General features: G+C 43.4%; 5 protein-coding genes and 1 pseudogene across 8 annotated transcripts in view; 5 read left to right on the top strand and 1 right to left on the bottom strand.

The window, feature by feature from the left end:
• Window positions 1-7,625, top strand: part of LCA5L (lebercilin LCA5 like) — a 20,303-nt gene extending 12,678 nt beyond the window's left edge. The window contains exons 6-8 of the mRNA XM_045813490.2: window positions 2,473-2,576; window positions 2,740-2,857; window positions 6,752-7,625. Coding sequence (XP_045669446.2) covers window positions 2,473-2,576; window positions 2,740-2,857; window positions 6,752-7,467 — 938 coding nt within the window. The 3' untranslated portion in view covers window positions 7,468-7,625. The remainder of the gene's footprint in view (window positions 1-2,472; window positions 2,577-2,739; window positions 2,858-6,751) is intronic.
• Window positions 7,626-14,413: 6,788 nt separating this feature from the next.
• On the bottom strand, window positions 14,414-57,056 carry GET1 (guided entry of tail-anchored proteins factor 1). Of its 2 annotated transcripts, XM_045813486.2 has the most exons (9): window positions 56,889-57,056; window positions 55,706-55,823; window positions 54,840-55,177; window positions 33,007-33,195; window positions 28,197-28,737; window positions 20,338-20,503; window positions 19,133-19,200; window positions 16,891-17,005; window positions 14,414-15,409 (listed from the first exon to the last, which is right to left on the bottom strand). In XM_045813486.2, exons 5-9 carry the CDS (start codon window positions 28,542-28,544, stop codon window positions 15,336-15,338), a joined length of 771 nt encoding a protein of 256 aa, XP_045669442.1. In that variant the 5' UTR covers window positions 28,545-28,737; window positions 33,007-33,195; window positions 54,840-55,177; window positions 55,706-55,823; window positions 56,889-57,056; the 3' UTR covers window positions 14,414-15,335. The 2 variants fall into 2 exon arrangements, with proteins under 2 accessions (XP_045669442.1, XP_045669443.1); XM_045813487.2 differs by lacking the exons at window positions 28,197-28,737; window positions 33,007-33,195; window positions 54,840-55,177; window positions 55,706-55,823; window positions 56,889-57,056 and adding an exon at window positions 27,462-28,173.
• A 341-nt stretch (window positions 57,057-57,397) lies between these two features.
• HMGN1 (high mobility group nucleosome binding domain 1) lies at window positions 57,398-63,769 on the top strand. Its single transcript, XM_045813528.1, has 6 exons — window positions 57,398-57,569; window positions 57,927-57,959; window positions 58,039-58,068; window positions 58,152-58,202; window positions 61,210-61,338; window positions 62,915-63,769. Exons 1-6 carry the CDS (start codon window positions 57,555-57,557, stop codon window positions 62,960-62,962), a joined length of 306 nt encoding a protein of 101 aa, XP_045669484.1. The 5' UTR covers window positions 57,398-57,554; the 3' UTR covers window positions 62,963-63,769.
• A 33,905-nt stretch (window positions 63,770-97,674) lies between these two features.
• Window positions 97,675-209,181, top strand: BRWD1 (bromodomain and WD repeat domain containing 1). 2 transcript variants are annotated; one of them, XM_045813545.2, is made up of 41 exons: window positions 97,675-98,023; window positions 98,129-98,187; window positions 98,327-98,356; window positions 98,533-98,592; window positions 117,188-117,338; window positions 119,398-119,496; window positions 119,867-120,027; window positions 121,351-121,572; window positions 131,457-131,557; window positions 132,874-132,944; window positions 134,929-135,029; window positions 135,991-136,031; window positions 136,814-136,912; window positions 139,045-139,195; window positions 139,462-139,596; window positions 143,546-143,674; window positions 144,101-144,326; window positions 154,110-154,295; window positions 157,019-157,202; window positions 159,955-160,048; window positions 162,998-163,102; window positions 169,894-169,988; window positions 171,696-171,885; window positions 173,323-173,448; window positions 173,546-173,653; window positions 175,634-175,758; window positions 176,413-176,495; window positions 181,079-181,190; window positions 181,829-181,890; window positions 182,383-182,538; window positions 182,764-182,884; window positions 184,021-184,146; window positions 185,623-185,695; window positions 186,618-186,656; window positions 188,068-188,214; window positions 188,822-188,974; window positions 190,912-191,078; window positions 194,916-195,148; window positions 197,101-197,265; window positions 199,572-200,483; window positions 201,452-209,181. In XM_045813545.2, exons 1-41 carry the CDS (start codon window positions 97,975-97,977, stop codon window positions 202,654-202,656), a joined length of 6,852 nt encoding a protein of 2,283 aa, XP_045669501.2. In that variant the 5' UTR covers window positions 97,675-97,974; the 3' UTR covers window positions 202,657-209,181. The 2 variants fall into 2 exon arrangements, with proteins under 2 accessions (XP_045669501.2, XP_045669500.2); XM_045813544.2 differs by having other exon boundaries at window positions 162,971-163,102.
• LOC148110306 (large ribosomal subunit protein uL6 pseudogene) lies at window positions 104,846-108,206 on the top strand (annotated as a pseudogene).
• A 7,007-nt stretch (window positions 209,182-216,188) lies between the features above and the next one.
• On the top strand, window positions 216,189-227,149 carry PSMG1 (proteasome assembly chaperone 1). 2 transcript variants are annotated; one of them, XM_045813533.2, is made up of 7 exons: window positions 216,189-216,357; window positions 217,439-217,545; window positions 218,889-219,040; window positions 220,790-220,852; window positions 223,831-224,029; window positions 224,876-225,012; window positions 226,944-227,149. In XM_045813533.2, exons 1-7 carry the CDS (start codon window positions 216,224-216,226, stop codon window positions 227,016-227,018), a joined length of 867 nt encoding a protein of 288 aa, XP_045669489.1. In that variant the 5' UTR covers window positions 216,189-216,223; the 3' UTR covers window positions 227,019-227,149. The 2 variants fall into 2 exon arrangements, with proteins under 2 accessions (XP_045669489.1, XP_087717934.1); XM_087861808.1 differs by having other exon boundaries at window positions 216,191-216,357; window positions 217,414-217,545.
• Window positions 227,150-288,358: the final 61,209 nt, after the last annotated feature.

The following is a 288,358-nucleotide window of genomic DNA, read 5'->3' as shown; positions in this document are numbered from 1 at the left end:
GCTTTTTGTCATTGTCGTTGTTGTTGTTTTAAATTCAATTAATTCACATATAATGTATTATTATTTCAGGGGTAGAGTTCAGTGATTCATCAGTCGCATATAACACCCAGTGCTCATTATATCAAGTGCCCTCAATGCCCATCCCCCAGTTACCCCAGCCCCCCAGCCCCTCCCCTCCAGCAACCCTCAGTTTGTTTCCTATGATTAAGAGTCTCATGATTTGTCTCCCTCTCTGATTTCATCTTGTTTTATTTTCCCCTCCCTTCCCCTATGATCCTCTGTCTTATTTCTTAAATTCCACATATGAGTGAGATATGGTAATTGTCTTTCTCTGACTGACTTATTTTGCTTAGCAGAATATCCTCTAGTTCCATCCAAATCATTGCAAATGGCAAGATTTCATTTTTTTGATGGCTGAGTAGTATTCCATTGTGTATATATGAACCACATCTTCTTTATCCATTCATCTGTCGATGGACGTCTGGGCTCTTTCCATAGTTTGGCTATTGTGGCTATTGCTGCTATAAACGTTGGGGTGCAGGTACCCTCCAGATCACTACATTTCTATCTTCAGGGTAAATACCCAGTAATGCAACTGCTGGGTCATAGGGTAGCTCTAGTTTCAACTTTTTGAGGAACCTCCATACCGTTCTCCAGAGTGGCTGCACCAGCTTGCATTCCCACCAACAGTGCAGGAGGGCTCCCCTTTCTCCACATTCTTGCCAACTTCTGTCGTTTCCTGGCTTAATTTTAACCATTCTGACTAGGGTGAGATAGCATCTCATTGTGGTTTCGATTTGTATCTCCCTCATGCCGAGCGATGTGGAGCATTTTTTTCATGTGTCTGTTGGCCATTTGAATGTCTTCTTTGAAGAAATGTCTGTTCGTGTCTTCTGCCCATTTCTTGACTGGATTATTTGTTCTTTGGGTGTTGAGTTTGGTAAGTTCTTTGTAGATTTTGGATACTAGTCCTTTCTCTGATAAGACATTCGCAAATATTTTCTCCCATTCTGTCAGTTGTCTTTTGGTTTTGTCGACTGTTTCCTTTACTGTGCAAGAGCTTTTTATCTTGATGAAATCCTGATAATTCGTTTTTGCCTTTGTTTCCCTTGCCTTTGGAGACGTGTCTAGTAAGAAGTTGCTGCGGCTGAGGTCGAAGAGGTTGCTTCCTTTGTTCTCCTCCAGGATTTTGATGGATTCCTGTCTCACATTTAGGTCTTTCATCCATTTTGAGTTTATCGTTGTGCATGGTGTAAGGAAATGGTCCAGTCTCATTCTACTGCATGTGGCTGTCCAACTTTCCCAGCACCACTTGTGGAAGAGACTGTCTTTTTTCCATTGGATATTCTTTCCTGCTTTGTCGACGATTAGTTGACCATAGAGTTGAGGGTCCATTTCTGGGTTCTCCATTCTGTTCTATTGATCTACGTGTCTGTTTTTGTGCCAGGACCATCCTGTCTTGGTGATTACAGCTTTGTAATAGAGCTTGAAGTCCGGCATTGTGATGCCCCCAGCTCTGGTTTTCTTTTTCAACATTCCTTTGGCTATTCGGGGTCTTTTCTTGTTCCACACAAATTTTGGGATTATTTGTTCCAGCTCTGTGAAAAAAAAAATTGATGGTATTTTGGTAGGGATTGCATTGAACGTGTAGATTGCTCTAGGTAGCTTAGACATTTTAATATTTGTCCTTCCAACCCATGAGCGTGGAACATTTTTCCATTTCTTTGTGGTCTTCCTCAGTTTCTTTCATGAGTGTTCTATAGTTTTCTGAGTACAGATCCTTTGCCTCTTTGGTTTGGTTTATTTCTAGGTATCTTATGGGCTTTGGCGCACTTAATGATCAACTCCTTAATTTCTCTTTCTTCTGTCTCATTGCTAGTGTATAGAAATGCAACTGGTTTCTGGGCATTGATTTTCTATCCTGTCACGTTGCTGAATTCCTGTAGGAGCTCTAACAATTGGGGGGGAGCCTTTTATAGAGTATTGTGTCATCTGTCTACCCGCTTACTTTTAAAGGCAACAACCTCAAATTTCCTTGCCTTCCTTTGCTTCTGCTTTGTAAGCAGCAGAGATGATCATAGCAACCATGGGGTCACTTAAATGCGATCACACTTTGAGAAAAGTATAGATTTAGTGGCGGGCTCCAGCACGGATTATCATTCTAACATTGGTAACGCTGCGGCTCGCTGCCTCACGCGCGGGTGCCCTCCCACAGCAGCGCCCACCTAGCCTAAAGCCTCCTCGCTCTGGAGTCTAACACTGTGACACCCACAACCTTTGTGGCCCAAACTAAGACAAATCGGGTGAACTGGCAGGGAAAGGGGAACTGGCGGACGTTAACCATATATTGGGGAAAAAGTTTTAACTGGACACTTTGTCTTACCCTACAAACTTCAGTGTTATTTCATATCTAAAATCGGTGTTGCTTCCACATGTAAAATGTCTCTCACATAGAATGTACCTGTTCTGTAGTTTCTTCAACAAAATCTGTACAAGCAGACAGAAGCTTTTCGTTGACGAGTATGAAACACCAGGAAACCCAAAAGTCGGAAGCCACTCCGTCTGTGACGGCTCAGGTACGACAGACTGGAACCCCTGCAGTGTCTGAAGATGTCTTTACAGGTAGTGTGTGAACAGTCTCGTAGGCTCCACAGAAGTATCTGTATTCATTGAATAAAATGCAATTTAAAATGATCTGTACCCAAAAAAATGTGGTTATGCTACTTTTCTAAATTATAGGGTGAAAGGACAACCAGAAACATTGGTCCTAAAGAAGAATCAGCGGCAATAACCCGTGCTATTCCTCACTGTGGCAGCGAACTTCCAAACCAGGAGGATTCCAAGAGAAAACACGAAGGTAATTTTAACCACTTGTAAAAGTTTCCTTTACTCTTACTTGATTTAAGTTGTGAATTATTCTGTGTGTATGTGTGTGTGTGTGTGTGAGTGTGTGTAAAAGTACACATAAGGGGCGCCTGGGTGGCTCAGTTGATTAAGCCTCCGACTCTTGATTTTGGTTCAGGTCATGATCCCAGGGTTCTGGGATCGAGCCCGGCATCAGGCTCCCCAGAGGGAGCAGGGAGCCTGCATCTCCCTCTCTCTGCAGCTCACCCAGCTTGTGCTCTCTCTTTCTCTCTCTGTCAAATAAATAAATAAAATCTTTATTAAAATAAATAAAAGTATACATAAAACACACATACACAATGTAAAGAATTATCAGGAAATGAACACCTGTGTAGCCACTGCCCTGCTTGAGAACTAGGACCTTAGCGCGCCGCGGAACACCTGTGGGCACTGCCCAACCACACCCCTGCGCCCCCGGCCGCCAGAAATCACCACCAGCTTCCGTTTTATGCCCGTCACTCCCTTCTTGGTCCTCACAACGTGTGTCCTTCAACAATACGTTCCGTTTTGACACACTGATTAGCGAAGCCAAGCCGAGCTGAGTAAAGGGCAGCATCCCCTCTAAGGGAGGCTTGGAAGGAAACTCCCAGGAAAAGATGCAGACTGGCTTCAGCTTCCCCGGATGTCCAAGGGTCGGGTCTGGGGTGAGGTCATGCGTCCCCCTGGGAGGCAGAGACCCATCAGAGCCTTGGCACCCAGGCCGGGACAGAGCGGCTCGGAGGGAATGCGCTGCCCGGAATCTCCCGTCCTGAGACCACCAGCCTCGGCTCCCGCGCTGGGCAGCAGGTCCAAGCAGAGCGCGTCTGTCCCCGGCCCGCCTGGCGGCCAGGGCAGCACCTTCACCAGGCCGCGGGCGGGACAGGCCGAGGTCGCGCGGTGCCCGGGAGATCGGCCGAGCGGGGGTCTGGGTGGCGCCAGCCCGCAGTGCCGCAGGCCCCGGACCGGTCCCCTCTACCCCGCAGCGCGGCGCCCCCCCCAACCCCCGCAGGCTCCTGCGACGCCGTCCTCTGCGAAGTCTCCTGGTTCCGAGCCCTGCCCCCTCCTGCCCCGTAAACGCTGTCCTGCCCTGAGAGCACATCGCGCCTGGCTGCTGGAGAACGGGCGCAGGCCACGTCAGTGTGGGTGCTTCCATCTGGAAACGGCGTTATGCGACCCTCACCCTTGATTAATAATTGGCTAGAAATTCAAGGGTGGAGATCATTGACCTTCAGAATTTTATTATTTTTTAAAGATTTTGTTTCTTTAGACAGAGAGAGTGGGCACATGCAAGTGGGGTGGGGGCAGAGGGAGGCAGAAAAATCTCAAGCTGACTCCCCGCTGAGTGCGGAGCCCGACCCGGGGCTTGATCCCTCGAGCTGGGATCATGACCTGAGCGGAAATCAAGAATCCAAGGCTTCACCAGCTGAGCCACTAGGCTCAGAATTTTAAAGCCGATGCCCTGTTGCTTCCATGTTCAACTACTGCCGAAGGAAATGTGTCTGAGTGCCCCCGGCTGGCAAACACAACCGCTGTGGCCAGTCACCCAGGGTCGGGGGTCCCGCGCTCCCTCGGCGGAGTGGGCTGGCTTCCGGAGAGGCGTGGAGGGCCCACACCCTCCCTGTGATGACACAGCCTTGGCGGAGCTCGCTGGACGCCTCCGAGTCTGGTGCAGTGTGGCGGAAGCTGACAACGCCACTTTCGGTTCCTTCTGGGGTCACTGGTCTAAGTTTTTCGCGGAGATGTCGGGCCGTGTTGGTAATTCACATTGTCCTGAAAAGCTTATTCACTCCCTTGACAAATACTCTTGGAGCATACAGTGTGTCCGGTGCGGCTCTGGGCACTGGGGATGCAGCAGTGAAGACGAGCTGTCCTGCCCTCGCGCGCTCTGTTCCCGCGTGGAACGACAAACGCTGCGTAAAACAAGTAAGGCAGGCGGCGTGTGTGAGGGCGGTGGTGCTGCAAAGAACGACCCGGAGAAGAGGGAAGGGCAGGGCAGCCACGACTGGGCTGAGGGGAAGGAGCGACCTGTGCGGACACCTAGAAGGGCATTCCGGGCGAAGACTGCGGGGCCCAGAGGGACTGCGCAAGGGGCACTGGGCGGCGGATGGGGCGAGTCCTGCTGCGGGACAGCTCGGTGAGCATGGTGCGGACTCGGGCCTTCTCTCTGAGGGCGATGGGGAGCCATGAAGGGCTTGGAGTACGGGAAGGACCCCATCTGCCTCCCCAGGCGGCGGTGCAGGGAGGCCAGAGCAGGGAGGCCAGAGCAGCCCACTGCCCTACCGCAGGCAGGAAAGGTGACTCACACAGGTGATGGAACAGTGGAGGTGGGAAATGAGCAATTTCGCCCAAGTTGTCAAATGTTCACATTTGCATCCAGTATCGTGGGGCACAACAGGAAGTTATTTAGAATTAACTAGTCTACTGGCTTCTTTGCTCACCATTAATTGTTAAAACAACTGCTCTTGCCAGAATTCTTTTTTTATTTTCCTGGATTAAAATGAATAGTCTTATTTCAGAATGTATTCCGTGAGAAAATCTTCCAACCCTGTGCTCACGTGACATTGCCCCCGTCCCGTCACAAAGGAGCGGCCGTCCAGGTTTGTAAGTGGTCAGGGCACAGGTCATCAGTGCATGTTTTCCTCAGGGGTGCATGTCTGTCTGCCTCCGAAGGGGGGAGGCTGAGGGCAGGGCTCGCTGCGTGCCTGGGTAAGGAACAGGAAAGGCAAGCTCACCTTCAAGTGACTTTTTCATTTGACAACGTACTGCGAACCTCTCTCCCGTGAGTTCATGAGTACCCACCCCGTTCTTTGTAGCAGCTGCCCAGAACCCCATGGCCTGCGCGTGCCACCTCTTTCCCTGGGACCCCGACACACATTTGGGATGCTGCCTTGTTACTAAACCACGCTGCAGTACACATCCCTATACGTATCTTTGTGTATTTCTATAGAGTTTGGTTCTAGAAGTGCAGTTGTTGGATCTAAGAATATGTTCACTTAAAAAATCATGCTAGGTACAGGGGCGCCTGGATGGCGCTCAGCTGAGCATCTGACTCTTGGTCTCCGTTCAGGTCATGATCTCAGGGGCATGAGATCGAGCGCCGGGTCAGGTTCCACGCTCAGCGGGGAGTCAGCTTGAGATTCTCTCTCTCCCTCTGCCCCTCCTCGCCACCCCCCATGCATACATGCATGCTCTCGCTCTAAAAAAAAAAGAAAAAAATTTAAAAAAATTTTGATAGCGCAAATTGCCATCCAAAAAAAGCTGTACCAATGGACACACCCACCAATGGGGAACAGAAGTTCATATATATATATATATATATATATATATATATATTTTTTTTTTTTTTTTGACAGACAGCCAGTGAGAGAGGGAACACAAGCAAGGGGAGTGGGAGAGGAAGAAGCAGGCTCCTGGCAGAGCAGGAGCCCGATGTGGGGCTTGATCCCAGGGACCTGGGATCCCGCCCTGAGCCAAAGGCAGATGCTTAATCACTGAGCCACCCAGGTGCCCCAGAAGTTCCAATACTCTAACCAAATCTGGAAACTAGTTGCCCATTTGGATGGGGAAATATTCTCATTGTTTTAACTGGCGTTCCATCGACAGTAGTGATGAACACCCACTAGGAACTGCTTAGCAAATGTTAGCTATTCTTTCATGAATATGTTTCTTTTGGTTTCGTAATTCTTCCTTGGCATGTTCTAGAAAGTAGCACATTTCCAGCTTGTTACCAGCCCCTTCCCTGTACGCCAGTGTTGGACGCATGTGCTCACGTGCCTGGGAGATGTCAGTCCGTGCACTCAGCACGCCTTCTTGAGATAGAAATCCGTTCATCTCAAAGATCACTAAATAGACTATTTTCCGAATACAGATTTATCGGAGGAAGAGGAACATTTGGAAGTACAACCACCTCTGGAGAATACTGGAAGAAAGAGAGAGACAGAGGAAGATCAAGAAAAGAAAGCCACTTCAGTGAAAGAAGAACTACCACCAAAAAGAATTCAAGTGACTCATCCTGAAAGGGAGGGGAAGCAGGAAGACGACGCAGGGAAAGAAAAGTTCAAAAGAAGTCTCCAGATAAATGACACGGAGGAGATGCCCGATAAAAATGCCGCTGCAAATATCAAGATGCCCTTCAGACAGAGGAAGCATTACTCGTTCACAGAAGCGATCGAGAACCTGCACCACGGGCTTCCTGCCTCGGGAGGGCCGGTCAGCGCCGGTGTGACCAGAGGCGGCGCGGCCACCAGCAAGCCTCGCGGGAACGCGGAAGGCCTGAAGCCAGAACATTCTGTGAGTGGGTATGAACCCTCTTTCGGCAAGTCTTTCCGAACAAAAGCAAAAGATACTTTCAGAGATAAGAAGAGCAGTCTAATGGAGGAGCTCTTCGGGTCGGGCCACGTCTTTAAGCACGACCGGACCAGGCCTGCGGCTCAGCGGGCCCAGCCAACTCCCCAAAGTAAGACGCACCGTCGAGCGCCCAGTCAGGCCTCCACCAGCAACGCCCTCGGACACTCTAACGGAACTGTGGTAAATTCCATTAAGTCACCTTCACCTGCAGAAGGAAAAAGAAAAATAATTATTTAAATATAGCCAATATCCTAATACATTCTGATACGATATTCTCGTTCTTATGTGCCTTTAATCTTATAATGTTCGTGTGTGTGTGTGTGTGTGTGTGTGTGTGTGTGCTGACTTTGGATAATTAAGGTTTTATTATAACTCAATTTTAAAAATCCATTGTGTATTAGCCAATGACATTTCAAATATAAAGTTATATCTTTTTTTCCTATAACTGAAACATGTCCATTCTGTTTTGGAAGACTGATTTATTCCACGACTTTAATATTCTGTGTGACTCCAGGGCTCCTAAGTCTCAGTCAGTCAAGACACACACATCTCATATATATAGGAATGTTCGCAGCAATCAAATTGTGTTTTAACTAAAACACATGGAAGCAGCTTTGAAAGAGACGACTCTATTTAAAAAAAAAAAAAAAAAGAAGCCCAGTGATTACCAAGCGTGGTTTTATGAAAGTGATTTTTGAGAGTTCTCCAATTCAGCTAAACGGCCTCTGTGAGGACACTCTCCTCACGTGCGCCTGAGACTCGCTATGTTTATTTCTGTTACCTATCTGCACCTTGTCCTTTTTTCCTGTTGGGCTTGTTGAACGAGAGCACATGGGCGTAAGGGTGTCCCACCGGCAAGCGGCTCCGGCCCAACAGCTCCGTTACACTGAGGGCATCTCGGGTCGGGACTAGGCAGGGGCCGCACTCCCAGCACGGATCAGTTTACTTACCTTCATTTATTTTTAACGGCAAGTTATTTAGGATGTAGACCATGCTATTTCCAAAGAGGTTTATGGATTAGGGTGTAACATTAACACTTCAAAAAACTGAGAATAGTGAAATAAAACTTTTAAAAGAAAGTGAAAACCATGGTGGGAAAACAATTGTATTTAAAACCAAGGATGAGATAAATACTGTAACTGCCGTAAGCTTTGATCGGAATGGAGAAGGAAGGGGGGGGTACGGAGGAGAGTTAGACGTCCCATAGGCTTCTAAGGGGAGATACGCAAATGCCCATCGAATGACATAAATGCCTAGCCCTAAATTTTGAAGAAATTTCCTAAAAGGATTCTTAGAAATGATACATGGAATAATACTCCAGTGTTACAATGTCTACTTGCTTTATGGAAGGTTTAGGATTTTTCAAGGGCTCTTTTCTTATGCCTACCCACAACAAAAGCATAAATCATAACATGAGTTAAGGGTCCGACTCTTGATCTCAGCTCAGGTCTTGATTTCAGGGTTGTGAGTTCAAGCCCCATGTTGGGCTCCACACTGGGCATGGAGCCTCCTTAAAAAAAGAGAGAGAGAGAGAGAGATCTAGACTGGTAGTACCCCCAGGGCAGTAGAAATGCAAATCGTCCTTGACCCAGGCCTCAAGAAATTCCCACAGATAGTTTAAACAAAACAAAACAAACAAAAAAAGAAAAGAAAAAGAAAAACCCACCCACATACATGAAGTCCAAAAAATGATAAAACACAAGAAAAGAAGGTGCTAAGAGAACCATCAGGAACAACAGATAACAGGGTCAGATCTGCAAAGATTGCACATGTTGGAATTACTATACATAGAAAATAAACATGTTTAAACAAATAAAAGAAGTCTCTGAAAATATGAATAAAAAGAACAAGAACTCAGCATATGTAACAAAGCACTTAAAAGATGTACACATAATCATTTAATGTAAATTAACTCTATAAGCGGGCTTAACAGCAGAAGAAACCAGAACGCAGAGAGCAAAGAGACAAACGATCACCATCGAAGCAGAGAGACAGAGAGACAATACAAGGGGAGGTTAACAGGCGCACAGATTAAAAAGGCTGAACTAATATGGAATCTGAGATGCTGAAGAAGAGAGAAGAGAGAATGGAACAGGGCTAAATAGATAAAGGGTGAAAATTTTCCAGAACTGACAGAAGGTACGAATCCACTGATGCAGAAAGTCCAATAAATTCCGAGCAAATAAACAGAAACAGAAATGAAACGAAGCTCATGCCTGGCTACGGCACGAGGAAACCGCCGAGCACCACAGAGACAATCTTAGATCAACCACACCGGAAAAGGCAGCGTATTGCCAAAGGAGCCACTGCACTCATCGGTCGTGACAAGGAAGGCAGAACACAGTGGGGTGCGACGGGGACAGCCGTGACCTAGAACCGCACACCCTCCAACACTATCCAGAAGAAGGAAGACACAGGACACGTTTTCAGAGCCTCACTAACTCAGAGATCAGCAAACCTTTTCTGGAAAGGGCCAGATGGTAAGCAACTTAGGCTTCGCGGGCCACTTGCCCTCTGTCACACCTTCAAGACACCACTGGAATGTGAAAACAGCCGCAGAAGATTCGCAGACAAACGGCCTGGCCGCCTTCCAATGCAATGAACCAAGTGCAGCCCGATCGCCACGTCCAGCTGCCGCCTAGCTCCCGTTCCGACAGACAGACTCAGGCAGAAGGGCTGGTCTGAGATAAAAGGTCTCCCGTGCGAGCGAGAGTGGTGAGTGTGTGGTCCTAAACATCGTGGCTTTACGCCACCATGTCCTGTGGGGTCACAGGGCTGAGGCTCCGTACGTATGATGACGAGTACCACGGGCATCGGGAGGGAAGGACGGCCCGACGTTCACGCTGACTCTCACGCCGCTGCACACGGGAAGAAGGCATGAGCGTTAAGCATGGACAAATTTTCTGGTGTTAAAAATCGAGTAACTTCAAAATTGAAGGGGGAGAAGGATATGAAAAAAAAAAAAAAAAAGGCAATCATGAGATAATAGAAAGTCTATACTGGCCTCTGCCCGTGACTCCTGAAACCCCGGTAATTCCCCGCGTGGGAAGAGCACTCGGAGCACCTTCTGTTCTGGTATTTGCTCTCTGACCCCTTCCTGACACAGGGCTCTGGGAACCCTGGTCATTTCCTGGGTGATGGGCGGTTCTTTCGTTCTAACGAGGTGACTCCAGGTGGGCTCCTGGATGGGGGCTGGTCACCAGAAAGACCACGCTGGGATTAGGTTGGAATTTAATTTTCAGCCCCACCCCCACACTCCCGAGAAGGGCGAAGGGCTGAAAATGGAGATGATGACCCACCGTGCCAACCCGAGGAAGCCTCCATAAAGGTTGGGAGAGCTTCCGGGCCAAACACGTGGAGGTACGGGGAGAACGCAGGCCTGGAGAGGGCGTGGACGCTCCACACCCCTTCCTACACACCTTGCCCTAAGCATCCCCTCCACGGGCTGGTCGTCATCCGTATCCTTTATCATATCCTTTTATAATAAACTGACAAACGGGGGGGAAACGGCTTTCCTGAGTTCCGTTCATCAAACCTGAGGAGCTGCTCGTGGGAACCTCTGATTTATAGCTGGTTGGTCAGAAGCATGGCCTGGACTTCCCGGTAATGGGTAGCCCAGCAAACAAAAAAGCACCAGTAAAGAGAAAGATCTGAGTAAGCCAGCTTACTTAATCCAACGGACACATACAGAAGACAACTTCAAACTTGTATTTTTCATCACAAATGGAGCATTTGCAAAAATTTTATCCTAATATATTTTGAAGTTGAGAAGAAATGGATAAATACTAAACTAATTTTCCTAATATAATTCAAGAAAAAATATAAAGCTGAAGAACTTCATAATCACTAAAGAAACTGAAATTGGTAATCTTTCAATAAAAATAAGAGAAAACCCAGAAAGATTTTACCAGCAAAGTCATCCTATATTCAAGGAATAAATAACTCAGACCGTAAACCTGGTCCAGAATACAGCAAAAGGAACATTCTCCAACTCATTCTTATGAGACTGGCATGACCTTGATAACAAAACCAGATGAGGAAAAAGACAATAATGTCCACACTCAACACTTCTATTCCACACTGTACTGGAGGTTGTGGACGGAACAATGAGGCAAAAATGAAATAAAAGGCACTGACTGGAAAAGAAGTGAAACTATCTCTATTCATAGATGACATCATCTTGTATATAGAAAATCCTAAGGATCCACAAACTATTGGAACTGATAAATGAGGTTGCAGAATACAAGGTCAATGTACAAAAACCAATTTCTGTGTAACAATCTGAAATGAAATTTACACAATTTCATTTATAATAGCATCAAAAAGAATAAAATACTTATGAGTAAATTTAACAAAAGAAATACAAAACATCATCTGAAAACCACAAAGCATTGTTGAAAGAAATTAAAGATCTAAACAGCTTGAAAGACAGCCCATGTTCATGGACTGAAGACCTAATAATGTTAGGATGGCAATACTCCCCAAGCTGACAAATTCAACACAATCCCTTTCAGAATCCCAGCTAACTTCTTTGTAGAAATTGAGAAGCTAATTCTAAAATTCATATGAAATTGCAGGGGGCACAGGATAGCCAAAACAATCTTTAAGAAGAAACACAAAATTGGAGGATGCACACTTTCCAACTTCAAAACTTACTACAAAGCAACTGTAACCAGAACATTGTGGTATTGGTCCAAGTACGGACAAAGAGGTGGATGAAATAGAACTGAGAGTCCAGAAACAAACCCATGTATCTACAGTCCACGGATTTTTGACAAGGTTGCCGAGACCACTCAACAGGGAATAAACAGTCTCAACAAATGATGCTTAAACAACTGGATATCCACATACAAAAGAATAACGCTGAACCCTTACCTCACTCACTGTACAAAAATTAATTCAAAGTGGATAAAAGACTTAAATGTAGAAGTTAAAACTATAAAACTCTCAGAAGAAAACAGACATAAATCTCCATGACCTTGGATTTGGTAATGGATTCTTAGATATGACACCAAAAGCACAAGCAACAACAAAAATATTGACAAAAGCTACACAATATTCACTCAACTTAAGAATAAAATCCCAGGCAGGAGTCAGCGCTGAGTGTTGAAAGAGGGATGCGTCCTCCTTACGTGCCAAATGCACAAGCAGGAAAGCTAACCCACACGAACAGGAAGAGAGCCCCGAGAGGATGGCATCCACGAGTGTGCAAACCAGCAACACACAGCTTTGAATCTGCCGACACCACCAAAGGGCTCTGTCCTGAAGGACTTGTAAGAGAAGAGCATCCTAGAAAATTCTAACAACTGTTCATTGGTAACGCCTCAACTATGAAGAAAACATACTCCCTGGGAAAGACTTACATGGCCCTGGTGGAAAGCCATTATGTGATTTTCTTCTTTAAGTTAAATATTCCTGGGTACTGACTTAAGACATGCTGGGAGAGGAATAAAAAAGCCTAAGGGACAGTCTCTGGCCCAAAAGACACTTGTAGCATCACTGAAAACCCTTTATCTCACACGCACACACACACAAGCATCTAAAACACTAGGAACAAAACTACACGACAGCAGACACCCCAAGTCATTACAAAACTGGTTAACAAATCAGTCAAATAGATACTATGTAAGATGTTCAGATGAGGAGGGGAAGAAAAAGGAAATCACTATCATCTAAGGTGATCAGAGAGGGCTTCACACGTTGCAGGGGAGGCTCAGCGCGTGCACACACACACACACACACACACACACACACACAGAGCCCCCACTGAGAGCTGCGTATGTGTAGGAGAACCATGGGACACCAGGGGCCCGGTCAGCTCAAGGGACAGTGAGCTAGCTGACTAGTGTCCCACCTCCTTGTGGGGGCAGCAGAAGCGTATTAACCCCATACAACGACGTCTGGGGGTCTGTGTATAGAGATCTCCCTGCTTGGTCTACCATACATGTAAAGCAAACAGAATTGGCGTAAAGAGAGCTTTAGATATATTAAATCAAACAGGTGTTTATCTTCATGTAAAGCTATAAACTATAACCAGTATTTTTTTATAGAAACCCAAAACCTATCGCTATCCGTACATAAATAGACAAGTTAAAGCACAAATGTTAACACCAGCAATCCCAGTTCTGTGGATACGGGAGACTTGGTTTCCTTGCTTCCAAGCAGGAGTTTTTCTAAAGAAACAGCAAACCATTTTGATCTTTTTAGGTGTTACATTTGTAATTTTTAAAAAATTTATTTTAAAAATGCACACAATATTCATACACATATGGAATATTGTTGGAAGAGTCGCAAGAAACCAGTAACAGAAGATGGGGTGACACGATGGTCAAGGGTCAGAAGATCTACTTTCCACTGTATCCCTTTCTGCAGCTTTTGAAGCCAGTACCATGTTTATTATCTATTTAAAAACAAACACCATTTCTGAAAACCCACAATGGTGTAAACCATGAAGGACACTTACATGTCCCTCGTGTGGTTTTCGCCAACTGCCGGTGTGTGCGGGAAGGTCCCCAGCTGTCAGCTGTACGTCTCCTCCAGCCTCAGCGAACTTTGTCAAAATCCCTGAGTGTGAACTGAAAGAACGGATCTTTAGGAGATCAACAAGGGTCTTGTCAGGGAGACTGGACCCAGATTAGCGATCCAAGGATGTCCCTGGGCAGGCCGTGCGTGGCCACCGAGTGCTCCCCGCACACCCCGCCCTCGATGCCGGCGGCTCCCTCATGGCGATGACGCGGGGCGTGGAGCGCCTGGACCCCGCAGCTCCCTTGTGCCGCTGCCTTCGCCTCCTCACGCGGCCGTCCCAGCCTTTGTGGCCCAAGGACGCCCTCTGATGCTTTTGCTATAAATACTCCCGTGATCCCTGTTCCACAACCTTTCTTAAAGCTAAGTCACCCTGGGGGGGGAGACGTCTGAATGAAGAGCCGGACACCCCTCTGGAGACGATGAACGAAAGCACCATGGCACTCGGTCTGTCCCTAGTACAATTGGCGCAATTAACAACGAGCTCCTTGTTAGATCGTTATGGAACTCACGAATGTAAATACGATCTTTTAAAAACCAGTGACAGAATTGAGCTTTACAGGGCTGCGGCCACCCGGAGTTAACAATTAAAGTCCTCTGTCCCTTGACAGTTACAAACTGGTCATAGCAAGCAAGCGGCTGTAAGAAGAAAAGTCACACAGGCCTTTACAAAAATTTTAATTATGAAAGAATGTTTTACATGGGGAAACCAGACTGACTGTGGTGATCATTTCACAGTATATACAAATACCAAATCACTATGTTGTAGTCCTGAAACTAATAAATGTCAATTAGAATTCAAAAAAAAAAGCAACACATTTAAAAAAAAAAGTGTTTTAAAAAATGTATCCACTCAAATGAACTTAATCGGAATTCCTAGTTTGCTTTTCAACTTTGCTCCATTCTACAGAGCATAAATATTCAATGCTTATAAAACACACTTCATTTGAAATGCTTCAAATATAAAACATACAATTCAAGCGTAAAACAATGCATCATGATCCCATGAATACATTTACAAAACACAGTAATGAAAAGTTAACAGCTTCAAATAAGTAGATAAGACTATACGAAGGCTCGCCCCGCGGATGACCTTTAAACAAGAGGAAGGAAACCCCACAAGCAACGTCACTTAGTGTTATTCTCTCAGTAGCACTCCGGGAAACTTCAAATTCTGGTAGTGGTATCAAAATTTAAATCGCTTTCTAATCTGGATCAAAAATAGTGCAAAGTCTTTAAAGTACTTAAGTTAGAAAATTTTGACCTTCCGGTTGGCAACGTGACCTTTCGAGTACGCCAACGGTACACACCCCAAGTACCACGGACGCCCAGGCCCCTTCTTGTAACAAACCAACGACTTGCTGGCCAGGACACACAGCGAGAGCCTGGCGTTCAGCCCGGTGACAAGTGTACAAAATCGTGACTCCTGTATCTCACGTCATCCAAGAACAAACACATGCAACAAAAAAACTAACCTGTGTGCTTTTGTCTCCTTAAAAAAGAAAAAAAAGTATAAATCAGATTTTTAAGCTACTCCGTGAAAATTCATTCTCTAAAATGTCGTAGTTGCGTTTCGTCTTCTTTCAGCTGAAAGGGTGAAGCACGATTGCCACAACCTTGTTACAGACTAAAATCCAACAGGTAATTCCAACGCCACCTGGAAATAAAGAAGCGCACTGTAAGAGAGCACGCCAACCGTCCGCCCGAATATCCTGCCTTTGCTACCATTAATTTATAGGAAGTCAACACTTTTACAGCAGCGCTCAGCTAAGAAAAACTAGGTGTGTGTTTCCTGGATTCAAGTTCAGCAGACCTCCTACTGATTCACAGCGCTGCCCTCTTTACTAAACAGGAACTACGCAGAGCCACGGCCAGAGAGCTGTGCGTTGTTATTTACGACATTAACACATGGTAAAACCGCCCTGTAAGACTATCTGTTTCTCCTTCTCAAAAAAGCATTATCAACAGAGCAGTGTCTACCCATGCCTTTCTTGCCCCACCGGTAACACAGAGACAGGAAGTCAGGCTGCAGGAGTGGCCAATGGCCTCTGGATGCCTGCAAGGGCATCCTCGTGTTCTCCTGCTCAGGTGGTGCCCGCAGGCTGGGGGGGATGGGCGGCGGGGTGGAGGGTGTGGTGAAACCGGGATCTCTAACAGTCATTCCTTTTCACTCAGCACTTCACCTCCCGCAACAGATCACAGCCAAAGGCTGGCTGACACGGATGTGTGCCACATGCAGCATTATCCCTGAGCGTAGAAATTAGGACCTAAATACGTATCTTTTATCAGGGGAATTAGTACATTATGATATATCCCAATGAAGAGCGGCTATTCAAAATTCCTTAAAAAGTTAGTTACTGATATGGGAAAGGGTTTACAATATAAGGTAAAAAGGGGTCTAAAACTGTATGTGCCAAATGACCTTAGTTGTATAGAATAAATAGAAAAAAAGAGTGGAAAAACATACCATAAAGGTAAGACAGGTTATCTCTAGCTTATGAAATGCTTTTAAATTGTTCTTATATCCCTAATCATTCTACAAGGATATGTACCTTTTTTTTTTAAGATTTTATTTATTTATTTGAGAGAGAGCATGAGCAGGGAGGAGAGGGAGAAGCAGGCTCCCCGCTGAGCAGGGAGTCCAATGCGGGGCTTGATCCCAGGACTCTGGGACCATGACCTGAGCCAAAGGCAGACGCTTTACTGACTGAGCCAGCCAGGAGCCCAATATGTACTACTTTTAATACCCAAAGGATATTATTACCTTTCAAAAATAAAAGAATGGCCAACAGCAGTAAATGCTGGAGAGAGGCCAAGCGAAAGAAATAAAGAGAAGTCACAGAACCTAGGAACTAGAGATCGGGGCTTCCACGAACAGGGTATCAGACTCAAAGTCTGAGCTGACATTCTGTAAGCGGACCCGGGGTGAACTCTAGCTCCGCTACTTAACATTGTGGTGACACCGGGCAAGGCAAGTAACTTCTCTAGACCTGTTCCTTCACCGTGAGCCTTGTGTGAGGCCAAGACACAAAACTGCTCACTAACGAATGCGTGAGCTTGGGTTCCTTCCCCTTGTGCCCCACACGTCTACAGAAGCCCGTCCGTATTCTTCTGCTCTGGTTCCCAGGAAACTCTTACCTGCGACTCTAGTAGGAAAGGCTACCAGGCGGTCGAGCGGGGTGATCCACTTGCTCGGTACCACAGCCACGGGGACAGAGTAATACTTCCAGATGAGCGACACCATCAAGGCGGCCTGCAAAGACACTGCTGGTGAGTTCAACAACCTGCCGGACACATACCCAGTAACCAAAGAAGGAGGCGGAACAGGAAACACACTAAGGAAACTCCAAACTGATGACCTCAAGCCCGATCAATCCAGTCCTTGCGGGACACGGACACATCCACGCAGCCACTACCTTGCCGGCACCCTGAGACAGAGTGTCTAATTAAAGACGAGTTCGCAGGACATCCAGAACACACTGCTGCCAAGTGGGGGAGCCTGCTCACTGAACTGCCATTTTTACGGGTTTTAATCTGAATAATAAATATACACTATTAAATCGGCTGCTAAATTAACCAAGGTCTCCCATAACAAAGGTGTTCTTTTCTCACTGAGCCTCTCCTTTACGTAGCTAGCCTACGATAAATACACCCACCTTATTAGTGACAAAAGCAATCTCATGCCTCTAAGACCCGCTAGTCTGTTCTCCGCCCCCCCTCCACGCGCGCGCACACACACACAGTGCTGGCATCTGGGTGTGGAGGGAGCCCCGTGAGTCTAAATGGTGGGCAGCGAAGCAGTAGCATTCCTGCCGCTGTCTTCACCCATCCGGTGGCCTTGGATAAGCCGCTCAAATGAGCAGACTTAAAAGAGGGAGTCTGGCTTCCATCCCGCCCCGGGAACCCTAACCAGCATCAGAGTGACGGGGCGTCAGGGTGCGTGTACGTCAATGCACCCAGACAGCCTGGGCTTGCAGGGCTGGCTCGAGGCCTTTAGCGCAGGCAGGACCACACGTAGCACTGAAACCCAGAGTCACCGACAGCAGCCGCGAGTGCGGACACAGCACGTCCACGACCTCAGAGGAAAGCAGAAGCAGGAACAGTTCCCGGGGAACTTTCTTATGCCAGACAGGACAGCTGGGAACCAACAGTGCTGGACTCTGATGAGCACAGAGGGATCCCCACCCAGACAGCGAGCACCGTTTTCCACGTGTGCATGCCATGTAATAAGCAATGACCCAAACCAACCATCCTAGGAGATACAACGTCTAAACAAGCTTCTCTCACTTCCCCACAAGCTCCCCAAACCGCCAGGCAATATGAAAGAGCCCCAGGGAAACTACTTCAGCATCCATCTGCTAAAAAACCCCAGTGCTTCACAACTCAAGAGAGCCTCTCCTGGAACCTCGTGCACTGCTGGCGGAACGCAAGCCGGCGCAGCCGCTGTCAGGGAAAAGAGCGGCGGTGCCTCAAAAAGTTAAAAACAGAAATACCATCTGGCCCAGTCATTCTACTACTGGGGATTTGCCCAAAGAAAGTAAAAACACTCGTTTGAAAAGATACACGCAGCCCTATGTTTACAGCAGCCAAGATACGGAAGCAGCCCAAGTTTCCATCGGCAGACGGACGGATGACGATGAGGTGGTGATGTGTACGTACACATATGCACACGCGCACACGCACACACACATACACACACACACACACACACTGGAATACTACTCAGCCACTAAAAGGGTTGAGATCTTGCTGTTTGTAACAACACGGATGGATCTAGAAGGATAATGCTTGTGAAATAAGTCAGACAGAGGAAGACGAAGACAGTAATCATTTCACTCATACGTGGAATCTAAAAAACAAAACGACAAAACCAAAAGCAGACCTATAAATACAGAGAACAAACTGATGGCTGCTAGAGGGACGAGGAGTAGAGGGATGGGGGAAGTAGGTAAAGGGGATCAAGAGGTACAAACTTCCAGTTCCAAAATAAGTAAGTCATGGAGATGAAAAGTACAGCAGCGGGAAGGCAGGCAGGACTATCGTAATCACGTTGCACGATGAGGGATGGGGAGGACACTTACCACGGCGAGCACTGAGCAACGTAGAGAACTGCTGATTCACTGTGTTGTACACCTGAATCTAACAGGACCCTGTATGTTAACTGTACTTCGATTTAACAACAGAGAGAGGAGAAGCCTTTCTTTTCGTCTCACTTACAAATGCGCAGCGTGTTCAGTTTCGCGCTGGCGGGATCCACGCAGCACCGCCACGGAGAGTGGAAAAGCTTGAACTCTCCGACCTGGATTCTGGGGGCCACAGAGTTCTGGAGGACAGTCATTATCAAACTGAATGACCCTAAGTGACACAACAGGACACTTACTTGCAATATATAGAAGGCAACACTTATAACCCATTTTATCTTGGCCAGTTGAGCTGTCCGAGCTTTCACTGAAAGGAAAAACAGAACAAAATCATTCTATCAGTCCTGAAAAAAAGAAAAATATTCAAATACACAGAAATGTTATTCTCCTCTTATAAAATATCTTCTAATCATGTTGCACACATTTGTTCAGTATATTCAGAAAATATAAAACAATTTCTTAAAGGCCATACATGATGCCATGCGTTAAAACAGAAACACACACAGATCGTAAGATTTGAAGCTTCAATTCTGAATACCCTTAGAACTATCTGTCTACAGCAGAGATTCTTTTTACAGTGCACTTAACCAACAGGACTAGATTTGCTCCCCAGGTCTCCCAGTCTACACAGTACGCTAACCCACATTTGGGAGTCTAGCTTGTCCTGGGCATGGGGGCGGGGGGGGGGGAGCTCCGTATGTCTTACTGGCCTGGAGGCAGCTCTCTCACAGTATGCGTTCCCAGCCCATGGGTGCTAATGTCTTCATCACAAGGAGACTGTCAGGGACGGTGGCGAATGCGGCGATGAACAAGATGATCCCGACCCTGTCAGTCTATTCTCGGATAAGGACACTCTGGGCACATTTGAGAGTGTTCATAAAAGCCCTTGGGCATCCACTGTGACACTTTCTCTAGGCTTACCTCGAAAAGTGCTGAGGGGTGTCTGGATGGCTCAGTTGGCTAAGCGTCTGCCTTCGGCTCAGGTCATGATCCCAGGGTCCTGGGATCAAGTTCTGCCTCAGGCTCCCTGCTCAGCCTTCCCCCTCTCCCTGCTTGTGCTCCCTCCCTCTCTCTCTGACAAATAAATAAATAAAATCAGAAAGAAAGAAAGAAAGAAAGAAAGAAAGAAAGAAAGAAAGAAAGAAAGGAAGGAAGGAAGGAAGGAAGAAAGAAAAAGAGAAAAGTGTTGAATTTGAGAATGTCTACCTACAGAAACAGAAGAAAAGCTAAGAGGATGTTAGCTGTTTCTGTGTTTAGGAGCAAAGGTTCACCGACAAAGAGAAAGTAATCATGACTACTGAGTTTCTTCTGGACAAACTTAAAAGTTCCTTTCAACATTTAGAACATCTACGAACCAAAGCATATATTCTACCGATCTCTATAGAAAGACTTCTCTGTTCCTCAGCTCCCATGAAGCTTCCCACACTACAGCTGAATCCAGTACCATGAGTTTTAAGCTTATCCGTCATCTTGTTGATCTTTCTCTCCAGCCTGGCGTATCTGGCGAATTCATCCATCATGTTGACAGTGGAGAGCTCCTGCTTCATGTCCTGGATCTCTGCTCTCATCTGTGCCTCCTGCTCGGCATCCTTCTGCAGCAGCCTGGACATCTGGTGGAGTGGACAGCTAGGGTCAGTGCCTTCCCACAGGGGACACCCCCCCCATTCTACTGCGGCCGCTCCCGGCTGGGCAGGCTGTCCTTTACCTGCATAGCCAGCCTCTGCTCCCTAGTCCTGCTGCTGCCCCCATGACCACCACGACAAAAACTCCCTCTGATGTGAATCACCGGTCAAATTATACTTTTCCTTTTGCAGACATGCTCATGAATCGCTCCAGCACAAAGTCTATATCTTTCACTATAACTGTAAAATTGTGATTGCAAGATGAAAACCAATTCCAGCGGTCATTCAGGTAACAAGGACCACACATCCTCTTCCCTTCCTGAAGAATTTAGTCCTAAATTAGGTAGGCAGAGGAAGGGGGGGTGCTAGTGAGGAGGGGGTGGCCCAGGAGGACTTAATCCCAAGCATTCCCACAGAGGGGCACCCTGGCAAGGGAGGGCAGAGCCAAGCATGGTGATATGAGTATCTCCAGAAAGGGCAGCCAGGCACAGGAGTCAGAGTAAGTGGCATACAGGGTAAGAGGAAAGCACCCAGCCAACCACAGAGACAGAGCCCAAGTGGGGCCAGCAGGCATGGGGGTGGGGAGGAGCAGGCAACAGTGGGGATGGGAGATTAATTACAAAGCGCTCATCACAAACACTAAACATACTGAAAGTAATGGGAGCCAGTTTTCTCACTATCAGAGCAAGGAGTTAGAAATATGGATGGGGGGGCGCCTGGGTGGCACAGCGGTTAAGCGCCTGCCTTCGGCTCAGGGCGTGATCCTGGCGTTCTGGGATCGAGCCCCACATCAGGCTCCTCCGCTGGGAGCCTGCTTCTTCCTCTCCCACTGCCCCTGCTTGTGTTCCCCCTCTCGCTGGCTGTCTCTATCTCTGTCAAATAAATAAATAAAATCTTTAAAAAAAAAAAAAAAGAAAGAAAGAAATATGGATGGGGAAGAACTAGAGTGAATCCTGCAGTGTTGAATTAGAATCGGAGGCACGGCTGTGAACTGGTGGTTTTTGGTAGGTAGAGAAACACAGAAGTAAATGTTTGTGAAGAGGCGGCTCCGACAGCCAGACCCCGCATGGACCGTCCCCAGATGCCCTCCACCCTCACGTACAGCTGTGGGGACACGAGCCGCCGGGAACCCAGGGACCAGGGCAGTGGCCACCAGGTGGCGCCCGGCAGCCGGCCAGGATGCCTCAGGATGGCGCGACATCAAGGGTGCGGTGAGGACGCAGCCGCACCGGGAAGGGGGGGGGCGGGGAGCTCGGAGAAATCCCTCAGGACCCGCCCCAAGTGACGAGTGAACGTCCCACGGCGTCAGATGAGATGCAATGAGAACATAGCATCCCTGCTGTGACACCGGACAAAGATGTTCTAAGAAGGCCATTCTGCAAACTCACTGCCCTTGCCATTTTCAGAAATGTCAGCCATACAAGTCAAGGAAATACCGGGAATCCTTCCAGACTGAAGAGACGTGGCAAGTATGTGCAATGCACAGTACTGACCGGGGAGCGGGATCCTTTTGCTACAAAGGACCTCGGTTGGGGCGAGTGAAAACAGGAGCCGGTCAGTAGGAAGGTTCCTGATGGCTATGTTGTGGGACAAGGCACCTGTTTATACAGTAATGTGTGGGGGAATGCAGGGGCTCAGGTTAACAACTTATTTTCAAATGGTTCAGGAAATAAAATCAGTTCTTAGTACTGTATGCGTAACTTTTCTGCACGTTTGTTTCAAAATTTTAAAAACAGATTAATAAAAAAAAAAGATGAAGGAGTTTAGAATGTATGTAAGTGTACTGGCACACGGCGAGTGCACAATAATTGAGTTTGTCCCTCCAGCCTGGGGTCCCCTCTGCACAACAGGGCAACTCTTCAGATAGAGCCGGGGAGCCGCGGCCCATCACGGGGCTCCCGGGGCGCCTGCGGAAGTGCGGGTTCCTGGGATTCCCTTTGAGGCGGCAGCCTCTAGCGCCTGCTCAATGAAGCCCTTCTCGTGGGGACAGAAGTCTCCCAACGGCACCTGCACAAAGCACAGTGTGTTTGCCCCTGCGCATCTTTCTGCAGGCTTCACGCCAAGAGTAGGGGTCTTCAAACCCAGCTCTGCCCTCGTGCCCTCTGCCCTAGCCTGACCACTATCCAACACTGGAACTAAAGGACATACAAACTCCAACCTGATCCACCCTGGAGATGAAAATAGGAATGGGCCAAATTTTCTTTAGAAAATCATGGCATCATCTTTCAGAGCAAGAGTCTACAGATCCTGCTTAAGCCTTATAAATCAAGAAACAGGCACTGGATGGGGAAACAGGTGTTTCGAGGTGATATATTCTTTATCTTGATTGTGATGGTGGTTACGCCGAGTAAGTGCACCAAAACTCATCAAACTGCCCACCTACCTAGAAACAGTGAATTTCACCGAATGCAAATTACACCTCAATAAACCTGACTTTTAAAACTCGGTCTTCAAAAAAAGAAATAGAAGCACAAGCACATTACTTAACAGTATAGAGAATACACACAAAAAATTAAAAACTGAAAAGACCAAAGATGTTTACTCAGGACTAGGTGAGTGAGGGTGGGAAAATGAGCTTGTGGAGAAGTTTAGAATCTTATGGTTAAATTAGAAAACTGTAGTTGCTTGGGAGGGAAAATTAATAAATTACATCTGTAAGTACACACAAATATTTGGAAGTGTTTAAATTTGCAAATAGATACCAATATTAATCCAAGACCTCCTTATAAGTGACAGTTAAAATGGTACGCCCCCACTTTGCTTGTAAATTGTAAAATCTAATGAGATTTGAATTTAAGTGTTCTGAACATTAATTTTTCAAACAAAAATAAACCTCTGACCTTATGATTCAAAAGCACCTTCCAGGACATTAAACCTCCCACTTGACAGAAACAGGTAAGCTGTGTAACAGCTTTTCAAAGACCTGGAGATGGGTCCACAAAGAATTCTCAAGCAGAAAACGAGTTTTTCAAAATTCTTATTAAGATGACAGGCAGTGGAAGAATCTAGGGAGAAAACAAGGATAGAACCAAACCTTCTTGTCACCCTTGTCCCTTAAACGCTGGCTGCCAGCCGGCATGAGCTCATAGTGTCCTACCAGACTCACCCTCAGATCCTATCCAAGATCCACACCCCTTTCCCAACAGACAAAATGTTACGGTTTGAACTTGGAGTCACACCAGGGAAGAGTCAAACCCCACTCCACCTCTCAATGGCTGGCATCTGGACTAGACCCATCTGAAAATTAATTAATGTATAATGACATTCAAGCCCAAAGTTTCGTCCCTCCTGGAACACAGGGGGCACCAAGGGAATGACATGCTGGGGTTGCCCGCTTAGATGTGTCCCTAATACTGGCGACACACTGCTCATCCTGAGAAGGGACCAAGGCTCCTGCGAAGCTGCAGACCCACAAGAGGGCTCTCCTCACAGTACTCATCCCCGCACCTGGACGACCCCATCCACGAGGCCCCACCTGCGCATGTGCACTCAACCCCCACTGCCCCCTCAATTACCCCCACAACTAATACTTGGGGGCCATCCTCACGCCTGGTGGTCCACAGGAGGAACTCAAGAGGCAATTGTGCTCCTGGAAAGGGAGGTCTCAGGAAGGCCCCTACAGCAGCAGGCGGGTCCTGCAGTGTCTGCCCCTGGCCTCAGGGGCCTGGGCCCCTAGATGGAAAGGGAGGAGGCCACTTTTTAGAGCACAAAATGAAGGCAATTTCAACGTCATCAAATATGAAAATGGCAGTCACCCTACAAGCCAAATCCCAGAGGGCAGCCTGCGCCGCGCCCGTCCCCAGGGTCTGCAAAGCGGGGGCCCTGGAAGGGAGGGGCTGTTGACCCCTGTACAGCGCCCACTCTCAGCCACGTCAATCCTGGGACGCCTGCGCAGTGCGTCTCTCTACACCCCGCCTCCCACCGGCGTTCCCGGGGCGCATGCGCAGTGCACACAGCTCGCTAGGACACTGGCTTTGCCCTCTGCCACTGCTAAGCCTGGGGCGCCTGCGCGGGGCGCCTGCGCAGTGCACCTCCCTACACCCCCCGCACAGTAGTGCCCTTAGGGGCATCTCGGGCTCCCTCTTCCTCCGCCTTTGCTGAATTAAGTCCTGGATCACCAATTAAATGAACTAGGCCCTCTCATCCATATGCCCCGTGACCAGCTTGAAGAGAATTAAGACCTCTCAGGAAAATTCCAACCAAGTCAACACGAGGGACTGGGTGTCCTCATCCAGGCCCCCACCTTCACCCAAGTATTCAGCTGAGGACCCTCCCAGGACCTGCAAGGCTTTGCTAGGCAGAGGACTTGTAATGCTTTTTTTTTTTTTTTTAAGATTTTATTTATTTATTTGACAGAGAGACAGCCAGCGAGAGAGGGAACACAAGCAGGGGGAGTGGGAGAGGGAGAAGCAGGATCCCAGCGGAGGAGCCCGATGCAGGCCTCGATCCCAGAACGCTGGGATCATGCCCTGAGCCGAAGGCAGACGCTTAACGACTGAGCCACCCAGGCGCCCCCCAGGACTTGTGATACTTAATAGAACTCACTCAAAGGCCTCAACCAGCCTATCTAACGGGATGGTACGCCCCCACTTTGCTTCTGGCTGGGTGGAAAAGGCTTCTGAAACACTGGCAGGAGGGCTATAACGTAAGAGGACATGGCCCATTCCCAATCACGCTTAGCTTCTCCTCAGTCTTTCCCACTTAGGTCCTCCAACAGGGCCTGTAACAGGCAGCCTCTATTGTCCTGAAAGAACAGCGTCTTACCCTACCCAGGACCAGAGCGTTCCTTACGGCTTTACACTGACCCTCACTACAAACCCAGTGACGGGGCGGTACAGATCTCTTCATTACTTTTCCCTGTTCTGAACACCAACAGTAGCGGCTGTACTCTACTAGGGTAAGCATATGGGATGACCCTAACAAACAGTGTTGCAACTAAGGGGAAACAGGTTAAAGAAAGCTAACTGGTTTGAGGTTACAGAGGTTATACAGCCTGTGGGAAGCAGCACAGAATGTGAACCCAGTGCTTTTTCATCTCGATGAGGAACATCCAAGGACACAAGCCCCATGCACATCTAGACTGCAGCAATAACCCTTGCTGAGTGTGTCCTAGCTGCTGAGCACCAGCTTGGTGGAAGCTTGGTTAAGGAGCTTGATGCTGACAGGTCTTACTTACAGCCACTGCCATACCGCAAACACACACTCCTCTTTCCCCCCCTGCTAAGGGGAAATTATGAACAATTCATAGAGGAATACAAAACCAACGCAGCCTCTTTGAGCAATTTTGTTTCATATAGCTCCAACAAGAGGTGAAATGGGATGGGGTACACAAGAGAAATCAAGGTGGTATTCAAGAAAGATGGGCAGGCAACCCACAGAACGGGAGAAAATATTTACAAATCCTATATCTGGTAAGTAAACAAGTCCTCACCCAACAACAACAACAAACCAAACGCTGACTCACCCCCTGCTTTGAGCCCACAGAGGATGCCCTTCCTCTAGGGACAAGCTCCTCATGCCCCATTAAAAAGGGGGCAAAGGACTTGAACAGACATTTCCCCAAAGAAGATATACAGATGGCCAATAAGCACATACATTGATGTTCAGCATCACTAATCATAGGAAAATGCAAATCAAAACCACAATAAGATGCCACCTCACATCCACTGAGGATGACTATTATAAAAACAAAACTGAAAATAGCAAGTGCTGGAAGTTGTGGAAAAATTAGAACCTTGTACGTTTTCGGTGAGGATGCAAAATGGTGCAGCTGCTACGGAAAACGGTTGGGCAATTTCTCAAAAAGTTGAAAACAAATTACCATATGATCCAGTAATCCCACTTCCGGATATTTACCCAAAGTACTGAAAGCAGAGACTCGAACAGGAATTTGCACACCAGTGTTCCAGCAGCATTATTCACAATATCCAAAAGGTGGACACAACCCAAATGACTATCAAAAAAATGAAAGGATAAACAAAATGTGGTATATACATAATGAAATATTATTCAGCCTTGAAAAGGAAGTCAATCCTAACACATCCTACAAGAGAGATACACCCTGAAGGCATTATCCTGAATGAAAGAAGCCAGGCATAGAAGGAAAAATACCACATGATTTCACCTACATGAGATAATCAGAGTTAGTCAAATTCATAGAGACAGAAAGTAGTAATGTGGTTGCCAGGACTGAGGTGAAAGAGGGATAAAGACTTTAATGGACAGAGTTTCAGTTTAGGAAGATGGAAAAGTTCTAGAGATGGATGGTGGTGATGGCTGCACAACAATGTGAATTATTTAATGGCACTGAACTATACACCTAAAAATGGTTAAAACGGTATATTTTAAATTATGTGTATTTTACCACAATTTTTTTTTTTTTAAAGAAAAAGATGGAGAGGCCAGTTCTTCAAGGGTCTTTTATGCAATGCTAAGTATCTGGGACATCATCTTAAAGACTTAGCAGTATGGGGGTGGGGGGTGAGGGGTTAAGAGAGAATCCCCCATGCCTTAGTTGGACAATGCAGGTAGTACAGTCCCAGAATAGAATTTACGTGAAACAAGCACTCGATGAATGCTGGTAGAATAAAGAAAGAAAGTAGAAATCCCGCCTAGTTTTAAATAACACCGCCTCCCCTCCCGCACACACACCACCAATTTGCATCAGGAGAGATAAGGGCGGGGAGAACTGCATTTCCCCCAATAAAGCTAAAATGGCGTGCACCCAGTCCTTGAGGTCCTTCAGTCTGTCAGACTCCCGCTACGGGCATAAGGGGGGCGCCCTTCCCCCAGGGAACAGCTCCCTCTTTTCCACACACCTAATCAAATCTGCCACCAAACCTATATCCATGCTCCAACAGGCAGAGGGACAAAACTAGCAGAATCACAAACCAAGGATCAGTCTCCACCCCAGCAGTCACTAACTGGATGACACAGCGCAACTAACCTGACCCTCTGAGTCAGAGTCCTCCTCTGGGAGGTAAAGGGACATGGAATGACATTCGCATCTTACAGCAGCTGTGACAACTGGACACGAGGTAATGTATTCATGCCTACGCAAAACGCACGGCAGAGAGCTGCTCCCAGTGCCCTTTGCTCTCTTGAAGACAGGAAGCATGACACAGTGCCGAGATTCTGACTACGCTGCCTCCGACCGCAAGAATTGGGGGGGGGGGGGCTGCACCCAGAGATCCTTCCATCGGGGACCTGGCACGCCTGGCGCTCCGGCACTACATGCATGCAGGGAAGGCCGGGGCCTCCGGGAACCCTGGACTCCGTGCTGCCCAGGGTCTGGCCCCTAGCAGCGAGGGCCGCTTGATGCCTCCACCGACTAGGAGATAACGGGAATAAGTGTCGCTGGCTGGCAGAAGGGCAGAGAACTCCCAGGCTCAGGGCTGCTGCCACGTGAAAACGTGGCCAAGTGTTGCCAGGTCATTCTTTTTTTTTTTTTTCTCCCCGAGAATCCAGAAATCTGGATTTGGGGGTAAGGCTTTGCAACTTTTAGACGCTAACAACTAACTCAAAAAAAAAAAATCTTAAAACATAGCCGCCCAACCAAGACGCTTCTGCTGGCGGAATCCGGCCCTCATGCGGCCAGTCCGAGACCCCCGTATCTACGCCAGGCTCGCCGGGGACCGAGGCGGCGACCCACCGGCCCTTGGAAGTCAAGGCAGCCACTTACGAAGGAGGAGAAGGACGGGAGGAGGATCCTGAGGACATTGCACCCAAACACGAAGCTGAGCACCAGCAGCCACGCCCAGCGGTCGGCCTCCGCGCCGCTCATCCCGGATGCTCCAGGAGGTGCCGGCTCTACTAAGATAACTCCATGGGGACCACGCCGGCGCCCACGCCGCGCGGACGCCTGCGCAGTGAGGACGAGCGGCCGCCGAGGCCTGGCGCCGCGCCTGCGCACTGTGCCACACTGGGCGGGGAGGTGGGGCCGTCTTTTCCTCTTGGTCTTGGTGGACGCTTTCCAACGTGCTCCTTGGCCTTTCCGGCTTCCGTAGCCTGTCCCCACCCTCCCCACCATCCTCCTGACCGTAGTTTTCCAAGCTCTGGTGGTTGGTCTGCCGTCAGCTCGTCTTGTCGTAGCTGCGAGCCACTTGTTATTATTATGTAATGAGTACTTTCTTTAAATTGACTCAGTTTTATTCCTAGATAAGTTTATCTTAAAATAAGCCTTTCCATAAATGGAAAACTGCCGTAATTATAGTAGCAAGTGACTGTAAAAAGAAACGTTTTGTAATTACACGTGAAATACTTCGTTTGCATTTCAAAACAAAACATTGAAATAAATCTAAACAATTTACAAAGCTGCATACCTAAAAAATAAGTATTAATCAGAAGGCACTGTTTACGATCAGCCTATAATAACCTAAGTTTAGGTGAAATGAGGTTTTATGGCAAAATAATCCCAATTCAAGTTTACATATAGTACATAAAGCAAAAGATATTAGCTGGGGGCGCCTGGACAGCTCAGTGGTTAAGCCTGTGACTTGACTTGGCTCAGGTCAAGATCTCAGGGTTGTGAGATCTGGGCTCCCCACTAACTGTGGAGCCTGCTTAGGATTCTCTCTCTCCCTCTCCCTCTGCCTTTCCCCACCTCCACCCCCAGCCCACCCTCGAATGTGTGTGCACATGGGCCACTCTTTCTCTAAAAATAAATAAAAAATTAAATAAAAGATGTTTAGCTGCCCCTTCTGCCAAGGTTGGATTTTGAGAACGAATTCTAATCAAATGAATCAAGGCACTGTGGTTCTACGCTATCTTTGCAAAACGAGCAAACTTTTTAGAATCTCTAAAAGAGAGTTTTCTTCCAGCCCAAGTTAGGACAGTTGCCGGGGAAACATGCTCTCCACAGAGACGAAAGTGTTCCAGAGAATGATCCGTTTTTACAGGGTTATATACCTTTTTACATCTTGTACAAGCTCAAAAGATTATAGATTATCATATAGGCAGGAATCATGGGTTTTATCACAGAGGAATGCAGGAAGCGGGAGCATTGATCAATATCTTAAGGACAAGATGCTTCTCGTGTAGGCTTACTTATTCACAAAGCAGATGTACAATGAATGGGTGGCAGGCCATAAATCAAGTTTTTGGTTTCAACAAAGTTTATTTACAGTCGTGTTGACTGAGAAGGAAATCTGAAATAGCATTCCTTGTACATCAGGGCTTTAGAGAGTTCTTCTCTTTTCCCCCTTTTGACCAATAATATTTTGACAGAAAACATTAATGATCATTATTTTGCCCCTTGATGCCAGAGTGATTGCTTCTCTGTCCTGTGTCCATCATGTCCCTCTAGGCTCAATTTAAGTCACCTGGGAGTCTTGTGGGGGCGGGGAGGGGGTCAATAGTATGGCCTCTAACAGGGAATATTACAGTTGATATATATTTTTTCAATCAGAATTGTCATGCGAACATTGTATGTATGCTTTGTAATGAATTTTTGTCTTTGCATTTTTGTAATATTTGTAACATGAATACAAAAATAGCAATAAAAATCCAATTAATAACATCTGAAGCAACTAATGGGGACTAGGTACAGAATTAGAAAGAAAAGAATCCCCAAAAAATCCATTACAGGTATTTTGTAATATTGAATTAACTTGAGTATCTACTTCCTTTATCTGTAGTTATTTGTGCCTTGTGATATGTTTGAGCTGATTGGTTTAAAATGGTAATTAAATTTTGTTATTATTTGTAACAATTTCTCTGGCCAGTTAGTTTCCATAGATATTACATCTTGTGATGGTTGTAATTCTATCTTCCAAAACATTTTGTCATCAATATCAGTATTAGTATAATTTTTGTTAGAATCAGGCAATTCTATTTGAGATAGAAAGCCAGTATTACACCATATAAGAGTAGAGTTATGATGAAAAGTACTCTGGTTACAAAATAAATCAAGGAATGTTACAAAGGTGTTTTTTTTTTTTTAAGATTTTATTTATTTGAGAGACAAAATGAGAGAGCAAGCACAAGCAGAAGGAGGGCGAGGGGCAGAGGGAGAGGGAGAAGAAGACTCCCTGCTGAGCAGGGAGCCTGACACGGGGCTCAATCCCAGGACCCTGGGATCAGGACCTAGGCAGATACTTACCCAACTAAGCAACCCAGGCACCCCTACGAGGTGTTTTGTAAACTTTCCCAACATCTTCTTTTCCCATATACCATATGTTAGTTTGTATAGGCATAGCCATTACAGGCCAAGGTGGAGTGAATTCAGGGCTCCATTGTTGTTTAGGGCCTAACCATATAGTTTTCCTGAATTCACAGACATCAGAAGATATTGGAATCCAATAAGACTCACTGTCTAATAAGGCTTATCTTCCTCCAATGGGATGAACTTTGGTGGTATTTCTAATAGTTTCTATTCCCGTTTTGACATTGAAATAAGTCTAATTAGCCGTAAGTTTGGAACCAAGGCAGTAATTGAACATTTATATAAGTTACAAGGGTCTTTAATGATTTTCCCACAGATCAGGAGAGCTATACATTTTGGGTTTCTGCGGTTAATAAAGAAGGCCATTAACCCACAGTTATCTCAGAATCTTCTTGGATGAATGGCAAAGTTAGATTTAGGAGATGGCTGAATCCACCAAGTCACTCCTAAAGCAGCATCTTTGACAGATGCCCATTGTTTTTTCTTATTTTGTCTTAGGCTGCTCCACCCACAAAAACAAGGTTGCATGTACACTGGATAATTTGGCATGTTGGACAAGCTGCTGCTGAGTTTCTCTCATTGTACCTGGGGACCTTCATACATTATCAGCTAGGTTTATAGAGGCACAATGATCGATCTGTTGAGTATTATATATCATGCAGGTTAAATCTGAGTTAGGTAGCACTTGAAAGGCTTTTCCTAATAGAGGTACTTTATAAGAACCAGTGTAGCTAAAGGAACATGAGAGTAAGTCCAAGAGGTCAGAAACATTTTATCTAAGTTCTCATCGTTATAAAGTCCTCAGGTAATATTCGAAGTTACATTAGGTAAATCTGCAAGTACCCATGATATTTTATCAGGACGTAATAAAGCAAACAAGTAGATTTACTATCTTCTTTTTTTTTTTTTTTAAAGATTTTATTTATTTATTCGACAGAGATAGAGACAGCCAGCGAGAGAGGGAACACAAGCAGGGGGAGTGGGAGAGGAAGAAGCAGGCTCCTAGCAGAGGAGCCTGATGTGGGGCTCGATCCCATAACGCCGGGATCACGCCCTGAGCCGAAGGCAGATGCTTAACCACTGTGCCACCCAGGCGCCCCAGATTTACTATCTTCTAATATCACAATTTTTTTTAAAACAAGAGTCGAAGTACAAGCCTGGTCCCAAATCTTGGGAAAGCAGTCTACACTGCTGTTACCTACTCCTCATCCTAGTCTGTAGCTCAGATGTCTCTGATGATCCTTCAGTGGCCCACTAAGCAGTTGGGCACAAAGATTTTGTCTATTCATGAGCTATTGCAGTGATTTCTGTACATTGTTTATTTTGTTCAATTTGCAGGGCTTCAGGGAAAAGGACAATTTTAATTCTCAAATGATTCCCAGTCAGAAAGGTGGAAGAAAAATCAAAGTGTTAGTTCGAAGAGTTGTAGCCATGCATTGGAGGACACTAAAAGAAATCAGAATCGAGTCTGGTTTATAATGAAGAGTATTAAAATCTAATATCTACAAAGATGTGTTATTGAAACATGTTCCTTCTATAATACAATTTTTACCAAAGATAGCCAAAATATTACTAATTTCTTTGCAAAATAAATCCAGTTTTAATAAACTTGGACTAATTACTTACATAAGCAGAGCAAGAATAGTGATTAACCACATAGGGTTTTTAAAATCTGCTTTGCTGGGGGTGCCTGGGTGGCTCAGTCATTAAGCGTCTGCCTTCAGCTCAGTGCGTGATCCCGGCGTTCTGGGATCGAGCCCCACATCGGGCTCCTCCACTGGGAGCCTGCTTCTTCCTCTCCCACTCCCCCTGCTTGTGTTCCCTCTCTCGCTGGCTCTCTCTCTCTCTCTGTCAAATAAATAAAATCTTTAAAAAAATAAAATAAAATAAAATAAAATAAAATAAAATAAAATAAAATAAAATAAAACCTGCTTTGCTGGAACTTTTTTTTTTTTAAGATTTTTTATTTATTTGAGAGAGAGTGAGCGAGAGAGAGAACATGAGCCAGGGGGAGAGCAGAGAGACAGGGAGAAGCAGACTCCCTGCTGAGCAGGAAGCCCAAGCTGGGACTCGATCATGGGACTCCGGGATCATGACCTGAGCCAAAGACAGCCATTTGACCAACTGAGCCACCCAGGTGCCCCTGGAACTTTTTTATCAGGAATTTTAGATTGAACTTTTAATAGCCTCTCAAGGCCAGAAGCCAAACAAAATACTTGCTGTCAGATTTGCCTGCAATACCTATAGATTTAGGTGAATTCCTCTTCTTGAGGTCCCCAAAATATCCTGAGGTTCTTGCACCTGCCAGGAAGTGACATTCTTTACTCACCTGGTAAGGCTGCTGGGAACTCCGCAAGCAAGATAGTAGGCCAACACTTCCGAGGGACTTTATTGGCTCCAGAAAGTCAACCTTAGTTCCTTAAAGCTGTCTGGTCATACCTGAGTCTATGCACGTCTCTCTCAAATATGACATTCCAGTCAAAGTCTTGGTAAAATAACCAATGTTTCCAATGATGTCCTGTTACAAGAACAGATTTTTATTAAACTCATGCAAACGATTATAACTGCCCTGAAAGAAAGAATACTCACCGCGAGTTTCTGAATTTTGGAGGGTTTAGGTAGAGAGAAAAGATAAATGTTTCAATTTGTTCACAAAGGTGTATCTCATCATATCTCTGTAAGTCATAGGTATCTTAAGAGGAAAGGTTTCCTTAAATATGGAAGAGTAGATTTTAAAGAACCAGTAATGTTTCTTGTGATCTCAGGGTCGTGAGTTCAAGCCCCACGTTGGTCTCCATGCTGGGCACAGAGCCTACTTAAAATATAAAAAAATAAATAAATTAAAGACCAGTAATGTTTTAAACAAGAGTCAAAAAAATCACAATAATCTTCCCCAATTCATTCAGTCTCATGTTATTAATTCTTGTTCTGTTTGAATGCAGTCTTTCCACTACTGGAAATTCTTACTCAGCTTAGTTTTATGATCTAAAAGACATCAGAAACCTGTGTTGGTCAAAAAGTCCTTCTCATGAATCTTATTAAAGATGAAACATATTTTCAAGAGCATCAGAACAGTAACTACAAATGGCAAAAAGACTCAAAATGGACATGGTTAAAGATCTGATGAGAGTTCATTATCATACAGTTGACAAAAAATCCATTTGTTTCAGTGACAAACAACATTTCAATAATTAGAATGTCAAGTGATGACCTTATACCAGGACATATTAAAATTTTAGGAATTTCATATAATTTCTAAAATAGTTATAGCATTTCAGGGTACTCTGGTGGCTCAGTTGGTTAAGCACCTGACTCTTGATTTTGGCTTAGGTCATGATCTCAGGATTGTGGGATCGAGCCCTATGTTGGGCTCTATGCTCAGCGGGGAGTCTGCTTGGGATTCTCTCTCCCCCCTCCCTTTGCCCCTCCCCCTTCTTTCTCTCTCTCTCTCTCTCTCTCTCTCTCACACACACACACACACACAAACACACACGCTCTCTCTCTCAAAATAAATAAATCTTTAAAAATACTTAACATTTACCCATACAATATAACCTAAGAAGGTTTATTATCATTTGTTTAACAATGTTTCCCATATGACTTAACACAACAAATAAGCAAGCCTAATTAGTGAAAAGGATTTCATTTAGAATTCAAATCTTTGGGAAGTTCTGTTAAAAACCTCAGATGGTTTTAAAGCACATGCCTAAATAGGATTACAGACCATAATAAAATTTAATATTTAATTATCTATTTAACCAACAGGGCAATAAGAGATTCTAAAGGCAAATACAAGAGGTTACCTAATTGTTAGCAAAACTTAGCTCCTTTTAATACTGAAAGCTCTCAACTTTCTTAAGTAATCGAAGACCTGATAAAGACAAAGCATAGCAACTATGGTTTGGGGGGGGGGGGTGATAAGAAACGTTGTAATTTCTTTTCAAAAGCAGACCAACAATCCAAGGAAACTCTGACTTTTTAACAGAGAAAACGGCCAAATTTCAATCTTATATTAAAGTACATTTAAAACTCATTCATTCCATCATCGAGCCTTTCATCGAAAACCGGGGATGTACTGTATGGTGACTAACATAATATAATAAAAAATCATTATTAAAAAAAAAACAAACTCATTCATTCCAATCTTAATTACTCCTGACCATACATAAAATTGGTTTCCGAAGATTTCCCTTCACAAGCCTACAACTTTCTTCTTCATTCAGATTTTTGTCCTAAGCCTTTCTCTCTAAAGAACCAGTCTCGTTTTAGGACAAAATTACTTTCCTTTCCCTCAACAAAAATATGTTCCCATTCCTCATACCTTTTATCAAAAACACATCTTACTTTCCTTACAGAGTTGCTTTCTTTATCATTTTCTAGCAGTCTCAAATACATCTATCGCAATTCTTCATGCTTAGAAACCTTAATTTCTAGTAAAAATTAAGTAGTAATCACTTATGAACTGTTACACCAGAATACTTTACATAAGAAATTTATGAATACATTTTGTGATTTCTAGCTCATGTGTTTTTTTATAGTACAACTTTCAGTAAAACACAAAGCATGTTTACCAAACAGACCCAAGTATCCCCAGTTTCCCTGCAATAAGAAGGCAAAAGCAGACAAACCTACATTCAGTAATCAACACTCTAGTATTCTATCGTATTTGGCAAAGACCTACATATCCAGGGGCGCCTGGGTGGCACAGCAGTTAAGCGTCTGCCTTCGGCTCAGGGCGTGATCCCGGCATTGTGGGATCAAGCCCCACATCAGGCTCCTCCGCTAGGAGCCTGCTTCTTCCTCTCCCACTCCCCCTGCTTGTGTTCCCTCTCTCGCTGGCTGTCTCTGTCTCTGTCGAATAAATAAATAAAATCTTAAAAAAAAAAAAAAAGACCTACATATCCAATGAATTCAACCCAATTTATTATTTAACTTAGCAAAACTCCAAAGTTTCAGGTTACCAAAGATTTTGAAAGCTATAAAACTTTGTATTTATTTACCTTATTTGCTTGTAACAATTACCCAGGAAAAGTTCATGAGACAGACAAAATCAACCATTATTTTAAGTCATTTTTTGCTGAAAATGGCACCAAAGACAACACAAGCTTATTTGACCTTTAGTAAACCTTGTTAGAATAATAGTTTTAGGTAATGTAAATATCTCTAAAGACATGTCTATTTTAACTTAACCGACAAACTTAACCTAGTTTTAATATTGAACATTTTTCCAGATCATGTAAACATGAAAAACATTTGGGTCTCTTTCTGAGTTTTAGAGTGTTCTTTTTTTCTTTTGTTTTTAATTTAAATAAAATTAAATAACATATAATGTATTATTGGTTTCAGAGGTAGAGGTCAGTGATTCATCACTCCTATATGCATGATTCATACGCCACCAGCCATCATCATCGATCCATGACTCCTATATAACACCCAGTGCTCACTACATCACGTACCCTCCTTAAAGTCCATCACCCAGTTACCCCAAACCCCCTTCCCCTCCAGCAACCCTGTTTGTTTCCTATGATTAAGAGTCTCTTATGGTTTATCTCCCTCTCTGATTTCATCTTCTTTTATTTTTTCCTCCCTTCCATTATGATCCTCTGTCTTGTTTTTTAAATTCCACATATGAGATCATGTAATTGTCTTTCTCTGATTGCCTTATTTTGCTTAGCAAGATACCCTCTAGTTCCATCCATGTTGTTGCAAATGTCAAGGCTTCATTCTTTGTGATAGCTGAGTAGTATTCCATTGTGTATATATGAACCACATCTTCTTTATCTATTCATCTGACAATGGACATCTGGGCTCTTTCCATAGTTTGGCTATTGTGGCTATTGCTGCTATAAACATTGGGGTGCAGGTGCCCCTTCGGATCACTACATTTCTATCTTTGGGGTAAATATCCAGTAGTGTAATTGCTGGGTCAGAAGGTAGCTGTATTTTCAACCCTTTGAGGAAACTCCATACTGTTCTCCAGAGTGTACTATTCTCCAGCTTGCATTCTCACCAACAGCGTAACAGGGCTCCCCTTTCTCCACATCCTCACCAACATCTATCATTTCCTGACTTGTTAATTTTAGCCATCTGACTAGGGTGAGATACTATCTCATTGTGGTTTTGACTTGTATCTCCCTCATGCTGAGCGATATTGAACATTTTTTCATGCGTCTGTTGGCCATTTGGATGTCTTCTTTGCAGAAATGTCTGTTCATGTCTTCTGTCCTTTTCTTGATTGGATTATTTGTTCTTTGGGTGTTGATTTCAGTAGTAAGTTCTTTGTAGATTTTGGATACTAGCCCTTTCTCTGGTGAGACATTTGCAAATACTTTCTCCCATTCTGTCAGTTGTCTTTTGGTTTTGTCCACTGTTTCCTTTACTGTGCAAGAGCTTTTTATCTTGATCAAGTCCCAGTAGTTCATTTTTGCCTTTGTTTCCCTTGCATTTGGAGATGTGTCTAGCAAGTTGCTGCAGCTGAGGTCACAGAGGTTTGCTGCCCGTGTTCTCAAGGATTTCGATGGATTCCTGTCTCACATTTAGGTCTTTCATCCATTTTGAGTCTATTTTTGGGTATGGTGTAAGGAAATGGTCCAGTTTTATTCTTCTGCATGTGGCTGTCCAACTTTCCCAACACCATTTGTGGAAGAGACTGTCTTTTTTCCATTGGATATTCTTTCCTGCTTTGTTGAAGACTAGTTGACCATAGAGTTGAGGGTCCATTTCTGGGTTCTCTATTCTGTTCCATTGATCAATGTGTCTTTTTCTGTGCCAGGACCAACCTGTCTTGATTATTACAGCTTGTGATATAGCTTGAAGTCCAGAACTGTGATGCTCCCAGCTTTGGTTTTCTTTTTCAACATTCCTCTGGCTATTTGGGGTCTTCTCTGGTTCCATACAATTTTAGGATTATTTGTTCCAGCTCTGTGAAAAAAGTTGATGGTGTTTTGATTGTGATTGCATGTATAGATTGCTCTAGGTAACACAGACATTTTAACAATACGTGTTCTTCCAATCCAGGAACGTGGAATATTTTCCATTTCTTTATGAATTCATCAATTTCTTTCATGAGTGTTCTACAGTTTTCTGAGAACAGAGCCTTTGCCTCTTTGGTTAGGTTTATGCCTAGGTATCTTATGGTTTTGAGTGCAATTGTGAGTGGGATTGACTCCTCAATTTCTCTGTCTTCTGTCTCATTGTTAGTGTATAGAAATGCACCTGATTTCTGTGCATTGATTTTCTATCCTGCCACTTTGCTAAATTCCTGTAGGAGTTCTAACAATTTGGGGGTGGAGTCTTTTGGATTTTCCATATAAAGTATTATGTCATCTGCAAAGAGTGAGAGTTTGACTTCTTCTTTGCCAATTCAGTTGCCTTTTATTTATTTTCTTGACTGCTGAGGCTAGGACTTCTAGTACTAAGTGGTACTAGAACAGCAGTGGTGAGAGTGGACATTCCTACCATGTTCCTCACCTTAGGGGAAAAGCTCTGTTTTTCCCCATTGAGAATGATATTTGCTGTGGGCTTTTCCTATATGGTTTTTATGATATTCGGGTATGTTCCCTCTATCCCTATATTGTGGAGAGTGTTAATCAAGAAAGGATGCTGTACTTTGTCAAATGCTTTTTCTGCATCTATTGAGAGGATCATATGGTTCTTGTCCTTTCTTTTATTTATGTAGTGTATCACACTGATCGATTTGAGGATATTGAACCACTCTTGCAACCCAGGAGTAAATCCCACTTGGTCATGGTGAATAATCCTTTTAACATACTGTTAGAACATATTGACTAGTATTTTGGTAAGAATGTTTGCATCCCTGTTCATCAGGGATATTGGTCTGTAATTTTCCTTTTTGATGGGGTCTTTCTCGGGTTTGGGGATCAATAACGCTGGCCTCAAAGAAAGAGTTTGGAAGTTTTCCTTACATTTCTGTTTTTTGAAACAGCTTCAGTAGAATAGGTATTATTTCTTCTTTAAATGTTTGGTAGAATTCCTCTGGGAAGCCATCTGGCCCTGAGCTCTTGTTTGTTGGGAGATTTTTGATTACTGCTTCAATTTCCTTGCTGGTTATGGGTCTGTTCAAGTTTTCTATTTCTTCCTGGTTCAGTTTTGGTAGTTTATACGTCCCTAGGAATGCATCCATTTCTTCCAGATTGTCTAATTTGTTGGCATATAGTTGCTCATAATGTGTTCTTAAAATCCTTTGTATTTCTTCAATGTTGGTTGTGATCTCTCCTCTTTCATTCATGATTTTGTTTTATTTATTGGGTCCTTTCTCTTTTCTTTTTGATAAGTCTGGCCAGGGGTTTATCAATCTTATTAATTCTTTCAAAGAATTAGCTCCTAGTTTCATTGATCTGTTCTACTGTTCTTTCGGTTTCTGTTTCATTGAGTTCTGCTCTAATCTTTTTTCTCTTCTCTTCCTGGGTTTAGGCTTTATTTGCTGTTCTTTCTTCAGCTCCTTTAGGTGTAAGGCTAGGTTTTGAATTTGAGACCTTTTTTATTTCTTGAGAAAGGCTCGTGTTGCTATATACTTCCCTCTTAGGAGCGCCTTTGCTGCATCCCAAAGGTTTTGAACAGTTGTTTTCATTTTGTTTCCATAAATTTGTTAAATTCTTCTTTAATTTCCTGGTTGATCCATTCATTCTTTAATACAATGCTCTTTAGCCTGCACGTATTTGAGTGCTTTCCAACTTTCTTCTTGTGATTGAGTTCAAGTTTCAAAACATTGTGGTCCAAAAATAGGCAGGGAATGATCCCAATCTTTTGGTACGGGTTGACACCTGATTTGTGACCCTGGATGCGATCTATTCTGTGCACTAGAGAAGAATGTGTATTCTGTTGCTTTAGGAAGGAATGTTCTGATTGTATCTGTGAGGTCCATATGGTCCAGTGTGTCATTCAAACCCCTTATTTCCTTGTTGAACTGCTTAGATATCTGTCCATTGCAGTGAGTGGAATATTAAAGTCCCCTATTACTGTATTATTGTCAATGTGTTTCTTTGATTTGTTATTAATTATCTTACATAATTGGCTGCTCCCGTGTTAGGGGTATAAATATTTACAATTGTTAGATCTTCTTGTTGGATAGACCCTTTAATTATGATATAGTGTCCTTCTTTTATTACAGTCTTTGGTTTAAAATCTAATTTGTCTAATATAAGGATTGCCTCCCCAGCTTTCTTTTGATGTCCATCAACATGATAAATGGTTTCCAAACCCTCACTTTCAATCCGGAGGTGTCTTTGGGTCTAAAATGAGTCTCTTGCAGGAAACCCTGTGTGGCTCAGATCGTTGAGCATCTGCGTTTGGTTCAGGTCATGATCTCCGGGTCCTGGTATTGAGCTCCACATCAGGCTCCTGCTCAGCAGGGAGTCTGCTTCTCCCTCTCCCTCTCCCCGCCCCCTGCTTGTGTGCTCTCTCCCACTCTCTCTCAAATGAATAAATAAAATCTTTTAAAAAATAAATAAAAATAAAATGAGTCTCTTGGAGACAGCATATCAATGGGTCTTGCTTTTTTATCCAATCTGATACCCTGTGTCTTTTGATTGGGGCATTTAGCCCATTTACATTCAGAGTAACTATTGAGAGATGAATTTAGTGCCATTGTATTACCTATAAAGTCACTGTTTCTGTATATTGATTCTGTTCCTTTCTGGTGTATGTTACTTTTAGGCTCTCTCTTTGCTTGAAGGATCCCTTTTAATATTTCTCATAGGGCTGGTTTGTTCATCACAAATTCTTTTAGTTTCTCTTTGTCCTGGAAGCTTTTTATCTCTCCTTCTATTTTGAATGACAGCCTAAGTGTCTGTTTGTCCTGGAAGCTTTTTATCTCTCCTTCTATTTTGAATGACATTCTAGCTGGATAAAGTATTCTTGGCTGCATATTTTTCTTACTTAGCACCCTGAATATATCATGCCAGTCTTTTCTGGTCTACCAGGACTCTGCATAGGACTGCTACCAATCTAATGTTTCTACCCTTGTAGGTTATGGGCCTCTTGTTCTGAGTTGCTTTCAGGATTTTCTCTTTGCCTCTAAGATCCGCAAGTTTCACTACTGTATGTCGGGGTGTTGACTTATTTTTATTGATTTTGAGGGGGTTCCTCTGTGCCTCTTGGACTTGGATGCCTGTTTCCTTCCCCAGATTAGGGAAGTTCTCCACTATAATTTGTTTCAACATACCTTCTGGCATCTCCCCCTCTTTTCTCTTCTTCTGGGATCCTAATTATTCTAATATTGTTTTGCTTTATGGTATCACTTATCTCTGGAATTCTCCCCTCGTGATCCAGTAGTTATCTCTCTTTTTCTCAGCTTCTTTATTCTCCATCATTTCATCTTCTATATCACTAATTCTCTCTTCTGCCTCATTTATCCTAGCAGTTAGAGCCTCCATTTTTTATTGCATCTCATTAATAGCCTTTTTTGTTTCGACTTGATTAGATCTTAGTTCTGTTATTTCTCCAGAAAGGGATTCTCTAGTATCTTGTATGCTTTTTTCAAGCCCAGCTAGTAACTTTATAATCGTTATTCTGAACTCTAGTTCTGACATCTTACTTATGTCCATACTGATTATGTCCCTGGCAGTCAGTACTGCCTTTTATTCTCTTTTTTGAGGTGAGTTTTTCTGTTTTGTCATTCTGTCCAGAGAAGTATAGATGAGCAAGAGAACAAAATACTAAAATAGCAACAACAACCCCAGAGAAATATATACTAAACAAATCAGAAGAGACCCAAAACCAAAAAAAAAAAAAAGTTTTCTAATTAACATATAATGTATTATTTGTTTCAGGTGTACAGGTCTGTGATTCATCAGTCTTATATAATACCCAGTGCTCATCACAACACATACCCTCCCCAATGTCCATCACCCAGTTACCCCAGCCCATCCCCCCCTCCCCTCCAGCAACCTTCAATTTATTTCCTAAGATTAAGAGTGTCTTATGGCTTTCTCTCTGTGGTTTTGTCTTGTTTCATGAAAAAAAAATTTTTTTTTAAGAATATAATCAGACAGGTGAACCGAATAGAGCAATACACTAGATCCTGTCTGTATTTTGGTCTGTTTGTTAGAAAACTAGATCCCAAAATTTAAAGAAAGAAAAAATTATGTATGTACAAAAAGAAAATTAAATACAATGAAAGGCTAGAATATAACTGTAAAAATTAAAAAAGACCCAAAAAGGGGGAAAAATAAGGAATATAAACAGACAGGTGAACAGAACAGAGCAATACACTATATCCTGAATGTATTGTCATCAGTTTGTTAGAAGACTCTATATCTCAAAATTTTAAGAAAAACGTATATATATACAAAAATAAAATTAAATACATTGAATGGATAGAATGTAACTGTAAAGATGAAAATTTAAAAAGACTTTAACAAAACAAACAAAAATACAAAAAGAAAAAAAGAAGAGGAAAGAAAAAAAAACACAAGAGAATATGATCACACAGGTGAAGAGAACAGAGCCATACACTAGATTCTGGGTGTATTTTGGTCTTTTTGTTAGAAGAAACTGCATCCCAAAAGTGTAAAAAAGAAAAGCTTATATATATACAAAAATAAAATTAAATACAATGAAAGGATAGAATGTAACTGTAAATATAAAAATTAAAAATATTTTTAAAAGGAGTTGATAAAATAAGAAATTCATTGAAAAAGGAATGAGGAGAAAAAAATAAAATGAAAGACTAAAGAATCGTGGGCAAAAACCCATGAATTCTATATACTGTTTTCCCCTAGGCTGAAATATGGCAGTTCTCTATGATCGGTAACCTTGGTCTCAGCCGGATGTTCTTGCTGAACCTTTGCGGGAGGGGCCTGTTGCACTGAGTCTCAAGTGTCTTTGCTCCAGATGGAGTTGCAACCCCCTTGCCAGGGGGTCAGGCTAAGCAGTCTGCCCCGGATTGCTCTTTGTGGCTTTTGTTCCCTGAAGGCTTACCGTGCTGCTTTAGAGGATGAGAATGAAAACGATGGCCTCCCAATCTCCAGCCCGGAGCCGAGAGCTTGGGGCCCCACTCCTCAATGCGCCCTCAGGGAAAAGCAGTCAATCACTCCTGTCTCCCTGGTCTCTGTCGGCACTCTGTGCTCACCTGGACTGTGACTGAGCACTTCTGTCTCAGGCAGGCGACCCCATTTCAAGTCTCCAAACCCTGCAGACTGCAGCAGCGCACTCCTGTGCTTCTCCTTCCTGGGGAGGAAGGGGGTGCTCGCTCATTCTGCCATTTTTTTGGGCCCCTGCTCGGAGACCAGTTGCCCAACTGAGTGGTGGTTTGGGGTTTATGGCAACCCCGAGCTGAGAGCTCACTCCTGGGCTCGCTGATTGCAGCTGGCTTCCCCGCTCCAATACCTGGGAAATCTGCCACCCTCAGACACCCCCAGTCTTCCTGTGACCCTGGGGATCCTGAGACCACACTGTCCCACATAGCATCCCTCCCCCGTTCACCACCTGAGCGCCTTTCAGGCAGAGACGGCCCTCACTAGAACAGACTTCTAAAAGTTCTGATTTGCCCTCCGGGGCTATATCACTTTCCGGATGCCAGCTTTCAGAGGCTCCCCACCCCGCCATTTATCTTCCCATGTATCACCTCGGATTCACTTCTCCACACCTCCTACCTCACAGAAAGTGGTCACTTTTCCATTTGGAGAGTTGCAGCTATTCTTTTCTTCAATCTCCAGTTGAGTGTGCAGGTGTTCAGAAGAATTTGATGGCTATTCTAGCTGAATTCCTGGGGCCTGATGAAACTAAGGTCTCCTACTCCTCCACCATCTTGGACTCTTCCCTACTCAGAATGTCCAATTCTTATAAACACTTGCCTTTAAGCCAATTAAATAGAGCTCTTTTACAAATTAATTTTAACAATACCATCCAGAGACAGTGAAAAAACCTCACATTTATAACACACGTGGACACATATACACAAACAAGATGCAAACAAAATCTAGCCTTTGTTTCATTAATATTTGTGGAGAGGACATTAAAGACCCAATTTTCAAATAGCTCCCTTTTATTAAAACAAATTAAATTGCAAGGTAGCATTATAATTATGGATCCATGAATTAGTCATTTCCCATTTTGAATATAACATGGCTGGTTTTGTCCAAAGATGGCAAAAGCTACAGCAACAAATAAACCAAACGAGGCCCAGAATACCTCTGTGAGTGTTGGTTCCTCTCAGAAGCCAAGTGCTTCACTGACTCAACCCAACAGCTTCCTACTTTCTGGTTACTTAATCTTACAGCCTGCTTTCTTTAATTGTGTGCACAAGAAAAATAATTTGGGGGTCGCCTGGCTGGCTCAGTTGGTAGAGGATGCAACTCTTGATCTAGGGGTTGTAAGTTCAAGGCCCACACTGGAGATTACTCAAAATAAAATCTTAAAAAACAAACAAACAAACAAGAACTGATTTAGACATGTCAAAAGGACCCTGCCTGGGCCATCCAAGACAGGTTATCCTTAAATTTTTCCACTGGGGTGCCTGGATGACTCAGTCAGCCGGGTGTTCAACTCTTGGTGTTAGCTCAGGTCTTGGTCTCGGGGTCTTGATCTCAGGGTCATGAGGTCAGCCCCATGTTGTTTAAAAAAAAAAAAAAAGTTCCCTGCTTGAGTAAGCACTTGCAAGTAGAGGCTCCCTATGTGTCGTACATACAGCTTACTGGAGTTCCTGTGGGTGGTTGTTGGTTTTCTGGGAGCTGTTTGGCTTTTCAAGCACAATTCCCTACTCATTTTGGTTTCCATTTTGGAATAAGGCTTGGGCAAAATCTAAGGATGTTGAGTGTGATGGATCAAGAGGGTAGTGCTTGCGAGTGTCACTTCCAAATAGCCATACTACACTCTTATGCGTCTCAGTTTCCCCAGTGGGCTCTAAGACCATTGAGGGGGCTGGGGCACCTGGGCGGCTCAGTCAGTTAAGTGTCTGACTGTTGATCTCAGCTCAGGTCTTGATCGCAGGGTTGTGAGTTCAAGCCCTGTGCTGGGGTCCACACTAGGTATGGAGCCTACTTAAAAAAAAAGAAAAAAGAAAAAAAAGACCACTGAGTACGGCTCGAAGCACTGGGTGATCAATTCTTAGGTATGTGTCCCTGGACGAGCCAATCGCTAATTATCTTAGGAGATGGGAAATCCCTATGGGACCCTACACATCTCAAGGAATACCCTCAGGCCCTTCCGCTCGGCTTTCAGTCGCTTGAAAGTGCCTGCAGGCCAGAAAGAGCAAGTGCCCCTTTTCTTCGGAGCTGAGTGATTCAGTCTCTCATATTTCTAGCCAGAAAATTTACTCAAGCCTTATATTAATAACATCAATTAGTATAATGTCAAATTAAAACAAGCTACCCATAATGCCAACTTCTCTAGATTATTCCCACCTAGAGAACATTACCAGTGAGCCTTAACAGCTTGAATAAAAGTCAGGACTGTTAAGCTGAGGATGTCTGGATATCAGCAGAACGCACCAGATAAACCTGTGAGGTGCTAAGAAGCTAGAGGGGCACAAAGGGGCCCTGCTGATACCAAGCAGCAGGCCTGGAGGACCCCCAGGTGTTTCTCAGGCTAGCTGCTCTGATATCCTGCCCACTGCGCCAAGAGATGCCGATGCAAAATGAACAAAACTTAAATTTTAAAGAGAAAAGAAATGTTTCATTCTAGCCCAAGTTAGGGCAGCTGCTAGGAAAACACGCTCTTCACAGGGACGGAAGTGCTCTGGAGAATGAATAGTTTTTACAGGGTTATATACTTTTATATCCTGTAAAAGCTCAAAAGATTATAGATTAGCATATAGGCAGGAATCACAAGTCTTACCACAAAGGAATGCAGGGAGTAGAAGTATTGATCGATATCTCGGGACAACTCGGTTTCCCTTTAGGCTACTTATTCACAAAGCAGGTGTAGAATGCATGGATGGTTGGGCCATTAATCAGGCTTTTGGTTTAAACAAAGTTTCTGTACAGTCATGCTGACTTAGAAAGAAATCTAAACTGACACCCCTTGTATATCAGGCCCTTAGAGAGTTTTTCTCTCATCACTGCAAATTTCTGCTTCAAGAAAACGTCAAGTGTTCAACAGTGGTAGAATGAATTCTTTCTGTGGAATGGCGTCTTGGCCGGTAGGTGAGGCTGAACTCACCAAACTGAAAGACAGGCTTGGAGCTTGTCCCTCCCCCTGTCCCTGCTGCTGGACCATCCGCAGCTATAGTCAGACTACTGGCTCCTCTACTCACTAGAGACTTAGTTCGGTGAATTAGGAAGGACAAACAACTCATGAAGTGATAGCATTTCCTCCTGCCTTCCTGTCTCCCTCCCCAGCGTCTGCCTCTCAGGCAGAGGAAGAGGGCATCCCTGTTCTCCACCCCCTACCAGACCACACTACAACACCAGCACATCCCTCAAGTAAGAGGATCTCCAATTCCTGGCAAGGCAAGAATTTGACAAAAAACAAACAAGCAAACAAACAAAAACCCTGAAGAATGTCCCTGACTGTGCAGCAGAGGAGGGAGAGAACCAGCAGTACCCGGCCTTCGAAGACAACCCAATTTGAACAACTCAGATCTCTCCTACTGCTTCATTTGGATAGCTCTCGAAAAGAGCACTAACAATTAAAGGCTGAGTTATTCTACTAACATGTGGAAAGAAAGTATGAAAGCCAGAACATCTCTGTATCAATCAGTCTATATCTAGTTCAGGTTAAGCCAGCAATCACGCCCCTCCTACCTCTGCTTCCATTGTCACATCTTCTCTGACCCTCCTATGTTCCTCCTTATTGAGTGAAGTGGATCCAGATGGATAAGACAGGATAATCTTCCTCCCCATTTAAAAACCTTTAACTTCATTACATCTGTAAAGTCCTTTGGGCTACAAAAGGTAACATAGTCACAGGTCCTGGCCATCAAACAGTGGACATCTGGGGGAGCAGGGCATTATTCTGCCTACTATAAAGACCATATCATTGTGAAAACGAACCAAGATGACAACAAGAACAACTCCACAGAGAAGCAGCCTCTTATCAGCTTATTCATGAACTTGGTGTTGAAATGTCAGAGGGAGGCCACAAGGTTCCAAGTGCCATTGGAGAAATAATCAGAAGCACTACAATAGCTATTAGATGAGTCAAGAGACACACCTGACTGGAGAAATACGAAAAGTGGGGCATGCACCAGAGACTGAGGAATCCCCAAAGAAAGTTCAGTTGGCAATTCTGTTGTTAAAAACTTGGAGATCTCTGAGTAGAACAAATCCAATGAAGAATGTTGGTTTCTCCTAGGTATCGGTATACATCATGAAAATAACTGGATTTGAAATCCTGGTCAAGAAATGGACTTTCAATGGTCAAATACCAACAGAGATGATGGTACCAAAGATAAGCATCAAAGATCAAAGAGCCCTGTGGGTAGGCAAACAAGACGCCAAACCTTGGCAAATTTCAATGGCAATATTTACAACATTCTAAGAGCTAGATTTAAAGATGGTTCAAAACAGCAAAATTCAGCAGAAGAATCCTTCCCAACCTTAGGAAGATTAGAAATGGAATTCAGGGGGCGCCTGGGTGGCTCAGTCGTTAAGCATCTGCCTTCGGCCCAGTGCATGATCCCGCCATTCTGGGATCGAGCACCGCATCAGGCTCCTCCGCTGGGAGCCTGCTTCTTCCTCTCCCACTCCCCCTGCTTGTGTTCCCTCTCTCACTGGCTGTCTCTCTCTCTGTCAAATGAATAAATAAAATCTTTAAAAAAAAAAAAAAAGAAATGGAATTGAGGGTGGATCAATGAACGAGTCCTAGACCTGCTGCTCTACATGCTAAGTTGAGTGGTCGGGCAAACCAATCAGGTAGTGGTGAATTTGGGCAAAAGGAGGAAAACCATTTAGAGAAGTACATGTTTGGAAAAAATAGTGCTAGAATTAATATTACAGTGAGAAATACAATCCAAAGACTAGAGCCAATAACATTAAATAGTCAAAGCTGTTCACAAACTCAGAAACAGAGTGACACTGTTCATTCTGAGGAACATAATTCACCTAGGGGAACTAAATCTTTACACAACATTAGGTCTTGCAGGTCTATAATGAGACAGATATAGAACACAGAAGTACCCCATTCCTTAATTCAAAACTTGAGTCAAGTACAGCAATGGAAAAAGAAGAATCCAGTGAGTCACAGCTGCTACCAACTCCATCCAAATATCGCACTAGACGGTCAAGTTAAAAAAAAAAAAAAAAAGGTATTCAGCCTGTAGAAAATAAAGACTGGAATAGCATTACAAATGGGTCTCCATCCAGAGCAAGGTGCACAGAAAATACAAACACCATTGAGAGCAGCAGCGGGGGCTTTCATCAAATCATTGTTTGCTCAGAACTGACAGGTCCTAGAGCCTCTGACAATTCCACCTCATAGGGCTTCAGAGAATGGGTTTAGCAAGAACTATATCCATGGCTTTTATGTCAATTTTCAGCTCATCGTGACTGGGATTGGAGAAAAGAGTTCTCTAATGGAAACCAAATCTTGGTCAGAGACTCAAAGGAATGTCAGCAGTGACTAGAAATGTGTCCAGAACTTGAGTGACTTGGGGTCAGTTATTCAGAGGGGCCAATGCAAGGTGATTCCTCTTGCGACAGGCACAACCAGAAGGCAGCACTGAAATGCAAGGTGAAAGAAAGACTGCCTCGACTCTTTCCAACACAGTGAGAACAGAAAGGATACAGAGAAGTCACAATTTAGTGGAAACTGAACATACCTATTCCCAGCTTTGCCCACTTGGTTTTACTAAATGATGATGACAATGATGATGATGGTGGTGGTGGTGATGAAGATGATGATGATGATGGTGGTGGTGATGGTGGTGATGATGGTGGTGGTGGTGGTGATGATGATGATGATAGTGGTTGTGATGATGGTGGTGGTGATGGTGGTGGTGATGGTGATGATGGTGATGATGGTGATGAAGATGATGATGATAGTGGTTGTGATGATGGTAGGGGTGATGGTGGTGATGATGATGATGATAGTGGTTGTGATGGTGGTGGTGGTGGTGATGGTGGTGGTGGTGCTAGTGGTCACATACAGGGTTGAATCACAGAGCAGACTGACATTTTTTTCCATTAAGAACTAGAGGTACATCAGCGCTCAGGTGGATTAAGTAAAATCTGCAGTGTTTGTTTCGGTGACTGGCACAAACCAAGCACAGGCAGTGACCTCAAATGCACAAATTTCATGGCCTCATGGTGCTCATTAGCTGTCAGAGACTTGCATGTGTCCTGTCTGTTGGCAGCCTGCTTTAGGATCCAAGACAGCTAATGAGGAATGAAGTGTCAGGATCTCCTGGAAAACTACATTTCAGTGTAGCTGAATATTTAAGCAGTCTCGAGTGTGAGCACACAGAAGCATACGTACACGTGTGTTAGGAGATAATCAGACAGAAAAATGTAACAGCTTGTAATCTGAGCTAATTTGCTGTGTTTCCTAACTTGTTAAAAAACACATAAAAATTTTAAATGTAAATGTTAAATTATCTTTAAAAGTAGTACACTTAGTGATTGAACAACATTGTAAATGTACTAATGCCACTGGATTGTACACTTAAAAATAGTTAGCTGCAGGGGCACCTGGGTGGCTCAGTCAGTGAAGCGTCTGCCTTTGGCTCAAGTCATGATCCTAGGGTCCTGGGATCGAGTCCCGCATCAGGCTCCCTGCTCAGCAGGAGTCTGCTTCTCTCTGCCCCTCCCCCTGCTTGTGCTCTTTCACTCTTGTTCTCTCTCTCAAATAGATAAATAAAACCTTTAAAAACACAGTTGCATGTTATATGAATTTTACTTCAATTTAAGAAAAATACTGGTAGAACCAAATAACCTTTTAAATGTTTTTAAGTCTCTGTTAGGCTATGCCCTTCCGAACATGCAAAATTGAGTAGTTTAAAATACTATTAGCATTAGTGCAATTTATTTCATTTACTTCTCAAATTTTCCCAGGCTCTGGAATATGTCCAGAAGACATGTATCTCTACATAAATCTTTCATTAGCTTTCAAAATTTTTTTATTTTAAAATAATTTCAAATTTATAGAAATGTGAAAAATTAAAAATGAAGTCAAGAGTCAGGCTCATCTATTTTTGCTAACAATGCTGTATCTGGCTTCTCTGAATGGAAAGGAAAATGAGAAGACATTCAGATGGGAATAACACTTTAGATTATTTGACTATAATGAAATGTCACATTAGCTTCCCTCTCCTGTTTTTTCCTTAATGCAAATTACATCAAAGTGAAGTCTTCATCAGTTATAATGCTTCTGAGAAAGGACTCAGAAAAACACATTTATTTCAAAAGACCCTTGAACAACACAGGGGTTAGGGGAGCTAACTCCCATGCAGTTGAAAATCCATCCATAACTTCTGACTCCCCAAAAACTTAACAACTAATAGCCTATTGTTTCAGAAGTTTTACCAGTCACATTAACAGCCAATTAACACAAATTTTGTACGTTATACGTATTATATACTGTACTCTTATAATCAAGCTAGAGAAAAGAAAATTTAAAAAATCGTACGGAAGAGAAAATACGTTTACAGTACTCTAGTGTGTGTATCGAAAAAAATCTGCATATAGGTGGACCCCTGTAGTTCAAACCCATGTTGCTCCAGAGTCAAATGTATCTGAATAATGTAGAAGTAGCATTAAGAGAACTTTTTTTTTTGGCTTTTAGCTGTTATTCTGGCCAACACTCCAAACCACAGATGTGGGGCAATGTCTAACCAAAGGAAACCGTGTCCTCCTGTAGGTTACGAATGGGGCATCCCTCAAACCATGTCAGCTGAACACATTTTTACCACTGCCTCTGCCTTCAGAGTTCACAGAAACCAGGGGAACCTTGAACTCCTTCATGCGATCTCCAGAGTCAGGGATAACAAGTGCCCCTTCACAATGGAGTAGAATATTTCTGCTCAAGTCTCAAATAGTATGAAGTGGCTGCCCATTTGACGGGGTGATTCTCTCTGGAAACCACAGAAGCTGAGTGATCTGGAAGAGATGCAGGGAGTGTTCCTGAGATGAAAGTGTGCTCCCAAAATTCAAACATTGAAACCTAATCCCCATTGGGATGGTATCTGGGGGGTGGGGGGCTTTGGGAGGTGACTAGATCATGGGGGTGGAGCCCTTGTGAATGGGATCAGCGTCCTTATAAAGAGACCCCAGAGAGCTGCTTTCCCCTTTCTCCCGAGTTGAGGACACGGCGAGAACACAGCCATCTATGAACCAGGAAACAGGTTCTCACCAAACATCGCAACTACCAGAGCCTTGACCTTGGACGTCCCAGCCTCCAGAACTGCGAGAAATAAACGTCTGTTGTTTATAAGCCGCCCACAGTCTATGGTATTTTGCTACAGCAGCCGGCACAGGCTAAGAAGCTTCCTTTCCATGTTTGGAAAGGCAAGATTCACCTGCGAGCAGAAAAGAATAACATGACCAATTTGTAGCTGGCTTAGTGTTTTTCCTAAAATAGTAATCAGGACTATGGACTGTTGAACAGGAAGCTCATAATAACAGTAATTCCAATTATCTTAGCTAATAATAATTATTTATATAGTCATGAAGCCATAAAGTTTGCAACCAGGCTAGAAACATACAATGCATGGTGACTCCTACCACTATTGGTCATCTTAGGGCTGCGTTCCGGCGTTTCTGGCCAACTCATTCAGCATAGTGGTCGTCAAAAGCTCTGCATGGGGCCCTGTAGTTTTGCTCTCCTCTGCTCCCCTTGCATCTCACTCTCCCACAACAGCTGGGATACCCAACAGCGCAGTGACCAGTAGGCACTCGGTGTTCCGACATCATCTCCCTCATACCCGCTCTTGCTCACAGGCTCGTCTCACACCTACCACAGTTTATCTTCTGTCTTCGCTCCCCAGACACACTGGCCCAGAGACTGGGCTTCTCTCCAGAAGTGTGGCACAGCACAGCACAGTGGGGGCTGGAATACATTCTCAGTTCCTCTTGTCCCCTCCCCTTTCTAACTTGAACCTGGTTTCTGTCCTACCACTCACTGAAACTGCTCCATCAGGACAATCGGTGACATCGTACATTGTCAAGGTAGGGGGCACTTTACAATCTCCATGTGACCTCTCCACGGTCCTGCACACCTCTTCTTTCATCCCTCGCTGGGTGAATTGCTCCCCATCCACACAGCCTAGTGGGCACACGAGTCTCAGCCCATTGCCCTCCTTATCCTTCCTAACAGAGACCTTATTTTGCTCAGGTATCCATTCCCTCCATTCCTGGCCCTACCTCCAACTCCAGGGGTGGGTTTGATTTGATCTAAGGGTGTCCTGTTCCCCTTGCATGTGACCCAATTCTGGGCAAGAAGTAAAGGCAATCGAGAGAGGGCTTCTGGGAAAAGAGACATTCTTTCTCTGGCTGTTATAAATCTGGATGTGATGCGTGGGATTCCACTTCCAACTGAGGATGAAGCTAAGTCAGAAAGAGGCACAACAGAAGAGAGAAAAGAACCTAGACCGTGACAACACATTAAGCTGCTGAATCTTCCAGTCCAGAACATTCAGCCATGGGAGATAATCCATTTCCTTACGCTTATGCTAATTGGGTTTCTACTGCTCATAGCCAAAAGTCTCTCTCCTCTCCCTGGCCCCAGTCCCCTGAAGAGTCTTGTCAGTCCCCCGCCCCCACCACCAAAAGATATCCCAAATCCCTCCTTCCACAGACCTCCTTCCCCGAAGCCAACGTTCCTTGGCTAGACTGCTTTACAAGGTCTCTTCTGGTCAGATGTCTTCTGGCAACAACTGACTTCATGTGTTAACCTCTCAAGCTGACCTCACCTCCACTTGGGAGTCCAGACCAGTGACATCAGTTCCCACTGCAGCCCTTCATTGCTTCCTCACTGCCTCACACATCCTCGCCCCTGTCTGCTTCTCTACGCACATTTCTCTTCTTCGAACACGCCAAGGCTGACCCTACCTCAGGACCTTTGTACTAGCTGTTTCCTCTGTCCTGAAGCCTATTCCTGCAGAGCAACCAAAGGCCCAGGACACCTGACCCTTCACTTCTCCCCTCAGAGGCCCTCTCCGACTCCCCCATCGGCAGCAGCCCCATTCGGCACACCTCCAGCATGCTGCATATTGTGACACTTTTCCTTCCTTCAAGGCACCATTGCTATGTGAAAGTATCTTGTTCACGTCTTTATTGTACTCCCACTAGAATGACAGCCCCACGAGGACAGGTGGCTTAACTCCTGTGTTCACAGCTACATCCTCAGCACCTAGGACACCTGACACAGGGGAGGCAAACTGCTCACTATTATTGATTTCACTCTCTCAGTTTCCCTCGGAACCCTGCCTATCGCCAGCAGTTCTGCCTTAGATTAGGCTCGGGATTCTCCTCTCTAGACAACCTCAGTCACCCTGTACCATCAACCAGCCTGCATCAGCGCACGATTTTCCAAAGCGGGGCATGTGGAGTGCAGGGTGCAGTGGTGGTGAGGACACTTGTGCGAATGGATACAAAGATCCTGAGGGTTCTTGAGGAATTTTTAAAATGTTGTTTCCGTGCGGTTATCCGACAGTCTGGATCATCCAGCACAGAGTCTGACTTTTGACCAAGGGCTGCCTAGTTGTAGTGCGTGGGTTGGGTACGTGTTTAGTTTTAGCAACAAGTGGGCCAGCTCTCCGGTTTTATAGGAAAAGCACATCGATGTTCATGGTTATATGTTGCAGCATCCTTTGAAGGAACAAAAGACTGGACACTATTTGAAAGTCAAATCAATAGAGAATTGGTGTAAAAATGTTTGGTACATCTATACAGTGGAATACAATTCAGCAGTAAAAGAAGGACTCTGGTAAGTGCTAATAGGAAACAGACTCCATGAAGGGAAAAATGCAAGGTGCCAAACAGAGGGGAAAACAAGGGGGACAGAAAGCACAGATTCACTTGCTTGTATTCGCACAAAATATTTCTGGAAGGGTACACAAAGAGCAGCATTATTTTCTCCATGGGAGAACTAATATATAGGAGCACAAACGTGGAACAGAGACTTCTCTGGAAATAGATTTGTACCCTTAGAATTTTGAACCACATAAATATTTCTTCCAAAAATAAACAGAAATATAAAAAATGGTGTCTATAATTACCCATGTTTATACACAGGCATCACAAACCGAAATGTCTTCAGAGGCTAGGCAGAAAATACAGGTGAGAAAAACTGGCGGGACCGGGACCCTAGCAAACTGGATAGAGTGCCTTTTTACAAGTTACAAGGTCAAGTGAAGCCCTTGGAATGCACACACAAAGGAGGCCAGGAGAAGTCGAAGAGCTGAATCTGTACGTGAAATCATCTGATTTTGACATGTTACTAAAAAAAACCAACAAAACTTGAAAACTTCATTGCTAATATATATATCCAGAAATGTATACCTAAGTGCACAGCTCAATTAATATTCACAAAGTGACAGGGCACCTGGGTGGCTCAATCGGTTAAGCGTACAACTCTCAGTCTTGGCTCATGTCCTAGGGTCAAGCCCTGAGTGGGCTCTAAGCTCAGGGCAGAGTCTGCTTCAGATTCTCTCTCCCTCTCCCTCCCACTCACTCTCTTCCCCAAATAAATAAGTAAAGTCTTAATACATATATAAATAAATAAATAAATAAATAAATAAAAATAAAAGAAGACCTTGTAATGGACAATAAAAATATATGAAAAACAAAAAGATTAAAAAAGATATTCACAAAGCAAACACAACAGGGCAACCAACATCCAGACCAAGAAACAGAACATGACCAGCCCCCTAAAGTCTCTCTCATCCAGTCATAGCTCCCCACCCCGCCCCCAAAGAGGCACTAACATTCTGACTTCTAACGGACTAGATTCGTTTGCCTGCCTTCGTATGTTATATGAATGGAATCACACCATGTATTCTTTTGGATTTGGCATCTTGCTTTCACCTTTGTGTTTGTGAGACGCACCTGCACTGTTGTAAGTGTAGATGGCTCTTTGTCATGGCTAATAGTCTTCCACTCACTCATCTACTCTGCTGTTGATGGACATTTAGGCTGCTGCTGGTTGGGCCTATGAAAATAGGTCAGCTATGAATATTCTACTCATGCCTTCTAGTGAACAGATGAAAGCAATGTTGTTGGGTGTATTTCTAGGAGTGAATTACTGAGTCATGGAGTACTTGCTTACCTTTAAAAGATACTGCCAAGTGGCTTTCCTATTGAGTTCCGGTTGTTCCACATGCTTATGTTGGCCAATTAAAAAAAAAAATCTGGCCCAAAGCAAACATCATAGGCCACCGGTTTGTCACCTCTGGGCTACTGCATCTTAAATTCTCATGGGAGAAAATTTTTTAAAAGGTAAGTTCAGGGGCGCCTGGGTGGCGCAGTCGTTAAGCTTCTGCCTTTGGCTCAGGGCGTGATCCTGGCGTTCTGGGATAGAGCCCCACATCAGGCTCCTCCGCTGGGAGCCTGCTTCTTCCTCTCCCACTCCCCCTTTGTGTTCCTTCTCTCGCTGGCTGTCTCTCTCTGTCAAATAAATAAATAAAATCTTTAAAAATAAATAAACAAATAAATAAATAAAAGGTAAGTTCAGATCTCAGCCTGTCATTCTCTTCTTAAGACCTTGCAATGTCTCCTTGGATAATGGCCAAACCCCTTAGCCTGGCATCAAATGCCTTCTGCAGGTTGCCTTTCTCATTTTGCCTCTTTTCTCTAATTGTCACTGTCCATTCTCCATGGATCCACCACTGCCATTTAGCAGGCCCTGGAGGACTATCACATTCTAGTGCCTCTGCATGCCCTGGTCTGTGCTGTCCCCCCGCTTGTGGCTTCCCCTTTCCCTTGCTAGGACAGTGTGGGTGCCTTGTCTCTCCGCTAAACTACCATCCAGAGTCCTTGCCATACATGTGCTGTCTGCTGTCTCTCCACCCCAGGGCCTAACATAATGCCTGGGACAGGGCAGGTGCCACAAACTCAGTCACCTTTTTTTTTTTTTTTTTTGTAATGCAGATAGGAGTGGGGAAATAAAGAGAAAAGTGTAAATTTTAATCTTACCCGGCTCCCAGTTGTTTTCCACAGAAGCAACCACTGGCACCACTTTGAAAATTCTTCCTGAGGTGCACGATGAATGTATAACTTCATACTCAATATAGCTATATATTCAGTAGGAACCCTGTAGAAAATAAGGCAGAGATCAGAGACGGGGAGTTGCAATTTTAAACTTAAAGGTCAAGTCAGGCCTCACTGAGAGGGTGATATTTGCGCAAAGACCCTAATGAGGAAGAGAGCCACACTGGTCTGAGGCAGCAGGAACAGCAGGTGCCAAGGCTCCGAGAAGCAGGCGGTGCCTGGCCTGACTGAGAACGGGAAGGTGAAACAGAAGGCGCAGCGATGAAAATCATTGAACTGGACCAAATTGCAGGGGCTTTTATAAGCCACTCTGGACTTCAGGCTTCCATGACTGAGAAGGGAAGACGCTAGGTACTGAGGTCAGGAGGTGCAACACCTGACTAGCGGTTTTGAAATTGACTTCCTCAGTAAGCAGCTGCCTCATCTCTCTCTGTTGCAGCTCGCTATTACATGATGCGATGGTTCCATAGTTTATCCGGGCCTCTCAAATGAGGGACATCTGATCTGTTTCCTATCTTTTGGACGCAAATTACTCCAACGTTTCCTTCTTTTCAAGAATCCCAGCTGACAATTCTGATTTAAAAATGTAAGCCCACACAATTTGTCCTTTTAAACGTAATTTTCTTCTTTATTAAAGAAACTGGATAATACGCGATCTGGTTCCGGGCTTCCCAGATCACCGCCCACCCCCAGCCCCCGCCAAGCCTGATGCTCTTTTTCCACTTTAAAAAGGTGCTTAGGGGAGCAAAAACGGGCTGGAGCGGGTGTGCTTGCTTCCCGCTTCACTTCAGCGCTGGAGAGATCGGCCGGCCCAGGCGTCTGCGAGAGGACACGTCTTGGGGACGGTGGGTACCCCGGCCTCTCAAGGAACAGACGATCTAAAGAATGCGACAGAGAAAGAGCGACCCAGAGCAACCTAGCAGCGGAGCCCGGACTCCGGACAGCCGCGAGCCGAGAGACGTCGCAAAGACCAGCGCCTGCGCAGCGGCACCCGGCGCTGAGCCCGCGCGCTAGCTTTACTTCCCACGACCTCCCCTCTGGCGCCTGCGCAATAAGACCTGCTTCCCGAAGGCCTGCTTCCCGAGGGCCCATAGATAGTCTTTCTTACCGCCCGAGGAGGGAGAACTTGGCTCGCATTTGAATCCATTGTCTCTCCCTTCCCAGTTTATTAGACTAACTATAAATGTTCCATCCCAACTCACACTAGAGGAGATGAACTCGGTCCCTGGGGCTCTCTGGGCGTTAGGAGTACCCAGGTAACCAGGGAGGTTGTGGGTGGGGTCACCCGGCTATCACGTGGCGGGACTCCGCCAATCGGCGCGCAGACCGCACTTTGCGGCTCGGCTTCAAACAAACTACCGTGAGGTGAGAGCGGCCTCTGGGGCCCCGCCCCCCTCGCCTGGGTCTGGGGCCCCGCGAGACGGCGGGTGGGGGTGGGGGTGCCGGGAGCGGGGGCGGGGCGCAGTGGTCGAGTGACGGCCCGCCTCACCTATTCCGGGCGCGGGCCGCGGCGCGGTGGGCCCCACAGCCAATGGGCGGGGGCGGGGGGCGGCCCGGCCGGCGGGGAGGGGGAGCCCACGGCCGGGGGACGCGGGGGGGGGGGAGGGGGCGGGCTCCCAATCCGGTTCCATCCGGTTCTCCCACCGCCCCCGCGGCGGGTCGCAGCAGCTCGGGCGGCGGGAGGAGCGGCAGCGGCCAGGCAGCCCAGCTTCGCGAAGGCTCTCGGCGCGCCGCTGCCCGCAGGCACCCGGCACGCGCCCGCCCCGCCGCCACGATGCCCAAGAGGAAGGTGAGCGGCGGCCGCGGCCCGTACGCGCGCCCTCCGCCGCCTGGCCCGCCGCGGCCGCCCCTACGAGGCCCGAGGCCCGCCGCGCTCACGGCGGCGCTGGGCCCGACGGGCGCCCCGGGACCCGCAGCTGGCGGGCGGGCGGGCTGGCTGCGTGCGCGCGCGCGGCGGCCCGGGCGCGGCGTTCTGGAACGTTCGGCGGCCGAGGAGCCGGGTGGGAGATTCGAACGCGGCGGCGGGAAGCCGCTGACGTCACGCGGCCGGGCATTGTTCTGGCGGGCGGGCGTGGGGCGGGCGCGGGGCGCGCGGGCACTTTTGTTTGCGGGCTGCGCCCACTCGCGCGTGTGCTTCCTTCCGCAGGTCAGCTCCGCCGAGGGGGCGGCGAAGGAGGAGGTAAGAGCCCGCGCCTCTGCCGGGGGGTGGGTCCCGTTTGCGCTTCACCCCTCACTCCTTGTCCTTTTCTCTCCTAAAGCCCAAGAGGAGGTCGGCGAGGTTGTCGGCTGTAAGTAGAGCGAGCCCCGTAACCGTTTCTTTTCCGCGGGGTTGTGCCCGGTGAAGACACTCAGTGCTGCCTTTGCCTTTCAGAAACCTGCTCCTGCGAAAGTGGAAACGAAGCCAAAAAAGGCGGCCGGAAAGGTAGGCTCCAAACTTGGGAGACCGCGCGCGGTGTCTGGGAGCTGCTGCGGCGCTGCTTGACGTGTGTCTTTTTCCTACTAGAAAGCCATCCCCAGCGACTCTTAGGTCTTGTGACATTGTTAGTGATTAAGCTCTTGACTCCGAGAGTCTCAGATGTCATACTTGCCTGAAATGTGGACGTTGTCTCCTATTTTCCTACTTAAATTTTATATCGTAATGGTAACAGTGACCAACCTGTTACCTTTTCTGGGCTGGGTAAGAAAAACTAATAATAATGATATGGTGCCACTGTTTTTTTTACGAGAATATAACGTGTCGCGTTCATGGTGCTGCAGAATTTGAGACTTCAGACGACCGAAAGTACTCGTAAGTCTAGCTGACGAAGGAAATCCGTTCTGGCGTTGTTGTGTACGTCATGGTGAGCGCTGGCCCGTTGGTTGTAGACTTGTGCTTAATCCTCTTGATAACCTGAAAGCCACGGTTGAGACCTAAAGTGTAGGTTTTTGCGGATAAAGTTCTCAATCCTGTGTGCAGGGGGTACACCGAGACGGTGTTCTCGGAGAACATAAGTATTGTGTTTTGTCTGTTTTGTAACTATGTATAAAGGAGTACACTACAGCGTTTTACCCTAAGAAACTGAGTTAACCCTAACCTCGTTAGAGTTGTTTGCCTGGAATCGATTCACGATTGCATTGTTCGCATTGAAGGTCTCTGAAATGAAGTTCTGGCATTTATGTAATGTTCGAAAACTTATGTTGAGAAAGCACAGTGTATGTAAATCATTACAACTTTGATTTTGGGTGTAGCATTGAAACTGTCCTCTGCAAAGCTGTCACTGTCTTAGGGGAAATTCGTGGTATGATTAATTTCTGTGCAGTTAAAACTTGAGGGAGAGTTTGGTGTTAGACCCCTTTTGTGGAAGTATAGGTGGAAGCCTAGCACTGCATAACCAAAGGTTTTGTTTCCAACTCTTTATTTTAAACATTGTACAGAAATGAATGTGAAAGTTAAGTAGAAAGTTCTATTTTTTCTAAGTATTCAAAGAAGGTATAAGCATAGTATGTTAACTTGGTATTTCTCACACAAAAGGTGAAACAATAACTCTCTGTATAAAAAGTTAAGTAAAACAGGAACTTTTCATGAAGGCCAAAAAAATAGCGGATCTTGTTGCATAATGATGGAATGAACTGTGTACTATAATTACCCATTTTTGTTTGGGATTTTTTTAATAAACCAATTGGCTGAAGTACTGTGCCTGTTTCCCTCTTAAATTTTTCTTCCTTATTTACCCCTTCCTGTATTTTTATTTGCCCCCAAAACTTTTTTAGTGAAAATGCTCAGATTTTACCCTCAGTTGGGTTTGGGACATCAGGTGTAATCAACACATTTCTTTCTCTCACTGCGAGGCCAACAGGTAAGTCTACATGTCCATGTTCCTTGAGAAACATGTGTCAACTCAGTGTCGCCAAAGGAAAAATGTGGAGTGGGGGCTTTGTTTTACTTGCGTTTCGGTAGCACACCCTTCGTAATCCAATTTAAAGCCTTAATGGAAGGTAAATACTTGATGTGTTGATTACAGTGTAGGCACGCTGTTTTTAAAGTATATGTAAAACTCTGTGAGATTATGACTTGTATAATTTTCTTACAAGTATTTTGGGGATTGAAACATGTATTAGGAAAACATTGTTTTACTTTTTTTCATCTATTGTTCCTGTTATTAGTTAAAAGTGGTATTATTTCCATCCAGGTTATTGTGTATTTTGTTTTCACTTCTAAGGATTTACATTTTTTATACTATCGCCATAGTGGTTAGAAAATTAATGAGAAATCTCAAGAAATCAGATTATAGAATAGCTTTTAACTACAGAGGTGATTTTGACACTTCATGATATCAGTGTGTGAGGAGTGCTATCCCAAATACGTTTGTTTTCATAATTGATAGATTAATTCTGGGCCACTTGGCTGGCTCAGTCGGTAGATCATGATCTCAAAGTTGTGAATTTGAGCCCCACGTTGGGCGTAGAGCTCACTAAAAAATAATAATAATTTATGGTTCATTCTAAAGATGGTGTATTATTAGTAGCTGTCATGTTGTCTTTATATATGGAATGCCATCATTGGTTCAGAATTCGTTACACTGGTTTTTTTCCCCCAGTCTTAGCTTTGAAGTTGTGAGGTCTACCTGCATGTCTCTGTGGCTGTTTAACTCAAATATTGGTCAGTACTGACAGGGGACTTTGATACAGCTCACTGGTGACCAAACTTAATTTGGCTGTTGGTGCATTCTTTATTTACAGGGAATAAATACTAAATGTTCAAACTTCTTCCCCATTGATGGATGGTATCCAAAAAGTTTTTTGTTGCTTAACAATGGCTTAAATTTTGAATGTCTTTTATTGTCATACTAATATGTGTGCTTTTCAGATTCTTCCAACATGTAAATGAAAACGATAAACTCAATTGATCCTTTTAGCTACTCGTTACATGATATCAAGGGATTAGCTGTAGCAGGATAGTCAACCTGACCATTCACCATGGTGCTGTTTTCAGGTGAATGGTCTTACTGTGAGGGTGAATGTCTTGTCAGGACAGTGATTATTTGACAATTTGATTATTATTCAAGCTTAAGAGAACTTTGGGGATGGGTAGGGTTACAGTGGAAAGAGATTTCCTCCACCTGTTCTTCCCCTCGTTGGTTCGGTCGTGTGGAACTTGAGAGACTAGTGGGTTACTGAGGAGGTGGAGGAGGAGTGTAGCCCAGCCTTGAGGGTTACTCAGGGTAAGCCTAGTGAGACTTGATAGTGCGAGTTCTGTTGCAGTTCTGGGCATACAGTGTTGTCCTGACTAGCGCGGACGGACTTTGAGGTGTCTTCTGTAAAAGATGGGTCTTGTCACTCAGGCTGCTGTGCGACCTAGCATTAACATGGCAGCTGTTGGGGACACTATAGCAAGTGAGAAAATGTAAGTGCCAAGGTTATACTTAAAATATATTCTTAATGTACCCTAGGATAAATCTTCAGACAAAAAAGTGCAAACAAAGGGGAAAAGGGGAGCAAAGGGAAAACAGGCTGAAGTGGCTAACCAAGAAGCGAAAGAAGACTTACCTGCAGAAAACGGAGAAACTAAAGATGAGGAGGTCAGAAGTGTTTTGTGTTGTTGATTTGGACTCTGAACAGATGATAAGTTATATATTTTTATATAGCAGATAAGACCGTCTTTGTTTAAAAAATATTAAAGCTTTGTATAGTGACTCCCAAGTGAATAGACAGGTGGTTTTTATGAATTAGATCGTATTTGAAAATGTATATGTTGCTGGCTTCTTTAAATGAGTGAACAAGAAATTTTAATATGCTCAGAACTTCACCAGTAACACATCCACTATCGTACTCAGGGCTCATTAATGTAATTACTTGTGTGTGTTTTAAAAATTATTTAATTTACTAAGTGATTTAATACTCTTTTTTCTTTCACATAATCTTGGGACTTTGTTTAAAGAAATATTCTAGGCTCTTTTTATTATTGCCATCTCTAGATCTGCTGTAATTTTTTATTATCTAGATATTACTTCAAAAATGTTTTGAATCCATTCCTTATTTGGCACATTTTTCCCATTTCATTTTTGATAAAGAAGTCCAGTTTTCTTAAAAGTGTCTGCTTCTGTTAGGACTAAATAACTTAAATCAAGCAAATAAAAAGACTTGGTGTCCTTATTCTTTACCTTTTTAAGTCATAAAAAGAAGATACTTTTTCTTAAACAAGTAGGCTACAAGTTTTGATAAATAATTTTTCTTAAGCCAAGCCTTTTTCTTTTTTAATGTTATATTGGTTAAACCTGGAAAGATAAATAATTCAGGGTATTTTTAAAACTTTTAGATTTATAGATCAAATGTTAGAACAACCCAAGTACTTATTTCTGATTTGTGGAGTCTAATCAGAATTTACTTTTAATTGGTAGTTCTAACCACACATCAAATATTATGTGATGTTGAGATGAGATTAGTAGTCTAGTTATAAGGGAAGAATTTGACCTTCTAATACGCGTTATCACACTACACCTGTTTTTCATGGTGATTGTGTTCTCGAAGGTTGAATACTGAACAGTTGCACATGGAGGAAACAAAGGGTTAGATTTCTGCAGCACTCTGGTAACATTTCCATCAACCCATCGAGACATAGCCTTATTTTATGTGTTTTCGTTGAATACATGTTGATGATACATTAGCATTGAACTTGGGGCCAACAGAAACAGCACTGTAATTTATGCCTGAATGAATCTCTCTGACATGTGTATTTTCTCCATAAGGGACATCACAACGTTCTTGCGCTTGGTAGACAGTTATTATATTTGTCAAGCCAACATCATCAAGAAGCACAAAAAAGATGTGAAATGTGTGGTACTAAATAAACTGCAAAAAAGGCACCAGTTCAGAACTAAAACCACCACCCCAGCTGGGAAGGCACATGTTGATGAACCAGAAAAATGCTTTTAAGTCCGTGGAAGTGCCAGGAGTATTGATTTTGGGGTTACAAATAAATTTTAGTGAATAGGCAAATCGACAAATACACAATCTACATGTAATGAGGATCGTCTGTATTTCCGAGATCTAATCTATATAAGTTAAACTTACATTACATTAAATGTTGAAGCTCTCAAAGATCATTATAATGACACAAATCAAGTATTTGATTATTACTTTTCCTTTGATTTGCAGAGTCCAGCCTCCGATGAAGCAGGAGAGAAAGAAGCCAAGTCCGATTAATACGCATACCATGTCTTATCAGTGGTCCCTGTCTCCCTTCTTGTACAATCCAGAGGAATATTTTTATCAACTATTTTGTAAATGCAAGTTTTTTAGTAGCTCTAGAAACATTTTTAAGAAGGAGGGAATCCCACCTCATCCCATTTTTTAAGTGTAAATGCTTTTTTTTAAGAGGTGAAATCATTTGCTGGTTGTTTATTTTTTGGTACAACCAGGAAATAGTGGGATATTGAATGTGGGAGGCTTTGATTGTCTTGGGTGTCAGCTCAACATTCCATAGATGGGGTAGTTTTTATATCCTATAATACCAAGCATACTAAATGGCATTTTGGAGTCAGTCGTGCATTTAATATGTCTTGAATATTTTAAATTACTTCTGTTCCCGTGTTGTTTTTGGTAGAATTGTTTCCTAAAGAAAACCACTCCTAGATCTTGGCTCTCCCTGTCAGAATTCTTGTGCAGTCTGTCACATCTTGGTCGTGGTAGTCCAGTTTTCCTAGTAACACTGTTAATGTGCTGTGCAAGATTGAAAATTTGAGTATGTAGTGTATATGATATTAAATTGTGAATTAATGGGACTTAACAATGTAACAGTGTATCAGCATTTGAAGATATTGGTACTTGATATACTGTTAAGGAAAATTTGCCTCCAAATTTTAAGCTGGAAGGTCACTGGAATAACTTCTAGAAAAGAATTACAACTACATGATTTTTTAGATTTTCGGTACGTATGTTAAGAATTGTGTACAAATTGAAATGTCTGTACTGATCCTCAGAACAACCAATAAAAACTCAATTATGAAACAACTTCGTGAAGCACATAAATCAAGTTCTGGCTTGAATTTTATCCAAAGAATTACCACATTTGTTCTCCCAGAGTTTTCTTAAAATTTGAAAGTGGACTATTTGATTTTTTTGTAATGCTTGCACATGTACAGTGTGCTTTGAAGATGTTTGTGTGCTTCAGTTGGTTTAATGGTGGGCAAACTGGCCAGCATCCTCTGAAGCAAACTAAATACATATTTATTTGGCCTTCATATTCAGCTTACAGGTACTGAATGGGCTAAAACTACATCTAGTGTGGTTTGAGATTTCATACATACCGCACTTCTGTTTTGCCATCTAAGTAGTCTTCAGAGCTGCTGGTGGACACCTGCACTGATTGGGCAAATGCAAACCCAGGGCCAGAGAAAGCACCAGGCCAAGGTCACCACCGAACGGGGGAAGACCTGGAAACTGTGTAAACCTCACTATGCTTGGCATGTTATTTTGCCCTGGAATGATTCAGGGGTGGGGGGCAAGAATGCTCTAGAAACAGGAGTCCTGAGGGATCACAGCTCTGCAAGACCGCATGAGTGGCCATGTTGAGCAGACTTCACAGGGACTGGTGAAGTGTGACCTTCAGTGAAACCACAGGATGTCAATGGAAAGAGGATGTTGACTTGGGATAAACGGACACCCAAAGGAGCCTGTGGTGACCACTAGGGAATGGGAGGGGCCCAGGAGCCAGGTTCCCCTGTTGCTGGTGGTGGTTACTCTGTGGAGCTGCCGCAACCATGATAAACACAGATTTATTCAATTTCTAAGTATAGACGGCACGGGGTTTGGGATATGTAAATGGAAGCATTGAACTGAAAACCTCTCCCGGTGTATGGATACTTAGTACAGTTTCATTGCACCAGAATTTCTCTAGCACCTCTCTCTTGGTAGCAGTTCAAAGTGGTATCTAAAAACCAATGGGAAGAAAACTAGAATTTTAACCCTTCCACCTGTCTGGCAGCATTCGTCTGTATTACCCAACCCTCAGTACCCTGAGGAACAGTCATCATTGTTTACAGTCACAGGAAGATTTCCTCAATTGTTCTGAACTCATTGCTAATAATAAAGAGATTTACTAGTTTTCTAAAAAAATAGTATACCAGGGTTGGTTTTGTTTTTACTTATAGATACCTAAAAGATTGTTCTTTGTAGAAAATTGGAATGGGGATTCTTGCAGATCCTACTTGCCTTGAGCGTTATCCTTTTATGAAAAAATGAACCCTCACCTGGATGTTGTCTTCAGCTATCAAAGGAAAACAATTTTTAAGGAAATAAACCACTTTGAGGCATATTTTTTTAAATTACTTTCTAAGTCATGTCTACACCCAAGGTGGGGCTCGAAACAACCCCACGATCAAGAGTTGGATGGGCTGCCAATGGAGCCAACCAGGTGTGCCCAGTGGCATATTTTTTAAGCTCATTGCCCACGAAAAGTTAATCTCTTTAAACAGCTAGTTTTGAGCAATGGGAACTGAATGATAAGAATGCTTGAGTGGACATCAGACGTCCTAAAAGGACAGAGAAGATAATAATGATACGAACAAATCAGTCTTCAGTTTGTTAACTAGCGAAGACAGTAAATAAGAACCTTTCACACCTTTGGCTTGTCAGAGGTTGGGTTTGACCTTTCAAACGTGGGTTAATGAGAGGGCTACGAGTCCGAGAACCTGGTGCCTAGTACCAAGACTCGCTAATCGTGGAGGCCCTGGAGAAGACAGTCTGTTGTAGCCCCGGTTGGGAAGTGTGTGTGAAAATACTTGTGGGCATAGGGACAAGAATTAGGGGGACTGAGCTGGTCTAGGGAGGAGAAGTGTGTATGTACGTAGTTGAAGTACAGGAGCAATTTATACTCACTGGGGAAAAGACCTCAGGAAATGCAGACAAAGCCAAAAACAACCATAATTCATTTACTAGACCGAGCCACTCAGGTGTCCCCAGAAGTAATTATTTCAGATATGTTGAAATTTTCACGTGTGCTTGGGTTTTATTTGTAAGATGGTTTAGTACTTGCTTAATTCATGTGGCTATGCCATAATTTGGCCTTTACAGGTGAGTTCCCCCACCTTAGGGATAACTTTACTTATACTCAAAAGCAGTACAGTATACTGAACCCCCATGTACCAGTCAACCAATCCCAGTAGCCATCAAACCATTGCTAATCTTGGTCATCCATAGTGTTTTGAAGCAGTTAAGGATGGATAGTTTTAAAAATAATAATGTATAGGGGCGCCTGGGTGGCGCAGTCGTTAAGCGTCTGCTTTCGGCTCAGGGCGTGATCCCGGCGTTATGGGATCGAGTCCCACATCGGGCTCCTCCGCTAGGAGCCTGCTTCTTCCTCTCCCACTCCCCCTGCTTGTGTTCCCTCTCTCGCTGGCTGTCTCTCTGTCAAATAAATAAATTCTTTAAAAATAAAATAAAATAAATAAAAATAATAATGTATAAATAGGAAAATACACAGGAAGCAAAAATGTACATTACCAATAAAAATTGTTCCAAAAAATGTTCATTTATTTTTGAAGTTTTGCGCATTTTGTCAGGGTTGGATGTTGGATGCAGATTGACTTGAACCAAGCAAGAAGCTGCTTAAAAAGAAAAATCCAGTCTGGCTAGTTCGGCCTTTAGAATCAACATACAACCTTCCAGATGCTGATTCTACATTGGTTTTAAAAAGTCGGTGTTCTGGAGTTTCCTGAGGGCTTGGCAGTGTGAAGTGATGTGATTAGTGCTGGGCGCTGGGGAGAAGAGGCAGCGCAGCCCGGGACTCCCCGCGTAAATGCAGACCCGAGTTGGGGACAGTCTCAGCCGCTGCTGTTCCCAGCTCCCCACGTTCTTCTCGCGGACGAACGTGACCCCGCAACGGAAGGGGCAAAAGGTAAGGAATAGGCCTTAACTGAAGTGCTCCTGATGCCTTCCGCAGAGGGTCCTGAGGAGCTAACGCCGCGTCTGGCACACCGTGCCCAGTAAACGTCTGATGTAGTCCTCAGTGATCTTCCCAGCTTATGCTGACCAGATTCCTGGTGGACTTCCCCCCCTTCGCCACAGCACAGGCTGATCAGTAAAGCCTTAGAGAATACATTCGATTTAACTCGCTTGAAGTCGAGCCTTGAACGTGAGAGCTCCTTCTCCTACGATCTGGCTGTGATCTTACTAGAATGTGGCAGTGAGTCCGGCCCTGTTTCCTTACACCCTGAACGGTAAGGATTCCTGCTGCAGATCCACTGGAATTCATAGCTCAGTTATGTTAATATTAAATTGTACCTCTGAAAGCACTTTATGTTAGCCACAGGAAATTCAAGCTGAAAAATGGATAAAGACGAATGATAAATTCAAGTTATGTATGAACAAATTTAAATACACTAACCTGTCCTGCGTGAGTCAGAGGAAGCCTTGCGAGGACTGCATGCTTGGATGGGTCTGTGTCAGGGTGCGGCCGCCTACTGAAATGCGCAAGGTGATCACTTCCACCAGTGCGGATTTGCGTTTTCATAAAAAATGTTTTTAAAGGAGTCTTAGCTGTTGTAGCATAATTTCTCACTCTTGGCTTTACTTCTCATTATCTCATTTATCGTCGAAGCAAAGGTAAACTAAATATTAAATTCAGCAAATTTAGGGGCGCCTGGGTGATTCAGACGTTAAGCGTCTGCCTTCGGCTCAGGGCGTGATCCCAGAGTCCTGGGATCGAGCCCCGCATAGGGCTCCCGGCAGCGGGAGCCTGCTTCTTCCTCTCCCACTCCCCCTGCTTGTGTTCCCTCTCTCGCTGGCTGTCTCTGTCTCTGTCAAATAAATAAAATCTTTTAAAAAATAAAATAAATAAATTCAGCAAATTTAATTGAGCTCATAAGAGTAAAGTGACCTCTTAGAAATCAGAGTGAAGAGATTCTGGGTACTTGGCAAAGGAGCACACGGCTCTTCCAAATTTCTGGGACTCAAAATGGGTCTCGGTCAGCAGAAAAAATCAGCATTTTTCTCTGTAAAAGGAAAATATAAGACTTGGCTGTAGGACATAAAAGAAGATCTGAATAAATGAGAAAACAGGGTTCCTAAGAAGAGTCAGCATTTAAGGGTGTCGGTTCTCTCTACCTAAGAAAATGTGATGCAATTCCAATCAGAATCCTGGTAGAATTTTCATGAGGAGCTGGAAAGATGGTTCTAAAGACCATCAGCAGGGCTCCTGGCTGGCTCAGTCGGTAAAGCATGCAACTGTTTTGTTTTTGTTTTTTTTTAAAGATTTTATTTATGTATTTGCCAGAGAGATAGAGGGAGAGAGAGAACGCACACACAAGCAGGGGGAGCGGCAGGCAGAGGAAGAGGGAGAAGCAGGCCCCCCACTGCTCAGGGAGCCCAATGGGGCTCTCAACCCCGGGACCCTGGGATCATGATCTGAACCGAAGGCAGACGCTTAATGACTGAGCCACCCAGGTGTCCCAAAGCATTCAACTCTTGATCTCGGGGTTGTGAATTTGAATCCCAAGTTGGGTGTAGAGATTACTTAAAAATAAAATCTTAAAAAAAAAAAAAACTAAAAAAAAAACAATAAAGACCATCAGAAAGAGAAAATTGTGAGACTAGCTAAGAATTTTTGATAAAAGAATATAAGAGAAGCCTTGTCCTACCAGGTATCAAAAGTTCCTATCAAACTATAGTAATAAAGACAATATGAGTTTGCAACAGAAATAGACACAAAGACCAATGGAACAGACTAGGCAAAACAGATTTAATATGATAGAGTGGCATTCCAAATCACTGAGGAAAAGACCATTCAAAAAGGGGTCTCAGGGACACCTGGGTGGCTCAGTCGGTTAAGTGTCTGCCTTCGGCTCAGGTCATAATCCCAAGGTCATGGGATCAAGTCCCACCTTGGGCTCCGTGCTCAGCAGGGAGTCTGCTTCTCCCTCTGCCTCTGCCCCACCCCCTGCTTGTGCTGTGCTCTCTCTCTGACAAATAAGTAAAATCTTAAAAAAAAGTTTCAGTCCAATCAGCTGTCCATTTAGGAAAATAGAAATTAGACCTCTTCCCTCTACCACACATGGAGATAAATTCCAATAGATTAAAATCTATTTTAATACAAATATATAAAAATATTTTCAATAATCTATATCTAGATTTTTAAATAAAAATATGTTTAATAAAAAATATAAATATAAATAAAATATAAAAATCCAAATATAGAAAAACTCTGAAAATACCAGAGAAAAGTGTAGCATAGTTGTATGATTACAAAATAGACCTTCCTTTCTCTGCAAAGTAGTAAATCCAGAGCCCATAAAGGAAAAGCCCGAATGAATATTTGATCTCATAACATTTTTAGTTTTTGTGTGATTTTATTTGAACCAATACCTGAGAAATGTTAGATTGGGAGAAAATATTTGCAACACATATAACAAAGAACTTCCAAATCCTAGTCCATATCCAATAGCAGTAGAAGTAAATGGAATGAAAAAACAATTCAGAAGAAATTCAAATTTTTAAAATAGTTTTTTGGTGGTAAAATACATATAAAATTTACCATTTCAACCATTTTTAAGTATACAGGTCAGTGGCATTTAAGTACCTTCCCATTGTTGTGCAAACATCACCACCATCTGTCTCCAGAACATACTCAGCTTCCTAAACTGAAACTGTCCCCATGAAACACTGACTCCCCATCCTCCCCTCCCCCAGACCCTGGCACCCACCGTTCCGCTCTCCATCTCTATGGATCTGACTGCTCTAGGGACCTCATATAAGTGGAATGATCATATCTGTCCTTCTGTGACTGGCTGATGGCACTTAGCATGTCTCCAGATTTCACCCATGTTGTAGCAGGTGTCAGAATGTCCTTCCCCCTCAACGGTGAATAATATCCCACTGCATGCGTAGATGGGCACTTGAGTTGCTCCCGTCTCTTGCGAATAATGCTGCTACAACACAAATGTAAAAACACCTGCTTATGTCCCTTTCAGTTCTTTTAGGCACATACCGTACAGTGGAATTGGTGGATCATACAGTAATTCTATGTTTAATTTTTTGAGGCATTGTCATACCATCTCCACAGCGGCTGCACCATTTTACATTCTTGCCAGCTGTGCACCGGGGTTCCGATTTCTCCGCACTTTTGTCCACATTGGTTATTTTCTTTTAAAAATAGTTTTAACTGCGTTAGAGAGGAGTGCAAATAAAAACAACAGAGATATCATTTCTGCCTGTTGGATTGGTAAAAATTTAAAGGAATGGTGATAATATTTCATGTTGGTAAGGATGGGGGTTCAATATTTTTATTTATTTGAGAAAGAGAGAGAGAGCAGGGGGAGGAGACAGGGAGAGGGAGAAGCCGACTCCTTGCTGAGCACGGAGCCTGACGCAGGGCTCGATTCCACAACCCCGAGATCATGACCTGAGCCGAAACCAAGAGTCAGATTCTCAACCAACGGCGCCCCCCAGGCGCCCCAAGGATGGGGATAAAAGGCATGTCTCCCCATATGCTGGGTTGATGTGTCAACTGGAAATGACCTTTTTAGAGGGCAATTTGGTAGTACTTATCAAAAATTTAAATGACGATATCCTTAGTGATGGTTAATTTTACATAGAAATGTGGCTGGTCCATGGTGACCGCAAATGTTGTCAAGCATTACCCTAGATGCTTCTGTGAAGGCGTCTGGGATAAGATGACCATTTAAATTTGTAGACTTCAAGTAAAGCAGCTTGTCCTCCATAATGTGGGTGGGCTTCATCCGATCAATTGAAGATCTGGAGAGAACAAAAAGACTGACCTTTCCAGAGCTAAGAGGAAATTCTGCAGCGGATGGCCTTCGGACTTGAACTGCAGGTTTTGGACCTCCCAGCCTCCATAGATCACATGAGGCAATTTCTTAAAATAAATCTGTATGTATTACATATCCTATTCTCTTTCCCTGGAGAATCCTGATTAATACATCCTTTGACCTAATAATTTATTTTCTGAGAGTCTACTCATAAGAAAATTACAATTGCATAAGGATATATGTGCAAGCACAATCCATGTAATAAAATTTGTAAGAGTCCACATGTCCAGCAATACGTTATAGTACATCATCGAGCCTTAGTTACAGGATAGCTCTCAGCTAAAAAGATGATAGACGTGTGTATGTTGACATGGAAGAAGATCCAGAACACGTGAGTGAGTAATAAATGCCAGTTGCAGAACAATAGCACAACATAATTCCATTGTCCTGATGTATCTGGTGAGTCCAGAGAAGGACACTTGGAAAGTGTTAACCGTGGCTCCCCCAAGGGAGCATGATTCAGAGAGGAGAGGAACAACAGTTCGAGAGGGAATTTAAATTTATTTATGTCTATATGATCTGAATTTGTTAAAATAAGCATATAATAATTTTGTAAAAAAAAAAAAATGAAACTAAGGAGGGAAAAGAAATCCAGGTCAGGATTTTTCAGTTTAGAGCTGAGCTAAAGATTCTCGAAAAACTGGGCAAGAGACCAGGGTTCCAATTTGAGGGCAAATTGGACACATTCCTCATGGTCCTGGAGGTCCTGACCCAAAGTGGAGCTTTGGACCTCCTCTGGGGTGTTTTCACCCCCCTGCCTTACCTCTACCCCGCAATGGCCAAGAATCAGAGTAGCGAGGTTGAAGGGAGCAGGATACCCTGTCAGAACGTGGCCGTGTTGCCCGCAACATGAGATCACGTGTTCCAGCAGCAGCACCAACTTACTGATGCGTTGAGGAAGCTTCTGAAAAAGATCTTGCAGGCAATTCTTGATGAACCATGCCTGAGTAGGTAAGGGGACCACCGTAGTGCGGACCGGTTTGTAAGGAAACCACAATGTGCCACCTGCATTTGCATGTCAGCTCTGTCATGGTGCCTTTTGGATGAAAGGTCTGGAAAGAACTCTTCAAGTATCCATAAACATGTTGTAAACGATGAGCTGGGGAGTATTCAAGGAGAGGAGGACCACCTGACAAGAATTCATCCCAATCTCTTCGAGTCCTGTGCTCAACCTCTCTCCTCCACCCTTGCCTGAATCCCTCCCAAGAAAAAGAGATTTCACGGAGAACTGCAGCCCCCATTTAGACTGAGCTAGCCATGTGAAAGGCCTTGATGACAATGAGATGAGGCATTTGAATCTCCAAAGATAATTTTTTTTAAGATTTTATTTATTTATTTGGCAGAGAGAGAGAGACAGCCAGTGAGAGAGGGAACACAAGCAGAGGGAGTGGGAGAGGAGGAAGCAGGCTCCCAGCAGAGCAGGGAGCCCTATGTGGGGCTCCATCCCAGCACTCTGGGATCACGCCCTGAGCCGAAGGCAGGCGCTTAAGGACTGAGCCACCCAAGCGCCTCTCCAAAGATAATTTTTTAAAAAAATCTCCAGGGGTCCCTGGGTGGCTCAGTCAGTTAAGCGTTTGCCTTCAGCTCAGGTCATGATCTCAGGGTCCAGGGATGGAGTCCCTCCCCACTGCTCATGCTCTCTCTCTCTCTCAAATGAATTCAAACAAAACAAAACAAAACAAAACAAAACAAAAAAAACCTTAAAAAATAAAATAAAATAATAAATAAAAAAATCTCCAGCTGGGCGCTGTAGGGGAGATACTTTTGAATTGAGGTCCTTTTTTATTTAGTTCATGACTGGCTTGGGGGCTTGTTGTTGATTTATTCCCAGCTCCACCAGAAAGCACAAGAAATCACATAATCAGCAACCCAAATGCTTGACCATCCAGCTCTTTCCTCATGTTGCATGAAAACTGATCTATCAGTGGGAGGGTTGTTGGTAAGCCACAGTGTGGGATGAGGAAGGTAGCTTCTGTTCATTCTTCATTCACATGAAGGTACTAGGACGGCCCATGTGCTAGAGACACATCAGAGCTTACATCCTACTGTGGAGGCGGGCAAGAGACAAATTAAAATATGCACATGATATAATTTCAAGAAGTCATGTTATGAAGAAAGCTAAAGAAGGGTAAGAAGCTAGAAACTGGAGCAGTGTTATTTTGGACAGGGTGTTTAGGGAATGCTGTTTTGGGCCAGTGTCATTTCAGAACAGACACGAACAGGCCAGCCTTGTGAAAGTCTGCGGGAAGAGCATTCTGATCAGAGAAAGCAGCAAGTGCAAAGGCCCTGAGGTAGAAGTGAGTTGGGTTTAGTCAAGGAAGTGAGGCAGAGTAAACAGGGTTAGGGAGAGAAGTAGGGGCCAAGGAGGAAGTCATCGGTAGAAACCAGATTATAGAGAGTTTGGATTTTACTCTGGATGTGAGGGGAAGGCCTTGGAGGGTTTTCAGCAGGGTATCCATGTGCTCTGGTTTACATCTTTAAAAGCTAATTCTAGCTGCTGGAACAAATTGCCACAACTTTGGAGGCTTGAAACAACACAAGTTTATTGTCTTAATTCTGGGAGCCATTATTCTGGAGGTCAGAAGTCCAAGAGGAATCTCACTGGGCTGAAGTCAATTGTTCAGCCTTTCCTTTCATGTTCCTTCTGGAGGCTCTAGGGCAGACTCCCGCTCCAGGCACATCCTCGCCTCTTCCAGCTCCTGGAGGCCATCGGCATTTCTGGCTTTGCGCGCCACCGCCTCCAACGACTGCAGCACTCTGTCCTATGTTTCTGCCCCCGCACCTCTTTCTCTGCCTTGGACCCTCCTACCTCCCTTTCATAAGGACATTGGGCCCACCCAGATGTGCCAGAATACTCTTCCCACCTCAGAGTCCAACTCCATCCACAAAATCCATTTTGCCAGATCCACAGGCTCTGAAGCTGCAGACAGGACACTACGGGGCCATTATTCTGCCTGCTTGCAGGACAAGCGCGGGGCAGAGGGACACGCAGGAGGCCATGGCAACAGTCACCCTGGGAAGTGGGATGGTTTGTGCCTTGGAGGGCGTGATGGAGGTGGGGTGCTCCGATTCAGGGTGCTTTGAATGGCCCTGCCTCTCAGTGCTCCATTCCTCCTGAGTTCCTTTAGTCTGCACTTTTAGGGTGAGATTGGCCTGGGGGTAGTCGTGCCCCAGTAGAGGAAGGACGCACTGGAAGCTTCAGCTCCTGCCAGGCCCGGTTCACCAGGGCATCTTTTGGCAGAGGATAAAGAGAAAGGAATCTTGTTTCAAGAAAGTTGAAAAGCAGTAGACAGTAAAAGTCTACTCTCACAACTGAAAACCGTCTTGTCCTTAGTATTTAAAGATCCTGCCCCTAGAAGGGCTCATGGGGGCATGTTAAATTGTTCAACAAGTCTTCCTTTATCTGGAGATCCACAGATGTAGATATTTTTATTTTCTCTTGGAAAAAAAATGCAGGGTCCTCTCACCAATCTTGCCCAATGAGCTCGTTCTTGTTTCTAGGCCTTTCCTCAGGCTTTTTCTCCCACCAGGAATGCCCTTGATTTGCCCTGTCTGAATTCTACTCTTCTTTTAACATCACCCCTCTTCCAGGAAGCCTCCTTAGATTTTTCTAGTCCACTTTGAGGGCTGTCTTTTTTGAAGTCTTTCATTATAGTCACCAATAATAATATAAAAGCTCCTGTTCATTGTTCAGCTGCTGTGTCATTCACATTCTTTTAGTATATTACCTAAATTCAATTTTCAGGGGTGCCTGGGGGGCTCAGTCAGTTAAGCCTCTGCCTTCAGCTCAGGTCGTGATCCCAGAGTCTGAGGATCGAGTCCCAAGTTGGGCTCCCTGCTCAGCAGGGAGTCTTCTTCTCCTTCTGCCTCTGCCCCTCCCCCTGCTTCTTCTCTCTCTCTTGCTCACTGTCTCTCCCAAATAAATAAATAAAATCTTTAACAAAAGAAAAACTTCAATTCCCATAAAACCCTACAAAAAAAGAATCCTCTCCACATGATACTGAGAAAACTGCAGTAAACACACCTTGAGTGACCAGCCAGAAACCTGCATGGCTAGAACTTGAATTCAGTTTTACCTGGCTAAATTTCAGCCTTCCAGGGAAAATGAGTCAAGTTTCCCCCAGTTTGCGGTATAGTTTTTGTCCCAACATTTTATTATGAAAGTTTATTATGAAAGTTTTTATACAAAAAATTTTTTTGATAAAAATTTTTTAAGATTTTTATTTACTTACTTGGGAGAGAGAGTGAATGAGAGAGAGAGAGAGAGAGAGCATGAGCAGGGGGAGGGGCAGAGGCAGAAGCAGAAGCAGACTCCCCCCTGAGCAGGGAGCCCCTTGCAGGGCTCGAGCCCAGGACTCTGGGATCTTGACCTGAGCTGAAGGCAGATGCTTCACGGACTGAGCCACACAGGCGCCCTAAAAGTCAAACAATTGTATGGAGAGCACCCAAATACCTACCACCCAGATTCTACAGTTTGTGTTTTCACTAAACTCGCTTTACTCCGTATTGTTCTGTCCCTCTTCCCATTCCATCTATCCATCAATTCATCTTACTTTTTTTCATTTATTTCAACGGAGGTTGCAGACATCAGTACACTTCCCCCTAATGCTTCAGCACACACGTTAATAGGTAGAGCTCAGTATTTGCTTATGGTTCTATTTTTTCCTTTGAGGTAAAATTTGCATCTGATGAAATTTACAAAGCTCAAGCGTACTGTTTGATGAGCTACACCTGCGTAGCCCAAACCCCACCAAGATTTAGAGACTCATCATCACCCCAGAGGTGCCTTCATGCCCCTTCCTCTCCTCCCTTGCCCCAACCCATAGCCTTACTGCGGCTCAGTTGTGCCTATTCCAGAACTTTATATAAGTGGAATCATGTGATATATACTCTTGAATCAGGCTTCTTTCCCTCGGAATAATGTTTTCGAGATTCATCCATGTGATTGAGTAATCATTTGTTCATTCCTTGCTGTTGCTGAATACAAATCCGATGTATGGATACACCATGAATCGTTTACCCATTCTCCTCTTGATGGGCAGCTGGGATGTTCCTATTTTCTGGCAATATGAATAAAGCTGCAATGAACAATCTGGTACAAATGTGTGTGTGTGTATGTGTTTTCATTTTTTTTGGATAAACGTGGAACAATTTTGAGTTTCTGTAATTATGGACTACATTGGAGATGGTATATTTTTTAGAAAGGTAAAATTTTGGCTCTTATTAATAGGAAAACTATTTGTTTCAACCAGTTAACCAAGAAAGGTTATCTTGTTCAAAGCCAGACCAGCATGAACACACACATGTTGAGTCCCTGTTGGGGAATCGGGCACTGTCCAGAACATTCTAAGCTCACAGTGGCGAGAATACCCAACTCCTGACTAAAAGGAACTTGTCTGCTTCTCAGCCTCTTTATCCTCTGAGGTTACAATAGCACCAGCACATAATAGACACTCAACAAACACTTGTTAAGTGAATTAAATGAAAGATTTGTTGGGGCACCTGGGTGGCTCAGTCCGTCTGCCTTCGGCTCAGGTCATGATCCCAGAGTTCCGGAATCAAGCAAGGTCGGGCTCCCTGCTCAGCGGGGAGTGTGCTTCTCTCTCTGCCCCTCCCCCTGCTCTCACTCTCTCTCTCTCAAATAAATAAAGAAGATCTTTAAAAACAATGAAAGATTTGTGCATGGTTGCTCAAGCAGATTTGGGAGAGACAAGACCTAAATCATATCCTTTAGGCCCACCTGCCCTAACATGCTTTTAGATCTCCAGGGCTCCGGAGAATGACTACAATATTGTAGGACGCTGCTGATCTAAGCATTCTAGACATTTTAAGAACCGACTAAGGAATTCAGCAGTACCTATTAAATTAAAATGCACTATTTCCCATGTCCCAGCCATGCCATTTCTAGTGCTTACCTTAAAAAAACTCGAGAGAACACCAAGAGGGAAAGAGGAACACGATCACGGCAGAAATGTTTGCAATGGTGCAAATTGGTAAGAGCCCAGAGTCTCTCGGTAGGGGACTGGCTAAACCAACTTCATCAGAGTCGTGCTTCATAGGCCTAAGACCTCCTTTACATTGCTCTTTAATATTAACATGAAAATAAAAGCTTACACTCTCGTGGAAGAAGGAGGCATGAACAGGCAGAGCATAGAGGATTTTTAGGGCAGTGAAACTACTCTGTATGGACCATGATGATGGATAGTACACGTCATTATCTGTTTGTCCAAACCCACAGATTGTACAACATCAAGGGAGACCCCTAATGTCAACTGTGGACTTTGGGTGATAGTGACGTGTCAACGTAGATTCAGGGGCTGTAACAAATGTGCCACTGTGGTGGGGGGAGGCTGTGCCTGTAAGGGGCAAAGGGATATGGGGAATCTCTGCTACTTCTGCTTAATTTTGCTGTGAATGGAAAAGGGCTCTAAGAAATTAAAATCTTATTAAGAGAGATTTTTTTTAATCCCCAGACTTGTACTTTCCTACTCAAGTAAATATCACCAAGAACTCTGTGTGCCTTTCTCGCAAATATATCAAGAAATTGTGACAAGTGGAACATATTACATATGTAAAATTTGTGGGAGAAATCTTGGTTTAAAAATTACGCAACTAGCGGTTTAGCGTCACAAATTTTCAATAAACAGTTGCCTTGTGAACGCACTTAATGCCACTGAATTGTACACCGAAAATAGTTAAGATGGTACACTTTGCATTATGTATGTTTTACCACAATGAAAACCACCAACAGTTGCTCTGGAGTGAGGTGAGGCGACCTGACTGGGTCCCTTCTGCCCCAGGAAAGCCAATAAAAAAGCACATGATATTTCCCACTTTGATGACATTCTTGGTTACAGGCAAAGCCCTCCACCCGTTATCACAGAAATCTTCACAGCCGCATTCCTTGTTCCTAGCAGTAAAAACTGGAAGCAGATGTCCATCCACAAGAGAATGGACTAATAAAGGGATATCCACCCAATGGCATTTAAACAGTACTTGAAAATGAGCGAGCCACAGCCATTACAACAGAGATGACCCCAAGACACGGTACTGTACTGAGCGAGAGCATATTGACAAAGAGAGTTGGGTTTTCCTTTATTTGCTTCCAACCACCTACCCCGATCACGACCTGTCCTTCTTTGCGCTGCCCTGTGTCCACAAATGCTTGATCTGCGGATTGCAACATTGGTGCCTTTTTTTGCAGCTGGGGTCCAGCTGGCTTCCTCCAACGGGAATGGCAGCAAGACGTCACAGGGCAAGAGGAGAAAATAGTTGGACTATTTCTTCCAGTGCTTGTGGCAGTGGCTGTGATCACTTCCACAGCTCCAGCTCCTCGTCCAGTGGCCCAGCTCTCACTGGATCTGGTGACAGGTTTGCTCCCTTGCTCCATCAGACCTAGGGGGTAATGGCTCTCCACTGCGGCTGGTCTCTGGGAGCCCCAATGTCCTTTGTTGTTTCCCTCAAATTTAAACAGAATTTATTTATTTATTTATCTATTTATTTATTTGAGAGAGAGAGCAAGAACGAGAGGGAGAGCCCGAGTAGGGGGAGGAGCAGAGCGAGAGGGAGAAGCAGACTCCCCACTGAGCAGGGAGCCCGACTCGGGGTTCGATCATGAGACTCTGGGATCATGATCTGAGCCGAAGGTAGATGCTTAACCGACTGAGCTACACAGGCGCCCTGGTTCCCTCAATTTTGACCATAACTTGTGGCTCTTCCAATACAATCTCTTCATTTGAACCCCAGAGTGGACTTTTGTTTTATGGAGAGATCCCAGCTGATCTCACCAATATGTGGTATGATCCCATTTCTACAAACTCAAGACCAAGGAAACCAAACTGTATTTTATTGAAGGAATCCTACATATCTAGTAAAACTATGTACAAAGAGCAAAGCAAGTGTCTGATAAACATACAGTTCAGGCCAGTGGCTGCTTCTGGGGGCCGACCCAGATATAAGATCGGGAGGACAACTTCTACAAAGTTGATAATGTTCTAACTCTTTAACTGGATCGAGTGTTCAAGGGAGTTGATTTTAACATTGGGCTTCATAACTTACATCTATATTACACATATTATTTTATGGAAATCAAATTTAAAAGTCAAAAAAGTACAGAGGGGCAGACCTGCAAAAGCATAAGGAAAAGAAAACTCACAAACCGAGGACTGAAATCAATGTCATAATGTCACATTATGCAGTAAGGTATTTGTTAGAGCCCAGAGGCAGGAGAAAAATCCTTTGGCTCATCTCTAGGCTATTTGATTTCCTGAAATTTCCAACTCCTTGTTATTTTTTTAAAAATCATGTTCATTTATACACAACAAAATTCACTTTTTTTGGTGATTTTGACAAACACATGCGATCATGAAATCACTGAAGACACAGAATATTTCAAAAAGTCCCCTCATGCCACTTGGTAGACGACCCCTCCTCCCACCCTCAGCTCCTGGCAACCACTGATCTGTTCTCTGTCCCTAGAGTTTGGCCTTTGCACAAAAGTCATATACTGTATATGGAATCAGGAAGTATGCAGCCCGTTGAGTCCATCTTCTTTCACTTAGCGTAATGCTCTTGGGGTTCATTCAGGTTGTTGAGTGTCTCACCAGTTCGTTCCTCTTTTTTTTTTTTTTTTAAGATTTATCTATTTATTTGAAAGAGAGTATGAGCAAGGGGAGGGGAAGAGGGAGAAAGAATCCCAGGCAGCGTCCCCGCTGAGCGTGGAGCCCAACGCGGAGCTCAATCTCAGGACCCTGAGCTCATGACCTGAGCCAAAACCAAGAGTCAGATGCTCAACCGACTGAGCCATCCAGGTGCCCCTCACCAGTTCATTCCTCTTTATCACTGAGTACAGTATATGGCTGTACTGCCATTTGGTCATCCATCCACGAGTTGAAGAGCATTTTGGTTGCTTGTTTCCAGTTTTTAAAGATTTCATCACTAAGACCCTTATAAATACTCACATACAGGTTTTTGAGAGAAGATATATTTTCATGTTTTGAGCTAGGCATGAAATAGCTGGGGCCAACGGTCCCCAAGACATTGGTGGTCCCCAAGACGACCCCTAGGCTTGCTGATTCACTGGAAGGCCTCACAGGATTCAGAAAAGCTGTTATACTCATGCTTGTATTTTATTGCAGCAAAAGGTAGACGAAAATCAGCAACAGAAAAAGCACATAGGGTGCAGTCTGGGAGAAACCAGGCTCAAGCTTCCGAGTTAGGACAACTCCGGTGGAGTCCCACGGAGAGCCCTGAATTCTTCCAGCGCCTCTATGGACAACATGTGCAAAGGGTTGCCAACCAGGGAAGCTTACCTAAGCCTGGATGTCCAGGATTTTTACTGGGAGTCAGTCATGTAGACACGCAGCACCCATGTGACTGACCTCAGCCTCTCAGACCCCAGTCCCCCAGAAGTCAAGCTACAATTCAGCCAAAACCTCAGGCACTCAAAAGAGAGCGTTCATCATAAATCATATTATTAGCATAAACTCTCTGGTGTGGTCCACAGTCACAGCATACAAAGACACTCTGATCAGGCAGGATATTCCAATGACTCGGAGGTTATCTCCTAGGAGCTGGACCAAGGGCCAGTCCTGAAGACCTTGGAAATATGCAAATTTTGAGCAGCCCAGGTCTGCTGAATTAACCCTTTCCGGAATATAATGTGAATCTGTGTTTAACTTTATAAGAAATTGCCAAACTGTATTTCAAAATGCTGTTATCATTTTGTATTCCCACCATCGATATATGAGAATTTGAGATGCTCTACATCCTTGCTGGCATTTTCTATAATCAGTTTTCTAAAAAACTCAGGCATACTGCTATGAGGGTAGTAGTACCCACTGTGGTTTTAGTTTGAATTTTCTGAGCGATCAATGGTGTTGAACATCTCCTTATGTACTTCTTTGTCATTCTTGGTGAAGTGTCTATCACCCTTTTGTCCATTTAAAGAATTTGTTGTTTATTTATCATTGAGTTTCAAGTGTTCTTTACATATTGAAGATACAGGTCCTGTATCAGACATGTGTTTCACAAATATTTCCTCTCAGTCTGTGGCTTGTCTTTTCATTTGATTAACAGTGTATTTCAAAGAGCAGAGCTGTTTAATTTTGGTAAAGTCTGGGGTGGGCAGATATTAAGATGGCCTCAGTGATTGCAGTCTCTTGATATTTATGCGCTTGTGCAATCCTCTGTCCTTGAGAGTGGGCAGGATCTGTTACTTGCTTCCTTTTTTTTTTTTTAGCTTTTTTTTTTTAAAGATTTTATTTATTTATTTGACAGAGATAGAGACAGCCAGCGAGAGAGGGAACACAAGCAGGAGGAGTGGGAGAGGAAGAAGCAGGCTCATAGCAGAGGAGCCTGATGTGGGGCTCGATCCCATAACGCCAGGATCACGCCCTGAGCCGAAGGCAGACGCCCAACCGCTGTGCCACCCAGGCTCCCCTTTTTTAGCTTTATTTATTTATTTTAGGGAAAGAGAGAGAGAGCATGAGCAGGGGAAGGAGCAGAGAGAGGGAGACAAGCAGATTCCCCGTTGAGAGGGCAACCCAATGCAGTGCTTGATCCCAGGACTCTGAGATCAAGTCCTGAGCCGAAAACCAAGAGTTGGATGCTTAATGGATTGAGAAACCCAGGCGCCCCTGTTACTTGCTTTTAACCAACAGAATGCAGCAAAGGTGATAGGATAGCACTTTGGGATTACGTTACATAAGATCGTCATTTTTGTCTTGCTCGTAGACTCTATCACCTTCTTGGCATGTACAATTTGATGAAGCAAGCAGCTGTGTTGGAGACCCATGTGTGAAGAAACAGGACAGCCTCTAGCCAACAGCAGCTAGGGACTGAAACCCTCCAACAAAAAGCCCTCCAGGAACGAATTCTGCCAAAAAACCACATGGGCCTGGAATGGATTCTTCCCCAGTTGCACCTTCAGATGAGATCCCAGCCCTGGCCAACACTTTTATTGGAGACTTGAAAGAGAGAGACTGTGAGACAGGATCTAGCTAAGCCAGACCTGGATTTCAGATCTACAGACACTGGTGAGATAATAAATATGCATTGTTTTAAGCCATTACGTTTTGGGATAATTTGTGATGCAGCAAGAAATAAGAAGTTTGATTTATCAACTTTTTAATTTATGGATAATACTTTTTGTTTTATACATATGAAATCTTTTCCTAACTGAATAATATAAAGGTTTATAGGTTTAGGTTTCTATTTCGGTCTTGTCTCCATTCTGTGTTAGTTTTTATTTATGGTGCGAGGTATTTAGCATAGGGATGTCTGATTGCTGAAGCACTGGTTTTGAAGACTATCCTTTCTCCTTTGAATTTCCTTTGCATCTTTGTCAAAAGCCAATTGGCTCTATTTGTATGCATCTGTTTCTAGCCTCTATTCTGTTTCCTTGATCTCTGTGTCTATTCTTTTTATAGCAGACTGTCTCAGTTACTCCAATTTATTTCATGGAGTTTTGACATCAGGTAATATAAATTCTCCATCTTCTTTTTCTTCCTTTTTAAAAAAATATTTTATTTTTAAGTAATCTCTGCATCCAACGTGGGGTTTGAACTCACAACCCCAAGATCAAGAGTCCCATGCTCCACCAACTGAGCCAGCCAGGAGCCCCCAACTTCGTTCTTTTTCAAAATTGCTTTGGTTATTTTAGTTTCTTTGCTTTTACATATAAATTTTAGAATCAATTTGTCAGTTTCTACAAAAAAGCCCACTGGATTATTTTATTGTAAAATTTACATGACATAAATTTTACCATCCAAGCCATTTTTAAGTATACAGCTCAGGGGTGTTAAGTACTTTCCTAATGTTGTGCAACCACCAACACAGTCCATCTCCATAATTTTTTTTCATTAAAAAAACTGAAACTTTGTACTCATTAAACAATAACTTCCCATTCCCCTTACTCTCAGCCCCTGACAACCACCATTCTACTTTTTTTTTTTTTTAAGATTTTGCTTATTTATTTGACAGAGAGAGAGACAGCCAGCGAGAGAGGGAACACAAGCAGGGGGAGTGGGAGAGGAAGAAGCAGGCTCCCAGCGGAGGAGCCAGATGTGGGGCTCGATCCCAGCACCCCGGGATCACGCCCTGAGCCGAAGGCAGACGCTTAATGACTGAGCCACCCAGGTGCCCCACCATTCTACTTTCTGTCTCTGCGATTTTGACTACTCTAAGTACTTACCTAAGTGGAACCAGTGTGTCCTTCTGTGCCTGGCTTATTTCATTTAGCATAAAGTCTGCAAGGTTCATTCCTAATTGTAGCATGTGTCAGAAATTTCCTTTCTGGAAATTTTAAGGCTGAATAATATTCCATTGTAAGGATATACCCCATTTGGTTTATCCCTTCATCTGTTCATGGACACTTGGGTTGCTTTCACTTTTTCACTATTGTGAATAATGTTGCTATGAACATGAGTATACAAATATTTTTTCAGATCCCTGCTTTCAGTTATTTTGGGTATATACCTACCAGTGGAATCCCTGGGTCATATGGCAATTCTATGTTTAATTTTTTGAGAAACTTCCATACTGTTTTCCACAGCTGTTACACCAATTTACATTCCCACCAAGAGTGCACAGGGGTTCCAATTTCCCTGCATCCTCACCAACACTTGTTATTTTATGATCTTTTTAAAATAGTAGACATCCTAAGGGATATGAGGTGGTTATGTCATGTAGTTTTTTCTTTTTTTTTCTTTTTTAAGTAGGTTCTGCATCCAACATGGAGCTTGAACTCATGACCCTGAGATCAAGAGTCACATACTCTGCTGACTGAGCCTCCCAGGTGCCCCAATTTCATTGTTTCGGTTTGTGTTTCCCCAGTGATCACTGATGTTGAGTGATCTTTTCATGTGTTCATTGACGATTTGTGTATCTTCTTTGGGAAAATGTCTGTCTAAGTCTTTCGCCCATTTTTGAATTGGGTTGTTTATTGTTTATTGTTGAGTTCTAGGAGTTCTCTCTATATATTCTGTATATTAATCCCTTATCAGATATATGATTTTCAAAACTTTCTCCCATTCTCCCACTGGGACTTTGATTAAGCAAAATTTGGGCCAGGCTGGGAGAAGATAGTTGTCTCAGTCCATTTGTGTGGCCGTAACAAAAATACTATAGATTGGGTGGCTTGCGCACAAAATATTTATTTCTCACAATTATAGAAGATGAGAAGTCCGGATCAAGGCACTGGCAGATTTGGTCTGGTGAGGACCTGCTTCCTCCTTCATAGACAGCCATTTTCTTGCTGTATCCTCACATGGCAGTCGAGGTGAGGGAGCTCGCTGGGATTTCTTTTATAAGGGCACATATCCCATTCATGAGGGCTCCTCCCTCATGACCTAATCACCTCCCAAAGACCCCACCTCTAAATGCCATCACATTGGGGGTTAGGGTTCAACATATAAATTCAAGGGGGGGACACACACATTCAATCTATTTTAGTAGTTCCCCCAGATTTTGGCAAGTGTTTAATACGCCACCCTATGGAATATTAAGTGGAAAACATGGTGGATCTACTGAATCAGGAAGATTTAAAAATGTCTTATTGAGAGAAACAAGCAAATTATTGCATGATTTAATTTATGTTAAAAAACCAAGTTATCGTGGCGCCTGGGTGGCGCAGTCATTGAGCGTCTGCCTTTGGCTCAGGGCGTGATCCTGGCGTTCTGGGATCGAGCCCCACATCAGGCTCCTCTGCTGGGAGCCTGCTTCTTCCTCTCCCACTCCCCTGCCGTGTTCCCTCTCTCGCTGGCTGTCTCTGTCACATAAATAAATAAAATCTTAAAAAAAAAAAAAAAGTCAATGTCTAAGGGGTGCCTGAGCGGCACAGTCAGTTAAGCATCTGCCTTAGGCTCAGAAATCTTTTAATCTTTTAAATCTTTTAAATAAAAAAGATCTTATTTATTTATATGAGAAAGAGAGCCAGAGAGCACAAGCAGGGGGAGCAGCAGACAGAGGCAGAGAGAGAAGCAGATTCCCCGCTGAGCAGAGAGCCTGACGCAGGGCTCCATCCCAGGACCCTGGGATCATGACCTGAGCCAAAGGCAGACACTTCACTGACTGAGCCACCCAGGTGCCCCATCATATAAACAAATGAAATCCTTAAAAAAAAAAAAAAGTCAGTGTCTAAGAAAAAGGGAAGAAGGTTGGGAGAAGAGATGGTTCTAAAGACCGAAGAGATAAAACCAAACGCAGTACATGAGACAAGACTGTTTCCGGATTTAGAAATACTTATATATGCTATACTTGGGGCTCCCGGCTGGCTCAGTTGGTAGAGCATACAACCCTTGATCTCAGGGTTGTGAGTTTGAACCCCACGTAGGGTACACAGATAACTTAAAAACAAAGACCTTTTAAAAATATATATATTTGACAATTTTAGGCAATTGGAGAAATTTGAATATATGCTTCTTGGTAGATAGCCTTAAAAGATGGTTTGTTTTCCTGAGTGTGGTCATGGTATTGTGGTCATGGTATTGTGATCATGTAGGACAATGTCCTTATCCTTTGTCTGTACATATTCGATTATTTGTGGTGTTAATTCCTGATGTGTGTGTTTTCATTTATTTAATTTTTTTTTAAGATTTTTTTTTTTTTTTTTGACGGAGAGAGAGACAGCCAGCGAGAGAGGAAACACCGGCGGGGGAGTGGGAGAGGAAGAAGCAGGCTCCCAGCAGAGGAGCCTGATGTGGGGCTCGATCCCAGGACTCTGGGATCACGCCCTGAGCTGAAGGCAGACGCTTAACGACTGCGCCACCCAGGAGCCCCTGATGTGTGTGTTTTAATCTCAAATGGTTCAGTAAAACAAATGCATAAAAATAAGCAAATGCAGCAAAAAGTTAACAATTGATGAACTACATGAAGGATATATTGGATTTTTTGGTACTGTTCTTTCAATTTTCCTATAGGCTTGAGAATGCTCAAAATAAAAAGTTGAGGGGGAAAAAATCGAAACAACAAAAAAAGAAGAGGAACATTACTCGGCTAATAAAACACAGTTATTCCTGTGCTTTGACACTGCTAAACTTGGCACCACATTTATTTGGAATCTTGAAATAAATATTTTTAAAATGTGGGTAATTTTGCTGAGGCATCTAAATTTAGATGACAGGGTAGCCACGGAGAAATATTTGCCCCTTGAATCATTCGTTGAAAAGGTAGAGTTTCGTTTGGCAGGGTCTACCTTACCTACTACTGGCTAGAAGAAAATGTTTTCCCTATGCTAATCGTATTTGAATCTTACAGTACAACTATTCGAGATGCCTCTCTTGCTTACCTAACAGGGGCTCGGACAGAAGATGCCGCTCTTCGGGAATGGAGGAGCCCGCAGAGGCCAAAGATCGGCGATCATGGCAGAAAACCATATAGACAGTGAGATGCTGGCTTGGTCTTGGGGACACAGAAAGGATTTAACTTGTAAGTACTTACTCGTATGTGGAGGAGCAGAACGTGCAATGGGGATGGTGTGGATGGAGTCAAAAGAAAGGGCTTGGAAGAGAAACAAAGGGTGTTATGGCCACGAGGGGCTTCAAAAATAACGTGGGTGTTTATTGTTGATGATTCTGAAGACAGACGCTCAAAGAAGGAAACAAATGACTCTTGGCGGTACCTGGGTGGCTCGGTCGGTTGAGCATCCGACTCTTGATTTTGGCTCAGGTCATGATCTCAGGGCCGTGAGTTCTAGCCCTGTGCTGGACATGGAGCCTACTTAGAAAAAGAGAAAACAACTGGAACATCCTGCCCCACGGGTTAGCCTGCACGTCTTTATATGCGTCCAGGCTGTTTTCTGCACATGAACGGTGATGATGACGCCGAGCAAACGTGTGCCAGGTACAGATGTAAGCAGCAGCCCACGTTTTCTCGGTGGGCGCTCATGAAGACTGTGGGGGAATGATCGCTCTCCTCTCTTACTCTCGACCAGTCACGTGTTCACCTAACTTGCCCAAACGACTAGCGTGCGGGGGCCCACAGTCAAGTCCCTGTCCACTGACCATGCAGACATTTTGTAGAAAAGGCTTCAATTCTTTTGTAAAAAGGGAAACATACATTGAATATTGATTTGTAAACTGCTTTTTAAAAACAGAAGTCAACAGAAGGGAAGATGAAACGTAAGCACAGTCTGTATTTACGGTTCAGGGCTGCTGCTTCTACAGAAATGGATACGAAATTTGTGATGTTATCACTAATCTCAAGTTTGCATGTAATAATCCTTTTACCATTTCAAAGAGCTAATTATCTTATGAGTAACACAATTAAACCAAAAGCATATTCTTTGAACATCTCGGTTAGTAATGGGATCAATGAGCGAATTCAACAAAAAATGTGAGGTCTTATATTCTAGGCATGGTGCCTAGAACATGTATTATTTCCCTTAATTCTTATGCAAATCCGTGTGTAATTATTATCATTTCAATTTTCAGATGAAGTGAAAGAATTTTCCCCAAGGTACACCAGCTAATAAGGGTACAGTCATGTGATAGCTTTGTAATGTGCCAACTTGCTGAGCCGAACTGCATTTTCTAGAATTCTCCTTCCGTATGTATCAGTTAGGGCAGGTTACAAAAGACATTTTGTACCAGGTTGCTTTCTTCTCCTAAGAACCTGTGTGATTCTATGGGGCTTACCTGACTGGTCCAGGGCAGTCTCCCCATCTTGCGATCCTTAACTAAAGGCCATTTGCAAAGTCCCTTTTGCCAGGTAACATTAGAGATTCACAAATTCTGAGGGTTAGGAATGTGGACGTCTCTGGTGAGCCATTATTCTGACTACCACAGGCACCATGTAAATAAAATCTTTAAAAAACAAAAACAAACAAAAGAAGGGGCTCCTGGGTGGCTCAGTCATTAAGCATCTGCCTTCGGCTCAGGGCATGATCCCAGAGTCTTGGGATCGAGCCCCACATCTGGCTCCCTGCTCTGCTGGGAGCCTGCTTCTTCCTCTCCCACTCCCCCTGCTTGTGTTCCCTCTCTTGCTGGCTGTTTCTCTCTCTGTCAAATAAATAAATGAAATCTTTAAAAAACAAAAAAACCAAAAACCACACCATGAAATTATTCCTTTTGTGTCTTTTCTTTTAATATAAACTTTTTATTGGAGTATAACGTATGCCATAAGTGTATGGCTCAGTGAATTTTTCACCAAGTGAATACATCCCAGATTATGAAAGAGAATATACCCGAATTCAAGAAGTGTTTCTCCAGTTACTATCCCCACCCTAAGGGTAACTAAGCACTATCCTAACTTCTTTTTTTTTTTTTTAAGATTTTATTTACTTATTTGGGGGCGCCTGGGTGGCGCAGTCATTAAGCGTCTGCCTTTGGCTCAGGGCGTGATCCCGGCGTTATGGGATCGAGCCCCACATCAGGCTCCTCCGCTATGAGCCTGCTTCTTCCTCTCCCACTCCCCCTGCTTGTGTTCCCTCTCTCGCTGGCTGTCTCTGTCAAATTAATAAAATAAAATCTTTTAAAAAAAAGATTTTATTTACTTATTTGAGAGAGAAAGCAGAGGGAGAGGGAGAAGCAGGCTCCCCGCTGAGCAAGGAGCCCGATGCAGGACTTGATCCCAAGACCCCAGATCATCACCTGAGCCGAAGGCAGATGTTTAACCGACTGAGCCATCCAGGCACCTCTAACCACTCTCCTAAGCTCCAATGCCACAGGCCTGTTTGCCTGGTTTTGAACGGCATGTCAACGCAATCATGCAGCACGCACTCTTGTGTCTGACTTCTTCGCTCAATCCTTATATTTATGAGTCCTTTATGTTGTACATTCATCCCCATTCCCAATAGTTTACCATTATGAACGAATTCCAACTTCTTTATCCATTCTGCAGTTGATGGGTGTTTGGTTGTTTCCAGTTTGGGGCGATTATGGGTAGTTTTATATGAACGTACTTGAACATGTCTTTCGATGACCACGTGTCCCTTTCTGTGGTGCACAGCTGAATAGCAGGACAGCTTGGCCCCCGGGTACACACACATTCAGCTTTAGCAGGAAGTGTGGAAGCCGCAGTCCTGCTCCACACAGACCCCTTACATTCCTTCTTTTTTTTTTTAAGGTTTTATTTTATTTATTTATTTATTTTAAAGATTTATTTATTTATTTATTTGACAGATAGAGACAGCCAGCGAGAGAGGGAACACAGCAGGGGGAGTGGGAGAGGAAGAAGCAGGCTCCTAGCGGAAGAGCCTGATGTGGGGCTCGATCCTGTAACGCCAGGATCACGCCCCTGAGCCGAAGGCAGATGCTTAACCGCTGTGCCACCCAGGCGCCCCTTAAGGTTTTATTTTTAAGTAATCTCCACACCCAACGTGGGGCTCGAACTTACAACCCCGAGATCTAGAGGCGCATACTCTACCGACTGAGCGACCCATGGATCCCACCCGTTCTAAAGCCATTCCTGAGTCCCATCCCTGGCCTCCCTGTTTTCCTGTACCCCGGTGTCCCAGGAGCTGGTGACGGAGTGAGGTCCGGTACTGAGGATCAGACAAATATATCTTGCCTCCTACATGACTTGGTTGAATTTTAAAACAAGGTACTTGTGATGACCCTTGGGTTAAAATGGTGTGTTAAATAAAGGGTTATACCAAAATGACTGCATCACAGGATCCATTCAGAAAATTACTGCGGTGCTTTGTACCTGGTGGCAGGACAGCAAAGCCTCTAAAAGTGTCAGGTGGGAAAAGAGGACCAGGAAGGTTTAAAAAAAAAAATCCCAGGAGACTGGCAAAAAAAAGAGCTGCTTCCACCCAGCGAAGTATTCACTGGTTGTGGGTTGTATATTCTGCAGCCATGGGTTCTTGTGGAGAGTGAAGAAGGCTCTGGAAAGCCAAGCTTGGCTGGGAGCAGGCAGGCCACGTGTCTCCTGCTTTATGCAGCTGTCAAAGTTTGTGTCTGGGTTCTTTGCTGTTGAGTAAACTTTTTACCTGCGGGGTCAAACCATCCCCGTCTTACTGAGACTACCAAGCAGTTAGAATACTTGGGGAGTTGCAAGATTGAGAGATTTCAAAGTGGTGGCAAAGATTTTTTTCTTTTTAAAGAAAAAAGAGAAAGCTGAATAACATATACCCCAGTAGTTCCAAAGTTACTGATTAGAAAGCATTTGTCATTTGGGACCAAGATCCTGTTCAAGGTAAACTAAGTATTTTATTTATCTTGTCATCATGAAGTTGGGTTTCTGGATTATTTACTGCAAAGTGCAAGATGTTCTCCTCTCGTATTCTGCTCTCCGCAAAGCCTTTGTAATTAAATTCTGTGGAGCGTGTGACCTTTGTGAGGTTAGATTTTGGCATAGCCTGTGTTATGGGCTTGTCGTAGGAAATTGTATCCTTTCGCCGTTGTTGTTATGGAAAATGAAGCCCGTCACAAAAATTGTAGGGAACATATCCACTTTGTGATAATTCTTGTGCTCCCGGGATTGCGTTAATTTTGTGTTATATCCTCTGTGTGAGTGGTATGAACACATGGCCTGGTCAGTATACTGGTTTCTGCTGCCTTAAAAGCCAGTTGGAAACCAACCCATGTCTCACCCACTCAAAGCCCGGTTCTTCCAGAGTGCAGGCTGGGTGCTATGGGAAGAAGGGTTGAGCATGTCTTCTGCTCTCCTGTAGCTGACGAAACCCGCTGGGCTTCGGAGCCACGGCTCTGGGAGTCCTGGCCTTGACAGGCAGGCACTCTTCAAGCTTTGGGGGCACATTCTCGCTGTTTCCTTCCCCCAGCTTTGTTTAGGCACTTCTAGGCTGCTTTGTGCTAGTCTCCCAAGACTGGCTGGCCTGGGCAAATACCATCTAGCCTAGATCATTAGAGGATGAGGTCAGGGTCAATCGAGTACCGCCTGCAGCCAGTACCCCCTTCCTTGGAGACCCTGAGGGAGGAAGCGGCTGGCTAAAGGCAAGATTTGGGATTCTGGATTCTTAACTCAAACATCATCTGAACTTCATCTCATTACCAATATTCATATCTGAAACCTTTGGTGCCTTTTCTTTTTTAAACTGATTATTTTGTGTTAAGCAGTGGATTGTGTTTTTTTTTTTTTCCACCCTGCTCCAGATCAGACTTCCCCATAAATAAAAAAGAGGGACCAGAAAGCTCTGTCCAGCTTGCAAACAGGGAGTTATTTCTGCAGTTGGGTGTCAAATGTCATTAACGGGAAGGCCTTGCGGTAGGCACTTAGCTGTTGCATAACTGGTGACAGGGGAATAGTCCCTGGTGAGATGACCCAGTGACCTTGGTGCACTACCTTCTTCCCCAGCCCCACCTCCTTGGACTTTCCCTCCATCCGCTGTTCTTTCTTGCAGACTTCCTCCTGGGCGTGCTGAGTTTCCCCGCGCTCCCAGCAGCTCCCAGACTCACCTCCCCCTCAGGCAAGGCCAGTTTTCTTGGCCTCCTCCTTTTTGTGATCCAGGCTGTGCTTGCTTGAGGAGAGGTGGGGGAGCCAGGAGAGTGAGCTCTCTCCTGGGAGGGTATGGGGGCGCTGTGTGGCCAGGGAGGAGGCAGAGGCCGAGCCACATCCACGGGAAAGGCACGACAGGATGTCCCATCCCCACAGTGGTCTGGCGGTCTCCCTAAAGCAGCCTCGCTTCCTGCTCCTGAACGCGCTCTTTCCACACGCCCTTCCTCTCTCCAGGCTCTGATGACTTCGCTCTGCCTTTGAGAGAATGCAGGAGGCCTTTCTTCTGGGAGGCCACTGTGGGGGGAGGCTGTGGAGAGGAAGAAAGCGTTTCTGGTCTTGCCAGCTCTCTTTCTGCTGACCCTGACGTCGGGGCCGCGTCTCCAGGGATGGCGAGAGCCAACAGGTTGTTGTGGGCTCTCCTCAGACTAAACCACCATGCCATCCAAAAAGATTTATGAGGGAATGTTGAGAGCATAACCATCTCGTATCTGAGGGACGGTCTAGTGGAGCAATTTTTTTTTTTTTAACAGCGCGTACTTACCATAAATCAGGCTTCGTCGTCGCTCCAGAGGTACATCAGAGAGCAAAAGAGACAACAAATCTCTCTGCCTGCCTTCATAAAGTGGGAGGAGACGGGCAATAAACACAAATGACGAGCACATTTTACAGCCGGTTAGGTCAAAAGTGCTGCAGAGAAAAGGGAAGCAGGCAGGACAGAAGGGAAGTGGGGGCACAGGGTGAGGGTAAGTTGTACTGTATTTAGGTTAGTCAGGGAAGATCTCACTGAAAATGCAACCTCTAAGCCAAGACTTGTCTGAGGCGAGGAACTGAGCTATGTGGTTTTCTAGGGGAAGAATGTTCCTGGCAGAGAGAACAGCAAGTACAAAGGCCCTGAGGCAGTGGCATGCCTGGAATGCCAGAGGACCGTCAGGGTCAGGGTGGCCAATGTGGCTGGGGCAGAGTGAGAAGAGAGAACAAGAGTGGGACAAGAGGTCACAGAAGCACCAGACAGGCCAGATCATGGAGGCCTTGTAGAACTCAGGCTTCTCCTCTGGGTCAGATGGGAGCCATCAGAGGGTTTTGAGAAGGGAGGACAGATCTGCCTTCAGTTTTAACAGGACCCCTCTGGCTGCCTCTTGAAAACTGGCTGTTGCAGGATAAACAGAAGCAGAAAGACACTTAGGAGGTTGTGCTCATCCAGGTGAGAAGTGCTCATATCCTAGACAGATTTTGAAGGTGAGCTCATCAGGGCTTACCGATGGATTACGTGTGTGATGAAGAGATAATTGGAGGGCTTTTGAAAAGGAACTTAATGACTCAGGAAAGGTTCTGTGAAGCAAGGAGTTAGGGATCTAGGTAGTCCTCTTAAGCTAGAGGACCAGATGTACTGAGATAAGGAAGAAATAGGGGCGCAGAGGGAGAGAGAACAGGAGGGCATGCTCTGGACTGAGTTTGAGTGCAGGCGTCATCATGGAGAGCTTGAGTACCTACCGGGTACTGGAAGGAAAGAGAAGGCATAATCCATTGGGATAACTAAGGAGAGTTACTGCTGCTGCTGTTTACATGGGTGTGGGCAGAGTTAAAATAAACCCGCTAGGGACTCAAAGGCACGCTGGGTCCCCTCCAGCGGCTCCCATTTGACTCAGAAGAGAAGCCCAAGTCCCGAAGGGCCAGGGGAGGTCGAGGTATGAAAACTGAGAGAGGGTCTCTGTATGGAGAGAGGGCTGTCCCACATGAACCGTGGCTTTTGTTCGAGAACCCACAGCCACCACTAACCTGTGGCTTGGCAGGAAAGGCGCTGGGGAAATAGAAACCCACGCTCACCCTCCTTCCACTCTTCCATCTGCTGCTGGGGCCTCCTACGGCATGACCCCCTGGGAGCCAGAGGACAGGAGAGCTCCCAGCCTGGTCAGCCAGCCTTCCCCTTCCTGCGGATGCCCCGAGGGGAAAAGGGTAGAAAGCAGGGGAACCTACACAGCTTTACAAAGGAAGCCTGGAGTTTGGGTTTAGTGATAGGGAAGGAGACAGGCTTGAATGGAGAATCTGTTCAGTTGTACTTCCGGAAGTGTAAAAGTAGTGAGAGGATTAATTGGGTAGGGAGTCAAAGAGACCTTTGAGGAGACTTGTCGGTCACTGAGGGAATGGAGAAAAAAATAATTTTTATCTCATAGTATGGTGTTGGGAGCTGGGCATTGTTCAGAGAGCTTTACAGGCATTCTCTGAAATGCTCACAAGCAGCTCGTGCATTCTAGCTAGCTCATAGCATGAAATAAAACATGTAAACGGGTTTGCAGTGTCCAGGATATAGATACAGTCACCAAATATTATCTACTGTGGCTAATCCCTGTTGGAAAGATGCTTGAAACCCAAGCAGGAACGCTGAGCCGGAGAGTTGGCTCGACTCCTAAGTGGCATTCAAAGATGGACATGTTCTGATCTCCGCTCCCACGTTCCCAAGGTCTCTCTGGTCCAGTCACGCTGTGTTCTCACCAACACCCTGAGAAACATTTCAAAAGAACTGGTGAGACTTGAACACAGACATGGGCCAATGCCTGCAACGTGGGAACACAGAGGGACGGGAGCCGGTGACAAGGGAGAGGCAGGCGTTGCGGAGGGAAGGGATAAATGTGGAAGCCATTTGCTGAAGGAGGCAGGGATGAGTAGCATTAAGGGGACAGCTGGTTGGTCTGGCTTGAAAGGGAAGGAAAGGTCCTGAGGGAAAGATGACACTGTAGGAAGTAGAGGAGGAGCCTCGGGGATCAGGTGCAAGGTCTGCTAGTGACTGAGGGCTCATCAAAAATCAGATACCTTCATTCTGCCGTTTTTTGCCCACAGTCCTCTGGTAACCTATCAAGATACTGACTCTTCTACTTCTAGGGGATTTAGCTCCCAGGAGCCCAGAAACCGAGGATTACCACGCACTGCCTGCCTTAGAGAAGGTTTCCAGGACAATCTTTGTTGAATGAATGGGATGTTTTTGTGTGCACTTGATTTCACTTCTGTGTCCTGATTAAGCTTTGGGGTACCACCCTTCTGTAGGTCCAACGTCATCCACTTTACGCCCCTCGGAACTCTGCCGCTATGGTGCGTGCCTGAGCGGTGCCTGCTGGATGAGATGAGATTCAGTTAGCGTACGTTTGCACAAACATGCTGATAGCAGAATCGGAATCACGTCTACAGTTTTCTTTGCGTGGTGTCCGCTGCGCTCAGATCTCATTATCTCACTCCTTCAAAGCTGCCCCGAACTCTGGTTTGCTCCCCATTTTCCAGATGTGCTTTTCACACTTCATGCTTTCGTGACTTCTAAGCGGTCACTTGGGAAGTCCCGCTGGATTTTTTTTTTTCCTTTTTTAAGAGTTTATATCTGTAGGCAAGTCCTGAGATTTTCAAAACCTCAGCTTCCTCATGCTTAAAATGAGAACAAGAGGATCCGGTGCAGAGTTGCCCGTGATAAAGGAGATGGTGCACGTCTTCCTGCATTTCCAGTCTCAGCTCTCATGCACCATCGGTGTGGTCTCGTGTGAGTCGGCTCAGTTCTGGCCCTGATTCCTCCTTTGCGAAATGTGGCAAGGGGAGTCTAAGGCACTTGTGTCCCAGCTGGGCTTGCAGCCTGGCTGTGTGCCCTCAGGCCCTTCTAGCTCTCCCTAGGCCAGCCTCCGCTTTCTCAGCCGGGAAGTGAGCATATTAACGGTGTCTGACTAAGGATTGGTGATGTTTATCCAGGAGAGGTGTTAGCTGCCAAGGACGAACACATTCTAGCTCTCTTGTGGTGGAGAAGGGTGACCGTGTCACAGATGTTGTCACCGGCTGTTAAGATCTTCTGGCCCCTGCTTCTCTAGCAACTTTTCTAGAATTTGACTCTCCATATAGCTTGCCCATGGTGCAACTCAAGTTATTTCCATTTACCCCAAGGCAAATCTTAGCGTTTGCATTTCGAGTGGTTTGGGTTCAATTGGCGGGGAGGGGGGGTGTATACAAGATTTGTGCTTTGTTCGGAGACTCCTGGCAGGGCCCTCACTGTGGAGCTGCTGATGGGACAGTGTATCTCCTTTTCCAGGTGGCAGAAGTGGGAATCAAATCTGGGTCTCTGTCACTTAAGAGTTGAACGGGGAACATATTCTGCCTCTTGCCAGAATCTTTGTGTTTCTCTTTCAAATCTACAAGCGGTACTTGTCATGGACATCAGAGTAGGTTGTAAACGGACTAACTAGCAGGGCTTTTGCAAAGGAAAACTGTCCTCACTTCTGATGCCTCATAATGGTTACCCAGCTGCCCATACAGGAATTGTAGTTTTAGACAATGACCAGTACTCGAGATATAAATTCTTATATGTCTGGGGGGCTTTTACTTTTATGATATTGTGACAAAGTGAAATATGTTGGAGCACCTGACTGGCTCAGTCAGTGAATTGTGGGACTCTTGATCTCGGCGTTCTGAGTTCAAGGCCCACATTGGGTGTAGAGATTGCTTAAAGAGAACATCTTTCAACAACAAAACAAAACAAAACAAAAAACCCAAAGTGAAATATGCAGCTCCTGGGTCAATCTTGGAAAGTTTAAATCCTCCCTTTTTTATGTCTTCCTCACTTGCTAACGTGGGTAATCTCTAGCATCAGATCATACTGTCCCACAAAATGCACTGTAACTTCGAAGGATCAAGTTGTGCCAACTATTCATTTTAACAGATGAGCTCCAGCCTGTATGTCCTATCTTAGCTGGTGGCACAACCTTGGCCTACTAAGCCCCAAACTTGAGACTTTTGTGGCTCTTCTCGTTCTACTTCATCTTGTTGACTTAGCCTTCCATGTGTTTCTGATCCCGTGTCTGCCTCTTTGTCCCTATGTCTATTGTCCTAATGCATCTTCATTTCTTCCCTGTTTAAAGGGTCATCTAAGTGGTTTTCCTGCTTCTTGGTCCTAATACTCTCAAATCAATCCTAAAATTAAAACAGACCCTTCTTGGCTTAGAATCTTTCGATTGCTCCCAATTCTTAACTTTTTTTTTCTTCTTCTTCTCAATTTTAACTTCTTCGTGGGTCCCATCCACACCTCCAAAGTCACCCCAAATAGTCCATACTAAATTTGCGTTCCTTACACTTGAAATGTTACTCATGTCTTGGCCCTTTGTCGTTCAGATTCCTGGAATCCCGCTCCACACAGAAGTTGGGAAGGCTCAAACTTCTCTAACAACTCTCCCTCCCACAGGCAGGTTGATCTCTCTCTGCCTTAAATTTTATCATTATTTGCTTACATTCATTTCTCCTTAAAGACTCTGAAGTCTTTGATGGCAAAGATGTGGCTTATTCTTTCATTTTTTTTTTGTCTCCATCACTTGGTAATGTTTGCTGAATTAACATATAAAAAACATTACTGATGCACTTGTCTGAACATGTTTGGGTTGTTCATTCACATACATATAGAAGAATTTTTGTTACCTGGTGTAAATAATTATAAAAACTAGCACAGACATGGTGCTTATTACTATAGGCCAGGAACACATATTAACCCACAGGGTTGTAAATACTCACAACCCTACGAAGTAGGCACATATATGATTTACAGTTTACAGGTGAGGGGAAACTGAGGCTTAGAGGTTAAGTGACTCTACTCAGAGTCACACATCTGATTGTGGCACAAGACCCAGGGTCAGTCCCACCTAAACCTGAGCTGAACCACACTATGTTTAACCTCCACATGCGGTGAGGGTTATTACATTGAGTAGGAATTACAATGACAATGTATACTCCAAGGAGGGTAGGGATCTTTGCTTTGCTCAGTGCTGTTCTTTAGGGCTCAGAATAGGATGCCCTGGACGTGCTGAGTGATGAACCCAGTTAGGCCAGAAGCCTAGAACAGCAATTAAAAGAGACAAAAATCCTTGTCCACTGCTCCAGTTTCGAATCCTAATTACACACGGTTCCTCTCGCGTGTTCCCCCAAATTTCCTGCTTCTCTTCCTGGGAATGGGCTGCTGCCTGTCCGTACTGACCGCTTCCTCCCACCCCTTTTCCCCATTCGGCTAAGTCACCGCCGGTTCCAGGCTGTTTTCCCTGACTAGCGAGGTTTACATACTCTGCGACGTACTGCATTTTCCTTAACCCTTTCTGTCTGCTGGACTGCTGGACTCTCCCAGGACTGCGGCTCGGTCTTATTTAGTCATCCTTCCGTCCGGGTGGACGTTTGCCCTGTCCTCCAAGACGCAGACGGTCCGTGTGCGCGGACCCCTGGTCTCCCCCCAACCTGTGGCTTCCCCCCATCCGTCCTCCCCTCCCCGGGGAAAGCTTCGCGGGCCGACGTTCTCCTCTCTGGGGATGGCTCAACTCTCAGTTTTACGGGTCTCGCGTCCTCCAAGCGAGCGATCTCTCGTGGGGGGGCAAGCACACCGGCCCCAAATGACTGTCCGAGAAACGTCCCTTCAGAGAGCCCGAAGCGGGCGACCCCCCCAGACCCGCTGCGCGTCCGGAGCCCCTGCGGGGAGCGGCTCCGCTCCGGCGGGGGCACGGGAACCTGTCCCCACCCCCGCCGCGCCCCCGGCTGGCCCCCGCCCCCGCGCGCCGCCCGACCTCCGCCCCAGCGCCCGCCCAGCAGCGAGCCCGGCCGCCGCGCCGCCGCCTCACAATGGCCGGGTGCCGCCTCACCGCGCGCAGGGATCCCGGCCACGCGCGCTCCCCGCCCCCACCCGCCGCCTGCCCGGGCCCGGGCCTTCGCCCACCCTCCACGTTCCCCTTGCGGCGGCCCTGACACGGGGGAGAAAGAGGTGCGTCCAGCCGCCCTGGTCGCGGCCCCACCGTCGGTCGGACGGGGGCGCGGGCGGTCGCCGCGCGGGGACTACTTTCCTTGCCGCGGAGGGACTACTTCGCGGAGGCATCGGCGTGGAGGCGCGCACGGCATGGCGGCGGCGGCGGCGCGCCAGAGGTAGAGGGACGCCGGCCCGCTCAGGCCTCGGCGCGGCCTACACGCTTCGCTCGCCCGCTCCCGCCCCGCGCCCCGCGCCCGGCCATGGCGGAGCCCTCGCCCGCCCGACGCCCGGTGCCTCTCATCGAGTCGGGTAAGACGCGCCGCCCGAGCCCTCCCCGCGGCGCCCCCGGCCACGGCCGCGGCCCCCTCCCCGCCGCCGCGCCCGCTCTTGACCCGACTCCCCGTCTTCCCGCAGAGCTGTACTTCCTCATCGCCCGGTACCTATCGGCCGGCCCGTGTCGGAGAGCCGCCCAGGTGAGTGCCGGCCCCGCGGGCCGCGGCGGCGGCAGTGTCCGGACCCCGGCCGCGCCGCCGCCTGGGGTCGCGGGTGGAGGGCGCCGGGTGGACCCGGGTGCCCCCCCGCCCCCCTAACTGCGCGTCTCGTCGGCTGCAGGTGCTGGTGCAGGAGCTGGAGCAGTACCAGGTCTGTGCTTCGTGGCGCCCGCCGCACCCGCCCAGCCGCGTCCCCTCCGTGACCCCTCCCTACCCTGCCGGGGCCGCTCGCCCAGCTCCCCACCCCAGCCCACCCCACCGCCCCCCGTCCGGCCCCCCGCCCGACCCCGCGCGGTGGTCACTCGTGTGCGTCTCGTGCCTTTACAGTTGCTGCCGAAGAGGTTGGACTGGGAGGGCAATGAGCACAACAGGAGCTACGAGGAATTGGTGAGATTTTTGACATTTCCATCCCCGTGTTTCCGAGCACCCGCTCCCCGCCCCCTTGTCGGGGCTCCTACTCCTGGGGTGAAGTGGCTGAGCGGTGCTCGAGGGCGTCCCCGGGATAGCGGGACTCCCTCGGCAGGTTTGGTTTTGTTTTGGGGCGGCCGGGTTTGTTTTGGGAGGAAACGGCCCTGGTGGGTGGGAGGGGTGGCTGGCGGGAGGTGGGGGCGACCCTGCGCCGCGGTTTGCGGTGGGGTGGGTCCCCAGGTGCGGCTGCCTCTGCTGAGAGCTGGGGGCGCGCGTGCGCGCGGGCTGGGTGGGGGGGGCCTCCAGCCACTCAACGAGCTGCTCTCATCCTTCTGTTTTCGTACCCGACTTGTAACTCGACCTCTGATTGGTCTTCACTCTTTTGCCCCGCCCAGCTCCTCTAACCACTTGTTCCCTAGGAATAGAATCGTTGGTGTCTGAGAGGTGGAGAAATGTTCCTCTCTTTAGCATGTTTTTCTTCCCCCTCAGCAGCGTCATAAAAATCTTGCTGCTGTGACAGTACGCCACTCCTCCAATACTTTTGCGTCTCTAAACTGTACAATAGTTGAATGCCTTAGAAAACTTATTTTGTATTGACCTTGCTGTACGTAACTTAACGTAGGCCCTAACTGTGCAGTTTCTCATTTTAGAGCACGATTAGCGTAGATTACATTTCTTCTTTCATTGCACCTTGTCAACTTTTTGAGTTGCTCTCACAGTATAGAATTCGGTCTTATCCACTGGTTTGTCCTTTGAAATTAAACATTCTTTAGGAAAATATCTTTGCCAACTTGTGTATTGGGTAAAAGGATTTCTTTAGTTGCCAGGCTGTATCAGCACCTTGTACGAGCAAAACAACGGAGGACAAAACGAAAACTCCTGAATGGCCTTTTACCACAGTGCTAATACCTGTGATAGAGTTGGTAGTAGGATATGATCACTGTTCCTGGATTAAGCAAAAGGACAAAAAGCAAACTAGGGGATTTGTCATCTGTATACGAACAGTTAAGTATTATTGACCAAGTCTGGAGAAAGGATTCTATTTCAGTCGTCAATTTTAATATTTACTGATGTAGAGTTTTTTGAAGCAAACACTTAAAAGTGAATAGTATTGCCAAGAAAGTGAGTTCTAAAAATTCTGCATCATGGCAGAATTGAATTTGTTATTTTGATATTTAAGTCTTGGAAACGTTTGAAGGACTACTTGTTTTACATCTTCTGGTGAGAGAAATTAGTGTTATCAGGGAAGTGGAAGAGCATTATTAACAGGGTAGTTGTACTGTGGAAGAGATAATTGTGTAAATTTTGAGCTCCTATAACTACTGGAAAGCTTTTCAAATATTACATTTTTGGTTTTTCTGTTAGAATTCCTTAAAACTACTTAAAATTCTGCTTAAAATTACCCCAGATCTCTGTGATACGTTCCTGTGGTGTGGCAGTGAGCCAGGTCATCTCTCATCACCTGGTTCATTGGGTCTGGTGGATATCTCTTTGTCCTTTGGCTTCCTCTGCCTCTAGCTTCTCCTAGCACTAAATGACAGAGGATGAGCTTCTTGTATACAGGAGAGCTTTTCTTTTGTCAGAGTATGTGAGTAGCGTCTAATTCTCCAAACCAAGTCCACTTTTCTTTTAATTAAGCAGTATTTCGGATATACACAAATAAGAATAATGTAATGAACCCCGTTGCCAATTTGCTGTCTTTACTTTGGCTTCTATTTGAAGTATTTTTTATAAGGTACCAGTAGAAATCTTTAAACATAGAAAAATAAAGAGTAATGAACCATCCACTAGGTACTCCTTATCAGCCTCAGTGATTAGCAAAGAATGTTGCATCTGTTAGCTCCCTCCCCTAGGCTGTATTGTTTTAAAGCAAATTCCAGACATTCCTTTATTTTATTGGTTAATGTGCTGAAGTATTTTAAAGTAAATCTGGACATTACATTTTCTTTCTAAATTCTGCCGAGTGCATCTCGAAAAAATTGAACGATTATTTCTTAGACCGCCACTGTGCCAGTGTCACATTTATAATCCAAAGAATAATATTCTTTGATGATACATATGTAGGTTTATTTATATATTTTGTCCATATTCAGATTTCCTCTTGTTCTTTGGATTTCTTTTTATATTTAGTTTGAATTAGGCTTTAGGTAAGGTCCATGTGTTGTACTGAAATTATTTTTCATTTCTTTTTCATCTTCCATAGTTTTTTCTCCTGTGCCATTGATTTCCTGAAGACACTTGTGTCGGTCAGCCTGTAGAGTGTTTCACCTTTGGGTTTTGTCTGATAGTTTCCTTATGCTGTTTGTTTCCTTGTGTTGTTAAATTTACTCCTTTTTGTCAGTAGTTCTTATTCTTGGATCAGAACCATCTGGGGAGCTTTATAAAATCTGGATGCACAGGCCATGTCCCATACAAATTAAATCAGAATTTTTGTTTTGGGACTGGACATTGCTGGTTTTTGAAAGCTTTCAGGTGATCCAGTGTCACTGCTTACGAAGTTTCAGTTTATCTTAGACTTGGGACCATGTTGTCATTCCAACCTGTACTTTGGAAGCAAGAATCTTTTTTATATTTCTTTAAAGAATTGCGACTATTTATCTGCATTAGCAGTTGGGGCTGTGAATTCGTAAAATGTAACTGGGGTGTTCATGATTTATAGGTGGTGAACATGAAAGAGAAAGAAGAAAATGGAGCTATAGAATGGGGCACAGGAGGAAAGACGTAATTTGTAAAGGAGGAGCATGTTTAAAATAAGGCGAACGTGATTCTATAGACTTAGTAATTGAGTAACATGCAATTTTGTAGGCCTCTGTCTTCCTTAACCAGTAAATAAAATCAGAAAATCCTTATATTGGAGTCTCTTGTTAGAGGATTTATTGTCATTATGCTTTTTCTTTTAAATGTTAAGTAGGCTTTTAAGGAAAAGACTTAAAAGTTATTTGTATTGAAATACAAAGTTTATTAGGGTTGTAAGTAGTCATTTTTCTTAAATCTTTAAGTTCATTTATAAATCTTATAGATTCGGTAATATTTCTAGAAATAAGTAATTTTATTTTTATTGGTGTTTAATTTGTAATATAATCTGAAGATATTTAACATCACTTAATTGTCTTAATTAAATTTCCTTGAGCATTTCACACTGTGGTACGAATAAATGATTATTTCAGCCACCTCAGGATTACAAACTTCATCAAATCTAAGCATACATTTTCCCATGTTCTCATTTTCTAAGTATGTCTCCTGTAAACAGCATATAGTTTTATTATTCAGTCTTTTACTTGGAGTCTTTATTTATAATTTAAGTAAGTAATTAAATATAATTATTTAAATAAAATTGTGTTAAGTCTACCGGGTATCTTTTATATATGTTCCCATTTCTTTATTTCTCTTGTCTTTTGGGTTAATTATTGAACTATTTTTTATTGCTTTTTAGGTATATATCCTCTTATTATTTTAGCGGTTACCCTAGACGTTATAATATGTGTTGACCATGTATGTTAGTTACTTTACCACTTCCCAAATAAATTAAAACTGTTAATTCTTACCCTCCTGTCCTTTGGGCTATTATCACATTTTACTTTTACATATATTGCAAATTTTTCCAGATGTTACTGCTGTTGTTTTAAAGTTAATACTCATTTGCTTACCCACTGTCTACCTTTTCTGGTATTTTCAGTTCCTGCCTATCTTCCCATGTATCTTATCTGTGATTATTTTTCTTCAGTCTGGACAATTCTTTTACTTCTTTGAATGAAGGTTTGTTGGCAATGGCTTTGATTTTCCTTTTTCTTATTTATTTATTTTTTTGGTTTGAAACATTTTGTTTTGTCTTTATTTTTAAAAGTTGTTTTAAAGGTGAAATTCTGGTTGGTGCTTTTCTCCCCCCCGCTTCCCTTTCAGCACATTAATACTGAAAAATTGGCAGTCTTACTGTTTTCTCCTTTCAAGATAATGTTTTTTTTTTCTTTTCTGGTTGCTTTTTAAGATTTTCATTTCGTTTTTGATTTTCAGCAGTTTTACTGCGATGTACTGTAGTTGTTATCTATTGCTGCATGACAGGTTACCCCAAAACTTAGTGGCTTAAAACAATGCAGATTTATTATTATTCCAGAGTTTCTGTAATTAGAAGTCCAGGCACAGTTGAGCTGAGTCGTCTCCGTCTCTGTCAAGATTGCAGTCCAGGGATTGGCAAGCTCTGGGGTTTCAACTGAAGACTTGACTGTAGGAGGGTCTGTTTCCAAGCTCACCAGGTTTTTGGCTAGATTCAGTTCTCAGGTTATTGGACTGAGAAGGCTCGGTTCTAGTTGTCTGCTGGCTGCCCTCAGTTCCTTGCTACTTGTCTGTCCAACAAGGCAGCTTGCATCATCAAAAGATGAAAGCTGGCCAGGTGGTAAGAGTCTGCCAGTAAGACAGAAGTCACAGTCTTTTGTAACCTAATAATGGAAGTGGTATCCCCTCAGTGTTGAGTGTATTCTGTTGGTTAGAAGTAACTTACTCAAAGGGAAGGGATTTGGGATTTCACAAGGTTGTCAGTACCAGGACGTGGGGATCGTTGGACGCCATGTCAGAAGTTGCTTTCTACATGCACCTAAGTAGATTTCTTTGCATTTACTCTGCTTGAGGTTGTTCAAACTTCTTGAATCTGTGGGATATGAAATTGTCTAATGTGTAATTAAAGTCATAAGTGGAAAGAATGGAAGAATGAGGCAGAAGAAATATTTTGAAGAGGTGACGGCTGAGCATTTTCAACGTCTGGGCCTTCTCTGGGTCCACTGTTGACTACTCTCCCTCTCTTGATCATGGGTCGAGTTTGGCTTTGTGTATTCCATCATCTTTTGAAGTATGCTGGGCTGTTTTGTACTAAAAGAGTAGAGGTTGAGATAATACAATTAGCCCCAGAAAAGGATGCACCCTTTTTCTCTCAAGTTCTTAATGTGAGGTGCTGGTACGTCTAATTTGTGTCCTGTCTGGTTGTCTCTGTGTTCTGTTGCAGCTTTAGTTGCATTTGGTCCATCACTAGCTTCACATAGCTTCAGGGTTGGATCAGGACTTTCCCTTCCAGCAGAGTTTGGGGTTTGCGCACTGGTGAGATTCCTGAGTGAGCGAGTCTGTTCTTTTTAAGTAGGTTCCACATTCAGCATGGAGCCCAACTGAGGTTCTGAACTCCTGGAGAAGTCTGTATTTTATAGCCAGGTTGTCAGCTTCCCAAACCTGGAAAGAGCTTGCTCTGTTTTATAGCCTGATAGCCAGCTTTTGGGGTTGCCGAGGAGATCTCTTTCCTCTCCGGTTGGGCCCTTGGCTTTCTACTCTGTTTTCCTATCCCTAACTGTCAGAGGGCCTCTGGAGTGCACTTGTAGCGGACTGGGTCTTCCCCAGCTGCTCAGCATCCCGTTTTTGGCCCTGCGCAGTTGGTGAAGGCCCACGGGGAGAATTGGGGTGGTGTAGACACTCTGACTGAGGGCCCTCAGCATTCTCATCAGGCATCAGACATGCCAGCCCACAGGTGGCTGTGAAGTTTAAAAGTTTAGCAGATTTTTCCTTATCTGTGGTCCGTTTTTCCTGCCCCTCTGCTAGGGATGAAAGCAGCTGTGAATCTTTTTCTGGTCACAGAAGGGCTCACCAGTTTCTGGGGTGTAGTTGATGTCGACTTGTTTTCTCAGCCCTGTGATGGGTTTAAAAATTATTTTCAAGCTAGTCCAACCTGTTCTCATTGTTAAAGTGAGGGCAGTAGCCTCACACATCATCTCCTTTTAATAGTTGAAATAAATGACTACTTTCAACTTAACAAAATTATGTGGGACATGTAACTGTCTGCAGTCCTCCGTGGGTACGCTTAATTGTCCTTTCTGGCACATAGTCGGCTTTCACCGTTCATTGAAAGAATTAATGTGGGTGGCTGAATGCTTAGTATATTTTCCTGTTGAGAACCAGTCATCATCAGTTTGGTTATTAAATGATTTTTTTAATGATCTTTGATTTCTTAAAATCTCTCCGAGACCTGTGCTTCATTTGTAGGTCAGAGCAACGTTCAGCACTGGAATGGCTGTGAGATACATGGAAGTTGTACATCCCTTTTTTTTTTAAGTTCCTTAGACTGTTTCATTAGGAAGGTACAAAATAGAATCCTTGAGTGATATGGACTCTCTTTCTTTTCTTACGTAGAAATGCAAAAGTGACATTTTGAACACAAAACTTTTGTGTTATAGTTATGTAATAACCATAGCAGCGCAGGATGAATTATGCATGCGGTATTCAGAATTTGGTGGAGACTTTGACTTTGCTTATTATTTGTAATGGGGTAAGTGAATGAGATTTGAATGGGAGACTCTTTAATTGCTTAGAAAAAATTCTCTATGTTGATTTTAATCAGTCTGCATATATTTGGCTTAAAAACTTCTAGTGGCCACTTTGGCTCTAAACCTCTTCAAATACTCCTTGATTATCTTGTTACTTGCCATTTTTATTAGGATGCAGTACAGCTGGTTGCAAGGATCCGGTGATGCTAGAGAGTTGTGAACTAGACAGCCAGGGTTCTTATTTTTAGCTTTGCCATTTCTTAGCTCTTTGCTACTGAGCAAGTTATTTGATGCCTGTGCCTGGGTTTTCTCATCTGTAAAATGCAGATGAATATTTGGGGTTGTAATAAGTTAGTGTATGTGAAGTGCTTAGAACAGTGTCAGATAGAAATCACTGTGTAACATGTTAGCTGTTATCATTAGTGTAGTGAAGAGTTAAATTAGTCAAAACCTTAAAAGACTTAAAAGTGTACTTTGTACATTTTAAGTGTGCAGTATTACCTGTTCTTTTTGCAAATGTGGAATCTGAAGTCTTAGAAAGTACCTTGTCCAAGGTCCTATAACTAGTTAGATAGGGCTAGCTAGTACTTTCAACCACATTGCCTGAGGGTCAGGAGAGTCTGCTGCCCTCTTACTCTAGTATCTGTTAGTTAAATTATCATTGGTATATTTCAGGCTGGATTCCACATTGAGAAACTTTTGCTGGAGAAAAGACCTTGTGACAGAGCCTCAATTTAAAGCCTTACATTTTGCCCGTATTTATACGTAAATGTTTGAGGATCTTGGTAGTGGTCTTAATGTGTGGGGGGGGTAACAGGTGATGTAATTAGTTCATTAGTCTTTTCTCTGTAATCTGACCAAAGAGTGTCCTAATATTAAATAAAATTTGCTAATGTTTATCGTAGAATATTTAGAAAATGCAAAAGCAAAGAAAAAATAGAAAAATCATGAGAGCGAGAAGTGTTTATTTTTCTTCTACTCTGACAAAAATAGGATCTTTTTTTTTTTTTTTTGAGAGCACGCAAATGAGAGCATGAGGGGGGAGAGGGAGAAGCAGGCTCCCCACTGAGCAGGAGCCTGACACGGGGCTCTACCTGGGACCCTGATATCATGACCTGAACCGAAGGCAGATACTTCACCGAATGAGCCACCCAGGTGGCCCCCAAAATAGGATCTTTAAAAAGTTAATATTTTGTGAATTCCTTTCCATTTCTCTAGAAAATTTTATCTAACCATTTGTTTGTTGGACATTTGGTTGGTGTCTGGGTTTTTTTCTATTAGTGATTCTGTGAATACCAAAGATCTGTGTATCTGCATTTATTTACATCTTCTGTAATTGTCACTTGTCATAAATTTCTAGAAACTTAATAATTGAATAAAATAGTTTGTGTTTTTTTTAGTTTGTTTATTTATTTATATGTAAATATGAGCTCTGCCCTCAAGGTGGGGCACGAACTCAGGACTCTGAGACCTAGAGTTCCATGCTCTTTTTTTTTCTTTTCTTTTTTTAAAGATTTTATTTATTTGACAGACATCCAGCGAGAGAGGGAACACAGGAAGGGGGAGTGGGAGAGGAAGAAGCAGGCTTCCAGTGGAGGGGCCTGATGTGGGGCTCGATCCCAGAACGCGGGGATCACGCCTTGAGCCAAAGGCAGACGCTTAACGACGGAGCCACCCAGGCGCCCCAGTCCCATGCTCTTCTGACTGAGTCAGCCAGGTGCCCCTCAGTAGCTAATGTTTGAGTCATTTTTTGCCAAGTACTGCACAAAAGTTAAGAGCTTCAATCTATATAATCTCATTTACTTTTAGCAATCCTATTACCTTGTCTGTATTGTGATTTCCTGTTTGAAATGAAACTGGAAGGGGTAAGTAACTTCAGTGAGGTTATATTCCTAAGGGGCAGATCCAGCTGCAAGCCTGCTTTGTGTGATACTCATTCACGAATGTATGATGCATTTGTTCAGTAAATGAAAGCCTATTGTATTCAAGGTTCCAGGGAGACCAGTGTGGATGAGATGGACAAGGCTCCTGGTTTCCTGGGGCTTTACACTCTAGGGGTAACCAGAAGTATCAGGCAAGTTACTGTAATAAATTCACATAGGTGATGGGGATTGGGAAGGAGGGGTGGGGAGGGACAGCTTTTGTCCGTGGAGTGACATTTGACTTGAAGGATGAAGAAGGAAAGTGAAGCCACAAGAGGATCAGAGGAAAGAGTGGTTGCCGTCAGTCTTAAAAACCTGCATAGCTCTTTGCTGCATCGACTGCGAGAGTGAAGACCATTATCAGCCATCAGACTGTCGACATTCAAGAAGATGTCAACATCACTCTGAACGACACGGTGTTACTATGAAGGGCCCCGGAGGAACCCTGAGAAGGGACTTCAGTCACATCAATGTAGAACTCAGTCTCCTTGGAAGAAAAAGAAGAGGCTGTGAGTTGACAAATGGTGGGAACTAGAACAGAACTGGCTACTGTCCGCACTATCTGTAATCATGTACAAAAGGTGATCAAGGGTGTTCCCCTGGGCTTCCATCACAAGATGAGATCTATGTATGCTGCCCTCTCTGGCAACGTTGTTATTCAGGAGAATGGTTCTCTTGTTGAAATCCGAAATTTCTTGGGTGAAAAATTTATTTGCAAAGTTTGGATGAGGCCAGTGTTGCTTAGTTCTGTGTATCAAGCCCAAGAAGATGAGTTAATTCTTTTTTTTTTTTTTAAAGATTTTATTTATTTATTCGACAGAGATAGAGACAGCCAGCGAGAGAGGGAACACAAGCAGGGGGAGTGGGAGAGGAAGAAGCAGGCTCATAGTGGAGGAGCCTGATGTGGGGCTCGATCCCAGAACGCTGGGATCACGCCCTGAGCCGAAGGCAGACGCCTAACCGCTGTGCCACCCAGGCACCCCAGATGAGTTAATTCTTGAAGGAAATGGCATTGAACTTGTATCAAACTCAGTTGCTTCGATTCAGCAAGCCACAATGGTAAAAACAAGGATATCAGAAAAATTTTGGATGGTATCTACGTTTCTGAAAAAGGAACAGTTCAGCAGGCTGATGAATAAGACAGAGGTTGTCTAGCTACAGAAACAGCAAGATGCCAGATGATTTTTCAGACTTATTTGTGATATTTTAAAGTTGCAATAAAAGCTGTGTTGATTTGGGGCTTTTTCTTAAACAATAATCCTTTCCAACTATTTGGCAATGAAACCATTGCAGAAGTAAAACAAACAAACCCGGAAAACCCTGTATAACCTCTGACCCAGCAGTTACATGCTTAAGACTTTTTTTTTTTTTTAAAGGAAGTTTGTTTTGTGGCTGTTGATAATTCATCTTTTCTGAATTGCCTTTTTGTATCTCTTACCTGCTTTTCTACTGCTGTCTTACCATTTTTAAGAATTCTTCATCTCTCTAGGTTCCTTTAGTCGGCCATGTGTTCTAGGTTCCTGTCCCAGCTTGCAGGCTGCTTTTAGTTTTTGTTGGGAACTTCTGTTTTGTTTTTACAGAGGTTTAAGATTTTTACTTTGGTTATGTCTCTTAATCTTTATTTTGTCTTTAGAGTTGTACTTAAAGCCCTTCTGCACTCAACGATTAATATTATAAAAGGCATTACTATGTATCTATTCATCATTATTTTTTCAGTCCATCTGTAGTTTCTTTGTAATGTCTTTATGTTCAGTTGATTTGAGCATATGGTTGGTGTAAGGTGTGAATCTAGCCTTTTCCAGATTGTCAGTTTGCAGGTACCATTTTGAGTCTTCTGTGCTTTTTCTACAGGGACCGTGGTCATCATCGTGTACTACATTCTTGGTGACTTTCATCTAGACTTTCTTCTCCATTTCTGTAACATTCTATACTGTTAGTGATCGGATTTTATAATACATTTCTTATTAGAATGGTTTATCAAATTCCCTTTGCTCAGCATTTTAGCTCAAAAAGAAGATGATCCTTAAATACACAGTGTTATGCTTTAAGCCAATTAGGAAGGAATTGGTTCTGAACTCTACCTTGAACCAGTAGCTGTGCAGTTATGGGTGCTTTCTGTCTTGTTATTCGTTTGGGGAATTATATTTCTATTCTGAATGATTTAATTGTATTTACTGAAGAATTATTTCATACATTTCAGGACTCTGCAGCTAAACTTAGAATCTGCGTCAAGTGCAGGGCTTTTGTTTGACTCTTCGTAAGCTCTTGTTTTGTTTGTATTGAATTTTATGAATTTGTTTTAAAGACATAGCTAAAATGAGTAGGTTTTATTTCTGTTGGTCTTTTAGAATTTAGCAGACTTCTTGATGAAATGATAAACTAAGTCTGGCTAGAAGGTGTTTTGCATTAATATTGAAAACTGTGATCTTTGCTATGTTCATGTGGCTGAAATTGTTACTTGACCAGTGCTTGACTATTTCATATCTTCTGTAGGCCGTAGCATGTTTAAAACTCATACATTTTGGAGTGTCCTGTCTCTTCTGTTTTAATACCTCTTGTGAAATATTAAAAAAAAACAAAGGGGTCATTGACATAAAGATATTTATGTCTTCATTAAGTTCCAAGAAGGACCCAGACTTTAATTAGTCTTCACACAGGTTTATTTTAATTATGTTCTGCTTAGAAAATTCAGTTACTTTTATATGTTACAACAGAATAATCTCAAGTTCAGTGGTTTCTTTTCAAAAGTCAGCTGATTTATGGATAAAGCCCCTGAGTATTTTGCCTTTTGTATTTTATTCCTTTCAGATGATCTTACTCTGTACTGTGATGTCAGAACTCTCTATCAGGAGTATCAGAAATCTTAGATTTTCTTCTTCTGAATAATTTGTAATTTGGAAAAGCTATTATAGTCTAGAAATAGGGCTCACTGTTTTGGTAATTAAGGGAAGAAGAAAATGATTTTAATAGATTACACAAAAATACTAACTAAGGATATGTCCTCATTTAGTATTGGCTTAAGCATTAATAGCATTTTCCAGGCAAGTCTCACTTTACGGGATGGCTGGTGGATGACTTTGCGTCAGATTTTCAGATTGGTGGGCCGTGCTGGTAGGATTGGTGTGATTGCGTAGCATGTGATACTAGGCTTATGGGATGCTCTACTTGCTTGGAAGCAGTGGCCTAAGTAATAAAGATATAATGATGTCTTATATGTCTGTAGGTGGAATTGATGCAGTGATTTAATGGTGTCATTAAGTCCTTAGTCTCTGTCTTTTTGATTGGGCAGATTGACATTTTGGCTTTTTTCTCCTCAAACTCTTAGTTTTACAGTTGCCATCATATCCCAGAAATGATGGGAGGGAAGGATTCTTTTATTAGGAGAATTTTTCACCAACATTCCCCTGCCCCAGAAGGTCTCTTCTCTTCTGTTTCATTGGTCAGGACTACATCACATGGTCTCCTAGTTACGCAGGAGGGTCCTGCCGAATTGGGGGAGATAGTGGTCGTAAGGTGAGCAAATCCGATCTCCGGGAAGCCAAAACTAGTTATCTTTCCTGAGTTAAAATCAGTGCTTTTGAGTGAAGGATCTTAGTGCCAACACTAGATCATTTCTGTACCTAGTCCTGTTGTATAAACTGAGGGTTAAGCTCTTTTCCCCTGGGGCCAAGAACTTCGGTGGCCTCAGAGGCTGAGGGGAATTACTGAAGGAAGGCATCAATTTTTTTTTAATTTTGTATCAAAGACTATGCTATCACTTCTTGTTTCATTGTGGTGCTGTATGCTTATTATATAGGGGTTGTGATATGATGTGGTAGTTTACTCATGTGTTTTCCCTTGTAAGGTTTCTAGATGTAGTTTAATCGAGGGAAAGCTAAAGGTCAGGTAGGTACTTGCTGAAGATATTAAACATTCATTCTAGATCTTCATTAGATTAGAGTATGCCAAACTTTGCAGAAAAAGCTACTTTCTCCTGTAACTTTCCAATTAGGCACGTTGTCTAGACCGTGCTACCACTTTGTATAACTGCTACCCTGGGCTTGAAGAGGCTCATGCTCACAGCAGTATTTGGTGATAGTGATAGTAACCTAGTGATCCTAGGATTGTGGCTGATAAACTTTCTGAGACTGTGGCTACAAAAAATAAGATGGTAGAGAGATTGGCTATTTGATATTGGAAGGAATTTAGTGCTGGCCTCATTCCTGAGGATATTGTATAACTGCCTTACTCATTGAAGTCGCTGGTAGAGACTATTAATAGTTTGTGTAGGACTTGAAAATACTGAAGGAACGTTACTTATCATATTGATTTGGTCAATGTGATACTAATTTTTATTAATAATCCAGAACCATTTTCTTTTTAAAAAAATATTTGAGAGTGAGAGCGTGTGTGCACATGAGCAGGGGGAGAGGGAGAGGGAAAGAATCTAAAGCAGACTCCATACTGAGTGTGGAGTTCAACATGGGGGTGGATCTCATGACCCTGAGATCCTGACCTGAGCCAGAGTGAAGAGTCGGGTGCTTAACTTACTGAGCTGCCCAGGTGCCCCTTGTTTTTGTTTCTTTAAGATTTTCTCTTTAAGCGATCTCTATACCCAGTGTGAGGCTCACACTCACAGCCATTTTCTGTTCATCATTTGTGTTGCCTGTATTGGGACTAGAACCACATTAATTTACAGAAATACCTTGTTTTATACAAAAATAAGTTAACAGACATCCTCCGCCTCCATCTTGGATGATGATGCAGAATCCTCAGAAATGCAATGAATCTGTAATTCTCTTTATGGGATTGCTGCTGCTCTGTGAAATCTGTGTTCCTACAACACCTGGACTTTGTCCTAAGTACACCTGCCTATGTTGAAGCCTCCTGTTATTTTAATGATCAGTTTTATTGCTTCTTCAGTTCAGGCAGTGAGTATAATCTAGAAAGTTCTCCTTCTAGATCATTTAAGAGATAAAATAAGACCATGTCTGGCACTGAGAAGCACTCTGTTTAAAATTTTCTATCCGTACCATTTCTATTGGAGAAGATGTTTTTAGCCATGTCTGTTACAGCTCGTCTTCAAGAACAAGTCTCCACTCAGGAGGCAGGCTTGGTTGTGTACCCTCAAAACTTAAAGCCAGTTATATAAGTTATCTATCCACCTGAATAGTAGAAATCTTTAAAACTATTAGAGTGATTTTCTGCCTTATAGAAGTCATGTTGCCATTGCCCAAAGTCATTTTATTTTTCTTAAGCTTTTTAGATACATTATTTAGGTGGATCAGTGTGATCCACTTCAGGGGGGTGTTGTTTTCAGATTTGCATTCCTGACAGGTTCTTAGATCTGTGATTTTCTTGGCCCTGTTGGAATTACCTTCTAGTTCCTCCTCTCTCCCCTCCCGTGATGAACTTACATCTACAGCAGTTTTTGGACTTTCACATGCTGACACTTGGAAGCCCAGAGTGCTAATTTGTATTAAACACTTCGATGTCTGCCTGAGCTTTGATAGGTCTTTGTAGTTTTGCTGTGGATATCTGTCAGGGTAGGAAACAAAAGTCAGGTTGAAAAGTTAAAGTTATTTTAGTTAGTCTTCTGTCACTAGGGCTTATGAACAAAAATTTTAGATATTCTATTTACTTGAGAGAAAAAGAGAGAGTGCAGGGGGAGGTGGGAGGGGCAAAAGGAGAGGGAGAGAATCTCAGGCCGACTCCACGCTGCTGAGCATAGAGTCCTATGTGGGACTTGATCTCTTGACCCTGAGACCATGACCTGAGTAGAAAAAAGAGTTGGACGCTCAACTGACTGAGCCACCCGGGTTCCCCACAATAACTTTATATTGAATCGAGGCTTATTTTATATTTGAATTAATGCATTTAAGAACCAAAAATGAGATCTTTGAACTATGTTTCAAATTTTCTTTGGAGCAGGGTTTCTCAGGGAGCTTGAAAAAGTGTATGGGGCACTCTTGGTGTCAGAGTGGCATGGGGAATACTGTTGGCATTGATGGAAGGGAGCCAGGGGCACCATATGTCCTGCATATAAACATAGCCCTGTATAGTGATGTTTTTTGTCTTTTCTCAAATGTTGGTAACGTCACCATTGAGAAATCTCATCTCATGATTGAGAAACATTAATGCAGCATTAAAGTTTGTGACATCCATTCAAATCAGGTAACATTAGGCATCTTCGTGAGTTAAACTTACACAGTACCTTTCAGTTTTTTTGTTTTTTGAAATATATATGACCTAAAATAAACTGCACGCTTATTTTTGAAGGTTCGGATTGATGAATTTGATATGCGTTAATACTGATGAACCCTTCACAGTGAAGATAGTGAAGATTTCTGTCATACCCCCAAATTTCTTCTTCCCCTCTGTAATCCCTCCTGCTTTTCTTTTCTCCCTGCCCCCAGCTTACCTCTGATCTGCTTTCTGTCATTATATATTAGTGTGCATTTTCTGGAGTTTTATGTAAATAAAATCATACAGGGTGTTCTCTCTGGGTTCTTTCAACATAATTATTTTGAGACTTCATCCATCTCATTGTGTATTATTAATGGTTCATTTAAAATTTTTTTAAAAATTCAATTTAATTAACATATAGTATATTACTAGTTTCTGAGGTAGAGTTTAGTGATTCATCAGTTGCATGCAACACCCAGTTCTCATTCCATCAGGTGCCCTCCTTCATGCCCATCCCCCACTTATGCCATTCCCCCCCGCCCCAGCAACCCTCAGTTTATTTCCTAGAGTTCAGCATCTCTTACGGTTTGCCTCCCTCTCTGTTTTGGTCTTATTTTATTTTTCCTTCTCTTCCCCTATGTCATCTATTCAAATGGTATTTGTCTTTCTCTGACCTATTTCACTTAGTGTAATACCCTATAGTTCCATTCCTGTCATTGCATATGGCAAGATTTCATTCTTTTTGATGGCTGAGTAATAGTCCATTGTGTGTGTATGTGTCTGTGTGTATTTATGTATATATCCCACATCTTCTTTATCAATTTATCTGTCCCTTTGAATCACACTATATTTGTATTCTTGGGATAAATAGTAGTGCTATTGCTAAGTTGTAGGATAGCTCTGTTTTTAACTTCTTGAGGAACCTCCGTACTGTTTTCCAGAGTGGCTGCACCAGCTTGCGTTCCCACCAACAGTAAGAGGTTTTCCCCTTACTTTGCATCCTCGCCAACGTCTGTCGTTTCCTCAGTGGTTCATTTTAGCCATTCTGACGTGTGAGGTGGTAGCTCGTGGTTTTGATTTGACTGATGTTGAGCATCCATGTCATCTTGTGTTATTAACGGTTCATTTTTTGTTGTTCATTGCTGGATAGTGTTTCATTGTACGGATATACAAGAATGTGTGTATTCATTAACCTGTTAATGAATATTTGGGTGTGTCCACTTTTGGGATCTTAAAAAGTTTCAGAACATTCATTTGCAAACTTCTTTTTTTTTTTTTTTTTAAGAGAACTTATTACTTTTATGTACAGAAAATTCAGCAGCAGGCACATAACCATGGTCGCCAGTTCTTTAGCCCTTTGCTTTTTCCAACTTGGCAGTGCGAGCCACCGACTTTGGACCTAGGACGTTGCCCCCCCCAGTCATGGTAGATCTCATCCTGTCTGTCATTGTTATTGGTCCTCATAGCTTCCAGAAGGTTAGCCAGAGCTCCTTTGTCTTCCCATTTAACCTGTGTGAAGGCATCAGTGGTGCTGATCTTCCTTTGGACCAGACGCGCCAGCCTGGCCTTCCCCTTGATAATGCTGTATGGGACCCCCCACGTTACGACCCAGGGCAGGCAGGAAGAAACTAGCTCAATGGGAACCACGTCATGTGCAGTCACTGCCAGCAGAGCCTTCTTATTTTCCACCAGGGTGGTGACCGTATTAGCCCCCGCTCAAAGGACAGGCGGCCTTTTAGTGGGACATCCCGTTTGCTGGCAGCTTTCTTCTCAGCTGGGCCAACAGTCTCTGCTGCTTCTCTTGCTTTGTCTCTGGTCTGTATGTGTGTGGGCCAGCTTAAGGATTGAGTAGCTGTTTGGTGGCTCAGGGCCTGGGTGAACTAGTTAATTATGGGAGGCACTTTTAGTCATTTTAGAGAAAAGCCGTTTGCCGCTGCAGCCAGATGTAGTGGGTCCATGTGCGTGTACAAACTTCTTATGTGAACCGGTGCTTTTATTTTTCTAGAGTAAATACCGAGGAGTAGAATAGCTAGTTACTATGGTATAGGTATATGTGATGTTATTTAAGAAACTGCTCAAATGTTTTTTTCTGTCTTTTTTTTTTTAGTTGCATTTATTTTATTTTATTATTTTTTAAAGATTTTATTTGTGTGAGTGGGCGCATGTGAACCTGTGCATGCGCGCAAGCACATGAGGTGGGGGAGGAGCAGAGGGAGACAGTGAAAAGTGGACTCCCCGCTGAGCATGGAGCCCAACTTGATCCCAGGACCCTGAGATCATGACTTGAGCCAAAGGCAGACAACCACTGAGCCACCCAGGCGTCACTGCATTTATTTTTATAGAATTTACTCCCGGGCCATAAGTTTTTGTCTTCATTTTCTTTTGGGATATCTTTTTTTTCTGTGTAATGTCCTCTTCTGGTTTAGGAACAATCTGGTCTTCTTCAGTAAGGATCGCTCAGTGTGCCAGGGAGAGCCCCTGTATGGGTTAATCTGACCATGAGCCCTGTAAGTTCTGTGCCACATCTTGGGGGCTTCGTTCACCTGGATGTGCTCAATGACCAGAGAATCTGCATCTAAATCCTTTTTTTTTTTTTTAAGATTTTATTTATTTATTTGACAGAGAGGCAGTGAGAGAGGGAACAGGAGCAGGGGCAGTGGGAGAGGGAGAAGCAGGCTCCCGGCGGAGGAGCCCGATGTGGGGCTCGATCCCAGGACTCCGGGATCACGCCCTGAGCTGAAGGCAGCCGCTTAACAACTGTGCTACCCAGGCGCCCCTGCATCTAAATCCTTAAGTTCAACATTACTCTGCATTTTTAAGCGTGTGCAGTAAAAATTCAGCACTCTTTTTGGGCCACCGACCCTGTGTGCAGCCCACTGTTTGGTCTGCGTACACCTGCTAACTCTACCATTGTAGCAAGGGACTGGCACACACTGCTTCTGCAAAGCAACGTCCTTCAGATACTTGGTGGCTTTTCAGATATGTGTACCCTCGATGGCCTGGGCAGTTTCACATGTGTTCTTAAAGTGAACACAAAGATTTGAACCTCTTGATTTGCCTGATTCTGTAGGGTTTTCTATCTGGGTCAAGTGAATAGCGAACCATTTTCAGAGAACACCTCAGGCTGCTTCTGGGAATAGCACCCAGCTGTTTTCCAGAGTGGTTGTACTGTCATATATCCACCAGCAGTTGCTCCATGTTCTTGTCAATCTTGGTCTGGTCAGTATTTTTAATTTTAGCCATTCTAACAGGTATGTAGTAATAGCTCATGGTTTTAGTTTGTGTTTCATCAGTTACCAGTGAATGATGTTGAGCATCTTCCTGTGTGTGTGTGTGTGTGTGTGTGTGTGTGTGTGTGTGTGTGAGAGAGAGCGAAAGACACATGTCTGTTCAAATCTTTTGCCTGTTTTTAAAAATTAGATATTTTTAAATTGAGTTTTGAGACTTTTTTAATGTTCTAGATACAAGTCCTTTATCAGATATGTGCTTTGCAGACAGTCTGTGGGTTGTCTTTTCATACTCTGAAGAGCTCCTTTTGAAAAACCAGAAGCTAGTTTTGATGAAGTCTGGTTTATCAGTTGGTGGATTGTACTTTTGTTGTCATTAGACAACTTTGTCTAACTTCAGGTCATAAAGATTTTCTCCAGTGATGTCTGTGATAAGTTTTGCAGTTCTAGATTATGCATTTAGATCTGTGATCTGTCTTGAGATGATTTTTGTTGGTAGTGTGATATATGGATCAAAGCTAATTAAAAAAAATTTTTTTTTGGCAAATGGATATCCAGTTGTTCCAGCTGTGTTTGTTGAGGTTATCTTTTGTCCTTTGTGCTTTTGTAAAAAATCAGTTGTCCTTATATAATGATTCCTGAAGTCAAGTATTATTTTCATACCTCAACTTTATGTTTCTTTTTAAAGCTGCTTTGGCTTTTCAAATGCCACTTGCATTTGAATATGAAATTTAGAATAAAATTGCCAATTTCTGCAAAAAAGACAGCTTGGATTTTGATTGGGATGGCTTCGAACCTGTAGATCCGTTTGCTCTTTCTTTAGGTCTTCTGTCATTTCTGTCAGCAGTGATTTGTAGTTTTCATCGTACATGTTTTTCGCATGTTTTGTCAGACTTGCCGTAAGTGTTTAATATTTATTGGTAATATTGTAAATAATGTTTTTAAAACTTGCTCTCCAATTTAGGTCTTGTCCAATAAGCATGTGGCTCCTGATCATCTGTTGCAAATCTGCCAACGCATTGGTCCCATGTTGGATAAAGAAATTCCACCCAGTATTTCAAGAGTCACTTCTTTACTTGGTGCAGGAAGGCAGTCTTTGCTACGTACAGCAAAAGGTACCTTAATTTGAAGAAGTGTTCTGCTTTGTAGCTTAATAATAATTATAATTGTGAAGTAATGTAAGCATTGTGGAAGAAAGGCGATATGTAACTAGAAACCATGCTGTGGACTACAAAATTCTCTGCGTTTAGCATAGACATTGAATTTTACTACATAAGTGTTTAATGGGTCCTCCTGCATTTAAACAAAATGATAAAGGTTTAGATGTTAAGCGAAAAAGCTTGAACTTATTCTGAGATGTGTTTGAGGTTTTATCGATGTGAGTTCTTAATTTTCCATTTTGTAGCTCACTTATAACTTCATTGAATGTAATTGTATGTGTCTAATAAACTCTTTAAATGCTAGAAGTATTTTCTTTGGTATTTAGATTCTGAAAGCCCTTTGTAATAAGGGGAAGTGATTTTCTAAATCGGTAGCAGTTTGAAAACAAGCACCAAAAATGTATAATTGCATGGTTCTTTTTCATCAAATTAATTTTTTTTTTGCAAAGTTATGTGGTAGCAAAATGTTTGAAATTGCTGTTCTTTTTCTGTTAGCTTGGTATAAATCACTTAGACTAAGTATATGTATGTGATATGATCTATGTATACAACGTGGCTTAACTGCTAATGGGCAAGCATGTTGGCTCTTCTGATCCTGAGTACACGTCAAGTTCATCCCCCATGATTATCTTTAAGACCCGTTGCTGACACAGTGCTGCCTCCTGGGTGCACCAGCAGCGTAAAGCTTGGCTGAGGAAGAACCACCCTCCTCCTTGGTTCTGTGCCAGACTGGTTTGTCAGCTTGAGTTATTTCTTAGTGCTCTGTGGCCCTGCCACACTGTGGCTTGGGTCAGGAAACTGTTCTTATTCTCCCTTCTCTGTGTCCCTATTCACCTTGTAATTATTCTATTTTAGGTTGTTATGTAGTAGTCGCCTGAGTGGCCTGTTTTCCTCTGTTTTCTTTACTTGTGTCAAGCTCCATGTCGTTTTGTGATGAGCACTGCTTTAGAACTGGCAGACCTTAGAAGAGACTTGAGCCAGCTGCCCTAGGGTAGGGGCCCATATTTCTCTGTTTTGTACTGGTGTCAAGAGAGGATGCCTTGTAACTGCTCTTTGGTCATGATAGTGGTAATGAATCCGTTCATGTAAAAAGTAATATGCGTGTTAGGTTGGGGCACCCGAGGCTCAGTAGAGGTTTATATGATGCCTTCCTTCCCTTCCTCTGTCATTTGTGAAGAAGCTAATTTTTGGCACAGCATAATCTGTGTTCTGCTGCTATCTCCTATAGAGGGGGCAGATGTTTCTTCTTAGTGTTTTCTTGATAGGTCAAAGAGGGACGGGACTCTAGAATTAGTGTTCACACTCACAGATCCTATGTATGTGCTCTTGGGTAAAGGCTTATCCGTGATCCTAAAACAAGAGGAAAGCCATTTAATTTTGTCAATATTTCCTAAGGAGATTACAGTCATGGTAATATTGGCCAAAATTAATTTTAAAACTCCATTAACTTTTTAAGGATTTTCATATAAGTCACATACAATTTTTCTTAAAAAATTTCCATTTGGGAAAAGTTAGATCCGTTGTGATTAAGATCTCTTACCATTCATATTGTGTGGTGTAATTCTGCATTGACAAATAAAAACTTACTTGGCATTGACTAGGACTTGGGAGTCAAAAGATCTGGTTTTACGGTCCGTCTGGACTTGGTCATTGGCAGTGGGTCTCTTGAAAGGTCCCAGAACCTTTGAGCCTCAGTTACCTCACTTGTGCGTTGGCGATCACACCTACCTCACAGGGTTGTTGTGAGGATTCAATGAGATGATGTACGTGGAAAGCACTTTGTACATTGTAAAGTGCTATACTCATGTTAGCTGTTGTTGTTGTATCTGAGATGTCTTAATTTTTTTTCCCCCTTCAGAAATAGTCTAATAAACCTCTAGGGCTTTTCTGTTAAAGTATATTAGTTGGTAAAACTTTGAATAAACAGTTTGTTACAATATACGTAAGTATTCTATAAAATCTTTCTTGGGGTTAACTTTCAAGATTTTATGTGTATCTAAAATTCGTTTTAAAGACTGCAGGCACACAGTTTGGAAGGGCTCTGCCTTTGCTGCTCTTCACAGAGGAAGACCTCCAGAAATGCCAGTGAATTATGGTTCCCCACCCAGTCTTGGTGAGTGAGCGTGGCGTGGCGTGGCAGATGACCGAAACCATGTTTTTAATTTCTTGACCAACTTTGTAATGGCTATATTAAAATTTAAAAGGAAATACTGGTAGTGTTGTTTCGGTAGTAATAAGTATCAATTTCCAGGCTTACTGTTTTCCTTAAGTTATTACTAAGCGTAATAAAAATTAATGAAAGATAATCTTATGGTAATAAGCCCATAATGGTGATCGCAGTAGAACAGAGTTGGGGAGAAACTTGTGTCCTTAGGATTTCTTGAACATAGATTCTGTGACCCTCTAGAAATTGTTGTGGAGTTTTTCTTCGTTTTTTATGTGTTGGCTCTTCCTTAACCATTTTCATTGTTTTTATTTCCTAGTGGAGATACATCGAGGAAAACAGCTCACAGGGTGTTCCACTTTTAGCACAGCATTTCCAGGAACTATGTATCAGCATATAAAAATGCACAGAAGGATTCTCGGACATCTGTCTGCTGTTTACTGTGTAGCATTTGATAGGACAGGACATAGAATCTTTACCGTGAGTTAACGTTTTAAACTCAATTTGGTATCATCTGGAGCACTTCAGTGTGCATTAGAATCATGTAGGAGATCTTATAAAACGTGTAGATTCAGTGGATTCCATTCTCAGAAATTTTGACTCCATAGATCTGGTGTGGGGTCCATGAATTTGCATTTTTTTAAGTCTCCCAAGTGATTCAGATGCAGATAGCCAGGCCTTGTGTAGTGTTTGTGAGACATTGACTTACAGAGTGGTTCAAGGGCATGACCGTCAAGGATCTTAAAAATGGGTAGTAAGGAGGGCACGTATTGAATGGTGCACTGGGTGTTATACGCAACTAATGAATCATCGAACTTTACATCAAAAAAATAAATAAAAATAAAAAATTTAAAAAAATGAACATATTGCTGATATCTTTAAAAAAATATGCATGCCTAATACTTCCCTTCTAGTCCATTCTAGACCTACTGATGAGGGTAGTTTCTAGTATAGTCTAGTAACCAAAACAGACCAAAAAAGCTTCCATAAAAATCCAGATCTCTGCAGGTGATCTCTTCATATTGATTACTCATTGATCCAGGGAAATTGATTATTTGAACAGTGAAAGATTATTATTATTATAATAAAACTATATGTAAGTATCCGTAATCTAACATTTTAATATTTTAAGGGAAGATTATGATGGGTCAGAAGTTTGTTTCCTTTTTCAATTGTGAGACTCAGAGTGAAATTCAGAGTAGATACTCAAAAATTTGCTGAGTTAGATGGGTGCTGGCTGGTTCTGTACATTTGAGACTCTGTTGTTGGGTTATTTAAAATGAGGGTGCTAGTCCCATTATTTTTTAGTTGATTTTGAGATTGCCACTCACTTAGCTGGTGAACCCTAGGTCTGTCCTAATGCGTATCAAATTATTTAGCTTGATGTGAGCTGAACTGACATTTTACCATTGTTAATTGAAATAGGTGAGCCATGAACTTTTAGTTGAACTCATTGCCTGGTGGGGAATTTTGGGAAAATAGTATTTATAATGTGGTCTGATCCACAGAAATGAAATCCTCATAGTATCTTTATATAGATGTTACTTGATTTGAAGAAAAACACTGTTGTTCCGTAAGTGTTCTGACTGTAAGGTTCATAATTTACAGAGTATTGTACAGTTGGAAAGGGAAGAGTTATAGATACTTAGTTTGAATGACATGTAAATGGTATTTTTTAAAATGCTAGAACATCTTGGTTACTTCTCAGTATTAGCAATTGTGAATAAAGCTGCTGTAAACATGAAAAAAATGCTAGAAAAGACTTGCTGTTTTAACATCTGTTTTTGGGTGTATTTTTTTCAGGGTTCAGACGATTGTTTGGTGAAGATTTGGTCAACACACAATGGCCGTCTATTATCTACATTAAGAGGTCATTCTGCAGAAATTTCAGATATGGCAGTAAACTATGAGAATACAATGATTGCTGCAGGGAGCTGTGATAAGATAATTAGAGTGTGGTGCTTGAGAACTTGCGCCCCGGTTGCTGTGCTCCAAGGACACACGGGGTCAATCACATCTTTACAGGTAAACTAGCTTTAGTGTGCACATTTGTGTGTGATCTTTTCCTTTAAAACTCTTTCTCGTTAGAGATAAATAGTAAGATGCTTAGTAATTTTGTGATCTATTTTAGTAACCAAGAGAAGATGTAATTAATCATACCTTCATGAATCTTGGAAGGGTGAGGTAATGTTGTCCAGTGCAGTTAGGGCTTTATGTGAAGGCATGATGGATAACTTACTGCTTTCTAATTAGGCTTACAATTGAGCTGAGGGAGTGTCAGTTACCAACAGGATAGGTTCAGGCTTTTCCTACTTTAAAACCTGTGGATTTTTCTAAGTTTGCTGAAGTATATTTAAAAAATCTTTTCACTTTATTGTGGAGGATAATTTTACACATACACAGAGTAGAATAGTATAATGAACCCCTAGGTGCCCATTAACCCATGGCCAATTTTATGCTCCAACCACTTCACTTTGTACCTAAAGCAAATCCTAGATTTCATATCATTTCTTCTGTAAATATTTCAGTGTGTCTTTCTAAGAAAGATTTCTTTTTAAAAAATATAGCCAAAACATTACCATCATACTTACTTTTTTTCATGTTCAAATTTCCCGTTGTCTCATCAGTAGCAATATTTTGTTTGTTTGAAGGAGGAACCAGGCAGAACTTGTATCTTACAGTTGGTTACTGTCAGTTAAAAGAAGCTTAAAACAAATTGCATTCCCTTGCGCAGTTTCTTAAAAATCCTCTTAACAGTTTCTTTGTTGAAAGAGTTGGGTTGTTTGTGTGTGTAGTTCCCACAGTTTGGATGTTACTGTTTGCATCCTTGCAGAGTCGATCAACATGTTCCTGTGTATTTCCTGTAACTTGGTTGTTGGATCCAGAGCAGTAGTTCTGTTAAATGTGCATATGAATCACTTGGAGGCCTTGTTTAAAACACAGATTGCTAGGCCCCACCACCAAAGATTCTGGTTGAAAATGTCAGAGGTAGGGCCTGAGAATATGCATTTATATTAAGTTCCCAGGCGCTGCCGCCGCCGCCGCCGCTGCTCTTCCTCCTCCAGGGACTGCACTTTCAGAGTCATTGATCTAAAGGCTTGATCACCTTGAGGTATACGCTCTTCTAGGCATGACATGGCTGGTAGTCTGTCTGTAGCAGCGATTGATGATACTGTCTTAGAGCCATTAGTACATGAAAATGATGCTGTTCGGTCAGTTTTTTGAAAATTAACATTTTGTTAGGAAGATATGATTTGTAAGGCCTTGTAAGGCACATTGGTGCCTCTGATTTGATTTTGGATAAAACTGGGAGTGGTTCCACTTTCAGGTACAAATTCATGCAGGCTGTATATTAAGTGGTCTCTAAATAGATATGATGTGAAGTCCTGTGACGAGATATTTTTCTCAACTCTTCCAGTCAGTTTTCTTGAAGAATAGAGATAACAGATTTATTTTTGAATGAAGACAACCATAATTGAGATAGTGTTTTATTTTGAAACTTTAAGCAAGATTTTTGGTGTGCCTGTTTATTTTAAGGCAAGGAGTTCTCCATAAGTTTTCATAATTAGAACATTAATTCAAATCTCCACTGTGTGTTCCTCAGTTGACATTGTGTTATTTGATACGAACTTCTAGACCAGTGTAGCAGCAAATGAGAAAACTGGCTTTGTGCTGGTGTCTGTCCTCAGTGTGAATCCCTCAATGTGAAAGTGGAGCTCTGGTCTTTCCTGAAACCCATTCATTTGGTAATGGGGCCTACATTCAGTTATCACCTACTGAAAATATCTCAAAAGTCTGTTTGGGTGGTAGTAAGTTTTTATACATCAGAAGGTTCATCTGTACTTGCCATGGGTTGCCAAAGTTCAGAGTCACACAAGTACACAATTTTAGTTGTTAATCTTTTTTATGTTCTTTGCCCTGTTGTTACTGGCATATAGAAACCATTTTTCACTTTAGTAAAGGGTTTTTTAAAAACTATATTAAAGATGTACAAGTAATATTGCTTGCAGCAAAATTAGACAATAGTTAATAGCAAATAAGAAAATAAGCCTTCATGATCTTACCGTCTAGAAATAGTCACTGTGAATATTTTCGTGTATACCTTTCTCAAGAGTAACATTATACAATGTCATTTGATACAGTTACATCTTAAAAATGTTGGTATTATTACAATCAGAAGTAGAACGTTTTGTCCGTCTGAAAGAATAGCAAATGAGCATTCTGCAGGAAGGAAAGACACTGTATGGTGGTTTGGACTAGCTTTCTTTTTAAAAATAACTTGAAAAGCTAGACAAAGGTGAAAAAATACCTGAGGTACATGTAATGAGAAATTAGGATGCCAAGATATGGTGGATAAGGAAAGCGAGGAGCTATGAGTTGGAAGGCATTTGCCAATTCCAGAGGAGGTGGCCAAAAAGCTTAGCAGAATTTTTGACACACTTGTAGGGGTAGAGAGGATCTATCTTGAAAATAATCTACACATAAGTTCGACTAATTAGAATAGAAAAAATTGCAGCAGAAAACTGGAAGTTAGTATAAAGGAAATTCTAGAGTTGAAATATAAAGCTGAATTTCAGAATTGAGTGGATGGTTTTAACAGATTAGGCACGACTGAAGAAATTGGAGATTTAATGAACTGGAAGTGAGGTCGGAAGAAAATAAATGGAGTGAAGCACAGCAGGAAGAGGTTGGACTATCAGGCTCTGCTAAAAAGATACCACGTTTCTGTACATACATATATACCACATGTGTAATTGGGTTTCCTGAACAAGAGGAGAGAATGAGGCAGAGCTGTATTTGAAGTGGTAACAGCCAGGAATTTTGCAAAATGCACTGGAGAAGTAGAGCCACAGATTGCAGAAACACTGAGGACCCTGAGCAGAATAAAGAAGAATACAGAAGACTGCAGCTGTTGAACATCGCCCTACAGAGAAATATTAAAGAAGCCATAAGACTGATGATTAGCTTCTCAGTAGGACAGTGGAAGTCAATAGACAAATACTTCTGAAGTGTTAATAAGGGCACCTGGCTGGTTCAGTTGGTCGAGCATGCAACTTGGTCTTGGGGTCGTGTGTATAAGCCCCATTTTGGGCTAAATACATTAAAAAAAAAAATAGCCTTACATTTGGGTTTATTTCAGTAAGTAAAGTGCTAATAGAAAATGACTGCCCGTCATGAATTCTGAACCTGTTGAAAATATTGAAGTGCTTTAAACACATTTTCAGACAATTTCCCAGCAAGGGAACAGCCCTAAGGGGGAATTCTAAATAGTATTCTTTAGGCCGAGAAGGAAATGTGATCCCAGGCTTGGAGATGCAAGAAAGAATGAAGAGTTAAAGAAAAAAAAATTGTGGGGGCAAATGGAAAAAAGCATCGATTGTATACAAGTATAATAGCTTATGGGTTTAAAAGTTACTATAGAGGGGGGCGCCTGGGTGGCTCAGTCGTTAAGCGTCTGCCTTCAGCCCAGGGCGTGGTCCCAGGGTCCTGGGATCGAGTCCTGCATTGGGCTCCCTGCTCTGCTGGGAGGCTGCTTCTTCCTCTCCCACTCTCCCTGCTTGTGTTCCCTCTCTCGCTGGCTGTGTCTCTCTGTCAAATAAATAAATAAAATCTTTAAAAAAATAAAAATTACTATAGAGAATCAAACTAACATGATGGTAGTAAAAGATTGTATGTCAGGAGGAGGTAACTTCAGTATTCTTAACATCTTTGCATTGTTTGAGAAGTGAAGTAGATGTTCAATAAGAAGAAGATGCATTTTGTAATCTCCAAAATAGCAACTAAAAGAATTGTAAGAGAGTGTATAACTACCAGGCTAACAGAGGGGAGATATGGAATAATTAAAAAAAGGCAAGGAAGGAGAGCGAAAGAAAGGTGGGAAGTCCTAGAATGCTACCCGGCTGTGATTAGATAGCAGTATGTTCGTGAACACTTTATTTGTAAGTGCATTAGGTGGTTCCAGTGAGAGACAAAGATTTCAAACAGGAGTAAGGAAACAAAGCCCCATCTTTGCTATAAGGCTATAGGGAGGCTGGAAGTAAAGGATGGAAGACTTTTGCAAACATTAACCATTAGAAGGCTGGTGTAGCATGCTGATATTAGCTAATAGGGCTTTAAGGCAATTAACATTTTTAGAGGCACAGAGGGACAATTTATAATGATAAAAAGTTTCATGAGATAGAAGAGTTCTACATTCAGGAATGTGGCATCAAAATACGTAAAGCAAAAATAGAATTTATGGGGGAAAATGGACCTCCATAATCATAGTGGGAGATTGACACACCTCTGTCTCTCCATAATTGAAAGAAGAGCCTATGCTATTAAGAAATCTCGATTTGAACAACATAAATGATAACCTTGACCTGGATGCTAGATTGAAACATTACATATAATATCTGCATCCTTTCTTTGTAGTCCTAAGTGGGGTGTTTATTATATAAATACTTTCTACATTCTGACCCTTAAAGCAAGTTCTCAACAAATTTGAAAATACTGAATAATCCCAAGTATATATTCTCTGACAGTAGTGCAGTTAAACCAGAAATTACTAACAGCCAGAATTAATAGGAGAATAATCTTCAAATTAAGCAGTATACTTTTTTTTTTTTTTAAGATTTTATTTATTCGACAGAGATAGAGACAGCCAGCAAGAGAGGGAACACAAGCAGGGGGAGTGGGAGAGGAAGAAGCAGGCTCGTTGCAGAGGAGCCTGATGTGGGGCTCGATCCCATAACGCCGGGATCACGCCCTGAGCCGAAGGCAGACGCTTAACCGCTGTGCCACCCAGGCACCCCTAAGCAGTATACTTTTAACTAATCCATGTATCAAAGGAGAAATCACAGTAAAAATTTGAGAATACTTGAATGGATTACTAATGAAAATATTAGGTATTATGTATTGGGGGATACAGAGTTTGGGAGGCAGCCATCAAGATGGTGTTTGGTGACTCTTGCCTCCTGGACTCATGCCCCTTGGTAATCCCCGTTTTTGAATAGGGTTGACCTGTCTTATTCTCTTGACTAGCTCATCTTGAGGGAAACCAGCTGTCATGTTGATAGGACCCTCAGACAGCCATGGCATTCATGGCAATTAACTGAAGTTTCCTGCCATAGGCACGTTGAGTCGGGCCCTTTGGAAGCAGGTCCTCCACCCCCCAGGTAAGCCCAGGCTGACACCTACTGCAATCTCATGAGACCCTGAGTCAAAAGCACCTAAACTAATCCTGAATTCTTGACCCTTAGTGACTTGGGGTATGAATATATATTGTTTCCAGTAGCTACATTTTGGGGTAATTTGTTACATGGCATTAGATTATTAATACACAGCAGAAGCTGTGCCCAAAGGGAAATTTATAGCCCTCAATGGATGTATTTAAAAAAGCTGAAATTCAGTGATCAAGTGTATTTCTCAGAAAGTTAGAAAAAGAACAGGAAACAGTAGAGGATGAGGACATTAGGAAGATAAGTACAGAAATTAAGAATAGAAAAAGTAAGCATAATAGTAGAGAGGATCAGCAAAACCAAAAGTTCTTGAAAGACTAAAAATGTTGCTATAAGATTGATCAAGTAAGAAAAAAATGTCAAAAATAACCATTGTCATTTTTGAAAACGGGGCATCTCTATAGACCCTTTAGACATTAAAAAGAGGATATTTTATATATTTAAACATTTTTTTTGATGTAAACTTTACCCCCAGTGTGGGGCTCAAACTCCTGACCCTGAGATCAGGAGTTGCTCTTCTGACTGAGCCAGGCAGGCGCTCCTAAAAAGAGGATAACAGGTAAATATTCAGAAGAACACTTATCAAGACTGTCACAAAAAGGAAGAAAATCTGAATAGACCTATAACTATAAAGCTGTGTAGTTAAATTTCTTTATCCACCTATGTAGTATTTCTGTAAGAAATCAGACAAATTCAAATTAAGAAACAGTCCGTGAAATAAATATTCTGTATCCTTCCAAAGTTTAATTTCAAGAAAGGCAACAACAACAACAACAAAAAGTGTTGTATAAGGAAACTAAGAAAATGGTACAAGTATAAATGCGATGTGTGATCCTTGATTTGGGTCTTGGCTTTAGCAGTGAAGAATGCCTATAAAGCACTTTTGAGAAATTAGGGTGAATTTCAGTATGAATCAGGTATTACGTAATAGTGTTATATTGGTGTTAAATTTCTTAAGTGTTGACAAGCTTGTTATAGTTACAGAGTAGAATGTCACTGTTGTTTAGGAGACTCCTACTGAGGGTCTTAGGGCTGAAGTGTCATGATTCAGGTCCACATGGTTCACGTCTATCCATGTATAGCAAGAGACAAGTGTGGCGCCGTATTACATGTGTGATATACTTTAAAAAGCCACAAGAATCCATTGAAAATGCTTTGACAGGTTATAATTTGTCTTCTAAAATAATAACTCTGGGACCAGATAGTGGCTATGGCTGCACAGCATGTGAATGTACTAAATGCTACTGTGAACTGTACATTTTATTTATTTTTATTTTTTTTAAACAGCAGGAGAGAGAGAATGAGAGGGGGGAGGGGCAGAGGAAAAGGGAGAGAGAATCTTAAGCAGACTCCACGCTCAGTGGGGAGCCCAACCTGGAGCTGGATCTCACAACCCTGAGATCATGACCTGAGCCAAAATCAAGTCAGATGCTTAACTGACTGAGCCACCCAGGTGCTCCTTGAATTGTACTTTTTAAAATAGCTAAAATGGTGTGTTTTATGTTGTACAAATTGCCCCCTCCACAGCTTTGTCTAGAATGGTCATGTAATAAACACATAGGAAAGATTTGCATTTAGCAGTTAATAGAGTAGCCAACTAGTTTTGAATAGTTCATTCTTTAATAGGAAAAGATGATCATACATTAAAAACTCCATCTTATTTTGCCACCAAACAAGTTGTAAAAGTAGAAGTTATGCACCCAAGCATATGTTATATACTGAATAGTTACTCAAAATGTGTAGATTTCAAAAAAACTATTTTGACTTTGGAAGTAGCCATGTGAGATTGTAGTACAGAGTCTTGAAGCCACGAGCGATTTTGAGAAATCATACTTCTTACTGTTTCCTTTATGCAGGACTTATCTAACCTATCTTGGAAAAGTGAGACTCTTATTTTTAATATCCAGAAATACATCTTATGGTCACTGATGAGTAGCTTTGAGGATGATTAATGAAACATGGCTGGCTGTCAGTGATACTGCATTTGAGGAATGTTGCTACTTAGGAACAGTAAGGGAAGGGCTTGAAATGTTAAAAATGCCTGTTGGGGGGCGCCTAGGTGGCACAGCGGTTAAGCGTCTGCCTTCGGCTCAGGGCGTGATCCCGGCGTTATGGGATCGAGCCCCACATCAGGCTCCTCCGCTAGGAGCCTGCTTCTTCCTCTCCCACTCCCCCTGCTTGTGTTCCCTCTCTCGCTGGCTGTCTCTCTCTGTCAAATAAATAAATAAAATCTTTAAAAAAAAAAAATGCCTGTTGGGCACCAAAAGAAATCTAAAAAGAAGACTCCAGGCTCGGAGAACTCACTGGTGAATTCTATTAAAACTTACTAGAATTGCTGAGATCTTAGTAAACTGGATGAATATAGGACCTATGTCCTAAAACTAAAACTTCGCTATAAACTTCCAATAACTGTGAATTAGCAGATAGAATGGAGTAAGAACATAATTCACAGTAGCAACAAAAGCTTTCAAATACATTTACCAGGAAATGGGAAAAGTGTATATGAAGAAAGGTCTTAAAAATAATGACAGGGGCGCCTGGGTGGCACAGTGGTTGGGCGTCTGCCTTCGGCTCAGGGCGTGATCCCGGCGTTATGGGATCGAGCCCCACATCAGGCTCTTCTGCTATGAGCCTGCTTCTTCCTCTCCCACTCCCCCTGCTTGTGTTCCCTCTCTCGCTGGCTGTCTCTATCTCTGTCGAATAAATAAAATCTTAAAAAAAAAAAAATAATGACAGAACCTTGGGGGTTCCGGGGGGGGGGGGATAATCTATGTTAGTGAAATGTTAGTGAAAATGTGTAGTATACTCCTGAATCGGAAGATTCAGTGTTGTAAAGATAGCATATCTCTCCAAGTCTTGGTGTAAAGTTAGTGTGTTTATATTTGAAATCCCAGTTGCTGTGTTCTGATGGACTTTCGCATGCCATCAAGTTCATTTAGAAGAAAATAAGCACAAAGAGCCCTCCCCCCGCAAAAAAAACCAAAAACCATAAGCGAAACAAATGTCCCAAGTTTTGCTGTGCTAGATATTTAAAAATACTTCAGAGGTGTTAACAGAGAAAACAGTATGGTGTCGAGCTAGGGACAAAATAGAGAGCAACAACCACTTGTGTATCTAAGAATTGGATTTAGTTAGAACATAGGTGACTTAAAATAGTTACTCTTCCACAGAAACTCAGGTTTAGAATTCTTAAAGTACTTTATGCAAATTTACAAAAATAGTAAAATTACTGTGGTGTTTTAATTAACAAGAATATTTGACTATTACTTACCTTCAGTTATCAATTTTAATGGGATATGCTCCAAAACTCAGTTTTAGTCTGTATTCTGGAACACATCTTAGATGTAAGTAATCACTTTCAACATTTAAAAAGCCTTTCATTTCCTGTACTTGAAGAGAAGGAACTTGGAAGAAGCTTCTTTGAAGAAGTGTTAGGTTCAAATCCTACCTCCCTTACAAAGTGTATAATCTTGAGAAAAACCATAGCACAGATAATAGACTATCTCTCTCTGGGACGTTGTAGTGATAATTATGTAAATAACCTAAAAAAATTTCTTCCCAGCTCTTCCTTTTCGGTTAATGGCAGCACTGGTCTTTGCTAACCTGCTTTGTCTTGAATGCCTCATGAGTCAGCAGGTTGTGGTGGTCTTCATGGCTTTCCTCCCCATTCTGGGGAAAGGCAGTACTTTCTTCCATTTAAGGTTCTTAGATTAGCTGGATTGATTCTTAGTTGTTTTTCTTATCTTTTTCCTTTCAGTAACTATTATATACTGCTGTCTGACACATTTTTGGGCTTGAGAACTGCAGTTACTTCTTGCTATTATTGGGTCCAGATTCTCTACCCATTTAAACCATTCCTCCACCACTTTCAAAAAAGCACTTTAGTCCTATAGATAATTTCTGTTGCTATCACATACCATCTTCCCTCTCATTTTGGTACTTTTGTTCATATTCTTTTGCCTAGTGTGTTTTTCTTGTTTTCTTTGTATTTTCCTCTCCATCCGTTAAGCCTTGTTGGGTGTCTCTGGTCCAGATTGGTCTTACGTTGTCTAGCTTGTTTGTGTAACACAGTTGAACTTCGTTAAACACAAATGTTAGCTCAATTCTGAAGTTACGGTGTAATTCTTGTTTTTTTAAGAATACTTCTATAGTTTTCTTTTTTAAATATTTGAATTGTTGATCTGCTTGGAATTTATACTGGTGTACAGTTCAAAGAGTAGCTTCCAGATTGCTGCACAGTTGGTAAATCATTTATGCAGTGATCCATTGTTTCCCCAACCGATTTGAGATGGCACCTTTATCTTAGCTCTTAAATTAAGGTCCATTTTGGACTTCATAGTGTATTTTTGCATTGGTCATTCTTGTCACTGTACCTACCATACCCCATAATTTTAATTATTGAGGCTTTGTGATATGCTTTCATATTGATAAGACCAGGTCTTCACTTTCTCTTTGTAAAAGTTTTTCTGGCTATTCTTGTTTATTAGTTTTGGAAGTAATCTTTCATTGAGATCACATTACATTTATAGATTAGAGATAGACCTTTTTTTCTCTCTTAGGTTATCATTTTTCACTATACTGTCGCCTGTATTTTGTAGTCTTTATATTTTAATTAACTTTGAAAAACCATTAAACTATTACGTCAGTAGAAGCTCAGGAAACTGAATTGTCTGTGTTGTTGCATTTTAGTTTAGCCCAATGGCCAAAGGCTCCCAAAGATACATGGTCTCTACTGGTGCTGATGGAACAGTTTGTTTCTGGCAGTGGGATTTAGAATCCCTGAAATTCAGGTAAGTGGCCGTAATTATGTGATAAGTTTTCTTTCTTTAATGTTTAATTTAGTCTAATGAGATGGAAGTCTGATTATAAAGGGAAATTTTATGTTGTGGTTGCCTTTTTACTTTTTATTATATACAGCATTAGTGCCCTGTTGACTGTTTATAGTATATTGTTTGTTTATTTATAAAGATTTATTTATTTTAGAGAGTGTGTGCAGGGGGAGGGGCAGAGGGAGAGAGAGACGGAGGGTCTCAAGTGGACTCCATGTTGAGTGCGGAACCGGGTGTGGGGCTCGACCTCACGACCCTGAGATCATGACCTGAGCCAAAATCAAGAGTCAGTGCCTAACCTACTGAGCCACCCAGGCGCCCCTACAGTGCGCTGTTTAGATGGATATGTAAAAGAAGCACAGTTACTGTATCTTAGTGGACACATTTTGTGGGGGAAAAAAGTGAGATTGTATGTGAAATGTTTTGAAAAATGTTAGAGATGTATAATCAGACGCATACTCAGAAATTTAGGCAGGATTCCTTAAGAATCAGAAGACAGGTTGTAGACCTGTGCTGTCTAGGACGGTAGCCACAAGTCGCATGTGACTGTTGAGCACTTCAGATGTGGGTAGTGCATTCGAGGAACTGAATTATTAGTTTCATCTTAAAAATGGATACTTGTTTCAGGTGTCACAAAACCTTTCAGCATATTTCAAATAACTTGACTATGTGAATTTAGTTTTTCAACTGCGATTTTTATGAAACCTAAATACAGATAAAGTATCTGATGAAAACTGTTCAAATTGAGATGTAGTATGTATCTAGTATATTCTGGAAGATTTCAAAGATGTAGTATGAAAAGAAGGACCTAAAGTTCTCATTAATATTTTATTCATAGTGATGTGATATTTTGGATATATTAGCTTAAATGAAATAAAACTGATTTTATCTTTACGTTTAATGTGGCTACTATAAAAATTTAAAGTTACACGTGTGGCTTGTATTGTTTCTGCTGAGCAGTGCTGTTCCCTGGTGGCTGTGTACCCTGCCCTACAGGCTGCATGCGGGTTCACTTGCACTCTGACTTTTAGTCCCCTCAGTTACAAGATGGGGGTCGGTAGGTCCGCTCTCGCTGTGGGGCAGGGTTCTTGTGAACATAGGGATTGGACAGAGCCTTGCAGAATCTGTCCAGCTGTAATAGCATATGCAGAGATACTTGTGAGGTACTTTATAAATAAGGTTATAATATTTACGTATACTAAATTAAAACCAGCATTATAAACCCTGTAAATGTGTTGAACTAATGAGTTTTAAAACGACATCTTCTTCTTTTAAAGTCCACGTCCCCTGAAGTTCACGGAAAAGCCTAGACCAGGTGTTCAGATGCTCTGTTCTTCTTTTAGTGTTGGTAAGATAACTTTAGTAATTTTTCTTCTTAGTTTTATTTAGCATTTATTGAATGATTGCATTATTGCTAAGAGCATTTATCGGATGGTAAATGACTTATGCCCATTTCATTAGGCTTAATCCAAGATGTTTAATTTCATTAGCTTTTTTCTTGTCTTTTGCTCCCCTATTCTACCATTCTCTGATTTCTAATGGTAATCAGAGCTAGCGAAAGGAGGCTTAAGGTATCCACATGAGCCCCCTGTGTGCTAAGAGCATTTATCGGATGGTAAATGACTTATGCCCATTTCATTAGGCTTAATCCAAGATGTTTAATTTCATTAGCTTTTTTCTTGTCTTTTGCTCCCCTATTCTACCATTCTCTGATTTCTAATGGTAATCAGAGCTAGCGAAAGGAGGCTTAAGGTATCCACATGAGCCCCCTGTGTGAAATATCTCAAGACTAATTTTCTTGAACAGGCTGAACTGCAGATTTTTATAGTTAAAATTTGTTTTCCACTCATTTTGGTGAAATTATTGCACATTTTCTTTTCGTGTACAGTGAACTTCTGTGGTAATGGTTTTTTTTTTTCAGGAGAAGTCAAAGATTTTCCCCCATAAAAGTCTGAAAACTTGAATGAGTGAATTTTGTATTCTGAAGCTAGGTTTAGGTATGTGAAGTTATTTAGAAAGCAGAGCCCCTTTTGTCATCGTTAGAGTAGCGGCACATAGGGTCATTGCCATGATTAATAAAGCAGTGGGATATAGTGAACATTTCAAGATTGAATTACTCTTTTAATTAAAGTCCCATCTGATGTACGTGTGTTCTGTTCTTTTTTTTATCCAACACCATCCAACAATTCTCCAGCACCTGCTGGGTGTCCTGCAGTTCAGTTCCATTCTAAGACTATCCACCTAAAGAACAGTGTGTGATCCCACGGGTTAAGGGCTCAGTCCTACAAGATCCCACCCCCCTCCTTCAGACCAGGTTGTCAGCTGTGCTTCTGACTGACTGGCTGATGACCAGAGGTTCCCACGACCCCCTCCTTGGGTTTGATTATTTTGTTAGAACACCTCACAAAACTCAAACATTTTACTAGATTTCCAGCTTATTATAAAAGGATACAATTGAGTAACAGCCACATGGAAGAGATGCAGAGGGTGCAGCGTATGGGCACTCTCTAGACACACCACTCTTGCCAGATCTCCATGTGTTCACCAACTTGGAAGCTTTCGGAACCTTGTCCTTGAGGTTTTTTATGGAGGCTCTGTTACATAGGAAGTTGATTTAATCATTGGTGATTGATTCACCTCCCTTCCTCTCCCCCACCCCAGAGGTCAGGGGAGTGGGACTGAAAGTTCCAACCCTCTGATCACATGGTTGGTACTTCTGGCAGTAAGCAGCCCCGTTCTTAGGTGCTTTCCAAGAGTCACTTTATTAATATAAACGCTGGTGTGGGTGAAATGGATTTGTTATGCATATCAGGATACTTTTTTTTTTTAAAGATTTTATTTATTTGACAGATATAGAGACAGCCAGCGAGAGAGGGAACACAAGCAGGGGGAGTGGGAGAGGAAGAAACAGGCTCATAGGGGAGGAGCCTGATGTGAGGCTCGATCCCATAACGCTGGGATCACGCCCTGAGCCAAAGGCAGACGCTTTAACCGCTGTGCCACCCAGGCGCCCCAGGATACTTTTATCAATGTTGTTGTTAAGGAAATGCCAAGGGTGTTAGGACCTCTGTGCCGGAAACCAGGGATGAAGACCAAATATATATATATATATATATATATGTGTATGTATGTATGTATGTATTTTTTTATTATAAATTATATCACTGTGTATTATATTAATTTTAAAAAGGTCTTTATATAGTGAGTTAGAGAATGGGCCTATTGAGATAAACTTAATTTTGGAATAAAAGATTTTGCTTAATTTGATATAGAAATCTGGTTCAGATATTTGTTACAAACTGAATTTTTAAACCTTAACATTTTTATTTCAGGTGGTATGTTTTTAGCCACAGGTAGTACTGATCATGTAATCAGAATGTATTTTTTGGGTTTTGAAGCACCTGAAAAAATCGCAGAACTTGAAAGCCACACTGTAAGTATTCATGTTATAAAATTCTGTAGATTAATTGTTGATAATATTCCTATTGGTCCATAGTCAAATATTGCTAACAAAATTGTTATTGATTCTAATTTTAAATGTAGGAGGGATTGCATATATAAAGGTGAAGGATATTGACAACTAAGTATGTGAGTGTGCTAATATTTTATGGTGGTTATTTCACCTTTAAGTTGAAAATCTTGATTATAACAGTTTATCTGGGTGTGTTTAGTTTCATGGGGCCTGTTGATCTTAATCACACTCATGAAATCAGAATGCTGTTTTATTAATGTATAGTAAGATAGTTAACTCTCAGGATTCTGGAAATACTGCTCAGTGGTCCGGTCATTATTTTTCCTATAGGAAGTTCTATGAAGTCATTTGATAACAGTTCCAAATCACTTTAAAAGAAAAAATATTTTGTACATAACTCAAAGTGATGCCTTGTTTTCAGCTGCTGTGTGTTTGATCCACATGTGAATTCTTATACAGATGTAATTTATTGTAAATATAGTTTTAAATTTAGAAGGAGAACTTTTTTTATGGTCTTGTTAGAGTCATAGTTAGGTTTTTTGCACTTAAATGTAGGATACGTGGTTGAACGATCGCTAAGCAGCACAAGTGCACATTCTTGCTTTTTTTTTTTTTTTTTTAAGATTTTATTTATTTATTTGACAGAGATAGAGACAGCCAGCGAGAGAGGGAACACAAGCAGGGGGAGTGGGAGAGGAAGAAGCAGGCTCCTAGCGGAGGAGCCTGATGTGGGGCTCGATCCCATAATGCCGGGATCACGCCCCGAGCCGAAGGCAAACGCCCAACCGCTGTGCCACCCAGGCGCCCCCACATTCTTGCTTTAAACCAAATGTGCTTCTAGTTCTAAAACAGAGTGGGGTTTTTTTGTTTTATTTACAAACAAGAGTGATCACTTTTGTGTTTGTTTACTGCCCCCCCCCAGGATAAAGTTGATAGTATCCAGTTTTGTAACAATGGTGATCGGTAAGTGTGTTTGTGTTTGTGAGTGTGTTTTTAGGCAATATACTATGCTTCATATTAGTACGGCTGATATATCACTTTGTGTATTGCAGGCACTTAGTAGTAAGTATATTAATTGAATGAAAAGTGTTTGCAGCAGGGGAAACACATTAAACACAGGTTTTTAGAATTGTAGCTTCCACTGGGTCCTATGACCAAAGGGAGCTCTCCTATTAGATGTAAAGGTGATGAAATTCCTTGTGTTTGAGTAGTTAAAAAAAATTCTCCTCTAGTCAACCACTGTGATGTGTCATATGACAGAATTGTCACTCAAATTATATACTTTCTTGTAGTCCCCAGTTTCTTTTAGGTGTGCTTTCCTAAATTGCAGTTTTTAATACTTTCCTTTGTTAAAAGATTGATTTAACATGGCCAGCATGAATTTGAGTTGAGAATGAAGATGCTTACAGTGGAGTTTTTGCTCTTACTGATTTTCCCACACATCTTTAATTCTTCTTGTTGTTTTCCCCCTCCAGATACTACTAGTACATTGTCTTCTCAGAACTCAATCTGACAAGATATTGATTGAGTTGGAAATGTGCTTTAACTCCATAGGGCCAGGCAAATTATAGCAAACCAGATTTTTTCCCCATTAGATTTGCTCTAAATCCCTGTCTTTTGAATTAACACCTATACGTTTACCTGCAGTTAGGATAGCTACATTAAAAATGTTTTTGCATGTGATTTTAACTGTAGTTCTTGGTGGCATGTATGTGAATATAATATCTTTTTCTGAATTTTTTAAGGTTCTTAAGTGGTAGCAGAGATGGAACGGCACGGATTTGGAGATTTGAGCAGTTGGAGTGGAGAAGCATTTTATTGGATATGGCAACCCGAGTCTCAGGGTGAGTGGAGACGGTTTGTTGGAAGCAGGTGCATCATAATTACTTGGTCTTTCTCTCCCTGGTGGTTGACTGCTTTGTCAGGGGATTGGAGCCACCTCCTATTACGAAGAGCAGTGATCTAAATGAATGGCTACTTTGTGCATATCTGATACATAATGTCATATATCCCGAAGAATTTATCCTTACATTTATGTTTCTAGTACACTGCCTGGTCTAGGGTAGCGCCATATCGAAGTTCTTACCAGTTTTTTCTGAGAAATGTTTCACATTTAGTCCTTTGGAAATCCTCATGTCTGCTTTATTTTTAATAATTGTAGGGGAGATTAACTCGTTACTCTTCTGTGACTCAAACAATTTTATTTGGTTTCAAAATAAATTTGATATTCACATTTTTGTGAAGTGATCTGTGGTAGGGAATGGAGAGAATATGATCCTGGAAATCTGATAATCCTTGTTCACAAATCACATCTCTACCATTACTTAAAAATGTTCTATCTGGATAGTCAAAAGCATCTTAGTTTGAGAGTGAATACTGTCAGTCCTTAATTGGTTGTAACAGTGAAGGTTATTTCATTATATAGAGGATAATTTGAAATCACATTTACCTGTGAACAATTATTTTATTAAGCAAAATAGGAACATCAGTGTGAAAACTTTAATATAAAAATTTTTACTGAGAGTGGAAACTGCTCCGTTTTTTTGCTGCCATGGAGGGTGCTCTGCCTGTAATTCCTTCCAATGGTGGGAATATTCTCTTCTCATTTAGAGTTTTACATCTTTCCAATCTTGAGAAGCAGAGTTTTCTGTATATAAGAATTAATGAGAGGTGGCGGATGCCTGGGTGGCTTAGTCAGTTAAGCGGCTGCCTCCGGCTCAGGTCATGATCCCAGGGTTCTGGGATCAAGTCCCACATCGGGCTCCGTGTTCAGCAGGGATCTTGCTGCTTCCTCTGCCCCTCTCCCTGCTTGTGCTCTCTCTCTCTCTGGCAAATAAAATCTTAAAAATAAAAAAGAATTAATGGGTATATTTGCTTTAGTGTTCTAATCTTGGGTGATCAACTTGAGGACTTACAGTATGTCTGTTGCTTCAAGGTCACTAACAGGTGATGCCTTTAGTTTAAAGTGAAGCATGGAGTCTTAGCCTTTATTCCATTTTGCCTCTTCTGTTAAACTTTTACTTGACCAGTCTGGTTAGAATTATTCTCTTGTCTGTGTTCCGTTGTGCTTATATAGATCAGTGTTAATGGCACTCATTCCATATTCTTACAGCTGTTGAATTAAAATACGTTTATTATATGTTTATAATTTCTTAGGGTGTATTCTCTGATTTCAAAAGCAGCTGGTCTTTACCTTTTCTCTGTGTATTACTGACTACAATATTTTACAGAGAAACTTTGCATTTCATGTTCATAAAGGCTGCAGAATATTGTAGACATTTGTATCCAAGGCCATTCTTGCCAAGAGAGCCATAGTAACCATCTATAAGGAAGTGTAAAGAAATGAGTACGGTTTTATTTATAGTTCAAAAGATTAAATATCTGTGTTCAGGCAGTTTTCTAGACACTGGGGGATGTGAGGATGCATTACCTTCTTTCTGTCTTCCTAAAATTTCTTGTCATCTTCTCTGGAGAGAGAGACAACAAAATTATTGCTGTTGGGGCTTGGGGCCAGGGGAAGGGAATAATAGAAAAGAGGTAGAAAAAGCTTTCCTTTTATGAGCAGTGGTGACATCCTAACATATGCCTTTATTCAGACTGAACTTTTTTTTTCTTTTAAGGTTTTATTTATTTAGAGAGCACGTACACAAGCAGGGGGAGGGGCAGGCAGAGGGAGAAGCAGACTCCCCGCTGAGCAGAGAGCCTGATGCAGGACTCGATCCCAGGACCCTGGGACTATGACCTGAGCCTAAGGCAGATGCTTAACCGACTGAGCCACCCTGGCAGTCCCCCCCGAACTGCTTCTGTAATCATCCCCTCCCTGTCCCAGTTTTGCCGTAATCTGTTTATAGACAATCTGTTATGGGTAAGATGTATATCAGGTCTATAATCATGTATGTACATGAACTGCATTACTTTAGTTATTTTTGTATTGATTGAACTTTTCAAATGAATTTACACATTATGTTTTTCTTAGGGACTTATCTTTGGAAGAGGAAAGGTTTATGAAACCCAAAGTCACAATGATCGCTTGGAATCAGAATGATAGCATTGTTGTCACAGCTGTGAACGATCATGTCCTTAAAGTGTGGAATTCTTACACAGGGCAACTGCTTCATAACTTACTGGTAGGTTGTTTTTATATAATATAACAAACCAAAACAAATCAAAAAAATTTTTTGAACTATAATTTGATGTTTAAAGCTATAAAATTAACATTAAATATGTTTCGTCCACTAATTATCAAATGGGTAGAAATTTGTAGATATACTAATGTTCAAATCATTGTCATTAATACATTTTTAAAAGCCCTCATACTCTATGACAGTATGGGTTTTTAATTTTAAACTCAACTTGCAAGCCCTCCTTAACTGTATGACTTTGTTGAATAAAGGGACATGCTGATGAAGTATTTGTTTTGGAGACACATCCCTTTGATTCCAGAATTATGTTATCTGCAGGACATGATGGCAGCATATTTATATGGGATATTACAAAAGGCACCAAGATGAAACATTATTTTAATATGGTAAGTGAAGTGTATCTTCATGTATGCTTGCATTGGTTTCAAGTATTTGGATTATGAAGTTTAGCCAGAAACTGATCCACATGTTTTGGCAGTTTATGTTTCTAGAAATCAGGATACACAAAGCCTAATAAATATCCGACAGCCATACACATACATATATATGCATTCATGAAATTCTCTGTATAACTGAGTCACATGAGGGAAGGAGTTTCAAAAGTTACTTATTTAAAGCCCTCTGTGTAAGTGCGAGTGTGTTTGAATTTGTTTAAATTGGCAAAATTATGGTAATTATACACATTTTCACTAAATTTATTGAAATATTTGGTAAGAAAACATAATATTTAGTAAAGTCATCTAGGGAATCGAAAACATCATTGGGTTTTTCCAGCCTTTTTTCTTTTTGCACATGTGATACCCTAAAGCCAAATTATAATCCTGTGGCATATTTTTAGAATTTCTCATATATAACCACAAGCTGGTTACCAAAATCAGCAAATTTAACATTGATAAAGTAGCGTTATGTAATCCAGCTTTATATTCAAATTTTGTCAGTTGTCCCAGTAATGTCTTTTAGTTATATTTGGCCGTTGGAGCAGTATTTAATTCAGGATCATGCGTTATGTTAAGTGGCTGTATATTCTAGGTTTCTGAAATCCTCAACAATCCTTTTTTTATGTTTCTCACCTTTTAACTTTTTTGATGAGTGCAGACAAATAATGTTAGAGAATATCTGTGCTTTTTCTGCTGTTTTTCCATGATTTGATTCTGTTAACACCTTTTTCAGTGGTGATTTTATTTTTATTTTTTAAAACTTTGTTTTAAGAGAGAACTTGCAAGTGTGAGTGGGGGTGGGGAGGGGCAGAGGGAGAGACCGAATCCGAGGCAGGCTGCACACCCAGCACAGAGCTGGATGTGGGGCTGGGTCTCAGGACCCTGAGGTCATGATCTGAGCCGAAATCAAGAGTTGGACACTTACTGACTGAACCACCCAGGGTGCCCTGGTGGTGGTAGTTTTAAATATTTGGTAAGGTGGCATTTGCCAGTTTTCCCCACAATAAAATAGTTGTTTTTCCTCTTTGAAGCTGTTTTTTTTCCCCTCTTTGTAAATATTAAGCTAATTTTTTTCAGGAGGTATTTTGAGACTCCGTAAATATCGTATTCCTCATTAAACTTCTCACAAACATTAGCATCCATCGAAGGTTTTTAGTGGCATCATTCTTCCCATAGTTATTAGTTGGCATTCTCGCACAGTTTTGTAATCGTTTTTTCATTTTATGTAAAGAATGTTTTCTGAAATCTTACATATATTTTTAAGAATTTGCAGTTATATTTTTTACTGTAAATTCAGCCTTTCTCAGAAGGTTACATATATAGTTAACTTAGAGTTGTCGAGTGCTTAAGTGGTTTCTGAGGTACGCATAGCAGCACCACTTTGAATATCCAGATACGTGGCTGTTTATGGAGAGCTGTGATTATTTCCTTAGGATAAATTCTGAGGGGGTTATTGTATAAAAGAGTTTCTGTGTTGTCAAGACTTCTGTTTGATATACATATGAGATGTTTTGTGAAATTACTGTACAGTTCGTGCTGAATTCCAGTTCAAAGTATAATTCATTTTGGAGGCAGTCTAGTCACAGAGTATAGATGAGTGGTTCTTAGACCTTTTGATTAAAGGCCATTTGAGTCCAGGTGTTCCGTGTTTTCGTTTTTTTTTTTTTTTATTTAACCTTGAAATTTTTATTTCAGTATGCTTATTTTGGACAATTCTTGACAAACAGTTTAAAATGCTCTTATTTTATTTATTACCTTAAAATGCACTGAAATAACGCAAATAACATGGCCAAATTGCACATGTATAATTAGGCATCTCTGGAAGTTGCATCTCTGGGTTCAAATTATTGGAAAAATAAGTTTTTCAGCAATTTTTTTGTGGTCTTAAAATTCATAGGTATCTCCATTTTCTTAATTACCCTTTAAAACTCTTTAAGAACATGACATCCTGAGTTTAACTTACCAAAACAGAAAACTACATTAATTCAGGCTTTAAGCAGAATATAAGCTAAACACCTTCTGAGCCAAAGAAGTCTGAAGTGGGCAACAGTGATCTTACTTCCAGTGAGACATACAAACTTCTGTGTGTACTGGGTTCTTCTTCCTCTTCTTCTTCTTCTTCTTTTTTTTTTTTTTTAAGATTTACTTGTTTATTTTAGAGAAAGAAAGAAAGCGTGCACATGCATGCAAGTGGGGTTGGGGAGGCAGCGGGAGAGGGAGAAATCTCAAGCAGACTCCACGCTGAACGTGGAGCCTGATTCGGGGCTCAATCTCACGACCCTGAGATCATGACCTGAGCCGAAATCAAGTGCGATGCTAGCCGACTGAGCCACCCAGGCGTCCCTGGACTGAGTTCTTCTTACCTTTACTGCTTAGCTGAGAGGCTCCCAATGTTCTGTTAGACAGATTACATAGGGTTATAAATTACTGACATCACAGTATTTCATTAAAGATACGGTGATTTTCAGTATGACATGGAATTGTTCCACAAGCACAGTTGCAGGTTGCATTTTGTCCAGAATTGTTGTGGAAGACTCTTTAAACTACACGTAGAAACCCGAGTCTGCCTTGCTCTGCGAGCACCTACTCAGGAAAATTTCATTCTCTCCAGGTACCTTAGCAACACTTTTGGTGGTGTGTGACGGGAGAGTAGCTGCCACCATCTTTGACTGGCCAGCCCAGGGCCCGGCTCCTGCCTCTGCTTTACTTGGACTGGGGCTTCCAGGCCCGGGCTGCGAAGTGGTGCCAGGGCACGGGTCGGGCTGTAGTGGAGATGCCTGCTCAGAAAACCGTGTGGGTGAATCAGTGTTCCTATATTTTAACAAAAAATTGGAAGAAAGAGATTTATACAGTTTATTCCTTTTTATGTTATTAGAGAATACAGATTTATATACATATTATGTGTACACATAGTAGGGCAGTCCCTTAAATAGCCCAGTAACTTAATTTTTAAGGTTGTTAATTGGTACCCACTTCTGTGTGGTATAGTAGTAGTGACGTGCTGCTTTTCAGGCAGATACTTGGGCATAGCGTGAGTTTGTTCTGGTAGTTGGTGAGTGGAGGATTCATTTTCTAGCACTGATCAAAGTTATTGGAAAGTTATAGGCTCAGACAACAAATACACAGCTTTAAGCTGTTAATGAAACAACTCATTTAACTATAAATTGGTGGTGCTAAACTAACATAATTTCAGTTGAAGAGCAAGAATAAAGTTGAAAAGCAGCCTATTGAACGCATCATTCATGATGTAATTGGAGCGTTTTCCCTGAAACCTGCAGTAGTTTGCGGTAAGGTAGGTGCGGGCATTTCCATGTGCACCCATGTGACTCGGCAGCATTCCACTTTTGCACAGTCATCTTCGTGGAAAGTTTAAATTCTAGGAAAGTACTGATTTTAGTTCATGAATACCACACTCTATTGATCTTTACTCATTTGTCTTGTGGGTTGTTAGTCAATAGCAAAACAAAAGTTCATGAAATTGCTTGCCATTCACTTCTAAGAAGTAAAGAAAGCCTCTACTTTGGATTGGCTTACGATCTTTCATTCTGTGATTCTGAGAACTCATTCTTAGAATACCTTTCAAAATTTTTTCTAGGCTGGTGGTATCTGAAATGAGTTTTATTTTCTGAAAATATTATGTGCTTAATGCAAAATTTGTTTTTAAATATCTTCTTTCAGAAGTGATATATTTGGGGGCGCCTGGGTGCCTCCGTTGGTTGTGTCTGACTCTTGATCTCAGCTCAGGTCTTGATCTCAGGGTCATGAGTTCAAGCCCCTCATTGAACTCATTGAAAAAAAAAAGTGATATTTATAGCAGGCAGTTGACATGAAAACAGTTGATAAAGCAAAAGCACATGTGTAGAATTGGTTATAACTTTTTCCCCTCTGTGTTTCCTAGATTGAAGGGCAAGGACATGGAGCTGTCTTTGACTGTAAGTTTTCACAGGATGGACAGCATTTTGCCTGTACAGATTCTCATGGACACCTTCTGATATTTGGTTTTGGATGCAGCAAGCCATATGAAAAGGTCTTTTTTTTTTTTTTTTTTTTGGTAGCATCTTAACCACTTTAAAAAATTTTAATTCCAGTGTAGTTAAGATACAGTGTTATATTAGCTTCAGGTGATTAAACAATTCAATGTATCACTCAGTGCTCATCAAGATAAGTGTACTCTTAATTCTCTTCATCTGTTTCACCCATCTCTCTGCCCACCTCCCCTCTGGTAACCATCTTTTCTCTATATTAAGAGTCTGTTTCTTGGTTTGTGTTGAAAAGGTCATTCTTACTGCTTTTTTATAGTAAAATATGTAGTTAACGAAGGTTGTTTTGATGATAGGTTAGACGGATTGATTTGGTTTCCTTGTTTTTTTCACATTATAAATAACTTTAATATTTGTATTCTTTAACATAGGTAAACCTCAAAATACCAATCTGTAAACTTTTTTTTTTTCAGATTCCTGATCAGATGTTCTTCCATACTGACTATCGACCGCTGATCAGAGATTCTAATAATTATGTCTTAGATGAGCAAACTCAGCAGGCTCCTCACCTTATGCCTCCACCATTCTTGGTAGATGTAGATGGAAATCCTCATCCAACTAAGTATCAGCGATTAGTACCAGGTCGAGAAAATTCTGCAGATGAACATTTGGTTCCACAGCTAGGCTATGTGGCAACAAGTGAGTGCAAAGTCTTTGGTTTCTTTTTTTTTTCCTTTCACTTTTTATTTGAAAAATGTAAAAAATAATATATAGAACTTGCAACTCTTAGATTTACCAGTGTTAATAGTTTGCAGTATTTGTTTTATTCTATCTCTAGATACATATAATTGTTTTTAACCATTTGAGAGAGACGTTCTCGACCGCATACTTCAGTATGTGTTTCCTAAGGACAAAGGTATTCTCTTACGTAGCTATAAACAGTTATCAAAAGTAGGACATTTAACACTGATGGAATACTGTTATTAAGTCTGTGGTCTGTAATCAAATTTTGTTACTCTAATGCCTGTTAAAACTTTTGTTCTCCCCTGCTGTGGGTCTCAGTTTGGGACTGCACATTAAATTTAGTTGTCTTTGGTGAAGTTCAGGTTCTGCTTCCCTTTTTTTTTTTTTAAGTTTTATTTATTTAGGGGCGCCTGGGTGGCTCAGTCCTTAAGCGTCTGCCTTCGTCTCAGGGTGTGATCCCAGCGTTCTGGGATCGATCCCTGCATCGGGCTCCTCCACTGGGAGCCTGCTTCTCCCTCTCCCACTCCCCCTGTTTGTGTTCCCTCTCTCGCTGGCTGTCTCTCTCTCTGTCAAATAAAGAAAGAAAATCTTTTAAAAAAAAGTTTTATTTATTCATTTTTAACTAATCTCTACACCTAGTGTGGGGCTCAAACTCATGACCCCATGATGAAGAATCACATGCTCTTCTGACTGAGCCAGCGAGGCGCCCCCAGGTTATACATTTTTTGGTAAAATACGGTATAAATGATGTAGCCTTCCTGGAGCATCACGCCAGGGTGCTTATGATTGTGCTTTGTCCAGATATTGGTGGTGATGTCTTTGAAAACTTGGTTAAGGTGGTGCCTGCCAAGTTTTCCACTACAAAGTTATTTTTCTCTTTGTAATTAGTAAGAATTTGTGGGGAGATACGATGTAAATAACCTGTTCCTTACCAAACTTTACCTGTAAGTTTTAGGATTCATTGGTGATTTTTGCCTGAATCAGTTGTTCTAAAGGTTGCAAAATGGTTGTTTTCTAATTCTGTCATCTTTGCATCTGCATTTTATTAGTCTCTCTTTTATGTTTATGTAGTTCATTAAGTTTTAATATGGACTTGGGGGTTGTTATATAGTGGCTTATAATCCATAATGGTCATTATTTTGTTGCTCATATTATTTTTAGATTTGAGTGTGAGTCTCTTCAGACTGAGTGTTCCGTTTCCTGAGTCCCTTGAACACTTCCTTACTTTCTGGCACAAGATGTTGGAGTCCCATCTTGTACTTTGCTGGTTCTAGTCAAGGGCAGAGTTTTTGCTTTGTTTTTTTGTATTTGTTTCCAGCAGGTAGTGTTTCTCCATACAGATGTTATTAAGCAAAGAAAAAAAATGGTTCTCTTTTGTTTGGATGCGGTTTGTTTTACTAAAAGTTAATCACCAGTTATCACTATATGTTTACTGTTTCAGGTGTTTTTTATTAGTTTAATTGACGTATAGATTCCATACAACAAAATTCACCAATTTTAAGTGTACGAGTCAAATGACTTTGGCAAATGTTAAACCATTATGTAACTACCACCACAATCAAGGTACAGAATGTTTCCAGTGCCCTCAAAAGTTCTGTTGGGCCTTTAAACATTTTTTATTTTTTTTATTTTATTATTTTTTAAAGATTTTATTTATTTATTCGACAGAGACAGAGACAGCCAGCGAGAGAGGGAACACAAGCAGGGGGAGTGGGAGAGGAAGAAGCAGGCTCCTAGCGGAGGAGCCTGATGTGGGGCTCGATCCCAGAACGCCGGGATCACGCCCTGAGCCGAAGGCAGACGCTTAACTGCTGTGCCACCCAGGCGCCCCTTTTAAACATTTTTAAAATTAATTAATTAATTTTTATTTAAATTCAGTTAGTTAACATATAATGTATTAAAAGTTTCAGAGGTAGTGATTCATCAGTCTATAACACCCAGTGCTCTTTATATCGCGTGCCCTCCTTAATGTCCATCACCCAGTTACCTCATCCCCCCACCCTTCTCCCCTCCAGCAACCCTCAGTTTCCTGTGATTAAGAGTCTCTTTTGGTTTGTCTCCCTCCTGATTTGGTCTTTTATTATTTTTTCCTCTCTTCCCCTATGACCCTCTGTTTTGTTTCTTAAATTCCACGTGTCAGTGAGATCATATGATAATTGTCTTTCTCTGACTGACTTACTTTGCCTAGCATAATTCCCTCTAGTTCCATCCACATCATTGCAAATGGCAAGATTTCGTTTTTTTTAATGGCTGAGTAATATTCCATTGTATGTTTATACCGCATCTTCTTTATCCATTCATCTGTCGATGGACATCTGGGCTCTTTCCATAGTTTGGCTATTGTGGACGTTGCTGCTATAAACACCTTGGGATGCAGGTTCTGTTGGGCCTGTTTGGAATCTTCTCCTGGCGCCTTGTAATGACTGTTCTATTTTGTCACTTTTATTTTGTCTTTTTGAGGAATTTTGTGTAAATGGAATTGTGCAATACTAAATCTTTTGTGTCTGGCTTCTTAGCATGGTGCTTTTGAGATTTGTTTTTGTTTTGCGCAGGTCAGTTGTTTGTTCCTGTTTGTTGATAGTGTACCATGGTATGTGTATGCCCTCATTTATTCATTCAGGAACAATCGAAGGGCAGTTGGCTTTTTTTCTATTTTGGGGTTATTATACAGAGTGCTGAAATATCAGCCTACCATGTGGGTTTATCTTATGTCCTTCTTTGGTACTGTTAGTTTTTGCTCTGTGTATTTTAAAGTTCTATTAGGCACAGACACATTTCAGATTGTCCTCTGGGTGAATGCTTTTATCATTATGAATTGTTCCTCTTTTTCTTTGGTAGTATTTCTTGTTTTGAAGACTTTTTCTTTGTTTCATATTAATATGCTAGTCCAACCAATTTTGGTGAGTATTGTCATGGTGTATCTTTTCAGTTTTTATAACCAATTTGTCTTTATATTAAAACATTTTGTGCAGGCATCAATCCAATCTGACAATCTGTTAATTGGAAAATATAGACCATTTATATTTAATAAAATTATTAGTGTCATCAGGGTTAATTCTCTACCGTTTTGCTCTTTTTTTCTCTTTGTCCTTTCTGTTCTTTGTGCCTTTTCTTTTTTTCCTGCCTTGTTTGAAATTAATTACTTTTAGTATTTCATATTATCTCCCCTAATGTCTTACTAACAATACCTGTCTTATTTTTTTTCTAATGGTTATTTCTAATGGTTCTAATGGTAAGATGGGAATTTTCAGTGTGTGGGTTTGCAGACCTGTGGTTTTATCCATGACCTTTTGGGGTCTTTAAGGTCACAGCTATTTTCATGTTTCCTGACGTTAAGAGTTTCTTATGGTTTGTGTCCCTCTCTAGTTTGTTGTTTTATTTTTTCCTCTCCTCCGCTATGATCCTCTGCCTTGCTTCTCAAATTCCACATGAGTGAGGTCATATGATAATTGTCTTTCTCCGATTGACTTATTTTGCTTAGCATAATACCCTCTAGTTCCATCCACATCCTTGCAAATGGCAAGATTTCATTTTTTTGATGGCTACATAATATTATATTGTGTGTGTGTGTGTATATATATATATATATATATACACACACACACATACCGCATCTTCTTTATCCATTCATCTGTTGATGGACATCTGGGCTCTTTACATTGTTTGGCTATTGTGGACATTGCTGCTATAAACATTGGGGTGCAGGTGCCCCTTTGGATTACTTCATTTGTATCTTTGGGGAAAATACTCAGTAGTGCAGTTGCTGGGTCGTAGGGTAGCTCTATTTTCAACTTTTTGAGGAACCTCCATACTGTTTCCCAGAGTGGCTGCACCAGCTTGCAGTCCCACCAACAGTGTAGGAGGATTCCCCTTTCTCTGTATCCTTGCCAACATCTGTCATTTCCTGACTTATTAATTTTAGCTGTTCTGACTGGTGTGAGGTGGTATCTTATTGTGGTTTTGATTTGTATTTCCCTGATGCTAAGTGATTTTGAGCACTTTTTCATGTGTCTGTTGGCCATTCGGATGTCTTCGTTGGAGAAATGTCTGTTCATGTCTTCTGTCCATTTCTTGATTGGATTATTTGTTCCTTGGGTGTTGAGTTTGGTAAGTTCTTTATAGATTTTGGATACTAGCCCTTTATCTGATATGTCATTTGCAAATAATCTCCTCCCATTCTGTGGGTTGTCTTTTGGTTTTGTTGACTATTTCCATTGCTATGCAAAAGCTTTTTATCTTGATGAAATCCTAGTAGTTCATTTTTGCCCTTCCCTTGCCTTTGGCCATGTGTCCAGGAAGAAGTTGCTGCGGCCGAGGTTGAAGAGGTTGCTGCCTGTGTTCTCAAGGATTTTGATGGATTCCTGTTTCACGTTTAGGTCTTTAATCCATTTTGAGTCTATTCTTGGGTATGGTGTAAGGAAATGGTCCAGTTTCATTCTTCTGCATCTGGCTGTCCAGTTTTCCCAACACCATTTGTTGAAGAGACTGTCCTTTTCCCATTAGATATTCTTTCCTGCTTTGTCGAAGACTAGTTGACCATAGAGTTGAGAGTCAATTTCTGGGTTCTCTGTTCTATTCCATTTATCTATGTGTCTGTTTTTGTGCCAGTACCATCCTGTCTTGATGATTACAGCTTTGTAATAGATCTTGAAGTCCGGAATTGTGATGCCAATAGCTTTGGTTTTCTTTTTCAGCATGCCTCTGGCTATTTGGGGTCATCTCTGGTTCCATACAAATTTTAGGACTATTTGTTCCATTTCTGTGAAAAAAGTTGATGGTGTTTTAATAGGGATTGCATTGAATGTGTAGATTGCTCTAGATAGCATAGACATTTTCACAATATTTGTTCTTCCAATCCATGAGTATGGAACATTTTTCCATTTCTTTGTGACTTCCTCAGTTTCTTTCATAAGTATTCTATAGTTTTCTGAGTACAGATCCTTTGCCTCTTTGGTTAGATTTATTTCTAGGAATCTTCACATTTTTGGTGCAATTGTAAATGGGATCGACTCCTTAATTTCTCTTTCTTCCATTTCGTTGTTGGTGTGTAGAAATGCAGCTGATTTCTGTGCATTGATTTTCTGTCCTGCCACTTTACTGAATTCCTATATGAGTTCTAGCAGTTCTGGGATGGATTCTTTTGGGTTTTCCACATAAAGTGTCATATCATCTTCAGAGGGTAAGAGTTTGACTTCTTTGCCGATTTGGATGCATTTTATTTCTTTTTGTTGTCTGATGGCTGAGGCTAGGACTTCTAGTACTGTGTTGAACAGCAGTGGTGAGAGTGGACATCCCTACCATGTTCCTGACCTTAGGGGAAAAGCTCTCAGTATTTCTCCATTGACAATGATATTTGCTGTGGGTTCTTCATAGATGGCTTTTATGATACTGAGGTATGTACTCTATCTCTACACTGTGAAGAGATGCTTTTTCTGAATCTCTTGAGAGTAACATATGGTTCCTGTCCTTTCTTTTATTAATGTATCACATTGATTGATTTGTGGATGTTGAACCAACCTTGCGGTGCAGGAATAAATCCCACTTGTTTGTGGTGAATAATCCTTTGAATGTACTGTTGGATCCTATTGACTAGTGTTTTGGTGAGAATTTTTGCATCCATGTTCATCAGGGATATTGGTCTGTAATTTTCCTTTTTGGTGGGGTCTTTCTCTGGTTTTGGGGTCAAGTAATGCTGGCCTCATAAAATGAGTTTGGAGGTTTTCCTTCCATTTCTATTTTTTGGAACAATTTCAGAAGAATAAGTATTAATTCTTCTTTAAATGTTCAGTAGAAATCCCTGGGGAAGCCATCTGGCCCTGGGCTCTTGTTTGTTGGGAGATTTTTGATTGCTGCTTCAATTTCCTTGTTGGTTATGGATCTGTTCAAGTTTTCTATTTGTTCTGGTTCAGTTTTGGTAGTTTATACATCTCTAGGAATGCATCCATTTCTTCCAGATTGTCTAATTTGTTGGCATATAGTTGCTCATAACATGTTCTTAAAATCCTTTGTATTTCTTTAGTGTTGGTTGTGATCTCTCCTCTTTCATTCATGATTTTATTTTATTTATTGGGTCCTTTCTCTTTTTTTTTTTTTATAAGCCTGGCCAGGGGTTTATCAATCTTACAAATTCTTTCAGAGAACCAGCTCCTAGTTTCATTGATCTGTTCTACTGTTCTTTTGGTTTCTATTTCATTGATTTCTGCTCTAATCTTTATTATTTCTCTTCTGCTGGGTTTATGCTTTATTTGCTGTTCTTTTTCCAGCTCCTTTTGGTGTAGGGTTAGGTTGTGTATTTGAGACCTTTCTTGTTTCTTGAGAAAGGCTTGTATTGCTATATACTTCCCTCTTAGGAGCGCCTTTGCTGCATCCCAAAGATTTTGAACAGTTGTGTTTTGTTTTAATTTGTTTCCATGAATTTTTAAAATTCTTCATTAATTTCCTGGTTGACCCATTCATTCTTTAGTAGAATGTGCTTTAGCCTCCATGTATTTGAGTGCTTTCCCACTTTCTTCTTGAGTTTCAAAGCACTGTGGTCCGAAAATAGGCAGGACCTATGATCCCAGTCTTTTTGTACTGGTTGAGACCTGATTTGTGGCCCCGGATGTTATCTGTTCTGGAGAATGTTCCCTGTGCACTAGAGAAGAATGTGTATTCTGTAGCTTTGGGATGGAATGTTTTGAATATCTGTGAGTCCTTCTGGTCCAGTGTGTCATTTAAAGCCCTATTTCCTTGTTGATCTTTTGCTTAGATGATCTGTCCATTTCAATGAGGGGGGTGTTAAAGTCCCCTACTGTTACTGTATTATTGTCGATGTGTTTTGCTGTTTGTTTGGTTTTTTTTTTGTAATTAATTGGCTTATATAATTGGCTGCTCCCATGTTAGGGGCATAAATATTTACAGTTGTTAGATCTTGTTGGATAACACCCTTTAAGTATGATATAGTGTCCTTCCTCATCTCTTATTACAGTCTTTGGTTTAAAATCTAATTTGTCTGATACAAGGATTGCCTCCCCAGCTTTCTTTTGATGGCCATTAGCACGATAAATGGTTTTTACCCCCTCACTTTAAATCTGGAGGTGTCATTGGGTCTAAAATGAGTCTTGCAGACAGCATATCGATGGGTCTTGCTGTTTTATCCAGTCTGATACCCTTTGTCTTTCGATTCTGGCATTTAGCCCATTTACAGTCATGGTGATTGTGAAAGATATGAATTTAGTGCCATTGTATTTCCTGTAAGGTGACTGTTAACTGTATATTATCTCTGTTCCTTTCTGGTCTATGTTACTTTTGGGCTCTCTCTTTGCTTAGAGGACCCCTTTCAATATTTTTTGTAGGGCTGGTTTGGTGATTGCAAGTTCTTTTAGTTTCTGGTTGTCCTGGAAGCTTTTTATCTCTCCTTCTATTTTCAATGACAGCCTAGCTGGATAAAGTATTCTTGGGTGCATATTTTTCTTATTTAGTACCCTGAATATATCATGCCAGTCCTTTCTGGCCTGCCATGTCTCTGTGGCTAGGGCTGCTGCCAGTCTAATGTTTCTACCATTGTAGGTTACAGACCTCTTGTCCCAAGCTGCTTTCAGAATTTTCTCTTTGTCTCTGAGATTTCTAAGCTTTACTATTAGATGTTGGGGTGTTGACCTGTTTTTATTGATTTTGAGTGGAGTTTTCTGAGCCTCCTGGATTTTGATGTGTTTCCTTCCTCAAATTAAGGAAGTTCTCCACTATAATTTGCTCCAATTTACCTTCTGTCCCTTTCTCTCTTTCTTCTTCTGGGATCCCAATTATTCTAATATTGTTTCACTTTATGGTATCACTTATCTCTTGAATTCTCCCCTCATGATCCAGTAGTTTATTTCTCTTTTTCTCAGTTTCTTTATTCCCCATTTGGTCTATGTCACTAATTCTCTCTTCTGCCTCATTTAATATCCTAGCAGTTAGAGCTTCCATCTTTTATTGCACCTCATTAATAGCCTTTTTTATTTCGACTTGGTTAGATTTTATTTCTCCAGAAAGGGGTTCTCTAGTGTCTTGTATGCTTTTTTAAAGCCCAGCTAGTATCTTTATAATCATTATTCTGAACTCTAGTTCCGACATCTTACTAATGTCTATATTGATTAGGTCCCTGGCAGTCGGTACTGCCTCTTGTACTATTTTTTTAGGTGAGTTTTTCCGTTTTGTCATTTTGTTGAAAGAATAGATGAACAAGAGAAAAACGTGCTGAAAGGGTAACAATGACCCCAGAGAATTATATACTAAACAAATTAGAAGAGACCTGAAACGGGGTGGGGGGGGAGGAAGAGAGAGAGAGAGAGAAAAAAAGAATATGATCAGGCTGGTGAACAGAAGAGAGCCATATACTAGATTTGGGGTGTATTTTGGTCAGAAGAAACTGCATCCCAAAATTTTAAGGAAAGAAATATATGACTGTACGACTATAAAAATGAAAATTAAAAAAAGATAAAAGGAATTGATAAGTTGGTTGAAAAAAGAAGAAAAATTTAAAGAAAAGAAAAAATAAAAGTTTAAAAATTAATGTTGAAAGACTAAAGAATCATGGGAAAAAAGCCATGAATTCTGTATGCTGTATTTCCCTAGTGCTGGAGTTCTGCAGTTCTTGTTGATAGATAAACTTGGTCTTGGCCGGATGTTCTTGCTGATCTTCTGGGGGGAAGGGCCTGTTGCAGTGATTCTGAAATGTCTTTGCCCCAGGCGGAACTATTAATTTCAGTCTGTTAGGGGTTCTCCTTATAAGTTGCTGGGGGCTTAGACTGTGTTATATGTTATGTTCAAAGAAGATGCATTTTATGTGGGAGGATATATAAGGAATTGTTTGCATGAAAAAGTTAGTGTTCAGATAATTTTCCAGACCCCACAACCATCTAACACTTTTTATCCATTAATATTAAGTGAACCTGTTATTTCAAAAATAAAGCAGCAAAGGCACTTTTAAAAAAGCTGATTTTGTACTTGAAGAATTATGGGTACCGGCTATGCTAAAAGCATACGGAAGAGATAGAGTAACTTAAGCTTAGTGGGAGAGGCATGTGTAGTTACCGTCCTCAGTGGCACCTGCTCTCAGGACTCTTGGGTTGGGGGAGCTACAGTTGTAGTTTGTTGAAGAGTGTTACCCTTTTTTTAAATTAAGAGAGTGGAGGAGAAATGCCACTGCTTTTCTCTACATCAGAAATCACACGTTGCTTTGGTCTTGTCAGAGACCTTGGGAAATAAGAGTTTAATGAAATATATCTTATGTAAGGCAAGGGGGGTGTTAGTGTGAAACAGAAATATAAAGCTTCCACTGAAACTTCCACATGTTTACATGTGCTCACTTCGGGTTTCAATGTCTTTGTTGAGGTTTGTAGTGTTTGGTATAAAGGAAGAGTTTCGTGTGTTTTGAATCTTTTTTTGATCCAATTAGTTATGATATAGGATATTTTTAATGGCTTATTTTTTTATTTTTTAAATTTTATTTTTTTTTAACGATTTTATTAGAGAAAAAGAGAGAGCGCACACATGAGCAGGGGGGGAGAGGGAAAAGCAGGCTCCCCACTGAGCAGGGAGCCTGGCACGGGACTCGATCCTGACCTGAGCTGAAGGCAGATGCTTAATGACTGAGCCACCCAGGCACCCCTAAAATAAATCTGATAATTGCTAATATAATTTTAATTGTAGTCTTCTGAAAGTTTGTTTTCCTGTTCATGTTTACTATGATTTTGTATCATGGTTGTATATTTACAGGTGATGGAGAGGTGATTGAACAGATTATAAGCCTACAAACCAATGATAATGGTGAACGAAGCCCAGAGTCTAGTGTTCTTGATGGAATGATAAGACAGTTGCAGCAGCAGCAGGATCAGAGAATGGGAGCAGATCAGGATACTATTCCAAATGGACTTCCAAGCGGAGAAGAAACACCTCGACGAGGTAATATATATGAGAAATATTTTGACTTAATGTGGCTGAAATTGAAGAGTAAATGAAGTCATTGTCAGGTACATGCAGTATGAAAAGTTTTAAGTGTATTTTATTTATTTATTTTAAAGATTTTATTTATTTGATAGAGACAGCGAGAGAGGGAACACAAGCAGGGGGAATGGGAGTGGGAGAAGCAGGCTTCCTGCTGAGCAGGGAGCCTGATACAAGGCTTGATCCCAGGACCCTGGGATCATGACCTGAACTGAAGGCAGACACTTAATGACTGAGCCACCCAGACGCCCCTAAGAGTATTTTATAACTCCAGTGGTGCCGCACCACCGCCCGCGGAGCCGTGGCGTGATTCGGGAGAAGGAAGAGGCAGAGACAGGTTAGCCGTGAAAGAAAGCGTGGGTGCAGGGGACACCTGCAAGCGTGCCACCGCCGAGAGTGCGATTGCCCCGAACAGCTGCAACCTCACGTATTTATTGGCGGTAAACAATCAAATACAATCAAGGGGAGTCTCGTGATCCTAGTGAATAGTAGTACATCACGGGGAAGGTAGCGGGATTTGATGATGTAACATTCAGCAAGTGAGGCCTATTCTTAAACATGTTTCTATGGACTTCGTGGGGTCAAGAGCAATCAGGTTTCGGTTGGGGTTGCGTTCCACCCTTTAGCAGACCCAGAGTTCCTGGCGGCTCGTTATCTGAGGGAATTTCAGGAAGGGCAGCGTTCCACCCTGAGCAAGCCAGACATTCCCAACCGCTCCTGGTCTGACGTTTACGCTAAAGCACGCAGGGTCACAAACATGTTTTCCTGTTTTATCCTTAGCATAAGCTCTCGGCCAGGGGCTGCTGCATGGTAGTCTGAAGGTAATTTCATTAGGTGTGAAGTTAATATACTAGCAAATGGACATTTGATTTTCAAGTACTTCGAAGGGCTATTAAAACCTTTTGTGCTCTAAAATAAGGGTATTTGCAAAATTGTATTAAATGAGTAAAGAAAGTTGTTTTTTTTTTTTTAAAGGAAAACTACAATTCTAGATTTCCCTTTAAACATTTAAAAAAAAATTGGGTAGATCATGAAATGTTTCTTACGGAATCAGAAGGCTTAAAGTGAATTTTCAGGGTGAGGTTCTTGATCCTGGAATATAGTACTAGTTACTTCAGTAGTGGGAGTGATGGAGGGGAGCAGACCGTGGTTCCGCAAATGAAGACTTGCTGGGGAAGATAAATGCCTGTGGAAGATGGGGGGAGCCTCCAGTGCCACAGAGGTCATCCCTGTCATGTCACACCTATGCGGGGTACTTGGCTACGAATTTCAGTATCTTTCCTTGCCAGATGTTTCCACTTGTCTGTGGAAAAGAAAAAGCAAATTCTCCCAAGAGACAGGTTAAATATTTTGTGCAAGAATATTACTTCGAGTTGATGCTGTGTTCTTCTCTGACTTGCTTTTTCCCTTTGACGGTGTATTCTACATATCATTCCGTATCCACTCACAGTACTTCCTCATCCTGTTTTATAACTTCATAGTACTTTCTGTAATTAATCTGTTTATGAGCAGTTGAGTCCTCAGACTTGCTATTTATGAGTGATGTGATGAATAACCCGTGCATATGTTTTCTTCATGTTGTTGGAGAACAATAATTTAATGTGGGCAGTTAAATTTAGAGTTTATTGTTGGTTCTCAATTCAAAACATGTTTCTTAAATATCAATACATTCTAATATTTGGATTAGTAGGGGCCTTTAAGGGGTGGGGTGCCTGGGTGGCTCAGTTGGTTAAACATCCCAACTCTGTCAGCTCAGGTCTTGATCTCAGGGTTTTGAGTTCCAGCCCCACCATATTGGGCACCATGTGGAGCCTACTTAGAAAAAAAAGGGTCATACAATGTTCTCTTCAGTAGATGAAGTGTGGTGCAATGCAAGTTGGTTCACATTTGATTGGTAAACAGAGTGTCGTACCTAGAAGAACACAAGGGGTTGTGTTCAGTCATGTGGATTTTGCCCTGGCCCAGGAGAGCTGGCAGAGGGAGTAGAATTTTATAGCCTCCTGCAGGCAAGGATATAGCCCCCAGTTTCTCTGTTACATCAATAGCAGGAGCCCCTTCATCCAGTATTTTAAGGAAGCAAACACTTTATCTGGGATACCTGCTGCCACATTGGTCTCCATCCTTCATCCTGCTGACTTGGACTCATGGGGGGTTGCCCTACCCACCTGATCGGTTCTGCACAGTCTTGGGGTTGTCCTCCACTCTCTCAGCTCCAAGTCAAGTGCTGCCAGCATTTCCCCACTCTGCATGTTGTGGTTTTAATATCCACTCTGGCAGCTTGCCTGCCTGAGTAGCTCAGATTATCTCCTAAAGTCACAGGTAATGTTGGTGTTCGAGCTCTTGTTATGAAGCCATCACAGCTAAATTTTCCAAAAAGATGTGTTTTTAGTGTACAGTTTTGAAGAAGGCAAAGCCTTTAGGATGGCAAGTATAGCATTATAGTAGAAAAGATCTGTACATTAAAAGATTTCAGGAAGTCTAGTAAAAATGGAAGTTGAAGTTAATGTTTGTTTTGTATTCTGTATTTTGATCCCAGGTACATTATGATTCTTTTTTACAAAGTGTTTTGGATTTGTATTTTTGGTTTGTATTTATTAAGAGGATTGTATATGCCTATTATGTGTTAAATGCATATTAGATTGAAATTTGTTTTGGAATCAATTTTGACAATTTTCCTGCAGGTTTTAGAAGACTGAGCTTAGACATCCAGTCCCCTCCAAATATTGGTCTGCGTCGTAGCGGACAAGTGGAAGGTGTTCGTCAGATGCATCAGAATGCTCCTCGTAGTCAGATTGCTACGGAACGGGACCTGCAGGCTTGGAAACGAAGAGTGGTTGTACCAGAGGTACCACTAGGCATATTTAGGTTTGTTTTAGGATATCTATTAATATTGTTTCTTTTTACAAAAATATATCTATATGGTTATTTACATGTTTTTTACTCCATTAGTGGTATAAGTAATCATATAAATATATTTTAGTAATGGGTTGGAATCCATTTTAATTGTGGTAGGAAAATGTCGAAATTGTTCTCTAAGGTTTTACTATGGTAAATTTTTTTCTTGACCATTCCTATTCCATCTTTACAAATACCTGCTTTTCTGCCTTCAGTGTTACTTTGAAATAAATCCCAGGTGTGTCATTTTGTTCATAAATATGTCTATGTAATTCTAAAAGATAAGGAATTGTCAATGTGAGCACAGTGCCATTATCATACCTTAAAAAAACAATTCCTTAACAGAACCAAATGTCCAGTGTTTAAATTTCCAACTGTTTGATGTCAGCAAGTCTATTTCTTCAGTGGCATAATTTTGTCAAAAGGCATGTAATATGTATTTTTGTTCCGTGATGTTGGCAGGCATTGGTGCTCACTGGGGAGGCTCATTAACTCATTAGGGGCCATAAAACAGTGACCTCTCAACTCTGTGAAGTCTTCATTTGTTACAGTGGACACTTCTAAAAAAGAAATTTACCCAAATGTACTGTTTTATTATCTAGTGGTAAAGTTCGTATAAAAAAGACAAGATAGATGCTTATTTTGCTTTATTTACCTTCAGAATGAAGATTTACTCCCTTCCACCCCCAGTAATGACCAATTTGTGTTTGTGGTCTTCACTCTATAAATCACACTGCTGTGAGTTAGCTTATTTCTAATATCCTTATTAAGTTTTTCCATCTCTGGCCAGGAGGAGCCTCTTCAAGGTGCCTCCTGAGTCCTTTTGAAATGACAGTGGTATCCTGCTGTAGTGCAGTTGCTGCCAGGCATGGCGAAGTGTCACAGGTTCATCTTCTAAATTTCTCATCCTGGATGTGGAATCATTCTTGAAGTAGCCTGATTTTCTTGTAGTGGGAAGTATTGTGTAATTACAGCCGGGCAGTAGGGTCTTTCTTGGTACTGAGGTGTAACCTGATTTTTGAGTTAATGAAATGGAGGTAGTAGATGTTGCTTTCCACTGATATCTGAAATGTTAAGTGTTCTGTTACCTCTCAGAATAACTAATACCTTGAAGATAATTTTGTAAAGGTATGCCCTTCTTGTGTTTAGGCAGAAGAGTTTCAGTGATTGGTGGAGGAATGTAGTACTTACATATTGTATGGTGAATTTAAGGATGTTTACAAATACACAATAAAATAATGAAAACCAAAATCTGGTATTGGGATGAGAAACACAGAAAATCACCATCATCTATGTACTATGCCATAATTAAGACTTAGAATTGTATCTAAGTTGCATAGTCATCAGAACCAAAAGTGTCATTTTGGGGTACTTTTTATTGTTGAAACCAAGGGAAGCAAACTAGTAGCAGGAGTGAAAGACCTGAAGAACAGTTCCTTAAACAGGCATATATTTATTCTCTTAACATGGAAGACTGGAAATAGTTTTAGGCTGGAATCATGGTGCCCCGGTTAATCAGGGACTCAGGCTCCTCTGTTTCTGATCTCCATCTTAGAGTATGGCTTCCAGGCTTAAAGTCACCTCAAAGTCCAAGATAGCTGGACTTACACAGTAGCCATGATACATCTGCTTTTGTGTTGGAGGGTGGGGGTTTAGGCCAGAAAAAAGGAAGAGAGACAGAGGCAAAAAGGACATTTCTTGTTGAGGGGCTTCATTTAAGCATCCTTAATGGTCGCACGTGACATTTTCTGTTCTCCTAACTCATTGACAAGAATGTTGTCATATGGCCATACTTAGCTACAGAGGAGGCTAGATGTAGTTATATTTAGGGCAGCAAAGAGCCTAGATAAAAACTGAGATTCTGTTTCAAATGAAGAAAAGGAGAATGGAGTTTTTGCATCAACTAGCAATCTCCTATAATAAAATTCTCCCCAAGAAGAGTGTAGCTTATTATAGTGCTGTATTCTAAAATACACGTGAGATTTTGTAAGGGAGATGCCGAGTGATCTAATAATGGTCAGTGCCCTTATGGCAGTCCTTTTAGTGGGAGCAGTGGGAATTTACATACCTATTTACTTAGGGTGGCGTTTGATGAGGATCAAGAGAAAATTAAAAAGTTTTGTTTTCCAGCTATAAAAGTAGTATGTGTCCATTGTGAAAAACTTAGGCAATAGATGAAAGTGTGAGACAATCATTGACTCTAAGGTGCAGAATGATGAGCACCCAGTATTGCTTCCCAGTAGACACAGTTCTGGTTGGGGCTGGATTTCATGCATGTAGTTTGTCTTAATTCAGTAATCATAGAAACTCTCTTCATTCTGGTCATGCTAATTCTGTCCATCCTGTGATCTTTATCTTTTTTCTTAACTAACCATCTCATTTAGCCATGGAATTGCACAGAGTTGAAGATGATACTCATGAAGGCCTTAGAATGTTCCTTTGCTTTATTATTGATTGAGAGTGAAGTGTATGTAGTGTCAAATAAATCTTATGGAAAAAGAATGACTTCCTAACTGCCTCTGAGATTATATTTATATTAAATTTGACATAAAGTATAGCTTGATTTGTTTTATTATAACTTTAAAATTTTGTTCTGTATTTATTTAAAAAGTATATAACTTTATGATGCCCCAAATCATAATGATTATTTTTCTGCCCTTTATATCCTTTACTTTATCCATCAGTTCACTAACCAATATATACTGGATACTTAAATTTGTAGGAAGTTGGAAGACTTCAGAATAGAGAAAGGTGAAGAGGAAAGAAATCTTTATATAATAGGAAGAAAAAGGAAGACTCTCCAGCTCACACAAAAGGTAACCTAAATTCTGTTTTCTTAGGAATAACTAGAAATTAAACTTGAATTTGTGCCTTTTTTTTGATCAGTGAGAATATTAGTAACTTTTGCCCGAAGTAGGATATTTCTTGCTCATGGTCTTCTGTATGGGATTTAAAATAGTAGACATAAGGTTGCACAGCTATTAGGAAAGAGTAGTGTGAAACTTGAGGGAAGGAAGTAGTAGCCTAATGCCTATCAGTGCTAAAGGGCTCTAGAAAACTACTGTCTGATGACCACGCAGGTTAAGAACTGGAACGTTACAGGCCCATTGCAAGCATTTCAGGTCCATTCCCACTCACTGACTTCCACAGCTAGCCAACCATTTGACTTCTAAAACTGCTGGTTAGTTTTGTCTGTTTCTGAAGTTTATCCAGATGATGCACATTAAAAAAAAAAAAACTTAGATGTTACAATGGTTTGTGACCCTCTAAAGCTCATTCTGCCAAAGAAAATCTTATTCCTTAATATTTAGTTTCTCTTTTAATTTTCATGGTCATCACATGAGCAGCATTAACATTGATTCCTGGAAGATGCATGATGTTTGCAAGATCAGTGCCACAGAACTTTGTTGGAAAGTGGTTGTGTTTCCAGGGCTTGTTCTCAGTTGACCGTTCAGTCAGATGGCCTGTCATGACAGATGGCCTGTGCATGCCTGGCTGCCATGACATGCCTTGTCGTTTAAGCTTGATGCTTGATAATTTTGTATATGGCTTCGGCCTTGAGAATGAAGTAAAAATAGTTTTTATCTTTAACTTAAAAGTGATTTAACTCATTATGTCAAGTACTGAAAAGAAAAAAAAATTTCATTGAGTTTCTTCAGCCTGAGTTAGGGTGTTTACTCATGAAAAAAATTTGAAAGTAAAATTCACTAAAATAATTTTTAAGAAACTAATAAATTTTTTCAGTTTTACTTTTGCTGGAAGAATAAGTTTTGGAAGATTTTTAAAAATTTGATTACATTGCTGTTCTTTATGTATTCATAGTTTTCTGATTTGGATATATTGATATATTACGGTCTATGCAATTAAATTATATTAAATTCAAGAAATAGTTATAAAGTTAAATGTGCTTTAAATTTTTCAATTTAATCTCTAACTCAGAAATTATTCTTAATCCTGTATTGAGAAAAAATCTGATAAGCATTATACTTAACCATCTTATGTACAAAGCCCGGTTATATATAGTACGTAAACACTGACCACATGCATCCGTGGCATTCCATTTTGTGGGGGATCAAATTAGGAAAAAGTTCAGAGTTTCCTGTAGGGTAGTGATGTTGCAAAAATGTCGAGAAACATGAAGTGGAACCCTGCAGTATGCAGTCCTTTGTATGTGGCTTTGTCATTTGGTTGGATGAGATTTAATGAGATTTATCCCTGTTGCTGTGAGTAGGTGAAATCCACTTATTTTCATTGGTGTATAGTACTCCCCGATGAACATGCTGCTGTTTGTTCAGTCTGTTCTTGAAGGACATTTGGGTTGTTTTCATGTTTGACTATTAGTCCTAATTCTCCTTTCAACATTTTGTATGTATCTCCTGGTATCTGTGTCCATGTTTCCTTTAAGTATATGCCTTGGAGTGAAATTTTTGGATTACAGGATATGCATGTATCCCACTTGGTAGTTTGTGCCCTGTGCCATTTCAGAATGATGGCACTTCTACCTGTAGTGAGATATGTGTGAAAATTTCATTATGTTTAGATTTCGCTCTTTCTGCTTGTTTTTCTTTATATGGTTTACAGCTATATTATTTGGTGTGCACATGTTTAGAATTTCCTTTTTCCTTACTGAATTGAATCTTTTCTCAGTATGAATTTTCACCCCTTATTTCTAGTAATATTTTATTCTCCAAATTGTTTATACAGCTATGCTAGCTTTCCTTTGGCTAGTGTTTGCATAGTATATGTTTCTCTCCTCCTGACACTGCAGTTACATGTATATTAGACTTCTGCTGATTCCCTTTTGTTAGGCTGCTATCTGCTTTTCTGAGTATTTTCTGACCTCTATTCCACTTCGTTAGTTCTATTTAGCTGTGTGCATTTTGTTTTTTGTACTCTTTTTTCCAATCTTGGGTCTACAGTTCTTTATAGGTTTATTAGGTAGATGTTCTCAAACTTATTTTTAAAAAATACATATATTTTGAGGGATTTTCTTGTAGTTCTTAATGGTAGTTTGGTCCACCTGTGTTAACAAATTTTAGCCACGAAACTCATTAATAGGAGTTTTTGTTTTAACAAAAATCAGTACTGACAAATTAAAGAAAGGACATTTGTTTTAAAACCAGCCAGTGATATATCAAAATGGTAAGTCAATTTGTATATCAATTCAAGGAATATATGCTTTCATTGAGTGATTTCACATACAACTTGGGTGTTTGAGGACTAGCATGCTCCCTCCACCCTTTAAAAAATGCATTCTGTTTTATTTAGATGATTTTGAAAGATTATTTAATTTTGTTTTGATAAAATATATTTTAAAAATTCAAGTGGTGCTGAAAAGTACTGAAAACCAATCCTCTAAAAATTTAAAACCTGGAAATAAGTGGGGTTAATACTATTTCTCTGTACCTGCATTCCTTAATGTTGGTGACAGCATCATAATATACGAATGTATATATTTTCACTTCTAAGATATATAATCTAAGGGGTATCCCTTTTGGGTTATTGTTGTTGTTATATTATTAATGGCAAAACAGTTAATGATTTAGTTTGGAAAATGCTGATCTAGTGTGTCTTCTAAGTACCTTAAAGGTAAAAATGCCAAGTTTAATTGTGTGTATTTGAATTGTTATAATTTTTATTTTTGCGGTAAATTCGTTTTGGAATTTGAAAGAATGCCCATCTTGCTGATGATTGTACTTATTTGGGTGTTGATTTTTATCTGAATGTTTGTGTTTCAGTCTGACTCGGTGGTTTTGCTGTCACAGTCTAGGCAGAGGACATGTAGGCGCAAATACCCAAATTATGGTAGAAGAAATCTTGGCCGGCTTGAGTTATCTTCTGGAAATGAATCTTCAAGCTCCATGAGACATGTGGGTTTTTTAACTTTAAATTATATAAAATAATGTTCACTAATTTTGCCTTAATTCCTTCCTTTGAGTCTGCCGAGACTAGGATGAATTTTTAGCAGCTTTGTTGAGATACTTACCATACAAGTATATAATCCAGTAGCTCTAGTATGTTAACAGAAGTGTGTCAGCATAACTGCTATTTAACTTCAAAATACTTTCATTGCCTCTAAAACGAAATCTTACACTTACTTAAAATTACTTCCCAGTCTATTCCTCTCAGCTCTTGGCAACCACTTTCTGTCTGTATGGATTGTTTGGCCTGTTCTGGGCATTTTATTTTTTTATTTTTATTTTTTTTAAAGATTTTATTTATTTTTTTGTATAAGAGAGAGAGAACGAGCATAAGCAGGGGCAGAGGGAGAGGGAGAAGCACGCTCCCCACTGAGCAAGGAGCCCAATGTGGGGTTTGATCCCAGGACCCTGGGATCATGACCTGAACCAAAGGCAGCCGCTTCACCGACTGAGCCACCCAGGCGCCCCTGTTCTGGGCATTTTATATAAGTGGAATCATACAATATGATTTTGTGACTGGCTTTTTTTTTTTTTTTTTTTTTTTGCTTAGCATAATGTTTCCAAGGTTGATCCATGTGTAGCATGTATCCATACTTGTTTTTGGCTGTTAGGAATAGTGCAACTTACTAACAGGTTTTTGATTGAACATAAGCTTTCATTTCATTTGGGTATCTATCTAGGACTCAGTTTGCTGGGTCATGTGGTAGCTGTATGTTTTAATCTTTTGAGGAATTGTTAAAACATTTTCCAAAGCAGCTGCACTATTTTATATTCCCATCAGTAACGTGTTGAGGATTCCAGTTTCACCACATCCTTGTCTACATTGTCTGTACTTTTTGATTTTAGCCATGCTAGCAGGTGTGAAGGAGTAGTTCACTGGGTTTGATTTCCATTTCCCTAATGATTAATGATGTGGAACATGTGCTTATTTCCTCTCTATCCTTAGGGAAATGTCTGTGCCCATTTTTCAGTTTGGTTGTCTTTTTTTTTTATTGCCATGAAAGTTCTTTATTCTGGATACGAGTCCTCTGCAGATACAGGACGTGGACATATTTTCTCCCATTCAGGGCGCTGGCGTTTCTTTTTTTTGATGGTTTGTTTCCTTTGAAGCACAAAAGTTTTACAGTTCAATGAAGTCCAGTTGATTTTTTTTTTAAACTAGTTGTTTCTGCTTTTGCTCTCATATCTCGGCCTTTCTCTAACCCCTTTGCTTGACTTTGAATAATCACATGGAATTATTGGTCTTCATTTTGATTTTTCGGGGGAAGCCAATATTTTTGTAAAGAGTCTTTAAAATTTAATAATAGAATGTTAATATTTTCTCATCAGTAATGTTTCGAGGCTTGAAATGTTCCATATGGTTGGACAAACAATTCATTTAATTCTGTTACAGAGCATTCAGGTAGTAGTTCAGCATCAGAGTTCTTCTACTCGAGCAGGTTGTTTACCCTTCCGGTGCCTCTGGCCAGATCTGTAGAAGTAGTCATTGGTAGCATATATTCCTGAGAGATGTGAGAACTTACTTGATTGTGAAGTGTCTAAAACAGTGCCTAATACCCAGTAATGCTAGCTGCTTGCTGTTATCACCAGCCTGTTAATTTAACTGACTTTGTTTTATGTAATGAGACTGTTTTTAGATTTTCTTCTTATTTATAGTGAATTGAGTATATTTTAACCCTTTCTTTATAGTTTTGGGTAATTATGATAAACATTCCCACCTATCCTCACTGTTTCTGGCTCGCTGTGTTTTTTCTTCGTTTGTGAATATTTTATTGTTTCTCCTTTTGTACAAAAGATAGAGCATACTATAGATGCTCTTTTGCTCTTGACTTTTTTCACTGAAAATATTCTTGAACCCACTCCATATCAGTTCTTAAATATCTTCCCTATGGTTTTTTAAGAGTTGCATCACACGTAATTTTGGACTTCTAACAGTTTATTTAACTACTGTCTTATGGGCATTTAAGACATTTCCAGTGTTTTTGTCATAAATAGTACCACAATGAATAATCTTTGTGTCTTTGTATGTAGTTTTGTCCTGTCAGAGATGTAATTTGGGAGTACGTTCCTGGGACTGGGATTGTGGGGTCCAAAAGATAGATGTCTGAGTTGTAGGAGACAGTGATACATTGCTGCTGAAGGAGGGTTCCAACTTGGCGTTCCTACCAGTGGTGCCTGGGAGTGCCTGTTTCCCTACCCATTAGCCAACAGAATGTGTTATACTTAACTTCTGCCAGTTTAATGGGTGAGGGATGATGTCTTAGTGTAGTTTCATTTTTATGTTTTGGCTGTTCTTTCAGTGTGATATATATAACATACAATTTATCATTTTCACTATTTTTCTGCATCCAGTTCCTTGGCATTAACTACATTTACAGTGTGTGCAGCCATCACCACTGTATGTTTCTAGTTCTAATCATCCCAGATAGACACTCTGTACCCATTAAACACTGACTCTCGATTTACCTCCTCCATCCCTGCTAGCCTTTCTTCTACTTTCTGTCTCTATAAATTTGCCTATTCTAGGGACTCCTGTAAGTGAAATCATGCAGTATTTGTCCTTTTGTCTGGTTTATTTCACAGAATAGTTTTATTTTGACTTTCTCATATTATATGTGCAGTTACTGGATATCTCTTCATATATTTAGAGGGTTTTTTTAAATCTTTATGCACTGTGTATTTATGTCTTTTGGTTATTCCTCTGTTACGTTTTTGGCCCCCCCACCTTAATTTTTTTCTTTTTTTTAGGGGGGAGGGGGCAGAGGGAGAGAGAGCGAATCTTAAGCAGGCTCCTTGCGCAGGGCAGAGCCTGATGTGGAGCCTGACGCTGGGCTTGATCTCAACCCTGAGAACATGACCTGAGCCGAAATCAAGAGTCAAGAGTCGGACACTTAACTGACTGAGCCACCCAGGCACATGCCTCACCTTAATTTTTAAAAGTTCTTTATGTACTAGGGATATGTTATTTCTTTCTCTGTAGTTTGTAAGGTGCTGGGTGTTTTCTGCCATTATGGCCTCTAAATAGTTGTTACTTAGCGTAGATGAAGGTTTCTGATTTCAGTAGATTTTTTTACACATCCTGCTGTGTTACTGAATTTTTGGGTTAATTTTATCTTTGAATTCTCTGAGGTTTTTCAGGTATCTTCTCCTTTGTACAGATACTTAGTTTTACTCTTGATTTTTGTACCTCCTACTGATTTCTCTTGTCTAATTGCTTTGCTCATTTCTTCCAGGCATTGCTAAATAGTAGTGGAGATAGTAGACTGCATTCCTGTTGGGGGATGCATGTCTACCGTTTTCACATTAATAAGTAAGATGCTTTATTTTAGGTGTCTGCAGTATACATACATATTTTATTTTGCTAAGGGGATATCAACTAATGCTTATTTTCTTATGTTCTTTTTCAAATACCAGGATTGATTATAGATTTTTTTTTCCTTTTTAAATCTTTTTTCCTTTTTAAATCGTCACTGGTATCAGTCTTACAATTTTTCTCTTTATATTTGTTAATTTGGTGTGTTTTTAAGTAATGAGGAACTTTTTAAACTAATGCAAACATAGATAATGTGGAATGTTAAATCTACCTGACCTTTTAAAATAAATCATAAGGGGTGCCTGGGTGGCTCAGTTGGTTAAGCAACTGCCTTTGGCTCAGGTTGTGATCCCAGGGTCCTGGGATCGAGACCCGAGTCGGGCTCTCTGCTCCCCGGGGATCCTGCTTCTCCCTCTCCCTCTGCCGCTCCCCCTGCTTATGCTCGCTCGCTCACTCTCTCTCTGTCAAATAAATAAACTCTTTTAAAAATTTTTTAAAAATAAATCAAAATTTTGTGGTTTGGTAGTTGGTGTTACTTCCACTGGTATGAATTCATTCACCTGTGTTGTTGCAGTGAGGTGAGGGAGGGGTGGCTCTTGTTGTGGATGGGTGGAGATGGGGGGGTTTGTGGTGTGTGTATATGTGTGTGTATGGCAGCAGGATAGAGATTGTGGCATTGTGTATATGCATGTTGGTTCCATTCCATTTTGGTTTGGAAAGCACTGATGGTAGAAAAAGTTTACGGGCTTTGTAGTTAGACAGATTTCTAATTTCCAGTTCCTGCACTTACCCTCCTGTGACCCCAGGCATGTAACTTTACTTTTCTTAGCCTTAGGTGTCCCTATAGATGAGGAGCTAGTAATGTACACGTGGAGACTTGGGAGACAATACAAAACTCTTAGGCAGGGTGGATCCATGTTTTGTGGGGTTGAAGCTTGTGTAATTTTAGGGACTTTTTTTTTTTTTTTTTTTAAGAAAAGTAAGTTTCAAGTAGATACATGCTGCTTTGATAGGCAAGTTAAATCAGAAGTCTCTAAAACTTAGTGTCGTTAGTTTTCTTAATCCTGCCTCTGTTAACAGGTGTTTGGAGACTTGGGATAATACATATAAGACATTTCATAAGGTGTATGGTTTCTAGGTAGTAGCTTTTAAGAATTTGTTATATTACTGTGATTTTAAAAAAAGTCCATGTGACTTTTCACTGACTGAGCCACCCAGGCAGCCCCCAAAGCAGATATTAACTTGAGATTTTGTCTTTTGAGTTTTGGTTCTCATGGACATTTTCATTATCCGTTATTGAAGCTCCTAACGTAAATGCTGTTGCGGGAAAAGGTCCTGCTCAGTTTCAACTGCTTGGGCTCCGTGGCCGGAGCTTCCGGTGGATTGCCGCCTCGGTGCTGTGGGAGTCGGAGAGTTGTTTGCTCCCTTCTCTTCCCTTTATGGGGTTTAAAAAAAAAAAAGTTATGAAGCAGTTTTAGGTTTACAGAAAAATTATGCAGTGAGTACAGTGAATTCCCATACACTCTCGTCCCTGCACGCAGTCTGTCCTATTAGTAACATCTGGAATTAGTGTGGTACATTTGCTGTGACTGGTAAGCTGACGTCCCTGGTCTACGTTAGGGATCACTGTGTGTTGTAGAGTTCTCTGGGTTTTGACAGATGTATAATCTGCCATATCAGTATCAGACAGAATAGTTACACTGCCCTAAAACCCCGCTGGGCTATACTTAATCATTCCTCTCTCCCTTCTCCTGAGCCACTGGCAATTACTGATCTTTTAACTGTTTCCATAGACTTTTCCAGAATACCATTTAGTTGGGTTATATACTATGTAGCCTTTCGGATTGGCTACTTTCTAGTAATACGAGTTTTAAGTTTCCTCTACAACTTTTTGTGGCTTGGTGTTTCATTTCTTTTTAGAACTGAATAATATTCCATTGCCTGGATTTACCACAGTTTATTCATTTCACCCGCTGAAGGACATGTTGCCTGATTCTAAGTTTTGGCAATTATGAATAAAGCCGTTATAAACTTACATGTGCAGGTTTTGCGTGGACCGTATTTTTAATGCATTTGGGTAAATACCAAGGAGCATGTTTATTGCATCACATGATGAGGCCTTGTGCAGCTTTGTAAGAAACTTCCAGACCTCTCCCAAGTGGCCATGTTATATTTTTCATTTCCATAAACAGTGAATGAGAGAGACCCTATTTCTGTATGTTGTTGTTAATATGTCAGTTCTTCCCAGCTTTATCTGTAGAGTCAACACAATCCCAGTCAAAATCCCAAGTTAATTTTGTGGATATTGGCAAAGTGATTCTAAAGTTTATTTGGAGAGGAAAAAGACCTAGAATAACTAACAGGATACCGAACAATGTAGTTGGAGGACTGACACTACCTGATATTAAAGAGTTAGTATAAATCTATAGTTTTTAAAACATTATGGTATTGGTGAAAACGTAGACAATAGATCAGTGGAACAGAATAGGGAAACCCAGAAATAGACCAATACATATATGGTCAAGTAGTGTTTGACGAAGGAGCGAAGACAACTCAATGGATAAAGCATGGTTTTTTCAACAAAAGGTGTTGAACGACTGGATATCCACATGTTAAAAAAAAATCTAGACAGACTTTTCACAAAAATTAACTGAAAATGTATCATAAACTTAATACAAAATAGAAAACTGGAATTTCCAGAAGATAGCATACAGTAAAGTGTAGGGGACCTTGCATATGGCAGTGACTTTTTAGATAGTATATGAAAAGCACAATCCATTAAAGAAAAAGGTGACAAGCTAGACTTTGTTGAAATTAAAATCTGCTCTGGGAAAGATACTGTTAAGGGAATGAAAAGGCAAGCCTATAGACTGGGAGAAAATAGTTGTAGAGCTCCTGTCTGATAAAGGACTTGTATTTGTAACATACCATGAATTCTTAAAACACATTCATAAGAAAACAAAAAATCCAATTTAAGAATCAGCAAAATGTCTGACACCTCATAAAAGAATATCTATAGATCATACAGAAAGATGCACATCAGTCATAGGGGATAAGAGTAGAAAGACGAGATCCCATACCTATCACGGCCTAAGTCCAACAAAACGCTGAGAACATTTACATTGACTTTTTATGAGCTTCACTCAGAGAAGGGCTGGCTGTACTAACAGTGGTAGCGTTAAGTCTTAGGCTCTGGTGCCTTACGCCTTATTAAGAAAAATAATAAAGACATTTACCTTTTGTTTTTTTTAAGTCCATCTAATTCTTTTTCTTGTCGATGGCCTAAGATTAGGACAACGTGCAGGTTTTCTTGACTTGTGTTATTTAATCGCCAAGATCAGGATTTTTAGATTTTTATTTTTTTTATTTAATTGATTAATTAATTTACTTATTTATTTTATCTCCCTTCCCCACCCCCGACAAATAGGAGACTTCCTGTGATCAGAGTGAAGGCTCTTGTTCTTCTGAAGAAGAAGAGTGGAGGAGTGATCGAAGAAGTGAGAGTGACAGTGAGAGTTCGAGGTATCTGCTCTTCCTTGTTCCCATCTTTCCCACGGTTCAGTCATAGGCTTGGATGCATCGGGACACGGATGGCATTCAAGATGTAATAGCTCACATCTGTGGAACAACTGACTTTTTAGTACATTTAAAAGGAGAAGAAAACCAGATTAACAGCTATTTCTATAGAAAATATTTTGGGTATTTTTGACTACACGTTTGAGCTGGCAGGATGTCAGGTGTGTGTACTCAAAATATCGGTTTAGTCTTGTGCTGCATTTATAAAGAGTAGTATCCAAAGTATATGTGGTAAAACCATTGTTCTGCTTATTATTAGTTATTGCATGTGTTGACTTCTTGTTTAGTTTTGGTATCCAAATTTCGTGGGACCAGGATGTTAACATCTATTCCTCTTCTTGGTAAATAAATGTCAGCTTCACCTTGGCAGATGGTCAAGCCAGAAACCTAGACCTCTTTCTCTTTTCATGAACCTGTCCATCACTTCTAGGAGGATACCCCTGCCAAATACGACTCAGAGTATCTTCTTTTCTGTTGCCATTGGTGCTGTGCTTGTCTAGACTACCATACTGTACTCCCTGTTTCCTTTCTTGACTCCTTTTATTCTGTTATGATTAGGAGCTGGAGTGATTTTAGAATACTTGTCTGTTTTTTTAAATAAATTCATTTTTAATTATGAAATAAATGTTAATAAAATTTACTATCTTAACCATTGTTAACTGTATATTTCAGTAGTGTTAAGTACATTCATATTGTCTTGTACCCAGTCTCTGGAGCTCAATGCAAAAGTGAAACTATATACCCATTAAGAATAATTCTCCACTTTACGCTCCCATCCCCTGGCAACCACTGTTCTGCTTTCTATCTCTATATAATTACTATCTTTTAATTCAGCTTTTCTTGAATTTTATTATACAAAGTAGTTGCTCCTAAAATTTTTCTAAATAGCTCTTTTTGTATTAAACAGCTCTTGGAAATGTGTCTGTTAGTGTGTGTTTTATTGAGCCTGAGAAGTATGTGGTTGGCCAGTGATGGCCCAGTAGAGCCTTTTGTCATCTTTTTCTGTATTTGCTGAAGCTTGTCGTGGGCAGGGGGCTTGTTTTCTGGATCTAGTTTCCTGTTTGACTCTGCTTCTGCTCTGGGGTGGCTAGGACCAGTTCCTGTCATGGATCTTCTCTCATATCAGAGAAAGGTCCCCCTCTTGGCAAGAAGCTCTAACCACTTGCAGCTCTCTATTTGTTGTGGCTGTGTTTTCCTTGGGCTTCTAATCTGTTCAAAGATGGTTTTTCATTCCAGTTAAATTCTAGTCTATTCTTGAGCCACCTCTCACTTGGGGTGGGGGAAGGAGGGCCTACTCTTAACGGATCTGTGTGATCTCTCCTGTTTTTATAACTACACTCCACCTTCTGAAAGGGGAATCATTGATTGGCTCTAAATGTTGTCTTCCATGAGGTCTCCTATATATTATACTTCAAAAAAATTCTTTAGGCTTACATCCTTTCCTAATTTCCAGTGTCAGTGAAGGCTTCTCTCTTTCTTACGATCTCTGGTCATTTAAGTATTCGTTGATGGTGAAGGCAGATTGTTCAGGTTAAATCTTCCCAGGATCCGTCCTTCCTTCCCTCTTCATCTCTTCTCTTAATGTTACGTGACTGATTTGCTATTGGGCTTAGATTCTGGTTCCCTGCAAACTACACTGTTTTCATTTCCCAGTGACTCGTCATCTAGATACTCTGATTGGACTGCTGACGCAGGCATCAATCTGCAGCCGCCTCTACGGACGTCATCGCGTCGGCGAGTTACCCGTTTTTGCAGTAGTTCAGAGGATGAAATGTCTACTGAGAATTTATCTCCTCCAAAAAGGAGACGAAAGAGAAAGAAAGAAAATAAGCCTAAAAAAGAGGTAAGAGAAGTATATCTTTAAAAACATCTGTTTACACTTTTTATAGAGGTGTTTCTGTCCATATTTAGAAATTAAAGTCTTTGGGAAATTGGAACTTTTATATTCTTTTGACAGTGTTAAGTCATCAAGACTCAAATGTAAAATGGAATTTATATTTGGAAAAGTTATTCTATTATGAAGGCTTCTCTGTTGAATCTGCACCAGCTGGCCTTGGCACCTGCTCCTTCCCCAGTTTGACACTTAAAGGGGGAGCTCTGTTTTGCTCAGAATCCCACCATAACTCTTCATTTTCTCCTGTTAATTTCAAGACCAGAAATATGCTTCAGGGCATTTTAGGGCACTTTCTTCTTCTTTCATCTATTACTGCCGTGTTCTCCAGATGCATCTGACGTGTTCTCTTCCATTTGGCGTGTTCACACGCCTCTCCTAACGGTGCTGTCCCTGTTCCTGATCATACGTGCAGTGCTCGTGTCATGCAGGTGGCAGCCCTCGTTGAAAGATGCCAATCTTTGTTCTCGTTCTCTGTTGCTGTGTAACAGATGACCCTGACACTTAGCTCCTTAAAACAACAAACATATATTCATGTTTTGATGGATTGGGATTAAAACAACAAACGTATATTCATGTTTTGATGGATTGAGGGCTGATTAGCTAGGTGATTTTGGGCTCACAAGGTTGCAGTTATCACATTGGCTGGAGTTGGAAATTGTCTGAAGGCTTGACTGAAGCTTGCTGGTCTTCTTTGAAGCTTATTTATTGGGCAGTTGGCTGGTGAACTCAGCTCCTCACCACATGGGCCCCTCCATAGTGCTGTTCGGGTGTCTGCAAGACATGGTGGTTGATACTCTCTAGAGCAAGTGACCCTGAAGTGTAAGCAAGGGGTGAGCACTAATGCCTGGGACAGCCTAGTCTTTGAAGCCTCTCTTTGTCACTTCTGCTTTATTCTATTTGTTAGAAGCAATTCCAGCCCACCCTCAAGTGGAGGTGTGGCTGCACCTCTTGGAGAGGAGAGAAGGAGGATCAAAGAGTTTGTGGTCATGTTTTAAAATCACCAGTCTTAAAATCTCAAATCAAGAGGAGACTCTGTGATGATTAGTCCGTGGTGAAATTCAGAATGGTGTGTCAGAGCAGGCTGTCTGTCGAAGAGGATTTAGGTTGGAAATTAGGCCTTTCTGTAGTATACAAAGTGTTACGAAGAATCTATTAGAAATTCAGGAGATCCTAGGAAAGTGCGAGGTAAATCTACAGTGCTTTCACAAGTGATAACGTTTCTGTGTGTGTTACAGAACCAAATATGTAGACTATGTAAAAACTAATCATTAGGTAACATGCCCATAAGTAGTCATTCTCAGTGGTGAAGTTTCTTTTGTTTTTCAGTTAAACAGTACATGCATGCCCTTTCTATTGAACTAAACTTTGTTCTCTTCCCCTTGGCAGAACTTGCAGAGGATGACTCCGGTGGAGCTTACGAATATGGAACATTTATATGAATTTCATCCTCCAGTTTGGATAACTGACACCACACTTCGAAAGTCTCCTTTTGTTCCTCAAATGGGTGATGAGGTGAGAGTAATAAAATTTAAAAACATGAGTATGGGCCATAAGACAAAATATTTTACTATTAGGTTTTAATTTATTTTTAAATGCATGCTTTTTGCAGGTAATATATTTTCGACAGGGTCATGAAGCTTATATTGAGGCTGTCAGAAGAAATAACATATATGAACTGAACCCTAACAAGGAGCCATGGAGAAAAATGGATCTCAGGGTAAGGTGATGGTCTTATTAAGTTATTAAATATTTAGCACATGTATAGTTAAATATTTACAAATCCACTAAAAATAAACCTACTGGAGGCATAGTTCATTACTATCTTTCCATTGATTTCCTACTTATAAACATTTCTGCTATCACCTTGTATGCTTTAAGATACAGCAGGAAGACATGTTTGTCAGTGGGCAGTCCTTGTGTATTGCTGACTGGTGTATAAAATTGCGTGTTAGAGTCTTTCAGGAAGGCAGCTTGGCAGTATGCATCATTAATCCTAAAATGTGTATATCTAGGATACATATTCAAAAGAAGTGCAGCTTTTCAAGAGAGGAAATACAAATTGGAAAAAAGGTTGGACCCCATGCATAATAGACTAGATTGCTGAAAACACTTGAGTGCCCCCGTAATTAACCAATTTTATAAATTTTTTTAAAATAACATTTAAAGAAAGAAACTACCACATTTCAGCAAGTAGCAAAGGTTTTAGTTTGTTATCAGTTGTTCACATTGGTGACAGGGTCCATGAAACAGCCCAGGATTTCTGGAGGCTATTTGGACAATTGGAATTGAGACTGAGAAATATTTAGATGTTTTAATTCAGTGATTTTGCTTCCAGTAATTTAGGAAACAACTGGAAATGTGTGTATTTATAAGCAAGGCGATTTCATATCATTGTTTATAAAAACAAAAAATTAGAAAAAATTCAAATATCCTATGGTATTGAATGAATCAAATCATGGTACATTCATAGAGCTGACTACTGTGTAGAGCCTGCTGTATATTTGAGGCTTTTAAAATATTTGTTGAATGAACGACTGTTACATTTTATAATTTATTACTAAGAGGAAAAATGGGACGTGAAATGTTGTTTTTGGTTATGATAAAAATTTACAGACATATGTCTCAACCAAATTAATACATCAGAAAGTCATTGGTGACTATATGTGGAATAGCATTGCAGTTGATTTTTATTTTATTCTTTATACTTTTATGTTTTTGATACTTTCAGCAACTGTTGGGAGATGAAAACAGCTATGATAGCAAAGACAGCTGTTCTTAACTCCCCTTTAACTTAGTGACTGTCCTTGAACTTGGCTTGAGTCATGTTCTGATTTATGTATGTCTGTCTCACTTATTACTGAGTCTCTGAGTACAGTTGGTCCTCATTATTCACAGATTCCGTATTTGTGAATTTGCCTACTTGGTATGTTATTTGTAACCCAAAGTCAGTGCTCAGAATGCTTCCTGGTCATTTGCGAACATGCAGAGTGGCAAAAAATTTGATTGGCGTGACCAGCATGTTTCTAGCTGAGATAGAGCAAGGTGATGCCTTCTTATTTGAGCCCTCATCTCATAAATAAGAGTTCTTTTCGCAGTCTGTTGAATGCAACAGTAAAGAATGTTTACATTTTTATGCTTTTTGTTGGTGACTTACTGTTTAAAATAGCCCCCAAGTGTAGTGCTTCAAGTGCTGTACTGTGTTAGCACAAGAAAGTGATGACGGGCTTTATGGAGAAAGTGTGTGCGTTAGATAAACTTTGTTTAGACGTGAGTTATACTGCTTTGGGCTGTGAACTCAGCACTAATGAATCAATATATTAGATGAGGCATCTTTACACAGAAAAACACAAAACAGGATTGTGTATCTCTAGGAAGGGAACAAATCTGGAAAGAAATTCAGATTATTCACAGTATTTGTCTTTAGATATTGAGCTGGTCAGTGACTTACATGTTACTTCTTACACTTGTGGTATATTTTCTAAAGTGAGTATATTCCTTACATTAGAAAGAGTATTAAATGTCTGTCCTCAAAAAGATGTGAAGATTAACATTAGCAAAAATGATTGTAATTAATGTTAAATTGGAAGCTAAATTGTGAGTTGACTTAATGTGGCAATATGTGGAGAATTATAGTATTGAGGAATTGCTCTATTTTAACCATTTTAAACACTTACTCTTTTAAAAATATCTGTTGAAGGATCAAGAATTGGTCAAAATAGTTGGAATAAGATATGAGGTTGGGCCCCCTACACTCTGTTGCCTCAAACTCGCATTTATAGATCCTGCAACTGGAAGACTAATGGACAAATCTTTCTCTATTAGGTATGTGTTATTATTTTTTTAATGGAATTACTTAAATTTAGATTTTTCCTCTTGCTGATGAGCATGTCCTTTCCATAGCTCAGGGTAAATGGCGAGCACTGTGGACAGCCTGTGAGTTGAGGTTCTGGTAGTTGGGAATCCACTAGAAGTAAAGATCATGTGCTATGGCAGCAGTCAGGCATTGGCACGTTTTATACCTTTCTCCATGCCACTTAAATGTGTGGAGGATTCTGGCCTGGAGGGGACATTTCTTTTGTCTTTGTTTTTGAGAAAATGTTAGAATAAATATTTCGTTAGTCTGTTATGGTAGCCCTTAGCCACATGTGGCTCTTGAGCATTTAGAATGTGGTAGATTTCAGTTGAGTGTACACACTAGATTTTGAAGACTTGTTCTGAAGAAAAAGGTTATGTAAAATATCTCATTTTTACTGATGACATTGTGAAACAGGATTTAGGGTATGTAGGGTTAAATAAAATACTCCCTTAAAATTAATTTTACTAGCTTCTTTTTACCTTTTTTTTTTAATAAAAAGGTTAGTTGAAAAATAAAAATTACAAGTGCAGCTCCCATCCTGTTTCTTTTTGACATTGTTGCTCTAGACTGTAATAATCTGCTACTCACGGAGTTCAACAATTTTTTATATTTCTGTTTAGATACCATGATATGCCAGATGTTATTGACTTTCTTGTATTGCGTCAATTTTATGATGAAGCAAGACAGAGGAATTGGCAGTCTTGTAAGTTCATCCTTATGAGTTTTATATGCCTTTAGAAAATGATCTCCCATTTTACTGGTCTATTTTTTTGGTTATGGTGCTCCCTATTATGGTGGATGCAAAGATGTAAGTTGTGGAAAGATATGAGTGACTGAAGAGTGTCTTTTGCTTAGGGCTTGGTACTTCCTTCTCCTTAATATCCTTTTTAGCCCAGCACCGTTTCTTGTATTCTTACGGTAGCTGATGTTTTGAAGGGATTATTTCTTACTCATTGACTGTATGCTAGAGTTGACCTTTTATTTCCTTTCAGACTTCCCTGCACTGCATTTTTTCTGTCCTTTTACTGTGACTGGCATAATTCACAAAGTCATTCTATGATATAAAACAATCAGAAAGTTGAAAAATAATGCATATTTCACACTGATAATGTTCTGGTATACCAGAATATTTTACTTTAATGTCATATCAAACCAGACTTAAATAGGTTGACTTGAGGAAACCAGTCCTCTAAAAAATAAAAAATTCATAGAATATTTCCACTTTATAACCCTGAGACATCTGGCTGGATGAAAAAATAAAATTACCTCAATGTACATGCTAGCTTGACTGTGGTTTTTGTGGTGACCATTTAGGGTGGGCTGGTGGGCTCCTTTGCTTAGACTTGTGTAGTTATGTAGGTCATTAAACTCTACAGGACAAAATCGGTGATTGTAACCAGGCCAGGTAATACTAGTTAGCAACTGTAGTATCCCTTTCACAGGTATACATGTATTACTTTCAGTATGGAATGCTGTCTGGGGAGCTCATGTGTTGAGTTTGACTTAAATCACTTAGGATAGTTCAGTTCCTTCTCTTTTCATCAGTTTTAGTTTCTTAGAAATACTAAGTTTTACTCAGATCTCATATTAGAAATATTAAGTTTTAAATCTGGTATACACATTTGTAAATAATATTAAGACCTCATTAATTTTCCTAGTTTCTGCTGCCTTTTTTTTTTTAATTTTTTTTATGTTTTTTTAATTATATTATGTTAGTCACCATACAGTACATCCCCGGTTTCCGATGTAAAGTTCGATGATTCATTAGTTGCGTATAACACCCAGTGCACCATGCAATATGTGCCCTCCTTACTACCCATCACCGGTCTATCCCATTCCCCCACACCCCTCCCCTCTGAAGTCCTCAGTTTGTTTCTCAGAGTCCATAGTCTCTCATGCTTCATTCCCCCTTCTGATTACCCCCCCTTTCTTTATCCCTTTCTTCCCCTACCGATCTTCCTAGTTCTTATGTTCCATAGATGAGAGAAATCATATGATAGTTGTCTTTCTCTGCTTGACTTATTTCACTTAGCATTATCTCCTCCAGTGCCGTCCACGTTGCAGCAAATGTTGAGAACTCGTTCTTTCTGATAGCTGAGTAATATTCCATTGTATATATGGACCACAACTTCTTAATCCAGTCATCTGTTGAAGGGCATCTCGGCTCCTTCCACAATTTAGCTATTGTGGACAATGCTGCTATGAACATTGGGGTGCATATGGCCCTTCTCTTTACTACGTCTGTATCTTTGGGGTAAACACCCAGTAGTGCAATGGCTGGATCATAGGATAGCTCAATTTTTAACTTTTTAAGGGACCTCCACACCGTTTTCCAGAGTGGCTGTACCAACTTGCATTCCCACCAACAATGTAGGAGGGATCCCCTTTCTCCACATCCTCTCCAACATTTGTTGTCTCTTGCCTTGTCCATTTTTGCCATTCTAACTGTCTGCTGCCTTTTTCTCTAGGTACTACAAATAGGTAAATTATAGATAAATTCCCTGAGCCATCCCTATTTGAAATGAAAGATTGTCAGGGAGTGTGGATGCTGTTAGTGGACTATTTTTAACGGTAATGTCCACTCAGGTAGTCAGCATTATTTTGGGACTAGAGGTAAAGGAAATTTTTCTTGAAGAAAAACATCTAGCCACACACAGAAGCAACAAAAACCAAACTCAAGTCATCTGGAATGTGTGGGAATTAGCAAGTCCTATACCCAGATTCTGAAGAACTTTCAAGTTTCCCATCTATTACATTTCTCCAACTCCCATGATATCTAAAAGTTGGAAGCTGTCCTTTCATTCCACCAACCTGCACATCCAAAAATTGTTTTAAACTCAGTTCTCTGTAGTTAGCTCTGAGATGGATTCCCACTTGCCTCTTTTAATTTAGGGCTTTTTTTTTTGTGGTTGAGAAGTGAATGTACAAGATCTTCTAATGAATTCAATTTTTCCCCCCATAAAATCTTACCTGTTCTCTTGAATTTTGAGGAGTGCTATTAAAAGAAGTTGCTTGATTCTGATTTTCCTATATTGAGAACTTTACTCAAGTTCTAATGTACTCTTTACTCAAATTTATCCTACTCTTGGATAGGCAAAAATAGGGTGTGTTTTTTTTTTTATGCTTAAGGAAAAGCCACATTTTACCTTCAGAAAAGTGATTTCTTTTTCTTTTTTTAATATATTTAAGTAATTTCTATACCAACGACAGGACTAAAACTCATGACCCTGAGATCAGGAGTTGCACATTCCTCTGACTGAGCCAGCTAGGTGCCCCCAGAAAAGTGATTTCTTAAGGCTCCTTTTAATTAAAAATGTTATCTTACACTGAAGAAATACTTTTATGTAAGCTGAAAGTATCTTCTACTTTTAAGGAAGAAAAATTATTATAAAGTTAATTCTTGCTATCAAAGACTGGCTTTTTTTATAACCATGTATTTATGTTAGGCCTTCTTAAAATGAAGCCACTGGATTTGTTGTTACTACAATAATATCTATTACAATAAATACTGTGGGTGATATTTATGTTAAATTAGGTTATTTACATTACATAATTAGATAAAAACCAGGGTTTTATATCAAATTTTTAACATAATGCCTTTCACTTAAAAAGTTAGAAGAACTTACCAAGATTTTTTTCTGAAGTTGAAGTTCTGTTTTAGAATATTTATATTAATGAAATACTATCAAAAGTAGAAATTTATCAGTGGCAGAGAGATGGGTAGAAGGATGAGGGACTTACGGGTTTCCAGTGATTTTGAAAAATATGAAATATACATAAAAGTCATGTTTACATGAATTTGAAAATATATTACGAACCTCAAAACTGGGACGCCTCGGTGGCTCAGTTGGTTAAATGTCTGCCTTTGGCTCAGGTCATGATCCCAGGGCCCCTGGATCAAGTTCTGCTTCGGGCTGCCTTCTTCTCCTTCTGCCCGCTGCTTGTGCTCACTCTCTGTCTTTGACAAATAAATAAAATCTTAAAAAAAAAAAAAAAAACAAAACCCTCAAAACATGTAGTTCCGATAGTTGTGATGGTGCTGTTTTTTTTTTTTTTTTCAGTTTTACAGAATTCAGTGTAAGCATACTTTGTTTAGTTAATACTATTTGTGGATATTTTATTACATAAATATTCTCTTTCTTGGGGGTAAGATATAGCTTTAATTTTGATTGATACCATTTCCATAAAACTTTTCCTGAAGAAAGAATTACAAATTACCAAGGACAGATACGTGACTTTTTATTAAAATGATTTTGTTTTGAGAATGGTAGAAAGCATGGGAAGGAAAAGGTGGGATTATTACAGCAGTCTATGTTTCTTTTGTAATATACGTGAAATAGCTCACATACAGTGTGCACATTCAGAAAATGACTGAAGGTAATTGGAGCACTCTCTACAGTTATTTGGGTTTGTGCTGGAGTCCTTCTGAAATCTACTTCCCTGCTTTTATATATCCTGAGATAAAGGAATATTTGGATGTTTACTTCTTTTTTCTTTTTTCTTTTCTTTTTTTTTCTCTTTTTTAAGAGAGGGAGGTGGGAGGGGCAGAGGGAGAGGGAGAGAGAATCCTAAGCAAGCTCCATGCTGACGTGGGGCTCCATCTCACGATACTAAGATCATGAGTTGAGCTGAAACCAAGAGTCAGATGCTGAACCAGCTGAACCACCCAGGCTCGCCTAATTTTTTAAATAATCAGTATGTAAGCATTTCCAAGGTTACATCTAGAACTGATTTTTATTTTGAAGTCTTAAGAATTAAAACTGTTTTATGTGGCAGTGTATATGTAGGAACAACTTTAGAATAATCATAGATTAAATTCTCACCATACTTTTATAATTTGTTTTATTCTTCAGGAAATACATATTTCAGAGCTGTATATTTAATACACTAATTAAACAAGTATTTAATACACTAATTAAACAAGGATTTATTGGTAGTAAACGTTGTTATTAAAGATTTTTGAATTTTATTAAACTTTGTTCTTTGTTTCATGTTGTAAAATGGAATGGAACTTATTTTCGGGTAGAATCCACCAAACAACAGCATCTAGTCGTAACTATTTTAGTCTGTTATACTGTTTGGTTATATGCCTTCAGGTAATTAATTGCTCAGTGTAACATTGTATCTTTTTACATTGGCTTTATCACTGAAGATGGCTGGAAAGTGGGAAGGGTGGCTAATTTTAAGATAAAGAAGTAATTTCTTTTATCTGTATCAATGGTATTTTATAAATTAAAACTGTTAATCTTGGCAAATTGTTGTCTCAGACTTGGTCATCTCTTACAGGTGATAGGTTCCGATCTATCATTGATGATGCTTGGTGGTTTGGGACAGTGCTAAGTCAAGAGCCGTATCAGCCACAGTACCCTGATAGTCATTTCCAGTGCTACATCGTTAGGTCTGTATGCAGTTGAAAGTTAATCCTCTACAAACATCCATGCATCTTGGTGGGTGGTTTTACCGAGAACTGTTACGTTTCAGATCAAAGACCATGATTTGTCTGTCGTTGAGTCCTATCAGTCTCCCCCATGCAGTATCTCTAGGACGCCTCTGCTGCTTCCTGTTCACCAGTACCCCCTTGCGGCAGGCTCTGCTTGCTTCCTTGGGACCATTTTTGTAGCCTCCTGATACTTCCTCGGCGTAATACTGCAGAATCCTTGTTCAGGAGCACACATTACATCATTTCCCTTGTTGATGGCAGTCTGTACAGCTGTTCACTGGCTGTGGAATAAAGTCACATTCTGAAGTGTGGCATTCAAGGCTCCATGGTGTCTTCGAGTTTTTTTTCATACACCTACCCTGTGTATAAGCCACACAGGATTTCTGGCTTTGTCTTTGAACCTGCCATACATTTTTATACTTTTTTCTCATAATACATCCTCCTAAAAAATCTCAGTATTAATATTTAAACTTTTATTGCTACAATAAAGTTTTCACATTTTCTGTCTTTTTCTTTACTTTTGTAGTGGATACCTAGTTATTAGCCACAAGTTGTTTTTTATGAGAGGCTAACTGGACTTTCTGTTTTTATAACAGGTGGGACAATACTGAAATTGAGAAACTTAGCCCATGGGACATGGAACCAATTCCTGATAATGGTATACAATTTTTAAATAATAAATATTTTACCTGTGTTTTCAGTTTGAGAAACTTTTTCAAATTATTATGGTGACTGTGAGCTTTACTAAACTCAGAGAATTAATGTGTATCTTTATTAATCCTTATCCTGGGCTCCCAGCTTGATGCTGACTGCGTCTCAGTAGCGCCACTATCGTTTCTCATGCAGCGTTTCTCTCAGTTCAGGCTGGACTCATACTTGTTCATCATCCGGAGTTTGCATTTTTGGCACTAGTGTTAGAGAAGTGATGTGTGGTCCTCAGTGCATCCTATCAGGAGGCACATGATGCCCATTTGTTCTATTACTGAAGATGTTCACCATCATCCTGTGGTTTAGCTGGTGTCTACCAGGTTTCTCCACTGTAAAGTGGCTACTTTTTAGTGTCTTGTGGATGAGTTTTGACAACTTAAATATAGTGTATATTTGTCCAGTTGATTATTTTTCTTTTTGTTCTTTTTAATGGGATTCATAGTTGATCCACCTGAAGAATTAGGAGCTAGTATTTCTGTCACTTCAGATGAGCTGGAGAAGCTGCTCTACAAACCGCAGGAGGGTGAATGGGGTCAGAAATCGAGAGATGAGGAGTGTGAACGAATTATTAGTGGCATAGATCAACTTCTGAATCTTGGTAAGTTTTTTAGTGCGAAGTTTCATGTTCAAGTTTTCCTTTCCACAAAAGTATTTTAAAATAATAGCAAATCGTGGTTGTGTTCTTCACGACGGTTTCTATTTGCTACCTTTTGGTTGGGCCTGCAGTGTTAAATATAGCTCTATTTTTGAATCATTTGTAGAGAAATAATCTCTTAAAAGTAATGAAATGATTGACCAAGAGTTCTTTTGTCTGCCTCCACAGACATAGCAGCAGCTTTTGCAGGTCCGGTTGATCTGTGCACGTATCCGAAGTACTGTACTGTAGTAGCCTATCCGACTGATCTTTACACAATTCGAATGAGACTCGTTAATCGCTTTTACAGGTCAGGAGAAGCCTCCTTGAAAAATGGTTCAAAAGGGTATTTGGTCGTCCTGACCAGAGTGAACGGGGGTGGTGGTTGATGGGGACAGTGGTGGTGTGGGAGCTGACTGACATTACTTTGTTTCATTCTCTTCTTTCGTTGTGGTGATATGTGGTCTTAAGTGTTAAGACACTGTTAGCTGTTTAGATGAAAAATACCATCTTTTATTCCTCAGTCTTTTGTAGTCTTTTTTTCTTATGAATTATGTTAAGTAGTTAGACATCATATTTGTTTTTATTTGCATGTTAACATTCCTATTTAGCAGCTCGATTTAAAGAAAAAATTCAACTTGGTTAAAGATGGCCTTTGAGGGGCTCCTGGGTGGCTCATTCGTTAAGCGTCTGCCTTCGGCTCAGGGCGTGATCCCAGCGTTCTGGGATCGAGCCTCACGTCAGACTCCTCCGCTGGGAGCCTGCTTCTTCCTCTCCCACTCCCCCTGCCTGTGTTCCCTCTCTCGCTGGCTGTCTCTGTCAAATAAATAAATAAAATCTTAAAAAAAAAAAAAAAAAAAAGATGGCCTTTGAAAGATTAATTCCCCAGAGTCATCAGCTTTTTATCTTTGGCTTCTAGAGTACTGATAACTATAAAATTTCTTATTCTTGGTGATTTTTTATTTAAAGTAATTTATGGTATTTTTTATAATTCATCTACTTCAAGAAATTACCAGTACAAAAAATTGGCTTCTTACATCGTTTGTGTAGCCAAACCTGGGAATATGCATTTGTTCAGAAACAACTTTGCCAGGTTGCTCTCACAGGATTAATGGTGTTTAACACATTTTCTTCATTGAGTCTCAGTAGCTTCAATTATATCTCTAGACAAGGTGAAAGGGAGGGTTGCCCTTTTGGTTTTCTGGATGTGACTAAGTGAACTGTTAAGATTTTTGGTCTTTAAATGTATTCTCTGTGGTTTAACTTCTGATATAATTGCTTACGACTGTGATCAGTTAGGTAGCATAAGAAGGTTATTATTCATTGTAACTTTGGCACTTACATTTAATACATTAATATATGCTGGCTTAATTTTTTTTTTTTTTTTTACTTGGTTTCTGTCTTTTCATTTTCTGTGTCCTAAATTGCGTACTTTTTATTTTGAAGGAGGCTGTCTGCACTGGTATGGGAAGTTAGATACATAGAACATAATGCCAGGACATTTAATGAACCTGAGAGTGTAATTGCAAGATCAGCTAAGAAGATAACTGACCAACTTTTAAAATTTATAAAGTAAGTTACCTCAACTATTACAGATGTTGTGGAAAAGTGACTTTGCATTTGTACCTCTTGCAACCAGCCAGTTCATAAATTTCGCTGTCTGAATTATACTCTTTTAATGTGCTGCATTAAATGACATTTCTTTACATATATATTGTGAACATAATTTCAGTAAAGGCATGAGAAATTGAACAATCCAAAGTTTTCTGTTTTTTAAAACTTTAAACTAATTTTATACTATAGAGAGTTGCCCTATAAACACCCTTCGCCTGGTGTCCCCTTAGGGAAATATTTTTTGTATCTATGGTGTCCTTGTGAAACGTTAAGAAATTCTCCTTGGTGTAATACTAATGACTGTAGTCGAGAACGCCTGTGAATTTCCTCAGTTCTTAACACCAGTGGCCTTGCTGTGTCCCAGGACCCAGTCCAGACCCCCATGGCTTTCATGCGTCTGCTGTCTGTGTGTCCGTTCATCTACTACCCGGCCTTTCCCTTCTTTCCTGACCTCATCATTTTTTCTCACAACTTATTTTGTGGAGAGTATTGAGTTTGGGTTTGTGAGATGTGTTGTCATGACTAGACTGGTTTTCATCTCTTTGGGATTGTATCCCATGAGTGTGTTTGTGTTAAGTGTGACTTTGCACATGCTTGCTTGCACTGGGAGATCAGTTAGGATGGAAACTGACTTGGAAGGTGAGATCTGAGTTTTAACCTAATCTGTTTGAGTGAACATTCTTTGTCACTTAAAACAAATTACTCAGCTTGTTTCCTTCAAAATTAATGAGTTTTGCTCTATGATCTTAATGCCTTTTTCCACCATAGCCGTACAAATTGTTAGAAAGAATTATGTATTGGAGAACATGGTTTATAAACTGTGCCATCATTTTCACCATCAGTCTACACACTGGGAAATAACTGGTTCTAGTTTATCTCACTTTGCTGGCTTGAATCCACCTCTTGCCCAGATGACTTGGACTTATTTCCCCTTCTCCAGAACTTTCATTTTTTTCTGCTTCAGAAAAATCACATACGCATTTTTATCTACCTTGTGCTTAGACATTCGTACTTTAGCATTCTTTCTTTTGTGTGTGCGGTGAAAATATAATTTGCTTTAATTTCCACTTTTCCCCTCTATTTTCTTTTATCTCAACCATGTTCTTGGTAGTCGCTGTATGAATATTACCAGTGATGACGTGTAGGAAAACTCATCTGCACATTGATCCAGTTGAGCTCATGCATGTATTGTTTCTGGATTACCAGCTTAATTTTTACACATACATAGCTGGGAGGGGAAAAACTTGCTTTCAGTATTCTAGGATGGTCAGTTGTTCCCACAGAGGGTAGATTAAAAAACCGTGGTATTCCTCTGCTTGAAATGAGGCATGCATACTTGGGGAACTGTTTATATCTTAACCTGCGGTTCGAATTTTTGACAACAGTAATAACTACATCTGCATACTCTTAAAAACGTGAAAAATTGTTTTTTAGGAATCAAGACTGTACAAATATCTCAGAACTTTCTAACACTTCTGAAAATGATGAGCAAAATGCCGAGGATTTGGTATGAAGTTTGTCAATTTTATAAAGATTTTTGTTAATTTCAAATGGTAACTTAAAAATACTGAGTGAAGTAGAAAATACCAATTCTCACTATATTCCAGTGAACTATGAAAACTATTTTGATAAAAATACATTTCTTAATTGTCTAGATGTTCAGTGAGGTAATTTGTTATAATCAGCAATTGATACCAGATAAAATATGTCTACGTGAATAACATAGCTGCGGAATATGTTCTCTGCTTTTGCTAAAACCAATATCTGAGAGTTGGACTTAATTGTAATTAAAAATTCACGAACTTTACCATGTTCACAGTACCCACAAGTTCTTTACTCAAGACGGTATTGAAGTTTAAGGCAGGTATCAGTGGTGTTGAATAATTTCACTTCATACAGAATCAGGCAGGAAATTCTAGGAGTTGTAGAAAGGATATTCTTTAAAAACACTACCCATGTCAGCGGTAGTGTCAATTTCTACACAAGCCCTTATTATAATTCACTGATTTTCTTGCTAATACATCTTGGAATAAAAATGGGTATATAGATATTTGATTTAGAGAATAAGAAAATGTGTAGAGTAGGAAATTCAGGAAATGTAGGAGATGGTTTCTAGGGTTTTATGGATAGAGGTAAAACACAAATTTAAAGCTGCTTATGCATGTGCTGTTTAGGTCCTGCACAGAGCAACTTTTTATAGCTGTCTTTTGGAATTACTGCATGTTCTTAGGGAATGTAAGGGGTTATTAGGAATGGTTGGTTTGTTGGGAGTCTGGGTGCCACAAAGGTCATATGATAAGGTCTGCCTTTTGAGATTTTTGTAAATAAGTTAAAACCTTTGTAAGACCTAATGTCTTTGATAGGCTTTTAGATTATTATATTTCTAATGAGAATACTAACACTTAAGCTGCTCTGATTTTTATTCCTAGGATGATAGTGATCTTCCTAAAACATCTTCTGGAAGGAGAGTAAGTTAATCTTCCTGATTGACCTTTGTTGTTTACTTATTCTGTGTTTTAAAAGCAATCTAAGGGGGTGCCTGGGTGGTGTAGTTGGTTAAGCGTCTGATTTGTGATTTGGGTCCAGGTCGTGATCTCAGTGTCATGAGATTGAGCCCTGAGTGGGGCTCTGTGCTGAGCCGTGGAGCCTGCTTTTAAGATCTCTCCCTATCACCCTACCCCTTCCCCATCCTGCAATTGTACGTATGCTCTCTCTCGAAACAACAACAAACTTAACATTTTAAATGTCATCCAGATGCTGCTTAAATTTTAAGCTTTTTAGCATATTAATTTACCTAATATGCTTGCCCTAGATAACACTGAAAAAGTTAGACTTGATTATTGTCATCTGATTATCATTTTCATATAATTTCATTTTTAAACAGACTCCCTGGGATGGAGCCCCACATCGGGCTCCCTGCTTATTGGGAAGCCTGCTTCTCCTTGTCCCTCTGCCTGCTGCTCTCCCTGCTTGTGCTTTCTCTCTCTGTTAAGTAAATAAATAAAATCTTAAAAAAAAAAAAAAGGTCTTATACTTCTGTAGATCAGCAGTTGGACATGGGTCTCAGTGAGCTAAAATCACAGTGTCAGCATTAGCGGTGTTCCTTTCTGGAAGCTCTGGGGTAAGATCCCTTTCCTTACATTTTTCCAGCTTCTAGAGGTTCATGCCATCTCTTTTATCTTCAGGCCAGCAGCTTGAAGTCTCTGGCTCAGACTCTTCTGCCTCACTCTTTTTTTTTTTTAAGATTTATTTATTTGAGAGAGCACACACACAAGAGGGAGGGGCAGAGAGGGGGAGAGAATCCCAAGCAGACTCCGTGCTGAGTGTGAAGTCCAGCGCAGGGCTCAGTCTCACAACTGAGATCATGACCTGAGCCTAAACCAAGAGTTGGGCGCTTAACCGACTGTGCCACCCACGCGCGCCTCTTCCGCCTCACTCTTAAAAGGACCTTTACAATTACATTGGGCCCATCCTGATAATCCAGGACAGTCTTCCCATGTCAGGGTCCGTGTCTTTAGTCAAGTCTGCCATGGAAAGTGACAGTTACGAGTTCTTGGATTAGGGTGTAGGTATCTCTGGGGCCATTATTTAGCCTACCAGGTTATCCCAGGTGATACCTCATATTCTGTGAAAATATTCTCTGTACTTGGGAGATAAGTGATGGGATGAACAGTATTTTCAGAGTAATGGATGTGATGCTTGTTGGGTTTTTACAGAAAAGTGAGTTTTTTCCAAGTAGGTAGAAAATCAGAGTAGCCACATTGTTACGGTACAGAAGACAACAACTCACTTGCGTTTCTACCACCATACTATGCCCTACCACGGTGTTATAAATTTCCAAGACTGAAAAAACTTTTAATACTGTAAATGTGTCTTTAGGTCCGTGATTGGAAAAAAAGGAGCATCAAAGCGACCAGCTATGTTGAAAATAACTGGAAGAAACAGTGTAAGGAACTAGTGAACTTAATTTTTCAGTGTGAAGATTCTGAACCATTTAGACAACCTGTTGATTTGGTTGAATATCCAGTAAGTTGTCACTGTTTGAATGTTTGGGCCTTTCCTGTTTTGTGTAGAGATTGGGGTGGAGGTATTTAAAGTAGACTTTAATGAGTAAGATGTCTTAGCTTCATGTTAACTTTGTTTCTTAACACTGAGTGGAAGAGTTGTATTACGCAGTTTTTCTTGAATCTATAGACACCCTTGTAACTTGGGCTGAGACTTAGTTAATCACTGCTACTTCGTAATAGGAGGATCCTACATGGTTATTATGTTAGTAGGGCCAGCCCCAGGAAAACTATAAATTGGATAAAAGCATCTGTATTCATTCCTCCAGTATGGGAATAGAAAATGACCTTTAAAAATAAGAAAGATTATAAAGCACAGATTTACTGTAGGAAGCTTGGAAATTATATAAGAGTGTAAAGAAGGAAATAAAAACCATTCCACATCCTACCAAGTATATCATTTTGGTATATTTCTTAATGTCTGGGTCTCTTTAAAAATTATGGATGATTCTTAAGATCTTCTAACCTTTTTCTCCTCCCTCATTTTGAATATTTTAGAGCTCTGATGCACTTGCATTTCTAAAAGTAGGAATCAAATCTTTGAACTAATTATTGTTTTTAAAACCTAGGACTATCGAGATATTATAGATACTCCAATGGATTTTGGAACAGTAAGGGAAACTTTAGAAGCAGGAAATTATGACAGCCCTTTGGAATTTTGCAAAGACATCCGGTTGATATTTAGCAATGCAAAAGCATATACGCCAAACAAAAGATCAAAGGTAATTTTAAAAGTGGTTATCAGAGAAAAAAGTGTGTAATCTATGTTGATGGTCATTTTCCCCTTGGCTGGTAATTGTTGGAACTTTACAGATAAGTGAGGAGAGGGACCACTGGTAAGAACAGCGCTCTACCGCTGCCCGAGTGTCTGCGGTTGGCCCCTTACAGCAGTTCATGTTTACCTTTCCTGAAGTTGCATAAACAAATGGGAATTGATGGGAATGAGACTGCCGGTGAATGTGATACGTAGAATGAGAAAAACCTGTGTTTTCATTCGTGTAGGACTCTTGAAAAGTGGATTAGAAATTTACTGAGAGAGGGTGGAAGAATATTACAAGTGAGTGAAGGAAGATCTGAAGTGTGGGTGGGACTCCTGATGCCATACTAGTATTTGGGATGCAAAGAGGAAGCACACGAGCCACCTGATTTTTTAAGAACACTAGTAGAGAGGACATCCCTCAAGTATTATTAAAATGTTACACATTGGATAAGTTTTCAAAATTTGTTGAAGCATAATAAATGTACAAAAGGGTACATACACTCTCAGCTAATTTTCACAAATATCACAAACCCTTGTAGCCAGTGTGTGTTGGGTAATTAAAAAAAAACCACGATTCGAGAAGATCTTCAAGTAAAGCACTTGCTTAATATTGTAGCACCTTGTCCATGATCAGTGACTATCATTGCTAATTAACCATTTTGTCTTAATTTCACTTAATTTTCTGTCTTTCACCACTGCGTATGATGGTAACGCTGAGTTTTTTCATACATGCCCTCTTTTCATTTTGAGGCGCTAATAATTTTAGTACCCGTTTTTGTTAAATGTTTATGTTCAATTCAAATGTACTACTGAATTTTATGTAAAACCTAATGAGAAGACAGATAATATGAAAGTGATGATTCTTAAGAGAAGCGGGGGTTTCAAACTTAATATGATGAGGGAAAAAATCACTCATTAAAACTGGTGACTTACACTAGAATTCAGATTTGAAGGAAAAGAATAAATTTAAGGTATATACAAAATAGTGGAAATAATTGTCAAAGATCATTTCAGAGATTCAAAGATCAGTTCAAAGATTTTGAATTTCACATATATTGTGCATATGTATGTGTGTATATATTTATAAAGCTTGCAGGAAATTCATGTATCCCACACACTTTTTTTAAAGATTCTCTAGTGTTAGTCTCTCCACCCTTCTGCCCAGTGCATCAGTGATTGATACGTAGCTTTTGAACATTAGACTTTTTCACTTATTTTCCAAGAGTGATTGTGAATGAGTTGAGAGTACTTCTTGTAAATACATAGCTGTACCAAAGTTATTTACAGTAGCACTTAACATCACACTGCTGAATTCTTTGGAAAATTTGATACTATTTAATGGTAAAACCTGTTAAGACACAGTCTTTCCTATCTGTTAAAGGCCTAGGGTCTATTTTCTTCTCCTGGAGGAAGATAGCATTTGGTCTGTAATTCATATTTAGATCTAGGTAGCTTCAGAGGCAGTCAAATTGCAAGTTGGAGACCAGGGTGAAAGTGCCTTTGTTTCCTCATTCCCAAGGAGACACTGCTCTTTTGCTGCCTAAATACTAATCCTTAAACCCACCAACTTCACATCTAACTTTGGGAGAAGGGGACATTTTTTGAATTTGTACATGTGAATATGAAAATGGGAAAAGCCAAATGAGAACGCTTGACATGTAGACATCAGTCCTAGATTCCAGAGAATTGCTTGATTTAAAACGACTTTCTTTTCATCTGAGAGGTATATGTTTGATGCTGTTTCACTGAAGGAAGGGGGGCAGTGGGTAAAATAAGGAAAAGCTGTTGACTATAATAGTGATAGAACAGATTGCAAGTCGCCTGTGTTACACATTTTTTTTGGTGAAAGTATTTTTAAAGGTATGTTGTAGTTCTAGTTTTGCTTTTATATCCTTGCAGATTTACAGTATGACCTTGAGATTGTCTGCCTTATTTGAAGAAAAAATGAAGAAAATCTCCTCTGATTTTAAAATTGGTCAAAAATTCAGTGAAAAACTTCGAAGAAGCCAGAGGTTCAAGAGACGGCAAAATTGTAACCGTGTCAATCAGGCTAACAAAAGTATCAGGTGAATTGGTTATTGCAGGCTTTGTATGCAATTAGACAAATTTCAGGTTGTGATACTTCTTTAATTTTATTCTAAAATGATTAGGAGTACGGTATATTCAGAATGATGTTTTTTTTATGGCTTGAAAGCACTGCATATAGAGCTACTGTACAATTTGTAATTAGGTATTTAAAGCATTTAATGAAGACTACAGATTTAAAAATCTTAGGATTAAAATACTATTTTTAATAAGCTTTTTTTTAGTGCAGAGAGTAAAGTGGGTACTTTATATGACTGTTGAGCATTTGTGTAACAGAAATATTGATGAAACATTATGCACATATGTACATGTGTGGATATGATGGATGGTCTCCCACAGGCCTCTGAGGCTTTCTTTGTTTTTCCTGCTCTTCCTGTTCAGATGGGATCGTACTGACCTACCGAGGTCACGGATTCTGGCACCAGCTCCCATCTGCTGCTGAGCCGTCTTCTCAATGTCTGTTTCGGTTATTGCGCTTTTCAGCTCCAGAATCTGTTTGTTTTTTGTGATTTCTATGTCTTCATCTATATTCTCTGTCATCGTGCTTCCTTTTATTCTGTAAACATTATTTCATTTGGTTTTCAAATGTGTTTATAGTAGTTGATTCAAATGTCTTTAGTTCAACATCTGAGTCCTTTCAGAGACTTTCTGTTGCCTTCATTTTTACCTGTATCTGGGCAAACTTCCTTGGCTCTTGGTATGTCTTGTTTTGTTGGAAGCAGGACATACTTAGTAAAATAACGTTGCCGTTCTGGAAATACCATCTCTTCAGATTTTCTTGTTGCTGTTTGTTAACATACTGTAGAAACTCTGGATTCTGGTCCTTCTCTCTCAGTGATGGTGCTTGTTGCTGGTCTTGTTTAGTGAGTTGCCTAAACCAGTTCTGTAGTCTGTTTTTCCTGCAGTGTTAAAGCCACTGAAATCTGCTTTTTAAAAATTAAAAGAAAATTTTGGGGACTGTCTTCCTGGATGTTTTCCCTGACTTAGCATAGCTCAGTGGTCAGAAATTTTGTGCTTAAACACTTTAAGTAATAAGCCTTCCACCCTTTTCTGAAGAAGGTCTTTGTGTGGAGTGGGGCAGACTTCACCTTCTGCTTACATTTTTTCAGGCATGAGTCTCAAGGTCAGCCAAGGACAACTAGATAACAGGGCTCTCCCCAGTCTTTCTTGAGTATGTATGTGGAACCTTCTACATCCCCAGGAAGACATTGGAGCTTTTCAAAGATTCCTGTGACTCTAATTCCCTAGATCTCCTTTAGATTTTTGCCCGAACTTCTGTTGGCTCTAACCGGTGGCAGAGCTTAGGCAGTTGTGTGATTGGCCTGGCTGCATTGCCAGCAGTGAGTTTGGTGTCCGCGGGCAGAGCATGCATTGTCTGAAGCTCCCAAATCGGCCAGCTCCCTCTGCCTCTTTCTCCTGGTCCTCAAGGCTGTGCCACAGAATTGGGGTGTGCGTGACTGGGAGGAGCCCGAAGTTAAAATGCCAAAAACTCCAGTCAAGTTTTTTCTTAGATTCAGAAGGTTTTCTTGAATAAACGCTTTTTAATTTGTTAAGGGCCTATGATTACTTTCCAGAGTTGTAAAATGACTTTTTTGGATGATTTTGCCAGTTTTATCTTTGCTTTTTGGGTGAGAGGATTTGCCAAAGTCTTCCTTGCATCCTTGCCCCCTTGTTTAGAATAACAGAGCTGCCCTGAAATGGGTAAACACGTGTTCCTCAGGTAAATGAGTTTGTCCTGTTCAGCTGCTTTACAGCCTGTAATTCAGGGACATACATTACGAAGTACTATGTGAGTCCTCCCTGCTTTTTTTTTTTTTTCTTTTTCAACTTTTAATTTTGAAATAATTTCACAATTACAGAAAAGCTGAAGAATAATTGAAAGAACTCCTTTATACTCCTTACCTGGACTCACCAGTTTTTCATAGTATGTCACATTTGCTTTATCACTGCCTTATCTTTTTGTTACGTGTTTTTCTTCTAAATATTCAAAAAGATATTTCTGACATCCTAATCCTTTACCCTTAAATACTTAGTGTGAATTTGCTAAAAAATAAGGTTCTTTTTTTTTTTTTAAAGATTTTATTTATTTATTCAACAGAGATAGAGACAGCCAGCGAGAGAGGGAACACAAGCAGGGGGAGTGGGAGAGGAAGAAGCAGGCTCATAGCGGAAGAGTCTAATGTGGGGCTCGATCCCAGAACACCGGGATCACGCCCTGAGCCGAAGGCAGACGCTTAACCGCTGTGCCACCCAGGCGCCCCTAAAAAATAAGGTTCTAACCACACCTTATTGTATTTCTACCATCGACCCAATAATGTCCTTAAGGCAAATTTTTTTTTTCTAATCTAAACCCAAAGGAGAATCTTGCATTGCATGTAGTTACTGTCTCTGTAATTTGTTGTTTAAAAAAATGTTAACTCGGGGCGCCTGGGTGGCACAGCGGTTAAGCGCCTGCCTTCGGCTCAGGGCGTGATCCCGGTGTTCTGGGATCGAGCCCCACATTAGACTCTTCCGCTATGAGCCTGCTTCTTCCTCTCCCACTCCCCCTGCTTGTGTTCCCTCTCTCGCTGGCTGTCTCTATCTCTGTCGAATAAATAAAATCTTTAAAAAAAAAAAAAATAAATAAATAATGTTAACTCATTTAATCATCACACAATCCTATTTTCAAATTTTTTTTTTTTTTTTTTTTTTTTTAAGTAATCTCTACGCCCAGTGTGGGGTTTGAATTCACAACCCTGAGATCAAAAGTCACAGGCTCTACCAACTGAGCCGGCCAGGTGCCTCTCTTTAGTTTTAATCAGGAATTTTATTTTCAGCCTTTGTCTTCTTAATTGACAGTTTTGGAGAGTACGGGTCATTTATTTTATAAAATGAATCTCAGTTTGGGTTTTTCTGTTACCGTATGAGTTTAATTTTTTCATTTAATTATTTAAAAAAACTCTCTTTTGAAAAATTGAAGAGTCCAACCGTTCAGAAAGACATAGGATAAAAGGGGAACAATCTTACATTTACCACTTTGTTTTCTGTTTAAAATGAAGTTTATGATGAATATGAGCATGTAATTATTTATTTTTGTATTTATTGGTCTGTCCTCCAGTTGATAGTAATGGAAATTAATACTTTGACATAAGAAGCTTGAAATTTCTTGGTGATAAAACATCTGCTTTAAAGAACCTTGTGGTTGTCTTTGAGCTTAGATTAGATACTCTTAAAACCTCCATTATCTTGTCATTTTAAATGAAAATAGGATTATTCAACATGAATATTACCCAGATCTGTTAATTTGAAATCAAAGACTGTCTTGTCCTAAACTTCTCCTTTTTCTTCATAATCCATGGCTCAGGGACCCAACACGGTGAACTGGTTGGTACTTAGAAGTAAACAGATTGGTCCTAGAAAAAACTACCTTGTTCTGATCTCTCTTTTTTTTTTTTTTTTGCCTCTGTTCTTACTGTTTAGGTTTTGTTGCTTTCTCCTCTTAATTTTAGAGTCTTTAGGAACGTATGAATAGACCAGAGAGAAAATTGTGTCTGAGACTCAGTTTTATAATATGAATGAATGCCCGTGTTACAAAAACCTTGGCTCCTCTTAGCATTTAATCCTAAGAACTTACGGTATTCAGTCTGATTCTCTGTAACTCTGCTACTTACGCCAGTTTAGAATAAAATATTAGTAGTAATCCATGTGAGAATAAGATGTTAATGAATATTTTAATGTTTCGATCATAAAATTATTCTCAGGTTAAGTAATAGTATACTTTTACTCAGGCATTCTCTGTTTAATTAAATTTTGTTTCCTTTGTTCCTGTCTTTAACCAGAAATGTCAAGCAGAAGCGGTTAAAGTCTCAGACAAAAGTAATTCCTGAATTGGTAGGTTCTCTTACCCAGTCTACCTCCAGTAGGGCCGCTTACTCTGCAAGCCACAAGACAAGTGCTAGTGTCTCTTCAGGGGTGACGTCTGGTGACTCCTCGGATTCAGCGGATTCAGCGGGATCGTCAGAAAGAATGAGAAGTAGGCCTGTCACTCTACACAACGGCTCTACGTTATCTGGTGAGACAGGAGCATTGTTATTTAACTGCCAGCATTCCTGTGTGTAGCACTGCCGGTTACTTTGGGTTCAGAGGAGAGAATAAATAAGACTGGCCTAACAGTTGAGGAATTTACAATTCTATGATAGAGTCAAAAGTAACAAATATGCAGCAGTTATAACTGTATGTTTGATAAGTGCTGGTCTTTGCAAATGGTGCAGCCACATTCTATGCAAACTTGAATCTTCTACATTTTAAATAATGGGATATAAATATCACACTTTGTATGCAAAATTTGATGCTTTTGTTTTTCTTTAAAAAAATAAACGGCATAGTCATCATGTGAGCTTAAAACTGGATGGCATAGTAAATTCTAAGCTGTTGATGTTCTTGGCTGTTTGGTAGTATAACCACAGCTGATCCTAACCCTTTGTTAGCATTGTGGGAATGAGGCTGTGGTGGGTGTATACTTCCCTGTTGCTCTGAGTGATTTTGGTGACTTGTGATGATAGTGTAAAAATTACTATAATTTAAAATAATAGGACCAAAGAGGTAGAATGCAGCCACATATTAGAGTGGCAAGCCTTGCAGAAGAGTTTGGATTACTTAATTGGGTCCCTTGGTGAGTAGGGAAATCACATGATTAATTCTGTTTCGGGATGATCAATCACTTTGGCAGTAAAATGCAGGGAAGGGGAAGAATCTGGAAACTGAGTCAACATGGTGGGGAGTAGAATGGAATAGAATATGAGCAGTCAAAATGGCAAGTGGCAGAGCAGTTTCAGAGGAAGAAACACAACTTGGTGACTGGTGCCCTTCTAATGCAGCCACTTTCTTTAACGCGGAGTTGGGGTTGTATTTGTGGAGCAAAATTTTACCTTTTAGCAACATGCTCCCACTCACTTTGATAAAACTTTCATTCTGTGGTAGGTATGTAAGGATGGAGTGGACGAAAGAACGGGAAGCTTTTCTGTGCCGTGTTCAAACTGGAGCATGCACTCATTAGTGAGGTAGTAGGGAGAAGTGACCTGTACTGTTTAAATTATTTATCTTGTTTTTTCTATCCCTCCCCTCCCCCTTTCTGGTGGAACATGTGAAAATGACCTCTTGTGTGCGGTACCACTGTACAGGGCTTACTAGCAAAAGGCCTGAAAGTGTGTCCACTGACGTGGGGCTTAACAGTGGTTGTCTTTCCTACAGCAAATACTAGTCTCATAGGACAGAAGTGGATGGGGGCTAATTAACATTTTTTTTAAACAGTTTTTTTTTTTAAAGATTTTATTTATTTATTTGACAGAGATAGAGACAGCCAGCGAGAGAGGGAACACACGCAGGGGGAGTGGGAGAGGAAGAAGCAGGCTCACAGCGGAGGAGCCTGATGTGGGGCTCGATCGCATAACGCCGCGATCACGCCCTGAGCCGAAGGCAGGCGCTTAACCGCTGTGCCACCCAGGCACCCCTAATTAACATTTTTAAATGGAACTTTATGAAATATATAAACTGTATTTTCTGAATCCAACCCAGGATTAATATGTTCCTTTCAGAAATGAGAGAACAGACTTGATTTGGAATGCTGATTATGTACTTTCCTTTTTTTTTTTTTTTTTTTTAAAGATTTTATTTATTTATTTGAAAGAGATAGAGACAGCCAGCGAGAGAGGGAACACAAGCAGGGGGAGTGGGAGAGGAAGAAGCAGGCTCACAGCGGAGGAGACTGACGTGGGGCTCAATCCCAGAACGCCGAGATCACGCCCTGACCCGAAGGCAGACGCTTAACCGCTGTGCCACCCAGGAGCCCCGATTATGTACTTTCTAATGCCAAAATTTTTTGAGTTGTTCTTTAAAACAGTTTTTAAAAATATAATCTCTTCTAAGTATTTTGAGAATCTGCTTTTAGTCTGTTGTTACGAAACAACTGCTTGTGTGTAAAGATAGAATATGTGTGATGAACTGTTGATGCCTTGTTTTTCTTAGAAAGTGAGATGGAAGATTCCTTAGGTACCTCTTCATCATCGGCTTCTAATAGTTCAGAGGAAAGCAAAGAGAGTTCAAGACCTCGTGAATCTTCCTTACGTAGTGGGCTGGCCAGAAGCAGTAATCTCAGGATGACCAGAACCAGAGCTGCTCAAAGGAAAACTGGTAAGAGACTCATGGTTGGTATTTTGCACGGATATACCCAGGGAATCCATAAGCTAAGTGTGGAATGGCTTATTTTTTTAATGTGTCTGCTACATACGGTTAAATGTCCTTTTTAGATTTTTTTTAAGATTTTTTAAAATTTATTATCAAGAGGGGCGTCTGGGTGGTGCAGTCGTTAGGTGTCTGCCTTCGGCTCAGGGCGTGATCCCAGCATTCTGGGATCGAGCCCCACATCAGGCTCCTCCTCTGGAAGCCTGCTTCTTCCTCTCCCACTCCCCCTGCTTGTGTTCCCTCTCTCACTAGCTGTTTCTCTCTGTCAAATTAATAAATAAAATCTTAAAAATAAATAAATAAATAAATAAAAATAATTTATTATCGAGAAAGAGCACAAGCAGGGGGAGAAGCAGTCTCCTCACGGACCAAGGAGCTAGATGCGGGACTTGATCCCAGGACCCTGGGATCTGGGATCTGGGATCACGATCTGAGCCGAAGGCACATGCATAAACTGACTGAGGCACCCAGGCATCCCTCCTTTTTAGATTTTTTAAAAATTGAGATATAATTGACATACAACATTATATTTCAGGCGTACAGCATAATGATTTGATATTTGTATACACTGCAGAATGATCACAATAAGTGCAGTTACCGTTAGTTACTGTACATAAAGTTTTTCTTTCTTGTGATGAGGACTTTCAGGATTTACTCTTAGCAGCTTTCAGATATGCAAGAGTATTAAGTATAGTCATCATGCTGTACATTACATCCCTGTGACTTAAACTGGAAGGTTGTACCTTTTGGTCTCCTTCACCTCCCCTCCCCCCACCAATCTGTTCTCTGATCAGTGGTTTTTTGGAGTGTTTGGTTATTTTGTTTGTTAGGTTCCACGTATAAGTGAAATGATACAGTATTTGTCTTTCTCTGTTGACTTATTTCGCTTAGCATAACACCTTCAGGGTCCATCCATGTTGTCACAAATGGCAAGATTCCATTCTTCTTTATGACTGAATAATATTCCATTGTATAGCTATACCACGTCATCTTTTCCATTCATCCATCAATGAATGCCTTGGTTGTTTACGTATCTTGGCTTTTGTAAATGATGCTGCAGTGAAATTGGGGTGCAAATATCTATTTAAATTAGTGCTTAGTTTTCTCTGGATAAATACCTAGCAGTGAATTGCTGGATCGTAGGGTAGTACTAATTTTAACTTTCTGAGGAGCCTCCATACTGTTTTCCACAGTGGCTGTAACAATTTGCATTCCCACCAGCAGTGCATGAGGGTTCCATTTTCTCTACATCCTCGCCAACCCTGTTTCTTGTCTTTTTGATGATAGCCATTCTGTCAGGTGTGAGATGACATCTCACTGTGGTTTTGATTTGCGTTTCCCTTATTGGTGATGTTGAGCATCTTTTCACTTGTTGCCCATTATTTGTATGCCATATTTTGAAAAATGTCTACTCACATCCTCTGCATTTTTTAATCAGATTTTTTTTTGCTAATGAGCTGTATGAGTTCTTTAAATACTTTGAACAGTTAACCCCTTATCACATACATGGTTTGCACGTGTCAGTAGGTTGCCTTTTTATTTTGTTGGTGATTTCTTTTGCTGTGCAGAAGCTTTTAGTTCGATGTAGTCCCACTTGTTTATTTTTGGTTTTATTGCCTTTGCTTTTGGTGTCAGATCCAAAAATCATCAACAAGATCAGTGTTAAGGAGCTTACCCCCTGTGTTTTCTTCCAGGAGGTTTATGGTTTCAGGTCTTACATTCAAGTCTCTAATCCATTTTGTGTTAATTTTTGTGTATGTGTAAGATAGTAATCTTGTTTTATCCTTTTGCCTGTTGGCCGTCCAGTTTTCCCAGCGCTGTTTGTTGAAGAGACTGTTCTTTCTCCATTATATATTCTTGTCTCTTTTATAAAGTAATTGATGATGTAGCCATGGGTTTCTTCTGGGCTTTCTCTTCTGTTTCATCCTTAGGGCTCCTTCCCGCCCCACCCCTGAGAGAGAGAATGCAGGAGCAGGGGTGGGGAGAGGGAGAGAGAGAATCTTAAGCAGGTTCCACATTGAGCACCAGGCAGGGCTCGAACTCACAACCCTGAGATCATGACTTGAGCTGAAATCAAGAATCAGACACTTAACCTGAGACACTCAGGTGCCCCCATCCTTAGGGCTTTTTGGATTTAGAAGGGAAATCTGTTTTGGCATTAAAAGGTAGGGAACATCAGTTCTAAAATAATAAATTCATTAAAAAATGTTGAAATAAGGAAGACTTTTCTAATCTCAGTGCTACTTTATTTCTAGGTCCAGTTTCTTTAGAGAATGGATGTGGCAGAAAAGCCACACGAAAGAGAGTCTATTTAAGTGACTCTGATAACAATTCAGTGGAGACCAGTGAAAGTCTAAAAGCCAGGGCTGGAAATAACCGGAAAGTGCTACGAAAGTGTGCTGCCGTGGCTGCCAATAAGATAAAGCTCATGAGTGACGTAGAGGAGAACTCGAGCTCTGAAAGTGTCTGCTCTGGCCGTAAGCTGCCTCACCGTAATGCTTCTGCTGTGGCTAGAAAAAAGTTATTACATAATTCTGAAGATGATCAGAGCTTAAAGTCCGAAATTGAAGAAGAGGAGCTAAAAGATCGAAATCAGCCATCACCACTGTCCAGTTCTCATGCTGCCCAGAATACCACGAATGAGTCTGAAAATGGGGATTCAGAGTCCGAAAGTGATTTGCGAGTAGCCCGCAAAAATTGGCACGCCAATGGTTATAAGTCGCAGGCTCCAGCAACTTCTAAAACAAAATTTCTTAAAATAGAGTCTTCTGACGAAGACTCTAAAAGTCATGATTCAGATAATGTACATAACAGAACTGCTGGTCCCTCTACATCTGGGCAGAAACTTAAGGCAGACAGCAGCTCAGAGGAAGAGGAGGAAGCAGATTCGGAACCAAGGAAGTATGCCGGTAGGAAATACAACACAGCTCGTAAGAATCTTACTTTCCTTAAAAAAGCAAAGATCTTCAGTGAGTCGGAGGAGTCTGAATCTGAAGAGCAAGATCGAGAAGATGGCAGCTGTCACATAATCGAAACAAACCTGATTAGAGGGGGTTCGAAGTGTGAACCGACTGCCGGGTCCCAGCGTTCCTCAGATCATGTATCTGAGACTGATTTGGATTCAGATGATGACAACACAAAAGAAAAACCAAACAATTTTTTGAAAGGTAATTCAAAACATGTAACCTTGGCTCACTGGCATGTTTTCTCTGTTCTCTGTCCTTATAGCATACATCGTTTTTCCCCATGAAACTTCTCTTCGCCAGTGGTTTTCTGTCCACCCCATGCATTCTCCGTCTTTGCTGTGCATCCCTGATGTTCTGTGTGCATGCATAACTGGTTGTCATATATGTTTAGTTTTATTCACATAACAGGCCGTAACAGCTATTTCTAGTAAGATTTCACTTCTTGTATTGGCTGTGGGTTTCAGAAAAGCGGAGACAAACACATTTACAAGCTGTGGTGTTAGCCAGTTTCAGAAGAGGAGAGAAAAGGGTAGGACTGTTTGCTTGAAAGGGATGTGTAAGTCAGAATAACAGCAGCAGCTAGCCAACAGAGTGGCCACTGAGCTGTTCTATGGATCAGGAAATTGTTCTCCATGCTTTACCTATATTAACTAGTTCAGTCTTCAGATCTTTTATGAGCTAGGTAGTAGTATTATTGTTCACTTTACTCGTAATAACCCTGGGGCACAGAGGGGTGAAAATCACTTGCTGATTTAAGGCTGTACTCTTGGTAGGTGGGGGCTGATGAAAAATACTGAAGAGCGTGAGGCAGTTAGAGCTAAGATTAAAGGTGTTGGTGTGATCGGAGCTTGTGAGCTGAAAAAAAGTTTCAGGGAGGCTGAGAATCAGTGGTTAGTTTGCATACCTTGGTGCATTGGTAAAGAGAAGTTAGTCTGTATTCACGGAACTGTGTGTGTCAGCTGTATTGTGAATGCGAACAGCAAGGCTGGGAATGTGCTGTGTTGAGGCTGCCCAAAGAAAGGTCAGTGCTCCAAGATCCCGAACATTCGCTGCCATCCTCCTTCCAAGTCCGTAAGAATCCCGGACTTCCCGTTTAAAATGTTCGGCATTTAATTCCTTTACACATACTCTTACAGATTAAAGGAATACTCTGAATTTTTAATTTTTAGATTCTACATCACAAGACCACGGACAAAGCAGAAAAGTTTCCAGGAAAAGGGTCTGTTCCAGTGACTCAGACAGCAACTCGAAGGTGGTGAAGAAGCCCTCCAAAGGCAAGACGGGTCCCCTGAGGACTCCCCGCCGGCGTGCAGCCCCGGCTGCCCGGAACACGAAGCTCGCGAGCGACGCGGAGGACGCCGGCTTGGACCGCGCGTGCGGCCGGAGCAGCGGCGGGAGGAGGAAGCCCCCGCTTTCCGCGTGCGCCGCGGCGGGGACGGCGGGGACGGCGGGGACGGCGGGGACGGCGGCGCGGGAGGCCGAGGGGGGCGGCGCCGGTGCCGGAGCCGCGCCGAGTGCTTGCGAGGGGAGGCCGCCCGCCGCCGGCCGGGAAGGCCGCGCGCGGAGTGTCGCGCCGCGTGTGAGCGGAGACTCGGCCTCCGAGCGCACGCCGAGCCCCGAGCCCAGGGGCAGGCACACCCGGAGCCGCAGAGCAGCCGCTGCAGCTCCGAGCGCGAGGCGTTCCTCGGTGGCGTCTTCAGACGAAGAGTCAAAAAGCCAGACTCCGGGGGGTGAGCGGGGCAGCCAGTGCTCGCCCGAGTCGGCTCCGGCGCAGAAGGCCGCCGCGGAGAGCACCTTCGAGGAGGACCTCAACTACGGGCTGCGCCGGTGGAACGGCCGGAGGCTCCGGACCTACGGCAAGGCCCCGTTCAGCAAGACCAAAGTGCTGCGGGAGGCGCGGGGCGCGGCCGAGGCGGAGGGGAGGCGGCGGCGGCTGCAGCCCCAGCCCCAGCCCCAGCCCCAGCCCCGGAGCGGGCGGGCGGCCGCAGCGGGAGGCGCTTCCAAGCGCGGGCCCGACGCCGGCCCCAGATCCGACTCAGACTTGGCGTCTGCGACGGAATCAGACGGGGACTGTGCCGACGATGCGAAAACCAAAAAGAGGAAAACGAGAGGAAAGGCGAAAGCGGCAAGAAAAGGTAAAGCTTGTGCAGCCGCCGCAGCAAGAGGCTCGAGGCGGCAGAGACAGAGCAAACGGCCTAGGCTGAGTGTGGACGATAACGACTGGGAGGACTTGGACTATGCAAAATCGAAGAGAGGTCTTCGACGTTCGAAAATAAAAACGAGAAATCAGGGCAGAAGGACCGTGAGATACCATGATGGGGATGATGACAGAAGCTTAGAAAATGTGTTAGATTTTGATGATTGCACCTTATGACCTTGAGAGAAAGCCAGTTCATTGAAAGAGGAAATGGACTGGAATTTATGGTGAAAGTTGGCTGTTGAAATTATTTTTTGTCCTACAATTCAGGGAATATATTTATATTTTTCTATGAAAAGTTATGAATGTGACTAAATCATGACTGTTATTTTTATTTGCACTTGCTTGCCTTTGTAGCAGCGCTCAGCACAGGTGCCAAAATATGCTTCATTTTGGGGGCAGATCTACTTTGACAGTATTTAACTACAGATAGCAAGAATTTGAAATGTGTTCAACACTAGACATCCTGGTTATCAAAACCGATAAGCATTACTTTCATGGTAGCAAGTGTCACGCAGTTACTTTCTGAACGCGTCAAGAGGTGGTAGTTTCTAACCCCTGTCCTGTTGTAGTCGAACAATTTCACGTGACCTATGTTTACAGATTCTTCATAAATATTATGTGCATTCTGACATTACAATCATGGGAGGTGTAACCATGATTAGTAGGCGAGGTACCTACCACTTTTTTGTTTTGTTTTGTTTTCTTTCCCTGGCTACTTGAGCAGATGCATTATACCAGATTTGGTCATTTTCATTGAAATGGTTTCTTTCCAAATGCTGTTGGTCTTTTCTTTCTTTTTCTTTATTTTTAAGGAAAATATCATCAGTTTTATTTTATAAACTTGAATTTATAAAGTGCTGGTAAATTATTTTTTAAAATGTTTTGATTGTATATTTTAAACCTCTAAGGCCCCGACCGTAGTCCTAGCATTTTCTTTTAAATTGTGCACTAACAGAATGCTATATAATTTGTCTTTTCCAAGGTCTCCTGGTTTCTGTGTAAGGGATTTAACCAAAAATCTTGGTCTTCCATAGTCTTACTCTGTGAAATAGAGGAGTTTGTGTGCCTTAGATTTAGGAAAAGTGTGTTCTTTCATAGGTTGTACGGGGCCAAGAGAGTATTTAAAGTATATGTAGTTTCCCCCCCATTTCCATTGAGGTTGTAGAGTTGAGTTTTGTTAAGAGTGCAATCGCAAATCTCATCTATATAGGAAAATAGTTAAATGTCATTCTCCATCTCTTTGTTTTAGCTCACTGCTGCCATGCGCAATCCCAGGCATTCTTTGATGGGGCAACTAAGTGTATCTTTACTAGTGATCTCTAGTTTAAATCTAAGAAACTGTCATGTGTTGTGGGAAAATAATTTTGGAATCCATTTAAAGTGAAACTTCTATCACATCATCAAATACATCAAATAAGTACTTATTTTCGAGCCAAATATTCTTGCTTGATAGGTTGTGCTACTCCATACAGTGTAGGTGGCCATTCCTAGCTTGTTTGTGCCTGAAGATGGACTTGATTCAAATGGTTTACATATTTGTAGCAAAGGAGTATGTTACAGTACTCCCACCTTTGTTATTTATTGGCCCTGCGTTTGGTTCCAGACAAAATTAACCCTTTTCTCCTGTGTATCCTGAAGGTGGCAGGTATGGAAAAGCATCAGACTCTGGTGTCAGTGTTAGAGAATGTTCTTAAGTGTTGTTACTTTTCAGTTATCTGTTCCATTCGACATGGTAGAAGGTACTTTGCACTCTGATGCAAGGGGAAGGGTGTTTTTGGACATTACCAACTGAGATAGGTGGGACGGACTTACCCCTCCTTTGGTTGTTTAGAGAGCTGTCACCACGTCAAAACTAAGATGCTCTTCTTTATCAAAGTCTGTGTTAAGTATGTGGTAGAGAGAGTGATTCAGGAGAATTGTCCTTGACTATTGACCTGAAAACATTAATGGAATGTTCTTTACTTCCCTAGTTTTAAGCAATGGTGGTAGATGTCCTATCCATTAATTTATTTAAACTCTTCTAAAGCTTCTCTGTTTTATATCTATTCTCAGGGTTATAACTCCATGTTTACCATCGTCTGCAAAAAGGTACCAAAAAAATCCATAAATACAAATATAGAATACGTTCATAAATACATAAATTCTTTTGGTAAAATGAGACTTTGATCATTTAGGCTTCATCGGTAGAACTATTCTTATCTTTTGGACTGAATTAACTGGTCACAGATTGGCTGGTCATCCAATTACTAATTTTTTTTTTTTGTCCAAAATTGTTAGACCTTTGTGTTTAAGAAAGCAGTATTTTGGTTTCACCTGGAAAAAAAAAAAACATAAGAATTTGGCCTCATGACTTTGAAGGCATGGTTGACAATGTTAGCTTCTCAAGTTCTGAAGTAGAACTAAGGGATTATAGTGAGAATCATTTTTATGGGTTTTTTTGGTCATGGTGCTATTCCTAAGGTTAACTTTGAATATGTGACACACACTCCTAAGTACTTTAAGGAAAATTAATAAATAATTAATAGTTCAAAATGTTTACATTGAGCACTAGAACATGTTTGACTTTTTTTTCTACTTCTCTTTATGCGAAATGCGCAGGGATTTAATGCACGGATGTACTTTAATGTGTTTGGGATCAGTTTGTATTTTCTTGTGAAAAAGGACAAAAGCTTGCAGATTGAATGTGAACTGATCCGGAAGTAAGTGCTGTAGCTTTTCATTGCACTTGAAGTCACTTAACGGTGTATATGAACAACAACAACAAACTGCTGTGGTTGTGTATGTCCAGAGTCCTATGATTTTATTCATTCAGGGTTGAAAAAAAGGGCTGAGGTATTTAGATTTGAGTTTTGATTCCTTTGAAAGACTATTAAGAAAAAAAGATGTCAAACATTTGAGAAATAGGTGAGGTTTAAAAACTTTTTTTTTTTCATATCAGACTTTAAAAGGATATACCAACAATGTGTAGTAACTTCTGAATAAAAGGGAAAGTATCCCATTTTCAGATAATTTTTAGGGTGGTCGTTCTCCCTTTTTTATTTTAGGGGAAAAATCTCTGATTAAATCTTTTCTCAATTTAGTTATTATTTGTAAAGCAGTTACAACACCAAAATTTCTTCTAAATAGTAGAGAGTTGCACCTAAAAAAGCAAATTAATTTTATAATACGAAAATGGGGGGAAAGAACTTATGTCTGGGGAAAAGGCACTTCAAAACCTAGAATTGCAAATGAAAAAGGAGGTATGAAGCAAGCCAATAACAATGCCATCTTGAAGGTATTACTGTCCAAAAATAAGAATAAGACTTGTCACTAAATCTTCACACTCCATTGGTTGCTGACATCTTAGGTAACAATTCTTAGAACAGCCTTGGGTTCATACTACATTCCCTGCCCCTCTTCTAGCCTTTTTTTCTTTAGAATAACCAGAACACAATTTATTAATTTCAGTGTATCATTTTAAAAACTACACTGAAAGGACTTCAATCTCTCGTCAGTGCACATTGAATTTGTGCCACCTGAAAAAATGAGAGGTTTTTGTATCAGAATGCAAGAACATTGTTCAAGGTGCTTAAGATATTTTTGGTTTTCCTTTCTACTCAGTTGTATTGGATTTTTTTGAGTAACTTTTAAATGGCTAGAACAGCTCCATCATTTTCATCCATGTCAAGTCAGCATATTGCCTTTATTCAGCATCTCGGAGTTGTCCGCGAACACTCCAGTGTCTTAGATTGTGTGGAAATTGTAGTTGAGCCTTTCCTGGTGTTATGTAGTGCGACAGGACCCTCCCTGCGGGAGAGCTCTCCGTTATTACGGAAGACCGTCTCTCAGCTTCTGCTGTGGGTAACACGATGTAATAAAGCAGAAACCGTAAGAAATTTGCAACGTCACTGTTTAAAGACTGTCTCTGATTCTAGTATTTGGGAACAAAGACCAAACCAAGAAAGATTGTCAACGCTAGGGAGAAAATGGAACATTGTGGAAAAATCTAGTCCAACTAGATTAGTGCTAATATCACTTGGTAGCTCAAAAGTTGTGAGTTAATGGAGAGGATTAAAGTGTAAAGACTATAATGGTGAGGGCTGTGTTGTCGTTTCTCACTTTTTAATTAAGGTTTTTGTAGCTATTTTCTTAAATTATAGATGTTGCCGAAGAGTACGTGGGGATTCTCAGAGTGGAAAGATTTTTACTAGTCACTAATAATCTGCCAGGCTGGTTCCTTAATACATTGTGAATTTGGTGGAAAAATATCAAGACTTCTACTTGGTGTCTCCTTAAGTGTTACTTGTATGGATCTGATGTAGGGAGGTCGGATGGGGACAGTTCCAACATCGTGGTCTTACGGTTTCTGCAGGCCCTGTCTTTGGCAGCATGTAAGTAACCATAGGATATGTATGTATTTGTCACGACTGATCGTTTCACTGAATTATCAGTGTTTGAGCATATTTTCTGGTCATGCTTTAGTTTTTAAGGTAAGTTTTGTCATTTATTAAAACCTTTATTGGGAATTTGGACTCCTAAAGAGGCATTCTGACTGACCTAACTGAAACGAGGCGACCAGTTACAGTTTGCATGGACTACAGCCGCCAGCCTGGCCCACAGGAGTATTATTTAGAAGTTACTACCTTTGTTGATGAGTGGTTAAATGTTAAAACAATCTTCCGGTTTTAATATATTGAAGGTAGTTTTCTAGGTGTTGATCCAGACTTAGTCCTCGGACCGTATGCACACATTCAGTTCACCTGTGAAATTCTAACCGTTTCACTGGAGCCGGACAAAAAGCCAAATCTTTGTTTTTCCACTCCCACACAAGATCTCTCAAACTTTTCTAAATTAACTTGTTACCACATTTCACAACTCTCAGTTGTCATCTAGGAACCAGTTTTACTTACTTTTTAAAGCAATTACGAACTAAGATAGTAGAGTATAATAAGTGTAATGTTGTTATCCTAACATTTTTTTTAAAAACTACTTCAAGCCTTCTAGCTGATTAATTCTATAAGGTCTGCAGTAGGCAGTTGATTTCCCTTGCAACTCACCCTTACTCTTGTCTTAAACAGCTCTATTTTCTCTCTCAAACCTGTCCATTTGTGATTTCTTTCTCATGCAGGCAGAATGCAGGGCCACAGCCTGTTGTATGGGCGGAGGGGGCTGAAGGGGGTTGTCCTTGGATTGTCTGTGCCGTGCTGCTTTTCGCTGGGGAAGTAATAAAGTAGATTGAAAACCAGGGTTGATTTCGGTTACCTTATCCTGCCCAACAGTTTAAAAATGCTCTGAGATCTCTCTCAAGAAGCTCATCAAACCCAGAAACCAGTATTACACTGTATGTTAACACAAATTTAAATTTAAAAGTTCGTTAAACAGATACAGGATCCCTGAATTCATACTTTATAGAGCTTTTATCAGATTTTTAGAAAAAAACTGCAGTAGCCATCACAAGTCTTTGAGAATCGTGACTGTTAAGCAGTGAACTGTTTTCTGGGGATGAGAGCGAGCCGGAGAGTGATGGGCTGCAAGAGCTGTCAAAGCCAGACGAAGTTCTGTGGTGCCATCACTGCGTGTGTGGAAGACTGGGGTTCATCTGCTCCACCACAAAAGTGACCACGCTAGCGAAGAACAGCTCTTGATTGTGGAGTTATTTCTGACAATCTCCAGACCCGATGTGGCCATACCGTAGAAGCTGACTTCTCAGTGTTAACTCCCCAGAAAATAGAAAAGTGTTCAGCCTGGGGAGTTAAAACACGTACACAGACTTTCCGGCGTATGGGATCTTTTTGGAAACTTGCGCTTTAGGAGGGATGAATATCAGTGATAAATGCTGTTTGCTTCCTGAGTTTTGAGCATTTCATTGCTTCTCAGTGAAGGGCAGACAAGACGACATCTCAGTCTAGCTCTGATAAAAGCCTTGTTGGAGAGAAGTTGCTGTGATTTGCAATTAAAAGGTTTCCCCCACCAGCCACAGCAACCAATAATATAAGTACTTCAAAAGTATGTGAAATAGGCTCGTACATTTTCATTTTGATTCAGACACGCTTTCATCTTTTTCCATTCTCCGATTTGTTTTTAATACTCCACAATTAAAATGCTGATGAGATTAAAAATGTTCATGCTTCTAGAGCAATGACGTGAAGTTTATTTTGGATCTAGGGAAAGTTTTGTATTAAGTATCATAATTAGAATATGATTAGTCCTTAAAATAGAGAAACTAGAGATAATTGCTTTGAATCAGAACTAATGTCTACATCCAAGTTTCTTCTGTTCACCACAGACCATCTTAGAACACACAGGGACACAAAGTGGTCATCTAGGTGAACTGTGATGGGGTACAACTACCGATGTTAATTTTTACTCTATGAATGAGGTTTTTGCCATATCCAAATAGGGAATCATTTATAGGAAAGGAGCAATGCCTCAAGCTCTCATTGACTGCTCCAAAACACGTGACCGACCAAGACCATCTGGGACAGGAGGACTTCCCCGAGTCCGGTAGTGACTTGTTAGTATTAAGCGATGCCGCACAAATGTATTAGAGCAGTATCCTCCAGGAGTTTTAAGCTTGTGCCCTAACATATAAATTGGATTTCTCTCTAACCCTGAATGATCCTGTATATATTTCTACAAACTGTTTGTAGTTTTCTCAAGGAGAATAAAGCACTTTATAATTTACCAAGTTCTCAGTAATAAAATTAACACTGACTTTCATGTATGCATTATTATTATTATTATTTTAATCTCCCACGCTGTCACTCTTCTGTCTTCCTCAGAGGGCTTTTATCTTTATTCTGTGACATTCCCTTTTTAGGTGTAAGGAGCTGCAGCCTCAGCAGGTTGGAGTGGCTGTACAGAGAATTGACTCGGTTAACCCCCCCCACACACACACATAGTTGAAGTGCAGATTTTCTTCAAGTACTTTAAAAAGCCTACTTAGAGTTTCTTTTGTAGAATCTTAACTGTTTTCCCTTATTTTGGATTACAGATAAGCCTTCATTAAAATGAGTTTGTATTTACTGGACTCGTAAGTTGCATTAGTACCTCAAAAAGGAATTAGTTGCTGCCACTTAAGTCTTTTTGTCCCACAGAAGTGTTTAGCTGTGCTAGGATTTTATCTATACTATCAACCGGATAGGTTGTTGGGAATGAACTGGTTATTGACTTTAAAGGCGGTTTCAACATGCAAATGGATGTAGTTGAGCGACGCTGGTCTTCATCTTGCATAGGTCAGATTTCACCATAATTTTGTTGTATATTTATAAGCGCGTTTGTCTTGTAGCATATTAATTCACATTCTGGTATTTGCTTAACACCGATCTAGGGTTGCTTTGCAGAGACATTTGTTGGTAGTTTTAAACATTCCTGAGAAAATTCCCTTCGAAGTAGAAACACCGTAGGCTGCGCGCTTTCTCATGATCCCTGCTGCTTGTGCCAGTGACCGCACAGAGCCCCGCCAGGCGGGCGAGGCTGTGCTGCCCAGCAGTCCATGATGATGAACTTAGTCCGTGAAAATGCCATTTTTGCAATGCCGGGGGACTTAATTGAACAAAACGTGTTACCTTCAGAAGTAGAATTTCACTGGAAAATTATAGAAGTCACGTGATTGACAAAAAGGGACTGATGCATTCTTGGGGGGTTACTTTTAGTACAGTAGTTCCTAACCTGTCCTGGGAGACCTCTAACAGGTCTTGGAGAAAGCACAGGCACATCTTTGAAGTGAGTTTCACAGACTGAGGGTAAAATCTGAAGGGCTTTCCTTTTGAGAGCAGAAGACTTTTCCTCAATCCTCACTCTATTCATGAACATGTCAATCCACAGAAGCCCGTTTTCACCTGTACTCATTCGCGCTTGGTGGCAGAAGGGTAAACTTCTCGGTTCATAAAGGAAAAACTGGGAAGATTGGTGGTGGTTGGCAGTCTCACTGCAGTGCAATAATAGCATTACTTGAGGGCTGACAAAACGAGTCCTTATTTTCTCATCCTTTGTGGTGAAAGGGATAGAGTGGGAGAGAGAGTCCAGATGTGGAGTGTGGATATTTCAGCGGTCTCTAGCCTGTTCTTGCCAACTGCTGAATGTCTGCAAACGAGGTGGGGTCCTCCAAACCCCTCAGCAAGGCTTGTGTGTCTTTAAAGCTGTCTTCGGTAGCTTGATTTCGTGGCCGCAAGGCTAGATTGCCAACAGATAAGGCCTAACATGCAGGGCTGAACTTCGGATGCATTTTTGTCAGGAAATAACAGGTTTTGCCAGCTCTCGGAAGGCGTTCCTGTGAAACTTCTCATAAGCCTAAGTGGGATAAAGCAAAGACACAACTACCATTAATAATACATGGAGAAAATTGAGGGCATTTGCAGACTGAAAAGTCACCTCTCCAGCTTCTCTGATACCTTAGGACATGGCTTACCAACGGGTGCCCAAAAATCAGTGTAGCCCAAGCCCCGATGCTCGGACTGTTCAGGAGCTCGGGCCGCCCGGGCACCCGGTGCGCCGCTCTTGCTGCTCAGGGCGTGTGCTGCCTTGCAGACGCGCTCGGGAAGCCAGCACCACATGCTGTTTGCGCCTGTGGCCCCCGTCCTTTTTTTTTTTTTGAGAGAGAGCGAGCACAAGCAGGGGGAGGGGCAGGCAGAGGGACAAACAGGCTCCCCGCTGAGCAGGGAGCCCAACGCGGGACCCCATCTCAGGACTCTGGGGTCATGACCTGAGCCGAAGCAGACGCCTCACTGACTGAGCCACGCAGGCGCCCCCCCCCGCGCCTTTTTTTTTTTTTTTTTTAATAAAAGCGATATCCTCTTAGATTTCTTTTGGCTAGCAAAACCGGGCAGGTCTTTTGTAAAAGCGAAGTGGCATAATGTGAACTTTCAAAAAGCCTAGGAATGCATTAATGAATCCTGTATTAGAAATGTGAAAATCTGGCTTTGAGACCTTGGCAGGAATAAAACTGATTCGAGCCCACCTAAGCTGGTACACGTGGGGTAGTGGGCGCAACATCGCGGGGCTTCTCAGCACAGCTGGGATGGATCTCGAGCCACCCTTGGAAAGTTGCCTCTCCATAGCAGCTTCCCTCCTGCTGTTCGGCGGATCCCTGTTCCTAGCCCTCCGCCGCGGTAACACGCCTCAAAGGAAGCTTTCCTTGCCCCGCGGCTGTGTTCGGTTTCTAGAATGTGGTTCTCAACGCCCCCTGCACCTCTTAGTTCTCACAGCAACTAGAGTTAACATGTGTAGAATTAGTTTGTCTTAGAATCTTTATCCGGATCCTCTGGATGCCTGGCATATACCTAGCTCAGAAAATTATTCAAATAAAAATGAAACCAGAATTAAATGATTACAGTTATGTAAAATGCTCAAATACTTGAGAAGAATGGATCTGGGATTAAAGCCATATTTTGGTTAGATAAAACTAACAGGCGATTCCTTTTTATCTACGGGTTCATGTGTTTTTGACTAAAGGTGTTGGAATTCAAACTTGAAGGACATTCTTCAGGCAGAGCTGATGCGGCCTCCACAGAGGCACCATGGCATTGCCTTCTCTTGGAGGTTCTAGGGCAATTATTTCAGAACTCCTACTGGGTATCCTAAAGTAGTTCAACAGATAATATCTGAAATGAAACCAAGAATTTAGGGCTTTATGATGCTGAAGATACATTCTCACAAGTCTGCTCCTGTTCTAAGTGGCAGTTGTCCTTGCAGATTAGAAAGTATGCCAGGTGGCACACTACTCAGGACTTGCTTTTGTGGATAAGGAAATGGGAGTTTCTATTCATGTCAAGAGCATGTAGTATCCCTGATGAGAATCACTTAAAGTTGTTTACTTTTTTAGTAATGTAATTTTTAAATTTACTGTTTAGGAATATGTTATTGAGGAATTGTTAAGTAGTAGTAAAATCTTGTGTTACAAGGTTTTTGCATTTACACGAACTTTCACTCGTTTTTGAGAATCTGTTCCTAGAGACAGAGAACCCAGTACAAAAATGAGAACATGTATGCATGATCAGAAACTCCTAAAGCAAACATGGTGCCTGAGAATGTTCTCCGCAGATGTGCTGCTGTAGCTGCAAATAAAATAAAAATAAGAGTAATCACACGATTTCAGGACCAGAAAATGTCTGGATTAGGAAGAGCAGCAGAAAGCTGCCGCATCGAAATGCTTCTGCTGCAGCTAAGAAAAAATTACTGAGTGTTTATAAAGAGGATGATACAACCATAAATTCTGACAGTGAAAAAGAGCTACAAGATATTAATAGCAAAATGCTTTTTTTCAGGCGGTTCAGATCCTGGAAAGCAAAAGCACAATAGTGACTATGGAAATGTAGAAACGGGACCAGGGGCCACAAGTAAACCGTCAGTTACATGCTGCTCCCAGCTCTAAAGTTAATCCCTTGTTGGCACCTTTTCGAGGAATTTTCTAAAAGCCATAATTGAGCAGGTCACAGTGGGAGGAAGCCTTCCTTCCAGTAAGCCCTTGTACAGATACCCACTACAGAGAATCTGAGGGGGAAGTAGACGGTGGAGCCTATAGCCGAGAGGTGGAAAGAAGAGACAAGTGGCCTGTCCTAAGATTGTTCCTTTTCAGAAAGGAAGGGCCTTGAAGAAATCTCTTGATTCCTTAGGAGAAGAAAATAATGGGAAGTGTACAGGGTCTGAAGCAAAAATGTCAAGGACTGAAAAAAAAATGTCAAAATTGCAACCTGATGCTCATTTTAAGGGTTCTGCATCAGAGAATAAAAATTCAGACCGGGGTGACTAACATAATATAATAAAAAATTATTAAAAAAATAAAATTAAAATAAAAATATTAAAAAAAAAATTCAGACCGGCATGGCTATGGTGTCATTACTGCAGGAAGAGGAAACAAAAAGTAGGCACATTTCAGGAGACGTGCCACTGAGCCTATCTGACTTTTGAGAGAAGCAAATACTTTCATAAGTTCCAGTCCCTAAAATTCACCACCTGCAAAGTCAGAAACAACTTACACTAGAAGGACCTGGGGATTCAATGATGCGGACATTGATAATCGAGTTCTGAAGCAGAGTGTGGGAAACAGGCAGTTTGCAAAAACCCACTAATGTTTTGTTTATAGTACTGGGATTCATACTGAATGGTGACCACTTGATATGACTAATTCAGGGAATATATATTTTTCTACGAAGGCTATGAATGTGACTATCCCATCTTATTTTCCTCATTTTTACTTGCACATCACAGCATTTACAGAGATGCCAAAATGTGCCTCATTATGAGGCAAGGTCTTAGTTTTAACCAGTTAGAAAATAAAGGTATAGGTAAAGATCAAAACGGTCATATTTTTGGATGATACAGTGACATCCTCTTATGTTTCTCTACAGCACCTTAGAAATTAGTACTTTATGAACACTTTGAGCCAATTAATTACAGTCATCACAACAAACTTTAATGACGGCATGTGTGGGCTTTTTCATTGTGGCCTTTGTTAGGATTAGAAAATCTGATCTTGATACTATAAAGAATTCTTTGCCGTGAGGTTTTAATTTGTCAACAGGTATTTGTTGAAATTAAGACCACCAGATTAAATGAATGCACTATTGAACCTTTTTAACATAGTAACATGCTATTGGAAAAATGAGTTGTTAGAAGCAAGTTGTTTTCCCATTTAAAAATATCTGTGAATATTAATATATGATTTGCATGTGTAAATCTGAAAAAGTAAAATACAGAAACCCAAGGGTTTCTATTCTTTTATTAAAAGACTAATGTAATACATATATTTCGGTTATACAGATAGACCCAAGTGTCTAGATTACTTGAGAAATTTGTTTGTGGTTGCATGTCTGCTTAAAAAAAAAAAAGACTTGTTTTTTTTTTCTTTAGCATAAGTCAGAATATTTCTAACCTACAGAGTCTGTGTCCTTTGCTCTGTTTATAGTATACTTTCATCTGAAATACTGATACCAGTATCTTGTTACTAGTACAGGTGAGAAAAGGAAGAATTCCTAATAAACTGCTAATATTTTTAGGCGCATGGGGTTTGATTTTTGATTGCTAATGAAACGTTTAAACCTATTTCCACTCCCATATTTACCCTTAATTTTATAGAAATTTCTCATTGGGGCTGTTACATCATCAACAAATACCATAAAATGAAAATATTTAAGTCTCAGTTAAGACTTTTTAATGCAAAATTTCTTATCAATTTCAGTGTAATCAAAGAATTTGTTTTGAATTTACAATGTTCTGTGATGGGGTTAATTTCCATCAGTACTTGAGGAGGTTATCACCAGCCTTCTTTCATAAGGGAATCTCTGCTGGTTTAGAATTTAAATTGAACGTCTATTTGCCTTTTTTTGAAGTGCTTGGCCTAAATTTATTGTAACTGCATGAAATAAGCATTTGTTTAAAACTTAACATTATTGTAAAACTCTCACTGAAATGTACGCAGAATTTAAATCACGGCCAAATGTATTATTATTACCCTACTCATAATTTTAATCAGCTTTCTAGAAATGATTTCTTCATAATGCAACTGTGAAATCAAATCGCGGTAAATTTTACTGGTAAAAATTACAAGTTACTTTATTCGACAAAAGGACTAAGACAAAGTGATAGCCAAACATACTTTTTATTCTGCAATTCAGTCATTCTATAAAACAATCCAGTTTAAAAATATCACACTGGCAGTCCTGCTAATAACTACCCGCAAAGTTTCCAAGCGCTCACTGGATAGCAATGTGGTCACGCTGCTTATACTTAAATGTTCAAATTTTGCTTCAAATCCCAAACTTTTTCATTTTGCAGTAATATGTAAAACTGCTAAAACGGATTTAATGTACACGCTTCTGTTGATACTATTTCTCCACATCTGAAAACAAGGTATTTCCAGCAGCTTTCTGAGATTCTTTTGAATAGCTCAAGAGGTTCTGCCTGGCCCCAAGTTAGCACTTTGGTATTGATGGGCAGTGTTCCAAAATGTAAACGTCATCTACTTTCAGTACAAGTACACGCAGGTAATTGGATTTTTACATTTCACGGCAATGCCGGACATCGCCCTGTAACGGGGCACAGCTGTCCCTCCCTCCCGCTCCCAGTGCTCCGCCATCTCGGTCTTCAGCGCGTTCGAACGAAGAGAACCGATTCCAGAACTACTGCATACTTTGCTTAGTAATGAAAGGCTATTTAAGGAGAAAATAAATTTTGTATGGGAAACGGCCACGTTTTAAAAAAGAAGTAACTATTTTTGCATTCTCATAAACTCTTTCAGATCGGCTTGACAATTATCAGCTTTTGAAATGTGAATTCTTATTGCCGAAGTAAAAGTCGCATTTTATACCACCACGAAGCGCTGTATTTCTTCTCCACCCCCTACCCCACCCCGGTCCGCAGCACCGCCCCCCTCCAGCCCCCCACCCCCCGCCGACGGAGATGGGGAACGCACACCGGGTGAAGGAAGTCAGGCGAGCGGGGCCGGTTTCTCCCGGGAGCCGGCGGCCGAGCCCCGCTCCTCTCCTCGGTGCGTCTCCTGCCGGACAGGACGCCCCGCCCCCTGCTGGCCTCTCTAGCCCGCAGTCATCCGACCTCTCGGTGTCCCCGCGGGCTCAGGCTCCAGGACAAGACGCTCGGGATTGGCGCGGCTGCAGGGGCCCGGCGCGCGTGCGCGGGGGCGTGGCGTGAGGGCGTGGCTCAGGGGCGCCGGGGCGGTGCAGGGGGCGTGGCGGTGCGAGTCTGAGGGCGGGGGCGCATGCGCCGTTTGGGGCGCAGGTCCTGCCGTGACGGGGGGCAGGATACCATGGCGGCCACGTTCTTCGGCGAGGTGGTGAGAGCGCCGTGCCGAGCCGGGACGGAGGACCAAGAGGAGGAGGAGGAGGGAAGGAGGGAGACGGCCGAGGACAGGGAGGTCCGGCGGCAGCTGGCGCGGAAGAGGTGAGGTCCGGTCCACGGGGGTGGGCTGGCGCTGGCCTGCGGCGGCCTCGGTGGCGTGGGTGCCGCCAGGGCTTCCTTTGCGGGGACTTGGGGGCCGTCCTGCGCACTCGTAACGGGTTCCCGGGCGGCCGTCGTGTGCTTGGTGCGTGGACGTAAGACAGCTCTCTTAAAGCCCTTTTATCCTACGCCCCGCTCTTCCGTTAGCCTCGGTGCCCGTAGCAGGTTGATAACCTGTCTCTTTAAAAAGATTGGAGCAGATAGTAAAATGACCCTTCACTCCTACCCAGTCATGTAGATTCAGCAATTGTGACGATTTCGACGCATGTATTTTATCTCCCACCACCTCTGAGCCCGAGTGACCGCGGCCTTTCACCTCTCCATTTTTCAGAATGCACATCAGACGGTGGAGGCATTTTCTTGAATATACTCTTAAAACCCCTAACAAAATTAATGATTTTTGATACCATTTAATAGCCAGTGCAGGACCAAACTTACTCAGGAGTCTCAAACAGGACGTTTTACGGTGAGTTTGTGTAAATCAGAATCCTGACAAGGTCCACACGCTACTAAAGACTTTGTGTCTCTCTTGAGCTGCCTGTCATTTAGAGCAGCCCCTCCTTCTCACCCCTGCTGAGATTCGTGGTTCTGTAGGGTGTCCCACATTCTCAGTTTGTCTGGTTTAACCTGTGTGTCCATTACCTTGGGTTTTCTGTAGATGGATGTTCCTTTTGGAGGCGTGGTCAGATGCAAGTTCAATATTTTGCTGGCAGGAAGGTGGTGCTTGCCATTTCTTATTGCACACTACCCAGTTGTGCTGCTTTGGGGGGTGCTAAGATTGATCAGTGGGTCAGGTGGATAGCCTGATCTCCGTTGTGGAGTTCTCCATGAATTTTGCATCAGATGGTTTTATCTGTTAGTTATTGTTGCCTGAATCTGTTGTTCCCTCTAGATGATAATTACATTCTTTATGAAATTAAAACCTGCATATTACTTATTACAAAATCATGTCTCTAGTATCCTTTTTCTCATAATACGGTACTAATTAAGTTGCTTTAGTTTTGCCTTTTGTTTCTTGTGTTAGGGAGGTGCGGCTCTTTCGAAGACAAACAAAAAAATCTTTGGAAGTTTCTCTGCTGGAAAAATATCCTTGCTCCAAATTCATAATTGCTATAGGAAATAATGCAGTAGGTGAGTAGAAATGTGCTAGATTGGTCGTTTTGTTGAAAGAACAAAATCCGGGGGAGGCGGGTGGGGAGATGGGGTACCTGGGTGATAGGCATTAAGGAGGGTATGTGAGGTACTGAGCACTGGGTGTTGTATGCAAGTGATGAATCACTGGCTCTACCTGTGAAACTAATAATATACTCTATGTTAATTGAATTTAAATAAAAAATTTAAAAAGAAGAAAAACCAAAATCCCTTGTTACTTATTTCTTTCCGTCATACCTCAAATGTCTGTTACTTTTATAGAAAAAGTCACAGCAGAGTAACTTTGAGCAAAATCTGTGCCTGCTCATGTCATAGTCTTTTTTTTTTTTTTTTAAGATTTTATTTATTTATTCGACAGAGATAGAGACAGCCAGCGAGAGAGGGAACACAAGCAGGGGGAGTGGGAGAGGAAGAAGCAGGCTCATAGCGGAGGAGCCTGATGTGGGGCTCGATCCCATAACACCGGGATCACGCCCTGAGCTGAAGGCAGACGCTTAACTGCTGTGCCACCCAGGCGCCCCGTGATACTGTCTTTTGGATAAACTTTAAAAATAAGACGTAAAGGAATTGTGCTTTGGTTCGGGAAGTTGCAAATCCCAGGAACTGGGTTTATGGTGTGTTCAGGGAGCCGCATTTCCTCAGACTCCTGGGCCTATTTGGGCCAGACTTGGAGGGACAGCGGTGGCATGTGTACATGGCCCCCTTGGGGCAGTGGTTCTTTGAATTAACAGGCTCCTTTGAGAACAGGACGAGAGCTCTAAAAATCATAGTGATGGTCGCTAACATTTTTGAGCTCTCAAGTTTGCAGGTCTGTACATATTTGAGCCCATTTGATAGGTTAAGGTGAGAACAGTGCTGAGTTCAGCTAGGACAGCATACGCGTATGCCAACCTGTGTGATTTTAGCTGGTGCACAGGCTCTGGGGGCGAGCGTTGGGAATCTCCAGTGAAGTCGATCCCTTGCCCTGTCAGGTAGTTCTTGCTTGCAGGACATAGTAAGTATGTGGTAAATAACCATTGACTCATTTATACAAAGTTCTCCCGGCCTACGATTTTCCCGCAAGTTTTACCTTGTGAGAGTGTGGTAGAGCCCAGCAGTAAACCCGTGTTCTCAGTTCCTGCCTCGGATACCATCTGTACTTAGGCCGTGGCCTTTAACTTCTTGAGGCCTCAGTTTCCTTTTCTGGAAAATGGCGGTGTAAGGTCAATAGTCTTAATGGCTCCTGTAGCTCTCAAATTCTAGAGTAACTTGAAATCATTTTTGATTGTAGAAAATGCAGCTTGCAGAACCAGGCACTAACTGACGTGAACTGTTTTTCACAGCGTTTTTGTCGTCATTCGTTATGAATTCAGGAGTCTGGGAAGAAGTTGGCTGTGCTAAACTCTGGAATGAATGGTGTAGAACAACGGACACTACACATCTGTCCCCGGCAGAGGCCTTTTGTGTGTTTTATCATCTGAAATCAAATCCCTCGGTGCGTAGGACTTGGATGCTTCAGAGGGAGCCATTTAGCCATCATTCATGTGGTGTTCATTTGAATTTCACATTTCTTTTTATCTGCTTTTGGGCGGAGCAGTTGCACCTGCAGACAGTACTGGCAGCCTCTGTTATTTATATGAATATTAACGTGGTGTGCACAGTGTATTGATAAAGTTCTAGAAAATTCTGAAATAACTTTGTTAGGAAAAAAAACATAGACATTAGACATTCACACCTTGCTCTCGTTCAAAAAATTATTTCAGCTGATAACTCTAAATGTGCAAACATGTGTTCACTCTGTGAAAGCGGGGAGTCCTCCTTTGTGGCAGGATACCCAGGATTTAGCAAATGCCTGGTACGTGCTAGAAACTCAGTTAATATTTGTTGAACAAATGAATGCTTTATGCATTTTGAGCATAATTCTCTTGACATCGAGCTTTTACCCTAGCCTGATTTGTCCTGATTTTTTAGTCCTAAAAGTCATTCTGTAGCTGATCCGGAGATTTCCTTGTGTCCTGTGCATTCGAATCCGAATCCTGGGTCCATTCAGAGTACACAGCATAGTGGGTGATTTGAAAGTCAGGCAGATGATTTGGCCAGGCAGGCGATGTGCGTCCCCACCTGCTTGTCTGACAGTGCCATTCCCCAGCTGCTGAGCTCTTGATCACAGGCCAGCACAGGGGTTCAAACAACGCAGGAAGCCACTAAGTCCCTAATATTATAATGTGGCTTATTTCAAAAGGTAAGGACCAAATGTTAGCCTTGTAAACTGTAAAGCTTGATTTTTTAATACTTCTGGTTTGGTTTTTTAACATCTAACCCAAAGTTACTCAAGTTTACATAAGGATTTTTATGCACATCCAGCATTTATAGGAAAGAATGAAACTAAGCATGTTTTTGATCTGATCTTTAGTTGGAAAGATTGTACTTTAGATTGTGAAGGTCTGATAAGAGAAATTTCTGTCACCTCGTCTAGTGGTACCGTGTATTAGTTAGATATCTCTTGATTGTGCACAACCTACGTGTGTAGTTAATTACGCGTCCAGTCTTTTTCTTTTCCCCCATTGCCATGTACCTTTTTTCCCTTCTGTACTTCCTTTGGGTAATTAAATGTTAGCATTTCTGGCTGTGTTTTAACAGAAGACATTTTTGAGTTCTGTGGATAAAATCATTCCATGAGCATTAATAATCAGGAATCCATCCTTTTATGGCATTGTGGCATTACAAATTATTTCACTTTGAGCATATGGGTTGGAACTTGGTTTAGAAAATAATACTATCTTCAGAGGCCGCAGCACCGCTTCACAGTGCCATTTGGGCTGCGATGCTATCAGGCTGGCGTCCACTCTGATGGAACCTAGGGTCTGTATAATGCGTATGTTGTATAGTGTTTACATTTGTTTTGTGTCTGGTCTTCCCAGTGTGTGACCCCCCAGAAGGGCAGCAGGGCTGGTGTCTTTCCTGTGTCATAAAGAAGATTCTGGTAGCGTTTACTGGTAGTATCTTCGGTGTCTGCTATGCAAACTCTTGTGGTCACTCCATTAATGTGTACTTTATTCTCATGTTAACTGCCAGTAGTGGTTTGAGTCCTAACTTTTAAAGATAAATAAGCCGATAGCAAATTCATAAAACAGGTGTTATCTAAAGGTTATATTAGGATGCAAATGGTACACATAAGGTGGAAGTTCAGAGTGTGTGTAAACTTCACTTGACCTGACAAAAAACTTGGACTGTGATTTTCCAGGTCCTCCTCTGTCAGTGCAGTTGCTATGTTGCTGAAGACCAGCAGTATCAGTGGCTGGAAAAGGTAAGCAAGGAATGAAGACTGGTGGGTGAGCTCCTTTTTTTTTTTAAGGGTTCTGTATCCTAACACTTGAGCCTACACAGCAAGATACTGAAGCAGGGAAGTATTTGTTTTTTTCTTAAACATATCATAGGAATTTGTTACAGAATATAAAGAATAAAAGAACTCATTTAACAGATGTCATCAGCATATAGGTCAGAGAAGCATAAAACAGTTGGATTCTTCCCATCTGCCATATTGTTACGTTTGAAAGAAAAACAAGCTACTCACATGAAACAGAACAGGGTTATGGCCCGGGGTGCAAAACAGCAGTGCTGACCATGCAGGCTGGCGACGTGGGCGGGATGTGGGCTGGCGATGGCTCAGGGCTGTGAGGCAGGAAACAGGTGTGATCTGTATTCAGGGAGTTGGCACTCGGCTGCGACTTGCTCCAAATTCCAAAATATTGATGTCCATTTGTCTTGGAATTAGGATGGCTTAATTGAGGCTTCATTTTGTGGGAAAATTGTGCACGTTATGTGCCCAATACAACATTTTTCAGTGAAGAATTTAGGAGTTTTAGAGAATAATCATAATTTTGGCAGTTGCATATTATTAAGATTTTGTATTTGTTTGAGAGAGAGAGAGAGAGCATGAGCGGGGTGGGGGGAGGCAGAGGGCAAAGCAGACTCCCTACTGAGCTGGGAGTCTGGTGTGGGGCTCAGTCTGGGGACCTAGAGATCACAACCTGAGCCGAAGGCAGGTGTTTAACCATCTGAGCCACCCAGGCGCCCCAGGTGCATATTATTTTTAAACGAAGTAGGTCTCATATATGTATCTTAGCAACATTTCAGCTTAAATCTTAAGTATGTTTTAGTTTAGGTATTAAAATTAAATTCATCAGAAGTAAGAAATGTGGTGTACACCTGTTTTAAACCAGATTGGCATACTCGGAAACATTTATTAAAAGTTATTAAATACACTTCCTTAAATGAGGAGTTATTCAAGAAGGTCTGTGGCCCTTCTCACGATCATATACGTGATTTTGTCTTACATGCCAATGTGTATTTTTCTAGGGAGAGTTCTTAGCTTTCCTCTGATCTCAAAGGGTAAGAAACTTCTGTGTTCATCTGTGTTTGTTCTTTTTTAAAAGATTTTATTTAGGGGGGTCCCTGGGTGGCTCAGTTGGTTAAGCGTCTGCCTTCAGCTCAGGTCATAGTCTTGGGGTCCTAGGATCTAGCCCCGAGTCGGACTCCCTGCTCAGCAGGGAGCCTGCTTCACCCTCTCCATCTGCCCTTCCCTCCTGCTTGTGCCTTCTCTCTTTACAAAAAAAAAAACACGAAGATTTTATTTATTTGAGAGAGAGAGTGTGCGTGCACGTGTGCACAAGCAGGGGACGTGGCAGGCAGAGGGAGAAGCAGCCTCCCTGCTGAGCAGAGAGCCGGACTCGGGGCTTGATCCCAGGACCCTGGATGACCTGAGCCAGAGGCAGACGCTTAACTGACTGAGCCATCCAGGTGCTCTAATTTGTGTTTTTTTAATTTAATAGGATGACTGTTATGTCAAAAATATTTTATTATTTTTGTACTATGGGACAGCTTTTCTGTTCCAGACCTTTAAGCTTTTTAATTAATATATATATATATTTTTTGCCTTAGCGACACTCTTTACGTCCCCCTGCTCTCTGGTTCATGTCAGCCACAAAATCCTGATAAACATACCCAGTCTAACAGAGTGGTCAGGTGTGAATTCAGTCTATGGGTGTTGTAGGGAGGTTGATAAATTAGGCCTTGTGAGTGATGTTGTATTTCTTAAATGGGATGTACTTGCTGATGTTAATTAACTATTTTGTGTTTATTTACAAAGCTGTGCGATGATGAAATTAGTCTTACAAATCATTAATGATGTGTAAAATCTTTAGTTCTATTGTTATTACTGGAAATAGCCATTTTCTTCTTTTTGTAAAATATTTCCCAACAAGGTAGAGTGGCCTAAAGTCTACTTTTTTTTCTTAAAAGAAAAAAAATAGCTGCTTTTTTTTTCTGAAAAAAAATAGCTGCTTTTTTTTTTATTATATTATGTTAGTCACCATACAATAGCTGCTCTTTTTGTTTATGTCACCATAGATTTTAAAAGCTGAAAAGGGTCCTTGGAACTTCATGAAATACACACTGAGGAGAAAGTAAAGGTCTAGAGTGATTGAAACTTGCCTACAAGCAAAATAACTTAAAAAGTGAATTTAAGAAATATTGCAGTGATAAAACACTATTAGGAATGCACCTTGTAGCTTAGAAACATCTTGATTCAAGTGTTCTTGAACACATCAACACATGGATTAGAGAAGGGGGATCACTTCCTTTGCTGGTACACTGCTAGTCTGAATGTAGCTTGCAAGTGAAGTGGTGTTCTTAGAAATATCTGTACGAAAAGAGATCTCAAGGTCAAGCAGCTGCTTTACCCTGGAAGCCAGTCCTGCTGTTATCACAGCTGCTCTGCCCTGGTTTCTTCCTGATGTCGTTGACGCCACACTGCAGCCTCCTTAGGTGGGTAATATGTCCTCAGTTCACAGCTGAGGAAAGTGACTTAGAAAAGGACAGCAGGGGCGCCTGGGTGGCTCAGTCGTTAAGCATCTGCCTTCAGGTCAGGGCGTGACCCCAGGATCCTGGGATCCAGCCCCATGTTGGGCTCCCTGCTTAGTGGGGAGCCTGCTTCTTCCTCTCCCACTCCCCTTGCTTGTGTTCCCTCTCTCGCTGGCTGTCTCTTTGTCAAATAAATAAATAAAATCTTAAAAAAAAAAAAAAAGACAGCAAGCCAGAAAGTGACAGAACCAAGACCAAACCCAGGTCAGGGGACAGCAAATGTGTTCTCTTTTCCATTGGGCACTTCCACCTCTCCAGGGGCGATATTATTGTGAATGGTGTTAGAGAAAGAGCTAGAGGAGTGTTTTTGTTCTGTAACAAAATTATGTGCGTATTTTAATTTGAGGTCAGTTTTTGCCCTAGGTCTTTGGCTCTTGTGCAAGGAAGAATATGCAAGTAACTGTTCTCACATGTCGACATGTTACTGACTATAAAACTTCAGAATCTACTAGCAGCCTTCATTCTCCTTTCCTGAAAGCCCTAAAAACACAGAATTTCAAAGAGCCTCCATGCTGTCCATTACTGGAGCAACCAAATATTGTACACGATCTTCCTGCAGCAGGTGACACTAAAATTTGTAACACTGACAGTATATCTTCTTAGTGCTTTATTGGTTATCAGTTATTACTTTGACTATTAAGGTCTTTTTAAGGTAGTTTGTTAATGGTGATCGATACCAATGTATTGTTGTTAATCTTTAAAATCTGTTGTTGCTAGTATGTTGTATTTGGTTTGAGTTTTAACATTGTCCACACACAGTTATGATGCGAGAGCAGCTCAGAGTTCTTAACTGTTAGGTTGCAGAGTTGCTCTCTTTCTTTTTGGTCTGTGATAACATCATGCAAGCTGATGTTAGGTGAAAATTGTTGGTGCATGAAAGTTGATAAAGTATGTTTTAATTGTCAAGATAGACCAAAAAAATTGTCAAGATAGAAGTTTCCAGATCCTGAATCTGGAGTTTTTTTATATTTTAGTTTTTATTTCTGTTTAATTATACCCTAGCATCACATCAAGATGAGATTGTCACTTACTTTTTTGGTAGCCAATATGTTATATAATTGTTATTTGTTAATAAGTAAGTTTTTTCCCCTTAAATGTGAAGTTTACTGGAATAATTGGCTAATTTATTATATTCAGCAGAATTTTAATCTTGTAGTTACTTATGGCGTGTCTCAGTATATTCAGGAAATGCAAAATAAGCAATATTTGCAAAAGCAAGAAATTACTTAGTGAAAATAAATTGGCTTTGAAAGAATATGCATTATAAGTGGTTTGATATGGCAGTAAACACTTTAAGGAAAGCAACAGACAACTACTTTTAAAAGTGGCCTTTGTTATTTAGAGGTGTTTAGTTTAAAAATCATACAGTAGAAGACGTAAATGGTTTTTTTCCTTGTATTATTCGTAGTTCTGAGTTACTGTCAAGTGTGGAAGATTCCTGCAGTTCTCTACTTGTGTTACACTGATGTGATGAAGTTAGACCTAATCACAGTTGAAGCTTTTAAGCCTATCCTTTCTTCCAGAAGCTTGAAAGGTTTGGTGAAGGTAAGGTTTTAGCTCATTGACTTAATACCTGAGTTATAATGAACTTAATAACAAACGGTAAATTTATGGTACTGATTTAAAACGTACGGAATGCTTAAAGATCTTTTTTTCTCAAAGCTTTCTAATCTGGCACTGTGAATTGGATTGTGACCCTCTCTTTTAGATGTACTTCTGTAACTGTTCATGCTTTTTCATGGTAGATCAGTGCAGTGCACTGATATGAATCCCAGATGGCTGTGAGGAAGATGGTTTGACTGTTCAGGAAGTTTCTGTAACTAATTCATTTGGAAGGTTGTAATATTTAAGAAGGCATTTTTTGAGCACAGCATGGATCAAATTATCAATGTGTATTCACTGAATTTTGCATGGGACTGGCTATGTGAAGGCAAGATAAACCTGTTTCCTGCTCTCCGTGTGTGGTTGTCCCTGGGCTCTTTCCCCAGAAAAATTCATATTGGAACATGTACACAAGAAGTTTTGCCTGTGATTTCAGGTAGTGTAGGAACTCCTGTCCTTTCCCTAAGAGATTTGCTGAAAGTGCATGTGCCCTCGGTGAGAACTTCGCTCGTACAAGGAAGAGACAACAGCGTTCCACAGTGGGAGTCCTGTTTTATTCTAGAACGACCGTTAGTGTTAAGACACCTTTTCTGGTCAGTTCTTTTGGAGTTAGCTCATTGCACTTGTCTCATTAAATTAGTTTGCTTGCTAGATAGCTCCGTGGGAATGGACCCCGATTTTCCATTGTGGTATCCCCAGGTCGTCATGTCCCTGGCATATAGGAGAATGCATTCCCAGCCACTTGTTGAATTAGAGTAAAACTTAAACCTAAGTTCGTGTAATTCAAGCATGATTTCAAATTAGCTGGAGTCCTGGATAAGCTTTCTGGCCAGCGCGGTTGGTTTATAGGTAGCGCAGAGGACGGACTAATTTGCTTGTGGGGTTCGCTGATGGGCTCTTCCCGCGGCATCGGGAGCCGGCCCGTGGCTGCGTTGCCCCGGCGTGGCCCCGCGCTCGGCTCCGGCCGCTCCAGAAGTGCCGGCGCTCGCGCTGGGAACTGCAAAGTCGCGTGGAGCCCGAGTGGACCCGCCGCTTTTCGGAGGATTCACCGAAGGGGAAACTGAGATCCCTTCTCCGAAGCTGTTCATTTCTTTGTGAACGAACTGACGGCGGAGGGTGCCGTGGCCCTGGGAGGAGTGCGGTTGTCTCTCTCACGGGGGCGGTCGTGGCCGTGCTGAGTTCACTAGTCTCTTGTCTGGCGTGCGGGCAGCCACGTGGGATTCTCTTGAGCGCCCCGGAGCCGCGCGAACGCCACGGCCTGGAGGTGGCGGGGCCACTGTCGTGCCAGCAGGGCGGAGGGAGCGCCCCGGGGCGGGGGTCCTCCGAGGAGAGGGGGCAGCCGCGGTGAGGGGGAGGGTCCTCCGAGGAGAGGGGGAGGCCGCGGTGGGGGGAGGGTCCTCCGAGGAGAGGGGGAGGCCGCGGTGGGGGGGGGGGTCCTCCGAGGAGAGGGGGGCGAGCCGGGTCTGAGAGGGAAGCGGGAGCGGGCAGCCTCGGATCCGGCGCATGCGGAGCTGGGGGGCGGGGTGGGGGGGGGCGGAGGTGCAGAGGAGCCGGCGCGGAGCGAGGCCGGCCTGCAGGGTCCCTCCCGCTGGCGGTCTGGGTCTCGGGTGGTCCGCGGAGGCCGTGAGGCGACACCTGACAGTCTTGGGCAAAGGGAGGACAGGCTCAGATGTTTATCTGCTTAAACACACGACGCGCTGAAGCGCTGAGACGCTCCGCTCTGTTTACCTCCCCAAAGAGGAGACGCAGGGCAGGGCCTGTTCTTTGTCTGTCGTTCTGTCTCCGTCCTGCGAGTGCAGGGGCTGGAGTGTGTACATTGTTTCTAAGTGAATTCTCCATCCCGCGGCACTGACGACTTTCTTCTCTTCTTCCAGAATATTCCCCAGAGCACAGAGATACTGAAGAAATTGATGACAACAAATGAGATTCAGAGTAACATCTATACATGATTCCAAAGATAGTTTTATAAAGTGTATTACCCATACATTCCTTCAAGGGAGCAGTGTGTGTGGTTTTGTTGTTTTTTTTTCCCCAAGGGGTTATGCGGGTGTACAAACAGAATAAACTTATTTTAAATTCATTGTAGTTTTAGTTCCTTTTTTATGGTGGTACTCTTGACAACCGAGATAAGCCAGATGTTTTTCTTTATCCAGTAGGTGGGAGTATTGTTTTATTTGACTATTTTATAGTAATACAGTTAAAATTTTAAGAAGCTACAGGTAACAGGTTTTAGTAATACCTACGTAGAGTTACTGCAGTGCAGCAGTTCTGTGTGATATCCGAAAGTTGATTTGTTGGTGATTATTTATTTTATTTTATTTATAAGAGATAGAGCGTGAGCTGGGGGAGGAGGGCAGGGGTAGAGGGAGGGGGAGAAGCAGCCTCCCCACGGTGAGCATTGATCCCAACCCCAAGGCTTGATCCCAGGACCCCAGGATCATGACCTGAACAGGACAGACACGTAACTGACTGACCCACCCAGGTGTCCCTGTTGGTTATTCTTAATATATATTGTAAAAAGTTTGTATTTTATGGGTTCTCCAGGTTTTGTTGTGGGTAAAAATTGATCAGGTAGCAAAGTTATGCATTTGCTCAAAATGAAATAAAAAGAAATGTGTATTTCATCACTTTTCAGTGATCTCTGCCAGGCAGGCTCTTTTCGCAGACTTTTCCGGGCCCTGGTGCAGGGTTAGCTACGGCCGTAGCTGTAGCCGGCTGTTGTTGCTAGAATGTGACCTGAGTCATGAGCTTGAAGTAGCCACCCTGCTACAGAAAACCACACCCTACACTCTGTCAGTGAAAATAAATTTTACAGTGGTGAAGTTGAGGAACGCTGCTTATCTCTTTCTTTATAAGTTATGGAATCCTTTGTATATTACAGATTTATTATTACTATATTATTACTATTATTTTATTTAAATTCTAGTTAGTTGACATATAGTTCAATATTGGTCTCAGAAGTAGAATTGAGTGGTTCATCGTTTACGTATAACACCCAGTGCTCATCACAAGTGCCCTCTGTAATGCCCATCCCCCATCTAGCCCATCCCCCATCCACCTGTATATTACGGATGGAGAAAACGTACTTGCATCTTTTTTTTTTTCTTGATGATTTTTTATTATATTATGTTAGTCACCATACAGTACATCCCCGGTTTCCGATGTAAAGTTCGATGATTCATTAGTTGCATACAACACCCAGTGCACCATGTAATACGTGCCCTCCTCACTACCCATCACCGGCCTATCCCATTCCCCCACCCCCTCCCCTCTGAAGCCCTCAGTTTGTTTCTCAGAGTCCATAGTCTCTCATGCTTCATTCCCCCTTCTGATTACCCCCCCCTTTCTTTATCCCTTTCTTCCCCTACCGATCTTCCTAGTTCTTATGTTCCATAGATGAGAGAAATCATATGATAGTTGTCTTTCTCTGCTTGACTTATTTCACTTAGCATTATCTCCTCCAGTGCCGTCCATGTTGTAGCAAATGTTGAGAACTCGTTCTTTCTGATACGTACTTGCATCTTCTAGACTGAGTTTGCTTACTGTTCTGGACAGTGTTTGGAGGTGGGGTGAGGACACTCTGCCCTCCCCTTCTTGAGTGTCAGAAGTCTTGTGCACGGCACATGTGAACATGCTTTGATGATAGAAATTGAAGCATTCTTGTTGCAGAAATGTCTGCATCCATTCAGAAATGTGTTTGCAGAGCCCTGTGGTGACTTTGGAGTCTAGTCTGGAGCTCGAGCTTTCTCTTGTACTGAGGGTTAGTGTGGTCACAGGAAGAGCGACCTTGGAAAAGAGCAACTCTCAGGCTGACCCTTACAGGCCGAGTGGCCCCTGGAGTCCCAGTTTCCTCATTTGTACACGGCAGGTAGGAAAAGGAAATTAATGAATTAATATTAAGTGTGCAGTAAATGTTTCTTACCTCAGGTTCCACAATCGATCTGCTTATGTGGTTGGGTGGTTTTAAGTATAAAAATACAAAAATGCTTTCGATGAACAGGAGAGTGTCCACGGCCCTGTGTACATCCACCCCAAAGAGCCCGACTTCCCAGTGCAGCCGGGAAGGAGCGACAGGCAGGCACTGCCCTCCGTTCCTTCTCCACACTCCATGCCACGTTCTAGAGCCACAGTTCTTGGCGATATCAAGGGCAGGAGTGGAGTCGCTGGGGGAGATGCGTAGCGTTCGGGTCCAGCAGTGTGGCGGGGTGGATGAGTGTGTTCCATGTTCCTTACTTTGCGCCGAGATTCATTTACAGTAACATGAGTATTTAGCGGCATAGAATCTGTAATTACGTTCATGCAGATAAGTCACCAATTTGAACGGTGGTGGTTTCCGGAGAAAAGGAATCAGAATGAACACAGGTGGCTCGCTCTAATGCCGATGGACGCTCATTTGTGAGCTGTATTCAAGTCTGGAGATCTTAATTTGGGCTGGAGAGGGGCAGAGAGGAGGAGGGTCTGCACTGAGGCTGCCTGGAGTCCCACTTCTCTGGGGAGGAGGGGGAGGCAGGCTGCACGGTGGTGCCACGCTGGGGCTCTCAGGCCAGTCGCTCTCTGGAAGAGCTCCGCGGAGGCCTGGCCCGGAGCCTGCGGTAACAGGAGGGTCTTCTGTTCGCCTGCCCTACCTGCCCCTTCTGTGTGGCTTCTTGATTTGATTACCCGACCAGACTAGCTCAGCTCCGGGTATCCAATCTGTGCTCCACCCCTCACATGAAACACGGCCACCCCAGACAGTTTAGAAGGTGAAAAATAGCGGCCCCGTTCCGGTGGCCTACTTGAACTCTCTGATGCTGCTGGAATAAGCTATCGTGGCTGTCCCTGGAAGCCTTGTCTCCCCGGTTCTCTGCAAATTCTCTTTTGTCTAGTGAAAATCCCAGGCATTGTCACTCTCCGTTAGTGATTGGGGAAAGGAATGGAGGGGATGAAGGTCTGATCATTTTGATTGTTAACACGTCTCGCAAAGGTGAGCCTGAGCTGCCTGCAAGTGCACCTGGGCGGTCTGGTTTCACTACGACAGAGCTGGGGGAGGGCGTGAAAGAGAGGGTTTCCTCGGAAGCCGGGCCAGTGTAGCTACGTGTGAGTGTCAGTTTCGCTTATTGAGAAAAAGGACAAGTGTGAACCAGCCCTCGCTCTCCCTTTTCCAGCCTCGTTGCCATTTGGAGATGCTGTTAGTCCCCTTTGACCCGGACCGCATCCTGGAAAGGAGCTCCTGTGATTGACCACAGGGCAGGGGCCTATGCCGCACTTGACGTTGCCTAGCCCAGTTCGTGGTTGTCATCTCACACAGGCTGAGGAAGGGCGCTAAGGAGCTTGAGTCCCACAGGGTCAGACCCTGGTGAGTGGTGGGTTTCAGCCCAGCTCTGCTGCACCGTGCTCAGCGTTCGCTGCAAAATTGCCTGCCCAAGGCTGGGAATGCAGGGTTCCAGGGCCTCACGGCTGGAACCATCCAAAAGACTGGAAACCCCGTGACCAAAGATGGCTCAGCCTCCCGGGGATGGGACTGGTCCAAAAGAACCAAGTTCCCCGCCTCAGCAGCTCCACATCTCAAGTCCCAGCTGGTGGCCGTGGGCACAGAGCAGACACATCAGGTGGAGGTGCTGAGCTGGGGTCTGGCCCATCTCGGGCTTCTGGGGGCAGCGTGCCCTCGGCTCCACACCTGGCTCTCCTGACGCTCAGCCCCCTTGCCCAAGTGCAGACGTCTCTGTCCGGAACCTGTCTCCTCCTGTGCCCGTTGGAGAGCGGTGGGCGGGAGGCTAGGCAGAGCAGGGTCCAAGTCCCTGAGGGAAGTCGTGCTGGAAAGGAAACCGCAGGGCATGTGGGCCATGGCACTGAAAGCTGCCAGGCAAAGGAGCTCGGCAGGCACTTAGTTGTGGGTAACGTACCAGAAATCTGAGAACTGACAGCAGAACCGTGCTCTACAGGCAAAATGGTATTTGGAAGTGCCTTCTGGGAATGTCAGCTCTCTGGCTGAGCCTGGCGAGGCCCGGACAGGAGCTGCTGAAGCGCCCGGGCGGCCGTCCCAGGGCATGGAGTCAGAATCCAGACAGCAGGATCCACAAGGCCTGGCCCGCAGGCCCGACAGTGAACGCTGGTTGCCAGCCGGCCCAGCCAAGACACGCCGGTCCCTGTTGCTTTCTGGGCTTCTTTTCGCTCTCCAGTCCCAGAATGCCTCCAACTTCAAGAGATACGGGGCCCAGGCAGAGGCCCCAGGATGAAAGGACACCCTGGCCTGCCCTGTCCGTGAGCTGCAGGCCTGCGGCAGGGTCCCTGGGCACCCCCGAGGCCTCGCGGCTGTGCTCTGAGATCCACGTGCATCCGCATTGCTCTGCGAGTGCTGTGAACCCTGGAGGTCTCTGCCAGGTCAAATGTGCGCCTTTGATGTTTATAACAAAACAACCTGTATTTTGGGTTGCCATGTGGCTGCCAGACTGAGCATTGCTGGCAATTACTCAGAAATTCCGCCTCATGTTCTCAAAAGGCCAGAGCGCTGGATTTAAACCACATATTAATAACTTGGCCGTCTGCTCAATCTCATAATATTAAATGTGAGATTGCTCGTGTATTCATGTCTACACATTGTGAAACCATTATTAAACATGACCCATACCAAAATAGCTCAGAGTGTATTTATTTCAAAGAAAACAGTGATTTACGTTGAATCCTTATAGCCGCAGTGAACTTTAAAGGTATCTTGAGGAAGGGGTAAAAGGCCATGCAATTATTACTGCAAGTTCACAGAAATCTTTGGACTTTTAAGATACGAGGTATCTTTTTTAATTTTTATGTTATAACCACAAAAGCGTTTCTGCTTTCGACTCATGATCTGCTTAGGTTTTTGATTAAACCATTCTGTTTCCTTTCCCTATAATGCTCTATTTCCATCGACAACCATGCTTGCTTCCCCCCGTGTTCTAGAACCTTCTTTCAGTCCTGCTGAACAAGGAGCTGAAGTCATCTTCCCATCTCTGGTCGTCTGGCCCCTGGCGCTCCTGGAACACCGGTCTGTGTGGGTGTACGAGGCAGCGTCCCAGTCCCAGCGCACCAGGTCCCGCTACTCTTGGGTGCCCGCTCACCTCTTCAGATTAGCTGCCACCAGGTCCACAGAAGCTTGCTTTAGTGCCAGCCTCGGTGCCCCCATGTCCCTCCTTCCCCGCCCTCTCAGACTGCCGCCAAAGGACTCTCACCACGGGAACTGGAAGCCCTGCCATTCCTGTTGTCTGTCAGATAAACTCCGAATAGCTGATCCCCATTCAGGTTTCTGCTTGGTCCAGATGAGTTGATCTTTCCCAGTCTTACCTCCTCGCTTTTTTAAAAAAACTCAGGTATGTGCTGCCTTTTCCAAAAGCTGCTCCTTCCTGCTCAGCCTACCGGTAGCTCTCTGTTCTGCCTCTGGACCTCCACAGAGCGGGACAGCACGTGCACCTGTCGCCCCAGCACTTGGCCATCTGCGTGGAGGGGCTTTAAGGGTGGGGTGATGCTCTGTCAGGATTTTGGGGGAACTCGCTGGACAGAGGCAAAGATGAGAGGGTCAGGAGTCGGCCCTGGGGGGGGGTACCTCGCACAGGTACGAATTCTCAGCAGGTAAGAGTTAGGGCCCCGAAGCCAGAAGCCAGCATCTTAGCAGACACAGGACAAAAGTGAGGGCATTCCCACAATTGGGAAGTGGGATTTCAGCCACAGCGGTGCAGGATTATCGTGAATTTCTCAGTGAGTAGGAATTAGAGGAAAATACCAGGACACACACCGTCGAAGAAGAGGAAGGTTATTATCTATATGTCTGTATATCTACATATGACTAGTGAGAGCACTCCAACAAGGCAGAGGGGATCTTTTCTGCCCCGACATTGGGGGGCCCACTGTTTCTCTTGCAGTTCATGTCTGGTAAAATTCTAGGGTTGGGCATTTTGCTGGGCCCTTCCTAGGGAAGGCTCCCCTTGCCCGGTGATCCGGGCGATCTGTTGTGCCAGCCTCTGCCCGGCCGTGGCTTGGGAAGTCGGGACACACGCAGGGACCCCCAAAAACATCTACACCCCTTGTCCCCACCCTCCTCATCCACTTCCCTGCAGTCTCATGTCTGGGGACAGGAAGGACAGATGTCATATCTCTGTCTTCCCGTTTAGGCCAAGACCTCCCATTCTGGGACTGGACACGTGCAGAGTCTGACTCCTGGACTCTGAGCTCTGCAGGGTCATCCGTTCCGTGTGGCATGAAGCACAGGATACTGGTGGGGGGCACAGGGTGCAGGGACAGCGAGGGACACAAACCATAGTCACGCTGCAGAAAACCGGACACAAAGACGCTGGAAGAGTATTTGCTCAGATCTGAGTCATGATTGTTTTTAGGTTTGGTGGTTTTCTGCTTTTTACTTAAAAAAATAATTTTTTTTTCAACCCTGAACATGAATTACTTTTATAACTAGGAGGAAAAATAACCCCCAGACCAGGGAATTTTAAAAAAGATCCACCCTGTTTCCCTTTCCAGTCTGTCGGGTTTGGATCTCATTTCAGAGTGCGCCCCCAGGTTTGCCCACCAAATCTCTTGTTGAATCTTCACAAAGACCTGCGTTAAAAGACAAATTCTCAGCCCGATGATTCATCTGCCTCTGTTTCGCGTGTACTTCTTTCCAAGTAGTCGGGACGGAGAGACGGGCAAGGTAGACACAGTGCCTGTTGCTGCGGATCTTTTGGTCGGCGAGGAGCCCACCTGAGGGGTGGTGCCTGGATCCAAGCCCCACCGTCCCACGGGGGACCTGACAACAGCCCCGTGTACGGATGCCGTCCTCACGACGCTGCTCCTGTTACAGTGACAGAAAGGTACAGCCTGTCCTCGTTATTTGCGGATTCTGTATTTGCGAATTCCGTTCACTAAAATTGATCTGTCAGCCCCAAATCAATACTCCCAGTACTGTCTTGGTCATTTGTGTGGACACGTGCAGAGCAGCACAACCAGTCCCCAGCCGTGCGCTTCCGGCTGAGATTGAACAAAGCGACACCCTGCCTTCCAGAGACGAGGGGAGGCTGGAGACGGGAGTAGACCAGCAGGCTCTGGCTCGTGGGCCGGTTGGGTGGTGTTGAAGCCCCACTCTGGTGTGAGTTAGCGGTACGGCCTCAGACAAGTCACTTAGCACTTCTGAATCTTGTCTGTCTCCCCTAAAGGAAAGAAAATAGACTCTACCTGGATGAGTTGTGTCTAGAATTCAGGGCTATAATCTCTGTGAGATATGCGTATGCTGTATATGTGTTCACATCTTCCCCAGGAGCAGTGGCTCCGTACTTGCCAAATCCATGCTCGCGGAGACTTTATCACTGCCACGAATAACTAGGATCAATTCCATTTGGCTTAGCGGTCTCCAGCCGAACAGGGTCCTCTTGGCCAGCCATCTCCTCGAGGTGACAGTTCTGTCCCTGGAGGACTGGGGCAGGTTGTGTGGGCGGAGGGGAGGTGCTGAGGATCTTTGTTGGCTCAGGCTGCTGTAACAAAACAGCGTAGCCTGGGTGGCTTAAACTCCAGAAATCGATTCTTGTGGTTCTGGGGGCTGGAAGTCCCAGATCAAGATGCCAGCTGATTCAGTTTCCGGTGAGGACTCTTCCTGGCCTGTAGACCTAGGCCATGTTCTCCTTGTATCCTCATATGATAGAGAGAGGAAGGAAGCGAGCTCTGTCATGTCTGTTCTTACCCAGGACATCAGTCTCATCATGAGGGTTCCACCCTTGTGACCTTATTGCCTCTCAAAGACCCCCATCTCCAAATACCATCACACTGAGGGGAGGGTTTTAAGCTAGGAACTTGGGGGAGGGGGCTGGGAAGAACAATATTTAGTCTATAGCAAAAACAGAACAATTGCTCTGTGGGACGGGCCCTGAGTCAGGAATGACAGAGAAATCTGGGTGGTCGGGGAGGGATAATTCTGTGCTCCGCACTGGGGGAGGAATGGAAGAAGATGCAGAGGGAGGTGGGAGGCTGCTGACGGTGCCTGTTTCCATGGTGTGGAGAGCAGTCCTCGGGCTACCGTGCCCACAACACCTTGCAGGAGGGTAAATCTAATTATATTTATAACTTCTTCCCTGGGTTAAAAATTGACTTATTTTGTTTTTAGATATGGTTTTATTTTTCATTTTCTATTACTGTTTTCCCTCCTGACTTACGGATGATTTGGAGCTTAAAAGTACAGTTCTTGGGACGTGGCCCCCTGCATTTGCGTCACAGCTGACGGTGGCTATCTTAGTATCTTAATCCCTTCATTACCAATGAGAGAGGTATTTTCCTATCTTCAATCTTAGCTGAGTGGATTATTTAATAGAATTGCTTTGTGCCTGCATGCGTGCATGTGTGTGTGTGTGTGTGTGTACACACAGCTTCCTCCTTTCCCTTACCAGGCTGGCCTGGGAGGCCACTGCAAAATCTCCAGGCTGATCTGCAGCTCTGCTGGCCACCACTGAGGAGACCCAAATCCTTGCCCCTTGTCTGGTATCATGGGCTGAATTGAGTCTGCCCTCTACCCCCAAATTCATTCCTTGAAGACACCAATGTGATTGTGTTTGGAGATTGGGCTTTTAAGGACAGTTAAGGTTAAATGAGTGGTGAAGGGTGGAGCTCTAATTCACTAAGACTGGTGTCCTTAGAAGAAGAAAGAGGAGACAGCAGAGCTCTTTTCTCCACGCATGGGCACAGAGAAAAGGCCATGTGTGGACTCAGGGAGAATGTGGCCTTCTATAAGCCACTGAGGGCAGTCTCACCAGAAACTCAGACTACCAACACCTTGATCTTGGACTTCAAGCCTCCGGAACTCTGAAGAAATAAATGTCTGCTGTTTAAGCCCCACAGTCTGTGGTATTTTGTAAGGGCAGCCCAGGCTGACAGATGGAACAGTCTGCAACGAACAATGGAATCAGGGCCAGCCCACTCTTGGGCCGTGGAGCAGCCTTGGTGGGCTGCTGTCTCCTCAGGCTCCTCTTAGCCCTTACCCCTTTCTAACAGGACCCGCAGATACCAACTGGAGAATTTGCCTACGAAAACAGCTACTCTATTGGGTGGAATGGTGAGTTGGTGCCTTCTTGCCCGTCTCACCCAGCTTGGGTAACGGACATCTGCAACTTAACCAGCTATATACAACAGACTTCATTCAGGGAGTTGATGAAACAACTAGAAAATTAAGGGTGAGGTTTTGAAAGGAAGAGCCAAAAAAGAACATGTGTGAGAATTTCTCCATACGTTCTTGGTTGGTGGCTAAACTTCGTAGGCACACGGGACCCACAGGAGGCTCAGCAGAAATGGAAAGTGTGGGAGACTGGTACATTTACTGTACTTTTGAAAATATCCCTCAATCTACACACAGCTTAGGCAGTGGAAGTGGGTACATTGGCTCGAGGTATCTTAGCATAATCTCTGCCTAAATCATTGCCTGGCTAAAAACTATGCAGGTGAAGGGAAAACCCCTAAGAGCCAGACTTATAAAAATAATAATAATAAGCAGAGCTATCAATGGCTATCCTTTGAAAGTGAGATAGATTTGCAGGTTGAGTCCAGGCAAGCTAACTGTCTATTAAAACCAACAACTCTCAGAAAAAAGCAGAATCCAGAATTGCTACAAAATATTGCCTACAATGTCTGGTTTTCTTTTTCTTTTTTATTTTTATTTCTTTTAAAGATTTTATTTATTTGTCAGAGAGAGTGAGAGAACGCACAAGCAGGGGGAGCGGCAGGCAGAGGGAGAAGTAGGCTCCCTGCTCAGCAGGGATGATGCAGGACTTGATCCCCGGACCCAGGATCACCACCTGAGCGGAAGGCAGACACTTAACCGACTGAGCCACCCAGGCGTCCCCAGTGTCTGGTTTTAAATACAAAATTGGCAGACATGCAAACCAAAGATAAAGTATTTCCCAAACTCAGGGAGAGGAGGTGGAGGGAAACCAGTCAAAGCGACTGACTCTGAGGGGCACACACATTATATCTAGCAAATAAGGACTTCAAAGCAGCTATTAAAAATATATCCAAAGAATTAAAGGAAAATATACTAACAATGAATAAACAAGGAATCTCAACAGAAATGGAAAAAAGCAAATGGAAATTCTAGAGCTTAAAAGTACACTAACTGAAATAAAAAGTTCATGGCATAAGTCAGATGTCAGAAGAAAGAATAATTGAATTTGATAGAATAATAGTAATTATCTAAAGAATAAAGAGGAAAAACACCTCATAGTCAAACTGCTCAAAGCCCAAGGTAAAGAAAATATTTTTAAAGGAACAAAAGAAAAATGTTACATCATATACAGGAAACAATAAACAATATGATTTATTGCTGACTTTTCACAGAAACATGAGACGTCAAAAGACACTGAAAGCCCAAGAGACTCTGTGAATTTACTGCATTTTCTGTAAAAGAACGGTGGCTTCCTATTATTTTTAATGGGTTCCTGTTCCATTTAATGACATAATCAAGGTGCTGAGAGGGGGGAAAATTATAACCAGTGAAGGTCTCCTTCAAAACTGAAGACAAAAACAAATCCATTTTTTGATTTTTTTAAAGGGAAAACAAAACATAATTTGTCACTAGCAGACCTGTGCTAAAAGAACTGCTAAGGAGAAATGACGTCAGATAGTAGCTTGGATAGTAACTCAGATACATAAGAAGGATTGAAGAAAACCCTAAATGGAAACATGTGAAGATGTAAGAAATATAGATTATAATATATATGATATATAAATATATTCTATCATATATATGTATATATTATCTGTATATATGTATGTAAACATATGTAAAACATGTGTAAGTATATATGTAAAATGTATATATACACATATAATCTTTATTTTTTAAAGATTTTATTATTTATTTGAGAGAGAGCACAAGTGTGGGAGGGGCAGAGGGAGAGGGAGAAGCAGACTCCCTACTGAACAGGGTGCCTGATGTGGGACTCGATCCCAGGACCCTGGGATCATGACCTGAGCCGAAGGCAGATGCTTAACTGACTGAGCCACCCAGGTGCCCCCACATATAATTTTTAATATAAAAAAGACATATGACTATATAAGGCAAAAATTATAATACTGTATTGTTTGGCTTTAGCATATAGAAATTAATATATATGACAACAATAGCACCAAAAGTAGCACAAAAGGGAAGGGAGCTAGACAAATACAAAGTTCCAATATTTTATTGGAAGTAAGTCAGTGTTAATTTCAAATAGATTGTGGTAAGTAAAAGCCTTATACTATAATACTTAGGTAAAGCACTAAAAATAGTGCAAAGAAATATAGTTAAATACAGGAATTAAGTCAATACAGGAATTAAGATGGAATACTAAAATATTTGTTAACAGAAAGGTACAAGGGTAACATCAAAACGAGAGAAAAATGTGACAAATAGTAAAAATTAGCAAAATGGTAGACTTATATTAAGGGGAATGAACTAAAAATTCCAATCAAAATTCCAACAAACTGTTTGGAGAAAAGTGAGATATGTTGTCTATAAGAGATCAGTTTAAGTTCAAAGACACAAATAGATTAAAATGAAAGGATGGCAAATTGTATGTGATGCAAACATATAAACAGTAATCAGAAAGGAGCTGGGATGATTTTGTTTATTAATATCAGACAAAATAGACTTTAAAAATGAATGTTACTAAAGACAGCATTTCATAATAAAAGGGTTTATGCGACAGAAATAAGTTAAATGTTATAGATTTATTTGTACCTAATAAGAGAGCTCCAAAACAAATGAAGTAAAAACATGATATAGTTGATTTCAATATTCTTCTCTCAGTAATTGACAGAACAAGTGGCATAATTGAGCAAGAATATAGAAAACTGAACAGCACTACCAACCCACTTGATAGAATACTTCACCCGACAATAGCAGAATACTTATTCTTTTCAAATGTACAAGAAATGTTCATGAAGTAAACCATATACTGAATGATAAAACAGGTGTCAATACATTTAAAAAGATTTCTACCATACATAGCATGCTGTTAGATGACAATGGAAGTAACTTAGAAATCTACAACAGATAAAATCTGAGAAATCCTAAAACATGGGGAAATTAAACAACAGACTTCTAAATAGCTCATGAATCAAAAAGGAAATCACAAGGGAAATTACAATACATCAGGTTTAGTGAAAATGAGAACACAATATATTCACATTTGTGTGATGTTGCTGAAGAAGTGATAAGAAGGAAATTTATAGCTTTGAATGCTTCTGTTATAGGAGAAGACAGGTCTGAAATCACTAAACTAAGCTTCCAATTTAGGAAGCTAAAGAAGAGGAGAAAATTAAATGCAAAGTAGGTAGAAGGAAGGCAATAGTAAAGATCAGTGTGGAAATCAACAATATAGAAAAGAGAAAATGAATGGAACCAAAAGCTGGTTCTTTGCAAAGATCACTAAAATTGATAAACCTTCATCTAGATTGAAAGATGACACAAATTACCAATTAGAAAAGAAAGAGGGAGGGGCGCCTGGGTGGCACAGCAGTTAAGCGTCTGCCTTTGGCTCAGGGAGTGATCCCGGCATTATGGGATCGAGCCCCACATCAGGCTCCTCCGCTATGAGCCTGCTTCTTCCTCTCCCACTCCCCCTGCTTGTGTTCCCTCTCTCGCTGGCTGTCTCTATCTCTGTCGAATAAATAAATAAAATCTTAAAAAAAAAAAAAAAGAAAAGAAAGAGGGAACATCACTACGGATCTTACAAACATTAAGCAGATAATAAGGAAATATTACTAACAACCTGCTCTGAAGTTTAACACATGTTAATGAAAGAAAACCTAAATAAAAGGGAGGGGGGTACCATAGTCTGAAAGACCCAGTGTTATTAAGATGGCAGTTAACCCCAAAGTTATCTATAGACTCAACACTATCCCAATAAAAATCCCAGCAAGATTTTATGTAGAAGATACAAACTGATTCAAAACTTTATATGGAGAAGCAAAGCATATCCAAAACAATTGTGAAAAAGAACAAAGTTGGAGGACTTCAGTGACCTGATTTCAAAGCTTACTATAAAGCTGTGGTAATTAAGAAAGCATGGGATCAGCATAAGGATAAATATTTAGCTCAAAGGAACAGAATAAAAAGTTTGAAACTAGAGACGCATGCATATGATCATTCGAACTTAGACAAAGGCGTCAAGGTAATTCACTGAAATTATATGAAGGCGTTTTACAACTTAAGAAAAATAACAATAAAAAATGGACAAACGAAATCAGAGATGTTCACAAAGATGTATGAATGGCCAATAAACACGGAAGGATGGGCAACATCCCTGGTCTTTAGGAAAATGCAAATAAAGGCAACAAACGAGAAGCTACTATAAACCTAGTAGAATAATTAACATTTAAAAAAATGAATTAAAATACTAAGTGTTGGCAGGAATGTGGAGCAATTGAAACCCTCAAACACTGCTGGTGAGAATGGAAAATGGTTGGATAAACAGTTTTGTACTTTCGTAGGTAAACATGCCATAAACATTAAGCTTACCATGTGACCCCACAATGCCACTCCAAGAGTAGTGAAAACACATGTCCACAAGAAGACTTGTAGGTAGAAGCATTATTCGTAACATCTGAAAAGTGAAAACAACCCAACTGTCCTTTGACTGGGGCATGAACAAACAAAATGTTATTATAATGTATCCTATTGTAATGTTATAACACATGGTCATAATGTATCCATAAATAGAATAATACTCAGCAATCGAAAGAGAATGAATTGTTGATACATGCAACAACATGAGTGAATCTAAAAAGTAGGATGCTGGGGCACGGGGGTGGCTCCATTGGTTAAGGGTTCGACTCTTGGTTTTGCCTCAGGTCATTATCTCAGGGTTGTGAGATCGTTGGCTCCCCGCTCGGAGGGGAGTCTGCTGAAGATTCTCTCTCTCCTTTTCCCTTTGCTCCTCCTCCCTGTGCGTGCATGCTCTCTCTCAAATAAAGAAATAAATCTTAAGATTAAAAACAACAAAGTGTGATGCTGAGTGAAAGAAGCCATACATAAAAGACTGCACATTGTCTGAATCAATCTGTATTAAATTCTAGAAAAGGCCAAACTATAGAGGCAGAAAGCAGACCAGTGATGGCCTGAGGCAAAGGAGGGATCTGGACTGAAGGCAAAGGAAAGTGACAGAAATTTTTAGGGTAATGAAAGTATTCTAAAACTTGATTGTGTCGATTGTTTGACAGTAAGGTATACGCTTATCAAAACTCGTGGAACGATACACTTAAGTGGGTAAATTGTTTTAAATATGTAAATTATACTTCAATAAAGCCATTAAAAGAATAATCTAACCTGACCTTCAAGTCTATGTAACAGACCTGTCTGTTTCTCTGGCCATCTGACCTTGGGGTCTGGACACAAGACAAGTTTATGTCTCGCTCATATTCCATCTTGTGGGGTTAAATATTTAGGATAAATATTTAGCTCAAAGGAACAGAACAGGTGGTGGGGAGGGAGTACTCTGCTCCACAGGGTCACTCAGGGACCAAGCTCCTTCCATTTTCTAGAAATGAAAATTTCCTCCTTTCTCTAGATCCTTAGAACCCCTTCCTTTCAGCTGGAAGATAAAGAAAGAGCGAACTTGGAGGATTGTGCCGGAGGTTTTCATGGCTGTATTAGATTTTCTTACTCAACAAACCACCCTGAACTTCGTGGTTTAAAGCAATAGATGTTTATTGTTTCTCGTGGTTTTGTGGACTTGCTGGGTGGTTTGCCCTGGTCTGGGCTGACTCCGGTGGGGCTGGAGGGTCTGGGATGGGCTTGGCTGGGCCTCTCTCCCTGTGCCGTTGCCCTCCAAAAGGCTAGCCTGGCCTCGGTCAGTGGTGGAGAAGGGCTCCCACCTATGACAGGGGACAAGCCCAAGGTGCAAGCATTTATTGAAATTTTGGCTGCTGACTCATTTATGATGGTACTGTTGGCCCAAACCAGGTGGCTGGACCAGGAGTTGTGGGAGGAGACTACACAAGGGTGGGGACACAGGCAGAGGAACCATGGGAGCCATCCTACCCTCCGCAGCAAGGCACTGTCATCAGTTCTGCCCCCTCTCCTCTGGCAGAGCGGAGAGCCATGTCCTCCCTGGTGTGGAGGAGGTGGGAATGTGGGCCGCTCTCTGCCCAGGAGGAGGAGGAGGAAACGGTGTTGGTGAACACGCAACGCTCGCTCTCTGCCTGGCCGCAGGTGGTGGCTCTGAGCGGTTCTGTGTTTCCTGCCACAGCCCTCAGAGGGGTGTGAGGATGATAGCTTGGCTTTAGGTGCCCCCGTGGTTTTGGAAACCCCACTTCTGATTGCTCATTGTCCTCTCCAACCAGCTAATGAACAGACACCTCTTCCCCAGGTGGTAAAAGCAATGGGTCTGATGCTTTCTTTTGGTTGGGGAATCCTCTCTGGGCATTCACTCTGGGCCGCTGTTCTTGGTGCCCGAGGGGGGCCTGCAGGTGCTGCCGGGGGCCACCCTGTGGTGTCCGCTCCTGTGGGAGGTGCCTGGCGTCTTGGTGATCCTCTGTCTGTGCTCCCTTTAGTGCCTCGCTGATCCTTATAGCAACGTCCAGCATCTTTCTCTGGTGGCCTGGAGGCTCTCTTTCATGTCCAGTCATGGATACTGAAATGCAAGTATTTGCATTTGTAAACAGCCTAAAATTGGATTTTATTTTATTTATTTATTTTTTTAAGATTTTATTTATTTATTTGATGGAGAGAGACAGCCAGCGAGAGAGGGAACACAAGCAGGGGGATTGGGAGAGGGAGAAGCAGGCTTCCAGCGGAGGAGCCCGATGCGGGGCATGTGAGCCGAAGGCAGATGCTTAACGACTGAGCCACCCAGGCACCCCTAAAACTGGATTTTAAAAAGTGAAATGTTTACCTTTTAAGTGAGGCATTTAGTCCATTTACATTTAATGTAATTGTTTTATTTGGATTATTTCTACCATTTTATTTTGTGATGTCGATGTTCCATTTTTTGCTTTTGGGGGGATCTAGTGAGTTTTTCCTTCTATCATCCCATTTCCCCCCCTCTGGTTTGTAAATTACACTCTCTGTTTTTAGTCTTCTAGTGGTTACTTTAGAAATTTACAACATAAAAAATTAAGTTATTGTTTAAAGTTAATGAAAACCTTTATCCTTTCCCTGGACGATACGCGGATCTTAGAAAACAGTCTATTCATTCTCTTTATATGATTAATCGACTGGGATTTTAGATGCAGATCTGTCCAGATCTGTCCAGCAACCCAGTGGTCATTATTATGATAGCATTTTCTATAACTGAGGTTCACTGATATCTGCCCACTCATTTACCACCTTCTTTGTCCTTCCTTCCTGCTGTATTGTTTAGACCCTTTCTTTGAAGTCACATTCCTTCTGCATGAAGTGTGTTCCTAAGAATTCCCTTTCAGGAGGATGTGCTAGGGAGGGAAAACTGTCCCGATCTGCTCTGCTCCTGCCAAGAGAGGTTTCAGCTTCATGTGGGGAAGGGCTTCGGTGTGACTCCCAACTCTCTGCTTTTATGGGCTTATTGCTTTTAAATATCCTTTGCTTTCATTTTAATGGATTCTTGAAAGGGAGGAAAAGCAGCACATGCCCAGGTGACCATCTTGTTCTGTACAGAACTGCCTGTGTTTATCTCCCCGTAAATATTTTGAAGGTTACCGTCATTGGGAAATTTACATGTAATAAAAGACACACCACTTCAGGTGACACATAGATGCCAGTCAATAAAATTTTGTCAAATGAAGCAATTAATGAAGCAAAGTCCCCTGAATAACCTTCTGGAAACATCTTATCATTGAATGATTTTCCAAAAATTCCCTTCTGAATTGTAAGAAGATGATTAAGATAATATGCAGTGTTGGCTGTAATTTCCCACTATTTTTATCCATTTGGTCTTTAAAAATTTTTTTTTAATTTAATTTTATTTTTTATTTTAAAGATTTTTATGTATTTATTTGTCAGGGAGAGAGAGAGAGAGAGTGAGCGCACAAGCAGTGGGAGCAGCAGGCAGGGGGAGAAGCAGGCTCCCCGCCGAGCAAGGAACCCAATGTGGGACTTGATCCCAGGACCCTGGGATCATGACCTGAGTTGAAGGCAGATGCTTCACCGACTGAGCCACCCAGGCGCCCCCTGTAATTTCCCGCTATTTTTAATTAACGTTTATCAAACAGCTGTATTTCATGTGCTGTAATGTCTATTTTACTTTAAGTGTGTATAGTAAGAAAACACTTTATAGATGCTATGTAAATTACAAAGCTTTTTCTTTTTTAAAAAAAGATCTTATTTATTTGAGAGAGCACACGCACTAGCAAGGGGAGTGGGAGAGGGAGAAGAAACTCCCGCTGAGCAAGAAGCCCAATGAGGGAGTTGAACCCAGGGCTCTGGGATCACAACCCGAGCCCAAGGCAGCCGCTTAACTGACTGAGCCACCCAGGTGCCCTTAGGAAGCGTTTTCACAGCTGGTTTCCGTATGTTTTCCAAAGCAGCCTAGTGAGCTGGGCAGCGTTCTTAATTCTATTTACAGGTGATTCAGAGCCAGGTCTTTCGATTTCTAGCCCCAAGCCTTTGCATGGTATGGCTCTGTTCCTCGGTCCAGTGTCCTTATGTCCCTCTATCAGGACCACAGGCAAATTTTGCTATTTTAGGTGATAGTGGATGGTTGCTAGTGCTGAGAATCTTTTTCTATGACATTGCGCGGGTCGTGTCTGTTTATTTGTTGCAGGGGTCTTGGTCAGGAAAACAAACCTTCCCCATCATGCCATCGTTGCAGAAAAGAGGCTGTATTGATCCAGGTGATGATTTATTTTCCAAGAACACACCAGCCCAAGCCGAGAGCCACCTGTCCTTTGCCTGTCCTACACCAGAGCTTCCTGATATTTGCAAACAAAAAAGTTCAGAGGAATGGTTTTAGGGGTAGTTTCCGTGACGTGGGCATGGCTCTTCCACGGACTTTGCTCAGGATAAAATCCAGCCCCAGCTCACAGCTGTGAGGGTTTGCTGATAGGACAGTGGCCGGCTCACTACCCCAGGACGTTCTTCTCAGTGGCTTCTCTGAAGTTTGGATGACCTGACTGTCCTCTCCCTGTCTCCCTCCTGCCCCACTGGGCAGACATCACACTGCCCTCTGGTGCCAACACCTTCTTTTGTCCTGCGTTAGCTCTCAAAGAGGATATAAGTAGGCTTCTGGAGAACCCTTACCACGGGATCAAAATATTTTCATCAGATAATCACGTGGCTTAGCGAGACTTGGCGATAAAGGACTTCCGATGTCTCCCCTTTCATCCCTCGGAGCAGTGGTTCCCAATCTTTGCTGCCTGTTCGCATCTGCCAGGGAACTCTTCAAATGTTCAGCGCCCAAGCCACACTTTGTTTGGTTTCCAGACGTGGGACCCAGGGGTCGGTGTCGTTTCCACCTCCCTTGCCAGCATGCAGCCAAGGCGAGAGCCAGCGTGGCCCTCAGGCCTGCATTGCCTGGGAACTTGTTAGACAAGCACATTCTTGGGCTCACCAGGACCCACTGAGTCAGACCCCCAGGGCAGGGCCCAGTAGTGTGTGTTTTAACACCCCCCACCCCATGATGCTCATGCTTGTTCATGTCTGGAAACCACTGTACAGCATCTCAAACCCTAACGCAAACCACATGGGGATCTTAGCAAAATGCAGATGCAGACTCAGTGGGTCGGGGTGGGCTGCAATCCCGCATCTCTCACGCACTCCCAGGTGATAGGCTGCTACTCCTGGGAGGACCGAGGGCACGGGTTCCCAGCAATTCTTGGCTTATAGTAGATGCTCCGTAAGACCCAGTCAAACTGGATAAATATTTAGTGAACATAGGGATTACAGGAAGCATGGGACTGTGCCGATGACTACACATTGTAATCAGGGTAAAAATACCCACAGTGAACTTGCCTTGATAGAAAGTCTTGAAAGTCACTGGAAATGTTTGGAACAGCAGTCTCGTGTTACTGCAAAAAATCCAGCAGGTAAGTTATGTGGGCTGGAAGGAATTTACACTTACCCCTCTTGGGCATTTGCAGCTCACTGATTCATGGAGAATGTTAAAAAAAAAAAAGGTGTGGAAGTGAGGCCTTCTTCCTAACAGCATCCGCCCACATACGCGTAAGACCCACTGGGAACTGCATCCTGAATGCTGGAGGAGTGCTCTCACGTCAAGTTCCTCCTTGCCTAGAAGTGGTTCTGGGTCTGCGGCTTCCTTCAGGAGTAAAAGGGAGTTGAAAGGGGCCAAGACGGTCGGGTGCAATCTGCAGGCTGTCCAGATCTAGGGGCTGATTTACTGAAATAGGTCCGTGAAAATTGGTCACAAGGGGGCAGTATTGCCCCACAAAGATGCTTGGCAGCCGCCCCTGACCCTGGAGTTTTAACACCCCGCTCTTTCTAAATATGTATGGTATCAAGATACTCTTTGTTCTTCCTTCTCCCAGGACCTGTAGGCGATTAAAAACATACCAAAGAAATCCGTATGCATCAGACCTTTTAAAATGTCTGCTGACTGTTTTAAAATATATTTTTAAAGGATTTTATTTCTCTTGCCGTTTTTATGCGATCCTTGCTAGTTATTACCAAAGATAAAAACGTGGTCCTTTCCTGGAAAACGCTGATCTTTATCAGCAGTGCTGGAACGTTCTGCCCTGCAGATATTAATACGCTTAAGTTAGGAGGGTTTGTTCTCGAGGAGTTGATCTGTGGGGAAGCCTGTTGATGCAGAAACTCAATACGGTGTTATTTCGGATGTTTCAGTTGTTTCCTGATTTCTTCTGAGTGGACACTGTCGGAAAGGGACGGAGGTGGCCTCTCCGGGGGGCACGCTGTGACCGCCCTCGCCCGCCCCGAGTGTGCACCTCTGCGATCCGGGCCCTGTCCCGTCCTCCTCCATACTGGTCCGAACGAGTCTCCGAGGTGACATTTGTTAGGACTGAAAAGTGCATGGATTTTCCCACTGCCCCTTCCGAGGCACCTGAGGAAAAGGCGCTGGGATGTGAGGGATTTCGCTCAGTCCGCGGATCCGCGGGTCTGCGTGCGCTGTTTGCACGGCGGGCTCGGTGACCTGGGCTTCCTGCCTTTAACGGCGCGGCCCCCGGCTGGGCCGCGACTCCAGATGCCCGGTTCTGCTCGGCCGGTATGGTTTCCATATGTGACCCCACGTGCTCCCGGCGGACCCCTCTGAAGAGGCGGCCCCCCAGGTGCCCTCTCGGGAACAGTAAATTGTCTGCGTCTATTGGGCTTCCTTCCAGGCAGCGTCTCCCCCTCCCGCTGGGCCACACTTGAGAGCCATCAAGCCCTGCACCGGCTCCGGAAGCCAAGTCCAGGTTCCACGAGGAAGGGGACGCGCCCCACCGTTCTCGCTGCTGTTTTCCCTTCGGCCTGCTGAGGGCGCTCTTCTCTGGGCTGAGGCCACGGCAGGATTTCAACAGGCACTTCGTGTTGGTTGCTCAACAGCCAGGGATGATAATAAGCGCTCTTGGGCGCCAGGCACCTTGTCGAGCCCTGGGGACCCGCAGGTGGACACAGCGGCCCCCACTGTGCGCTCCGGGAGCCTGTGGTCCCCAGGGCTCCCCATTCTATAGCTAAGGCCAGCACGGCTCGGCTCGGGGTGCCCAGCCATGGGCTGGCTGGTGGATCCCAGTGGTGGGTAGCCCACTGGGCCAGCGAGTTCAGATTCCAGCCTCAAAGTGAGTCCTGGGTCATCTCAGCCCAGCGTGGCCGTGGACACCGGGCCTGTGGCCTCTCGGCTCTGCTCCAGTTGGCAGCTCCTGGCCTGTGCTGTGGCCACGAAGAAGAGTGGGCCGGCCATGGGTTGCAGTGGGGTTGTGGCCTCAGGTGGGTTGTCTCCAGGCCCTCAGCCTGGGAGGGGGTCCCGATGGGTTCTGTGAGTTCACAATGGGGGGAAGGGGAGGTGCTGCGGGCAGCTGGGGGCAGGGATTGTGTCAGCTGGAGTGCATCGGGTTCCAAGTTCAGAACATCTGACCGCAGAGGTGGAAACAAGTATGGATGAGTAGTCATATATATACATATTTAAATTAATAGCTTAGTTTTTTTAAAAAAATATTTTATTTATTTGAGAGACAGAGACATAGAGACAGCACAAGCAGGGGGAGCATCAGAGGGAGAGGGAGAAGCAGGCTCCCCGCTGAACAAGGAGCCCGACACGGACTCGATCCCAGGACCCCGGGATCATGACCTGAGCCGAAGGCAGACGCCCACCTGACTGAGCCACCCTGGCAGCCTCCCCATAGACTACTTTAAAGAGCAGTTTTAGGGTTTTAGGTTCACAGCAAAATTTCGTAGGCGATACAGAGGCCTCCCATCGACCCCTCCCCCACAGACCCCTCCACCGTGGACCCCTGCCGTTGTGGTGCTTGGTTATGACGGAAGAACGCGCGCTAACACATAACCAGCCCAAGTGGCTCCTCTGATGTCAGGGCTCACGGGTGGCGTGTGCCTGCGGTCTGAGGACAGCTTTCCACCATCACGGTGTCCGCCAGCCGTAGCACTGCCCCACCAACCCTCCGGGCTCTGCCTGTCATCCGTCCCTCCCCTGGAAACCCCCGATGTTGTTCCTGTCTCCGCAGACTTCTCTCCAGAACAGCTGGGGTCAGGCAGCGTGCGGCCGTGTCACATCGGCATCTTTCACTCTGCGACACGCGTGTAAGTTTTCTCTGTGTCTTTCATGGCCTACAGCGGCCTTTTGTGCTGAATAACTGCATCGTCGTGTTTGTTGAGGGGTCTGCAGCGGGGCGGTCGTTGGCTTCAGGGGTTCAGGGGCTCAGGGGCCGCTCACCTCAGCCCCTGGGACCTGCGGGGGCAGCTGCGCGGGGGCAGCTGCACTGGGGAGAGGGGGATGGGGCAGGGGGAGGCTGCTGCCAGCCAGCGCTGTCCCCTTGTGCAGGAGAGCAGACCCTGCGGGGAACACCCGCGCACATCTCATCGGCCAGAGCCGGGCCTCGTGGCCGCCCCGGGTGGCAGAGGGGACAGGTCAGGCCCGACCCTCTCTGCACGAAAGGGCTTACCCCTCCCGCTTTTGCAAACCGCAGGGGTCTATTCTCAGAGAAGTGTGTGAGTGCGTGTGAGCTTGTGAGTGTGTTTGCGTGTGTGTCAAATGGGTGTTGGGTAGGTCACGGAAGTTTGTCGACCCCAAAGCTCAATAAAAAGACCATTTTCATGGCAGGAAATGGAATGAGCTGGCGGGGAAAGGCGCGCTCCCTCCGCTGGGGGTGGCCGGGCACAGGTGGGTGCTGCGGTGGGGTCCAGCCACCTGAAGGGCACAGGTGAAGTTCAGAGGGGCGGGGAGCACTGCTGGCTCAGAGAACCGATGAAGGGGGAGGTGTTTGACTTAGGCCTTGAAAGCTGGGGAGAATTCTTTTAAAGTTGCTGTTTTACACAAAATTCTACCTCTGAAACTGATTAAAAAATTATGATACAAAAAAAAAGAGAAAGTAGCTGTTTTATTGTTTCAGAGCATCCAAGACGGCACATCGCCTTTTACTCCCCACTCGTGCCGTCTTCTACGGCAGCCCCGGTTTTGGGCTCCGTAAGGCTTGCCTGGCAGCTAGGTGTGGCAAGGGCAGGAGAAGGGAAGCACGAAATGTGACTTCGGAGTTGTGCCCTCCGAGGGAACCGGCCCCCTTTCTGTCTTCCTCCCCCCGGCGGCTGGCGCGGGGCCAGGCTGGTGGGGAGCCGTTGCGGGTGCCAGGGCTGCAGCCACCCCGGGAGTGGGAGGCCCGCGACAGAGAGGGACAGTCTTGGTGACTGTGGACCCTGCACCTGCAGGCTCACGTGAGAGAAAAGACAGCCTTTCTTGTTTAAACCTGGTTTCGTGCGGCCGCAGCTCTGGTAAAGCCATCAGGCTCTGTTGTAATTAATAATCGAGTTTTAGAGTCTCCTGGGAGCTACTTTAATCACACTTACTGAAATCAATGCTTGCACAGCCTTGCAGTGCTCAAGAACCATTTATCGCTCCCTTTTGAAAAAGAGGGTTTTCTGCATTATGACTGGATGCCGGTCGTTTGTGCGGGGCGTCTGAATCTCCCCGTGGCGTCAGCCTGCCTGGCAGGTGCGGTGGGAAGTGAGGTGATGCTTTCCTTTAGCCCTTGGGCCCTTCCCTCGGATAGGCTTCTAGTTGTCTCTGGGAGGGGGTAGGATGGCAAAAAAGAGAAAACCCGGACGCAGGTCTGGGCTTGGTTTTCTAAAGGTCAGTCTCAGCAGCTCTGAAGGAACCGCTGAGCGGGACCACGAGCGGGGCTGCAGGTGGGAGGAAGGCACCTGCCAAGGGCCAGGGGCCTGGGGAGGGGCGAGGGGGCTGAGGGGGACGGTGCAGCCGGGCTGCCAGGGTGAGGCCCGTCCGAGCTGCAGCAGGGACAGATGACCTGCGGCCCCTCCCCAGCACCTAGAAGCTGGGCAGTTCCGCGGGAACCCAGCAGCACCTCAGGGCAGTGGGGGGCCCGGGTTTGACTGCGTTCCAGTTTCTGCCATGAACAGGGTGAGGGCTCCTGGTGGAAATCGTGCTGAGCAGTGAACGGTCACATGGCTCACCCATCGGCATCTCTTGGCCGAGAGTCGTGTCTGCCACACAAGCATTTACGGACATCCGTTCTTGGTCATTGTTCAAAAAATGTTGCCGATACAAAGATGCATGAGACACTGGTCTCTTTGTCCCAGCTTTCTGTTCCCTGCTCTAGACATCGGGTCCCTAGGAGGCCACGTTTGAAGGCCCCAATGGTACCTAGTTGTTCTGAAAAATACCGGTATGTGATAAATATTATCGCAAATGTAGCTTCTGTAGGAACAAAGTATGGCATTCCTTGGCTGGTGGTGATTTTTCAAAGAAATGTTTTGCTAGCAACTTCCCACTTTGCATAGGATGCTTGGCCCAGAGTGGCCGGTGCCCTGACTATTTGCTGAAGCCAGAGCACTCCCTGCGTGTCTTTGGGATTTCCCAGGGTTTAGCTTCTGTGTGGGAGGGAGGTGACTTTAAGCGAATGGATCCTACAGACACAATCATACTTTTCTGTTTGAAAGTAACCACGTGGTAACAAACCTCCGAAGCCCCCAAAAGTTGTGTCCTGTACAAGGAAGGCGGAAACAGCATGGAATACCGTGTATCATTGACTACACGTGGGTGATGCTGATTTTGCACCGAAAAAGAGCTTTCTGTGAGATTTTATTGCTTAGCTTAGAGCCATACTAAGAATTGTATATTAAGGGGTGAAAATAATTTGCTGAAATCCCACTTCTTCCCCTTAGAAAGTCACTGATTAGCAAAATCGTGAACAAATAGCTTTTCGAGCAAGTCAGCAGCAAAATAGTTTATATAACCGAGTCACCATGACCGCGAAGAACGCATTCCTCCCAGATGGGGATGCTGGGCTGTAATAATACGAGTTATCTTCGGAGACACCGTGGATGGAATTTTATATAACCTTGCGTGGGGAAGGTCTTTTGTGGCGCGGCATAAATCGGGACAAAATTCAGGAGCCGTAAAGGAAAATACTGATAAATTTCACTTCACACAAACCGAAAGCTTCTGCATGTCAAGATACCATAAACAAATTTAAAATACCAACATGCCCACGCTCCGGACCCCCAGAAACTGTGAGAAAAGAAATGTTTTGTTTTAATGCACTACGTTAGCAGTGATATTGTGAGGCAGATAGGGAGTGATGCATTGTGTCTCTCAGACTTCCTTAGAGGCCATCATAGGATTAAGTCCTAACCCATGTTAGAAGTGCAACTGGCCGTTAGGGAAACGCTCACCCAAACTGCAGTGAGGTACCACCCCATACGCGTTAAGATGGCTGCCATAAAAAACCCATCATATCAAGTGCTGGCGAGGATGTGAGGTTGGACGCATCCTGCACTGTCGGTGGGAACGTGAAACAGTGCAGCCACCATGCAAGACGGTAGGGCGGTTCCTCCAGCTGAACACAGAGTTATCATATATGATCCCGCAGGTCTGCTTCCGAGAATGTACCCAAAAGAACTGAAAAGAGGGTGTTAAAGGGGTATTCGTAGACCCATGTTCATTGCAGTGTGATTCCTAATCGTTAAAAGGTGGAAGCCATCCAAGTGCTGACCAGAAGAGGAGTGGGTAAGCAAAGTGCAGAATCTTCAGACAACGGAATATGAGTCAGCCTTGAAAAGGAAGGGCTCTCTGCCACCTGCCACAACGTGGATGAAGCTTGAGGATGCGATGCTCAGTGACATCGGCCAGACCCAAAAGGCCGGACACTGTGTGGATCCACTTCCCTGAGGTCCCTAGAGCAGCCAGAGTCATAGAGACAGACAGTTGGATAGTGGGGAGGAGGAGTCAGTATTTAACGGGGACACCGGAGACGGATGGCGGTGGCAGCTGCAGGACAGTGGGAAGGTACTTAGTGCCCTTGAACTGTAGACTAAAAATGGTGAAGATGGTGAATTTCGCTATGTGTATTTTATCACAATAGAAATAAAGCAAAAAAAGCAACTTGCAACATCAGTGGGTATATAGCGCCGTCCCAATGCATAAAAATATTGTTGCATTCGTAAAGAGTTTCTGCAAGAATACACAGAAAACAGACCGTGGGGAGGCCTCCTCTCCAATTGCACACCTTCTCGTGCGGTTTGGAATGTTAGTTTGCAACGTGCATGCCCTACTTTTTAAATTTAAAACCGACCATCGATAAGCAGACTGCATTTCCTCTGGGGGCCGCTGCTGAGGTTATCGCTGGTTCCTCACGTTGGGTTCTGCTGAGACGTTTGGAGCTGTTCGGTTTTGGTTTCTTCTGTAAAACTTCCCCCCCCACCAAAGGATAACATTTAATTCTTCAAAAGTAGAACAGCCAAAGTAAATTTTGAAATTTAGCTGGATCGTAGTTGAACGATTTGAATCAATCAGCAAACGCAGTTATTAAAAGAGCCTTCGGGGTTTCTGAAACACCAGATAGAGCCACAGTCTAGAAGGCATTTGGCAAAAAATACACAGAATTCCTCATCTGTAGAGACTGGGTCTTCTACCTGTTTTGTGCCTCCCATGGCATCCGGTTAATTCTTACGCAATATTAAGTAATGCTTTATCACTCCAGGGTGGGCAGAAACAATTTTCACGGCTCATGTTGACTATAACAGATGATGCGAGCAGTACATTTCCACGGTGGTGACCTTTTAATCGTCAATCTCATAGTTAAAAATAATTAAATGGCCCAATTAGGCAAAAGGAATGTTGAACAAGACATTACCCTCAGGGGGAAAAAAGGAATATGCAGAAATGTGTTTTCATCTCCATGCATAGCTCCACGTACGAAGATCTGGATGTGGATTCACTTACAGAGCAGAACAGGTGTCAGGGAGAGGAAGGAGGGCCGTTGGGCTGGGGAGCACCGTGCTCCCACCGGCTGATGAGGGAAGTAGTAAAAGATGCATGGAAGCCCGGGAAAAATTCATGCTCTCCTTGGACAAACAGCATTGCCTGGCAACTTTGTTCTTTTCCATACAGGCAAAATGCATGTACATTATAACAGTGTTCTTAGAGTTTTTCCTTCTAAATGTTTAGCTAAAGCCTCCATTTGTTTAAAAGTAGTACTAATTTACACCACTGCTTCGCAGCCGAGCATTGAAGGCAGGGTTTGTCAGCCTCACGCTGTTGGCATTTGCCTGCCGGGTCACCCGGGGCACTGGGGGACATTGAGCTGCGCGCCTGGCCTCCAGCCTGGCATCCTCCCCAGCGGCGCCAACCAAAAATGTCTCCAGACATCGCCACCAGTGCTCTGGGGGCCAAATCGCCCCCGGTTGAGAACCACGGCTCAGAGGGTGAGGCTGGAGGGCGGGCAGGGTGGAGGGCTCCACGCACACCCAGGAGCCAGCTGGCGGTGACCTTCCTCCAAGCCCGCCAGCAGGCTCTGACCTTCCCCTGCAAGAGTCCGTCCCTCTTGGGGCTCCTGTGTCATCGTCCTGGGCGGTCAGGGCTCTACGTGTCAGCACATGGGGTGGGACTAGGCCACGCAGCAACCGTGCTGCTGGGGGTCGCAGAGGCCGGGCTGAGCGGACCGCCGGACCGATTTCCCGAGTGACCAGGGGGTTCACGCGCCTGCGCGGGCCGGGCGTCCGGGGGCGCCAGGCTCGCCCGCCCTCAGAGCTGCTCCCCTTAGCAATCTGCTGCGTGGGTGTGATTGCAGCTTGCATTTTCTGACCACTGATGAAGCTTAGCAGCTTCTCAAATGCTGTACTTGTATAGTTAGACAAAAATTAAAGATAGATGCACACATCGGTGTGTTGTATAAAAGCGGGGAGTAAACACATCACAGGGGGCGTTGAGAGCTCCCCGCCGACCAGTGGCCTGACCAGCGCCGCCAAGGGCAGCCCCAACCCTCCAGATCCAAGTAAGACACGGGCCTTCTTCGTACATCTCCAGCTGTCCCTGTGCCCTGCGTGATGCCGACCCCTGGCGGGTCCCTTTTCAGACCGGGAAATAGTGCAAGGGAGGAGCCTCTAGGTGGCACTGAGTCCTAGAGGTTTAGAGAGTGCCGCCCGCCAGGCGCAGCTGCCTGCGCGGTGACCGGACTTTGACCTGCTTTGCAAACAGAGCCCCACCCTGCACCTGGTTCAGAACTGCTTCGGGAGGGCGGTGGAGACAGCTCCCTGACCCACGCAGGCGTGTGCGTGCACGTGCGTGGGCGGCATGCGCTGGGTTGTGTGTGGGTGTGGGGGGTGTATGGTCGGAGGGCGCGAGGGCGTCGTGTGCTCCTGGTGAGAGTGGGCTCTTGCTGGAGATGAAGAAGTTGTGTCACGGTCTCTTAGGAGACGACCGTTCACCCGCAGGACACAGACACACAAGCGTGCGCACATGCGCACACACCTTTTCAAGTACAAAATTTAGAAGTCACAAAGAGACACACAGCATAAAGCAAATGTCCCTTTCTCTTTGTCCCCAGCCTCTACTTGTCCTTTTGCCGCAGTGGGCATAATTTAAGCACAGTGACAGGGGACGTACGTAGAGTGTGTGCGTGTGTGTGTGCGTGCGCGTGTGTGTGCACATGCAAGCAGAGGTCCGAGAGGTGGTCCTCCTCGCACACTAGGAACAGCTTCTGCCTCCTGGGCTCCCTTCAGGGCTGCGGGCCCCTCACACTACAGATGGTTTCTCGCTGCCACGACAAGGTGGGGAACGTTCTGGAAGGTTCCTCCCTGCCCAGCACTGAGGCACATACATTGGTTGCCTTGGTATCGATTCTAAGGTTGGCTGTTTCCAGATTAGGGCGGGGGGGGGGGGCTCCAAAAGGGATTTCCTTTCCCTCGGAAATGCAATTGTTTCTTTGCACTATTGTTTCCTTTTCTTTTGTGGTTGCCTTTTGTTTTTTTTAATGGGAAATATTGTAACTGTACTCAGAAAAAGAATCAGGATGTATTTTTACACCTAAATTATTTGAGAAACAAAAGGTCAAATGTCTTTAATTAGTTTCCATTGTATCATTTTCAGTTGTTTCCCAGCAGGATGAGGGCCCGCCCCTGGGGGGCAGGGGTCTGGGCTCCCAGCTCCGGTGTGGATGAGCGGACCTTGAGCTGGGCACATTCTCCCTGGAACACAGATCTTCTGCGTGTGTGTGTGTGCATACGGGTGATTATAAGTGTGTTTTAAGAGGTCTGATTCCATTTTGGGGGAATGACACTGAGGTTGGGGAAGGAACTTCCCCCATCCTCCAGCCTCCCCCACTCGCTCTTTTGTAGACCATGAGCTGGTTGAATCTTCCGTGCCATTCTTGGATTACAGGACATCTTTTGGCTGAATTTTGGGTGAGTCTTCTGTTCCTCTGATATCTGAGATATCAGACCAGCTGACTGGTGCTCATGGAGAAATGGCCACATGTGCGCAGTTTGCCAGAAATAAGCTGGTTCCATTTTCTTACAGTGAAATACGCAAGAGTGTCTGAAGATGACGGTGTCTCTGCGCCCACAGTGAGACCCACTGCTTGGGAGGGAGGGCTGTCCGCCAGCTCTTCTCAGCCTCACGTCATCACCTCTGACAACACTGATGGCCCCTGGTGGCCTCTCCGAGTGGGACGTGGCTCAGAGCATCTGCAGAAGAAGCCTGCAGCCCCGAGTAGCTCCCTGAGCTGCCCCATGCCTCTTTGAGCTCCTCTTTAAAACGGGGATGGTGGTGACCCCTGGGGATTGCTCCCTTCTGCCTACCTGACTGCTCCCTGAAGTGGGGGCGCCAGGACCCAGCCCCATGGCCGGTGCCAGGAGCCCCGCCTGCTCAGCTCCTTTGTTCTCCAGGGTCACCTGGGGAGCCCCGATAGCCTTCCATGGAAATCCAAGGCAACCCGCTCAGGAGAGCCAGGCATGTCTGAGTCATGAGGCAGCTTCCCCCGCTGGGTACTGAGTCATTTTTAACCAGCCCTCCTGACTGGCAAACTCTGGTCATTATCCCGTATTCATGGAAGTGAGCAGGTGCGGGGGGGCGGGTCCAGAGGGGAGTCGCACAGGCCCAGGGCGGGTGGTCCTGTGGGCCAATGGGCCTGCGTTAGAATCAGGGCCCTGCGTCTGCAGCCTGGGCGGCCAGACGTTATCAGTGGAGAAGAAAGGCAGCAAAGTTGCTGGGCGTCAGGGCCTTTCAGTACCAGCGAGAGTGCCTTCTGAGATGCTGAGCTTTGGGTCCCTTTAAAAGACGACCATGATGGGGCACCAGGGTGGCTCAGTTGGTCAAGTGTCTGCCTTCTGCTCGGGTCATGATCCTGGTCCGGGAACCGAGTCCTGCATTGGGCTCCCTGCTCAGCGGGGAGCCTGCTTCTCCCTCTCCCCCTCCCCCTCCCCCTCCTTGTCCTCTCTCTCTCTGTCAAATAAATACATAAAATCTTAAAAAAAAAAAAAGACGACCATGATAAACTTGGCCAATTTCATAAAACTCAAACAACCAGCCAGCAAATATTCAACTTTTTTTCAGAAATTTTTCCACTTTATTGAGATGTCCTTCTGTAAGTGTAAGTTTTATAACTTTAACCTTTTGATTTCATACATTTTTAAAATTTAAGTTCAATTAACATATAGTGTATTATTAGTTTCAGGAGTAGAGTTTAGTGAAAAATATTCAACTCTGATCAACCACTTCCTTGACCTCAGAATCTCTTGCTGTGCTGGTTAGATTTTCTCCTGAGGGCTAATTTATTTACTTCTCCTGTTCCGTCCTCCGGCTCTAGCTTACTTCCCAAGCGGCAGCACGGTCCTCTTTGGGTCCCTCTCTTATGTGACATGATGTGGTGGAGAGAGCTCCCGGACTTGGAGCCCGATCACCGGGTCTGAGCCCTGAGGCTTCAGGGACCGGCAGGATCCCCCTTCCACCTCCCTCGGGGGTTTGGAGGTTAAACTAGAATCAGTCTGCATGAGATTGAGAAAACCGGCCACATATTCTGCCCTGACATTGCTGTCCCCTTTCAGCGGTGAGCTCGCGGGTTCTCTGTTGCTAGATTTTCAAGTTGGTTCCTTCTGGCCGTGCTTATACATAGTGCCGTAGCTTACAGTTTTTTTTTGTTATCCTTAACTAACCTTATTTTTCAGAGTGTTTTAGCTTTACAGAAAAGTGAGCAGAACTTGCAGACAGAGTTCCCATATGCCTTGCGCTGCCCCCAGCCGTTCCCCCTGTACTGACGTCTTGCCCGCGCTGGGCCAGTATCGACAGCCACGTGGTTATCAGCCCAAGTTCCCTGTGTTCAGTAGCATTCACTCTTCACGTCGAACTTTCTCCGGGTTTTGAAAAGTGTGTCGTGCGGTGTATGCACCACGACGGTTCCCTGGCCTGCAGAGCCTCCGCTGTAGCGTTTCCACCGCCCTCTCTCCCCCTTCCTTACCCGTGACTTCGCTGGAGCCCTAGCAAAGGGTGTGGATAGCTTCCAATCCCCGTTCCACCCTGCCCCTCTGCTCCACACGCAGATTTCTTTTCTCGTGCCCCGTAGAACGTAGAACTCTGTTCCTTTCCTTAAGCCCTTCGTACTGGATTTTATTATCTTAATTATTGTTCCTAGCTTGAGCTTAAATGCTTGACTTTAGAATCACTCTTCTCATCAAAGCAATTAATGCTTATTTAAAAATCCCCCCAACCCCTGTATTTTATTCATTGAACACTGGTTTCTTACGTGCTTGCGGGCTCCCAGACCTCTTCTGGCCGAGCGGCTATGGGGGAGAAGCAGATGGACATGGCTCATTGCTTCCGAGGACTAACCTTTAGGGGGTGTGTGGGGGGGAGGATGGATAATGAACAAGCAAGCCCTTCAGGAGAAGTGAAGGAAGCTAGTGATAGACGCCGTTGGTGCGGGCTGAGCGGATGGACCTGGGTTTGCAAAAGCCTGAATTGGCAGCTCCCCTGGAGCTTCGGAAACACCTGGGGGGCCGCCTGGGGCCAGCGGAATGAAAGGCTCCGCCTGGGGATGGCGAAAGCTCCCTCCCAGGTGACTCTGAGGATCTCTGGGTGGACAGGTGGGAATGGGCTCGTTGTTCTGGTTTCGGATCAGATGGCAGGGAAGTCCTCACCAATAACGTGCGTGAGCTCAAGAACCTGAGTGGAGCTGGAAGGGAGCCAACGGGACATCAGGGAAGGGCACCGCAGCAGGGAAACAGCCTCTGCAAAGCTCTGAGGTAGGGGTGTCTTTTAGGTTCCCACCCCCCAGAGTGTAGGCCCCTGCCACCCTGTCACTGTCACAGACGTGGAATTGCTTGGGGACAAGTGGGGAGAAAAGAAGGAAAAAAACCCCACAGAGCTTTCTCCCTCTCTGAGTATTAGGAGCCCCTTTCCCCGTTCACCTGAGCCCTCCCTGTCCACGCCGGTAGCCCCTTCTGGATTTGGGCTGTTGAGTTCAGGCCACGGGTGGGCAAAGGAAATGGTAAACTCCCCCCTTGTTCTGTGGGCCTTTGAACACCGACCTTCTTCTCTGGTCGCGCACCTGCTGCCCTTTGGTTTCGAGAGCTCTTGCCCAGCTGGCCCGTGAGTCCTGCCCAGGCTGGGAGCTGCAGTTATGGCAGCAAGAACCCTGAAGCTGGGCAGTACTGGTGTTTGTCTCTAGCTTGCAGATGAGGGCATTCACAGGGCTGTACGAGGGGGGCCTGCTGGACACTGAGCCAGGGATGGACTCCGTGACCTTGGAGCACAGGCTGTCCCCCATCTTCCCTTCCCCACATGTTCCACTGTAACTGACTTCAGCAAGCTCCTGCTTTGGGATACAAAGGCTGATTCCATTGTAATATTATAAATAATGTTATGATGGAATTCTGTACACAGAGAGCACGGCTCTGTTTCTGGAGGTGGAAGTTTCTGGAAGTGGAAGTTTCTGAAAGTGGAAGTTTCTGGAAGTGGAATTGTTGAGTCTAAGAGAATGAATACTTTTAAGGCTTCAGTTAAAAACCAATCACGTCTTAGGAGGTGTTCAAGGGGATGACTCTGTCATCCTCAAGTGCCCGTGGTGACCTGTCCCTTGGGGAGGTCCTCTGGGGTGAGGAAGCAGGTGGCCTGGGGAGTGATCTGGGCTATGGGTGGGGAGCATGCCAGCTCTGTGTCCACAGTCCTCAGTCCCCAGGTCCCACCAGGGTGGGGTGTCCCCACCTTGCTCTGTGCATGGCTTCCACCACCTTTCACTGGAGCACAGCCGGTGCTGCTCCTTGACAAAGGTTTAAGAGGCACCCTCCCCCCCGCCGCAAGGGTCCAGAAGGCTCACAACCTTCCTATATGCAGCTGGGGCAAAAGCTACACATCCTAATTTGACCCCTCTGCCTGTCACCCCTAACTTCTCAAGCCCCTTACTGGGCATTGTCTCACCCCCTGTGGTCTCACTGTCCCCTTCCACTGCCCCCCTTACCCCCCGTGTTTCACCTGGAGGTTATTTTCACATTAGGCACTGCTGGCACTCTGCCAGATCCCTTTAGAGGGCTGAGAGGGCTTCCTGATGACAGCACCCTGGTCCCCATCATCTGTCCCCATCCTGGGCAGCCTTTAGCCAGTGACATACCACCACTGAGTCAGCTGGAGCTGGATTCCAGCTGCCCACAGCCACCCCTGCCTGGTCCTCTTCCCTCCCTCTCCCTCCCCTGTAAACGACCTCTACAACAACCCCTGTCTCAGGCTCTGCTTCCAGGAACTTCACTGGAGGCACTGAGAACCTAGTGTTTTGGATTCACTGCTAAATTTGACAACATTGTTTTTTCTCTACTTACTAGATCTTTCTGCTTCCTTCTGGATTCATTTTTTTTCTTCTTGCCAGAGTAAACCCTTCAAGAATTTTCTCAAAGAAGGCTCTGTGGAATAAATTCTTTGAACCCGTGTTTGTACAAGAATAATGTTACTTTCTCATGTCGAGCAGTAATTTCATTGGGTAGGCTGTCTTTGGTTAAGCGTGCTTTCCCTTCACGAGAGTTAAGCCGTTACTCCACTGTTTTCTTTCGTCCATTATCATTGAAAGCCCCGATTAAAATATCATTTGTGCCCTTTTGTAGCTGTTGTGGGTTGAACTCTGTCCACCTAAAAAGAAATGTTCGGGTCCTCAGCCCTGGTACCTGTGAATGTGGCCTTATTTGGAAATAGAGCGCTGCAGTTGTGGTTAGTTAAGTGAGGCCAGACCGGGGGAGGGGGGCCCTTAGTCCAGGACGATGGGGTCCTAATCAGAGAAGGAGAAGAGACACAGACGCAGGGGGAATGCCACGGGGATGCCAGAGGCACAGCGGGAGTGAGGCTTCGACCAGTCCAGAATGCCAAAGATGCCCCCAAACACCGAACCCGGGAGAGAGGCCGGAGATGCCCTTGCCTGGAGCCTCGGGAGGGAGCACCGCCCTGCTCACGCTCTGACCTTGGTCTTGGGCTTCGAGAACAAGGAGAGAGGAAAGTTCTCTTGTTTAAAGCCACCCGGCTTGGGGTGCCCGGGTGGCTCAGTCGTTAAGCATCTGCCTTCAGCTCAGGTCATGATCCCGGCGTTCTGGGATCGAGCCCCGCATCGGGCGCCCTGCTCAGCGGGAAGCCTGCTTCTCTTCCCACTCCCCCTGCTTGTGTTCCTTCTCTCGCTGCCTCTCTCTCTCTGTCAAATAAATAAAATCGTTTTTTTTTTTTTTTAAATAAAGCCACCCGGTTTGTGGGACATTGTTAAGGCATCTCAAGTGAACTAATACGGTGGGTGACTCACCTTTTCTTCTGGAAGGACGTGAAAGTTGACCTTCTTCTTAAGTTTTATGTTCTTACTGCTCTCATCAGGCTGGGATTGTCTCCCTGGGGGTTGGGTCCAAGGCCAGGCTGACTGCAGCCCTTGGGTGTGAGTTTTAGGAACGTAGAAACTTCTAGTGCATTGGGCTCATCAGCCACCCCCCCCCCCCCAGCCCCTTCTCACTTCCTTCCAGGCACTTCCCTTTTCAGAGAAGCCAGCCTCCCTGGAGTGGTCCTGAGGAGAGCCGGTGGGGGTCGGGGGCAGCTTTTGCTGGGGCTTCACCTGGCACTGAGGCCTCTTTCTGGGGCGGGGATGGTGGGGACAGTGGGGACAGTGGGCTCCAAGGCTGTGGGTGTGCGCAGTGGCTGTTTCCCTCTGCGCATGCTATTTCCAAGGTTGTGAGGACCCGGAATGCCCTGTGCAGGCCACGGTCCTCAGCTGAGCTATGCAAGTGCACCAGGGGTGGGGGTAGGGGGTGGGGAGGGGTCTGCCCTGATGGCTTTTGAGGGGGAGAACAGGCCACAGGTCAAAAGTGCCTTCCAGCCCCCTTGAGCCCCCTGGTTGGCTCTCCTACCTGCTCCTCGCCCCAGCCCACCGTGCACATCCCGGGGCCTGCCTCCCCTTGGGTTCACCCACAGCTACCCTGTCAGCATCCAAGAGGCTCTAGACCCACCAGCTTCTTCCATCACCTGATTTATCTCTGTGAGTGGTCCGGGGGAGGAGCCTGGCAGCCCCCACGGTTCCCCACTTTGTGTGGATGGTTCTGGGCTCTTTGAACAAATCAAGACTCTCAACTCACAGCCTCTGTTGTCCTGAGACCTACTTACCCTTGAGTAACGCCTGTGTGACACCAACGGCAGAAGGCCTCCATGCTTCTCTCTTGTTTATCCGGTGATGGTGATGGACGGAGGGGCCAGGAGGCCGGACATCCACCTGCCGAGATGGGGCCGCCATGAGGGAGGGGCGGGGTGAGGGGGGTCCTCTTGTGTCTGTTGTTCCTGACTCTGTGGTTCTGTCCCAACAGCAGTGGGGTGGGAATTGCCATGTTCGAGGCCCCAGGAAGGAGCTGGGAGTTCAGACAGAAGCCAAGAGCCATGGGGCAGCAGAGGAAGGAGGCGCCTCGGAGGGCCGGTGGTGCGAGCTGTGCACTGCATTAGCCCCGGGCACGCTGCGGTTTCATATCCGACACCCAGAGTCTTCACACATCTGAAGTTTTAGGGCCCAGTCGTCTAAGAGGGGCCGTTTCCTTCCCTGTAAAGATGCAGGGGAGCCAGGGCAGGAAGGCCTTCTCAGTCCAGGAGAAGAGTCTGAAGCTGGGAAGGTGGGCTGTGGCCTGCGGCCTGCACCCCATCCTCTGACCCCCTCTACCTGGCTCAGGGCTGCCCTTGGCTGTTGACAGGCACGCTGGGCAGCATGGTGTGCGGCCCAGGATTCTGGAAGGTTCTGATTCTCTGTGGGAGGGCATGGCCAACTGAAATTTGCAGGTGGTCCCCAGACCCAGACCTTGTGAGTGCCTCAAGATTTTCATTTGGTGCCAACCAGACACTTGGCCCTGTGGAGCGCTGTGCCAGAGGCGAGTAGGGCCACCGCGCACTCGTGGACCAGTCACTTCTCCCCTGTGGCCGCTGTGAGGCCGCTGAATGAGGCCCCTCTCCAGGCTGTCAGCCTGACGTCCCCCTGTCCTGGCCCAGGCCGTGGGCTCTGTCTGTCCAACATGTGTGGAGGGTCTGTTTGTGGGGGGCCATGGCTGGACACTGCAGGGGTCACAGAGGTTGAAGACACTCAGCTTCCAGAGAACATTTCGGGAAGCCCGTCTGTCCACCAGCGTGTGTCAGGGTTCTCCTGAGACACATGACACAGAGGGTGTGCGGATTTCTCTCCACCCCCGTGTTTCTCACCTGTGTCTTGACCGTATCTAAAATCTCCACACCTGGAATCTGCAGGGCAGGCGGGCTGGAGACCCGGGGAAGGGCTGAGCAGCTGGAGTCCGAAGGCCGTGTGGGGACACAGCTCCCTCTTCCTCCCCGAACCTCAGTCTTTTTCGCCTGAGGCCTTACACTGATTGGGTGAGGCCCACCCACGCTGTAGCGGGAAGTCTGCTTTACTCAAAGTCCACTGATTTAAATGTTAATCACATCTAAAAAAATACCTTCACGGCCACACCCAGATGGGTGTTTGACCACAGACAGGGCACCATGGCCCAGCCAAGCCGACACACGAAATTAACCACCGCAACCAGTAACCACTAAAAAAGTCGAATGCAACATATGCACGGGGCGGTGGGGGGGGGGCAAGGACTCCGTTTCTCCGAGGACTGGGAGGAATGCTTGGAAGGGGGGGGATGAGGTTGGCAGGAGGGCGTGCCATTAGGCCTGGAATGTGGTGGGTGGCAACGAGGCTCCTGGACTCTGTCTTCCATTCCAACCCATGCCTTCAGCCCAGGCCGCCAAGGAGTTGTGGGTGGGAAAGACCCTGGGGCTTGCTGCTGTGGGTGAGGGCCCACAGGGCCACGTGCAGCTGTGCTGTGCACACGGAATCCATGGGGGCCCCAGTGCTGGGCTCTCAAGACTTGAGGTGGAGGTTCTAGAATCCTGAGGCCAGGGTGAGCTCACTGCAGAAGCCCTGAGACATTTCTCAGGGACACACATAGCATGCCCCAGCTGGGGACAAAGTCAGGGGCAGGCTGGTGGAAAGCGATCCCCTCTCCCCCAGAGCCTGGTGCGTTTTCGACGGCTCTCCTGCCTTCTTGGAGGCTGGAACGCACTGCTCCTGGTGGGGTGGTGGGGTAGGGATAATATTTGGATTGATTGATTGCATGTCAGTCTGAGCAGGGGGCGCATTCCTGCTCCACTGTCTTCCCGAGCAAGTCACCAGAGGGACCATCTCCCGATGCCCAGATCCAGAGACGCAAAACGTCTGGGGGCAAAGCGTGGTGCGGGTTTATTATCCCCCAGGGGCTGGTTGCGGGTTCACACATATGTGCATAGAAAATATTCTGGTTTTCTGTGTTGGTTCCCACTGTGTTATTTGGAGGCTGTTCAGTACTTTCGCAGCGAGGTTTCATCTTTCCCTCACCCCTTGTTTTCCTAAAGGGCCCAGAGCTCCCCAAACTGTAAGCTACCATGTCTGTCGTCTTGGAGAGGATAAGACACTCCCCGAACACTTAACCCCGGAGCAGAGACACTACCTCACAGCACAAGGATCTCCAGGGGCAGCCCCGCCAGAAGGCCCAGAAGCGTGGCTTTTGGAGACTCAGGTCCCTAGCTGGGGGCTGTGTCGCCACGGGCAGGCTTGACTGTCAGCACTCACTCGTCAAGAATGTCAACCCTCCAAAGGGGAGATGGGCCCCCCCAACACACAGGGGACTACTGTGTGGGGAGGTGGGGGGGCCCGTGGAGATGACTGCATGGCTAAGCCTGCCTGGTATGTCTCAAATTCAGGGTCGATTCGGAGGAGCGTTCAATGTCTGCGTCATGATTCTGGCTCAAAACGCCTGTGACTGCTTAAGAACCCTACCTGAACCGTCTTCTGGTTTTATTGTGAGGCCTACAGGTTCGCTGGTGGACTTCGGGTTACGTCCGCAAAGTGATGAGAGAAAACCCAGTATCAGCGGATCAAGTCAAGGGTCTGGGGTCTTGGGCGCCTGGGGGCTCAGGCAGTGAAGCATCTGCCTTCAGCTCAGGTCATGATCCCAGGGTCCTGGGATCGAGCCCCATGTTGGGCTCCCTGCCTCGGTGGGGAGTCTGCTGCTCCCCCTGCTTGTGCTCTCTGTCAAATAAATAAATAAAATCTTAAAAGTAAAAAGAGTCTGTGGTCTTACTGTCTGGGACCTTGGTTAAGTGCAAGCCTTGGAAGGCAGGTGGTCAGGTGGACCGTAGATGGACCAGGGCAGGAATGTCTACCCTGCTCTGGAAACTTCTTAAATCAGTGACGACCCTTAACAACCCCCAGAGAAGAAATCATCGTTCTCCTTAGCCCCATGTTGCATGATGTTGGAACGATCATGTTCATTTTCGTGGACTATGGCTCAGTAGATAGTTTCCCAGGACATTCCTACAGGAGGGGAATTTGCTCAGAGCTGTCCCTGGTAGGCTCCACGGGTCGGTCCTGTGCCTGCGGTAGTGTGTCCTCCATGGTTTGGGGAGCTCTGCTACCATCTATTATCACTGACGCTGAGTTCCCCGCTCAGGTGGTCCAAGTAGGTAAATCATGACCGTCTCCAGGAGAACACTCTTTGATTTACCTAGAAACCTAAAGAAGCCCAGAATGGCCTTGTGTCCAGTTCCAACCCCTAATCCAATGCCTGGGAGAGACGGAGTTTGCATCTTTGGAAAAAAGCAAAGTCACTCCAAACTCCTCTTCCAAGTGACAACCGTCTTGGAAGCACTTGGACTGACAAAGCACTTCGTGCTTATCTGTGTCTCCTCTTTTCCTTGCTAAACTCCCTTGGTTCTCCTCCAGCATTCCCAAGCCCTGTGGTTTCCATGCCTGGTACCATCTTGGTCGTGTGGCCCGGACACTCTTGTATGCTAGGACTACCTTGAAAGGTCATGTCCAGAAGGGGAGAGAATATTCCAAAATGGATGGGGTTTTAGAGCTCTTTATTGTTGCATGTTTTTTTTTTTTCCTGTTGTTAAATGCTAAGTGAGGCTCTTCGTGGCAGAGGTTTTTCTATTGTCTGTATTTTATTATTTATTTATCTATTTTTGAGTAAATTATTTTTTTACATTTATTTAAATTTAATTAATTAACGTATAGAGTATTATTAGTTTCAGAGGTAGAGGTCAGGGATTCATTAGTCTTATATAATACCCAGTGCTCATTACATCACGTGCCCTCCTTAATGCCCATCCCCCAGTTACCCCATCACCCCACCCCCTCCCCTCCAGCAACCCTATGGTTTGTCTCCTTCTATGATTTCGTTTTGTTTTATTTTCCCCTCCTTCCCCTGTGATCCTCTGTTTTGTTTCTTAAATTCCACAGATGAGTGAGATCATATGGTAATTGTCTTTCTCTGATTGACTTGTTTCACTTAGCATAATCCCCTCTAGTTCCATCCACGTCATTGCAAATGGCAAGATTTCATTTTTTGATGGCTGAGTAATATTCCATATTGTCTATTTTTAACTGGAAGCTTATCAATGCTCATAAGTTTATTTACACATATTGGACGAAGAATATGTGGACAATAATTATAATATTCAGTAATATTTACATCATGGAAATTGGCAAATGCTACAATCAAGATTTTGAGTTTCCTCTCAGGGAGCTGGTTTGCCAGCACACCACTGCTTGAAGATGAGAAAAAGCCCCATTCATTCTTGGAAAAAATGAAGAAGATGCATTGGTCCCCCCCCCCTGCCCCGCCCTTGCACAGAGGGTAAAATTCAACAGTGTCTTTTAGCTTCCTGAAATATTTTTTTTTTCCTCAAGAAAGAATAAAACAGAACTCCGGGCCAAAGACGGGCAACTGAAAAGAATCATAACATTCCCAGGCACGCGTGCAATCAGACGTACACAGCCCGTCCTCCCCTTTTCTTGTGAAAGCTTTAGTGTATCCTGGAGCTTCTGCGGAAAGAATATAAGGCTTTGCAGACACGCAGCATGTTAAACCACGGCTTTACTCTCATCATTTTCGACATTTATTTACTTTATGGAAACTGTGGGGCGGGAATGTGACATTCAGTTAATATTCGAGTCTGGTTTTCTGAAAATAACTCGCCATTTGGGAAGACGGTATACGGTGTTAATCTCAGCAGCTTGGCTGAGTTTCCCAGTCAAGTTTTCAGTTTGCCAACCCCAAGATCAGGCACGGTGTTTCTTAAGGAATAATTCATTTTCAGGGTGTTCTTGGGTTCTGAAATATCAGCATGCCAACGCCGAACGATTCCCTTAGGGAGAACTTTTCTCCCCAAAGCGTCTCCAACGCCCCACGCTGCTGAGCCCCACCGATATGCAAAACATTGCGAGTCTTAATTTTTTCTTTTCAAAATATATTTAACTCCAGTAGACCTGAAGCCAAGCCTCTTGCAGATGGCAGACAGCTTAATTGCTGTGGTAAACTCGGCTGACGTTTTTTTGGAAAACTTTCGGTGCTATAATAACCCAACGAACCCAGAGAAAATAGAATCCAGCCCACACAAGGGCATGCGTATGGCCTAGCCTCTCCACTTGGCTGTGGAAGTTTTGTCCCAGGGTGTTCCTTCTTTTCCCCCTTCCCTTTCCTGGCTTTCTCGTACAGTTTGCAAGTCCCGAGTGTATTATTTGGTTGGCAAATCGAGAGAGGCCCAGGCTAAAATGAATCCGCATTCCCGTTTCCTCGCCCACCCCGTCTGTCTTCCTGGAGCGTCAGATGGCGGACGGCAGGATCGGCTGGCCGTCCTCAGGTCTTAGCTTGACTTATTGACCGACTTATTTTTTAAACCCCGCAGGCGCCGGGTGCTCCCAGGGAGCTCGGGTGGTCCGTCGGCCCTCGGGTTGGCGCTGGTTGGCGTCTTGCTGGAACGTTCGCGAGTGCCGTCCGCACGCCACGCCCTGCCTGGGCTCCGTTTCCTTGGGCGATGCCTTTTCTCTCTCTGTATCAGGAAGGGATATTTTCTGAGTGAATGATTTCCGATTCGACATAGAAGTTATAATTTGGGGGATATAAACAAGTATTTGGCATAAGAGCAGCCCTTCGTCCTCGCCGCTAACTTTTGCTACCATCCTAACGGTCAAGTTAAAAACAGAACCCGGTGGAAAGCGTCCTCGTTTGCTTCCACGACCAGGGGCTGTGAAGTTTGATTCCTTTTTGTCTCAACGGTGTTTATAAACACTTGTAAACACACCGTAGCATGAACGGCGAACCCACGTTTGTACTTTAAATGGATTTGTTCTAACCCGTTGCCCTTCTGCGCCTCACCGGGCGCGTGGATGAGTTCTCGGCTTCGACCAGAGCTGACCTTCGGGAGCCTTCTCGGGGTGGCGGGTCCAGGGTCGCTGGGCAGCTGGGCTTGTCCTGTGCTGCCTCGCAGGTGGGGCGGGAAGGAACGACAGGCGGGAGGTGGCCCCCGGGGGGCACAGCGGGACCTGGAGCTGGGCCCAGAGGAGCCGAGGGAGGAAAGGGCGGATGCAGGTGGCTGTGGTTGGGCATTTGAATGGACTCACTCACAGGATGGACGAGACGCCCCCCGGGGGCCCCAAGCTCGTGGGTGGGGTGCAGAGGCACGCGTGGGTTCTTCTCAGCAGGGGACGGTGGGCTCTGAGAAAGTGTGGCTCGAGCTGGTGTCCGGGGAGGAGGTTATCAGCAGCCTTCTTTTAGATTTTATTTATTTATTTATGTGACAGAGAGAAGCGAGTGAGCGCGAGCAGGGGGAGGGACAGAGCGAGAAGCAGGCTCCCGGCTGACCAGAAAGCCCGATGCAGGACTCGATCCCAGGACCCCAGGATGATGACCTGAGCCGAAGGCAGATGCTGCATGAACTGAGCCCCCTGGGCCCCCCATTAGCCCTTCTTATCCAGCTCCGCGTCCTCCTCAAAGCACTTGGGTGTGTGAACACCCCACGGCTCCCGAGGCTGGACGACAGATGGGGTTCTGGGGGCCTGGGCCTTGTGGACACTCGTCTTTCACCAGGTCGCCCTCTCTCATGTGCCGTAGAGACAACCAGTTCCGTAATTACTCTAGACATGGAGTGGAAAGCATGGAGGCTCAGAGGGCCTGCTCTCCTTCCCTCGGATCTTGGTGCCAGAATTCCACGAGGAGACCAAGTCTCCCCCAGGCCTCAGCTCAGGAGCCATCTCGCTCCCAGGGGCCTCCTTCCCTCCCCGCCTCCATCAGAGGCTGGTTTAACCAGATGCTCTTCGTCTCATTAAATACTTCCAAGTGGTTTTCTCTCTCATAGGAACCGTCCTGCTCGGACGATTTCTTATCACAAGACACTCTGGTATTGGTGATCTGCCGCTTTCCCTTCCCTTTCTCCAGGACAAGCAACGATGTTAAGTCCCTTGGTAGGAAAGAAACTTTCTGTGTCTGAGCAGGAAAGGGCTCATTGTCATTAGGAAGCTTTGGCAGGTGGGCCACAGAAAATCCTAGTAAAAAGGACTTAAACCCCCAAATCCACACTGTCAAGCCCACAGGCAGTGCTTCTGAAGTTCAGTGGCTCAGGGATGTCATCAGGGACTAGAGCCCCTTTCCTCTTTGGGGGTGAACTCCCTAGCTTGTCCTCTCCTGGTCAGAAAGTGGCTGCTGCTGCACCAGCCATCACCTCAACGCACAGCCTGCTGAGAGGCAGACCCGTTTCTCCTCAGCTGACTTTCTTTATCAAGGAGGAGAAGTTTTCTAGATACTCTTGCTGTTCTACAGGTTTCTTCCATCCCACCCTCATGCTCTGCCAACCCACACCCCTCCCTGGGGTCCTCGGCCCCTCGAGCTGTACACAGGCCAGGGGGCCTTTCCTCAGGCTCATCTAGGCTCCCATCTTCATGGCCCCTCCCCTTCCTCCTCTTCCTCTTCAGGGCTGAAGGCTTGCAGCCTCTCCTCTTCTGTGCCTGGGATGTTCTAGGACTCCCACGTGTCCTTCTGGACAAGTGTCAGCTTTTCCCTTGCTCCTGCTCTCCCTCCTCCCGTCCCTGGAGACGCGGCTCACATGGTGCAGGCTCTGGGTGTCTGATCTTTTGGACCTCATGTCCTTCTGCTCCCTGTGGCTTGGTCACCGCCAGGGAAGGGGGGTCCTCCGATCCCAGGGAAGCACCTGGGGGATCTAATCCTCTCCGCTGAGAATCTAGCAAATCCTTCTTCTTGGTGAGAACAGACTTTCAAGGGAAAGTCCTGAGAGATACAGACAAAAATCCACTGAGCAGTCCGAGCTGAGGAGAGACTTTGTCGTTCGGTGAAACAGTTAGTATGTGTTAAGCACACGCAGAGCCTTACGTGGGGGGAGCCCTCAGGGAGAAGGAGCTGTCGCCACCGTGGTCACCCCGCCTGAGAAAAGCCCAGCTTCGTGTCAGATCAGTCCTGCCCTTAGGCCTGGACAAGCAGGCCCCCGTCGGCTTTCCCGTGGGGTCAGGAGTGCGTGGGGCTGAGCCCGTGACCCTCCAGACCACACTCCAGGTGCTGGGGACTCGGGCATTGCCACCTTAGTCGTCCCAAGGCTGTTCTCATCAGGGTCTGCCCTCCCGGGTTGTGCCCCCCCAAGGCCGGGGGTGGATGTGGGGTGGCTGTCTGTAAGACCACTGGATGGACATCCACAGGTGCCTTTGAGCTTCTAGGGGTGGGACACAGCTGAGTGGGGGGCAGGGGAGGAGGGAGAGCAGCGGGGTGGGCTGCAGGCTGGCGGGTAAGGGTCAGCCCCTCCCAAGCCACTGGATTCCAGAACTCTCCACAGTCCGAGATTTCTAAATTCAACCCCAGTTTTCTGGGTTGTTATCAGTATATTTATCAAGGTGGAAGCCTAGCACACAATGTAATGGTCGGTTCGCTTGGTTCATTACTGCAAAATATTTCTATGCGTGTTCGTAGGCCTTCGTTTGTATTCTCCCCCTGGGCCCCACTGACATTAGGGGCAGGCCTCGTTGGTTAGGGCTCCTAGGTCGGCATTACAGTGCCTTAGGCATTGACTGAGCAGTTTTAATTTTTATGGTCTAGTTCAACTGCTCTTATTTAACTTCTAAAGCAAGTGCAGGCCGGGCTATTCCTGGACGCTCCCCCTGCCGGCGTTGATGCTCGGAAGCTCACACATCATGCCATTTGATCGTGTGGTTTAAATTTCTTTCCTAGAGCGGCGCCGGGGGGGCTCAGCCATTAAGCGTCTGCCTTCGGCTCAGGTCATGATCCCAGGGTCCTGGGATTGAGCCCCGCATTGGGCTCCCTGCTCTGTTGGAAGCCTGCTTCTCCTTCTCCCACTCCCCTGCTAGTGTTCCCTCTCTCGCTATGTCTCTCTCTGTCAAATAAATAAATAAAAAATCTTAAAAAAAAATTTCTTTCCTAGAAGAGGAAGAATCAGGCAGTGTGCACGTGGGGCCATTGTGCATGCCGCGCTATGATCTCCCCCCTCCGCGGACCCGACCTCGCCAGTCCTAAGTAGCGCGTGGCTTTGTTTTCCTGATAGAGAGAATCTTGCAGCTGAGACTCCCCATGTGTGTCCTAAAGGCCTTTGAGAAATGCCAGGTCCTCACAAGGATTGGACAGTCAGCAAGAAAATCACTGCACGGTATCTGTGCTCAGAACACAGACAGAAAATTACAGGACGTGGTTCCTGTTCTCAGAGTCATGAGGAGGACTGAGGAAGGACTCATACAGAATGAGAGAACATATACTTAAGAAAAACCTTACTTCTCAACAATCTTAATTAAAACAGGTAGTAGGTAAGACATTCACAAGCCTTGAAGTCAATAAACCACAAAGGCCCTCCCCTCAACACGAATGTTCTTTTTTTTTTTTTTTAAAGATTTTATTTATTTATTAGACAGAGACAGAGACAGCCAGTGAGAGAGGGAACACAAGCAGGGGGAGTGGGAGAGGAAGAAGCAGGCTCCCAGCGGAGGAGCCCGATGTGGGGCTCGATCCCAGAACGCCGGGATCACGCCCGGAGCCGAAGGCAGCCGCTTAACCACTGTGCCACCCAGGTGCCCCAACACAAATGTTCTAACCACCCTCTCCCTTCTCCGTAGGCAGCCGGTCTTACCGACTTCTTCCAGAGATATCTGATGCATGTATAAGTCAGTACACACACACGTGTGTTGAACACACACACACGTGCGTCGCTTCCTCTCCTTTTTACTCAAGTGGGAATGCAGTCTGTCCTTTTTATAAATCATAGAGTATTTTTAACTTTTGGTTTTTAAAAGTTTTATTTATTTATTTATTTGAGAGAGAGAGAGAGAGAGCATATCAGCAGGGGGAGGGGCAGAAGGCGAGGGAGAGGGAGAAGCGGACTCCCTGCTGAATGCAGAGCCTGACGCGGGGCTCGAGTCTACAACCCTGAGATCGTGACCTGAGCTGAAACCAAGAGTCAGATGCTTAATCGACTGAGCCACTCAGGCGCCCCAAACCAGAGATTTTAGAGCAGTTTCAGGTTCACAGCAAAATTGAGCAAAAGGTTTAGCGGGTTTCCTGTAAGCCCCCTGCCCCCCTCGCTCACAGCCTCCCCCACCATCAGCATGCCCCCTTGCTCACTGTGGTGTGTCTGTTACAATCAGCGAGCCTCCTCTCACTCATCACCATCTCCCGCAGTTCCTAGTCTATGGAAGGGCTCACTCTTGGCGAGCATTCTGCGGGTTTGGACAAATGTATAACGAGGTATCTCTCACAGTGGTAACCTACAGGATAGTTTCCTAAAATGTCTCTAAGGGGCACGTTTTTTGATGCTATTTTGTGTGGGAGGTCTAGAGCAGGGGCTGGTAAGAAGCCAGAGAGTACATATTTTAGGCTTTGTGGGCACCCAGTGTCTGTCGGACTCCTCACCGCTGCCGCTGTAGAGAGAAAGCAGCCATAGGCGCTACGTTAGCAAATGAGCATGGGTGTGTCCCAGTAAAACCTCATTATGAGCACTGACACTTGAATTTTATGTAATTTGAGCCAGTCATGAAATATTGCTTTTCTTTTGATTTTTTCCCTCAACCATTGAAACATGTCACAATTTCAAGAAGTGAGAAGAGTGAAAAAAGAAGCATGTGACCTAGGTTAGGGTGTCAGGGAGCCTTCTTGGAGGAAGTGGCACTGAGCTGAGACAGGACAATTAAAAAAAAAAAAAAAGGACTAGCTAAGCTTATTGGCCCTACAAAGACAGATGGCAAGCCGGAATTGTCGGGGCTGTAGTTGCTGACTCCTGGTCCAGAGCACAGTGTCCTGAACTGTTTAGTAGGATAAAATTACTTCATGGGCTGTTAGTGGGCATGCAGAAAAATGAATTTGGAAAATACTATAGATATCTTTCTTAGAGAGTCAGTGCACATGAGCATATTAAAGGCTCTGAGAAGTCCTGCAGTGAAAAAAAAAAGGGCAACATGCTGTTCAGTGCAACACTTCCCCAACTGATCATGGGAAACTTCCTCCACATGCTCCTTCCTTTCCTCCTCTGCCTCCTCTTCCTCCTCTTCCTCCTTCTTTGCCACAGAATATACGTTCACTCCTTGTAGAACTGATATTCTGAAGATCTCAGATTGGGAAATGCTGCCCCAGAGGTCCTAAAGCCATTGAGAACACGGTTTGGAAGCAGTGCAAGGAGTCCAAGGAAGGTTTTGGAAGAGCTGGGATGTCAGTCTGCTTAACTTTCTTGAGTTCAACTTCAGAGGGAAGGATTCTCTGGAGGGTGGGGAGGGGGGAAAGCAGTTGCTGACTAGGCTTCAGAATCTCTAACACGCCACTGGGCGCAACAGAGTTTTCCTCCCCCCTCTCGGAGCCTGGTCCTCCCTGTCTCAGTCAGTAGCACCTACATTCACCAGCTGCTTGGACATAGGATTTGTCCTTGACCCCCCTTTATACTCCACACCCAATTCATCAGCAAGTGTTCTCAACTCTACCTTCAAACAGCCACTCTCACCACCTGTCCCAGTTCACCTGACCGCCCATATTTGGCACACAGCCCTCAGCTATTCCTGGACCAATGGTCTCCAGTGTGGGGGGAGAGGAAACCACTAAACCTGCTATTTATATTTGCTGGTTTCCATCCTTCTTTCTATTTAATAATGTATGCACTGTACATTCTCTAATGTACATAACATATGACTAAAATAGAATGTGTTTATAATTTATAAATAATGTGTATGGGCGTCTGGGTGCGTGTGTGCGTGTCTGTGTGTATGGAGGGAGAGCTGGAGAATTTGGGTTATTTTTGCTTGAAATCTATCACATACATAGAATGAAATCCAACTCTCCCCCCAAAGAACAGCTAAAAATGAGAATAGGAATAGTGTTTGAAGGCATTGGAGAGTTACCACAGCAGTGAAGATTTTCAGGGCCAAGGTGTGGGAGAGGGATGGAAGGGCAAGCCAGCTCGTGTGACCACGTTCCCCTCGGTGTCTTTTTTGCAGAGGAAAGGAGCTGAGAGAGTGAGAGGTTAACAGAGCTGTTGATAGATGACGGGGATGGGACAACAAACATTGGCCCTCAGAGCCCCAGACACTGCGACAACCCCAGAGGATTTGGTGGGGGAAAACCACAAGGGGCTATGGACTAAGAGTAAGCAAGGGTCACAACAAATAGACTGGCCCCTGCAAGAATGAAGCCCAGCTTCATTTGGGAATTGTCTCAATCCCACATCAGATTAAAGAGATTAGGGGCTGTCAGTGCCCACAGCTGCCCACCATCAGTTAAATGTGCTTTCTCTCGGCAACAAGGGAGTGCTTCCCCTAGATCCCTAGGCTTTTCATACACAACATCTGGCATTCAGTCAAAATCACCTAGTGCATGAATGAGGAGGCAAGATAGCAGTACTTAGAGAGAGCAAGAGAGAGAGAGGGAAAGGAAGAGAGAGGGAGAGAGAAATAAGGACATAAGAATTAAAAGAAACATACCAACAAGGAATCCAAAATAGTGGGTTAAAATAACTATGCTTAATGTATTCAAGGAAATAAATAGAAAAAGATTTTGGCAGAGAATTAGAAGCTATAAAAGAGACTCGAAAGAAAATCTTGGAGATGAAAAACATAACAACAAAGGAAGACCCTAGGTCTTCATATACAGATTAGACACAGCTGAGGAGAAAATTAGTGAATTGGAACAAGGAAAATATCTAGAAGGATGTACAGATGAGAAAGCAGAAAAGAGTCGGAGATGAAAGGCTGCAGAAGAAAGGTCTAACACAAATATTGGAAGTTCCAGGAGGAGAGAAGAGAGACAACGAGGCAGAAGTAAGATTTGAAGAGATAATGACGGAAAGATTCCCCAAACAGGTAGCAAAGCACGTTTTCCACAGACACTCTGAGCCCCAAGCACGGTGACTATGAAGAAAGCCACATCTAAGGGCATCATGGGAGAGCCGGCGGCCACCAGAGACAAAGGCAGACCTCAGAAGCGTTGCATCCAGATTCCCTACAACAGCCGACAAGGACTGCGTGAGCTGGTTCTGCCTTATCGTCCACCACCCTGCACCTTGTATATTCTCGTCTGGCGTCCTAGCCTCCAGTTTTAGCGAGATATCATCGACTTATAACATTGTATTAGTCCAACGTGTACGGCATCATGATTCGATATCTGTATATTGCAAAATAGAATAAGTCTAGTTACCACCCATCATCTCACATAGTCACGATTTTTTTTCTTGGAATGAAAACTTTAAAGATATACTCTCCTAGCAACTTTCAAGTATATGATCCAGTGTTATTAACTATAGCTACCATGCTGTGCATTACATTCCCAGGACTTACTTACCTTCTAACTGGAAGTTTGCACCTCTTGTCCCCCTCCTCCTGTTTCACCCACCCCAAGCCCTTGTTTTTGGTGACCCACAAATCTGTTCTCTGTATCTCTGGGTTTGGATCTTTCAGATTATATATATATGGGAGCTCACGTAGTATCTTTCTCTTCACAGAGTGCCCTCAGTGCTCATCCACGTTTCACAAATGGTAAGATTCCTTCTTTCTTATGGCTGAGTTATATTCCATTGTAGAGCTTTATACATCACCCTTTCTTTATCATTCTCCATCGATGGACACTCAGGCTGTTTCCATGCCCTGACTATCGTAAATAATACTGCAACGAGCGCTGCAGACATCTTTCTGAGCTGGTGATTTGGATACATCACCAGAAGAAGAATTGCTAGACCACCGAGAGGGCTCCCTTTGGACATGCTGGCGGACACTTGGGAGCTTTTGTCTTCTTGTTGCTAGCCGTCCCAACAGGTGCAAGGTCACTCTAGCCTTCTTGAATAGATGTTCCCTGAATACAACTAGCTTGTCCCCAAGTATGGCCTTCTATTCCCTTGGCCTAGAAAGTTCTTCCCAGACATTTGTTTGGCTTCTTCGCTCCGTGCACTCAAGTCTCTGCTCAAGCCTCAGGGAGGCTGTCTCTGACCGCTCCAAGAGTCCCTTGGCCCCTGCCCCGGGTCCTCTGTCTACTTCCACGGTGCTACTTTTCTTCACTACCTGACATGACATTACATGTGTGCCGGTGTGTTCTTTGGGCTCTGTCACTAGAATGGGAACCCCATGAGAACAGGACCTTGTCTTGTTCGCCCCTGGATGGAATAGACTTAGCCTCGATAAGTGTTGTTTGATGCATTCATGAACAAAAGAATGAATGAGTGAAGGCTCGGTGCTTGCTGAGATGTTGTAGGCATAGGAAAGAATTCTAACGCATCCTCTACACAGGGAACGGGCACTTCGTTCTGATGGATCGGGGGAGTTTCCTCAGGGGTGGGCCACCTCCTCACCGGGTGGTGTCAGTCCCCAGGGTACCAAAGAAAATTGTTTTTTTATGGGCAGTAGGAGCCTGGGGCTCCCTTCTCCATAGAGGCAAACCAGTAAATCGCAAATCCTCAGAGCCTTCTGGAAAAGTCAGGCTCCTTTTCAGAAAGCCGACGTTTGCTCTGGCTAGGATTATGTGTTTCGTGATTTTTTAGTCTAACTTAGGAAACTTTATGACAGCCAATTAATCTATTTTAAAAGACCCAGTCAATGCAATTGAGGCTCTTTTCCTGAGATAATTGAGATGAAGCTTGAAAGAGATTTAAAAAAAAATTTTTTTTAAAGCCTTTTTATTTATTGAACTGCTAAAGGCAAAGCCGTCTGTTACCATAATGACCGTCTTGGGGGGAAAGCTGTAAAGATGCCAACAAGTAAATATCCCTGTAAAATGTCCACCAGGATCCTACAGAACGATTCCTTCTCTCCTTCTCTGTCTTTTTTGGCTACCCTTGGGCAAGTGAGGACTAACTGGCTCCAAGTGCTGGCTGGTGTCACTGGATAAGGTCAGAGGGCAAGCAGCACTCAGGGTTCACAGTGTGAATATCTGATTTGTTTCATGCAAGTTTCCTGCAGACAGAGATGGGGGGCCTCGGGTGCTGAGGCCAAATTTCCTCTTGGGATGACTTTTGACCCGGTCCTTTCCTAGGGGTAACGATGCACAATGCCTTCCCACGCAGTGCTGGGTCCGTTTACAGCAAGAACAATGAAGCAGGGCCTCCTGCCAGAAAACCCAAGGCCGGTTGGCCTAACCTGTGCCACGCTGGGCTCTAATCGATGCTTCTGGTGCCCGCCCTGCACCAGGACTTTCCAGATTTCTGAGACCTAAGTAAGAAGCAGGAATGTGGGGGCATGAGAACATGGGTCTCCAACTGGGCTTCCTAGAGCCTGCCTGCCAAAGTGTGATTTAGAAATCATAGGCCGTGCTCTGCCCGGTGCCCTCCTGCGCGCCCTCCCCGAGAGGCTCTCCTTTCATCCGAGCGGTGGAGCTGAAACCCCAGTCCGTCACTCTGTCCCCTTTGATCTTCCTTGCAGATTTCAGACGGAGACAGGTTTCGGACAGAGGATCGTTTTCACTCTGCAAATAGGTGTGCAGGACATTTGATGGCAGCACGATGTCAGAAACACTTTAATTCCCGGGCCCTGAGTAAGGTGAAGGTGGAAAATCTCCAGACAGTGCTATTAGATTTTCACCCCCGTTCGGCGGGGCGGCCTTGGGCGATTAGCACGAGCCCCGTAATTAGGGGAGAGATTGCCAGTTGTCACGGACTGCTCTGCTCGCGGGCGTCATGACCAGCTGGCCCCAGTGCTAGGAGGCCGGCTGAGGGCTGGGGCTTCTAATGAAAAACAGATGCAAATGTGACCGTGTGATTGCAGGAAATCTCGTTACCAGGACGCGGGGGGGGGGGGGGGGGGGGCGGGGGGGGGGGAGCTCCTGCACCGGGAGGGAGGGCGGGCGGGCACGGGAAGGCAGGCTTTACCTTGGTTTTGTCTTTAAATGAAAGCGATTCTTTCATCCGAGCTTTGAAAAGCTGACAAGGACCTGCACTTTATTGTTCCAGAAATCACGCCAGCGGTTTTTGCGTGTTTGACACTTCCTCACTCAGGAAGGGAGGGGCGGACAGCCTAAGGGGACGCGTTTGCTTTTGGAAGGGGCGCTGTCATGACTGGTGGGACGTGGGTCCTGTGTGGACTTCAGACACCAGCAGGGGACGTGTCTGACGAACTGGAGGGTGTCCAGCCCCCAGGCGGCCCGGGACACTTTTGCAAGAGGGGAAAAGAGCACATTCATGTTTGTTGCTTAAAATGTGGACCTCATGAGTCTTGTTTGAGTCCCCCCAACGTTTACTTCCTCGCCCCATTGTTTCTCTCACTTCCCTAATGTCTTGCGAAGGCCGTAGGGAAAGGAACAGACGGTTTCTAGCCGAAGGTCATCTTTTGAGGAAGCGCATCTGGCTTTCGAAAGTACCAGGATTCCTGGCCTCGATGGAGCAATGCAGGGATCCCCTGAACTTCTGGATGCAACGATTCAGGCAGAGACAACGGAAGCCTGAGGGGCCTGGGAGTCCGGACAGGCCTGAGGGTAAATAAGGCAGAGGGGGCACGAGTTCCCTGAGAGGAGGGCAGAGCGACCGAGAGCCTGACACAGGGGCAGGGGCAGGAGGGCCGTGGGGGGGAAGGAAGAGGGGGAGGCTGAAATCAGGAAAGATTTCAGTTACCTTCATGTTTCCCATGATGACAGCAGGTTAAAGTGGCGGGTCCCCCGTCTCCCAAAGGCTCCAGTGAGCGAGGCAGCTGGCCTATAACAAGGGATTCTCTTGTTTTTAGGAGCATGGTCTCCTCGGGGAGAAACTCCCTTTCACAGCCCAGGGCCTCTCCGGGGAGAGCTTATAAATGGGCTGTATGGCTTCCCAGGCTCCCATTGCCTGGCCCGTACAGTCCCTGTGGTCTTCCTCAATTTACCAGCCTCCCCTTTTCCACCTCTTCCTTCCATGGCTCCCGACCTCCAGCTGACTAGGTGCCTGGTGTGTTCTGGACACATCTTGTCCCTACAGCCACCTTTGCATTGTCTGGAATGCCCTCACTTCGCTCCTCACTTGGTAGTGCTGACCGCATTCACTCGGCACATTCCAAAGAACAGTGCCCTGCCCCCATCTGTGGGAGCCATAGTTCTCCAGCCACCAGCGTGGGCGCGGTCTTGCCTTCTGTTCAGAAAGCACTCACGAGCCAGCCTTGACCTGTGCATCTACCTGGCATCCAGGTGCTGCCTGCCACCCAGAGACCAGCTAGGCCTTCTTCTCCCCTTTGCCTCCAAACAAGTAGAAACAACAGGTATTTGATACAGTCAGCGGGAGGAATGAATGGGGTTTGTGGTGGGATCCTCTTTCAGATTTTCTAGAAACCAAGTGTTCATTTTCAAAAAAGAGTAGGTGAAGACTGTGCCAAAAGAGAAATATCTAGGAGGTTCAGTTGTCATCAGAAATAGCAAGTGAACCATATTGTGGCTGGACAGATGATGTTTTGTTTGAGAATTCTGAGTCCAAAGAAGCCTATGATTAAAGCCTTCAATTCACTTATCACCATCCATCCATTATCCATCCACCCATCATCCATTCATTTATCCATCCATCCGTCCATCCATCCATCCACCCATTGTCTATCCATCCTTCCACCCATTGTCCATCCATCTACCCATTGTCCATCCATCCATCCATCATCCACTCATCGTTCATTATCCATCCATCCATCCATCCATCCACCCATTGTCCATCCATCCACCTACCCATTGTCTATCCATCCATCCATCCATCATCCACCCATTGTCCATCCATCCATCCATCCATCCATCCATCCATCCATCCATCCATTCATCGATGTATCTGCTTCCATTTATTTCCCCAAGTACTGATGAGGATATGAAGACAAATAAAACAAGGTTCCAGGCATGAGAAGCACATATATATATTTTTTCTTCTCAGAGATAATCATGGCTATGTGAATGATTATTAGGAAGAGATTCAAAACAATATTTGTAAGTAAGGAATGCATAATGTAAATCAGAGTATCCCTGGATGGAATGTCATACAACCATGGAAATGATGACCGTGAAGAGTAGGCCATCATGTAAATGATGGTACGGTGTCATGTTAAGTGAAAAAGTGTATGTGGCATTGGAAATAGGTGCATTTGATGAATACAAGTCTGGAAGGAAATAGAAGAAATGTGGACAGTGACTCGAGTGGTGGGATATGGATGACGCCTCTTGCCGTGCGTTTCCTGAGGTTTCAGGAGCAGGCCCGTTCTCCCGTTCTCTCTACTGGAGGAGCTGCGTGCTTCTGCACACTTTCTTCCACGTTGTCCACACTTTCTTTGACTCCTCGAATCTGTATCAGTAGAGTGCGCTTCCTGTAATAGGAAAGATATGCTGTCCTTCTGTGGTTGGAAAAAGATTACGTGTGTGTATATAAAATAAATACATAAAACAACATTTTAAATACCCACATACACATATATACACACATATGCGTATAAGCCTGTATATACATGCTTAATTTTTTTTGTAGACATTTTCTGTCCTGTTTCCAACCAGATTAAACCTGGGTGGGCTTTGCTGCTGGGTCTCCGCAGACCCCCCTGGGGAGCCTGGACGGGAGCCCAAACACTTGAAGTCAGTCTCTGGAAAGTGAGCGGCCCCTCGCTCTGCGGCCACACTGAAGAATCAGCCGTCGAGTTTCTTCCTTGGGGAGAAATTATGAAAAGGCCTGTTTATAAGCATTAACGTGAACGTGCCTATTTCCACCCAGCGAATGGAGCTTTCCTTGGCTGATAATAGCTCCCGGTGTTTATCTGGGCTTCAAATCCTTTGCAATTTAATATCCGTGTCACAGTTTCCCCGTGGGCACGTTTCACCGTGTGGCTCTTGAACTCTCAGCCTGTCTTCTGTCACTCCCTGACCGGTGGCCCTGGGCATGACCGTACCTCTCCCGTTTCACTCCTGGAGTTGATACTGTCATGGATGGGACGTATTTTTGTTGGCAGCCTCTCACAGAGTAAGATTTTCAAGGCTCTAGACATGCTCCAAGGGCGTTTGTAAGTGGTTCCACTGCTTGGAAAAGACGGTGACTTGTCTGGAAACCGAGGTCTGAGGTTACTTTTTTTGCAGTTGGTTCAAATCTCAATGCCTTCTGCTCTGGCCGATAAGAGCTTGGAGGGCGGCTCTCCTGGGGCCCCCTCCAGCTGCAACCCCCCTCCCCCGCCCCCTGCCGCCCCGGCTGGAGAGGGCTCTTGGGTCCCAAGCAGGGACTAGGCCCGGGGAAGCCTTCTGCCTCGGGGGAGGGCCCACCTCCAGTCTTTCCCTGGGCCTGGCGTGACTACTCAGCACAGGGCACGACTCAGTTCCCGAGTCCTGACTGGGCTGCAAAGAGTGGTCAGTGCTTTATACGAACGATCTCCTTTAATCGGAGAAATCAGAGTCACTGCCTTGGGCTCCCCAGGAAGGTGCAGAGCGGGGCCAGCCAGGTCTGTGCGGCTCCGAAACTTCCCCCGTGACCTCTGTGCGCATGAATGCCTTTATCTCATGCTGCTCCGTGGTGCAAGGGACTCCCACCCCCGAGTGACGACACCGCTGGCTTTATTTAGAGAGAAATGCCAAGGAAGAAAATACGCGGTGGAAAATCGCATGCCAGAGAAGCTCTGGAGGGCGACGAACCAGGCCCCCAGGTTTTGTACTGAAAAGGAGAATCAGTGGGGACGCCTGGGTGGCTCCGTCGGTGAAGCGTCTGCCTTCGGCTTGGGTCATGATCTCGGGGTCCTGGGATCGAGTCCCGCATCGGGCTCCCTGCTCAGCGAGGAGCCTGCTGTGCTCTCTCTCTCTCTCTCTCTCTCTCTCTCTCTCACTCTCTCAAAGAAATAAAAAGTCTTAAAAAAGAAAAGAAAAGGAGAATCAGGACGTGGGAATAGCACATGAACCTCTCCCCGCAGCGAGGGAGGGACTTGGGAAAACTTCTAAAGGGGACAGATTTTAAAAACGAAATTACTTGAAGCTCAGGAGGACTCCCTGGAGGAGGAAGCTGACACCAGGAGGTGCTGTCGGGAGGGCCGTTCTGCAGTTCCCTGCGGTCACACTCCTCGTTGGCCGTGTACTGATGGCGTCAGGGCTCTCGTGGGTTAAGGCCGCCCCTGGCATCGTGCTCCTGCCCGCTGTCCTGCCGGGGCTGCGCGTGCAGCCTTCCATGGCTGCTGTCCCCTCTCTTGGGCAAGGGAAGAAATCCTTGCTGCCCTTCACACCGATGACATTGCATTTTTGGGGGCAAATATGATTTTGCTATTTGAGTGTTGAATCACGTTGTGATGTTATAATCGAACAGACCAGAAGTGACCGTCTTCATAGGCATGATTCATGGTTCACACCCAAAGCGTTCCGAGGTTCAAAATCCCTTCAGGGCAGAGCTGTTCACCAGCGGGTTTGGCTCTCCCGTGCTCTCTGCTGCTCAGTATACCTTGGGGGCCCTGGGGCTTCGCGGGCACATCTGCAGGGACCCCACCCTGCCATCGATGCCACGCGTTACCTGGCGTGGACCCCCCTTTTAGAGACCCACACCCATTCTGTGAGCGCCCTGGAAAAGAAAACAAAAGAAAACAATGACAAGCCGGAGCTTTCCAAATGTCCCCGTGAATATGATTTGTCACACCACGGAGCAGCCTCTTACACTTCACTTTTCATGGACTCAGGCTCGAGCTGACGTACTTCAAATACCAGGAAAAGGGGAACTCATGTTCCTTGGTATCCCCAAAGGGGAAGTGAGACAAACGAGCAAAACAATTCCATTCAAGAAAAAAAACCCCAAAAAACTGCTTATAGAAACATGACTTGTCCCCGCAGTGAACAGGCCCCTGCACAGAGGGCAGTGCCCAGCAGGGGACTCTGGGAAGGCTTTTTAAGAATGAAATGAGGAAATGAGGAGTCATCCTGGGTTCCTGGGGCATACGGTTTGCCTTGCTTTTCATGTTGAACACGACCCCCTGCCAAACAGATCCTCCATACACGGCCTGTGGCTCATGGCTGGAAAAGTGCCCAGTGGCCCGCTGACTTTATTTTCTTTTATTCTATTTTTGAGTTTTTATTGAAATTCCAGTTAGTTAACAGACAGTGTAATATCAGTTTCAGGCACACAAGACAGTGACTCAACACTTCCACACATCAGCCTCTGATCGTCCCCAGCGCCCTCCTTCATCCCCGTCATCGACTCCCCCCCCCTCCTTGCCAACCCCCCTCCCCTCGGAACCAGCAGTGCGTTCTCTGTCGTTAAGAGTCGGCTTCTTCGTTTGTCTCTCTCTCTTCTTTTCCCCTTTGCCAACTGACTTTAAAAAGAAGCTGAGGAAATTGCATTACTAGGTATTTACCCAAAGGATAAAAAAATACACATTCGAAGGAGTGCACGGACCCCGATGTTTATAGCAGCCTTATCAACAGCAGTCGAATTACGGACAGAGCCCAGATGCTCGTTGACTGACGAATGCATAACGATGAGGTGTATATACATATGTACACACGCATATATATGAGCTAGATATGACGGGATATTCCTCAGCCGTCAGAAAGAATGAAATCTGTCCGTTTGCAATGACCTGGACGGAGCTAGAGCGTATGATGCTGAGTGAAATAAGTCAGAGAAAGACAAATACCCTGTGATCTGACTCATTTATGGAATTTAAGAAAGAAAATGGGGGAACTTCCAGGAGGGGGAAAAAGAGAGAGGGGGAATCAAATCCTGGGAGACTCTAAGGATAGAGAACAAACTGAGGGTTGATGGAGGGAGGGGGTGGGGGATGGGCTGGAGGGGGGATGGGCGTTGAGGAGGGCACTTGCTGTGATGAGCTCCGGGTGTTAGATGGAACTCCGCTCCTGAGCCAGCACTGACCTGTACGGCAGCTCACTAGGCCTTAAATACAAAAATAAGTAAAAGGAAGCCGAGGGGAATTCACTCATGAACGGTCAGCCTTGTTCATGCCTTCAAGTGAGTTGTGGTTTTGCTTATTCATTTTGATTCAAGACAGGCAGACTCCCGTTCCCACCACTCTCAGCTCTTTCCGAAATGGGCCTGCCCTTCCCGCCGGCCTCCTCACCTGGACAGGGCCCCTGCTCACCTGGGGACACGGGAGTGCCCCGATTTCCACACACGTGAGGGAGGAGAGGGGGCCGAGGACAGGGTCTCTGGGCACTTTCTTCCTCCCTCGAGAGCTCCCGAGGTTTTTCTCAGGGTTACCAGGAAGGAGGGTGGATTCATTTGCTTGGCTCCGTGGCAGGTGGGGGGGGGAGAAGGCCACCGGTCTGGTGGCCCCATCTCCTTGTCCTGCTTCATGTGGCGTTGGCCGCAGGGCAGGGGGGGCGGTGCACAGACAGCGGAATCTTTGTGAAAGACACTGTCCACCCACCCAGGGCTACCGCCTGGTTCCCACGGTCTCACGGCGACAGGCAAGTCCAGCCTGGGCCGCGTGTGCGTCCGTGTGTGTCCCGTCGGGCCGCACAGGGAGGGCTTCCCTCCGCCCGGACAGGAGCCCTTCTTAACCCAGCAGGAGCTCGGGGCTCTGAGGACTTACCGGGAGCAAGCTGCATCTTCGCCTTTGCCGACCTCTCTTCAAGACCAAGCGAGCCTCTCCTGGCACGGCGGGGACACGGCAGCCGTGGCCTTCCTGTCGCAGTGTCTTGGCAGAGACCCCAGGTAACTTCGTATCGTGTTATGGTTGTGCCAGATTTCTAGAAACAAGGGCTGAGGTTCGTCTGTCCTTGGGACGCCCCGCTGGCCGCCGCTACCCGATGCTCGAGGAGCGCACCTGCTCTCACAGCAGAAGCCTGAGAACTGTTTCCGCGGCTCCGTGTGTTCCGGGGACGCCGGTTTCCTTCGCAAGCCCACGGGTTTTATCTCATGTAGTTGAAAGCACTCCTGGGAAGGGGGTCTGTGGGCTTCTCCGCATGGCCACGCAAGGTCAGGAGCTCGGACACAGATGGTCTTCTCCTTTTCTTTGGCCTCAACACCCAACATGTCACTCTTCTCACAGAAACTCTGGGGGTGATGGAGAGTCAGCAGAGAGCTGGGGTGCCCCCCGGGGGCCCAGGCTGGGGAAGGTCGGAGGCTGGGTCAGTGTGGGGGCCAGGCTACCTGGGACTGGATGACAGTCTAGCCAGCGATCTGGTTTTTCTTGGGTTTCCTCTCAAGGGGTGTGCTTGGGACCCAGAGCCCTCTGAAAGGGCAAATCTCCTCCCCTGGGAAGTTCCTAGAGACCCAGGGGGTCCTTGAAAGGCATAGAAGTTTTCCTTCCCTTTATTTAAAGAAAGCTATTTTATTGTGAAGGCATTAATGTCGCTCATCGTAGAAAATTGATTAAAAAGAAATACTTCCACATGAATTGCTGTGCTCAAATTATGCTGCTGAAGTTTTGGGGTCCATCTTATTTTTTTTAAAGATTTTATTTTTTAAGTAATCTCTATATCCAATGTGGGGCTCGAACTCACAACCCCAAGATCAAGAGTCACGTGCTCTACTGACGAGGCCAGCCAGGTGCCCTGGGGTCAGTCTTTCAACACTTGAAGGGACCTCAGTCTGCATCGTGTTTGTAACCCGCCTCCCTTGCTTAGCACTTTACTGGGACCATCTCCCCACGCTAACGGGCTTTGCTCTGCTCTTTCTTCAGTACGACCTCCTTTCTCAATGTGTGGAATTAGTTTTTATCCCTAACTTAGTTCTTCAACCTGCTGGTGTTCCCACAGTGATTCTCTTACTGTCATAAATGATGCCCACCGTGTGCTCGTGAAGCAATATTTATTTAGCTCAGAAAGGTTGTCTTCTAATCTATAAAGGAGGCTCCTCCCTCCCTCTCCCCCTCCCTCCCTCCCTCTCTCTTTCTTTATTTTATTGAAGTGTAGTTGCCAGGAGGCTTTTTTTTTTTTTTTTTAAACAGGCAATACTAACCATGAAATGTAGAAAATAAAATAAAAAATGGGAACTTCCGAGTAACCAGCTGGGGTAGTTGTCCATTCACGAATGACTTCAATCAACACTGAAGACCCCCTCCGTGGCCCAGGACCCAGACAGAAGCCAGGGGACCTGCCCTCCCCGGGTCCTGCCTGGGCAGAGAGGAAGCAGGGAGGATAGCAGAGTGGGAGGTGGTCAGCGCCCAGGGGCTGCATCTGCGAGGGAGGAAAGGAAGGGAGAGTGTATCTGTCTAAACCAGGCTGTGTATGGACCCATGAGTCAACTTCCTAAAAAGGTGGGGTGCGGTAAGTGTTGTGCTGAGTACAGAAACTTCTAGAACCCAAGGGCTTAGGGTCTGGCTTTGTGGTTTTTTTTTTTTTTTTTTTTTTTTTTTCATTTCAAAGAACTCTTCCTCATTTTATTCAGCTCAACACCTCAGTATTTTACAATGACAGTGCTGTGTATGGATTTATGTGCTATTTATGTGGTTGTGTATTTTTAAGGTAATTTCTTTTTTTTATTATGTTCAATTAGCCAACATATAGTACATTAGTTTTTGGTGTTGTGTTCAGCGATTCATTAGTTGCGTGTAACACCCCGTGCTCATCAGCACACGTGCCCTCCTTAATACCCATCACCTGGTTACCCCATCCCCCACCCCTCCCTTCTGTAACCTTCAGTTTGGTTCCTGGATGGCTTTGTTTTAAATTACAGTTAAGACCTTAGGTTTAACATTACCTTTCATGGCCATTAACTGAGCACCTACTTTTTTTTCTGAGTCTGGACTGTTTTATGGATAAAATGCTAAGAATATCTTATTTTAGTATAAAATGTGGGCAGTGTTGTATTTTATTTCTTAAAGATTTTATTTATTGATTTATTTGAGAGCGTGTGTGCGCATGAGCAGGGGGAGGGGCAGAGGGGAGAGAGAGAGAATCTCAAGCACACTCCCCACTGAGCACAGAGCCGGCTGCAGGGCTGGATCTCACAACCCTGAGATCATGACCTGAGCCGAAATCAAGAGTCAGACTCTCACCTGACTGAGCCACCCAGATGCCCCAGTGTTGTTACTAAAGGGAACTAAAAATCCAGTCCCTGTTGTAAGTGACTACATTGTTTCTTAACGGAAACGCAGCATCACCCTCCACTGGGTTGCCACTGGAAGGAGTCCCTTCTGGAAGTTTCCTTGTCCCCAGATGCCCCCTGAGGAGCCCTGACACCTCCACTTTGACCTCTAGGGACCCCTCTCTTTCACCACCCTCAAACTTGGGTCAAAGGTCCCAAGACAAGCCAGGGCCAGGGTCTCAGGTCGAGGGACTGCGACCTGCCATGTGTTGACTGGGCGCAACTCGTGAGCAGCCTGGAGCCTCGAGGTCGTTGTTCATGGCAGGAAGCCCTCTCAGGGCCTGGTCCCCTCCACCTTGAAAGGACCAGTGCCAGCCTCTAGGGTCTGGACAGGAATGTGAGCTCGGGGCCTGTCAGGGGGCATTGTGTCCTCCAAAAGGTCTGTTGGCATCTTACCCCCAGTACCTCGAATAGGACTTGATTTGGACTTGAGCCCTTACAGAGCTAATCAAGTGAAAACGAGGTCATTAGGGTGGGCCCTGATCCAACAGGACTGTGTCCTTATAAAAAGGAGAAATGTGGTGGGGGTGCAGATGAAAGCAGAGATGGGATGATGCTGCTACAAGCTCAGGAACCCCAAAGATTGCCGGCAAACCCCCAGAAGCCGGGGGGAGAGGATGGGGCAGAGCCTCCCTCCCTGACTTCCGGAGGAACCAGCCCTGCCCACATCTTGGTCTCAGACTTCTGGCCTCCGGAGCGTCAGACAGTAAATTTCTTTGCAAACTTCTCAGTCTGTGGGACTTTGTTTGGTGGCACCTGGGACACCTGCCTGTGTTGACATTCCGGGAAACCTGATTGGATCTGTTTTCTCCGCATATCTGGTGTTCTTTCAGGCATCCCTTGTTGGGGGATGCCTGAAAACCAAAGAGATAAACACACCCCAACCAACCAACCGAACAGCAACAAACAAACACGTAACAGCTCGACTCCTTCTGGATCGGGGTTCCAGCCTCGAGTCTTTGGCAGTGATGTCCAGTCCTGACCGCACATTAGAATCACCTTGGGAGCCTTAGGAAAGTGCCCGCGACAGAGCCCCGCACAGACCGATGAGATCGGAACCGTGTTTCCTAAAGTGTTTTCAAGGTCACAGCAGGCTCGAAGGCCTGTGGCTCAGGAGATGCAGTGACCCAGCCTCCCCCGCACCCCCAGACTTCCTAGCATCACTTGCACCGGAGCCC

Source organism: Ursus americanus, chromosome 4 (assembly GCF_024610735.1).
Source record: "Ursus americanus isolate L20-20 chromosome 4, mUrsAme1.1.p, whole genome shotgun sequence".
Taxonomy (NCBI): Eukaryota; Metazoa; Chordata; class Mammalia; order Carnivora; family Ursidae; genus Ursus; species Ursus americanus.
This window is presented reverse-complemented; position numbering and strand designations above follow the sequence as displayed.

Excerpts from the sequence above, each read along its gene's own strand:
- PSMG1 (XM_045813533.2), top strand. The coding sequence starts at position 216,224 with ATGGCGGCCACGTTCTTCGGCGAGGTGGTGAGAGCGCCGTGCCGAGCC. Across the intron at positions 216,358-217,438 it reads CGGCAGCTGGCGCGGAAGAG|GGAGGTGCGGCTCTTTCGAA; the intron begins GTGAGGTCCGGT and ends TTCTTGTGTTAG. Across the intron at positions 225,013-226,943 it reads GCTTGAAAGGTTTGGTGAAG|AATATTCCCCAGAGCACAGA; the intron begins GTAAGGTTTTAG and ends CTCTTCTTCCAG.
- HMGN1 (XM_045813528.1), top strand. Across the intron at positions 57,960-58,038 it reads AGGGGGCGGCGAAGGAGGAG|CCCAAGAGGAGGTCGGCGAG; the intron begins GTAAGAGCCCGC and ends TCTCTCCTAAAG. Across the intron at positions 58,203-61,209 it reads CAAAAAAGGCGGCCGGAAAG|GATAAATCTTCAGACAAAAA; the intron begins GTAGGCTCCAAA and ends AATGTACCCTAG.
- GET1 (XM_045813486.2), bottom strand. The coding sequence starts at position 28,544 with ATGGTGGGGAGGGTGGGGACAGGCTACGGAAGCCGGAAAGGCCAAGGA. Across the intron at positions 19,201-20,337 it reads GGATAAGCTTAAAACTCATG|TGAAAGCTCGGACAGCTCAA; the intron begins GTACTGGATTCA and ends TTTTCCTTTCAG. Across the intron at positions 17,006-19,132 it reads TTGCCTTCTATATATTGCAA|GCCGCCTTGATGGTGTCGCT; the intron begins GTAAGTGTCCTG and ends GTGTCTTTGCAG.
- BRWD1 (XM_045813544.2), top strand. The coding sequence starts at position 97,975 with ATGGCGGAGCCCTCGCCCGCCCGACGCCCGGTGCCTCTCATCGAGTCG. Across the intron at positions 98,024-98,128 it reads GGTGCCTCTCATCGAGTCGG|AGCTGTACTTCCTCATCGCC; the intron begins GTAAGACGCGCC and ends GTCTTCCCGCAG. Across the intron at positions 135,030-135,990 it reads CAGAACTTGAAAGCCACACT|GATAAAGTTGATAGTATCCA; the intron begins GTAAGTATTCAT and ends GCCCCCCCCCAG.